This window comes from Budorcas taxicolor, chromosome 11, assembly GCF_023091745.1.
Source record: "Budorcas taxicolor isolate Tak-1 chromosome 11, Takin1.1, whole genome shotgun sequence".
NCBI classification, from domain to species: Eukaryota; Metazoa; Chordata; class Mammalia; order Artiodactyla; family Bovidae; genus Budorcas; species Budorcas taxicolor.
The window spans coordinates 137,845,040-138,133,397 of record NC_068920.1 but is presented as its reverse complement, the minus strand read 5'-3'; the positions used below and the strand labels follow the sequence as shown (position 1 = coordinate 138,133,397).

The 288,358-nt window shown below is 43.3% G+C and overlaps 4 protein-coding genes, 1 long non-coding RNA gene and 2 other non-coding genes across 10 annotated transcripts; 3 read left to right on the top strand and 4 right to left on the bottom strand.

Moving 5' to 3' along the window:
* Nucleotides 1-15,974: 15,974 nt before the first annotated feature.
* Nucleotides 15,975-38,920, bottom strand: SDC1 (syndecan 1). Its single transcript, XM_052649276.1, has 5 exons — nt 38,825-38,920; nt 19,524-19,605; nt 18,110-18,585; nt 17,347-17,506; nt 15,975-17,209 (listed from the first exon to the last, which is right to left on the bottom strand). Exons 1-5 carry the CDS (start codon nt 38,888-38,890, stop codon nt 17,040-17,042), a joined length of 954 nt encoding a protein of 317 aa, XP_052505236.1. The 5' UTR covers nt 38,891-38,920; the 3' UTR covers nt 15,975-17,039.
* A 24,409-nt stretch (nt 38,921-63,329) lies between these two features.
* On the bottom strand, nt 63,330-185,007 carry PUM2 (pumilio RNA binding family member 2). Of its 4 annotated transcripts, none has more exons than XM_052647890.1 (21): nt 184,896-185,007; nt 159,211-159,279; nt 151,760-151,868; nt 148,757-148,944; nt 148,026-148,195; nt 144,769-145,039; nt 144,432-144,525; nt 117,901-118,026; nt 114,815-114,957; nt 113,214-113,343; nt 101,172-101,315; nt 100,765-101,055; nt 96,495-96,731; nt 76,360-76,627; nt 75,394-75,523; nt 73,368-73,502; nt 69,590-69,727; nt 68,827-68,952; nt 68,466-68,587; nt 67,556-67,748; nt 63,330-66,270 (listed from the first exon to the last, which is right to left on the bottom strand). In XM_052647890.1, exons 2-21 carry the CDS (start codon nt 159,259-159,261, stop codon nt 66,139-66,141), a joined length of 3,198 nt encoding a protein of 1,065 aa, XP_052503850.1. In that variant the 5' UTR covers nt 159,262-159,279; nt 184,896-185,007; the 3' UTR covers nt 63,330-66,138. The 4 variants fall into 4 exon arrangements, with proteins under 4 accessions (XP_052503850.1, XP_052503851.1, XP_052503852.1 ...); XM_052647891.1 differs by having other exon boundaries at nt 73,374-73,502; XM_052647892.1 differs by lacking the exon at nt 96,495-96,731.
* Nucleotides 141,349-141,420, bottom strand: TRNAR-CCG (transfer RNA arginine (anticodon CCG)). Its single transcript has one exon. It is a non-coding gene; the product is annotated as a tRNA-Arg (tRNA).
* On the top strand, nt 184,584-255,321 carry LOC128055363 (uncharacterized). Its single transcript, XR_008200108.1, has 3 exons — nt 184,584-184,665; nt 245,836-246,046; nt 255,012-255,321. It is a non-coding gene; the product is annotated as an uncharacterized LOC128055363 (long non-coding RNA).
* On the bottom strand, nt 211,523-211,594 carry TRNAS-GGA (transfer RNA serine (anticodon GGA)). Its single transcript has one exon. It is a non-coding gene; the product is annotated as a tRNA-Ser (tRNA).
* On the top strand, nt 231,398-240,114 carry LOC128055362 (b(0,+)-type amino acid transporter 1-like). Its single transcript, XM_052647894.1, is given in 8 exon segments — nt 231,398-231,492; nt 231,494-232,115; nt 234,405-234,438; nt 234,441-234,543; nt 235,370-235,496; nt 237,040-237,164; nt 238,719-238,803; nt 239,313-240,114. Coding segments are annotated over 8 exon segments (1,425 nt in total). The 3' UTR covers nt 239,547-240,114.
* A 24,614-nt stretch (nt 255,322-279,935) lies between the features above and the next one.
* RHOB (ras homolog family member B) lies at nt 279,936-282,384 on the top strand. The gene has a single exon (XM_052647709.1). The coding sequence runs from the start codon at nt 280,306-280,308 to the stop codon at nt 280,894-280,896; it is 591 nt and encodes a 196-aa protein (XP_052503669.1). The 5' UTR covers nt 279,936-280,305; the 3' UTR covers nt 280,897-282,384.
* Nucleotides 282,385-288,358: the final 5,974 nt, after the last annotated feature.

Here is a 288,358-nt window from a genome sequence, read left to right as displayed (position 1 = left end):
CTTCTCGCAGCCTGCACAAACCTGGGGCCTGGTCCCTGACCCACCCACAGAACTCTCAGCAACTTCTTTCTGCCAGTCATCGGCCTCTGCTCCTTTCCCTTCAGGGAACTAACTGCCCTTCTGTGAGTCAGGAGCTGGAGGCAAAGGCCGAGGGTGGTCTCATGTGACAGTTACAGTCATAGAGGGAGGTATGTTGCTTCTGCTTCTCCCAGGGGATGGCTCCTCCCATGAGAAGGAGGTCCCTAGGAACAATATGGGCTCCATGTATGTGCAGTCTAACCAGCCTGGGCTTCTAGACTCCACCCTGAGCAGTGAAAGAGCACTGGGCAGGGAGCAAGGAGATCCAGGGAGTCTTGGTTCCCGTTGTTGTTCAATCGCTTAGTTGTGTCAAACTCTTTGTGACCCCATGGACCGCAGCATGCCAGGCTTACCTGTCCTCCACTATCTCCCAGAGTCTGCTTAAACTCATGTCCATTGAGTCAGTGATGCCGTCCTACCATCTCATCCTCTGTCGTCCCCTTCTCCTCCTGCCCTCAATCTTTCCCAGCATCAGGATCTTTTCCAATGAGTCAGCCCTTCACATTGGTTCCCCTTCTATCTGGCAAGTCACATTATTTCTCTGAACCTCAATGTCCAGGATATGGCTGCAAAAACCCTAAGAATCTTCACAGTTGTGTGATTTCCAGCAGCCCATGTCTAAGGAGAAGTGCTGCTGGGCAGGCCATGTCCTAAAGAAACCTGTGAGTGCCATGTCCCAGCTGGCACCATGTACCCTGGCTGACAAAGGGACCCTGCAGTGATGCCAGGAAGCTTTGAAGCCGGCAGTTTTGGGTTCTGATCCCAACTCTGCCTCTCACTTGCACATTATGTAACTTTCTGACCCCATTTTACAGATGGGAGACCTGAGCCCCTCCTGATGGAAGAAATGTGCCCACGATCTAGGGCCATTCCCTGGCCCTGCCAGCTTGCAGCTCTGTGTCCTACCTCTCTTTTCCCAGTGGACCGACCCTAAAGGGTGGACAGTTGAAGAGAGGTCAGAGTGCTGGGAGGGGTGTTCAACTTTCAAAGGCTGAGTTGGAGGCGGCCACCTCTCAGAGCTGAGCTGGCAAGACCAGTTCCTCTCCCCAGGAGGGTCTGGGGCTCCACCCCTGATACCTCGTGTCCAGAGGTGGAATGGGGGCCAGATGGGACCACATGCACCAGAGGGAAGCCCTGGAGGGGTGGCGGGGCCGCCTCCCGGGTGGCGGCTGGGGCCGCAGCCGGTCCTGGTTCTTTCATCTCCAGATGCCCCAGCCTCCCTCCCCACATGGCGCCCAGAAGGAGTGCGGGCCTTCCTCTCCTGGGTTCTGTAGCAGAACTGTCAGAAGCGGGAGGGTGGTCAGAGTGGGGTGCAGAGCAGGCGGTGCCTCCCACAGCCCTTGAAGTGTGAGAGGCTCTGGTTCATGGCACCCTCCCCACCGTGCAAGTCCCTCCCGTCCTTGTCAGGGCTGTTTATGACAAGGGCTGGGGTGGCCCATGGGTGGCGGCAGGGCAGAGGGGGCAGGGCAGCCCCAGTTGTGGATGGGCAGACAGAACCTCTCCTCCAGCTGCTGGAGGGTGTGCTCGGGGCCACAGCGTGCCTGCTGGTCGCTTCTCAAAGGCTGCGTCTGCTTTAAAGGAAGTATCCTTCTTAGCTGCAATCAAGGCTGTGTCTCCTCACCAAGCTGTGTGCACACAGGGCTGGGTCTGCCCAGAGAAGGCACTTTTTCTACATACACAGAGGGGTGCTGGGTGGCCCCCTGAGGCCCTGAGACTGTGCCTTGGGGTCACCCGGCCCCAGGCAGACTTTGGGTTGGGAGGGGGGCCCTGAAGGGGCACGACAGGTGGGACTCGGTACACACATTGGCATACCCCTGCCCAGTGCCCAACAGCCTTTTCCCAATTCCTGACCTACCCGGTTGATGAACACTGGCACTTTCGACAGGGAACCCCAGCTCTGCTGGTGGGCACAGAGCTTGGGAGCCCCACGGCTGCTTCTGCACCAGCCCTGGACGGTCTTGAGAAGTCAAGAGAACCACTGCCCAGTTGGGAGTGCCCTCCCACTCAAGACATGTCCTGCCCTGCCAGTGCATCCTTCAAGAGAAGGGTAGGCGGAAGCCTGGGGCCTAGCCTCCCCAGTGGCCACCTCGGTTCCCCAGACACCCAAGTCCAGGGAGCAGTTTGGATCTGGAGGCCAGGCTGGACCAGGCCAAGAGCCCCAGTGGGCTCTGGGATGAGCCAAGCCTCCCCTTTGGGGTTTCAGACGCTCCTTCCTCCGTGCATCCGCCTGGCGGGGGGCGGGGATGGGATAGGGTGGGGAGAGGCACTCAGTCTTCATCCTTCCAGCACCCTTACCACTCAGCCCCCTCCCCCACACAGGACTACCTGGGAAGTCGTGGGATACGCAGGGCCCTGCCTGATGCGGCTCTGACACACTGTGACCTAGACCAGAAGCTTCCATAAAGCCAGCACTCACACAACCAGAGCCTTGGCTCGGGGGGTCCCCAGGGGCCGTGTGCGGTGATACCATCACTGTGACTTCCTTTCCCCTCTTCCCTCAGCGCCCCATTCTCCCCACCCAGACCGGGGCTCAGGGGAGCTGATGATGAACCAGCAAATAACCACCTGAAATACCAGCTCCTTCTCCACCCCACTTGCAATGCCCTAATCCCCTCCCATCCCAGCTCCCAGCTTGGGCTGGGGCAGAGCCCAGGTGTTTCTCGTTAAGGGTTTTATTGCGGATTCTCAGGCTCTGGCTGTGGAAGGTTGAGGGGCTCCCCAAGCCTCCGCCCCACCCCCAGGCTGCACCCACACAGCGGGGTCGGGTGACCAGCGGGGCGGTCCTCTCCGTTCCTGGTCCCTTACCCTTGCCAGGAAGTCACCCAAAGCTGCCGAGCTCCAGCCTCCGAGTGCACTGCCTTCCGCCCACCCTTCACGCCAGACGGAGTATCCTCCTGAGGAATAAAGTTAATCATCCCGTGCCCTGACTTTTAAATCCACCAGAGCCTGCCCTTTTTTATTTTTTCAAGGACTGGCTCTGATTTGTAGCACTTGCCAATTCCCACTGTGGCCAGTTTCAAACAGCCAGTGTGAGGCCACTGAACTTGTGCAGTCAGCTTCCGTAGGCCGAGAGCAGCTGACTCCACACACCACGGCCACCTCTTCCCTTCACTCCAACCCAGGATGCAAGCCCTCCTTTAAGGCTCCTCTTGTCCCTCTTGTCTCCTCTGCCACTGCCTTCCCGTCCCCGCCCACTCCCCCACAGACACCGCCCACTAGATCTGATCTAGGAGTCCCTGAGTTCACCTAGCACATGCCCCAAACATCCCTCTCCTGCTTGGCCTGGCTGGCTCCTTTAATAATAACCCCATTCAAGGACTTCCCTGGTGGTCCATTGGCTAAGACTCCACACCCCCAATGCTGGGAGTGCTGGGTTCGATCCCTGGTTGGGGACCTAGATTCTACATGCAGCAACCAAGACCCAGTGCAGCCGAATAAATAAATGAATATTTTTTTTTAATATTCTGTTCCAGATGTTCCCCTCCTTTAGGCTCTCAGACTCCCCGGGCTGGACAAGATGCCCTTCATCTGTGTCCCTAGGATACTGCCTCGGCTGTCTGCATTGTACAGTCATGCGGGTCTGTCCTTCCCATGAAACCACGGGTTCTGCAGAGGCTCTGACCCAGGAAAGCCTCTGTGATTCTGTTGAGGGCGTGAGATGCATGAAGCAGCCTGCTCAGGGCTCCTGGGGGAGAGCTGCCACAGGGCCCCCGTCACAATCTTGGGTCTTTCTCAGCAGATCCCAGGGCCACCTGCTTGTCCAGCTTCCTAGGAGACGCATGACAGGGAGTGGGGACAGGGCCATCCCTTAACTCCTAGATCCGAGACATGCCAGGTGTTACCCCGAGTCCAGCCCTAGGAGCACAGAGCTGGCAGGACTGGAGCAGAAGGGAGTGGCCACCCTCACCCTACTGTTTGTATCCTTGTGACCACGGCTTCCTGCACCACAGGTTATCATTGCTGACCCTGGCAGAAGCACCCAGACATTTCGGGGAGGCCATCGTATCCTGTGCCTGGAGCAACCCCAGGCCCAAAGAGCCTCCCGCACACCCTGTCCAGGTGGTCCTGTGGGGCCAAAATGGATGAAACAGGGAGCAGCCGTGTTCAGGGGACTGCTATGTGCTTCTGAGCAAAAAAGACCTGAGTTGCTTGTCAGTGCGGCCACTTAGCAGCTGTATGAAGTCGTGGCTTGGGGCCTCATTTTCCTTATCCATAAAATGGGGTAGTAATGCCTGTTTCTCAGAGGTTTTGTCCGCATAAGACTAATGGCCACTATGTATGGAGTGCTTGCAAAGTCCCATGCAAAACACAGTTTCTGTGATGTGGTTTACTCATGTTATCATCTTTAATCCCCGCACAGCACTATGAAGAAAGACCTGTTAGCCCCATTTCACAGACCAGAAAATCGAGGTTCTAAGGAGTTTGTAGTCACATAACAAGAAAAAGGAAGTCAAAATGCAAAGCCCCTGAATTTGGAGGGCAGGTGTGTATCGGGCCTGACAGATTCTAATCATATGGTGATGTGATGTGCTTAGCCACTCAGTTGTGTCCATCTGTTTGTGACCCCATGGACTGTAGCCCACCAGGCACCTCTGTCCATGGGGATTCTCCAGGCAAGAAAACTGGAGTAGGTTGCCATTTCCTTCTCCATGGGATCTTCCTGACCGAGGGATAGAACTGGGGTCTCCTGCATTGCAGGCATATTCTTTACCAACTGAGCTACGGGGGAAGCCCTATCACAAAGTAGGCAATATATATTATTAGTAATTATTGCAAATCCTGCTTTCTGGCATGTATTAGGAAATGGAATTTTTTAAAAATCTCTTCCAATGTCTCTGAACCAGAACCTTAAGGTAAGCATCAGCTTTCCTGGTTTTCAAGAGAGGAAACCGAGTTATAAGAACTTTTGCTTTATTGACTATGCCAAAGCCTTTGACTGTGTGGATCACAATAAACTGTGGAAAATTCTTCAAGAGACGGGAATACCAGACCACCTGACCTGCCTCCTGAGAAATCTGTATGCAGATCAAGAGGCAACAGTTAGAAGAGTTAGGACATGGAAAACAGACTGGTTCCAAATTGGGAAAAGAGTACGTCAAGGCTGTATATTGTCACTCTGCTTATTTAACTGATATGCAGAGTACATCAGGAGAAATGCTGGACTGGATGAAGCACAAGCTAGAATCAAGATTGCTGGGAGAAATATCAATAACCTCAGATCTGAAGATGACAACACATTTATGACAAAAAGCGAAGAACTAAAGAGCCTCTTGATGAAAGTGAAAGAGGAGAGCAAAAAAGTTGGCTTAAAACTCAACATTCAGAAAATGAAGATCATGATATCTGTTCCCACCACTTCATGGCAAATAGATGGGGAAACAGTGGGAACAGTGGCAGACTTTATTTTCTTGGGCTCCAAAATCACTGCAGATGGATGGTGACTGCAGCCATGAAATCAAAAGACCCTTGCTCCTTGGAAGAAAAGTTATGATCAACCTAGACAGCATATTAAAACACAGAGACATTACTTTGCCAACAAAGGTCCGTCTAGTCAAAGCTATGGTTTTTCCAGTGGTCATGTATGGATGTGAGAGTTGGACTGTAAAGAAAGCTGAGCACTGAAGAATTGATGCTTTTGAACTATGCTGCTGGAGAAGACTCTTGAGAGTCCCTTGGACAGCAAGGAGATCCAACCAGTCTATCCTTAAAGAAAATCAGTCCTGAATAATCACTGGAAGGACTGATGTTGAAGCTGAAACTCCAATACTTTGCCCACCTAATGTGAAAAAGTGATTCATTTGAAGTGACCCTGATTCTGGGAAAGATTGAAGGTGGGAGGAGAAGGGGACGAGAGAGGGTGAGATGCTTGGATGGCATCACCAACTCAATGGACATGAGTTTGAGTAAGCTCTGGGAGTTGGTGATGGACAGGGAAGCCTGGTGTGCTGAAGTTCATGGGGTCGCAAAGAGTTGGACACGACTGGGCAGCTGAACTGAACTGACTGATAGTCCAGGCAGAGCCCAGCTGAGCACCATCCGCCAACTGAGCTGGCCCCAAACAGGGAGTATTGTCCACTTCACCAGATGCATTGTACAGGCTGGGTGTGGGCCTGATCTAAAGGAGATGGGGCAGTTAGTCCCAGAGTCCAGGAGCCAGTGTCCTGTCCTCACCTCGGCCTTGGTCCCTCTCTTCACCAGGAGTCTGTTAATTTCTGCAGGGTCTCGAAATTAACTTCTCACCCTCAAGTAATAAGGATCTTAAATCAGGGTTTGTACTTGGACAAAGGAAGCATTCTGATTTGTGAATCTAGAAATAAGGAGATCCATATAGTTGAACAGCGCTTGGGTTCTTCTAGTTTTGGGGTGATTACAAAGTTCCCATATGGGTACATGGAATGATACTCAGCAATTAAAAGCAGCTCTGATATAGCTCAAATGCAGTCTCCTAAACGAAAAAAGCCAGACTCAGAAGGCTCCATGCTCTACGATTCCGTTTACAGGATGTCTGGAAAAGGAAAAACTACCAAGACAGAAACAGATCAGTGGTTGCTGGGGTTGGGGAGTGGAGTCGGGGGTCGATTGCGAAGGGACAGAGGGAGTTTTGGGGGTGCTGAGACTGTCTATATCATAACTGTGGTGGTGGTTACATGACTGTATGTGTTTGTGAAAGAACTATACAACAATAAGAATGAATTACTGATTGTAAGTCAACTATAGTTCAGTTTAAAGAAGCCAAATAAAACCACTGGATTTTGATTTTTTTAATGAAACAAGAATGAATTATTGCACAAAAAAAGAGACTTTAATTTTTTTATTGGAGTATAATTGCTTTGCAAAGTTGTGTTAGCTTCTACTATATAGCCAAGGGAATCAGCTGTATATGTATATATATATATATATATATATATATATATATATATATGTATATATCCCCTCTTTTTTGGATTTCCTCCCCATTTAGGTCACCATAGAGCACTAAGCAGAGTTCCCTGTGCTGTGAACCGAATACAGTCGGTTCTCATTATTTTACACACAGTAGTGTGTATATGTTGATCCCAATCTCCCAATTTTTCCCATTCTCCCCTTCCCCTCTCAGTACCCATACATTTGTTCTCTACATCTGTGTCTCTGTTTCTGCTTTGCAAATAAGTTCATCTGTACCATTTTTCTAGATTCCACGTATATGCGTTAATATATGACATTTGTTTTTCTCTTTCCAACTTAGTCTGTATGACAGTCTCTAGGTCCATCCACGTCCTTCATTTTTTAAAAAACAGGAAAAAATTACATTTCCTTTTCAGTCCCTTTCCCATTCATTTTGACCTTAAGATAAATTTGAACATTAACGTAATTTCACTTAGTGGATATTTCCGAAGCGCCTCCTACGTTCCAGGTCCTCTATTATGGGCGGAGATGGCAGTGGGACCCCCGTCCCTTCTCAGCTGTACTGTGTCATCAGCCCATGTCACCCCCTTCATCTCCCAATGTACGTGCTCAGGCCCAGTGCACCCCTATTTCCCTTTCGGGGGCGGGGGCACTCTGGATCACTTCTGCCTAATGTGGGTCAATCGGTAACTATGTGCTGAAACACTGGAATTTCTGAGACGTTTCCATGGTTTATGGGACCATAATATTTGAAGTGGGAACCTGGGAACCGTCCTCCACACCTCCCTCCTCCTTGCCACCCCCACCCCCGGTGCCCTGTACAGAAGGTCGGGCCTGGGTGGCACAGACTGCCAGGCAGGGGCTCTAGCCCAACCGCGTCCTGTCAACACGAATCCTGTGTGACAACATTTGAGGGGCAGCCGGCGGTGGTTTTTTTTTTCTTTCACTGACCCAAAAGTGACTGGATTATTGTGCAAAAGAAAAATCAATCTACTGGCCAGTCCTGCCGGTGATCCTTCCTGAATGTCTTCCCAGTTCCCCTCCCCAAGGCCCTCGCTTGCACCAGGCAAGGCACCTCTCACAGGGACCCCTGAATGGGCCTCCCAGTGGATCAGCTCCCCTCTATTCCCCTCACACCTCAGCCAGAGGGGTATTTTGGATATCATCAGTGCACATGGAACCCATGCCAATCCACGAGAAAAATGGGCCAAATAATATGAAGAAGCAGTTCCCCTATGGAAAAAAAAATGCAAATGGCAAAAACACATGAAAAGATTCCTAACTTCATCTATAGTTAAATATATGAAAATCAAAACAACCATGGAATACCATTTTCATATCCTCCACCCCAGTGGAGAAAAGAAAATGGAACCATTTGATGACACGTATGGTGACACGGGAGAGGGCTGTCTTGGAGCCTGTCCCACAAAGTCTGGGTGTGGCGACAGGTGCGGAACTGGTGGAACTTTTGGAAGATGATCATAAAGAACTTCCCCCTCTGTCTAGAAGCCAGTCTCCTAGAGAGGTGTCCAGGGTGCAACCTCCCAACTCTCCCCTGGGTCTGTACCATGTGATACTCTAGGATGGCTGTCTGGGAAGGTGTTCCCCAGCAAGGTTTATAACTGCAAACGCCTGGAAACGAGATGCCCATCCAGTGGGAAGAATCATGTCAGTAACGTGCATCTGCTCCACTGTACAACCAAGAGCTCTGCAAACATTAAACACAGGAGGGCTGGGGCTTCCCTGGTGACTCAGTGATAAAGAATCTGCCTGCCAGTGCAGGAGACACGGGTTCGATCCCTGATCCGGGCAGATTCCACATGCCACAGAGCAACGAAGCCTGTGCTCTAGAGCCTGCAAGCTGCAACTACTGAGCTTGTGTGCCGCAATTACTGAAGGCCTCGCACCTTAGAGCTTGTGCTCCGCAACAAGAGAAGTCAGCAGTGCACCGCAGCTAGAGAGAAGACCCTGCTCATCACAACTAGAGGAAAGTCCTCACAGCAACGAAGATCCAGCACAGCCATAAATTAATCAATTAAAATAAATAAATGCAACGGGGTAAGGACGTTCCTGGCTGTCCAGTGGTTAACACTCTGTGCTTCCAATGCAGAGGGCAAGGGTTCAATCCCCCATTGAGAAAGTAAGGTCCGACATGTGCACCATGCGGCTGGGACAAAAGAATTAAAAAAAAAAAAAGAACAATGGCGTAGGACTGAATACACGTGCTGAAATGAAACCAGGTCAGGAAAAGGAAGCTGCAGATCTAGGCATGTAGCGCCATCCCTTTGGTGTAACTCTTGAAAACGTAGGCTTACCCTCACAAGTGTATGATGGAAAAAATTTCTGGAAGCACACACTGAAAACCTGCTAAGCGAAATTGCCTTTGGCGAGACAGGTGGGGAATAGGAGGCTTTCACTTTTCTTTGTTTACTTTTCTGTTCTGCTTGGATTTCAAATTCATATGCACAGAGCGTTTTAATTTTTGAAATGTCATCAGGCAAGATCTGGAGTGGGAAGCGGGGGGGGGGCGGATTTGAGGCCAATTTCATTTTGTTCTCTCTACTTTCCTATATTGAAAAGAATCACAGTCAATGTGTTTAAATGTTGCAAAGCAAACAAAAACTTTCAGTGCCCAGGGGATAAAGTCCACACTTCTGAACTTACGCTGGGAAGCCTCGCGGCGCCTGCGGCAGGCGCTTCCCCGTTTTGGTCTCCTGACTTGTGGGTCTCAACCATAGCCGAACCCATCCACCTTTCACATCCCAAAGACCCTGGCTCTCCCTCGTCTCTGGGCCTCTGGCCACACTGCTTGTCTCCCTGGCACACTCTGCCCAATCTGATCAACCCCTAACGTTTGCTTCCTCAGCCCTCAGCCCTGACACCAGGTTCTGGTCCGTCGTCCCCTGACTGGCAAGCCTAGCCCTGCCCTGCTGCCCTGCCCAGCACCCTGGCCCCACCTCCCATCACACCACAGCTTCCACTAGGCCAGAATGGCTGTCCCACTATCCTGCCTCGCTAGCTCTCAACACCCTCAAAGGCAAGGACATTGCTGCCGTCCAGGGCCCAGTGCCATGCAGGACACATAGTAGGTTTCATAACCGTCTGCCATCTAGACTGACAGCTGACTGCCTGAACCAAATGAGGAACGCAGGGGCAGCTGGCACTCCAGGCTCATCCTTGATACAGGCCCGTCTGTTGCATGGGATCCCTGGGCCTGGCCCCAGACGACGGGCCCCAGGGCCTGCAGAGGCAATCTGGAGGGGCAGACAAAGCAACCCGCAGCAGTGCCGCCTGTTCAACTCCAAGGTGGCTTTTATTTCCTCTTCTGCAGGTGCCAAGTCCCTGAACAAATATTTTCCTGGAGTGGAGGAGCGGCTTAGCTCCCAGCCTTAAGTGCTGGAAACACCTTCGGGTCGGGCAGTTTCCAGGAACCAGAGGAAGAGAGGGGTCTGGCTACAGCGGGGGAGGAGGGGGTCGGGAAGAGGGGGTCAACAGGGCTACCCTCTGGGCCATGCCCACCCTCCTGGCTGGCGACCGGGTCCTCTGTTCACCAGCAGCCCTGGGCCTCTCCACCCATAAATGACAATACTCTGGGATCCTGAAGAAAACGTGGGCCATGCGGGCCTCACTCATTTTTGCTGCAAAAGCTACAGTGGGGTTTAAAAATAACTAATTAGAATCTCAGAAGCCTTTTATAAGCTGTTTTTCCCCCTCCCTCCAGCTTTCTTATTGCAGAATAAAATACACAGACAATACTCATCTTCAGTGTATAACTTGATGATTTATTTACAGATACATACACCCTTGATGCCTTGGATGGCATCACTGACTCAATGGACACGAGTTTGAGCACACTCCAGGAGATGGTGAAGGACAGGGAATCCTAGCGTGCTGCAGTCCATGGGGTCGCAGAAAGTCAGACACAACTTAGCAACTGAAGAACAATACTCCTGTAATCACCACCTATGTCAAGCCAGAGAACATTCCAGAAAACCTTTCAGAGAAACATCCTCATGCCCCTACCTTGTCCATACCACACCCCCAGCAGAAATATCACAGGCTTCTATCACCAATCAATTTTGCCTGTTGCTGAACTTTAGAGAAATGGAATCATGCACTCTGGTCTGTTTTGCATCTGGCTTCTTATACTTAACATATTGCCTGTGATGTCATCTATGCTGGACGGGTAGCCATCGCTGGTTCTTTTTTAGTGCTGAGTAGTATTCTACTGTGGCATTATAGCACAATTTATTTATCTGTTTTCTTGTTGGTGGACACTTGGGTTGATTCCATGTTTGAGCTATAATGTAGACATTCTCCCACATACCCTTCTGCAGACATGTGCTCTTCTTCTGCCTGGATTCTAACATAGACATAGACATAGGTTTGATTTTAGCCTCTCAATTGCTCATACGATTGGCACATTTTCCAATAGCGTGGGAGCTTTCCGGTGGCCCCACATGCCCTTGAACAATTGTCCAAGTTTAACGTCGGCCTTTCTGGTGAGTATGTGGTGGTGTCTCACACCGTTAATAAACTTTTCATGACCTCGTGACTTTGCAGAGCACGACAGAAGCACCAGACAGCCACAAGGAGCTCCCAAAGACAGAGGCTCCCATATCTGCAGCCATCCCCCATGTGCCACGCCTCATTCTGGCCTCATAATGAAGCATTTACCCTTAAGAAGCACCCAAGGTAGCAGGAAGCCAGTGTGGAAACAGACATCTTCAGTAATGGGGCGAGAGGTGCAGGGAGCAGTGATCCAGAAGTTATGGAGACACAGAGGACGCAGGGCCTCACCTCGGAGGAACATTGCACCAAGACTGGAAGTTGAATGGGTGCTGTGGCAGCACTGACGAGGACCTGACTTGGTGGTACACTCACTCTCACACCCACACACCACGAGTGGGTGCAAAGCTGGCTCAAGGATCAGTACTGGGGGCAAGGGGCAGGAAGGGAGGAAGCCAGGCGAGGGCTGTGCCCATGGCCCAGCAGAGCTGGCAAGACCCCACACCCCTCTGGGCTTGCTGGGCTGGGGCCTCCCCCAGCTCTTGCAGCTCCAGGAACCAGGAGTTACCCACCTCCCGAGCCTGACTAGCTCTTCAGCCAGGCTCCAGGGCCAGGGCGTGTGGCTGGGGATGATGGGGAGAGAGGTGGAAGGCTGGCCCTGGGACACCTCTCTGGACAGGAGTTCCCTCAGTTCAGTTTAGTCCCTCAGTTGTGTCTGACTCTTTGTGACCGCACGGACTGCAGCACGCCAGGCCTTCCTGTCCGTCACCAACTCCCGGAGCTTACTTAAACTCATGTTCATTGAGTCGATGATGCCACCCAACCATTTCATCCTCTGTCATCCCCTTCTCCTCCTGCCTTAAATCTTCCCCAGCCATCAGGGTCTTTTCAAATGAGTCAGCTCTTCGCATCAGGTGGCCAAAGTATTGGAGTTTCAGCTTCAGCATCAGTCCTTCCAATGAACATTCAGGACTGATTTCCTTTAGGATGGACTGGTTGGATCTCCTTGCACTCCAAGGGACTCTCAAGAGTCTTCTCCAACACAAGAGTTCAAAAGCATCGATTCTTCGGCGCCCAGCTTTCTTCATAGGAGTTCCCTGCACCTGTGTAAAGCTACTTTCTCTTCCAGATGCTGCTTTGGGATCCGCCTACTATCCGTGTCTAACCCGGGAGGGTCACCCTCGCCCAGCTCTGGGACCACTGTCCCTTCTGCCCCTGTTAGGCCCCACCCTTGACCACCTCATCACGGGCGCCTTTTCCCTCGGGCTCCGTGTGAAAGTGTGCTTGTGGGAGACTGAGGTGACGCCCAGTGAGGTGGTGACACGCCGTACAGGTCCTGCCAGCTTAACTTCCTAACGAGCTCTCCACTCCAGCCTCCCCTCCACAGCCCTCCCCTGTCCCCGGGCCTCCACCCCCACATCCCTATGCAATCCCTAACCTTTTCCGCATTTGCTCCGGGGCTCTCTGGCAGCCCTTGGCAAGGTCACAAGGCAGGTGACCGCCACTTTCCTACCACATTCCAGCCTCCCCTCTTCTCACACCTGCTTTTGCCCCACATCTAGCACAGAGCCTCTTGAGTCCTGATTTTTGCTGAAGCTGGGCCTTCTGCCTGGAATGCCTCCTCCCTCCTGTTTGAGAGGCTGACTTGAGTCTGTCCTTCAAGACCCAGGTCAAGCGCCACCTCCGGGCACCTCCCCTCCAACGCCAAGCCAGGAGCAATGCCCTGACTACCCCGCCAGCCCACAACGAGCCCCCTCAGTGTCCTCTGTCTCCCCCCAAGCCCCAACCTCCCTGAGAGCAGGCCTGTGCATCTTTGTTCCATAAGTGAAAACACAGCACTCTCAGGACAAGACCCAAGAGGCAAGCAAGGCAGAAAACGCAATTTCAAGCAGAAACCGGCTGCAAATTAAGAAGGCGACGCAAGCCATCTAAGAGAAGATGGCTCATTAGTTTAGAAAATAGCTTGAAAGAACTCAGTGAAAATGCAGTGGGTCCCCCGTCTCCACACAATACACACACACACACGTGTGAGTGTGCACACACACACACCTGGGCCACATGGACGTGATCTAAAGGTGAGGGGAAAATGAAATAGGGCTCAACCACTCTGTTCTCAGGCATGAGGGGCAGGGTGAGGAATCCCGGGAAAGCAGAAAAGACGTCTGAGGATAGATGGGCAGGGAAATTGCTTGCGGCTGGGACACTAAAGGAACCACTTCACAATTCCCTTTCTTCACTGCTCCTCTCAAGCACCCAGTAAAGCCTGTTTGATAGCACCACCCCCTCCTGGAAGTGCCCTGGGGTGGGGGTTACCCAGGGCGAGCACAGCGCCCAAAGGGAATCTGCAGAGCAAGACGGAGTGCCCGGGGTGGGGGGGGGGGTGGTGCAGTTTAGCCCATTTGAACATGATGGAAGCAGGTGGCTTGGGAGGCTGGAGTCTTGGAACCCTGCTGATCGCACATGGAGGGGGTGGCGGAATTCGTCCTCCCCCACCGGACTGTCACCCAGGTCACCACTGTGGGCTCAGGAGCTGGGTCGCCAGCAAGTAAACCTGAGTTCACTGCTCACCAGCAGGCAATTGTGGGCAGGAGCTTCCTCTCCACACAGCAGGTTCTGTCTGCAAAGTGAGGGTCATCCATAGAAGTGCGTCTCCAAGATGGTTGAAGGGCTGACCCGGTGGATGAAATCACCCAGCTGCTAGGGCCAGCAGTGTCCGGCCCTCAGTTGAAAGTACTAACATCCAGGTGGCCAGTTCTGTTCCTGTGCCCTCACCGTCCAGCCTAGGGACAGGCAGAAAATAGGCACTTGGTGTCCTTGGTGTCTGTTGAATGAATGAGGGCTTTGTCTCCACCTCTAAATCCTTCAAGCGGAGTAGAAATTCTCTCCGCAAAGCCGCCCTGAGTCTGCAGTCCCTGCTCCGCCCGCAGGTGCAGGGCCCCGGGAGCAACGGCTTCCCCGACTCCCTGTGTCCCCAGGACACACCCGGGCTCTGGGGTTCAGGGTCGGCACCTAGAGCCAGAGAGCAGGTCAGGTGCAGGCGGGGAGACCTACTGCAGAAGGGCACCTGAGGGGCTGGGTGGGCGTCAGCACCTGGGGGACACTGAGTAATGGGTGGGTGGGTGGCTCGATGCCTTTATGATACTAGGGCTCCTGCAGTGTGCTGCGTTGTTCCAACTCCCCAGGTCTCTCCTGTAGTTTTTCCCCAACTCTTCTAGACCTTTGGCACTGAGACCGTTTGCTGGTGAGCTTCCAAGAGTTGTGCGACAATGAGCAAACAGAGCAGGCAGTGAACTTTGAGTCAGGAGGGAGCTTTGTGTCCTTGGAGAACAGAACAATCCAGGAGAGGCTGGAGAGAGGAAGGCAGAGAGAAAGGCCTGGGAGGAGGCGAAGGGAAGGCTCGGCCTGCTGCAGGGCTCGGGGGGAAGAGAGCAGAGGTGGACGTGGCTTCCCTCACAGCAAAGGGGGCCGGTGCTCACCCCTCCACAGCACAGAGCCAGGCTCCCCATAAGAAGGGGACAGGCAAGGACCTTGCCAGGCCAAGAGGAGATTCAATCACCACCGCAGCCAGAATGACAAGTACCGTTTATTACAGTTACATGAATGGGCCCAGTCACCAGCCGAGTGCCATCCCACGGGCCCATAGAGATGAGCACAGTCACAACCCCTTCCCCATCCCCGAGTCATGTCCAGTCATACACTCCAGGCAGAAAGTTCCCGTACAGAACACAAGGCACGGGTCTCCTTCGTCGGGCAGGGGTGTCTCTCCAAGTCTCGGACGGTCCCCTCTTGGAGAAACCAACAGAGCAGCTGGAACATTGTCAAATTAAATAAGCAAGCACAGGAGTTCCCAGGAGCCGGGGCTGGGGCGGGGGGAGTCGGGGCGGGGGGAGTCGGGGCGGGGGGGAGGGGGAGTTTGTCTCTGGTCCCAGCAAAGGTGTGAGAAAAGGAACATCCAAGGTGACTGAGAGGCAGGCCTTGGCTCCAGGCCTCCATGGGGCCCATGGCCTCCGATCAAGCTGGACTGGGGCCGACACAGCTTCATCACCATTTAGGAGATGTTCTTTTGAACTTGGCAACACAGAAACTTACATCAGGCCTTGTACAACCTTGGCAGAATCTAGCCAAGGTCCAGAAGAAGTTCAGAAAAAACCAAACAAACCAGAGGTGCTCTGGCCTCCGAATCCCTCCCCATGGGAAAGACGAAGCACAGAGCTTTTCGCCACGTTTCCCAATATCGTTGGTATTTAGAGAAAAGGCTGGTCAAACACACAACCAGCATAGAAAGAAGCGAAGGCAGTGGAGTTCACATGACTACTTTATATTAAAGTTTATTACATTTGGAAAATCTACTGTACAGGGAAAAACCCATTGGATTAAGTAGAGTTTTGCCAAAAGCAAAAGACTATTACTCTTTGGAATATTCCTGATTCCGGCCCACAGTCAGACCACAGGAGCTAATCAAAAGTGAGCCTGGTCCATCCGTGGGGCAGCTCAGTGCCAGGTGCGCCCAAGACGTCTCTTGTCACTTTAGAGGAGAAAGTGTCCCCAAGAGATGGCATTAGAGGAAGGGCTTGGTCTATGGGAGATTCTCTGGGCCCAGCGCCATCTTTGCCACCCTACAGTCGTCTCTCCTTGATCCTCCCCAGCCTGAGACACCAGGATTCAATTTTACAGGGGCCTCCCCATATTGTAGTCACCCAGGCCATGGTCCTGGCCCCAAGTTCATGGACACAGGCAGGACTGCTCCAAGAGGTGACCACCCATGGGAGCCAGGATGGGCCAGCCCACCAATGAGGCCACCCAACAGACATTCCATACCCTGTTGCACACGTGAGTGAGAAACTCAGACAACATACAACCTAAACCTAGACATTGGCTCCTGGATTTGGTTCTCCTAGTCAAAAAAAAAAAAGAAAAAGTCTTCTTAATAACCCTGATGCTGTCTCCTGACTGTAGATTAGGGAAGAAAGATAGGGAATAACCAAATTGATTTACTTAACTTAGCTCAGAAGTAACAAAGCCTACTGGGCTATGAACAAAGAAACTAGAGGAAAAACATGTGCAAAAACAAGTTGACATCTAAGTTAGACCTCCCCACGAAACAAAGTGAATTCTGACGGAGCCCTGACCTCCTGGCCCTGCTACTCGGCGGGACACGCCCCCAGGCCTGCTGGTGTCTACCAGTAAGTGCTACAGACGTGCCCACCCTCAGCCACAGCATCTTTGTCCAAAGCAGTGGGGTCCCCTTCTCTCCAGAGCTGGGCCTGCTTCAGCTTGGAGAAACTGAGTCAGCGTGGCGGGATGCCAGGTGCCGCCTGCGGTGGAAAGGTCAGTCGTTCGCGAAAAAGCCCTTGTGCCCAAGTCTCCAGGCAGAAGTCAGAGAAGCAGAGGCGAGGTCCCCTCCCCGGCGGGCCCAGGACTCCGTGGGCAAGGGGAGATGCCAGCGGGGCTGGGCGCTCCAGGGAGGTGGCATGGTGGCAGGGATGCAGGTCTGCAGTTCTTCACAGAAGAGGCGAGTGGGGGGTGTCTAGCAAGTGGCAGGGGGAGGGGAGAGGTGTCCCCCCCCATCAGGCGTAGAACTCCTCCTGCTTAGTGGGCTTCTGGTAGGCCCCGCCGTTGGCTTGTTTTGGCTCCTCCAAGGAGTAGCTGCCTTCGTCCTTCTTCTTCATCCGGTACAGCATGAAACCCACCAGGCACACGGCAAAGATGAGCCCCACGAGGCCTCCAGCAATGACCCCTGGACGGGTGGGGAGGAGGACAGAGGCCAGCTCAGCTCAGCTGCTCCTGGGGGCTGAGTGGCAGCCCTGCCAGTGATAAAGACAGCATTCCCCTCCCCCAACCTCCACCACCCCACCCCCTGGAGAGAAAACTCACCTCCCAGCACTTCCTTCCGGTCCAGAAGGCCCTGCGAGGCCCCGGTAGCCCCTGTGGCCTCAGGATCCCCCGGGGCTACGTTCCGTGAGCCAGGTTCCACTGCAGCCCCGGCTGCGTTGGCCCCGGCTGCATTCTCCCCGGACAAGTCAAAGGTGAAGTCCTAGGGGAGGGCAGGGAAAGGGCCAGGTGGGTGGCCACAGCCGAAGTTGCACCCAGGTCCATTTCCAGCTTCCCTGGTCACCCCTGCCACCAGCTCTAGACACACACACCCGAACCCAGACCTCCCTGGATCCCGAGGTCAGGTCCCTCTGGCCACTTCACACTGGACCCTACTGGACTGTGGCCAAGGCACCACATCCAGTGATGCAAAGCATGTTTTATACGAAAATAAATAGGCTCATTTCAGCGTAATGTGTAACACTGCCATGATGCTCCAAGATGAAAAGCAAGACCTGGGAGAGCTTTCCCTCTTGTCCCAGGAGCGTATGGGGGGGAAGCCCTCTTGAAGGGCCGTGAAGGGCCCTTTAGCTCTGGTCTACTTAGTCTGTGCCACCGCAGGCTCAGCCCTGTGGGCAGGCGGAGGATGGAACCTTGGGATCTTGTCTTCACGGTGGGGATGACAACATGCTCGTAGAGTACAAGGGGTCGGGTGTGCCAGGGGACCAGGCCAGCACCCTGCACCCAGCGCACTGTGCCCTACAAGACACTAGGGCCACCCAATGCCCCAGGAAACGCAGAGGATGACAGCGGGCCCGACACCCACCTGCTCCCCAGAGCCCTCTCCCACTGGGATCTGGGTGGAGGGGTCCTCCTCAGCCGCCTTCTCAGTGGCAGGAGGACCTCCATCCTCCGTGTGGGGCGTGTGCGGCTCCAGACGGCCCCGGCCTGCGGGAGCCGAGGTCTCACGGTGGTCGGGCTGCACGTCCCTGTGGGGATGGGAGGTGGCGGGTCCCGGGGCCATGGTGGCTCTGGCTGTGGACACGCTGTGAGTGGTTGGGTGCAGCGTGGTCTCACTGGGTGGGTGGGTGGCCTCCTTCTCCTGGGCGGTAAGGCCAGGCTCCACCTCTGCCAGGAGCACCGCCCCACCCCCCTCAGGCTGCTCTCCAGTTGGCAGGATGGTGGTGGAGGTGGCAATGGCATCTGGGCTGGTGGGCTCTGGAGCCGTGGCTGTGGTCGTCACGGGCCCCAGGTCCTTCCAGGTGGAGGGCGTCTGTGATGAACTGATATCCGGCAAAGCACCTGCAGGGCCAGAAACAGAGCTTGTGGGGTCAGGAAGGCCCCCGAACATCAAGAGCAGCCAAGCTCAGACCCCGGCTGTGACTCCCAGGCCAGCACAGCCAAGTTTTCTTCCCATGAGAAGCTGTGGGGCAGAGCTGTGTGTGTGTGCTAAGTTGCTTTGGTTGTGTCTGACTCTGTGCAATCCTATGGACTAGCTAGGGCTAGGAAAGCTGCCCTTTTCTGCTGCATCTGGAAGGGGTTTTCCTGCCACTGCTGAAGCCTGCTCCCTGGGCGGAGGGGTTGGGGGCACATCCTCAGGGCCCTGAACACCTTATCCTCAGCACACATACCACTTGGCCCCTCCCTGCTCCACTCACTCTCCCTCCAGAAAGGTCCAGGTTCCCAAGAACAGAGGCCTGTGTCTTACCTCCCAACTCCAAGGCCCCCTTCCCTAGGCCACTTACCCCAAGGATGACTGTAGCCCCCCCTTCTGAGGTCAAGTTCAAGAGCACCTCCTCTGGGAGGCCTCCCTTACTACCTCCAGTTCAAGGATTTCACTCCCTCGGGGAAATGGGAAAAGAGGGAAGATAAAGGAACATTTGTGGACAATCTGTACTCCCACCAAGATCTGTGTAGTCTCATGGCTCCCAACAACCTTATAAAGTCAAGATGTTATTCCCATTGTACAGATGAGAAAATAGAGGCTTGGAGAAGTTAAAAAAAAAAAATCCTTTCAAAGGTTTCCCAGTGAGTTAAAAAGAAGAACATGAGCCCAAGTCTGTCTGCGGCAGGCAGCCCCCAGAGGAATCTACACCCTGCCCTCCCCAACCCACACGTGTTTTCTCCTTGCAGCATGGACCCAGATCTCATTCCTGGCATAACCCTTCAGGCCCAGCCTGACCACCACCCTCAGCCCACGGCCTGCTGACATCCTGGAGGGGGCCCTCATGTCCACTCACCTGCACCCGAGCCAGAGAAGTTGTCATTGTCATCCCCAGAGCTGTCCTGATCTTCGGGGGGCATGTTTACGGGCACACTGTGCTGGAAAGAGATCAGGGAAGGATAAGAGTGGAGTCTTCACTGGGGCCTGCTATTCCGGGGCCCCCATCCTAGACAGCTGAGTGCTGCACCCGAACACACACCCCACACCCAGCACAGAACGAAGCCCTCAGCTCTAGAGGGCAGTCCCCTGGTTCCCCCACACACCCTCCACTCCTATGACGACATAGCCCTGGGCAGGTACTGGGGGTAAGGCCCTTGGCCCAAGAAGCTCGGTCTACCGAGGGAGCCCCAGAACTGAGGAGCAGACAGACAACACCATTACTGGAAACCCAGGCGGTGGCCTCTGTGGGACCACAGCCCACCCTACTCTGAGGATCAGGTCCTGGGGGCCACTGGCCAGGGGGCTTCAGGTTTCAAGAGTGGGGCTTTCAAGGGGCCCCTGGAAACAACATCACAACCACCTGGCTCCAGGGAGGCCATCCCCAGGCATGCTGAGCATCAAGGTGCAGACCCCGAGGGCCCCACGGGGGCAGGGGGTGGGGGCAGCAAGGATGGGCATGGAGTGAGTCGTCTGTACTGAGACAGGCCTGCCCACCCAGGTCAGCCCCTAGACCTGGCCACTATGCTTGGTCACACACTCAGCCCATTTTCTCATTCCCAGGAGAAACTGGGTCCCTCCCTCTTGGGGAAGGAAGGACAGAGCATCCATCAAGCTGAGGACAGACGAGGCTGATCTAGAAGGGGCCCTGGGCTAAGGAGGCAAATGGGCCATGGGCCTGGGGTGGGTCCTGTGGGCAAACAGCCGCCCCAGGGAAGCTGCCTGCCTGGGGCCAAGCCCAACAGGCTGAAGGTGTCAAAGTGGACACTCAGACCCAGGCCCTGAGGCAAGGGGCCGGTCCGGCAAGACCAGGTAGTGGGGACGTTGAACTGGCTGGGGCAGAAACCCAGTCATGAGGGGACCACGCCCACCCCCTAACACTGGCTCCAGGAGAACAGGTGAGGAAAGGAGGACCCAGCAGCCGGGTGGCAGGAAGAGTAGCCTTAAGTATCCTGTGCAGCAACAAGGCTTTGACCCAAATGACCCTGTGTGGCAGTCCCAATATATGAGCGGCCAGAACAAAGAATAAATGAAGAAGTGGGACAGTGTGGTTCAGAGCACATGGGCTTTTGCAAACCCCCTGACCTCTGCCCCTTACTAGCTGAATGGGCCTGAGGACACAGTAAACCTCTTACAGCCTTAGTCTTCCCATTTGTAAAACGGGAACAGTAGTAATATCAAAATCCCACACGTGCATGCTAAGTTGCTTCACTTGTGTCCAACTCTTTGTGACTTTATGGACTGTAGCCCAGCAGGTTCCTCTGTGCATGGGATTCTCCAGACAAGAATACTGGAGTGGGTTACCATGCCCTTCTCCAGAGGATCTTCCCAACCCAGGGGTCAAACACACATCTCCTGCGGTTCCTGCACTGCATGTGGATTCTTTACCACTGAGCCACTGGGGAGCCTCTCTACGTGCCCGGATTATTGCACAAGTTCAATAAGGTTATGCACAAAAAAGAACCTAACAGAGCCTGGTTCACAGTGGTGAACCCACCACCTAAGCATCCCACCAACAGTGTCTCTAACTTGCTCTGTGCTCTAACTTGGGGAGCAAGAGCCACTCGGCATGGGAAAGAGGATCCTGGGGCGTGTCCAGGAAGAGGAGGGCTGGAGGTGGGTAGGGTTTTAGGAGAAGAGGGGGCAGAAGGGAGCCAGTACATAGGCAGCTCTGTGCAGACTTGTCAGAGGGCAGGCTCCGCCCAAGGCTGAGATCCAGGGAACTGGCCTCCTCAGCCCAAGAGGCCTCGCCAGGTCCTAGCCACGGGCCAGGGGCTGCCCTCTTGAGTGGGGCAGAGCAGGAAGGGACAGACAAGACCTTTGGCCTCCTGAGGCAGAGCTAAACCAGGTGGAGGCTCCATCCAGGGGCCCAGGTCCGAGGGAAGCTTCAGACACGTGTAGAAACGATGAGGCTAGAAATACCACTGAGCTTCCTTTGAAAGTACAAAACCCGCACTGAACTTCCTTCCCTCTCCACAGCCCCTCAAGAAAAAGATTTTGGTCACTCTGTCTGAGCTGCCATGGCCCATTCACACTGCATAGATTCCACCTGCACCCTGAGCCACATCCTGTCTGTATTGTCCCCTGGGGTGCTTCAAACACCTGCCCTGCCTCCACGGAGCTTTAAAACTGCCCTGGGCTCCTGGAAGGCTACCCTGCTTCAGTAACAAAGAACCCTGCCCCTAAGGCAGGTGCAGAGTGGGTATCCCCATCCTGACCTACTGCTGCCCCAGGCCCCCAGCAGATGCTCCTGACAGGAAAGCTTGAGGTGGACAAGCATTCAGGGGACCCCACCCACCCACACTCACTTACTGAGACCCCCACCTTCACTTCACCCAACACCCTCGAAGATCTGGAGGAGACCCTAGGTGGTAACGCTCTATTTCCCACCCTTGGAGAGAAAGCTGGAGCTGGAGCTGGGGGTCAGGGCTGCAGCCACACCAGCCTGGACCACATGACGTGAAGCAGAAGGCAGCATCCCCGGGGCCAGGCCCTGTTTCATGGACGGGGCCTCTGAAGCCCGCAGAGAACACTGAGAGCCCATCCACCCTGGAGGCGTCACTTGAGACGCAGGCAAAGCCAAGGAGGTCCGGCCTCTCACCTACACAGAGGCCCCGACAGGTTAGCAGTTTCCCAAGAGAAGGGTTTCTCTCAGGACGAGATAAGACTTTGGATTGGCCCAGTCCCTAAAAACAATTTGTTTCTTCATCTTGGCTGGGCTTATCCCGCTGCGATCTTGTTTACACAACAAGCTCTTAAGCAAACACTTTTCTCCCCTGAAACCCGCTCCCAGGCCTCAGGGAAGCCTCTCCCCTTTTGGGGCTGGGTCTCCACTGAGGGGATGGGCCTCAGTGACCTCCCAGATCTCCGGCCTGTGACAGCTGCAGCTCCCTGGGGAGGAAATCAGCAGAAACTGCTGAGGTTGATCTTGCCTCACCAGGTGCCGGCTGATGCTGGAGGTTGGGAGACTTCTGGTTTCACTCAGCGGCCAGGCCATGCTATGAGCCTGTGGTCAGCTGCCTCCAGGGCCCAAAATAGGGCTCTCCTGGGCACGGCCTCTTGACACTGCCCTGAGACCACTTGGCCAAAACGTAGGTATGCCAGGGGCAGGTCGGCCCAGTTTGGAACCCACATCAAGCAGCCTGGGAAGACAAAAGAGAGCCAGCCAGACCTCTAAGGAAGCCTTTAGCCTCTGTAAGGCCCAGAAAACCAGTTTTTCATACAACAAATCAAAAGCCCTATGAGTAGGTCTAGATAGTCACTTACTTCGTCTGCTCAAAGGCAAACTTGGTCTGCTGAATCTGGTCCTTCCCACCACCAGCACAGACCCTGGAAGCCCAGGGCCTGAGAGGCCAAAGCCAGCTGTTGCTGGGCATCTGGAGCAGATAGATACACAGAGGCTAGGGCACAGGAAGCCCGAGAGGAATAGCCAGCCCACCTCGTCTCGGCTATGCTGGTCTTCAGGCCACACGGAGGCTGTGAGAGGAGGCCCCCTCCTGCCACCTCCCGAGAGAGGGCTTGGGGTTAGGGGTCTGGGAGAGCAGGACAGGGAGTGTGAAAGGAGAACCTGGTCTCTTGACACTGGAAATATTTTCCATCCCTTTCTTCCTGTTAGCCTTTGATTTGAGGCAGGCAGGGCTGAGATTTAGCCTCTCCTGAGATAAGGGGACGACAGAGGATGAGATGGCTGGATGGCATCACTGACTTGATGGACGTGAGTCTGAGTGAACTCCGGGAGTTGGAGATGGACAGGGAGGCCTGGTGTGCTGTGATTCATGGGGTCGCAAAGAGTCGGACATAACTGAGCAACTGAACTGAACTGAACTGAACTAAGGTGGGGTCTTGCCCATGGCCACCGGGCAGTGAAGTGTCTGCACACTCACAGGCAGTGCTTACACCCCTCGTCTGCCATCTCTCTCCCTCTGCCCTGCCCCAAAGGACCATATTCCCTGATAGCTCAGCTGTTTTAAGGGAAACTTGCCTAAGTCTCTTCCCCGGTGGCTCAGATGGTAAAGAATCCGCCTGCAACGCGGGAGACCTCTGAATTTGATTCCTGGGTTGGGAAGATCCCATGGAGAAAGGAATGGCAACTCACTCCAGTATTCTTGCCTGGAGCATTCCATGGACAGAGGGGCCTGGACAGCTACAGCCCATGAGGTCGCCAAGAGTTGGACATGACTGAGCGACTTTCACTTCACTTGCCCAAGTTTCTACAATGTTCCGCAGGCCCCAGGAGTCCTGGGATGCACACGTATTCCTCACCGAATAAGGGTTCCCAACCCCTGCCCAGCAGCTGAGACCCAGGTGGTGGTCCAACTTCAGAGGTGCAGAGGGGACGGCATGGCCAAGCAAGGGTCAGGTTCATCAGAGGTTGAGGGTCTTCATCACCAGGCTGCCTGTCATTCCCAAGAGCATGTCAGGAGTCTGTAGGCAGAGGGCTGGCAGAGAAGCTTTGAGAAGGCAGCCTCAAGGGGAATTCCCTTCTGGTCCAGTGGTTGGGACTCCGTGCTTCCACTATAGGAGGCACTGGTTCCCTCAAGCCCACTCCTGCCATCTCTCACCTGCAACTGGCCATAGGAGGGCCTGGGGCTGTGTGACAGCATTCCTCCAAGACACCCTGGGCATGTGCATAAAAGTTCCTTGGGACAATCATACATCGGAATACCAAGTGGGCATCTCAAATGTTCAGGTGAGGGGCTTCTACTTCCAGGCTGACCAGAGAGGTTGCCCATTCTGGCCCCTGACCCTTGCCACCCCATCAACCCATAGCCACCAGGGCCAAAGATTATGGTTTCCAACCCACACCCTGACTCACTAACACGTCACCCACTACTTGATTTGAGTGATGGATAAATGCAAATCCTTTAAAAGCTCAGGTCACATGAGAAAAGTACAATATCATGCAAGGTCACAGATTTTGACAGTAAAGAGGGTTTCAACTTCAAAACTCAGGGACCACCATCCAGGGGTTTGGGGGAGAAGAGAGGGTAAGAAACAGTATGATCTTGACCCTGGTGAGCTCCCAGGTTACAGCCCCCACTCCAGGAGGCTTCTGGAAGGGGGAGTTGCCCAGGCTGGGGCACAGAGGGTCATCGTGCTGAGGGCACTAGGGGAGGATGGTGAAGTCCACAGCCAGGCCCCAGAGAGGTCAGCACTTAGCTCTAAGTCACAACTTCAGCAACACTGCGCCCTCACTGGTATGGCAGACTGTGCAGCCAAGTGGGAAAGGGGGGGTTAGGTGTCTGTTGGTTGGAATGCTCTGTGTGGTGACAGAGCTTTGGCCGCTGTGGTGAGATCCCAGTCCCTGAGTCCACAAGGTCCAAGTACTGCCCCTTGTCACAGGGCCCAGGTCACGGACTTCCCCAAGCAGCCAGCCTCGGTGCCAGCGCCAGGGCTGAGGACAGGGGGTGGGGGGCCCAACTGGTTTCATAAGCCCAGGTTGAAGGGGGAAGAGAGGGTAAGAAATATACTTTTCTTACATTTCATGAGAATGAACGTACATTTCATGAGAAAATGTACTTTTCTCATGAGGCGGCCCTACAATCACACTGGGATAAACGCTCCTCGTTCCATCCCATCAAAATCCCACACAACAGCAGGCATTCTTGAGAGGCTTAAATGAGTTTCATGGGGTTTTTTAAAATCTTTTTTACCAGTTTCTTGGTCAAATCTATGGATCTAAGTGGGGGAAAAAAGCTGATTTTTCCAACCCCACACAATTCTCGGGGGCCGAACTGTCTAAGCTATAGAATCCCAGCTGTCACCCCTGACCTGTGTAGTAGGATGCTAAAGTGGTCAGAGGGGACATTCACACCATCACCTGCATTCAGGCTGGGGGCTCTCTTCTTTAAGGTCCCTAAGAATTACCAGGAGACTGCTGGAGAGGAAGTCTTCTGAGCTCCATCCCTAAGGCGGATTCAGGGGTTGGGGGCAAGGCCTAGGACTCTGCATGTTGCAAGCTCCAGCTGCTGTAAGCGGTCTGCTGACTGCACGTGGAGAGCAATAGTCTGGACAGGAAAAGGTCTCACTGGGAGTGGGCTGGAGGAGATAAGACCCCCCACTCAGGGCCAGGGTTCAAGGAAGAGGTACCAAGTAGCCCCCAAAACACGCCCTAGGGGCAAAGTGATCTGAGAAAGCTCTAGAACGTTCTCCCTACACCTCTGATACACCCATTCTCTGTAGTCAGTACACCATGGCACCTGCTCGGTCTGCAGAAGAAGCTTCACCACAGAGTTGAGAGGACCCCTTCAATCCCAGGAGTGCAAGAAGCAGGAAGCAAAGACAAGCCAGACTTTTCTGTCCTGAAGCTGGGCTGGGGCTCGGTCCTGCCTGCCTGCCTCTCCAGGCAGCTCTCATCTGGTCAGCTGGCCAGATGCAGGCTGAAACCAGCAGTGCAGTTTGTGACTCTGCTTTCCCTCATCAGAGGGATCATTTGCACCCCTTCTGTTAGCCCAGGCTCACACACCCTATGCATAGACCACGCAGGCCAAACCCAGAGCATCTTGAATCAAGGCTCCCAGAGAAACGACCACAGCGAAGGATGTCAGAAGGGAAAGAGCCCTGATCAGGGAGCCACCCAGGCTGAGATTCCTTTGCTGAGTGACCTGGGCCTCTGCCGCCTCTCTGGACCTCATTCCCATCCGGATAACAGAAGGGGTTCAGAGCTTGAAAAACCCTAAACCTTCTTAGGGTTCTGACAGGCTAGGCTGGGATCTGCAGCCCCAATTCATCATGAGTGAGGCCAGAGAGGGGGCGGGGGGTGATAAGCTGGCCACAGCCAGCCATGTGGGGGTGGGTTAGAGGGGCAGGCCTGCAGCCTAGGGCTCCCCCTGCCCGGGATGACACGGTGGTGGATAAATTACTTCCTCTCTGAAGGCTTCTTCCCTAACTTGGGAGCTGTGCTGCAGGGGACGTGTGCTTAGGCATCAAAGGGATTCAGATCTCCCAGCTTTGGCCTCAAGACCCTGAAACCTTCCCCCCACCCTCTCCACTTCCAGAAGGAAGGGGCCCCATCGGTGCCTCGGGACAGCATCAGCATTTCCAGCCTGACAGGCACGGCGATTTATCAACTCACCAGGAACCAAGTCAAGCTGGGACCTGCAGAGGGGTGATGGGTATGGCCCAAGACAGGAGGGACGCCCAGAACAGACAGGCGGGAAGAGGGGGCTCCTGCCGCTCTCACCCTGAGATCGTGCTTCTGTTAGGGCACCAACAGAGCCCCGAGGAGTGCCTTACAGAGGACCTCCTGGCCATGCACCCCTCACCACCACCCCCCCAACAACCCCAGCTCAGCCGTTCCCACCCTGCCACTAGGAGACAGACCTCAGTCCTCTGGGGGATTCCAGGGCAGGGCCAGGGTGCAGGGTACCACCCGTATTTGGCTTAAAGATCCCCTCTGCAGTAGCATGTCCTGCAGGGCACTGCGTGACAGGGCTTTCAGAAGGGGGACCTAAGGTCAGTCAGAGAGCCCTCCTCCCTAGCAGTACCTGGGGCCAGGGATGTGTTGAGGGAGGGGGTGTTTCCTGGCAGCCAGAGCCAGCCCCAATGCCCAAGCCAGGTCAGAGCTGTCACCAGCAACCTCCGTAGCCACCCTTCCAGAGGGCTGGCGCCTGTCTTGCTGCCGCGTGCTGAGACTCGTCTTAGAACAGGCCCCGCTGACGGCTGGGTGTGGGGCCATGGAGCTGGGAGACCAGTTCCTCGGCTTTCCTCCACCTGCCAGAACCTGGGGCAGGCAGGGTAGGATTCCACTCGGGCGTTGAGCAAGGCCAGCCTGGCCCAGCCTGCATCTATGCCTGCTGCTGCCCCGGGATCCAGACAAGGGGATGGGCAGAGGAAAGGGACCAGACCCGGAGCTGGAAAAGCTGGGCTCTTCTCCCAACTCACTGGGTGACCTTGAAGAGACATCTTGCCTCAGGTAGCCCCTCTGCAGAGCAGGGGCTTGGCCGAAAGGCAGCAAGACGGCTCCGAGACCTAGGTCTGTGGCTAGGGAGCCAAGGCCCACCCTGGAGAGACAGCCAACCCCCAAGAGGGACTCAGTAGTGAGGGGCGCTTGATCAGAGTGATCCAGGGTCACCCTTCTCTACTGCCCCAGAGGGTGACGGCCTAGACAGGAGGCTGGAGATGTCCCAAACCAAAGTGACTCTGAGGATGGTAACTGTCAACCCACAGGTTCAGAGGGAGCAGTCCAGACTCCCACAGCCTCCTCCCTCCTTGGCCCAGGCTGTCTCAGTGAGACAGCTAAGGGCAGAAAGCTCGCAGGATCTCCCAGTCATGCCCACCGCCCCTCCCCCCACCCCCCCATGAAGGCCCCATCAAACTGCTCTCTGGCTGATTAATCCCCAAACTGAGCCTGGCCTGGGGACCTGACACCTCTGGCATATGGGCTTCGAGAGCCATCCTCCCCCTGCTCCAGCTAAATAAAGTGTCCTCAGGTTTCAAGGAGGCAGAAACTCGCAGCTTTTGACACACCTGCAGCCAGACAGGGCTCCAGCTGTGGGGATGAGGTGGGTGGGGGGGTTGGGGGGGAGCACTTTATCCCCCAGATCTCCCCAGTGTGCAGTTGTAGACCATCCCATTTAAGATGCAAATGCCTCTAGGAGGGCTGAAGGGTGCTAGTGACTCACAGGAGAGCAGAAATCAGCTCTAGGGGGAAGGGCAGTCTGGCACTAGGGCGCTGGGGATGGGCAGGCACTTTGGAAGATGTGAAGGGATTGCAGAAAGGAGGCTGAAAGATGCCAAGAGCACATTTTTTAACCTGTGTCAGAACGCTGTTGCCCGCCAACCCCACACCCAAGAAAGGACGATGAAATTCCCTTTGCTCCTGCTTAAGTCACAGGTGTACATGGCTTCTCCTCCCACGTCCAGAAGGAGAATGGGCCAGTTCTGGGAACCTGCCTCCGGGATCAAGTAGGAGGCAGACCAAGTAGGCACTAAGGCTACTCGAAGCCCAGAGACACAGGAAGGTCAGAGTGTCCTTGAAGGATGTCCTACGGCAGAGTGGAGCCAGTACTTTCTGGCCTGAATGATGGAAAGAAGAATTTTTAGTGAAAGCCAGGTGCCAATAGGTTGGGCCCTTTCCCCAGACTACTGGTAGAACCTTCCCCTAACCGACAGCAAAGCAGCCGGAGCCCCTTCACTGTCAGCCTGCCCTCTTCCAGAGGCTCTTGATGGCCGGAAGGTACACACAACTTCAAATGCCTGGCACTGAAATCCCAGGCCCTGGCAGCCTCTGCACAAGGTGAGTGCTAAGCTGGTTAAAAGGAGGACTGTGGGACTTCCCTCGTGGTCCAGTGGTTAAGACTCCACGCTTCTGAAGCAGAGGGCCCAGATTTGATCCCTGGTTAGGGGAACTAAGATTCCACATGCTGGGAAGCACAGCCAAAAAATTTAAAAAAAAATTTTTTTTAATAAATTAAAAGTTTTAAAGGAGGACAGTGGACTGTAGCCCCAGTCTAGGAGCTCGGAGAAACCCCAGGAAGTCACAATATCTGCTCAGGGCTCAAAACATTAATAGGGCAGAAGGAAGAACCCAAGGATCTGACCTGGGCTTTTGGGGTCACTTGAAAAATAGAAAGATCTGACTTAGGCCTTGGGGCAGAGGTGGGGAGTTGGCAGGGGGAACAGTAATCACAGCTAATATGTCTTGAGTACTATGTGCCAGGTACTAGTCTAAGCACTTTACCTGAATGAATATACTTATACCTCAGAATGACCTTAGATTCTAGTCCATACCCATCTTACAGATGAGAAAACTAAGGCAAAGGGGTCAAGTCATCTGTCCCAAGGCATACAGCCACTGAAGGGCTTAGAAAGAGGGTCTGGGGCCAGGCAGTCTTGCTTAGGGCTTCCCTGGTGGCTCAGACGGTGAAGAATCTGCCTTCAAGGCAGGAGACCCAGGTTCAATCCCTGGGTCAGGAAGATTCCCTTGGAGAAGGAAATGGCAACCTACTCCAGTATTCTTGCCTGGGAAATTCCCATGGACAGAGGAGCCTGGTGGGCTACAGTCCATGGGAAATCCCCATGGACAGAGGAGTCTGGTGGGCTCTTTGCTGTCGCAAAGAGTCAGGACACAACTGACCGACAAACACACACAGTCTTGCTCCAGCAGACACGTAGTTAACCACCCCATCACAGGCAAGATCAAGGGCTCTCTGACTCTCAGGAAGAAAACAGCCATCATTTCCATTGGAAGCAGCACAGGAGAAAGTGCAGAAGGAAAGAAGACCCTGGCGTGGGGCCTTCCCCGTCCACCCTGCAGCCCAGCCCTGCTCCCAGTCCAAAGCACCCCACAGTCCATAGTTCTGCCCACAGGCTACGGTGCCCCACAGCCACAGAGCCCTGCTCAACTGGCCTGAGACCCCACCCTGGTGCCCTGGGGTCCAGGTTTGCCAGATCTCCTGCCACTGCCTGCCAACCCAGCCCACACCTTCCCGGGGCAGGAGCCGGCCCCTGGCAGAGGCTCAGGCAGAAGTGAGCAAAGTCTGGCCTGCCAAGCAAGGCTCATATTTCTGAGAAAGGGCAAAAGCCATGTTTGCAGGCCCTGCTTCGTCAGCACTGGGGTAAGACCAGCCGGCCATTCATGCTGAGTGCCGATCCCACACCCGGGCCAGCTCAGACTGCACCCCTCCCCCAGGTCAGAGCCATGGGGGCTCTCTCCAGGGGACTTCCTAAGCAGTGTCAGTCCCAAAGCTCTCCCAGACTTGCTCCTCGGAGGCCAGATGAGGAAGACGCTCCAATCCCGCCATACACGGTATTTCACAGGATCTTTCCTGAAGCCCTCCAAAGCAGGACTTGAACAATTCCGGTTTTACGCAGGAGGAAACTGAGGCTTCGCGGCAGGTGAAGAATCATGAACAAGATGCTACGGGGAGGAGGCGATGAGCCTGGTGACGGTCGGGGCTGGCCACACTCTGTGGCCTGTGCTCTTCTGGCCTCCACACAACACCTCTCTCTTCTCCCACCCCTGGGAGAGAATAACCGAGGCGGACCAGCCAGCCAGTTCTGGGTCCCACCTTGCCTTCCCAGCTCGAAGGCTTCAGGACCCCAGATGGGGCCCCAGACCTACCTCAAAGGTAGGCAGACTCAGATATTCAGGCTCAGCTGCTGCCACTGCACTGCAAGGAGAGCTGGCCCAGGGCATCCACCAGATACCCAGCCCCTAGACAAGGCTCCGGAAGGATGATCCTGTTCCCTGGGGGTGGGGATGGGGGTGGGGGTTGTGCAAGGGAGAGGGGTGAAGTTGGGGGTTCCTCATTTCTCACACAATTCACAGAACCCAGGGGGGCCTCAGTTACTGCTTCAGGCTCACCATGAAGACCTCAGGGCCGGCTTCCTGGCCTGAGCCTTCCCAGAATTTCACAACAACCAGGCCTGCTGCTCCAGGGACACTCTGCACCTACCCTTACCCCTCAGACCCCTGTACCCTGCTCCCCAGGGCCTGGGGAGCAGGTAGGCCGAAGAGGAGGCAGGGGCAAAATCTGGGGGTCTCTGCTCAGCCTCTATGGACCATTCTCCTGGCCTGGCTCACAGCGCAGTGAGCCCCAGTCAGCCAGGAGGTCGGGTTGCCCAGGCGCTACCCACCCTCTCCTGGGAGGAAGGCGCCCACCACAGACAGCAGCGTCCCTCAACGCTTTTCTCTGGAAGAAGCTGGAGCGACGTCAGCCTCCACCACAGTCTCAGAGGCTCCCGACACACCCTGCGAGCCCAAACCTGACCACTGTCCATCCAGACACTCCCTGGAGACGGGACTCTGAGTCCCGGCTCATGCCGTAGGCAGCAGAGGTGCTGAGAAGCTGCTGAAAATTAAAGCCAACGCAAACTCTGTGCCCCTGCCACGGGACTGCCAGTCAAGTCCCCAACCAGGTCAGATGCAGCCAGGGCATCAGACATGGTGTGGAAACCGCAGGGGAAGGCCTCACGTCCTCCTGAGGCCTCCTGGGGCCCAGCACATACTAGGAGTTGGGGTGGCCAAGCCACCTGGGCCCTTCAGAAGTTCCCTCCCACCTCCCTACGTCCCATCCACCCTGGACCAGGCCCCAGAACCCCATCTCCTAAGCCTGCTGTGAGAAGGTGGGGCAGACGGTGCCCAACGAGGGCCAGCATGGCCACAAGAAGTGCCAGGTAGCCATGTGACTCCAACGTCCCATGGTGCGACAAGTCTCTGTACACCTCTGGAGATGGATGGAGCCCAAGAGTCACCCAGAGCAGAACCGGCAGCCTCCCCAAGTCCTGCCGCCTTCACTGGGGACCCCCTGCCCTAATGCGGAAAGCGTCCCACCTCACAGCCTGCGCTCCTGATTAGAGGGGCTCCGGGATGAACCCCTTTCTCAGGGTGAATGGCCTTTGGCTGTCACTGTCCCTCTGGTCTGTCTGCACAGACCGACTGACCGTCCAGTCTGGTCTCAGTATTGGCTCCCCTCTCTCAAGATGTGCCCCTGGACCAGGCGTGGACCTTTCTCTACTTGCTTAAGGTTGTGCACACAGCAGGCACCCAGGCTCCAGGCTTCAGGTCTGGTCAAGCCAGGGAGGCTTCACAACCCGCATGCTCGAGGCAGAATTTTGAGGCAGCAGGAGCAGGCCCCACCCAGATGCCCACCAGGCCCGCGACACAGTCACCAGATGTCGCCAACACCCCAGTGCGTGACCAAGCCCCCTCCCATTTCACATGTGGGCTCACTGAGGCCAAGAGAGGCCTATGCAGTGCCACTCAGCAGTGCAGAGGGTCAGGGCAGGAAGCCAGGCCCCCGAGCCCTAGCCGGCCTTGTGCACAGTGGGCTCACGGACAAGACTTGTTGGATGAGTCTCCGGGGAGGACTCGTGGGCCTGGCACAGTGACTCAGCTGATGAGTGGAGCGATAAGCACTCCCGCCTTCCCCACTGCCCCAACCTGCCCAACACGGCTTCCGCTCCTGCCGATGAGCGGACTGGGGGGCAGGTAGCCAGGGGCCTGGGTGTGTGCAAGGAACACCACCCAGCCCCCACCCCCAGCCCGCCCTTGCCCAGGGGCCTCCGTCCACCTCCAGTTTCCACACTGAGCCCTAAGTCCACCTCCTCCAAGCAGCCTGCCCTGATTTCTGCCCCACAGATGACCCCTCAGTCAGCTCGTGCTCCCTCAAGTCCCTGGAGGAATAAAGTGGGCTTGAGCCCTTGCTAGGTCCACCCCCCAGTGCTACCTTCACCCTTCCCAGGCCAAGGACATGGCTGTCAGAGCTGAGGCAGGGAAGCGGAGGGCCCTTGAGTGCCTGGGGGAACTGAGGTGCAGAGGGGCAGTGACCTGCCCGGTCATACAGGAGAGGGTTAAACTGAGACCAGGAGGGACCTGGTGTCCTGGCCACCCTTGTCTGTAGGAATAACTTCCACAGACTTCTAAAGCTGCAGTTAAAAGGGAAAAGACTGTTGAAAGGGAAGGAAAAAAACGGTTTCCTGCTTTTTGAGGAGGAAGCAGACAGGTGGTGAGCAGGTTTCCCCAAATCTCAGACTGCAGCCTAACCTACAGGCAAGCTCAATGGAGAAATCAAGTCAAGATGGGCCAGGCAAGGCCAAGCCGTAGCTGCAACCCATGCAGTAGAGCCACCACTCCACACCTGCATGAGCATGCACACGCGCACACACACACACACACACACACACACACGGTCTCTCGTGGGGCTGCAAGCCTCAGGTGAGTCACTGGGAAGAGGAGTTTTTCCCAGGGCTGAAGGCCAAGAAGGGAGCAGCCTCTCCATATAATTAGGCAGAACCACCGAGCACAGGAGAGAGACCCTCAAGGCTTCTCTCTCCTGACCCGACGACCCCGCTAGACCCGTCTTGGCTCCCCAAACCAGCATGATATGACAGACAAAAGGACTTTTCAGAGAAAGCTTAGACCACCCTACCCCAGGTGCTCCCTCTGGGTACCAAGTCCTGGGGAGCTGACCAGGTGTCCCTGTCTTGGACCTGGGCATGGAGGGGACTTTCCAGTGCTGACACCCCACCCAAGGTCAGCATCCTGAAGACAGGAAGAGGTGGTAAGATCTCACAAAGCCCCTCTGGGGGACAGTGGAGGGGGCTCTCATGTCTCTGGAGCTGGAAGTTGCATAGTTGCTAAAGTGACCCCGAGCACAGGGTCGTGGCTCCTTGAGCAGGGGGATGCCCACATGCTTGCCGCCCCTTGGCGCTGCCAGGGCACTCACGGCAGCTCAGAGAGGTTCCAGAACGTACCCTCCCATCCAAAGCCTAACCTCTGCTGGAACAGCTGAGAGGGAAATGACACCGCGCTGAAACTGTTCCAGGGTACAGGATCCTGGCGCCAAAAGCCCTCTTTCCACAGACTCCGTTAATCCCATTCTTTCTCTCCAGACACATTTACGCAGGCCCTCAAGGAGTGGCTTTTAACCCAACCCTCCAAAAGTCGTTGTTGAAAAGAAGGAGGAAATCAGGAAATCATTTGTTCTGTAAAAATCCCAGGATTCTGGGACTAGAAATCATTTAATGACCAACTCCTCATGCGGCTGTTTTCACAGCAGCACTGAAAAGGCCAGGAGGTGAGCCCAGCACAGGAGGCAGGAGTCCTCGGTTCTGGTCGCCCCACGGGAGCCACGGTGCCCACTTTCTAGGCTTATAAAGCATCTACTAATCCCACAAACGTCTCTCCAGTGCCCACAATGAAAGTCCGCGCAGGCTGGCTGCTACCCTGGGGGCAAGAACAAGGGAAAGCCTGGTAGGTTTCAGCCAGCCTCCTACGCTAGGTTCACGGGGGAGACTTGCCAGTCCTTCCATTTCTTCACGCCATACACATGTGCACAGGCATACGTACAGATCCTGGTTCTTCACACTGGCCCCTTGTAGGGGCTTACCTCTGCAGGCCTCATCCACAAAATGGGGACAGTGACATACATGGAAAAGGTTTGGGTTAAATATGAAATTAGGATGCAGGAAAAGCATATAGCACTCAATAGCAGGCACTCAAAAATGACCCTAGGGACTTCTCTGCTGGTCCAGTGGTTGGGACTCTACACTTATGCAATGAGCACAGGTTCAATCCCTGGTAGGGGAACTAAGATCCTACACGGCTTTAGGCAAAAAAAAAAAGACCCTAATTCTATCAACAGCCAACTTTCTTCTGGCATTTTCATTACCAAATACTTTCACACCTTCATTATGAAATGAATACGCAAATGACAGAATAAGCTTTACATGGGACATCAAGACTCAGCAGTGAAGTGACTCATCTGAGATTACATGGTAAATTAGTGGCAAAGCAGAGACCCAATCCCAAAGCTCTACCTTACCCAAACTTGTTTCTGGCCTGTCAAACAGTATGCATACAATGTCACCCAAATAAAACATGGTGAGAAAAGGGAGACAGGACCCAAGCTAAGAATGAAGGCCCTTGCCAACCAGGATTGAGAGTGAGCTAGTCTCACCAGGTTCAGGCTAACTCTGACTGGCAAGTCACTTACAACTTCAGCCAAATGAAGAACCGAGCACGTGGGGTCATCGGCAGGTGCTTGTTTCAGAGGTCATTGACATCTGAGTCCCGCAAGAACCTCCCTTGACAGCCTCTAGGTTATTCTAGGTAGTATCGGAACGACACAGAAGTCCCAGCTGGGCCTCTGAAGGCACAAAATCCATGTGTCACAGATCATGAGTGTTACAGGTAAGACCCTCACTCAGCACTGAGAACTCTTGTCTTAGAAATAATTCTAACAAATCCAACAAATTCCTTAGTACTGCTGGAGAAAAGTGCCAATTAGAACTGAACTGAAAAGCTGCCGGCTACACGTTAGGTCCACAAATGGCACTTTTGGCTGCTATCAGACAGGGATGGGAGAGGATAAAGAGCAAACCAGAATTCCAAGGGTACCAACATGAGGGCACCAGGCCCAGGGGCAAAGTGCTCTTCAGAGCTCAATAAACCCAGGAGGTGAATGCCGTAACCTAACATGGTGACAGCTTTGTGGCGGATTCTCAGCTTACTGAGAAAACCTGGATACCAAGGATACTTAATTCCCAAGGGATTTCAGAATTCAAGATTCTGCTGCAATAAGAAAAGATTCCTCCATAAATACGCCTCCAAAATTCAAGCTTTTCATTAATTCTTTCCAGGCTCCTCTCCCTTCTTATCCCTCTCCCCACCGATCTCGGTTAATGAGATTTTACTGGAACCCACCATGAGCCACAGGTAGAGACTTAAACCAGCCCCACCCTCCCTGTGGAGTTGAAGCCAGGAGTGACATCACCTCTAGGAGGCTTGGAGCCCAGGCAGAAGCAGTCAGCGCCTCCCTCTGCCTCCCCCTGCCCCCACCCACTCCTCCATGCCGAAGGGAAATGTCTCTACTAGCCCCCATAATTAAGGCAAAAAGGGATTTTATGCCTTTCAAGAAAAGGAAGAGAGAAAGAGAGGGAACAGCAAATAACTTTCCAGAACAAGCAATTTTTCTTGCATGGCAGAAACAAAAGACCACGGGGATCTCACAAAGGCAAAACCACACACAGAAACCTTTTTAGACAAACCTGTTCTCGTCTCTTGGGAGTGGTTTTGAGCAACCTCCTACCCCAGCAGCCTTCCCTTGTCCAAAGTCAGGCGCCCAGGGTCACACCCCACCTCCCTGGTCCCCAGGGGGTTCTGACTTGCTTCCCACTGGGACCAAAGTGAACCCTGGGAGAGGCCAGACCTCTGAAACTGGTGGACACCTTCTCTATCCTGGCAAATCCCACTGCCATATTTATTTCAGGAAGAGGGCAGAAGAGGGCTCTACTTCATGCCCCCACTCTGAACCAAACACGGACAGTCACTGTAAAAGGGAGAGAACAAGACTGGGAAAGAGAAAACAGACTAAACTTTGTAAATAGGGGGGGAAAAACCAAACCCTAAATTCTGAGCCAGAGTCTGACCCCAAAGATTAGTGCTTTCAGGTTCAGCTCAACCACTCCCTCCAGGAAGCCCTCCCACCACCACAGCTCTAATGAGTCTCCCTCCCTCCCACCCATCTTTCCGGCTCCAAACTCAACTGCCTCTGGCTCTGCTCTGCCTTTCCACAATGGTTCAGTTTCTAGCAGAGAAAAAGAAAAAGAAAAAACAGCAGCTGTCTGCTCCTTCCCAGGACACAGGGAAACTCTGGGAAAGTGGTCCTCAGAGGATCTCTAATCCCATCTGCCTCCCAGTGTTAAAGGGCGCTCTGGGATCCCTGGTCAGAAGTATGAATGCCAGCTTCACCTAGGCTAGCAAAGAAACCGCTGCTGCCACTCCTGACTCTGGCTGGAAATAGGTGGAGTCCTGCCGAGGCCCGTCTTCAGCCTGGAGAGAGTGTGGAGCAGCCAGGCAAGGCCAGGTGGGCCAGGGAGGTGAGCCAAATACCTCCACCCTCTTCTCCAGAGTTTTAGCTGTGGGTTCAAGGTGCAGTCTGAATCCCTAAGAAGCCACGGCACTTCACGAGTGAAGGAGAAGAAGCCAGATGCCAACTTCTTGGGCCTAAGAGCCAGGAATGCTCTGGACACTCCACTCAGAAATCTTATCTGTCCCCATGGCTCCCCCAGAGAGGGCAACCCACAGGCACACGCTCCAACTCATCAGCGATCCAAGAGGCATTAGGGACCTGTTCCTCAACTCCAGAATGTTTCCAAGCAAAGCAAGAAGGCACTTCTCAGATCCACCTGAAAATACACCTCACCTGAGGCAGACCCTGAGAAAAATACACCAAGGCTCTCAAGAGCTGGGAGCTGCCATTATTATGGAAGGACACGCTTATGGAGGGTTTTGGCGTTGCCCAGAGACTTGTCCAGATAATGCATTATAAGGAGAGGATCGGGGTACCTCTCCTTCCCGGGGGCCGCTCCTTCCCCTCCCACGCGCCTCCTTTTGCCAGAGCTGCAGAGCTAGGGAAGTCGAGCCGTCCAGATGTGGTGGCCAGAGGCCGCCACTTCCGGAACGGCAAAACCCCCTCGGTCCGCACCTCCCCTCTCCATCCCCCTTAGGGATGGCCGACACGGCCCGCGGGGAGGACCCCAGGACTCCAGCAACGGGTGTGGGGTGGGGGGTGGACGCGAGCACCCCGTGGCCAGCGCTGACACCTGGCGGCAACCCAGGTCCCAGCCCACTTTCGGGCCGGCGCTGCGGGGCGGTTCCCAGGAAAGGGTTACAGGGGCCGAGAACAAAGCGCCCCCTTTGGGGAAGGCGGGCCAGCGGACGGCGGCTGGGGCGGGAGACCACTTTCTGGGGACCCTCAGGATGCTCTTTGTCGGCTAGGTTCCTCTCAGAGAGGGGACCCACCCCTCGCCAAAGGTGGATGCTGGAGTCCTACCCAAAGGCCTCCCCTCCAGCTCCGGGCTCCACATTTGTCCCCCTTTTCCTCCAGCGCCGCTGGGCGGGCCAAGGGACCCGCCTTCCCTCCGCGCGGCTCCAGCACAAAGCCAGGTCGGGGGAGGGGAAGAGCCATTCCAGGGTCCACTAGCGTGGAAGCCGCCCGGGCGCCCTAGCGGTGCCCAGCTCCGGCTCGCGCCCCTCCGCGGGCAGCACAACTTCAGCAGCCCAGAAGTTGGGTTCTTGCGGGTCTCTAGAATGCCGGGGCCAACTTCCCGGAATCTCCCGCTACCAGCTCGGCCCGGCTTCTCTCCGGCGGCCAACGGATAGCCGAGGACCCCACCTCCGCCCGCCCGCCGTGGTTCGCCGCGCAACCTTGACTGGGGCTCCGGAGCGAACACGCCCGCTTGCGCCCGCACCGAGTTCGCGGCGCCCAAACTTGCCTCCGCCGAGGGGCCAGGAGCCGGGGCTCGGCGGGTCTGGTTTGAATTCGGGTCCTCGGGCGGGGTGCAATTGCCGCGATCACCGCATCCTCCCGGGTCACCGGCGGGAGACCGTTTGGGAGCCGGCGACCCCAGGCGCCTTCGCCCGTGGAGTCGTTCCTATATAAGTGCGGAGCTCCCACGCAGGTTCCGCTCCGCAGGGCTCCCCAGGCCCCCGCCCGGAGAGGCGAAACCCTCACGGCGCCCCCCGATGGCAAGAGGCAATTGGAGAAGGAGTCCTGATTTCCAGACTCCGGGTCCCGGGGCCCGCCGGGCTAGCGCGGGAAGAAGGGAAGTCCCCGCTTCCCCTCCCCCTCCACGTGTGCAACAGCCGGCATCGGCGGGTCTGCCAGCCCCGGCTTCCCGCCGCCTAGCAGCCCGGCCCCGGGCCGCACTCACCGGGAGGGCCGGCTGCAGGCGCAGCGCCATCGCGCAGAGCCACAGCCAGAGCGCCGCGCGCCTCATGCTGCCCGAACCGGCGGCTGGAGGAGAGCGGCGAGCTGCGCGGGTCAGGGCTGCGCGGCGCTGCGCGGACTGCGCGGGGCTCCGGGTCGGCGCCGCCGGTTGCGCTGCGCGCAGCTCCCTCGAGCAATGCCCAGCGCGCGGCCGTCCTAGGCGAGGTCTACGGATCCGCCGGCTGCTCTCCGCTCCCCTTACGGCCGGATTCCTCTCGGCTCAACTCTGCTCCCGCCTGCACCTCTCCCGCCTAGCTCCGCCTTATAATAAACCCGCAGGCCCTTAGCCGTTGCAAAAACTAGCCCCCCACCCCCAGCTCTCCAGGTCTCGGGGCCAGCTTTCGTCCCCACCCCTAGGGCCCCGCCCCCTAGGGCTCCGCCCCCTGAGCCACGAGGCCCGTCCCCCCCCGACAAGGAACGCCCCAACCACGGCACCCCAGCCCCACCCCCGGCCGGCGACTCGGGGCCGGAGCCTCGCCTACCTGCGGAGCCCTGGTATCCCGCGGGCCGTGGCTCCCCAGCCTTTCAGCTCCGCGGCTCCCCGGTTCCCCGGTGGTGGGGGCTGGGCGCAGTCCTTGGCTCCCTGGCCCAGGGTTTGGAGGCTCTGCCGGGAGAGTGGCGGGAGGGGCGGTCGTTGGTCGTCGACTCTGGGCTCCAGTCTGCAGCGCCCTCTGGGAGCGGACACCGAGCGCCCTCCAGGTGCGTAGGACTCCCAGGCAGGAACACTTTCGGAAACTGTGCGGGGGGGGCCCCCGGGGTGATGGGGCCTGAAACCGAGGGACCCTTCCCTGGCTGCGGATGGGGGCGCTGTACGCCCTCCCTCACCCAACGGACACGCACAGGAGGGGCTGTTAAATTTTTTTTTTTTTTAAGAACAACCAATCACCTCTGCCTGCCGAGGGGGGAAATTTTTTTTAAAAGGACTTTTCGGTGTCTTTCTATAGAAAAAAAATATGTGAAATAGATCGCCAGTCCAGGTTCGATGCATGAAACAGGGTGCTCAGGGCTGGTACACTGAGATGACCCTGAAGGATGGGATGGAGAGGGAGGTGGGAGGGGGATTCAGGATGGGGAACGCATGTACACCCATGGCTGATTCATGTGAATGTATGGCAAAAACCACTACAATATTGTAAAGTAATTAGCCCTCAATTAAAATTTTTTTAAAAGACCTGATTAAAAAAAAAAAGCCCTCTCTTCATCCTCTGGGCTAAAAGTAAAAATAAACGGCTCTGTGCCGAGGTGACCTCTGACCTGCAGATCTGAGAAGCATCACTGAGGTTCTTGCTCTTTATATGTCCCCAAGAAACCCTGGACCTGTGTTTCCATCACCAATCTGGAACTTCGGTGCAGAAAGACTAGGGAAGGCCCGGGAGTGTGGTGCAAATGGCCTCGAAAGAAAAGGGGAAGCACTAGCCCAGCCCTGAGGGCAATCTGGTAAGCAGGAGAGACGGTACTAAAGGACCTTGGACCTGGACACCAAAGATGGCATCCTCCCCAGGCAGAGGACACGGCCCGCCCCGGCGGAAACTGGAACCCAAAAACTCCCTGACTGCTTCTTGGCCTCTTGGGCAGTCTCCTGTGTTTCTCTTAAAACGGATTAAACATTCCTGAGTCCTGGGTTTTGCAGGCAGGGACAACTGGCTGCTGGCCCGTGGATTCTTCTCCACCCTGCGGGTGTGCCCTGAACTAAGCAGCCTCCTGCATCTCCATCTTAGCCTCTCCTCCGTCAGACACTGAGAAGTACTGAAGTGAAGTCACTCAGTAGTGTCCGACTCTGCGACCCCATGCTTCTCTACCCATGGAATTTTCCAGGCAAGAGTACTGGAGTGGGTTGCCATTTAAGTCATGCCCCCCGAAACAGCACTCAGCCCTGGATTCGCCTCTGCTTCTGCATACCTGTTTGACCTCAGGCAGCTCTCCCTTTGGGAGTCTCAGTGTCCCCAGGTCTGTCTGTGAGGGACGGCAGGTCCTCATCCAGGTCCTTGGTGCCAGATGCAGGGTCTCTAGGGCCCTGGTTTCAGGGATCATCCAACAGCAGGGCACGAGACAAGGCTCCTCCAAGGACCTCACAGGGTCCTGGTGGGGTAGAAGGCCCTTTAGTGAAAGACCCGTGAGTGTGTTCACCAGGAGCTGGCTCACGGTCTGAGGTCAGCTCCCTAGCCTTTACAACCCAATATGGAGGAAAAGTAGATCAGTTTGGAATCTTGCCTTTGTCTGCTGCACAACATAAAGAAAATTGGGGTCAGGAACATTTGATGGGGTCTTTATATTATAAAAATGACCGGTCCACTGTTTCTTTCAAACTGAGTAAATCTGACCCCAGATCAATGTGTATTTCCTTGGGCAGATTACAAAGAGGAGAGGCCTCAAGGAGAACACTTACACAGAGAAGGGGACTAGAGCATCAGGGCTTGCCTTGACCTTGCTGACTCCTGGGCTGCTTGCTTCTCCTCCCAACTCAAATTCTGCAGGAAAATCTCTTCCTCCCAGAAGCTCTCTTGGAGTCCCATATTACCCAGGACCTGTGCCTCCCAAGGTACCCTACGGCCTCTAGGAACGTCACAGGGGTGTCAGCCCGTTTGCACTGCTGTGGCCATGCTATCTGAACTCTCATCAGCCCCTTCCTTGGGATCCTCCCAGACCTTCATTGATCTGACAACTAAAGGGTTAAACGTCTGGCTGATCAGAGGGCCTCTAGCCTCCCCCACTGGAGGCACTAAGGCAAGGCCTCTGTCCCTCTGTTCCTGATACAGGTTGTTAAATATTTTTAATAGCATCCCTGTTGAATCATTAACCACCTTGGATGTTGCTTCCTTTTCCCATAAGAGAAAGAAAGTTCCTGGAAGGCAGGGCCAGTGTCTCCTCCCCTCGTTTCTCTCTCATTTCTTTCATTTCTCATTTCTCCCCTAGTTTCTTTCATTCTTCCCAGGAACACACTGGGCTTCGTTCTGGAGAAATGCATGCTGTTGCCACTGAGGGGGAGGTGGCAGCTGGAGGGGAGCTGGTAGGAAGAGACCAGCAGCAGACTGGGGTGGATAGAGGGGAGAGGGCGGAGACCCTGGACACAGGGTTGCCCTTTTTATGCATTAGGCACCTCCACTGGCACAAGTATTCTCTGGACAAGTCGATATCTATCAAAACTTAAAATGCAGATTTCCCTGGTGATACAGTGGATCAGAATGTGCCAGCCAACGCAGGGGACATGGGTTTGATCACTGGTCCAGGAAGATTCCACATGTCACACGGCAACTAAACCCACAGGCCACAACTACTGAACCTGCGTGTTGCAATTACTGAAGCTCATGCACCTAGAGTCTGTGCTTCACAACAAGAGAAGCCACCTCAGTGAAGCTCGAGCACCGCAACAAAGACTAGCCCCCGCTCACCACGACTAGAACTTTAAAGACACCTATCCGTTAACTCAGGAATTCTCCTTCAGTGCATTCACTCTTCATAAGGATTTCAGTGCCCAAAGAGGTGTGTGTAAGTGTTCATTGATAAAGGAAAAGTAGAATAAATGTGGGTATTCCCACACCATGAAATATTATACAACACTTTTTAAAATTAAGAAGATGGAAAACTCCTGGCCTGGAATATTTTTCAAAACCTACTTTTAGATAAAAAGAGTGATTTGAAGACTAGTCTGCATGTAATATGGCCAAAATGTTCATAAAAAATAAAAATAAAAACGTGTTTAAGCATAGATTATATATGTGTGTATATATATATATATGATTAAAAAAGGTCTAGGGGAGGAAATTTTGATGGGGAAAGTGAAGGGGAAATTTTAAGTTTGCTCTATATTCTTAAAGTGCTTATAATTAGATTTTATATATATATATATATATATATATAACTTGTCTAATTTCTTAAACTGACTCTTGAGAAATCTGTATGCAGATCAGGAAGCAACAGTTAGACGTGGACATGGAACAACAGACTAGTTCTAAATAGGGAAAGGAGTACGTCAAAGCTGTATATAGTCACCCCGCTTATTTAACTTATATGCAAAGTACATCATGAGAAACGCTGGGCTGGATGAAGCACAAACTGGAATCAAGATTGCCAGGAGAAATATCAATAACCTCAGATATGCAGATGGAGAAGGCAATGGCAGCCCACTCCAGTACTCTTGCCTGGAAAATCCCTGGTAGGCTGCAGTCCATGGGGTCGTGAAGAGTCAGACATGACTGAGCGACTTCACTTTCACTTTTCACTTTCATGCATTGGAGAAGGAAATGGCAACCCACTCCAGTGTTCTTGCCTGGAGAATCCCAGGGAGGGGGGAGCCTGGTGGTGGGCTGCTGTCTCTGGGGTCGCACAGAGTCGGACACGACTGAAGCGACTTAGCAGCAGCAGCAGCAGCAGCAGATATGCAGATGACACCACCATTATGGCAGAAAGTGAAGAGGAACTAAAAAGCCTCTTGATGAAAGTGAAAGAGGAGAGTGAAAAAGTTGGCTTAAAGCTCAACATTCAGAAAACTAAGATCATGGCATCCGGTCCCATCACTTCATGGCAAATAGATGGGGAAACAGTGGAAACAGTGTCAGACTTTATTTTTTGGAGCTCCAAAATCACTGCAGATGGTGACTGCAGCCACGATATTAAAAGACGCTTACTCCTTGGAAGAAAAGTTATGACCAACCTAGATAGCATATTCAAAAGCAGAGGCATTACTTTGCTGACTAAGGTCCGTCTAGTCAAGGCTATGGTTTTTCCTGTGGTCATGTATGGATGTGAGAGTTGGACTGTGAAGAAGGCTGAGCACCGAAGAATTGATGCTTTTGAACTGTGGTGTTGGAGAGGACTCTTGAGCATCCCTTGGACTGCAAGGAGATCCAACCAGTCCATCCTAAAGGAGATCAACCCTGGGATTTCTTTGGAAGGAATGATACTAAAGCTGAAACTCCAATACTCTGGCCACCTAATGCGAAGAGTTGACTCATTGGAAAAGACTCTGATGCTGGGAGGGATTGGGGGCAGGAGGAGAAGGGGACGACCAAGGATGAGATGGCTGGATGGTATCACTGACTCGATGGACATGAGTCTGAGTGAACTCCGGGAGATGGTGATGGACAGGGAGGCCTGGCGTGCTGCAATTCATGGGGTTGCAAAGAGTCGGACGTGACTGAGCGACTGAACTAAACTGAATGAGCCTTTTGATGAAAGTAAAAGAGTAGAGTGAAAAAGTTGGCTTAAAACTCAACATTTGGAAAACTATGATCAAGGCCTCTGGTCCCATCACTTCATGGCAAATAGATGGGGAAACAGTGGAAATAGTGAGAGACTTTATTTTGGGGGGCTCCAAAATCACTGCAGATGGGGAATGCAGCCATGAAATTAAGACGCTTGCTTCCTTGGAAGGAAAGTTATGACCAACCTAGACAGCATATTAAAAAACAGAGACATTAGTTTGTCAACAAAGATCCATCTAGTCAAAGCTATGGTTTTTCCAGTAGTCATGGATGGATGTGAGACTTGGACTGTAAGAAAGCTGAGTGCTGGAGAATTTTGAACTGTGGTTCAAAATTTTGAACTGTGGTGTTGGAGAAGATTCTTGAGAGTCCCTTGGACTGCAAGGAGATCCAACCAGTCCCTCCTAAAGGAGATCAGTCCTGAATATTCATTGGAAGGAATGATGCTGAAGCTGAAACTCCAATACTTTGGCCATCTGATGGAAAGAACTGACTCATTGGAAAAGACCCTGATGCTGGGAAAGATTGAAGGCAGGAGGAGAAGGGGACGACCGAGGAGGAGAAGGGGACGACAGAGAATGAGATGGCTGGATGGCATCACCAACTCAAGTTCTCATCACTGACTCATCAAGGGCATGAGTTTGAGTAAACTCCAGGAGTTGGCGATGGACAGGGAGGCTTGGTGTGTTCCAGTCCATGGGGTCTCAAAGAGTCAAACACGACTGAGTGACTGAACTGAACTGAATTTCCTAAATTAGTATTTATTTACTGAATCAGTGGAGATGCTTTCAACCTCAACTAATAGCTTCCCCTCAAGTAACATGAATATTAGGGCATTTATTGCATATACCTATACCAGGAGCTGACTGTGGCTCAGGTCATGAACTCCTTATTGCCAAATTCAGACATAAATTGAAAAAAGTAGGGAAAACTATTAGACCATTCAGGTATGACCTCAATCAAATCCCTTATGATTATACAGTGGAAGTGAGAAATAGATTTAAGGGCCTAGATCTGATAGATAGAGTACCTGATGAACTATGGAATGAGGTTCATGACATTGTACAGGAGACAGGGATCAAGACCATCCCCAAGAAAAAGAAATGCAAAAAAGCAAAATGGCTGTCTGGGGAGGCCTTACAAATAGCTGTGAAAAAAAGAGAAGGGAAAAGCAAAGGAGAAAAGGAAAGATACAAGCATCTGAATGCAGAGTTCCAAAGAATGGCAAGAAGAGATAAGAAAGCCTTCTTCAGCAATCAATGCAAAGAAATAGAGGAAAAGAACAGAATGGGAAAGACTAGAGGTCTCTTCAAGAAAATTAGAGATACCAAGGGAACATTCCATGCAAAGATGGGCTCGATAAAGGACAGAAATGGTATGGACCTAACAGAAGCAGAAGATATTAAGAAGAGGTGGCAAGAATATACAAAAGAACTGTACAAAAAAGATCTTCACGGCCCGGATAATCACGATGGTGTGATCACTCATCTAGAGCCAGACATCCTGGAGTGTGAAGTCAAGTGGGCCTTAGAAATCATCACTACGAACAAAGCTAGTGGAGGTGATGGAATTCCAGTTGAGCTGTTTCAAATCCTGAAAGATGATGCTGTGAAAGTGCTGCACTCAATATGCCAGCAAGTTTGGAAAACTCAGCAGTGGCCACAGGACTGAAAAAAGTCAGTTTTCATTCCAATCCCAAAGAAAGGCAATGCCAAAGAATGCTCAAACTACCGCACAATTGCACTCATCTCACACGCTAGTAAAGTAATGCTCAAAATTCTCCAAGCCAGGCTTCAGCAATACGTGAACCGTGAACTCCCTGATGTTCAAGCTGGTTTTCGAAAAGGCAGAGGAACCAGAGATCAAATTGCCAACATCCTCTGGATCATGGAAAAAGCAAGAGAGTTCCAGAAAACCATCTATTTCTGCTTTATTGACTATGCCAAAGCCTTTGACTGTGTGGATGAGAATAAACTGTGGAAAAATCCGAAAGAGATGGGAATACCAGAGCACCTGACCTGCCTATTGAGAAACCTATATGCAGGTCAGGAAGCAACAGTTAGAACTGGACATGGAACAACAGACTGGTTCCAAATAGGAAAAGGGGTATGTCAAGGCTGTATATTGTCACCCTGCTTATTTAACTTATATGCACAGTACATCATGAGAAACGCTGGGCTGGAAGAAGCACAAGCTGGAATCAAGATTGCCGGGAGAAATATCAATAACCTCAGACATGCAGATGACACTACCCTTATGGCAGAAAGTGAAGAGGAACTAAAAAGCCTCTTGATGAAAGTGAAAGTGGAGAGTGAAAAAGTCGGCTTAAAGCTCAACATTCAGAAAACGAAGATCATGGCATCCGGTCCCATCACTTCATGGCAAATAGATGGGGAAACAGTGGAAACAGTGTCAGACTTTATTTTTTTTGGCTCCAAAATCACTGCAGATGGTGATTGCAGCCATGAAATTAAAAGACGCTTACTCCTTGGAAGGAAAGTTATGACGAACCTAGATAGCATATTCAAAAGCAGAGACATTACTTTGGCAAAAAAGGTCTGTCTAGTCAAGGCTATGGTTTTTCCTGTGGTCACATATGGATGTGAGAGTTGGACTGTGAAGAAAGCTGAGCGCCGAAGAATGGATGCTTTGGGACTGTGGTATTGGAGAAGACTCTTGAGAGTCCCTTGGACTGCACGGAGATCCAACCAATCCATTCTGAAGGAGATCAGCCCTGGGATTTCTTTGGAAGGAATGATGCTAAAGCTGAAACTCCAGTACTTTGGCCACCTCAAGCGAAGGGTTGACTCATTGGAAAAGACTTTGATGATGGGAGGGATTGGGGGCAGGAGGAGAAGGAGACAACAGAGGATGAGATGGCTGGATGGCATCACTGACTCAATGGACGTGAATCTGAGTGAACTCCGGGAGTTGGTGATGGACAGGGAGGCCTGGTGTGCCGCGATTCATGGGGTCGCAAAGAGTCAGACACGACTGAGCTACTGAACTGAACTGATACCTGTATTATCCACTCAAGAACTAAAAACTCCACAATATGGAAATTTAAGCCTCTTCTGCCCTTTGGCTCAGCCATCTCCTTTGTGACTCCCCACTCTGTATGAAGGCAAGATGGCAGCATTGTTTCTAGCCATCAGAGCTAACACAGCCATGCCCAGAAACAAGGCCACCTTCTCCTGATGCTTTTCTTAGGAATAAGGAAATAGTTTTCTGAATTAACCCCATCCCCCACACCCCTGGGACACATAGCTTCTTTTCCCATCTCACTGGCCTGAAGTGAGCCCCATGCCTTCGTGAAGCCAGAACTGCAAGGCGAGCTTCCATACCAGCATGGGAGAGATTAACCTTTCAAGGGCTTGGATTTGGGGAAATTGATGCCATATCCACTAAATATTTTGACTCCTTAAAGTGTCTCAGATGTGTGTAAGGGCATTTTTCAAGATAATAAAACATTTTTCATAGTAACTTCTTCCTATCATGAAGCATTTAAAAAGACCATTAATCATTTTATTGTGAAGCATTTGAAACAAATTATAAAAAAGAATGTTCCTCAAAAATTAAAAATAGAATTACCATATAATCTAGCATTTCCACTTCTAGATATATATCCATAAGAAGTAAAAGCAGGGACTAGAACAGATGTTTGTAGACCCACATTCATGGCAGCATTATTCCCAATAACCAAAAGGTGGAAGCAACACAAGTGTCCACTGATAGATGAATGGATAAATAAAAGGAACTGCATATATATATATATATATATATATATATATATATATATAGAGAGAGAGAGAGAGAGAGAGAGAGAGAGAGAGAGAGAGAGGAGTACTATTCAGCCCTAAAAGGAAGGAATTTCTGTTACAGGCAACAACATTGATGAACCTGGAAGATTTTCTGCTCAGTTAAATAAGACAGTCACCAAAGGACAAATACTGTATGATTCCATGTGTGTGGAGTTCCGAGAGTAGTCAAATTCTTAGAGACGGAAAGTCGAGTGGTGGTTCCTAGGGGTTGGAGAGAGCGGAGAATGAGACATTATTGTTGTTTTTGGTGACGCCATGTGGCACATGGGATCTCAGTTCCCCAACTAGGAATGGAACCTATACCCGCTGAAGTGGAAGTGCTGAGTCTTAACTACTGAACCACCAGGGAAGTCCAAGGCATTATTGCTTGGTGGATACAGAGTTTCATACTGGGAAGATGAAAGAGGTTCTATAGTTGTTGATGGTTGCACAACAGTGTGAATGTACTTAATGCCTCTGAACTGTACCCTTGAGAAGGTTAAGATGGGGGACTTCCCTGGCAGTCCAGTGGTTAAGACTTCCTGCTTCCTCTGCAGGGGGCACAGGTCCCATCCCTTTCCAGGGAACTGAAAATCCTGCACCCTTCTCAGCAAAGAAAAAGAGTTAAAATGGTAAATTTTGTTATGTATATTTTACAGTGAAAAAAGAATGCAAAAAAATCCTTCAACTTAATCTTGAAAAAAGAATAATATAATGAACACTTAGTTTATCAAATCTTCACATGATGTCTTTTTTCCTCTTCTTTCTAATGAAACAAAACATTGTAGATTTAACTGGATCTTCTCAATTTATATTTTGAGATTTATCTGTGTTGATACATGTGGTTCTGTGTCATTTATCTTAATTGCTGTATTGTAATTCATGCATATGCCACAATTTATTTATCCATGGACATGAGGTTGTTTTCAGTTTTTCAATATTACTCACTGCAGCAGTCAATTCTTGTATTTTTCTCTGTAAGTGCACGTGAGGTTTTCTCTAGAAGGATAAATAGATAGAGATCCTGGGCAGTAGGTATAAGTATCTTTGACTTTCTTAGGAATTGCTCTAAGCAATTTTTCTAAACAAATCTCCAAAGCTCTCCTCAGGGCTTACAGCAATTTACACTTCCAGCGGCAATTATGAAAGTTCCCATTTTTCTACATTCTGTGACTTGACATTCATTGGACCCTTTGTATTGTGCCAATCTGATGCAGGTAAAATGATATCTCATTGTCATTTTGATTTTGAATGGCTCTCTTGTTATGAAACATTTTGCTGAGCCCTTTTGTTGCTGACTGTTTGGGCAGATGGTACTGTTTGCTCCCCACAGATGTTTTACTCTGCTTTTCCCTTAAAAAAAAAAACAACTAAATTTCAGATGGGCTTATGGCCTCCTGTAATAAAGACCACCCTTCCCATCATCTCTTAGAACTATGTGTAGCCAAGTGATTAGTGTTTCGCTGATTAGACTGAACAGAGGCTGTGCACCTTCAGAGACGTGTCAAAGGGAGGAGGCATGCCCTTCTTGCCTTCTTCTTTCCTTTCAGCTGGAATGCAGATATGATGGCTGCATCTGGAGCAGTTATCTTGGACGATGAAGTGAACTTGGAAACCAAAGCATGAGTGGCAGAGGAACAGGTTAGAAGGAACGAGCCTGGGTGGACCCATGACCCATGAATCACTGCACCAGCCCTGGACTGCCCACCCAGACATACTCATGATGGAGAAAGAGACTTCTGCTTTGCCTCAGACACTGCTTCTCTATATTTTCTATCTCTCACCAGGAATCCAATCCTAACAATACACTGATCAGTTCAGTCTTATGCACACCACCCAAGGGAGGACACGTGTGTGTCTGGGGAGGACTGAGAAAGGACTGGTTCTGAGGAAGCACCAATACATCCCTATAGAAGGCAACCCGGCCAGTTTCCCAGGCCTGGACTGTGAGTTAAACTCTGGACGTGACTTGAGTCACCTAACATCCTTCCCTAGAAGAAGTCTAGACGAGAAAAACCATTTTAGAGTGAGGCGGTGCTTTCAGAGTCTGAAGTCTGTGCGGCCTTCTCTGCCTCTCAAGGGAACTGCTCCTGGAGGGTGGTCTCAGGAGGTGGCAGGCAGACTCTGACCTCCACGGAGGCTCAGCGTGTAACTCCTTGGCCACACCTGCTGTGGGGCTAGGCTTGAGTCCTTTGGGAGACACGAAGAATAAAAACCTTGGGACATTTTTGTTTCTTCTAAGCAACTGGTGTGCTTCTTCTCATAGAGAGTGAGGACTGTGTGAGACTGCGTGTGTTCTGTTTTTACTGAAACAGAACAACGGGTGACTGGGTTATTACAAGTATATTGGACTTGACACCCTGCTTCTCTGGTACCATCCTCACGCCTAGCTCACTACCTGTCTATCTCTAATTTATAGTCTCCCTTGCATTCTTTTTTTTTGGGGGGTGGGGAGGGTGAAGTAGGAAAGAACAGCTTTATTGCTTTGCCAGGTAAAGGGGGTCACGGGGGGCTAATGCCCTCAAAATTATGCGTCCTGACCTGGAGCAGGTAGTGAGGGATTCTATAGTAAAATAATTCAAAGTAGATGTGATCGGTTGGTGGACATTCTTCTGATTGGTTGAACATTCTGCTTACCTTCTGGGGTGAGGTGAGTGGGAGTCAGCATCACTGACTTTCAGGTTCCAACCAGTGTGGGGTCTACCTGCTTGTGGGCAGCATACAATTAACTTCTCCCACTTGTTGGAGGTTTAGTATCTGCAAAACAGCTCAAAGACATTGTTATGTATATCCCTTGATGGGGAATCCCTTGCCTTCTGAGTTGCCTGTAATATTTGATAGAATGTCAGCAGGGAAGAGAGAGACTAAATACATCGTATGTAAATATCATTGGAATTTACCCATCCAAATCAGAGTATTACTTCCCCAAAGCAGTCCCCTCCAGAGACCCTGCTTATCACCTGATGCTGTTGCTACCCTGCTACCCATCCCATCACCCCAGGGAGGCCTAAAGACTCTGTCTAAGAGAATAGCTTTTTTTTGGAGGAGGGTGGAGTGTAATACTTCATGCACTTGATACATGTGTTCAAAGTAGCAATGTTGTCCATCTCCCAGGAAATACCATCCCCAGTGCCTCCCAGGTAAACAGGGTCCCTGAGGATTCAGGTCCCATAGCACCTGGCCTGAATGGTGCCCCCTGGGACTGGGCAGCATAGCACTGCAACAGCTGCAGGAGTGCCTGCTGGAACCAGCTCCCAAATAAGGTTCTCAAGTTCCAGGGGGTCCTAGTTTGGGGGAAGAAACAGATATAAACAATCATTGTAAAGCAATGAACTATCCTGTCAGCCTGTTTATTGATAGCTTAAAGTGAAAGTGAAAGTGAAGTCGCTCAGTCGTGTCCGACCCTTTGCGACCTGTGGACTGTAGCCCACCAAGCTCCTCTGTGCATGGGATGCTCTAGGCAAGAATACTGGAGTGGGTTGCCATTTCCTTCTTCAATTGATATCTTAAGGGAAACATCAATTTGGAATGCAGAGAAGTGGTTCTCAAAAGTTTCATGGATGAGGACTGGGGATTGGGGAAGCCATTAGAACCTGTCTTTAGATGAAAAGAGGGTTTTTCAACCAACCTGTGGTTGGTGTACGGAGAAGGCAAAGGCACCTTAAAATAGCACATGTTTATTTTCTTACAATGCTGGAAGCCAAAAACCCCAATTCAGTTTCTTTGAGCTGAATCTCCCAATTGCTGCTCCCAGCTCGGAGCAGGTCCGAGCTCCCTCCAGAGGCTCTAAGGGAACACGTTCCTTTTCTCTTCCAAGAAAGGGGTGTTTGCCAGCATCACTTGGCTTGTGTCTGCCTCACTCCAGTCTTCAGGGCTCTCTCCACTCTGTCTTAACATTATCTTCTCATCTGAGTATAATAAAATTGCCTTCCGCTTCCTTCTTACATCCTAAAGGAAATCAACCCTGAACATTCATCGGAAGGGCTGATTCTGAAGCTGAAACTCCCAATACTTTGGCCGACTCACTGGTCAAAAGATCCAGTGAGTGCTGGGAAAGACTGAAGGCAAGAGAAGAGGCAGCAGAGGATGAGATGGTTGAATGGCATCACCGATTCAGTGGACATGTGTTTGCACAAACGTTGGGAGCTAGTGAATGGCAAGGAAGCCTGGTGTGCTGCTCTTCATGGGGTAGCAGAGTCGGACATGACTTAGTGACTTAACAACAAGGATACAAGTGTCTGATTGCCTTTAGGGCCTACGTGGATGATCCAGGATAAGCTCCCATCTCAAAAAGCTTAACTGAATCACATCTCCAAAATCCGCAAAAGACATCTCTCCGATTTTTTTTTTTTCCCTTGGCCAGGTAAAGTAATATTCACAAGTTCCAGCAATTTTGATAGAGGACATTCCCAGCCTGGTTCCAAGTGGGGAAACCCAACAAAGAACAGGCAGGGAAGCAAAAAGGTGTTAGAGTGTTCTGGACCTGGAAGGTGTCTGGACTGGCCAGAGCACAGGCCCCCTGAAGAGTTGGGTCAGAAGTCAGAGCAGGAAAAGTTTCGCCAGTCATGCTTAGGCCAGAGGAGTCACCGAGCAGAGGAGGGACTCAATGGGGTTGCGTGTTAGAAAGATCCTCTGACCCCTGCATGGAAGGACAGGCTGAAGGGAAGGAGACTGCTGCCTGGGACACAGGGAAAGATAACAGAGAGAGAGGACCGACCTGTCTGGAGAAGGTGGCATTGAAGAGAGGGAAGGGGCAGGATGGAAAACTAGGAGGAAGTAGATAGACTGCGGTGTGATGGATGGGGGAGAGGAAAGTAGGTGATTCTGAAAATCAGTGGTGGGCATCATCCCACTTGGTTTCTGTAAATAGCCCAAGTCACTGTGTGAAGTGGGTGCTGCTGCTGAGGTCATGCACTGAGCCCTGATGTGGCTCTTGACTCAGTTCTGGGCCACCTGGGAGGGTGCAGCCTTTGTCGGAGGCTTGGACAGGAAGTTCTCCAGCAGGCAGGTGTGCCAATGCCAGCCATGCCTGCCCAGGTGCTGCCTGGTGCGGATTCATCCTGAGCTACTTCCTAGGGTGGGGCCACTTGCCCCCGGCCCTCACCAGTCCCTCCCCTCCCTCCCTGTGTGTCTGGCTGTCTCTGACTCAGCCCCAGGTGGGGAAGGGGCACTGATGCTGCTCATCAGTGGAGTAGTGGAGGGCTGGGGAGCCAGGAAGAGGCAGGCCAAGCTCATTCTCCCACCCACCACCACCCCCAGCGCCACTTCCTCCCAGCTAAAACCGGAAATTTCCTCTGACAGATTCTTAGCCCTACTTTAGCTGCGTGACCTTAACTGCATAATTTAACCCTGGAGATCCAGTGGTTAAGACTTTGCTTTCCAATGCAGCGGATGCAGGTTCTATCCCCAGTCTAGGGAGCTAGGATCCCTCATGTCTGTCAGCCAAAAAAAATCCTAACAATTAAAAAAAAAAAAGTAGAACAATATTGTAACAATCAATAGACTTAAAAAATTCAAATGAATTCTAGCAATACAAGAAGGGAGAGGTTTATTCAGACCTTTTCCTTTGCATTTACGCACATAAGTACTAACATCTGCAACTCACCGTTTTGACTTAATACGTCTTAGAAATGTCAGTATCTATAACCAGACTCAGTCTTGTGTGGGGATTCCGTAGTTTGGCTCTACGTTGACTTTTAACCATCTCCCTTCTGATGGGTGTTTTTGTTAAAATTTTGCTATCAGAATGCCACTGAATATCCTCGCCTGGGCTTCTTCATGGAGGGAATAAACCTTGCCTGGGATAAAAGTGGAGGGGCGGCCCAAGAGAGTCTGAGAACCCTGCTGAACTGTGCCCCTCCAGGCTGGGCTTCCGCATTCCTGCCCAGGGCTCTCAAATGGCCCCGAGCACCTATTCTGAGCCAGGTCCTGGCACAGCTCTTGGCTGGTAGGAGAGGAAGCCAGGGATGCAGTCTTAGGATCCTATGATGGGGTGAGCCATGGGGGCCCAGGACTGGGGACAGAGGGGAGCAAGGAGGGCTTCCAGGAGCACAGGTTTGCTGGGCAGAGCAGCAAGTGGAAGAGGACCAAAGCCAGCCATGCCCTGGTGAGCACCGCTGTCCCCTTAGTGCTCAGGGCCATGGGGGATGTGAGTGGCAGGAGGTGATGCCAAGCTAGGAGAGTGACTGTCACCTGAGGATGGTCACACAAGGGGTTAAGCAGAGATGCTTGACCTCTCTCTCACCCACAAGCACATAGTCAAGGCTGATCCAGGAGGGTGGGAAGGGGAAGAGGCATCGACTCCCATCAGCTAAGAGCCCACCATGAAGCAGGCCCTGTGTGAAGGGCCTTCTTCCTTTGCCTTTCTTCCTTCTTTCCTGCCCTCCTTCCTTCCTTTTTTTCTAATTAATAGATTTTAAGAGCAGGTTTAAGTTTACAGGAAAATTGAAGAGAAAGTACAGAGAGTTCCCATATCCTAGTCATCCACCCCCAGTTTCCCCATTATTAACACCTTGCATTAGGGGGTGTGCGTCTGTTACAACCAATGAACCAATATTGATACATGATTATTACCAGTCTGCAGTTTGCATTAGGATTCACTCTTGGCCTTGTACATTCTGTGAGCTCTGACGAAGCTATATGGTCATGTACACACCATTATAATATCCCAGAAGGTAGTTCCACTGCCATAAAAATCCCTTCCTCTCTGCCTGTTCATCCCTCCCCACCACCCTCATCCTCTGGTAACCCCTGATCTTATTACTGTCTCCATAGGTTGGCCTTTTCCAGAATGTCATACAGTTGGAATCACATAGCACATGGCCTTTTCATACTGACTTCACTGAGTAACATGCATTTCAGGTTCTTCTCTGTCTTTTCATAACTGGATGGCTCATTTCTCTTTATCTCTGAATAATATTCCATTGTCTGGATGCATTAATTTGTGTATCCACTCACCTCCTGAATGACATCTTGGCGGCTTCCAAATTCTGGCAATTATGAATAAAGCTGCTGTCAATATCTGTGTGCTGTTTTTCGCATGGACATAAATTTTCAACTCATTTGGGTAAATATCTAGGGGCACAATTACTGGATCATATAGTAAGACTCAATTTCATAATACATGAATAAAGTCACATCATAAAAAATCAAGGAATACTACATAGAACAGAGAAGGAAATGGCAACCCACTCAAGTATTGCCTGGAAAATCACATGGATGGAGGAGCCTGGTGGGCTACACCCCATGGGGTCGCAAAGAGTCGGACACGACTGAGCAAGTAACATGCACACACTACATAGAACACGAATGTTGCAGCCTAATCCTGGGCATACCTTATTTTACAAATGAGGAAAGTGTGTCGCTAGGATGTAAGTGACTTGTTCTGGAGTTCACAGCAGGAAGCTGTGGAAAACACAAAAGTCCTATGGGCCCTTGGAAGAGAGTCAAGAATATTGGCCTGACTGTAGGTGTGAGGGTGACCAGTGATGGTGGTGGTGGGATTTATCCCCTTCCATTCCCAGCCTCCTTCCCCTCAATGTTCCTTTTAGAACCCAGTCATCACAAAGTGAGAAAACCCAGGCTACGGGGAGAGGATTCCACATGTGGGTGTTCTGGAGGTGTCAGCTGTCTGACAGCTGGCGTCAAGTGCCAGGCATGTGAGTGAATTCTCCGTCTTGTGATTCCAGCTCCCGGCCTTCAGGCCGCCCCAGCTGACACCGAGGGTATACACGGTGCCTTCTGATCCTGGCCCACACTACTAATGTATGAGTTTGAAAAAAACGAAGGGGAAGAGCAAGACGAAGCTTCTGCCACTGGATCCGGGGGTGGTTTATTTCACAGCAAAAGATAGGTAAGACACATTAGAAGAGGACACAATGTTCCAGGCTCATCCTGGGTACCTCCTACCCTAGATCTGCAATTAGCCAATAAGAAATGGAAATTGAAGACCTCAGTCTGAACTCTTTGGATGAATTGAATTTATAGATTAAACTGGGGAGAAATAACAGTTCGTAGCATTGACTCTTCCTATCTGGGAATATGCCATCACTACTTAATCCATTTTTCTTTACTATCTTTCAGTGAAAATTATTCTCTTCACATCATGAATTTATTTGTTTTTTTTCCACGGTTATTCAAAAGCTTTTTTTTTACTATGATGATTTTTTTAAAATTAGTTTTTTGGTGTCTAGACAGCTATAACTACAGTTGATTAGTTTTTGTATATGAATCTTCTGTCTATCCAATTTCTTGAACTCTTAATAGTTCTAAAACTTTTCTCAGTGTATCCTCTTGGATTTTTTAGGTAAATCATTCTACCATTTTTTCCTTTTTAATACTTAAATCTCTTATGCTTTTCTTTATGCACTGTCTAGGGACCCCAGCTTTATGTTGAATAGCAGTGATGATTGTGGACATTCTTATTTGCTTCTGTCTTTAATGGGATTACTTCTAATGTTTCAACATTAAATTTGCTATTTGCTTTAAATGTGTGATAGATATAACTTTTTAGCTGAAGGAAACTTCTCAACATTGTTAGCTTGTAATGAGTTTTTATCAAAAATGAATATCCAGCTGTATGTCCGAAACTAATACTACATTATAAATCAACTATATTTCAATAAAATTTTTTAAAAAGAAATGAGTATTGAAATTTATCTGTTGCCTTTCTTATTATTTGATATATTTTCCCTGCTTATGTGTTAATGCACTAAAATTACATTAATAAAATTTCTGATGTTCAACTCTCCTGAATTTCTGCAATAAAATTCTGCTGGGTCATGAAGGATGATTCCACTGGGTTTGGTAGAGTCACATATTACTTAGGAGTTTTGTATCTATATGTGTAAATGAAAATAACCCATGGTTATTGTGTGTGTACTATCATTTTGTTTCATTTTCAAGTTTATTACAGTTTTGTAGAATAACTTGGGAACTTTTCATTGTTTTCCATGCTCTGTAAAATTTTATATAAACTAGGAATTATATGCTCTTTGAAGGTTTACAGTAGACTTGCCCCCCAAAACAGTCTGGGCTTTGTGCCTTTATTTTAAGGGTATTTTTGATAACTTCTTCTTTTTACTTTCCTTCCTTCTTAAACAAAATATTCTTTTATTGGATAGATTATTGGGAAAATACAACTGTATATTTGCATGTACTTAATAGCATGTCCTTAAAATATACAGGGCAAAAACAGTAAAAAATTAATTATGATGGGATATTTTCAACACTCTCCTCTCAATGGACTTCCCGGATGGTGCTAGTGGTAAAAACTCACCTGCCAATGTAGGAAACTTAAAAAGAGACATGATTTGATCTGTGGGTCAGGAAGATCCCTGGGAGTAGGAAAGGGCAACCTGTTCTAGTATTCATGACTGGGAAATCCCATGGGCAGACAAGCCTGGTGGTCTACAGTCCATGGGTTGTGAAGAGTCGGACGAGAATGAAGTGACTTAGCACACACACATTACTCTCAATAGATAAAAGATATAAATTTATTTGAAGAACAAATTGCAAAAATTGTTTATTTTTATAAACATTTTCACTTTCACTTTAACTGCAGAATCCAATTCTCTCCCCTCCACACAGAATATTTATAAAAATTAAAAATATAGACCACTTCATGAATTTGTATGTATCCTTGCTTAGTTCAGTTGCTCAATCGTGTCTGACTCTTTGTGACCCCATGCCTGCAGCATGCCAGGCTTCCCTGTCCATCACGAACTCCCTGAGCTTGCTTAAACTCATGTCCATCAAGTCAGTGGTGCCATCCAACCATCTCATCCTCCGTTGTTCCCTTCTCCTTCCTCCTTCAGTCTTTCCCAGTATCAGAGGCTTTTCCAATGAGTCAGTTCTTCGCATGAGGTGGCCAAAGTATTGGAGTTTCAGCTTCAGCATCAGTTTTTCCAGTGAATATTCAGGACTGATTTCCTTTAGGATTGTCTGGTTTGATCTGCTTGCAGTTCAAGGGACTCTCAAGAGTCTTCTCTAACACCACAGTTCAAAAGCATCAATTCTTTGCCGCTCAGCTACCTTTATGGTACAACTCTCACATCCATACATGACTACTGGAAAAATCCCTTGCTTAAGGGGCCATGCTAATTTATCTGTATTGCTCCAATTTTAGTATATGTGCTGCTGAAGTGAGCATTTAAACATTTTAAGTGTACAGTTCGTAGTATTATATATACTCATGTTGTTGTGCAACAGATGTCTAGAACATTTTTATCTCGAAAAACTAAAACTCTACATTCATTAAACAACTAATTTCCCCTTCCTATCCTACTTCCTGTCCCTCACCCCCATTCTTGGCAACCACTATTCTGCTTTTAGGATCTAACTATTTTAAATTCCTCATTTAAGCAGAATCACACAGTTTGTCTTTTTGTAACTAGCTTATTTCATTTAGCATAATGTCCTCAAGGTTTATTCATGTTATAGCATGCGTCAAAGTTTCCTTCTTTAGAGGCTGAATAATACTCTATTGTATGTATATCCCATGGAGGGAGGAGCCTGGTAGGCTGAAGTCCATGGGGTCTGACACGACTGAGCGACTTCACTTTCACTCTTCACTTTCATGCATTGGAGAAGGAAATGGCAACCCACTCCAGTGTTCTTGCCTGGAGAACCCCAGGGACGAGTGGGCTGCCGTCTATAGGGTTGCACAGAGTTGGACACGACTGAAGTGACTTAGCAGCAGTATGTATATAACATAATTTTTAATCCATTCATCCATCAATGGACACTGGATTTCTATCTTTTGGCTATTGTGAATAATACTGCTATAAACATGCGTATGTAAATATCTCTTTGAGATCAGACTTTCTTTCGGATGTTTATTTCTTTGTTCAGTTGCTCAGTCATGTCTGGCTCTTTCCGATCCCATGGACTGTAGCATTCCAGGCTTCCCTGTCCTTCACCATCTCCTGGAGTTTGCCCAAAGTCATGTTCATTACGTTGCTGATGTCATCCAACCATCTCATACTCTGTCTTCCCCTTCTCCTTCTGCCTTCAATCTTTTGCTGCATCAGGGTCTTTTTCAATGAGTCGCCTGTTTGCACCATGTGGCCAAAGTATTGGAGCTTCAGCTTCAGCATCAGTCCTTCCAATGAATACCTAGGGTTGATTTCCTTTAGGATTGACTGGTACTTTTGGATATATACCCAGAAATAGGATTGCTGGATCATAAGCTAATCCTAGTTTATAACTTTTTGAGGAGCTGCCATACTCTTTTCCATAGCAGTTGCACCTTTTTACATTCCTAGCAGCAGGGCATAGGGCTTGTTTCTGTACATCCTCACTTAACACTTGCTATTTTCTGTTTGATAGTAGCCATCCTAATGGGAGGGGGTAGTATCTCACTGTGATTTTGATTTGCAGTTACCTCATGTGTGGATCACAATAAACTGTGGAAAATTCTGAAAGAGATGGGAATACCAGAGCACCTGACCTGCCTATTGAGAAATCTATATGCAGGTCAGGAAGCAAGTTAGAACTGTACGTGGAACAACAGACTGGTTCCAAATAGGAAAAGGAGTATGTCAAAGCTGTATACTGTCACCCTGCTTATTTAACTTATATGCAGAGTACACCATGAGACACGCTGGGCTGGAAGAAGCACAAGCTGGAATCAAGATTGCCGGGAGAAATATTAATAACCTCAGACATGCAGATGACACCACCCTTATGGCAAAGTGAAGAGGAACTAAAAAGCCTCTTGATGAAAGTGAGAGTGAAAAAGGTGGCTTAAAGCTCAACATTCAGAAAACAAAGATCATGGCATCTGGTCCCATCACTTCATGGGAAATAGATGGGGAAACAGTGCAAACAGTGTCAGACTTTATTTTTTTTGGCTCCAAAATCACTGCAGATGGTGATTGCAGCCATGAAGTTAAGACACTTACTCCTTGGGAGGAAAGTTATGACCAACCTAGATAGCATATTCAAAAGCAGAGACATTATTTTGTCAACAAAGGTCAAGGCTATGGTTTTTCCAGTAGTTATGTATGGATGTGAGTGTTGGACTGTGAAGAAAGCTGAGCGTGGAAGAATTGATGCTTTTGAGCTGTGGTGTTGGAGAAGACTCTTGAGAGTCCCTTGGACTGCAAGCAGATCCAATCAGTCCATTCTAAAGGAGATCAGCCCTGGGTATTCTTTGGAAGGACTGATGCTAAAGCTGAAACTCCAATACCTTGGCCACCTGATGTGAAGAATTGACTCATTGGAAAAGACTCTGATGCTGGGAGGGACTGGGGACAGAAGGGGACGACAGAGGATGAGATGGCTGGATGGCATCACCAGCTCAATGGATATGAGTTTGAGTGAACTCCAGGAGTTGGTGACAGACAGGGAGGCCTGGCGTGCTGTAATTCATGGGGTCGCAAAGAGTCGGGCACGATTGAGCGACTGAACTAAACTGAACATATGCTTGTTGACTATTCATATACCATCGTTGGAGAAATGTTTCTTAATGTCCTTCACCCAGTTTTTTAAAAAATAAGACTGCTTTTTTCTTCTTGAGTTGTAATTCTTTATATATTTTGGATATTAACCCCTCATCAGATACATGGTTTGTAATTATTTTCTCCCATTATTTTCACTCTGCTGATTGGGTCCATTGATGCAGACATTTTGAAGTTTAATACAGTCCCATTTATCTATTTTTGCTTTGGGTGCATGTATTTTTGGTGTAGATGCATGAAGTAAAAGTGTTAGTCACTCACTGGTATCCAACTCTTTTTTGTGAGCCCATGAACTGTAGTCTGCTCCGCTCCTCTGTCCATGGAATTCTCAGGGCAAGAATACTGGAGTGGGTTGCCATTCCTTTCTCCAGGGAATCTTCCTGACCTAGGGATCGAACCAAAATCTCCAGTATTGCAGGCAGATTCTTTACCATCTGAGCCACCAAGAAAGCCCTACGTGCAGGAAATCATTGCTAAATCCAGTATCATGAAGCTTTCCCATGTTTTCTTTTACAAGCTTTATAATTTTAGGTCTCTAATCCATTTTGAGTTAATTTTTGTGTATGCAGTAAGGCAAAGGTCTAACTTCATTATGTAGCATGAAGATATCCTGTTTTCTCACATCGTTTGTTGAAAACAGTGCTTTCCCTCATTTGAATGTTTTTGGTACTCATGTTGAAGATAATTTGATCATATGTGTGGTTTATTTCTGTGCCCTCTCTTCTATTGGTTTACATGTTTGTCTTTATGAGAATCCTACATTTTTTTAAATTTTGATTTTTTAAAGATATAATTGACATATAATGTATGTTTCAGGTGTACAACATAATGATTTGATATTTGTATATACTTCAAAATAATCACCATAGTTAGAAACACCCAAACACTTTTTATTACTGTAGCTTGACTTAAAAGTTTTGAAATTAGGACACATGAGCCCTTCCTTCAACTTTGTTCCTTTGACTACCTTAATTTCTTTTATGATTATTGGTCTATTCAAGTTTATTTTTCTTAAATCAATTCTTTTAGACATATAATTGATTCACAATATTGTTAGCAAAGCGATTCAGATGTGTGTGTGTGTGTGTATATATATATATATCAGATTCCTTTCCATGATAGGTTATTACTTTTTGTAATATCTTGTATGCTGTACAGTAAATCCTTATTGCTTATCTATTTTATGTGTAGTAGTTTGTACCTGTTAATCCCATCAGTTCAGTTCAGTCGCTCAGTCGTGTCCGACTCTGCAATCCCATGGACGGCAGCACTCTAGGCCTCCCTGTCCATCAACAACTCCTGGAGTTGACTCAAACTCATATCCATTGAGTTGGTGATGCCATCCAACCATCTCATCCTGTCGTCCCCTTCTCCTCCTGCCTCCAATCCCTCCCAGCGTCAGTCTTTTCCAATGAGTCAACTCTTCGCACTTACAGGCAGGTAACTTAAGAGGCCTAAAGGGTAACCACACACAGCACACACCTCAGGGCCCAACCCCTTCCTTTCCCTCCGCAGTGCCTTCCAGAGGCACACTGGAGCCTCTACCGAGAGCTCTATTCCTTCTCAGTGTCTAGAGATGAATTTACCAAATGGCTGCATATTCAAATCCCATATGTTGATCTAGTCAGATGGGTAAGGTAGACAGTGAAGACTACTCCCCCACCGGCTTTGGAGAAACCAGTTAGGAGGGCAAATAGACTACTACCCAGGTTACTTTGGGAAAACACTTTTGTGATGTTGATAAACTAGGGTGGGAGGATGTGACATGTTTTTCCCTTGTAGGAACTTTAATTTCATCACTATAATAGGGTAAGTGAAACACTGCCGAAGGGCTAACAGTTTAGAATAGAACTAAATCAGGATAAAACTAAAATGGAGGATAAACAATGTGTGAGAAAAATTCCTTTCCCACTTAGTTTTATGAAGATATCCATTTTGAATTCTACCAAATAATCTATATAGATTTAAAAAATCAGCTATAGAAGAGACAGGAAAATGAAAACAGTATTAGCACTGGTTGAGAATTAGGTTCTAGGTCTCTCTCTCTCTATATATATATGTATGTATCAATTCTTAAAATGACTGAGGATTTAAAAATAGCTCCATCCCATACTAAGGGCTTTCCTGGTGGCCCAGAGGTTAAAGCATCTGCCTGTAATGTGGGAAACCTGGGTTCGATCCCTGGGTCGGGAAGATCCCCTGGAGAAGGAAATGGCAACCCACTCCAGTATTCTTGCCTGGAGAATCCCATGGACCAAGGAGCCTGGTGGGCTACAGACCACGGGATCGCAGAGTCGTATACGACTGAGCAACTTCACTTTCACATACTAAAGATGAGGGCTTCCCCTGTGGCTCAGGTAAAGAATCCACCTGCAATGTGGGAGACCTGGGTTTGATCCCTGGGTTGGGAAGATCCCCTGGAGAAGGGAAAGGCTACCCACTCCAGTATTCTGGCCTGGAGAACTCCACGGACTATCCATGGGTTCACAAAGAGTTGGACATGACTGAGTGACTTTCACTTCATACTAAAAATGAAGGTACTAAGGCTGAGATAACACAATCAAATTCACACGGTTTGTGAACAATGAGGTTAACTTTAAATACAGGCCTGAACCCAGACTGTACTTTTAGACAACACAGTCTCCTAAAGTGCATGTATATGCTAAGGAAACAAACACCTGTGGGTAAAGATATGTGATTTAATTTAATCCTCAAAAACAACTTTGAAGTGTCATTTTATCAATAAAGAAACAGGGTTAAAGTTTCATCATAAGAAGTGTGTCATGAGTCTATGTAGTTAGACAGAAATTATGAATACTGTAAGACAGGATTCATACCATCAGTGCAATCACTGGCCCCAGACTAGCATCCATGTGATAAAGATATTTTCATTTTCCTTAAATCAGAGTAAACTTGAAGTCAATGTGAATTGTAATTGAGGTACAGTGGGATATTTTATGTAGAGAAAAACACAAGACCAGATTTATTTCATACAATGTTATTCACACATTTTTCATTTTCTAATTTATACATAATATACAAAGAAGTGAAGATAACATTATTTCATATGAACCAATAAGAGCCAGGACTTAAACAAACTGGTCCAGAAACAATTCATATCAAAAGACAACCAAGAGTAAAGCCTAAGTGGTTCTGCCCAATTAAGTTTATTCTAAAATGTCATTTTCAGATTATACCAAAACCTCATGCCAATTTATTAAAAGGTGGAATCAGAGAGGTGGGCATCAAAAGTGGCAGACCAAAATTTCTAGAGTAATAGATATTTTTCTACAATAAGCCCTAAAATACTGGGAAGACTGGGTTGTTCATAAAGGGACACACAAGAACATCAGGAATCCAAGACAATGGTCCAGTTTCCCAATGTGCTGTTCTCTAGGACTTTCTAAATCTGCAGAAATGATTTGTCTGTGTGAACGGAAGATAAAGGAAAACCAGGAATTTAACTGTGCAAATCCAGGAAAGTCACCACCAATCTCCAACAAGGACAACTTTGATCCTGAAACCATGAGCTGATACTGGGAACAAAAGTTCAACACAGGGCCAAGACATGCTGAGGCTGGCAAAACAAAGCAGGAAGGGCAGCAGGGAGCAGCCCTGTATGGAGGGAAAAAAGCTCTGTCACTATGGCTGGGACATGCTGATGAACAAGTGCGACTGTGAGAAGGGACAGTGAACAAGTGGTTAAATTTAATGGCCTCAACAAGGAATGTTGGGTTAGAAAACTAGAATAACTCAACATCAAACATGAAAAACTATGCCTGGCACCCCAAACTTCATGCCGTTATTCTTAGGTTCATGATATGAACAGCTATGTGAAAAACCTTTATGTTCACTATTGTGCTCAGAAGACTGGTATTCTTCTGCAGACTTCCAATAAAAAAATCCCTTACATATTCAATTGAAAGAGATAGCATGGTTCATTAGTTTTTAGCACTAAACATAAGTGGGTCAACATAAAAGTTTTATACAAAATACTGACTTCAACAAAATACAAAGCACTTTCTTTATCTTTCAGAAACTGAATATACAAAGCAAGTTTTTTCCAAAATATTTTCATAGGCAAAGGATTAAAAACGATTTTAATTATACACATATGGTCACAATTTTGCCTTAAAAAGATTGTTGGGAAATGTACATAAGGCCGCTTGTAAATGTACATCATGTTACTGTTATGTCTTATGTCCAGAGAAAAAATGTTATCATACAGATTTGCTATTACTTGGGAGTAGGCTATTCAAAAATACAGTACTCTTCTGTACAAAGAAAAAAAGTCACATCACATTTAATAAGATGGAAAAAGCATTGGCCTCCATGGTAATCAAATATCTCAGTCCAATACTTTCTATTATGCACAATACCCTGACTTCTTGAAAGTGATCCAAATCCTAGCATGTCCGTATTAACAGAGTCAACAACTATGTTATAAAACAAAATGTTTTTCACAATAATAAAAAGAAAGCTGGTTCATACTTCTGAAACCATATAAAGATAAAAAATTTTAAAAAATCACTCTCAATTTGGAGAAATCAATTTACATTATACAACACTATATGCCAGGTCAGGGGGCAGGGACATAAATGTACACCAAAATGCAAATGTTTCCCAAAGAGATAAAACAAATTCCATTTACAGCATTGAGGTTTACAAATATACACCTGTACAACCAAAGAAAGCATCACTACCAAATTAGCAAGGCTTTTATAATAAACATTGAAACAAGATTTGCTTTCAAAGTGTAAACTTACATCTATTACTACACACACAATGCATATATTTATAGGAAGCAAAAAAAGCTATCTGAATATGCAATCATGCTTAAATGTTGAGCTATCAAATTCACTTTTCAGTGGCCCCTTTTCACCTCTATCAGGTTCCTACTTTCTGAATCTACTATGAAAAAGCAAAATAAAGCTCAACACTTTCTCAACATGTCCTTGTAGTTCTATAAGCAAAACAATATACAAATTTCCACTCTTTCTCATCGCAAACCAAACTGAAAAGTTAAAATGGAACTTAACTTTTCGTTCAGCATACTTAACTTGATGGAAGTGTCACCATGATTCTGTTTTTTCTACCTCTTATAACAATTACATATGTAAGTATATACAATACTTCTGTACATTGCCAGAGACATTTTAGGGCAGTATTTGGATTAAAACCACATCCACTGTAAATACTACAAGTTCTTTTCCTTTCAAATCACTTCTTAATTGAGTTTTTATTTGCATGATAGTTTGTGAATTACCAAAATACAACTTAACTTTCTTTTTAAAATATTAATAATATTTATGCAGTTGATTGTTAATCTGTTATAAAAGGCTTCACACAAAGGACAAAAAAAAAATAAGGACTATATTTCTATATACATCTCTATAAACCTGTTGTGCTATGGGGTCCGCAGACCTACCAGACTGCAAGCCAGTTTATTAAAAGAATACTGTACTTTTTCCTTTAAAAACTATTTTTGTGACTTTACAAGGTAAAAATTTACAAAATATGTGACAGCATTTTTTGATACAGTTACATCATATACAGGCATTCTGTGCTTTGCCAGCAATTCAATCTGATAGGTCTCCACTCAGGGCTGAATATAATTTATTCACCCCCCCACCCCCAAATATACACAAGAACCTTAAAAAATTTACAAATGGATGAATAAAGTCAATAAATAGTTTTGCTTTAAAAAAAATTTGAAGATTCATAGTTGAGTTGTGTTTTGATAATTCACAAAAGAAATGTTTCTCTCACATGGTTACATTATCTTCTTTTTTTCCTTTACAGCATTCCATTTGGTGGTCCTCCAATAGGCCCTAGATCTGGGCTATTTTTCAAATAATATTTTTCCAACTTGGCCAGTATATGCTTCCCATATGTATATTTGCGCAAAGTAGTAATGTGAGGTCGAATCTGAAAAATAAATAATCTGCTTAGGAAATCTAAGTTATTTTAGTTTCTGATTCCTAAAAAAACTGCCCCCAAATCTGGGTGATTTGGAAGAAATAACTGAAATTTTAAAATTCAAATCCAATTAAAGTTGTTTGCAAAAGCAGTTCTGTTCCTCTCAGTCTCTCCAAACTTCTACTTTCAAAATTGTCTAATGAATAAAACAAGCCACTATTCCCATAAACTATTATGCATGCAAATAACAGAGAAACTCCAAATATAGCAGAGAAGTATCACTAATGAGGTAGTATATTCTTACAAAGTTTATGAGGGCAGAATTCTGTAACTCTAAGCAACTAGACAAAAATTCAATACAAAATGGAGCAAAAGACATGAATAAGCAAGATGTGTGAGAGCTAATACATTTAAGATATTCAATATCTCCCTAATGGTTTTAAAAACACCTATGAGAAGAATCGTATCATAATCTTCCCATCCAGACTGGAAAAGATTTTATAAGCAATAACTGGCATTGATGAGATAATGATAAACAGGTAAATATCAGACAGATAAGCAAACTTGTAACATACCTTACAAAAACATCTAATTATACAAAGATGTTGATATAAAATACTGCCAAGAATAGTTACTAAAAAACAAGTAATTGAAATGCCCTAAATATGAAATTGGTAAATAAATAATGCAGTTAAAAATAAGACAGAAAAAAGTGTTACAGGTATATATTCTTAAACCGAGTGAAAGTGAAAGTGAAGTCGCTCAGTCGTGTCTGACTCATTGCAATCCCATGGACTGTAGCTTGCCAGGCTCCTCCGTCCATGGGATTTTCCAGGCAAGAGTACTGGAGTGGGTTGCCATTTCCTTCTCCAGAGGATCTTCCCGACCCAGGGATCGAACCCGGGTGTCCTGCATTATAGGCAGACGCTTTACCGTCTGGGCCACCAGGGATGTCTAAAAACAAAATCAAGAAGGCAAAAATACCACCAGTGTTCATTTTAAAAGTAAGTTTTCCTGTGGAAAGTAATGATTTCAGAATCATTAGACTGTAGAAAAAGGATAGAGAGAAACCAGCTTAACTGATTAGGTAAATGGTAGGTAAATATGAGAAGTGAACGTGATTCTATTGAGCTGATTACCTTAAGAACTTAACAAAAGGGTACAGCATACCTACATCTGCCAAAAGTTTTCCACTGATTTTAAACTTTTTCTGTAGTTCAGACATTCTGAAGAAGTTAAAAGAGTAGCCTGAACAAACTGAATCATCTATTTTAAGTGCTACAGATAGTATTACCTTGTGCATGATTATCTTTCTCTGAGCAGGCTCAGCCATATCAATCATCTTCTGAACGACATAATTGGCATACTGGTCCTTCATCATGGTGTATAAGGCACTGTGAGGACCATCATTCTGGCAGCAAACTTCGTCAATCAGTAAAGCTCTCTCAGCACGGGAGGCATGAGTAACACACTTTTCTACTACATTGCTAAAAAATTAAAGTACATAAACAGAAAATTATTTTGTCATTTTTTTACAGAAAACTTTCTCTAGCTTTTGAAAGTTGTTCAGTGCACTGGAAGGCAGAAGAGTCAAAATAGGATTCTCTTGTAATTCTCCAGTTACTTATAAAACAGAAATTAATATCATGGAAGAATCCATATGGGACATCCCCAAGTTTAATGGCAGGCCTCTTAAATATAACTAAATAATAATTAAACTATCGGGACTTCCCTGGCAGTCCAGTGGTTAAGACCCTGAATTTCCAATGCAGGGGGCATGAGCTTGATCCCTAGTTGGGGAACTAAGAACCCACAGGCCATGTGGTATGGCCAAACAAAAACAAACCAAAGACCCATAATTCAGGGAGGGGGGGTGGGGGGTGGGGGTGAAACTAGGTCATTAATAAGGTCTGAGGCTTTCATGAGCATGAACTAAATAAATTAAATGTGCAATTATCCACACATCTTGGGAAGAAATCGTTTTCCAAACACAGATTTCAAAAATGGAATATATGTGGGCAAACCAACTTGTCACGTAGATTCTTTAACAAAAAGCAACACTCTAGATGTACCTTTTGCCTCTACTAAAAACAATTAGAGAGAGATTATATTCCAATGTTATAGTCTATATGCATTTCTGTGCTTAAAAAGCCAGAGTGTTAAAAGACCTTTTTCCCTTGGAAAGAGAAAATAATGCAATATACCTGGCAAATTTGTGTTGACTCAAGGCTAAGACCTTTCCTCGGATTTCAGAAACAATTTTGCTCTTGTCTTCAGGTCGACCATGCTCCAGTACATGCTGAATAACGTAATTGCCATACTGATCCTGAGTGCAGACATTTAAAAATTGATTTCCTTAAAGTCATTCAGGAATAACAGTAATTCTTAAAAAAGATATGCATTATTTTTCTAAAAATCCAATAGTACAATTGAGAGAATACAAAAGGCTTTTGTTTCACTGTGTGTTAACTCTATAGTATGTTAACAATAAATTATACTTCCTTTAAAAAAATCAGAACCATTTGCAAAAGTATATAAACATTTCAAATTGTAGGGATTTTATACCTGTACCAACTGCTCCGTATGTTGGTGGAGTTCTTCTAAGATAGGTAAGGTCTGCTCTGCAGTGCAATGCTCCAGGATGCGCTGGATTACTCTGCAGCCATAAGGATGAGTTGAAAGTACAAATACCTTAAAACAATTAGAAGAAATAAACTTCCAATCTGTGGCATTTTTGGAACGACTGGTTTATACACGTTTTTGATAACATGTTGAGTTAATTTAACATACAAGAACAGGGAATTTACATTTAATACGTCAACTGCCATGTTGGCAAAGACTGGGAAACAGGGTACTCAGTTTAGGAGCTAACAGATATTTTGATCAAAAGGAATCTAACCAGAAGAAGACATGTAATAATGACAAAGAATGGATTGTAGGGTAGTGGTAATGCACACTGTAATCAGACACTATTAGTTTATTATGTATTAGTTACTAATTTATATTTATTTTTCTGTCTTTTATTATACAATCTTAAGTCTTCTTCTCTCCTTCCCCCTCTCCCAGGAAATCTGGAAAACACTGTCGGGCTTATAACGCTAACAGCAGTTATCTTTATTTCTTAGAGTAATATAATTAAACTCATCTACATTTTCCAGCTGCAAAAATGAAGCTATCTATTGACTCACTTTTACTCTCTATGAAAGAGGCAGAAATTAACACACATTCGGTATTTATCTCCTTGTATGAAAGTACTAGGTATTATCCTGTGATTTATAAAAAATAATGTGTTAACAAATTCTAAGTAGAAGACAAAAGTCAATCTTACTTGTCCTTTGAAAGCATCAATGATGAACTGTAGTGACTGTGGCTGAACACATTCAATACACTTTTGTACAACATGGTTTCCATTTTGATCTTTCACACATTTGAGTACATGACCATCGAGCTCCTTTACCATTTCACTCTGCAAGAGAAGACATTTAAATTACCTTACCAAACAACATAAAAGGAGTAAAAGCACTGAGATGGGAACAAAAGTATATTCAAAAATTTGTTTCCAATTTTTTATATATCAAAGTTTAAAATTCCCAAAAGTGTTAATAAGCAGAAGCCACTGAAGGTGAGAATTACTAAACTATTTTGGATTATATAAATGATATTTGCTAAAATATAACCTAGTGATACTCAATTTGCTATATTTAAACTGTCTTCACTGTATCTATCTTCCACTCATCTTTCTCAGCTGACAACTAATATAATGTCAGAATTCTATACTTTTCTCTACTAAGCATACCCCTTCCCCCAAATCATCATCATCATCATCATCATTTTTTTGGCCATGCTGTGCAGCATTCAGGATCTTAGTTCCTCAACCAGGGACAAACCTGTGCCCCCTGCAGTGGAAGCGTGGCGTCCTAACCACTGAACTGCCAGGGAATTCCCCCAAGTAGTTATTATTGATGGGTATTTGAGATTATCAAGCACACAGAAAAGGGTAAAGAGCTGAGTGAGCCCTGAAGAGCCGTGTAGTTTTCATGTAATATATCAATTATGAAAAATTATTATTAAGCACTTTTATTCTTTTTAATAATCTTATAATAATAAAGAACTTGATTCAGGGAATTCCCTGGTGGTCCAGTTTTTAGGACTCTTCTGCTGCTGGGGGCCCAGACTCTCCCTAGTGGGGAACTAAGACCCTTCAAGCTACACAATTCTGGGTGGTGGGGGAGGGGGTGGGGGGGCAGCGGCGGTGCATGCACGCAAAATGGGTGGGCACAGGACCAGCCACAACTTGATTCAATATTTTCCTTTAACATTTTATACCTTCTTCAGGAACAGATTCTCAGGAGATTTTAGATCTTTGCTCATTTAACGGGCAAAGATGACATTTTTCAATTTATATTTAATTAATAAGCTCAGATGGTAAAGCATCTGCCTGCAATGCGGGAGACCCGGGTTTGATCCCTGGGTCAGGAAGATCCCCTGGAGAAGGAAATGGCAATCTACTCCAGTACTCTTGCCTGGAAAATTCCATGGATGAAGAAGCCTGGTGGGCTACAGTTCATGGGGTTGCAAAGAGTTGGACACGACTGAGCGACTTCACTTGCACTTTTCAATAATAAGGTTAAACTTACTTACAGTGCATTTTCTTTTAACTATTTTTCCCATAAAATTCTAAGACTTCACTAACACACATCTTAATCCTTAGGGAAAAAATGTAAGTAACTACACAATAATCTGTGTACCTAATCAGTGTAATAGGAAATAGGATTGTGAAGAAATGGAGTACAACTAGTGTAAAAGTATTCATTTTTTTTTCCTTTTGACATGCTGCATGGCAAGTGAGTTTTCAGCTACCCAGCACTGAACTGTTCCCTGCAGTGGAAGCACAGAGTCCTAAACACTGAACCACCAGGGAATTTCCAGTATTTATATTTAAAATTTCTCTCACCCAAAAAAGTCTCAGTTGTATTCTGACAGGAATCCTTGAACTCAAGATATTACACAAATGTTTAGTTATAAGAGGACTAAATTACAAAAGCAAACGTACTAAAGAATCCAAACAGGAGGGAATTCTCTGGCGGTCCAGAGGTTAGGACTCTGCACTCTCACTGCCGGGGGCTTCGGTTTGATCCCTTGCTGCTGCTGCTAAGTCACTTCAGTCGTGTCTGACTGTGCGACCTCATACACGGCAGCCCACCAGGTTGCCCCGTCCCTGGGATTCTCCAGACAAGAACACTGGAGTGGGCTGCCACTTCCTTCTCCAATGCATGAAAGTGAAAAGTGAAAGTGAAGTCACTCAGTCTTGCCCGACTCTTAGCAACCCCATGGACTGCAGCCTACCAGGCTCCTCCATCCATGGGATTTTCCAGGCAAGAGTACTGGAGTGGATCCCTTGCTGGGGACCTACAATCCTGCAAACCATGCAGAGCGGACCCAAAAAAAAAAAAAAATCCAAACATGAACTGGTTCATCTAAAGTTTACTCCCAATGCTTTATATTTTCAAATTAAAGAGACAGAAAATATAATTTTTTAAAGAAAAAATTCAAAAATTTTATTCAAGGCAAACTTGAAGATTATAACCTGGGAAGAGCATCTCAGAAAGCTCTCAAACTGTTTCCAAAATATCTTTATCAGTCTGAGAGTTAAGAGCAGAGAAGCTCTAAGTATCTATACAAACTACTGATCTTTCTCCATTATGACACAATTTCAATGACTTCTAAAGCTTGGGATTTCCTCAAGAGGAATAATGTTATTTTCTCACAGATGTTCACTGCTGTGATTACATACATATATACATATGTTATTGTTTTTAATTCTGGAATTTATTGTATGTGTGTAGCTTGAGAGTCAAAGTCAATCTCTTTCTAAACTTACTAATTACCAATACCTTTTAAGAACTAATTGTGTTCTTCACTCACTGTATTTCACTATAATACATAAACCAGTTACATACAAAACAGTATCTATGGGAGGTTATGAATTTTATTTTAAGTCTGTTTTAATGCATAAACCACATTAGTTAATTAGTGATACTTCACAATGTAAAAAATCTAGTGGATTAGCAGTTCTCTTCATCCCCTTCTCTCCTTAATATCCTTGTCTATTTAAAATAATTAAAACATTTATTTTGGGGACTTCCCTGGTAGTCCAGTGGTTAAGACTGCCTTCCAATGCAGGGAGTGAGTTCGATCCCTCATTGGGGAGCTAAGATCACACATGACTCATGGCCAAAAAAATCCAAAACATAAAACAGAAACAATATTGCAACAAATTCAAGAAAGACTTTAAAAATACTTCACATCAAAAATTTTTTTAACTTATTTTGATCATTTACAAAAAAATTTGTATGAGTACATATAATTGGAATTGCACTAATCCTTTTTAAACTTAAACTACTTAACTCTTTAAACTTAAAATACTTAGATTTTTCCATCCTAGAATATGGTATATTTCCTACTTAATTAATGTATATGTGTTCTCCTTCTCTTTAAGAACTGTAAATCTTGTTAAAAGGATGCTTAGGCTACTTTTCCTGTTGAGTGAAACATTTAAAAGTTTGTATATACTTTTTTTTCTTTTGGCCGTGGTGCGTGGCTTCTGGGACCTTGATTCCTCAACCAGGGACTGAATCTGCACCCTCTGCAGGGAAAGCATGGAGTTCTAACCACTGTACCACCAGGCAATTTTCTGCAAATACATTTTTTAACTGGCATATAGAAATGCAACTGGTTGTTAAAATATTTATTCTTATTAACAGAAATATAAATGTAACCCAAATAAACACTGGAAATAGTAAAATGTACCCCTTATACTATAGAAAATCAAATGAATAAATGGTAGCAGAAACATCTACTACCTAGTACTTGACACATAGTAGGTACTCAAATATTTTCATTTAGAAAAGATGCTGAAGAACTAAATAGAAGACAGGTCAAAGATCTGTTGTATAACTTTTAATTAAGAATGTATTGTTTAAGATAGATTTTTAAAAATACGGTAGTCACTGTCTATGGAAATAGTTAACATTTCACTCCAAGATTACTGTAAGATAAAACCTAAAAACTGGATAAAATAATACAAAAATTTTGTCTTAACTTACAATTACCTGCTGGTCAGACGAAATAGACTCTAATGCTTTCTGAATAACACGGCAGCCATACATCTGCAATGCTAAGGGTAGAACATGACCACGGATACGAGTAGCTAGGGCTAATTTTTGATCCAAACTCCCAAACTGATAGAAAAAAAAAACAAAACAGATTATTACTTTGTTAACTTGAATAACTCACTGTTTTCAGTCTATTAAATATTACATTTGGCAAGTAGGTACAGAGAAAGCATTTAGGTATTAAACTCCTCATTTGGTACAAAGACCAGACACTTAAAAAATAAATATATACCATAAAATGTAACATTTTAACCATAAAATACAACATTTTTACTTCAGTGGTATTGACTATATTCTCACCATGTGCAATAGTCATCACAATTTGATTCCAAATCTTTTCCATTACCTCAAACACAAACACTATACTCACTAAACAATAACCCCACTCTTTCCCCAACCGGTCTACTAGTAGACTAGTAAGCCCTAGTCGACTCTGTGTCTCTATGAATTTGTCTATTCTAGGTATTTCACATAAATGGAACCTTATAATGTCTGTCCTTCTGTACCTGGCTTATTTCACTTAGTTTCATCCACGAGTAAGCATGTATGAAATGCTTCATTTCTTCTTATGGTTGAACAATATTCTACTGTGTGTATATACCACATTTTGTTTATACATTCATCTGTCGGGCATTTTTGACTGTTTCCATGTTTAGGCTACCGTAAATAATGCTGAAATGAATACTAGTTCACTTAAGTGCTTGTTTTCAATACTTTTGGGTATATATCTAGAATGGAATTGCTGGGCTATATCATAATTTTATGTTTAGTTTCTTAAGGAACTGCCAAACTGTCTTGCAGAGTGGCTGCACCATTTTACATTCCCATCAACGATGTATGAGAGTTCTAATTTCTCTTCATCTTCACCAACATTTATTGTTCTCTATATTTTAAAATACAGCCATCCTAGTAGACATAAAAAGGAGCTAACTATGGTTTTTGATTTGCGTCTCCCTAATGACTAACTAAAAAGCCTCTTGATGAAAGTGAAAGTGGAGAGTAAAAAAGTTGGCCTAAAGCTCAACATTCAGAAAACAAAGATCATGACATCCGGTCCCATCACTTCATGGGAAATAGATGGGGAAACAGTGGAAACACTGTCAGACTTTATTTTTTTGGGCTCCAAAATCACTGCAGATGGTGACTGCAGCCATGAAATTAAGACGCTTACTCCTTGGAAGAAAAGTTATGACCAACCTAGATAGTATATTCAAAAGCAGAGACATTACTTTGCCGACTAAGGTCCGTCTAGTCAAGGCTATGGTTTTTCCTGTGGTCATGTATGGATGTGAGAGTTGGACTGTGAAGAAGGCTGAGCGTCGAAGAATTGATGCTTCTGAACTGTGGTGTTGGAGAAGACTCTTGAGAGTCCCTTGGACTGCAAGGAGATCCAACCGGTCCATTCTGAAGGAGATCAGCCCTGGGATTCCTTTGGAAGGAATGATGCAAGAGCTGAAACTCCAGTACTTTGGCCACCTGATGCGAAGAGTTGACTCACTGGAAAAGACTCTGATGCTGGGAGGGATTGGGGGCAGGAGGAGAAGGGGATGACAGAGGATGAGATGGCTGGATGGCATCACCGACTCGATGGACATGAGTCTGAGTGAACTCCGGGAGTTGGTAATGGACAGGGAGGCCTGGTGTGCTGCGATTCATGGGGTTGCAAAGAGTCGGACACGACTGAGCGACTGAACTGAACTGAATGACTAAGGGTGTTGAGCTTTTTTTCATGTGCATATTTGAGTATCTTTCTTGGAGAAATGTGGGTTCAAGTCCTTTGTCCCTTTTTAAAACTGAGCCGTCTTTTTGTTGTTGAGTTTCATGCATTCTGGATATAGAATCTGTAGATATTTTCTCCCAAGTATATATTTTTATTTGAAAATAAACTTTATATGAAGAATAAACTTTCAGAGCTTTTCTAAGCATTCAGCATGAACAAACATGAATGCATGCTTACCTCAAAAAATTTCTGTATGACATAGTTGCCAAAAACATCTGTCATTAATTGATAGGCTGCTTGTAGAATTTCATTAAAAACCATCTGTCGCTCAGCTGGAGTAGCTCTCTCTAGCTTTTGCTGTATGAATCTATGTGAGAAACATTTTAATGTCATGACAGTATATTAATAATAAACTCCTGCAAAATCCGTGTCTGATTTGAATATAACACACCCCAACATATATCCACATAGAGTCATTTCCAGAAACAGTATTAATACATCCTATACATTTAAAATAAAAAGAACAAAAGTTATGAAGCATATCTTTGTTAACACCTTAATTTAAAACTTTTAGTCAGACTGGCAAAAATCTGGACATATGGATGTTTAATGTTGGGTTAGTTCTGGTTGTATTGTAATCAATAAAAAGACTAAAATGATATTACTGGTTATTCATTATTAATAATTATATTATTACTGAGATATCTCAAATTTAGCAAATGTGTTAGAATTTGAATACTATTTTCGTTTCTGTGTATTATGTTGAGAACACTAATTTGCATGTACTTCAAATATTATAGTACACACAAATCCTGTTTAATGTAAAGGAACACAAAGCATTTAACTTTGTTTTAAACATTTTTTTAGACAAGTATACACATCAGGGACACAAGTCCATAAATGTAATTCAGAGCACTATTTTCAAAAGGAAGTTTAAAGAAGTTAAATGTATATAGTCAATATAATAAAAATAATCCAACAAAAGAGCATTACTATTTTTTATTATAGAAAACTCAAGAACCATAAAAAATAAATATCTGTATTTTTATAGTTTATCCTCATATGAAAGAAAAATCCATATTGGATATTTATTTTTTACACAATTCCAATTTTTATACAGGTTAAATAATCCTGGTCAAGAAAAATCTTGGCTCTTTCAAAGCAAAAATGCAGGGGAAAGTACCATAAATCATAATCACCTACCTAGAACCATGCTGGTCTTGAGAAAACTCAACTATGTGTCCAATCAAGTCTCTAAGTTGAAGGTTTGGGAAGCGGTTGTTTCTGAAATCTTCTAATAATCTACTTCGGCCAGAAGGCATAATATCAGACCTATTATACCGAAGCCGAGAAGGAGGAAAGAGCTGGCTGCTGGAGCTAAATAGACTGGAAGTGCCTGAAGCACTTCGGTATTTTGCTTCTGCTCCAGGTGCTGCAGAGATATATCGACCACTACCATTTGTCAGTCCTCCTACAACAAAGCAACTATGGTCAGCAAATATTTTCTACAAAGTCACTCCTCAAGTAAGTCACTTAAACTAAAAAGGCAGTCAATAAAAAATATTCATCCTACTAATTCCTATATGGTATAACATAAAATTAAAGTTGAACAGGAACTCTCACACATTTACTTATGTGTGTGGCTATAATATATGGGGGAAAAAAGAAACTAGAAAACATGAAAAAAAAAAAAAAAAACCCAACCCTGTATTTGTTCTTGGAAGTTTAGTTTAAAAACATCTAACATCATACACAAAACCTGTATTTGTTTTTAGAAGCTTAATTTAAAACATAATTACAACAACTAATGTTATACATAGTAGTATCAATACCAGAATATTGAAACCACTAACAAAATTTTCAGTTATATTAACAAACAAGTTACAAACAGCTATAGCCACTTAGATTTCAAGTCACTAAAAATAAAGGCTGATTGAAATTTATCCACAATGTTAATGGAATACCAACAACTAAATCTACTTTTTTGGAATATATAAAAATTCATTAAGTCATATACACTTGTATGTAAAGAAAAATGATTTCTCAGTTAACCTAATTAAACTTCAAACTTAAAAAACCCACAACATAATAAAGCTAAATCACAAGCTAATTATTAAAATTTTTAAACACTCTCCATAAAACACTACTGTTTTACAGACGAAAAATAGGAGCAGTAAACATATTTATTATTTCTAGAGTTTTAACGTCGGTCATTTAAAACAAATGAATAAAAAAACCTCTTTATATCCCATTCCAAAGAATACTAAAGGGCAGTTGATAAAAACAAAAATAAGTAATAGAAGCAGGTAACTGTTCTTATGACAAATAAACACTTAAAAGTACTTGACAGTGTCCTTTTAAAAAAGAAAAATGTATAGAAAATTGGAAAATGCATACTTAGTAGTTCAGATGAACAAAATCCACTGTCAGCTTTATACTACTGCAATTTACTTCTATTTAGAGTACTGTTGTATGTACAATCCAGGCCAGAGTACAGATGGTGCCAAGGACACACTGTCAGTGCAAAGTTATAGAGAGGCATTGAAGGCCAAAAAGATTTACAGGGATAAGGAGCAGTAAAAGAGTTATAATCCTGGAGAGTGAAGTGGGTTAGAAAATTGCTCTCTAACTTTCAGTTCCCACTATTCCAGCTTTATTTTTCTTCATTAAATTTCCCATCATCCAGGATATTATACACATTATTTATTTGAATCTTTGGCCCTATTTTTAAATGCCACAGGGCTATATTCACCTACACGCTAGATACCTAGTGCCTAAAACAGCATCTGATGCAAGGTGAGTACACACATATTTGTAAATATTTAATGTAGTATCAACTGCCTATGGTCTAGTTCTGCAATACCTTAGAAGTGCGTAATTTTATACACCAAAGTCATTAACATCAAATTCTCAGGTTCATTCCAGTTCTACCATAAATTTGTGCTCATATATAAAAACTCTAAAAAGAACTCAGTGTTAATACTGTCACGATCTTTTCACTACTATTAATCCTTCTAGTTTCCTATTTTAATCTGTTTATAGTACTATCAGTTGTTCACAGCAATAACTGATCATTAGCCCATTTGAGTCTCTAACAATTCTTTAACCTTTTCATGGGGAAACGGTACTCTGCTTATCATTCCAATTTGTTTTTATAAACAATGATTATGTCTTCCCATTCAAAGACTACAGTGATGATGTCATTTTATACTAAAATCCTACAGCATCCTGCTACAGTACCTGCTCTACATTCTTCAGCTTACTTTTCAAACCTGTATTCCAGACCTATTTTTCACATAAATTTCCTAACAGTACCCTAATGTTCAATTCTCTCCTTCTTACTCATTACTATGTCTGTACCACTGCTTATCATTATCTGAAACATAAGGCCTAATCCTACCTCTTTATTTTTAATGAACTAAAGATTTCAATAGCAAATTCAAAATACATACTTATCCCAGAAAATGATAATTTTATTTAGTACCTTCCAAGTAGTCCTATCAATATACAACACAAATTTCTCCCGTGTCTATATATTTCTTGATTATAATCTATCAGCTCCTAATACATCAAACTCCTGATATACTCTTTGACAACATAAAATGTCTAATAATGCCAAACTGCTCTGAGATTTAAAAATCTTGGAATTTCAGTTCTAGAAGACTAATTATAATTAGCATTTTCATATATAAAGTTGAAAAATTAATTTCACAAAGGGTCAAGATGCCTTTGATTCCTTACAAAGTAATTAAATATAAGCATTTAAACTCAATTTAAAATATATCTTAAACATTTAAAATGTGGTTGCTTTTAGGGAATTCCCTGCTGATCCAGTGGTTAGGATTCCACACTTTTCACTGCCAAGGGTCAGGGTTCAATCCCTGATCAGGGAACTAAGATCCCATAAACCATGCAACCAAAAAAAAATAAAAGTAAAAAAAAGATGGGGCAGGGGCGAGTTAAACACTGAAAGCATATCATCAAAAACATAATATGAAATTTAGGGACATTTTACAATATTGACCTATACCTTTAAAAAATGTTGAGGTCATAAAAGGCTGAGAAACAGTTCAAGATTAAATTTTCAGGACACACACACATACACTGATATGTTTATGAGTAAGGGATATTGTGTCTGCAACTTCCTTTTCAAAATATCAGAAAAAAAATGGGTGTGAAGGGACACCTAATACAGAGGGGGATAGAGCAGAGGGAAAGAACAATAAAGCAAATTCACTTAATATTTGGAAAACTTGGGATAAACTAGATTTTTTAAAAAACTGTTAATGACTTTAAGTCTGAAATCATTTCAAAATTATTAAAAGCAAACAAACTGGTCATTTATATTCACACCATTGCTGCTGCTCCTGTTTGGTTACTAAGTCATGTCCAGTTCTTTTGCACCACGATGGACTGTAGCCTGCCAGGCTCCTCTGTCCATGGGATTTCCCAGACAAGCATACTGGAATGGGTTGCCATTTCCTTCTCCAGGGGATCTTCCCGACCTAGGGACTGAACTCAAAAGTCTCCTGCTGGGTAGGTGGATTCTCTACCTCTGAATCATTTGGGAAAGCCCACCATACTATTGCTACTGGTCATCTAAAAGCAGATGTGTTCTCCACCAAATGTGTTAAAGGGATAACACTCCCTTCAATTTATCACTGACCTCACCCCTAACATTTATGACTCCTTAATCACTAGCTTAATAAGACATACAGGGCATGGAGAGCTGTGCTATTAATTTCACAGATAAAGTCACTATGGTCCAAAAGTGATGTGACATGCAGCTAGTCAGCCAAGACGCTTAGGCCAGAGGTTATCACACAGCTGTATGCTGCCCCTTATATGCTATTTACACAGGTATCTATCAAGCTCATTCATGACAACTGAATGAAGACAAACACCTAATAACTATACTAGCAGAAGTAATATGATAAGTTTTCATTAATTTCCTTGAGAAGTCCACTGTTTAAAAATCCTTCCCTATTAAATATCAGACATCAAAAAGATCTTAAGATACTGAGAAAAATACAGGGGAGAGAAATACACAACTGAAACTATAACAAAATACATCTCATTTTCTACCTCCCTAGGATCTGAAAAGGCAGCTCCTGAACCTAATATTTTTTTCTGTTTTTTAAAAAACATAGATTCTCAAATCTTTCTCAGTGGATAGTTTTTATTTCAAAAAAGAAAAAAGGTCTACTTGATTATTCTGATAGAAGTTTGGAGGCTAATGGATTAGAATCAAGATAAATTAAGGTTTCATCTTGGATTCAGGCTGTCAACTATTAATTTTGGAAAAAAAAAAAAGAAAAAGAAAAAGCTAATCCAACTACAAGATTCGGGGCCCTGAAAAGGGTACAGCTACATATAGGCTTACTAGGCAGGGTCTGTTTCAGAAGGTAAGGCTCTGGAAAGCTCAAGAAGGATAAGATGATAATGAAAGATGACTAGTTAGTTGGAATAGGTAAACAATAAAGAATGCATAGCTGGAAAAACTCTACAATGAGGATGTCTATTTCACTTTAAGGTATTACTTTTAATTACTTCTAACCCACAGCTTATCCACTTAATACTTTACTAGCCTTCAGCAGGAAAAAGATTTCAGAGCAGAGCTTCTCAATATGCACATAAATCACTTCAGAATACTGGCTACACATTTCTAATAATACACATCGGTTAGACCTTTATCCTGTGTTCTGGCATACTTAGACAAGTTTTCTATGTTCAATATAATCAGCTTTTTCACCTACTTTAGAAAGCCCATTTAATGATTTCATATTCAGAGTTGATATTACACACTAGATCGTAAGGATCCAAGACATGGAGTATTATTTTGTTGAGAAACAAAAAGGCAGCTATTTGTGATCCCATTCAACCTGGATTTGCACATTAATATAGACTTATTATTGTCCTGTACACAGTAACTCTTTTAGAGAAGTAGTAAACTCTTGTTGAGCATTCTTAACTGGACACTGAGAAAGTAGACTGTACATAAAATGCTATATCATATTGAACTCTATGTGCCACAGCTTGTCCTCTTTTGTTTTAAGCAACTTCAGTTCAGTTCAGTCCAGTTGCACAGTCGTGTCCGACTCTTTGCAACCCCATGAATTGCAGCACGCCAGACCTCCCTGTCCATCACCAACTCCCAGAGTTCACCCAAACTCACGTCCATCGAGTCGTGATGCCATCCAGCCATCTCATCCTCTGTCATCCCCTTCTTTTCCTGCCCCCAATCCCTCCCAGCATCAGTCTTTTCCAATGAGTCAACTCTTCGCATCAGGTGGCCAGAGTACTGGAGTTTCAGCTTTAGCATCATTCCTTCCAAAGAACACCCAGGACTGATCTCCTTTAGAATGGACTGGTTGGATCTCCTTGCAGTCCAAGGGACTCTCAAGAGTCTTCTCCAACACCACAGTTCAAAAGCATCAATTCTTCGGTGCTCAGCTTTCTTTATAGTCCAACCCTCACATCCATACATGACCACAGGAAAAACCATGGCCTTGACTAGACAGACCTTTGTTGGCAAAGTAATGTCTCTGCTTTTGAATATGCTGTCTAGATTGGTCATAACTTTCCTTTCAAGGAGTAAGCGTCTTTTAATTTCATGGCTGCAGTCACCATCTGCAGTGATTCTGGAGCAAAAATAAATAAATAAATAACTAAAAGTCTGACACTGTTTCCCCTTCTATTTCTCATGAAGTGATGAGACCAGATGCCATGATCTTCGTTTTCTGAATGTTGAGCTTTAAGCCGACATTTTCAGTCTCCACTTTCACTTTCATCAAGAGGCTTTTTAGTTCCTTTTCATTTTCTGTCATAAGGGTGGTGTCATCTGCATATCTGAGGTTACTGATATTTCTCCCAGTAATCTTGATTCCAGCTTGTGCTTCTTCCAGACCAGCATTTCTCATGATGTACTCTGCATGTAAGTTAAATAAGCAGGGTGACAATATACAGCCTTGACGTACTCCTTTTCCTATTTGGAACCAGTCTGTTGATCCATGTCCAGTTCTAACTGTTGCTTCCTGATATGCATATAGGTTTCTCAATAGGCAGGTCAGGTGCTCTGGTATTCCCATCTCTTTCGGATTTTTCCACAGTTTATTCTCATCCACACAGTCAAAGGCTTTGGCATAGTCAATAAAGCAGAAATAGATGGTTTTCTGGAACTCTCTTGCTTTTTCCATGATCCAGCGGATGTTGGCAATTTGATCTCTGGTTCTTCTGCCTTTTCTAAAACCACCTTGAACATCTGGAAGTTCATGGTTCACATATTGCTGAAGCCTGGCTTGGAGAATTTTGAGTATTACTTTACTAGTGTGTGAGATGAGTGCAATTGTGCGGTAGTTTGAACATTCTTTGGCATTGCCTTTCTTTGGGAATGGAATGAAAACTGACCTTTTCTAGTCCTGTGGCCACTGCTGAGTTTTCCAAATTTGCTGGCATATTGAGTGCAGCACTTGCACAGCATCATCTTTAAGGATTTGAAACAGCTCCACTGGAATTCCATCACCTCCACTAGCTTTGTTCGTAGTGATGTTTTCCAAGGCCCACTTGACTTCACACTCCAGGATGTCTGGCTCTAGGTGAGTGATCACACCATAGAGATTATCTGGGTCATGAAGATCTTTTTTGTACAGTTCTTCCATGTATTCTTGCCACCTCTTCTTAATATCTTCTGCTTCTGTTAGGTCCATACCATTTCTGTCCTTTATCGAGCCCATCTTTGCATGAAATGTCCCCTTGGTATCTCTGATTTTCTTGAAAAGATCTCTAGTCTTTCCCATTCTGTTGTTTCCTCTATTTCTTTGTACTGATCACTGAGGAAGGCTTTCTTATCTCTCCTTGCTATTCTTTGGAACTCTGCATTCAGATGCTTGTATCTTTCCTTTTCTCCTTTGCTTTTCCCTTCTCTTTTTTTCACAGCTATTTGTAAGGCCTCCTCAGGCAACCATTTTGCTTTTTTGCATTTCTTTTCCATGGGGATGGTCTTGATCCCTGTCTCCTGTACAATGTCAGGAACTTCCGTCCATAGTTCATCAGGCACTCTACCTATCAGATCTAGTCCCTTAAATCTATTTCTCACTTCCACTGTATAACCATTAGGAATTTGATTTAGGTCATACCTGAATGGTCTAGTGGTTTTCCCTACTTTCTTCAATTTAAGTCTGAATTTGGCAATATGGAGTTTATGATCTGAGCCACAGTCAGCTCCCGGTCTTGTTTTTGTTGACTGTATAGAGCTTCTCCATTTTGGCTGCAAAGAATATAATCAATCTGATTTTGGTGTTGACCATCTGGTGATGTCCATGTGTAGAGTCTTCTCTTGTGTTGTTGGAAGAGGGTGTTTGCTATGACCAGGGTGGTCTCTTGGCAAAACTCTATTAGCCTTTGCCCTGCTTCATTCTGTATTCCAAGGCCAAATTTGCCTGTTACCCCAGGTGTTTCTTGACTTCCTACTTTTGCATTCCAGTCCCCTATAATGAAAAGGACATCTTTTTTGGGTGTTAGTTCTAGAATGTCTTGTAGGTCTTCATAGAACCGTTCAACTTCAGCTTCTTCAGCTTTACTGGTTGGGGTACAGACTTGGATCACTGTGATACTGAATGGTTTGCCTTGGTCTGTCGTTTTTGAGATTGCATTGAAGTACTGCATTTCAGACTCTTCTGTTGACCATGATGGCTACTCCACTTCTAAGGGATTCCTGCCCACAGTAGTAGATATATAATCTGAGTTAAATTCACCCATTGCAGTCCATTTTAGTTTGCTGATTCCTAGAATGTTGACGTTCACTCTTGCCATCTCCTGTTTGACTACTTCCAATTTGCCTTGATTCATGGACCTGACATTCCAGGTTCCTATGCAATATTGCTCTTTACAGCATCGGACCTTGCTTCTATCACCAGTGCCATGCACCACTGGGTACTGATTTTGCTTTGGCTCCATCCCTTCATTCTTTCTGGAGTTATTTCTCCACTGATCTCCTGTAGCATATTGGGCACCTACTGATCCGGGGAGTTCCCCTTTCAGTATCCTATCATTTTGCCTTTTCATACTGTTCATGGGGTTCTCAAGGCAAGAATACTGAAGTGGTTTGCCATTCCCTTCCCCAGTGGACCACATTCTGTTAGACCTCTCCACCATGACCTGTTCGTCTTGGGTGGCCCCACACAGCATGGCTTAGTTTCACTGAGTTAGATAGACAAGGCTGTGGTCCGTGTGATTAGATCGACTAGTTTTCTGTGATTATGGTTTCAGTCTGTCTGCCCTCTGATGCCTCTAACAGCTACCATCTTGCTGGAGTTTCTCTTACCTTCACGTGGGGTATCTCTTCACGGCTGCTCCAGCAAAGCGCAGCCATTTTAAGCAACTTAGCTGCAGTAGTTTGCAGCCTCAGAACAAAAATATATGTTATCCTAACAACTCTCCAAGACAAACATATTGTCTCCATTTTACTTGTGAAACAACAGGCTTAGAGAAGCTAAATCCTTATTCAAGGATGCACAGCTAATAATTAGACTGAGTTTTTTAAAACTACATTTGAGTAGTTCACTTAAAGCTTTCAGTTATATTCTGCTAGAAACTATTATAATATTTATACTTATATATAAATATTAATTCTGCTACGAACTATAAATAAACTATTATATCTGAATAATTCACTTAAAGCTTTCAGTAATATTCTGCCTCATGAAGAATGTTTAATGCCATATACCATTCATAAATCTGGGATATGTTTGAGGTTACATGGGGAAGTAAACCATTCAAATTTTTTACCTATAAAATTTTAACTATGTATTTACCATATACAGAATTTTTACTGGGGAAAAAAAATCAAGGCTTCAATGAATTTAAAACCAACATAATTCTAGTTGAAATATAATCTTCCACATCATCTTAACAGACTAACATAAAAGGCAAAATGCCTAACTGTCAAATATGCTACCTTAAATTTATACATTTTATGACAATAAGTATGCAAACAATATAAGGAACTATAAACCAAAATAGATATCTGCTGCTTCTACTTCTACTACCTTTAATTTTTTTCTAAAAGCATCTAAGTAATTACCTTTTAGCATCTATCTTCATTAGTCAAAGGGCCTGTTTTTAACTATGCAGTTCATACTAGTATTATATCTCATTCCTATCTCTACTCAACTTGCCAATATCCATTATTTCATCAAAAAGCCCTGTATGATTTCAAGACTGCCTGAATCTTACATCTTTAGTGAAAACTAAATTATCTCTGTGATTACTGAACATGAGGACACTCTTAAAATCTACCCCTACCCCAACAAAACACACACATGCAAAAATAAGAACTCACAACCATCAAAAAACTTTTTGAAGTGCAGTATTCTACAGAGTATGATCTTGAAACACTCCTCAGACAATACAGTACAGTTAAATAATGCTTTAATGTAGAAATGTAGGATGTTAAAAAATTTTTTTTAAACAAGAAAGTAGCTAGTATTCAAAAATAAATTTATCTATAAAACAGAAAGAAACAAAGCCACTCAAATTAAATTATTCATTTTGTTGAGATTGGAATACAGCTGACCCTTGACCAACACAGAGGCTGGAAGCATTGACCCCACCAAAAACGTATGTATAAATTCTGACTTTCCTCAAACTTAATTACTAATAGTCATACTGCTGTTGACCAGAAGGCTTAACAGTAACATAAAGAGGTGACAGACACATGTACACAAGTATATTTTTTGCTGTTTGGTCGCTAAGTTGTGTCTGACTCTTTGGGACTCCATGGACTGTAGCATGCTAGGCTACCCTGTCCTTCACTATCTCCCTGGGTTGGCTCAAACTCATGTCCATTGAGTCAGTGATGCCATCCAAGCATCTCATCCCGTCACCCGTTTCTCCTCTTGCCCTCAATCTTTCGCAGCATCAGGGTCTTTTCCAATGAGCTGGCTTTCTCCATCAGGTGGCCAAAGTATTGGAGCTTCAGCTTCAGTCCTTCCAGTGAATATTCCAGGCTGATTTCCTTTAGGATTGACTGGTTTGACTTCCTTGCTGTCCAAGGGACTCTCAAAGAGTCCTTTGCAGCACCACACCTCAAAGGCATCTCTTTGGTGCTCAACCTTATTTATAGTCCAACTCTTGCATCTGTACATGATTACTGGAAAAACTATAGCTTTGACAACAAACCTTTGTCAGCCCAGTGATGTCTCTTCTTTTTAATACACTGTCTAGGTCTGTCATAGCTTTTGTTCCAAGGAGCAAGAGTCCCTTAATTTCATGGCTGCAGTCACTATTTGCAGTGATTTTGGAGCCCAAGAAAATAAAATCTGTCACTGCTTCAACTTCTTCCCCACCTATTTATTTGTATCAAGTGATGGGGCCAGATGCCATGATCTTAGTTTTCCAAACGTTGAGTTTTAAGCCAGCTTTTTCACTCTCCTCTTTCAGTTTCATCAAGAAGCTCTTTAGTTACTCTTCACTTTCTACCATAAGGGTGGTGTCATCTGCACATCTGAGGATATTGATATTGCTCCCGGTAATCTTGATTCCAGCTTGTGCTTCTTCCAGGCCCAGGGTGACAAAATACAGCCTTGTCATATTCCTTCCCCAATTTGGAACCATTCCGTTGTTCCATGTCTGGTTCTAACTGTTGCTTCTTGAACTGCATACAGAGACCTCTGGAGGCAGGTAAGGTAGTCTGGTTTTCCCATCGCTTGAAGAATTTTCCACAGTTTATTGTGATCCATACAGTCAAAGGCTTTGGTGCAGTCAATAAAGGAGAAGTATATTTTTTCTGGAACTCTCTTGCTTTTTCGATGATGCAATAGATACTGGCAATTTGATCTCTGGTTCCTCTGCCTTTTCTAAGTCCAGCTTGAACATCTGGAAGTTCACCATTCATGTACTGCTGAACCCTGGCTTGGAGAATTCTGTGCATTACTTTGCTAGTGTGTGAGATGAGTGCAATTGTGTGGCAGCGCGAGCATTCTTTGGCATTGCCTCTTTTGGGGACTGGAATGGAAAATGACCTTTTCCAGTTCTGTGGCTACTGCTGAGTTTTCCAAATTTGCTGGCATACCAAGTGCAGCACTTTCACAACATCATCTTTTAGGATTTGAACAGAAACAATCCATGTATAAGCGGACCTGGGCAGCTCAAACCTGTGTTTTTCAAGGGTCAACTGTACTCTTCAAAGCTGTGGAGCATGGTCTCAGCTTTCTTATTTCTAACTTATTGGAGAGAAGAAAAAATCCCAAACAACTCTATATAATCTAGTCTTTGGTTAGCTTGGTACAAAAAAACCCATAAAGGAAAGATAATAATTCCAAGGGAGAGAATCACTATGTTAAATAAAGTAAGTAAGTCAACAGCATTACAATCATTATACTGCAATCACTGGTTTACTTGTCTGTATTTACCACACAAAAAAGTCAAATTTGATGATGGTGGGCAGAATGTTTTCTTCACCAGTGTCTCTAAACTCAAGTACTGTATTCCATGTAGGTATCTGACACTGGTTGAATAAATTTATTAAGTGAATTAAGTAAAACAAATTAGGTAAAAATTTTGATCAGACCTCAGAATTCTTAAATGGTGGCCAGAAACAAAACAAAACAAAATTACACGTAAAAGAGAAACATAAAATAGGTATTAGTTTCAGTATAATAATTAAACTTATTACTATTCTATTAATTAAAATAGCATCTGATCAGTTTAAATTTAAAATTAGTAATAAAATATATTAAGAGATCCTTGAAGTAAAAAGTATTTAATTGAGATTAAAAGTCAATTGCAAGCAAGTAAAAACTGCCAATATACTGACATTCAAAGTCACTTTCACCACCAACTCATAATAGGCTAAGTTATATTTTACCACAATTTTATAAGAAGTTCATAAAAATTCTAAACTCAGGGAATAGGAAAAGATCCTTTATTTAGTCAGAGAAGTAGCAGACAGAAATAAAAGCATTCTTCAAGGAGCAGTGTCATATCTTGGAATAAACCAGATAGACCTGGGCTCAAAATTTTTTTTCCTTACTAACTTGACAACTACTCTTTGCGACCTCATAGACTGTAGCCTAACCAGGTTCCTCCAACCATGGGATTTTCCAGGCAAGAATACTGGAGTGGGTTGCCATTTCCTTCTCCAGGAGATCTTCCCAACCCAGGGATTGAATCCAGGTCTCCCGCATTGTAGGCAGAGCCTACAATTTGAGCCACCAGGGAAGATCCCTTGACAACTACAAGCAAGTTATTTGAGCGCTTTGACAATGAAGTTTTATTTGTGTGTGTAGTATAAAAGAGAAGTCAAAGTTAATCTCTCCCTGTCTGGGTACTAAATTGCTCCAGTTCAACTTATTGAAAAGACCATCCTTCCCAAACACACTAGAATGGCACCATGGCCACAAATCAGGTAACCAAACAAGCAGGTCTATTTCTGGGTCCTTAATTTCATGAATCTATTTTCTCTACCCTTGTGCCAATACCACAATTTTAGTTACTGTAGTTTTAGTAAGTTTGATATCTAGCAAATTTATTAAATTTTAGATTTGTTCTTGGAGACTGTCTTTGATTATTCTTGGCTTTATTTTTCTATCTACATTAAATAAATTACCTTGTCAGTTCTTTAAAAAGCTGAAAAACTCTTACTGAGAGTGTGCTAAATCTGTATACCAATTATAAGACAGTTGCTATCTTTACAATACTGAGTCAAACCACAAACATGACATGTTCTCTTATTTGCCTTCTTCAACTTCAGTCAGTGCTTCGTAGTTTACAGTGTAAAGATCTTACCCTTCTTCCAATGGATTTATTTCTAGTTAAGGAAACAGTCTTATATAATAATACCCTAAACATTAAGTCAATTCTCCATATCACCCTATGCGATCCATACTACTTTCATTTTCAAAGTTTATTTGGCTAAGAAAGGTACAGGTTTCTCACAAAGCACATCTGCCTATATTTTAAGAGTTAGTTTCCTGATCCTATGTTTACTTAAAGTACATTATTTAGGGTATAAACAGTGAAATAATACAAGTTCTTGGCAAATTTTTGATAAACTACAATAATTTTTAAGACACATGAAGACTTATTTGATACCAGTAAGAAGGAAAGGTAGAGAAACAATTGAGTGAGGTGAAATGCAAATATGAAGGAAAGCTAGAGGCAATAAATAAAAAGTAAAACAACCAAATGATAGTAAATAATGATATACAGAATTATAGCCAACAAAATTAAAGAAAAGGCTCCAATTTGCAAAATACAAATCAAGGGAAAGAGTATTTTAAAATATATACAACAAGAGATCAGAATTTTCTATTTTCTCTCATTCCATAAGCTTTTTTTTTTCCCCCAAAATTAAAAAATTTAAAGCATGCACTGGTAAGCAGACTTCAGGTAAATGGAAAGAAAAAAAGGAAGGAAGAAAAAAAAAAAATCCATTAGTGAGATGACAGGAGACAATATCAAAGGCTCATATAACCCATATCCAGGAATTATGAGTCAAAAAGATGTGTGAATTGGACTAACCCATAATGTAAACTATGAATTGTTCCAAAGTGGTCTCTCTCTCCAGGTGAGTACTACTGGATGTTTCAGTGGGATAATCATTTTAAAATGAAGAGTTTAGCATCTGGCTGCTAGGTTATTTAATGTCAATAGAATCCCCATAATCATCATGACAAGGAAAAACTGCTGTCATACAATTCCAAATCAATTACCTCCTCATTGGAAGTATTTTAAACAGGCCCAAGTGATTCTGACATGGTAAACCACTGAATAGGATCATCAAGTATTTTCTAGTCTCAAATCTGACATTATCTTAACTGAATTAACTGGTGAAAACATTTTTCAGTCATTAGAAGCACAAAGTCACAGATAACATAATTAAAGGATAATGAACAAAATATAAGGCCAAAACTTAATCACTGGGACCCCAAACCAGAACTCAGACTAATGAATTTGTATACAGAAATGAAACATAAAATAATAAATTCTTCTACATAATAATTAATAGAATTTCTTCACAATATATTTCATACTCATAAACAAATAAGTGACTTGTAGACACACCAATGGGTTGAAGCAGTGCGTTCATTTAAACTACCATGAGAACCTGTAAATAACATTCCATTTCAAGCTGAATATGCTGTATTATCTATTCAGTCCTATATCGTACAATATATTCAGTTCCTGAGTCACCTGCCTTATGAGTAACATATTCTTTTTCAGAGAGTAGATAATCCTGACCTGCCTCTTGAGAAACCTATATGCAGGTCAGGAAGCAACAGTTAGAACTGGACATGGAACAACAGACTGGTTCCAAATAGGAAAAAGAGTACGTCAAGGCTGTATATTGTCACCCTGCTGATTTAACTTATATGCAGAGTACATCATGAGAAACGCTGGGCTAGATGAAGCACAAGCTGGAATCAAAACTGCCGGAGAAATATCAATCACCTCAGATATGCAGATGACACCACCCTTATGGCAGAAAGTGAAGAAGAACTAGAAAGCCTCTTGATGAAAGTGAAAGAGGAGAGTGAAAAAGTTGGCTTAAAGCTCAACATTCAGAAAACGAAGATCATCGCATCTGGTCTCATCACTTCATGGGAAATAGATGGGGAAAAGTGTCAGACTTTATTTTTTTTGGCTCCAAAATCACTGCAGATGGTGACTGCAGCCATGAAATTAAAAGACGCTTACTTGGAAGGAAAGTTATGACCAACCTAGATAGCATATTCAAAAGCAGAGACATTACTTTGCCAACAAAGGTCCATCTAGTCAAGGCTATGGTTTTTCCAGTCGTCATGTATGGATGTGAGAATTGGACTGTGAAGAAAGCTGAGCACCGAAGAATTGATGCTTTTGAACTGTGGTGCTGGAGAAGACTCTTGAGAGTCCCTTGGACTGCAAGGAGATCCAACCAGTCCATCCTAAAGGAGATCAGTCCTGGGTCTTCATTGGAAGGACTGATGCTAAAGCTGAAACTCCAATACTTTGGCCACCTGATGCGAAGAGCTGACTCATTGGAAAAGACCCTGATGCTGGGAGGGATTAGGGGCATGAAGAGAAGGGGACGACAGAAGATGAGATGGCTGGATGGCATCACCAACTCGATACACATGAGTTTGGATGAACCCCAGGAGTTGGTGATGGACAGGGAGGCCTGGTGTGCTGCAATTCATAGGGTCGCAAAGAGTTGGACACGACTGAGCGACTGAACTGAACTGAAATAATATTTGGACTTTAAAAATGTCTAGATAAGAGTTTTTCTATAAATCCCAAGAATGACTGAAAAATGAAAGGGATCTAAAAGCCTAGTAATCTTTTATAGACATTTAAAAAACATATAAGTTACGCCAGTGTTAAATATAATCTGAGAGGCTGATTAGAATCCTGTTTTGGCATACTTTGTAAAACTGTTCAGTTGATTATAGAACAGCAGAATAGAAAAAATAGTAACAGGAGTTAGAACAATGTTCCAGCTTCAGTTCTGTCATTTATGGGTTTGGTCAAGCTTTTGGGGCTCATATGACCTATAGCTGTCTCTTTAATGGGCATATTATTCAGCCACTCTATGTTAACAATTAGAATGAAATGAAATCATGAATACGAAGGTGCTTTAGAAAACTACCAAATGCTATTCAGTTTGGAGAAGGCAATGGTAACCCACTCCAGTGTTCTTGCCTGGAGAATCCCAGGGACGGCGGAGCCTGATGGGCTGCCGTCTATGGGGTCGCACAGAGTTGGACACGACTGAAGCAACTTAGCAGCAAGTAGCTTTTCAGTTACAGCGAACTTGCTACTTAAAGAGTACTTTCAATGAAAACTTCAAAATAATTCATATTGTTTTCTGCTTCAAGGACCATATATGAAACTCAGCAAAATTGCACATAGCCTTAACAACCGATTTGGCCATTCTTGTTAAACTCTTAAACATCTCATTCTGAGAAAAGTAGATGATCAAATTTGCTAAAGTTCAGCAATTTCAACAGATAAACTACCACTAAGCAGGAAAAATGACCTTAGAAGTTAATATTACCCTGTCTACATTTCATATAAAATTTTCTGTGATTAGAAGACAGGTTACAAAGTTTTTAAATCTACTGCACTATTTGACAGCTGAATACACTATTTGATTACTGAATACATGATATTAACAAAACTTTAATAGCTACCTTCGAAGTAACTAATTTCTCTGAGCTCATAGCTGTCATTAGACTTTTTGGCACCCTTTTCTTATGGAAAAAAATAAGCCAGTTCAAAAGTGAAGAGGTACAGAGAAGAAAGCCATTTGTTCGTCAAACCCTAATAAAAATACAGAATACTACTTTATATCCAAGAAGTTCCATATCAATCTAAATATTATGAGAATAAAGATTAAAAAAGAAATCATTAACATATTGTAAACATTTACTCAAAGAAGAAAAAGAAAGGAAACAAGAAAGGAAACAACTAGTTAGCTAGCTCCAGGTAGACGAACAAAGTAAGACTGGAAACATTTCATCTTCTTTTACTGGGAGTGAACTATCTCAAAATAAGACTGATTTCTATCTTAGAGAATAATTTAAAATACAACTACTGGTAGAAGATTCTTTCCTCAACTCTATAAATCAATGTAACATGAGAAAATTATTTATTTAATATTCAATGCTGAACATAAAGTCCAGAATTTGACATAGCTCTTTGCATTTCAAAATAAAAACCATTAATCTTAAAGTTGTTCTCTTTGCTTGTTCTTTTCTACTTGCTTCTCTGACCAGTGTTTTAAGTGCTTTTAACAAAAAGTTATGGTCAAGCAGGTACCAATCTGAAGGGACTCCAAATGGCTAAAGACAGTAATATGGGATCAAAAAAAGGTATAAGAAGTGTTATCTTCCAGACTACAATGGACTGAAACATATCCACAATCCTAAAAGCTATCAATTTACACTACAGGTATAGTGTATGATGATTTTAACACAAAAACAAAAATCCCCTACAAGTCACCTTTAGAAGTTGGTAAGGCTTCAACTTAATAAAGTTACAAAATATAGGAAAAAAAATTAAGCATTATCCTGATTCCTATATGAACTATGTATTTCAGGGTAACCTCACAATCAATGAAAGTTCTTTTCCACAGAAAAATTCCAGCTAACCAATGCAAAAGGAATGACAGAGTTAGAAAATCACTATTTTGCAATCTCTGAAGAAACATTCAGGTGATGATGAAAGGTTGCTAAGCTGTTAAGTGGATCTGGCTGATGGAAACAACCAGATCATGGAAACAACCTCACATGGGAACAACCAGGTATGTATCTCCTGATATGGTGCAGCAGAACTATATAACCAAACAACGAAACAAACAAACAACAAGATCAAATCACTAAATTTAATTCCATTTTATAGAAAATTCAGAGAACAGAGGAACACACTAAATACCATGAGGAAGAATTCATCAAAGTCACGAATGTGGGATATTCAATAGGACAAAGTTTCTTTCACAAATACATGTACAGAAGAAGAAGAAAAAAAAAAAGAGGATGGAAAAATGGTTTCATATCAAAAGACATATCAAACAAATAATGGACCTTATTTGGACCTTGATGTAAACACAACAACTGTAAAAAGACATTTAAGTCAATTAGGGAAATTAGAGTAATGAGAATTATAAATGTTAAAAGGTATGATTTTGATATTGTGGCTATAAATGTTTTTAAAAAAGGAATCTCTTAGAAATTTCACATTATAATATGGAATATAAAATTACTTTTTCATGCTTCTGACTACAGTATATTTAAAAAGGCTTCAAATCTTAACAAAAATGTTTTAGATTATAAAAATATGGAACAACCAAAATCTTTCAGTTGAAATACTGATTCTTCAATCACAAAGTGACTACTAGTCATCCTACTAAAAATATTTATGTTGATGAAATTATAACTATTTTTAAAAAATGAAACATCTCCTGGAAAACCATAAGCACACAATGTTGTTATTAGCTTTTTCTGTGAATCAAGTAGCTAGCATGAGCAAAGGCATAGGATACGTGGCTTAAAAAAGAAAAAAAAGATGTTTCATCCAGTATTTTAAGACTGTAGATATCTAGACATACCAATAACTATAATGGTCACATGTCTTAACATCTCATAAGAAAATCAACTGGAACTAAATAACTCCAGTCAATTTTAATGAAATGGAAAATTTATCTCTATTTTATAGTATTATATTCTTAGTGTGTGACCACAGTAAGATTATTTTTTAAATGGCTATGCAAATTCATTTCCTTAGGTATTTTATAAATCAGTAGCCTTGATAGCCTAATTTACGGCATAATCCACTTTAGGAACACACAATTAAAATATACTTTTTAGACCAGAGAGCATGTAAGTCTTGCATCATGAGTCAATGATATGAAAGTGAAGGACAGATTATTTTCATAAACACTATGTGAAGAGCAAATTTATGAAATCTACTGAATTATTTCAACTTGGCAGGGTCTATTCCTTGTTACCAAACAAGGTTGCTAGTTATATGACTAAAGCTAAAAGAAACTAGGGAATCTCAAAAGAAAATAATCTACAGACAATTTCAATTAGAGGTATATTAAAATACCAGATTTGAAGGTGAAGCTAACCTAAGTAGTTAAGCTTGTACTGTGGGTACAAAAGTATCAGAGTACAATGTAGAACTCCTGGCCCACACGATTATTTCTCATAACTGACTAGAATTCATTCCATAAGCATTTATATGCCTGGATTCTTTATAGACAAAAAAATCTACATTGTGATTTAAGTAGAGACATCTAAAAGGTCATTATAATCCATTTTCTAAGCAAGTTATGTAGAATAATAATGCCATTTACACAGGCACTAAAGCACAACATAAGCAGTTAACAGTTGACAGAAACCTGATCTGAAACTTACCTATGAAAAAAATGACAGGACATGACAAATATAATCTTAACGAATAAAACACAAAACTATTATAAAATGTCTATTCTTAGGAATGTTTTGCTCCAAATTTTGGTATTAATTTCAAAGTCTCAAAGGCATGTTTTAAATGGGAGTAGTAGGGCTGGGTCTGAATAGAAATAATAAAAATCAAGGACTGAACAGTTCCTATGACTGAGAAAAGATAAATAAAGGAAGGCAGAAGACTAAAAACTGGTTAAGTTTACACAAACAGTGCTACAAAGCAGGTCTGAGGAACCCAGTGAAATAAATCAATTGGTTGCATATAGTCAGTATCCCCAAAAGAGCAAAGGCTCAGAACTGGGGTAGAGGACCAGTCTTTTTAAAAAAGAAATCTAGCCCACTTTGTAATAACATAAACCTAAAATAATGATCACTGTTAAAGATTCCTTTGTTACATGGACACTTAACTACATTACTGAGCTTTCGGAGAAAACAGCTTTAGCCTTATGACTGGGGGAGGGGCTCAAACATAATCACTAACTTATATTTGCTTACAAAAGCAAGCATTACTTTTTTTAACTCACAAGCTGATTAATATCTTTCCAAGCATATATAAAAATCAGTAATAGAACTCCTCAATTTTAAGTTGAAATGACTAGAATCAGAAATATCCAAAACCTAATTTTAATAAAATACTTTGAAGAGACAGGGATTCATACACAGCCTCTGATATCCAAAAATCCCTCAAAATATCCTGTTAACTACATGGTTAAATACTTCTTGGAGCAGGAAAAATGTAACCACCAATTCAAATAATCCTGGTTTGGGGGCAATTTTAATATACAGATATAAACCAAAGTTCTAAATGTCCCAACTATAAGGGTACAAAAAGCCCAGAACATTTTTTCTTAAACAACATATTCAAAAGTAACAGAAGTACATGGACCAAACCCATACATAGTAAGATTCTCTAACTCACAAACATACTCAATTCATATACCCTGAAATAACCCTTTGGTAAAAGGCCAAAGCAAAGACCATCATACTAAACTAGATTATTTAAAGTTCATTAACTATGTGACTAACATTTTGCTTTTGGTGTGCACAAACTTTTGATGGTGAAATTTATTTCACTATCACATATAAATAACTGACTTTTCAGATGAACTAAAACACACACAAATCAAAAGCACAGACGAGAAAAAACACACCACTGTATTTCATAAAAGGAATAAAAAATACAATAGGGGTCTTTACCTTACTGTATATCAGACCCTCACTTTGAATTTTCACAAAAGTAGACTTTTTCAAAAGGATAATATCTAAAAGCAAAAGCAATTTGGCATGTTTTATCCAACATTAAATATTTTACACATATCATAAAACATACACACAAACACACTTACATGTATACATACGAATAAAAAGGGTTTTGGTTTTTTTTTTTACCTAAATGCAAACTGGATGAGGATCCATGTGATGAAAGTGATGGCGGTGGCGTAAGTGAATGTCCTGGAGTTTGGCTTGGCAGAGGCATGCCTATTGGACTTGGAGAGGAGGAAAATCCCAGACTATTGTAAAATGGTTGCCCTATGGGTGCTAGGCTGCTACTAGATCTTTTGTACAAGTCAGAGCTAGTAGATAGAGACTCTCTCCTTGTGGCACTACTACTTGCAGAACTGCCAACTGAAGAAGAAATAAAAAAAACCCTAATTACATACAGTGTTAACTGAATAAAACCTATCCCCAACTCTTGCTGGGAAATAACAGAGTGATCACAATAATTATTTTTAGAAACATAACAGAGAAGATAATTACTGTGATAACTATATATACTGTGATAACTATATATACTAACTTATTAATCATAAAAGGGTATAAATGCACCCCAGGAAAATGACCAAATATTTAAGAGCAGTCATATGTTCATTATTTCACATATATTTACCACTGACACATATGATTACTGTGCTTTAATACCCTGGTATGATTTATAAACCCTGAAATTTTAAGTTGTCTGCTATGCTAGAGATTAAATTCCAGTAAGGTTATATTTTGGTAGTATCCTAACCTTTGGAACCAAGTTCTTAGACTTCAACCCAATGCCAAGAAAAGATTATACTGATAAACAGAATATTAATACATTTCCCTTGCCATTCACATTTGATTTGGGTTCCAGCTTGTGTTTAAACCACAGTCAAGTCCATATTGGCCCGAATATTAGTCAGCTGTGAAATACAGTGGCAGCTTATTCCTCAGTACTTCTCACACTACATATTCTCCTGATTCTTCAACAGCTAAATTACAAAATACATATGGAAAAACCAAACTTTAACTGCTAGCTCTCTGTTTTCAACCAAAGACATGCATTCACTTACCCCTTGAGATCTTCCATTCTTAAGATGATAGTCTGGCCTCGTGAACTGCTTACTCAGGTAAAGATATTATATCCCTTACTGTACTACATAACAATTTTTAGGTTTTTCACTTAATCCCCAATTCAACTATTAACCTTCTAGTCCTTTTTTTCCCTTTATATTTTATAAAATCATAAAAGAATGGTAGGTTCACATTACCACGCAACCCGAGATCTGGCTATTAATCAACATATATTTGGATAATCAAATTCTTTACAAAGTGTTTTTAAAAGGGTTGTCCAAAACTCCCAATTCTCAAGTCTCACTTATAGCCTGTATTTTCAAGTATGTTTTTTTTTTAAAAAAAAAACTGTCTCTAAGCCTTTTAAACTAAATCCTTTCATATTCAAGATAATATCATATTACATTTTTTAACCTGTGAAGTTTTTAAAGGACAACTCTATATTCGGACCAATATGGTTAAGTCTTTTAAAGAAAATTTTAAGAGGTCAATTATAAATAGGTCATAAGGGTATAGATTAAAGAGAAAAATTAAGCAGAGCACATGATGGTAGACCAAGGTAAGCTTATTAATACAGACAGAAAACTTAATTACACTGGTTTTACCAAAACAAAAATCCTATAAAGGAAAAATACCAGGCTCATACTACTGTATTAAGCAAAATATTAAATAAACAGTATTCAACCTTTTAAACCAGTGAATGAGGTTTCTGAAGGACTGATCAGGTTTTAATGAAATTCTCACTTTTTAAGATATATTATAGGGAATTACTAAGTAACTATATGCATTTTTAATATAACAAATAAATAGTACCGTAAGAATGGTTTTGGCAAAATTGTCAATGTATGCTATATTAACTATGCTAATTTAAAAGGACACTGTCAAAGTGATTTTTCTAAAACATGGCTACATTTGTAATTTGTATTTATTTCAGAAAACATTTAACTGACAAGGAAAACGACAAAAGCCCTCGAAATGAGAGCAGCAGCACTATCATTCCCCTGGCAAATCATCAAAGAAACCATAGTTTTGACACATGCAATATCATTTTCCTCTAAAAAGGAAAAGCCAAGCAAAACATTTAAAAGTAATTCAGAAGTAGCTTTAAACGTAAACAAGCTGGCTTCTTAAATTTTACTATCTGCCTAAATTATCTGCAACAGTATGACTATAAAATATAAAACAAAATATACCTAAAATATTTAAGAAGCTAGACAACAACAATGGAGTCACTAATCAAATATCAATTGTGGATAAAATGTTAAATCACGAACTTTCTACTGTAAAAGAACATTCTAAATAACAGGTCGTAGAAATGGTGATTTAATCTCTATATTACAATGGCTAAGCTTCCTGGCGATCTGAGTTATAAACCGGGGTATTTAACACTGTTAAGCATTAATAATTTCACCATATGGGTAAGAGAATGACTGTGTACATGGTACTGTATATGTACATGTGCATATAAGCATATTTCAGATTTCATATAGGTATGGAATTGCCATAATGTGAAACGGTAATGGGTAGATTTTGAAGGGTACATAAGTGCAGCACTTGAACGAATGTTTACAAAATGTCCAAGAGGAGGGAGACGATAGGTTCTTTACTGGTATTTAGGGATAGCAATCGTTAATGTCCTCTGAAGCAAGGTAAAACAGAGGTACCCCAAGCTGGAAATCAGAATGGAGTAAAGCAATGCTCATAAATAAGGGAGAATGAACATGATAATTTTTTGGCCGAGGCATCTGCAGGGGACAACTATAGAGAACAAAATGTTGATGACTAATCAGTTCCTGAATACAGCAGGAAGGGTCTTAACAAAGAAAGAAACGGGGGAATTTGGGAGTATATCAGACTATCAGTGACATTTTATTATTACAAAGGGAACAGGATATTTATCTTTTCTCTATTTTTCCTGTATTATTTAGGGCCTACAAATCTACAGAAACTAGTTATTTCCACAGACGTTGTTTTTTTTTTTTTTTTTTAAGTTATCTGTTTTTTTGATTTTCTTCAGCAATCTAGGATTATCTGGGACAACTGCTTGTCAACTGTTAGAAACAAAAAATGAGTCTATGAGAGTGCCTGGGCTACATATTAAAACAGTAAGCTCCAAAAGTAATGAAACAAATCAAATTGGAAAATTAAAAGACTGAATAGTCTCTATGTTCACTAGATTTTTCCTGAGAAGTTCCCATGCCCATTCTTTAGGCAATCTTTTTATTAGGCAAATACGATATTTCCTTTTTGATCTCATTATATCAAAAAAGAACTATGCACCTCAAAGTTAATAGGTGTTCTGGACCATCCCTAATAAAAACATTCAAGGAGTTAAGAAGATACTTTCTTAGAAAACTGGCAAAAATAGTTAGTAATGACTGGCATGTGTTAGTTTGGCCATTTTTTCACACCAGGAAAGAATGTAATTTCATGTGGTAGGAAAACAGACGAGCAGATTTTAAGACTCAAGGACACCAGAGAAATAAAACATTTCTTGAGGTGTGAATAAATGTCCCTTATAAAGAAAAGGCTGTCAATTATACCAAGAGAATGAGAGTAAGCTGTTTTTCCCCTAATGTTTCCTGAGCACTCTGGAAACACCAGAGACTGATAATACATGTGTCAACAGGGTGTCAAGGTGGGCCTCTTCAATTTCAGCTCTTTCTCAGTTACAAAATCAGTTTCTATGGGTACATTATTTATTTTGTGAAGCTATTTAAAATTTGGATTTCTTAAGTATTATGTATAAAACTAGGATACGAGGTGGGGGAGTCTTTTTAAATGTATTTTTAGTGATAAAGGCTAAGTTGTTTAACCTAAAATAAAGACAGGCATCCTTATCGCAGGGGCTTCTGTTTAGAACATTTCATTATATTTTATTTTTATATATTATACCAAATAGGGACCATAAATATTCATTAATATTTAATAAGAATAAATCATCTGATGAGCACACAGATAATTATTATTTTAAAATATCAGAAACTTAAGATGGCAGAGTTTTTACTACCTCAAACATTAATATTATAGGGAAAAGGGAAGAGCTAGTAACAAGCATAATATTTATTAGCCCAAACAAATCTTACTAAAATAAAAATTACAGTAGTATAATTCTTACCAGGGGAAAATATATTTGAGTAAAGAATGGGCTGCTTGAAATGGGTTAAACATTCATAAACACTGCAAAAGGTTTCTTTCTGTCTACAAAATAAACCAATAAACCAGTGTCTTATTCCTGTCCTTTCTACACTACTAGCTATTGTTCATATTAATATTAAAAACAAATACATGTACCTCATGTCCACTTAGCAGAGTACACTCATCTTAAAAAGAAACTTACCTGATGAACCAAATCCACTGAGGGCTGAGCCTATAGCAGCACCCAAAGAGCTACTGCTTCCAAAGCCAAGAGATGTACTTCCAGGTTGGCCAGGTCCGTGAGAAAATAAAGAACTGCTCTGGGAGCTATTAGTCAGAGAAGTGCTCCCATAAAATGAATTAGACTGCAGATTAGTGCTTGGCTGCTGCTGCTGCTGCTGCTGCGGTGGTGGCTGAGTGCCAATTGGCCGGAACAGACCATTTGTGCTGCCTGTGAGACTATTTGCAGTTCCTCCAGCTGCTGCTGCTGCCGCTATAAAATAAATTTCAAACACTTCTTAAAACTACCCAGAAAACCATTTTCTATTATTAAAATATCTCAACCACCACCAGAAAATTATTACCCCAGAAAATGTCAGTTACACTTACCAGCTTGTGCTGCTGCTGAACTAATTAAAACAGGTGTTGGAGCCATTAATCGAACTGGAGCTCCAAGGCCAGTTCTTGCTCCAGGGCCAACCACTAAGGCACCAGTCTGATCATAATAGGCAGTTGGAGCTAGTACTTGATAGCCTAGATTACCAATGAAAACATTAATATAGAAAGCATGTTATTTACTTTCTCCCACAGTTGTTTTTATCAACCAGCAAACACAGCTATTTTTATTGTGAATATAAAACCATTAGTTACTATATAAAAAGCAAACACATCTGAGAAGGTATTACTAAATAAAAGAAAATCTAACAAAGCCTAAAGAAATGTTCTCCCTAAATTTTGACCGCGATGCGTCTTGCTTATGGACCACAGAATGAGATATAGTCTTTGCTTTTGAAACTGTAAGTAATCAAGGGCTGATGCTTGAAAATTATTACCACCAATTAGTTCTCCTGAGAGAAGAATGGATAAACATTAAGGGAACTGAGGGAAAACAGTGTAAGATTCATTAGGCAATTTTAGTAAGTTTCTAAACCAAGTGCCTCATTGATAGCATTCCCTTAGATTTTCATTTGCAAGCAATCCTTTAAAGATAAAATCATGATATAAACAGGTAACTTAAAATCATGAAGTTTAACAGTCAATTTGTAAAGGGTCTCAAAAGCTAAAGTCTGAATAAAAATCACATAGGCATTAGTTGTATTACAGCCTTGACCACAAGGCAGGTGACAATTTGCACTGTTCAGAACTATAGGAAGAGTAGTTTCTCTCTTCACAGACTTTCTCAGTTCCTCATCTGAACCACAGAACAGAAAATGATTATTTCGAACAGAAAAGTGACTTTTTTGCCAATTTTCTCAAAGATGATCCAAAACAACAAAAACCACTCAAGATGCACGGGAGAGAAGTTATATCTCTATATATCTACCTCTCTCTATATATAGATATACATACATACATACATACAGTGGATACTTTAAGGCAACAGGTTTATTCTCTCGCAGGACTCAGGTTGAGAAAGGCTGTCTTATATAGTAACAAAGACTCAGGCTCAAAAGTATGAGGACCACTTGCAAAAATGTACTAGCAACCTTGGATATTTTTAAATTTAAACACCACCTTCTAAACTAGGACCAAAACTTTCACATGTATAGGCTGTTTTAATAAAATGCAGTAACTCTGATTCACAATTGCATCTTTATTACAATGGATATGAATTAGGAGGACCAGCCAAATGAAGGGCTGCACAAGGCAAAATCTAGGAGGGAATGACCTTTCCTCTCAGGAGAACTAATTGGTAATAATTTTCAAAGACCTCTCCTCATAGAATGAACATGATAATTTGAGAAGATTATCAGATATCCAACTGTAACTGTCATATAGAATATGCAAGTCTAGAGTTTAATAGAGAGGTTCAGGTTGGATTTACAAATAAGGGAGTGGTCAATATAAGCATGGTATTAGCTGCTAAAAATAATCCAACCACCAAGAAAATAAATGGGTAGGGCCAATGGCCTGGAGGGTACTTCACACTAAGAGGCTGGAGAGAGGAGGAATCAAGGAAGAGACTGAGAGTAAACAGCCAGGAAGAAATAAACCAAATCGGAACACAAGAGTCTCCTGGAGGCCAAAGAAAAAAGAATTTGAATGAAGACTGAGCGATTAACAATGCAAAATGCTGCTAAAAGGCATTAAGAGTTGAGAACCAGACTAATGAATTTAACAATATGGAAGTCATTCTGGCAAGGATGATAGTCAGTGTGGTGAGTTTAGTAAAGAATGGAAGAACTGCAGCAAGTACAGAAATGGTTTTGAATTTTGCTGTAAAAAGGACCAGAGGGTAACTACAGAAAAGGGGCTGAGAATAAATTTTTTCTTAACCAGAAAATGTTCTTGTTTAGCAGAGCATGATACTTAAGTGTTTAAAACATTTATTATTGTGAAAGAAAACATAAAAAGTGCAAAAATCAAAAGTACATTATAATGATTACAACACAAAAAAGTATAACCTCCATGCAAGTCAAGAATAGAAATAGAAAACTGCCTGGCACCCACCTCTTGTAAGTCCCTGCTTTACCACAATCTTCTCTTTCCCTTTGTTGTTTAATCACTAAGTGATGTCTGACTCTTTGTGAGCCCATGGACTTGTAGCCCGCCAGGCTCCTCTGTCCATGGGATTTCCCAGGCAAGAATACTGGAGTGGGTTGTATTTCCTTCTCCACTTCTCCAGGGGATCTTCAGAGTTACACAACATCCTACTTTCCATAAATGGTCTCTCTCTAAACAATCATTTGGTTTGAATTATTTAAAAAATTTTACGTATAATTCATCCATGTTGTTATATGCAGACTTTGTTTCCATTTTCACTACTGTGTAGCACCTCACTAAACAAACACCATGATAAATTTATCCATTCTACATTTACACTGTTCCCAGTTTGGGGCCATTGCCAACAGTACTGCCATACACATTTTCATATGTGTATGGCGGTGTATTATGAGTACGTATTTCTCTAACCTAAGATGTATAGCAGCTGACACCCTGAGTTAAAGGGTATGCGTATTTTCAAACTTTGGTAGTAGTGCCAAACTGCCTTCAAAGTGGTTGTGCAAATTTACACACGTAACCACCTTGGTATTAAGAGTTCCCATTGCTCCATGACTTTAAAAATACTTGATAAACTATCAGACTTTAAAAAACTGGCCAATCTGAAAGACAGGCAAAAGCATTTGGTTGTGGTTTTGACTTTCTTTCCTCAGAAGGAAGCTGGGTGTCTTTTCATATGCTAATTGTGCCTTGGCATTTCCTCTTGGGAAAACAACTGCTCAAAGTTTCTCTCACCCATTTTCCTACTGGCTGTATTTTGTTATTGATTTATTTTATTTATTCTGTAATTTTATTTTTGGCTGTACTCGGTCTTTGTTGCTGCAAGGGCTTTTCTCTAGTGGTGTGAGGGTTTTTCTTTGCAGTGGCTTCTGTTGAGGAGCATGAGCTCTATGGCAGTAGTTGCAGCTCAAGGGCTCAATAGCTGTGCCTCCCTGTTTCTACAACACAGGCTCAACAGCTGTGGTTCACGGAGTTGAAGCGCTCCGTGGCATATGGGATCTTCCCGGATCAGGGATTGAACCGGTGTCTCTTACACTGGCAGGCAGATTGTTTACCACTGAGACACCAGGGAAGCTCTCTTATTGATTTATAAAGAATTATACACGTATGTATGTATGTATGTATGCATGTATGCATGCTGTATTCAAGTGTTCCACAGAATTTCTTCTTCCATTCCTAGCCTGACCTGTCATTCTCTTTCTGGTGACTTTTGAAGTAACGGGTTCAAATTTATTATTTCCTTTATTTTCATAACAAAATTTCCCTATATTATCTTCTAATAACCTTTAAAATTCCACTTTCCCACACAGGTCTAAAATTTAAAACGTAAATGATTAATGAACACAGGGTAAGTCACGGATCCCAATTTGAACAATTTGTTGCTCAAAGAATCAATTTTCTTTATTTCACCTTATTTATAAAACAAGTTCTTCCTCCCTACGCTTTTTGCTGTTTTTTTTTCCTTTGCTATTAATTAGGCAGGTGTCCAGTCCTTTTGGGATCTCATTTTTGGGGTCTCTGTCTCTCCGTGCAGTAATTCAACTGTATCTTAGTTTTCTGAATTTTACCCTAGAGTATAAGTCAGAATAGACCAAGTCCTTTTACTCATTTTTGTCCTTTAATAAGAGTACTGTGGCTAATCTTGACTCTGCATTTTCGTTAAATTTTACTATCAGCTGTCAAAAAAGCCCACAGTAAGAACCCATTGGGTTCTGATTGGAAATGTATTGAAACTGTAGGTTAATAAAGGAAGAACTGGCATGTTTAAAACATTGAGTTGCCCAATGGTATTTAGGTCTCCTTGAACAAAGCTAGTGGAGGTGATGGAATTCCAGTTGAGCTACTTCAAATCCTAAAAAGACGATGCTATGAAAGTGCTGCACTCAATATGCCAGCAAATTTGGAAATCTCAGAAGTGGCCATAGGACTGGAAAATGTCAGTTTTCATTCCAGTCCCAAAGAAGGGCAATGCCGAAGAATGTTCAAACTACTGCACAACTGTGCTCATTTCACACACTAGCAAAGTAATGCTCAAAATTCTCTAAGCCATGCTTCAACAGTATGTGAACCATGAACTTTCAGATATTCAAGCTGGCTTTAGAAAAGGCAGAAGAACCAGAGATCAAATTGCCAACATCTGTTAGATCATCTAAAAAGCGAGAGTTCCAGAAAAACATCTACTTCTGCTTTACTGACTACGCCAAAGCCTTTGACTGTGTGGATCACAATAAACTGTGGAGAACTCTGAAAGGGAAATTTCTCCTGAGAAATCTGTATGGAGGTCAAGAAACACCAGTTAGAACTGGACATGGAACAACAGACTGGTTCCAAACTGGGAAAAGAATATGTTAAGACTATAAACTGTCACCCTGCTTATTTAACTTATAAACAGAGTACATCATGCGAAATGCTGGCCTGGAAGAAACACAAACTGGTATCAAGACTGCCGGAAGAAATATCAATAACCTCAGATACACAGATGATATCACCCTTATGGCAGAAAGTAAAGAGGAACTAAAAAGCCTCTTGATGAAAGTGAAAGAGGAGAGCGAAAAAGTTGGCTTAAAATTCAACATTCAGAAAACTAAGACCATGGCATCCGGTCCCATTATTTCAGGGCAAACAGATGGGGAAACAATGGAAACAGTGACAGACTTTATTGTTCTCGACTCCAAAATCACTGCAGATGGTGACTGCAACCATGAAATTAAAAGACGCTTGCTCCTTGTAAGGCAAGTTATTACCAACCTAGATAGCATATTAAAAGGCAGAGATATTACTTTGCCAACAAAGGTCCATCTTCAAAGCTATGGTTTTTCCAGTAGTCATGTATAGATATGAGAGTTGGACTATAAAGAAAGCTGAGCACCAAATGCTTTTGAACTGTGGTATTGGAGAAGACTCTTGAGAGTCCCTTGGACTGCAAGGAGATCCAACCAGTCCATCCTAAAGGAAATCAGTACTGAATATTCATTGGAAGGACTGATGCTGAAGCTGAAACTCCAATACTTTGGCTACCTGATGCAAAGAACTGACGACAGAGGATGAAAAAGATGGCTGGATGGCATCACCAACTCAATGGAAGCTCCAGGAGTTGGTGATGGACAGGGAAGCCCAGCGTGCTGCAGTCCATGGGGTCGCAAAGAGTCGGACACCACTGGGCGACTGAACTCAACTGAACTTGATGTCTAAACAAAGCGGTTTTCCCAAAGAAACTGTACATTCTAAAAGACTTATTTCTAGGTACTTACTACTGTAAATAATCTTCAAATTTTACATTTCAAAACATTATAGTGTTGGGAGTTCCCTGGCTGTCTACTTGTGTTTTCATTGCTATGGGCCTAGTTCAATCCCTAGTGGGGAACTAATCTGACCAAAAAGAAAAAAAAAAAATGCTGTTGGCTGACAATAAAGATTTTATGCTTGATTTTTACATCTGACAACCTTAGCAAAAACACATTAATTCTAATATTTTATGTGCAGATTCAGTTACTATAATCATATTTTCTGCAAATGACAATTATTTCTCTCTTTACAGAGCTTTTTCATTTTATTCAAATTTCTCTTATATTATATAGCACTGGCTAGGATCTTTAACACAACATTTAAGAGAAGTATCGTTAGCAGAACTCCTTGTCTTTTTCCAAATCCTAGATGGAAAACTTTCAAATACTGAGTATAAACAGGAAGTCTGTCATCCTTTGGAGGTGGGGTGGGTTGTTTAATTCTCTTTGACTTCCCAGCATATTATATCTTCTGATTCTTATCTGTAAGTCAATACATAAATTTATTATAATGTTCCTGCATCTTTTGATAAATTCTTATGATTCGTATCTCCTATTTTAATCTTTTAATGTGGAAAATTATACTGTGTGAGTTACTGATGCTCATCTTGCATTCTTGGGATAAAATCCAACTTGTTCATGATGTGTCACCCTGCTTTATATTGCGAGATCTGGTTTGCTAGTATTTCAGGATTTCTAAATCCATGTTCATAAGTCTGATTAGCCTACAATTTTCCTTTTCTGCACGTTTGATAGGTTTTTTTAACTATCAAGATTAAGCTAGCACCATTAAATGGCATGGGAAGACCAGTCTTTTTCTATACTCTACAGTTTTGAAAATTTAAAAACTACTTCTTCCTTGACTGCCTAGTATCATTCACCAAAAAAGTTGTGTTAGCCTGGAATTTTCTTGTAAGACTTCTTGATTACTCGATTGACTTAACAGTAATGAACTTTAGACTTTTTATATATCATTGAATCTTTTTGATAATATTTTTCTCCTTGTCTATTTTGTTTACAATTTCCAATTTCCTAACATGAGATTGATTTCTAATATCCTGTTATGATTATTCAATTTTTCTGATATTGGTTATTTATGTCTTATCTTTTTTTAAATGAACCTCTAAGAGGTTTATCAATTTTATTAGTCTTTTTAAAGAAGCAACTTTTGGGATAACTTGACCTTTTTAATTGTATGTTTGTCATCTATTTCATCTACATTAGTTTTGATCTTTATTATTTCATTTCCTTCTATAATTCTTAGAATTTATTCTCTTCATTTTATGGTTCCCAGATAGAAACTTATTTTCTAATGTATGTATTCAAGCCTATATACTCCAGCCATTTGCAGAAACATGGATGGACCTAGAGATTATCATACTAAGTGAAGTAAGCCAGATAGAGAAAGACAAGGAATCTTAAAAACAAAAAAAAGATACAAGTGAATTTATGTACAAAACAAAAACAGATCCACAGACACAGGGAACAAACTTACAGTTACAAAAGGGAAAGGAGGGAACAGAGAAGTTTTAGATTAACATATATACCACATACAAAAAAGATAACTAACAAGGACTGACTGTGTTGCACAGAAACTATACTCAGTATTTTGTAACAGCCTTTAAGAATCTGAAAAGGAATATACACATATAACTGAACCATTCTGCTGTACATCTGAAACTAACAAACACTGTAAACCATCTGTACTTGAATTAAAAAAGGCCAATATACTCCTCTTCTATGTTTTGTTTTTAGGTGTAGTAAACAAGTTTAAATACGCAACATTTTCATAATCAATCAGTTCAAAAGTTTCTAATTTCTATTACATTATCTTTGCTACTTAAAGAGCTTGATAAAACACAAGAGATTAAAAAAGACACACTCCCCACACTCAAGAATTACACAATTCATAGAGAAGGTAACGTACTATATTCTTAATCCTAAAATGCCACTTATTTGCAGACCTGACATTGATCAAATAACTTCCCTTAGGGAGAAATAACTCTTTCACTTTAATTTTAAGACACTTTCCACCTCCAAACATACTAAAATAATTAACAAATCACAAATAGCTAAATGAAACACAAGGCAGACAGAGGTACTAAAGAAAGGAGCAAGTTATGTGCCACAAGAATGACAAAAGCAGAAATTATTATTTTGTTCCTTTTTTTGGCCATGCCGCATGGCAGGCAGAATTTTAGTTCCCCAACCAGGGGTTGAACTGACGCCCCCCTGCATTGGAAACACTGAGCTTTAAATCACTGGACAACTAGGAAGTCCCAAAAGGAATAATTATTCATGAACAAGCACTGGGAAAGATTCAGAAAGGCTTCATGAAAAGGATCATATTAAAAGACGAAAAGGAAAGTTAATCACAAGTATAAAGCAAGGCTTTAAAAAGGAAAATGCCAAACTATATATCCCAATTCTGCTTAAAATTTATAAAAGGTATTCTAAGGAAAAATGTTGGCTAGGGCTAAAAACATAAAAGGATGTTTGTGGAACAGTCTGTGGTCTAGTACATTAAAGTATAGAACCGGGACACTGTTGATGAGTTTAAAAAGTAGTTTGGAGCTAGATTAATGGAAATGGGGCTTCTCTGGTGGCTCAGATGGTAAAGCGTCTGCCTGCAATGCAGGAGACCCAGGTTCCATCCCTAGGTAGGGAAGATTCCATGGAGAAGGAAATGGCAACCCACTCCAGTACTCTTGCTTGGAAAATTCCATGGATGGAGGAGGCTGGTTGGCTAAAGTCCATGGGGTCGCAAAGAGTTGGACATGACTAAGTAACTTCACTAGCAACCAGAATGGTATAAACTAACCTGGAATTTTGAAAGGTAACCAAAAGAATAAAAAGAAATAAATTGAAGAGACTAGAGGCTTACAGAGTTAGTAGGAGGACACAGGAGAGGCTGAACAAGAATAGCGGAGATGAAAAGAAGTGAACATGAGATAGAATAACCAAGAATTGGCAAGTCACTGAAAGTGGGTAAAGAAAAAATTAAGACTTAAAGATGACTCTGAGGATGAAGTAAAAAATTTCTAGCTCAAGTAGAGAAGGAAGTTAATAGTGAAATAGGGTAAATAGTAAGATAGGCAAATCTGCTATGGTTTTTCCCGTGGTCAAGTATGGATGTGAGAGTTGGACTGTGAAGAAGGCTGAGCGCCAAAGAATTGATGCTTTTGAACTGTGGTGTTGAAAAAGACTCTTGAGAGTCCCTTGGACTGCAAGGAGATCCAACCAGTCCATCCTGAAGGAGATCAGCCCTGGGATTTCTTTGGAAGGAATGATGCTAAAGCTGAAACTCCAGTACTTTGGCCACCTCATGCGAAGAGCTGACTCATTGGAAAAGACTCTGATGCTGGGAGGGATTGGGGGCAGGAGGAGAAGGGGACGACCGAGAATGAGATGGCTGGATGGCATCACTGACTCGATGGATGTGAGTCTGAGTGAACTCTGGGAGTTGGTGATGGACAGGGAGGCCTGGCGTGCTGCGATTCATGGGGTCGCAAAGAGTCGAAAATGACTGAGTGACTGAACTGAACTGAAGCAAATCTGGGAGAAGTGAGCGCATTTTGGGGACATTTTCAGTTTAAGGAATAGCAGGAACATATACATGGTAATATTTTGTACAACGGCAGCAATGTGTTACATGTTCAGAAAAGAATCCAAGATGCAGATGTAAACTCACTTGGTGTACTGGCACAGGAACAATAGGTGAAAAGTGAAACCAGTTAAGATTCTCCCACAGAAGGTATATAAAACATCTCTATTTTTCCAGTACAGAAACTGAGGTTCAAAGAAGAAAGCAAATTGGTCAAGGTCACACAATCAAGTGGTAGAGTAATATGGCAGATCTGACTCCAAAAGCATCTAATCACTAAACTAGACTGTCATTTACGTTTCACTGATGCACCAAGGAAAAGGAGACTAACAAAAAGCAATGAGAAAGCCAGGAGAGTAAAATATCATACAAATGTAGGGGAGAGGAGTTTCAGAAAGACAGACATACAACAAAGAATTGAAGAATGAAGAAAAATAAGGATGGAGAGGAAGTCACACTCTGGCACTGAGTTACATAAGAACTACTGAAAAAAAATCATGGAGCAGTGTGAGATAGAATATAAATTCTGAAAGGGATCAATAGAGTAAGAGAGGAGCACAAGAGAGAAAGTCTTTTAGGATGAAGAGGCAGACTAGTATCATAGTGGTTATAGAAAAGGAGGTGGCAGAGGGAGAATGACTGAAAATATAAGACTAAGAAACAATGGATGGCATATATAGTCATGCAGAAGGACTGAAAGTCTGTAATCAACATAGTACAAGGAATAGGGATTTAATGGGTGAGAAGTGAAACACAGAATGTGGAAAAGCTAAGAACTCTATGAGATTTGAAGAAACAAACGTCAATTTTTTTAAGCAAGCTCCTCTATTAGCACATAAACTTTTGTAACTATGTTAACTATTTGAATAAAGGAGAATTATTTCATCATAGTCTGGGCAGAATGAAGTACAGAAGACAGAGAAAAGTTTCATAGTGAGAGAATGATATATACAATCAACACGTCACTTAGGAACACCAATATTAATTCTAGTAAAGCCCTTTTTATGAGTGATTTTTACATTTATAGTCATAAAGGAACTAAATGTTGTGGCTCAGAAGATTAGGTAAAATGACCTGATTTCTTCCTAAAAGTTTTACCTGCTTTTAAACTTCTCATCACTCCAAAGATAGTCAATTCTTTATAGACAAATATACTGTAAAATGTGGTTTTCTGTTAGGATTACCAACATAGAGTTCACTGGTGAACAAAGCAAAACAAAAAAGCAAAAAATTGCTTTCTTATAGAATGGAAGTGAACATAAAAATAAATTTTGAGAAGATCAAAGTTGATAAAATTAATAGCAAAATACCTTGATGTTTTTAAGTCAACAAGAACATGAGGAACTGGAGCCAAAGGCATTTATAGGAAGTAAATAATAGGACCAGCATCAAAAGTCTAAAAAAAATAAGTAACAGAAAAAGGGAGTAGCAAATATACACAGTCCAGAAGCATTCTCTTAAATCACAGTCCTACTTAGAATCTAGTAAAGCAGGACTATGGTACTCTGTGACTCTTCAAGAGGGACCCAGAATAGTCTTAGCAGGGGCTTTCATAAACTCCCAGTTCAGTTCTTTTTAGCTCTGTTCCATCCCTCCATGGGCCTATAATTTCAGCTTCACAGTCCATTTCACAAAGGGCTGCTTTTGCCAGGTCTCTAATCTACAGCAGCTCTGGGACAGTAGCTTCCATGAAGCAAGGATAAAGCTGAGATAAAAAGGGAAGATAACAAGAATAGCCCTGTTCTATTATCATTTGTACTTCAGAGACAGTATTAACATTCTTTTTCATTCAGTAGGGTAAACAAGTCGATAAATTCTGACCTCAGAATTTCAGAGAGAACAGAATGAATGTAATTGATACAGAATTCCTCAAAACAATATAAAGAAATACCTAGCAGCATGTTAAAAAACCCTCATCATGTAAGTTGGGACCTTCTCCAATGCATTAAACACATCTCCTACATGATCTGAAGAAAAATTTATCTACAGCACAATTAAATGAAACTGGAACATGTATTGCATTAATAAGTACAGCTGACTCTTGAACAGCACAGGTATTAGGGGCACTGACCCTCTGTGCAACTAAAAGTCTGCATGTAACTGTACAGTCAACCCTACACACCCACTATTCTGCACCTGCAGGACTCAATCAACCACAGACTATGTAGTGCTATAGTACATCTTGATTGGAAAAGATTCAAGTACAAGTAGACCCACACAGTTTAAACCGGTGATTGTTCAAGGGTCAGCTGCACTCTTCATGGTTAAAGGAATACTCTTATACTAAAAGTGAAAAAACAGCATGCTTAAAAGTGCATCTTTAGGAGTGTGGAAATATGAAGGAATAGAACAGGAGGTGATGTATTATCTACAGACATTCAAACGTAACCTTTAAATCTCACTTTAAAAACGTAACAAGTGCTACTTTATTAACTTAAGAAAAATACCTTCCATCTTTCATTACTATTAAAAGTAATTTTCACACAACTTAACTTTACAAAAAATGTAGTTTGCTGGTCTTTTCTAAAAGTTGTACTGCAGCAACGGGCAGAAATTTACTATATACTGATGCCATTAGGTTTTAAATACCAATAGATTAAAATACTATAAATGTACTAAATAAAGCTGACCTAAGTCCTAAGTGGAAAATGTTAGCTGTACATTTCTCAACATTAACTAATTAAATGACTAACCTTGTAAGGCAGGAATGGCAAATAGGTTTAGTCTTACATGCTAACAAATGGTTTTATTTCTTAAAGCACTGCATTAAGAATTCTGGGCTATGCTCCATTAGAAAGATGCTATGATTCACACTATAAACAGACTAAGAAAAAATGTTTTTGAGAATTCTAATGCACATTTGTCATCCCTGTCATTAAGTCTCACAAAAGATACTGATTTCACCTATTGGCACCTGAGTTCTAAATAATTTATTACAGTGAAAGATTTGAAGGCGTGTTGATTTTTCTCACTCCTTGGTATGACAATCTACTTTAAACCTTTTAAATCTATCCAAATTTCCACAATTAACCAACTATATACCTGGCATGCCGGTAGCAAGACCCTGACCAAAAGCCAAAGTTGGATTTGCTGCTGCAAGTGATTCAGCTTGCTGCCCTTGCTGGCCCTGATTGGGAGTAAGAGGGCGCTGACCTGCCCCAGCACGGAGAACCTACAAAGGACAAATGATTTCCTTAGAAACGATATTAGAAAATAACAAATTAATTTATCTTAGACAACTTTATATTGCAGATAGCCTTTGGGTAGTCTTTGAACTTATTTACATTCAAAGAAATGTCAGTTTACCATTAAAAAGTACAAACTATGTAATTCAAGAACATAATCTATTAAGCAACATGGAGATTTTAGAAGGTCTTCACAAAAAATTATTTCTAGTATTTGTGCTTTTTAACTTACCAAAGTAGCATTAAAATGAGAGAGATATTTGGGGGGAAGGGCAAAATTTCAGATGAAGAAAAAAGTTTAAATTTTGTTATTTTCTAAGACTGAAAACTATAAATTAAACATGACTCAATTAGTCTCTTACAAGACTGTGATGCAGAGTGAAAACTTCAACTTTAACCAGGTTTTTAGGATTTAGAAGCTTTAATAAAGTGAGCAAAAAGCTGCTTTTTACTGTAAAATCTTAGCATGAAAATAAGAAGAAAGATTTCATTAAAAAATGTGAAAACTCTTAAGAATGGTCAAACTTTACTACTTCATAATACACAGCTCTTCCTGCAGTGATAATAAACAACCATGATACACATTAATTTCACAAAGGTAAATACTTCAACAGTTCAGGACAAGGGGGATTCATCTCAAGTCCAACCATGTAAGCAAGCATCATGCCACAAGTATGGATAATGTTTAGGCAAACTGATTTTTTTTATTTAGCTGAAGAAGACAGATTTTAAGAGTATTAAATGGTGCTATGGCATAATCTACAAGGACTGAGTCAAAGGACAGCTTTAACAGAACATCAACATAGTTTAAAAAGAAAATTCAACTGCCAAGTAACAAACACTATACTTGTCATTAAGTTGCTTCTTTGGTATAAGTATGATAAATTTGACAACCAGAATTCTAGTATTTTTATCAGAATTTTTCTTGACATTTACTTACAAAAATAGCTTCAGGAAAGCAGAAACCAGGAAAAAATCTTCAAGATAAACATTTTCTGTTTTAAGAAATTAAATCTAACCTTTACTGAAAATATTTCCTCTTTGCTTGCTTAAACACAAAGTAACCTCCTTTTTCTGGTCAGAAATATATAAAGTTAACATTTGAAACAGTAATTTCAATACCCAGAAGAAAATGAACTGACAATCACTTTAATAGAAACACTGTGAGTACACTTTAAGAAGTGAAGAAAAAATTAAAAACTGTTAAGAGATTTCAGGACAGTTTCAAAAATGGAAATGTAGAAGTGGAATACAACCAAATATTCAAATTCATATAATTACAACTAGAGGGGAAAAAAACCCCGTATTACTTGTGTATTAACTATATGATAGGTACTGTGCTAAACACACTGGGAAAAATAAACAGAGAAAAAACACAGATCTTGAATGCAAGGGGCTCATACAACTTCAAAGATTCTTTATAAAGTTTTATTTAATGAAGGCAAGCCTACACTATACCTGTTGCTGTCCAGGCTGAGCTTGTGATGCTGCTTGTTGATTTGCCGTGTTGTTTGCCGCAGCTGCAGCTTGTTGCTGAAATAAATTGGCTGGATACACCCCCCACGGAACACCATAATACTGAGGTGGAACCACTGCCGGACCTAAACCCCACATCCCGCCCCCCCAAAAAAATTAAAAAAAAAGTCACTACATTTTATAGAATAAGGTTGGTCAGTTACCATTAGATCATAAAAAAGGAACAGTGTATAAGACTTAAGAGTAGATGTCCTTACAATCCTATATCCACATGGAATTGCTTTCCCCTTTCACAATTCTACTAGAGACAAAGTCTACTAAGGCATGGATTATTAAAAAAAGAAAGTATTCAGAGGTGACAGCAGTGGTATTAATGAACAGATATGGAACTAAACTCAAGAGGGACAAATGAACTGACAGGACACTTAATCACCTTTTCAACATCTACTGAATACTAGTTTATGCACTTGACACTGGCAAACAGGAACATTAGACAACATAAAGATTTCCTATATTCAATTCATCACTCTTTTTAAAAAGGAATTTTTTTAACTGAAAACATTTTTGGCTTTTAATTTGTAAACTATAACAAAAACCTAGGGAACATTTTGGTACTAAGCTTGCTAAAAGTATATTTTATTTGTAAACAGAATTTTAAAATATTTTTCATATCTGAAACAAAATTAGTTACAATTCTCACAAAGCAATTGAAAATCAGATAAAAATAAATGAAACAGTGCTTATGTGAATAGGAAACTGGAACCAGTGAGTTAAAACAAGAACGAACTATATAATATAATCATAAAGGGATACAGACATAAGAAAGCAACCCAGGAAAAACAGAGTAAATTCTTGCTCTATCTACTTTATCCAAGATAAAATTTAATTTCTGGTCAGTATGTAGTATCACACAAAATAAGACTTACCATTAATTTAATAATTAACATGTCATGTTTCCTGGCTGATAAAACAAATATGTCCTAAATTCCACTGATATGATTTTAGTGTATCTGGTGGTGGTGATGGTGTAGTCACTAAGTTGTGTCCGACTCTTGAGACCCCATATACTGTAGCCTGCCAGGCTTCTCTGTCCATAGGACCTTCCCAACCCAGGAACTGAATCTGGGTCTCCTGCATTGGAGGCAGATTCTTTACCAACTGAGCTATGAGGGAAGCATTACATATTAGTGTATCTAACACGTATTTTAGAAAGTCAAACTCTTGGTTTCACTCTGTTTTAGAAGAAAATAAAGCCCAGTGTAACTGAACCACTAACATGAAAAGCTTCAGAAAAAAAAAAAAAATTCTATAGACAGTTTAAACAAAATCTACAATAAAGACTCTTAAAACGTAAGAAAAGGGTTTATGAAGAAAGGATACACTGTCACAACAAAACAAAAGAATCAGACATCCAGCTAGAACTTCTCTGTCCAAAAGTAGACAGAAGTCACCTGTGGCTATACAGTTGAAAGTTGAATAGCCTGAACTGAGATGTGTTCTAAGTACGTAATACATACTTACTATGGGGATTTTGAAGACTTAGCATTAAAAAAAAGGTATCTATCAATAAAAATTATCAATAATCAATAGTTAAACAGATCACTGAAATTAAGTTCATGTTTATTACTTTTATAATATGGTTACTAGATGGGAAAAAAAATCTAAGTTACAATCTGGCTCCTGTTCTATTTCTACTGGACAGTACTGATCTCAGAAAGTCTAAGTCAGTCCAGAATGCCAAGAATCCGTATCTCAAAACTAATGATCACTTAAAGTTGCATCTTTCAGGTTCCACAGATTCACAGATTAATGATTCTCTGTATTTAAGATATACCAGCACTTTACATATTAACATCCACTTAAATGGTACCAGGAAAGCTCACATCCTTATGGAATCACAGGCAGATCTACACCAAAAGTATTCATTGTGACAGGTTAGTTTCAGTTGGCTAACTAAGGGATCCAGCAGGAATTTGAAATTAACATTTCCCCCCCCACATCTTAAAATTCTTGTGTATTAAAAAAAAAAAAAAATCCACAGATACCTAAGAAACCCACAAATGCCTAAGAAAAAAATACCTGTTCTGCAGGCATGATAATAAATAACTACCAGAAGCGGATTTAACATTAATTGATCAGTGGTAATTCAGCGAGTTTATCACTGACAGCTTCAAGTTATGAAAAGTTAGTCAATCGACAGCTTCAAACAAGGAAACACACTTCCATGGTTGATATCTCCCTGCTCCTGTCTTGGTAACCAACATAAATCATGCTTAAGACCAATTCATTCCTGTCTCTATAACTGACTCAATGTAAACCAACTTCTCCCTCTAAACCCTAGACAACAAATCACTTTATTCAATAATGTGCCAAACCAGTACACAAGTCTTCCTTACTTAAACAGGAAATACAATTTGGTTTTAAAAAAAATAAAAAGGTTTTTTTCCAGCTTTAGTGCAATACAATTGACACATGACACTGTATACTTTTGCTTTTTAGTCCAGATTTTGACTGGTAGTTATCAGGCTTTGACATTTACTAATATATTCTTTCCAACTCAATCCCACCTTTTCATCCCTCAGCTTGCCTGTTTATTCTGATATTGCTAATTAAACTTTACTTTTTAGATACTCATTTACTCAAGACTGAACCTCTTTACTTTGTGTTATTCCTGACCTGGGTGTTTACTATTCCTGACCTAGGGGTAGCTGCGATAGAGACTCCTGTGAGTGTCCAGCTTATTTTCTGAGAAGTAACTTTATTTGCATTGTCTCTGTGGGTAAATGGGATCAGTTACAAGAATAAAGATTTACTAATGTAAAATTTTTGAAACTATAAAACTAAAATGTAAACCAACTATGCACAGGAGGAAAAGAGTTACTACACTTAGGTTTTCTCCTGCAGCTTTACAGTTGAAAAATAAACTAATTCTGCAAACTTCATTTCATTCTGGATATATGTTTCACTTTTCACTAGGAACTTCAAATTGCCCCAACATACCAAAGTAAAGCTTACCCCCAAATTAAAACTAAATCCAGAACAAGAAACAAGTATGAACAGTAAGTTACCTGCTAATGTAGCTGCTGCAGCCAATCCTGCTGCAGTATACGGATCAGTCCCTGGAGGAGCAGCACTAATAATATATGGATTTGGCACAAATGCAGCTGGAGCAAGGCCTGCTGAAAATACACCAGCTGTATTTGAAAGAGAGAGAAATAATAAAAACATATGCATGATTTTCTTCATTGGGAAAAAAAATTCTATTCTGAAATTGGGGTTGGGGAGGAGAGAGTATATGCTAATTCTAACTCATACTACCTAAGTGACTTTGCGCATGTGACGCAACCTGGTTCTAAGGTTCTTCATGTATAAAACAGGTATATAATCAGTAATTTCTGTTCAAATTAAATATAAATGACTGTATACTATTAGCACATAACAGGCACACAATAAATGTTCAGAGCAGTTAGAACTACTATCGTTCAATAGTGGTTTTTCATTCAATCTTTATTGAGTCAACTATGAGCTAGGGATTAAACACTGAGGAGGACAGATATGATCTGCCCTCACAAATCACAATCTAGTCAGAAAAACAAGTAGAATACAGTGTAAGTGCTGCGAGCACAGAGAGACAGGATATCAAAGAAGCTTTTGGTAGGATGGTATGGAGTTGTGGTTAAGATAAAACTGCAGCCATAATCAGAATGAAGACTCATGAAGAGCTTCCTGGGTCATGTTAAGCAGTTGGGACTTTACTCCGAAAGTAAAAGGAAAACAGAATAAACCCACTTCTGAGTCTAATATATGCCAATATAGATATGGTGAATTTAACTCAGATGACCATTATATCTACTACTGCGGGCAGGATTCCCTCAGAAGAAATGGAGTAGCCATCATGGTCAACAAAAGAGTCCGAAATGCAGTACTTGGATACAATCTCAAAAATGACAGAATGATCTCTGTTCGTCTCCAAGGCAAACCGTTCAATATCACAGTTATCCAAGTCTATGCCCCAACCAGTAATGCTGAAGAAGCAGAAGTTGAACGGTTTTATGAAGACCTACAAAACCTTTAGAACTAACACCCAAAAAAGATGTCCTTTTCATTATAGGGGACTGGAATGCAAAAGTAGGAAGTCAAGAAACACCTGGAGTAACAGGCAAATTTGGCCTTGAAATATGGAATGAAGCAGGGCAAAGACTAATAGAGTTTTGCCAAGAAAATGCTCTGGTCAAAGCAAACACCCTCTTCCAACAACACAAGAGAAGACTGTGCACATGGACATCACCAGATGGTCAACTCCGAAATCAGATTGATTATATTCTTTGCAGCCAAAATGGAGAAGCTCTATACAGTCAACAAAAACAAGACTGGAAGCTGACTGTGGCTCAGATCATGAAGTCCTTACTACCAAATTCAGACTTAAATTGAAGAAAGTAGGGAAAACCGCTAGACCATTCAGGTATGACCTGAATCAAATCCCTTATGATTATACTGTGGAAGTGAGAAATAGATTTAAGGGCCTAGATGTGATAGAGTGCCTGATGAACTATGGAATGAGGTTCGTGACATGGTACAGGAGACAGGGATCAAGATCATCCCCATGGAAAAGAAATGCAAAAAAGCAAAATGACTGTCTGGGGAGGCCTTACAAAGAGCTGTGAAAAGAAGAGAGGCGAAAAGCAAAGGAGAAAAGGAAAGATATAAGCATCTGATTGCAGAGTTCCAAAGAAGAGCAAGAAGAGTTAAGAAAGCCTTCTTCAGCGATCAGTGCAAAGAAATAGAGGAAAACAACAGAATGGGATAGACTACAAATCTCTTCAAGAAAATTAGAGATACCAAGGGAACATTCCATGCAAAGATGGGCTCGATAAAGGACAGAAATGGTATGGACCTAACAGAAGCAGAAGATATTAAGAAGAGGTGGTAAGAATACACGGAAGAACTGTACAAAAAAGATCTTCACGAAAAAAAAATTTAAAAAAAAAAAAAAAAAAAGATCTTCACGACCCAGATAATCATGATGTGATCACTCATCTAGAGCCGGACATCTCGGAATGTGAAGTCAAGTCGGCCTTAGAAAGCATCACTAGGAACAAAGCTAGTGGAGGTGATGGAATTCCAGTGGAGCTGTTTCAAATCCTGAAAGATGATGCTGTGAAAGTGCTGCACTTAATATGCCAGCAAATTTGGAAAACTCAGCAGTGGCCACAGGACTGGAAAAGGTCAGTTTTCATTCCAATTCCAAAGAAAGGCAATGCCAAAGAATGCTCAAACTACCACACAATTGCACTCATCTCACATGCTAGTAAAGTAAATGCTCAAAATTCTCCAAGCCAGGCTTAAGCAATACGTAAACCGCGAACTCCCTGATGTTTAAGGTGGTTTTAGAAAAGGCAGAAGAACCAGAGATCAAATTGACAACATCCGCTGGATCATGGAAAAAGCAAGAGAGTTCCAGAAAAACATCTATTACTGCTTTATTGACTATTCCAAAGCCTTTGACTGTGTGGATGACAATAAACTGGAAAATTCTGAAAGAGATGGCAATACCAGACCACCTAACCTGCCTCTTGAGATATCTGTATGCAGGTCAGGAAGCAACAGTTAGAACTGGACGTTGAACAACAGACTGGTTCCAAATAGGAAAAGGAGTACGTCAAGGCTGTATATTGTCACCCTGCTTATTTAACTTCTATGCAGAGTACATCATGAGAAACGCTGGACTGGAAGAAACACAAGCTGGAAGAAACACAAGCTGGAATCAAGATTACCGGGAGAAATATCAATAACCTCAGATATGCAGATGACACCACCCTTATGGCAGAAAGTGAAGAGGAACTAAAAAGCCTCTTGATGAAAGTGAAAGAGGAGAGCGAAAAAGTTGGCTTAAAGCTCAACATTCAGAAAACGAAGATTATGGCATCAGGTCCCATCACTTCATGGGAAATAGATGGGGAAACAGTGGAAACAATGTCAGACTTTATTTTTTGGGGCTCCAAAATCACTGCAGATGGTGACTGCAGCCATGAAATTAAAAGATGCTTACTCCTTGGAAGAAAAGTTATGACCAACCTAGATAGTACATTCAAAACCAGAGACATTACTTTGCTGACTAAGGTCTGTCTAGTCAAGGCTATGGTTTCTCCTGTGGTCATGTATGGATGTGAGAGTTGCACTGTGAAGAAGGCTGAGCGCCAAAGAATTGATGCTTTTGAACTGTCGTGTTGCAGAAGACTCTTGAGAGTCCCTTGGACTGCAAGGAGATCCAACCAGTCCATCCTGAAGGAGATCAGCCCTGGGATTTCTTTGGAAGGAATGATGCTAAAGCTGAAGCTCCAGTACTTCGGCCACCTCATGCGAAGAGTTGACTCATTGGAAAAGACTCTGATGCTGGGAGGGATTGGGGACAGGAGGAGAAGGGGACGACCGAGGATGAGATGGCTGCATGGTATCACCGACTCGATGGATGTGAGTCTGAGTGAACTCTGGGAGTTGGTGATGGACAGGGAGGCCTGGCGTGCTGCAATTCATGGGGTCGCAAAGAGTCAGAAACGACTGAGCGACTGAACTGAACTGAAAGGAGGCTAAGGAAGATTTATGCTAGAATTTCCTCTTCTGGAAAGTAAATGTGAAAAGTACAAGGTAGGAAATAGCTAAAGAGAACATGTTTAAAGTTAAAGGAGCTCAAAGAGGTTCAAGTTGAAAAAGATGGTAGGGGGTGGATATAGACATAAAAAGCAAGTGGACATAAAATAACTTTTATGGTTACTATATTATAGTGATTTTCACGTTCTAGACTGTGACGCACAATGTGAATATTATTTCTCATGAACCTAGCATCCACACACGCAAATGCCACAAACGGACACCTCAAAAAAATGTTATGAAATTTCAATGTACTCTAAACTAAACTGCCAATTTTAAGAAATAATGGCTACAACCTACAATAGCGATTTCATGCCCAGGCAACAGATGGCCATTTGAATAAAACAGAGGGTTCAATTAAATCCTTGCACTATTTAAAAGATCATTTGTTCAAAGTTGCATTCTTAGTTATGCCCTATATCAAAGGCTTTCAAGATTTCCCTCTAGTGCCTCTACTGTGATTCAGCTCAGTTCAGTTTGGTCACTCAGTCATGTCCGACTCTTTGCAACCCCGTGAACCACAGCATGCCAGGCCTCCTTGTCCATCACCAACGCCCGGAGTCCACCCAAACCCATGTCCATTGAGCTGGTAATGCCATCCAGCCATCTCATCCTCTGTCGTCCCCTTCTGCCCTCAATCTTTCCCAGCATCAGGGTCTTTGCAAATAAGTCAGCTCTTCACATCAGGTGGCCAAAGTATTGGAGTTTCACCTTCAGCATCAGTCCTTCCAGTGAACACCCAGGGCTGATCTCCTTTACAATGGACTGGTTGGATCTCCCTGCAGTCCAAGGGACTCTCAAGAGTCTTCTCCAACACCACAGTTCAAAAGCATCAATTCTTCGGCGATCAGCTTTCTTCACAGTCCAACTCTCACATCCACACATGACTACTGGAAAAACCATAGCCTTGACTAGACGGACCTTTGTTGACAAAGTGATGTTTCTGCTTTTTAATATGCTATCTAGGTTGGTCATAACTTTCCTTCCAAGGAGTAAGCGTCTTTTAATTTCATGGCTGCAATCACCATCTGCAGTGACTTTGGAGCCCCCCAAAATAAAGTCAGCCAGTCTCCACTGTTTCCCCATTTTTCCCCATGAAGTGATGGGACCGGATGCCATGATCTTCGTTTTCTGAATGTTGAGCTTTAAGCCAACTTTTTCACTCTCCGCTTTCACTTTCATCAAAAGGCCCTTTAGTTCTTCTTCATTTTCTGCCATAAGGGTGGTGTCATCTGCATATCTGAGGTTATTGATATTTCTCCCGGCAATCTTGATTCCAGCTTGTGCTTCATCCAGCCCAGCGTTTCTCATGATGTACTCTGCATAGAAGTTAAATAAGAAGAGTGACAATATATAGCCTTGACGTACTTCTTTTCCTATTTGGAACCAGTCTGTTGTTCCATGTCCAGTTGTAACTGTTGCTTCCTGACCTGCATATAGGTTTCTCAAGAGGCAGGTCAGGTGCTCGGGTATTCCCATCTCTTTCAGAATTTTCCAGTTTATTGTGATCCACATATTCAAAGACTTCGGCACAGTCAGCAAAGCAGTAATAGATGTTTTCTGGAACTCTCTTGCCTTTTCGATGATCATGACAAGAATAAAGATGTTTTGATATACATGTTCTACTCCTGTAACTACAAATTGAAAAGTCAGGACCTAACTTTATATTCTATATTTTTATGATTAAAAGACTGCTTTTAAAAACTCAAAATACTATTAATATTTAAGTATATAAAGTGGAATGCCAAAGTCTTCATGTAACCTTAATGACCATTAGTTTATAGCCTTCTCAATTTTCTTTTTTGACTCCAGAAATGATTTTAATATAGCTCTCTCCATATTTGTACTACAAAGCTGACAAAAAGCAGGAAGGTTTCAAATATTTGAAAAGGAAGGAATTAGTTTGACCTATGGATTTATTAGGGCTTCCTAGGTGGTGCCAGTGGTATAGAACCCCCCTGCCAATGCAGGAATAGTAGGAGATGTGGGTTTGATAGATCCCCTGGAGGAGGGAATGGCGACCCACTCCAGCATTCTTGCCTGGAGAATCCCATGGACAAAGGAGCCTGGTGACCTATGGTCCATAAGGTTACAAAGAGTCAGACATGGCTGAAAGCAACTTAGCACAATGTATATATACTGAAACTTAGGCTAAAAAAGGGAAAACTGATTTTAAGCTCACATGATTCACTTAGAAATATTTACAACATATGAGGTCTCAAGCCATATGTTTGTGTGTGTTCCTGTTGTTTAGTCACTAAGTCATGTTTGACTCTTCTGCGACCCCATGACTGTAATCCGCCAAGCTCCTCTGTCCGTGGATTTCCCAGGCAAGAATACTGCAGTGGGTTGCCATTTCCTTCTCCAGAAGATCTTCACCCACCTAGGGACGGAACCTGCATCTCCTGCACTATAGGCAGATTCTTTATTGCTGAGCCACAGGGAAGCCTATTATGAGTGTGTACACATAAATGCCTATGTTTGCATGTATACACATACATGTGTTTGAATCTGTTTATATATGCATACATATAAATACATGCCCGTCTAAATTTTTAAATGAATATTGGTATGTTTTATATTATAGGGTATAACAGTACATTAATATGCTTTTCTCACTTGCCAGTTAAACACAGATCCCTTTCCATGTCAAGGGATACCTATTTATTTTTGTGTGTGTGTGTGTGTGTGTAGGGGGCTGCTGCATGCCACCTGGCTTGCAGGATCGTTTCTCATAACCAGGGATTGAACTCTGGCCCTTGGCAGTGAAAGCGAGCATCCTAACCACTAGACAGCTGGAGAATTTCCTAGTAATATTTATAGCTACAGAGTTCTGGATCCCACTACGTAAAAGGAACATGATTTAACTCATCTACTACAGATATACAGATGATTCACTTATTGCTATTAATAATGCTATTATTAAGTATACTATATTATCATCATATCCTTATGAAAATTCACTTAAATGGACAACCATATGTATTTCATCTCAATCCGCCTGTCCAAATTACCCTCCAGGAAAGTTTTACCAATTTACACTACTGCCACGAATATACAAGAATACCACCTACACTCAGATGAAATAAGGTATTATCGCATTTTTTAAAACTTGACAAAGTGAGAAGTAAAATAAAGTATTAAAATTTGTTGGTTTTAATCCATGGTTCTTTGGCTATCAAAGAGAAACTATATCAAAACTTGTATACTTTTTTCATTAAAGTTCTTATCCATCGGGATATGACCCAATTATCTCCAAGTCATTCTCCAAAAATACTCTTTTGTAAAATTAATTTGCAATGTTAAGTTTAAAAGTCACACTACCCCTACACCCCAAACACACACCTTCACTTCCGAGTATTCTTGTTTACTGATCTAGTTATATATTTCTAAGCCAGTGCCACAATGTTTTAACCACTGAAGATAATAATTACTTTGAAATATGGCTAAGTCCATCTCTCACTTAGGTGTTCTATTAAGTTTCTGGTTTCACTTTTTTGAGATAAACATCAAAAGCAAAGTTTTAAGTTTCAAAAAAGAAAAAAGGTCCTGTTGGGATTCCAATCAATATATTAAATTCACAATTTTAGGAGAATTGACATCTTTAAGGTATTGAGTTTCCCCCAAAGGGCATGCATCCCCATTTATTCAAGCCTTCAGAAAAAGCCTTGCACTAGTTTAGTTACTCCTTACTCCATCCCACATCCTGATTACTATGTGTAACTTTTCACTGTTCTGAGAGATTTCCTAAGTTTTATCTTCTGGTCTATTTCCTCCTAGATGATAGCTAGTTAATTATGCAGTCCACCTCATGTGTGTTTTTATTAATATAAATTTATTTATTTTAATTGGAGGCTAATTACTTTATAATATTGTATTGGTTTTGCCATACATCAACCAAGGGTGTACACGTGTTGAATCCGCCACGGGTATACACGTGTTCCTCATCCTGAACTGACCCCCCCACCTCCCTCCCCGAACCATCTAGGTCATCCCAGTGCACCATCCCCGAGCATCCTGTATCACGCATCAAACCTGAACTGGCGATCCATTTCACATATGATATTATACATGTTTCAATGCAATTCTCCCAAATCATCCCACCCTCTCCCTCTCCCACAGAGTCCAAGACTGTTCTATACATCTGTGTCTTTTGCTGTCACGCTAACAGGGTTATTGTTACCATCTTTCTAAATTCCATATATATGCGTTAGTATACTGTATTGACGAGTGTGACACGACTGAAGCAACTTAGCAGCAGCAGCATACCATATTGGTATTTTTCTTTCTGGCTTACTTCACTCTGTATAATAGGCTACAATTTCATCCACCTCATTAGAACTGATTCAAATGTATTCTTTTTAATGGCTGAGTAATACTCCATTGTATATATGTACCACAGCTTTCTTATCCATTCCTCTGCTGATGGACATCTAGGTTGCTTTCATGTCCTGGCTATTATAAACAGTGCTGCGATGAACACTGGGGCACATGTGTCTCTTTCAAGTCAGGTTTCCTCAGTGTGTATGCCCAGCAGTGGGATTGCTGGGTCATAAGGCAATTCTATTTCCAGTTTTTTAGGGAATCTCTACACTGTTCTCCATAGTGACTGTACTAGTTTGCATTCCCAACAGTGTAAGAGGGTTCCCTTTTCTCCACACCCTCTCCAGCATTTATTGCTTGTAGACTTTCGGATAGCAGCCATTCTGACTGGCATCAAATGGTACCTCATTGTGGTTTTGATTTGCATTTCTCTGATAATGAGTAATGTTGAGCATATTTTTATGTGATTGTTAGCCATTTGTATGTCTTCTTTGGAGAAATGTCTGTTTAGTTCTTTGGCCCATTTTTTTATTGGGTTGTTCATTTTTCTGGAATTGAGCTGCAGGAGTTGCTTGTATATTTTTGAGGTTAATTCTTTGTCAGTTGCTTCATTTGCTATTATTTTCTCCCATTCTGAAGGCTGTCTTTTCACCTTGCTTATAGTTTCCTTTGTTGTGCAGAAGCTTTTAATTTTAACTAGGTCCTATTCGTTAATTTTTGCTTTTATTTCCAGTATTCCGAGAGGTGGGTCATAGAGGATCCAGCTGTGATTTATGTCGAAGAGTGTTTGCCTATGTTCTCCTCTAGGAGTTTTATAGTTTCTGGTCTTATCTTTAGATCTTTAACCCATTGTGACTTTATTTTTGTGTGTGGTGTTAAAAAGTGTTCTAGTTTCATTCTTTTACAAGTGGTTGACCAGTTTTCCCAGCACCACTTGTTAAAGAGATTGTCTTTAATCCATTGTATATTCTTGCCTCCTTTGTCAAAGATAAGGTATCCATAGGTGCATGTATTTATCTCTGGGCTTTCTATTTTGTTCCATTGATCTATATTTCTGTCTTTGTGCCAGTACCATATTGTCTTGATGACTGTGGCTTTGTAGTAGAGCCTGTCAGGCAGGTTGATTCCTCCAGTTCCACTCTTCTTTCTCAAGATCGCTTTGGCTATTCGAGGTTTTTTGTATTTCCATACAAACTGTGAAATTATTTGTTCTAGTTCTGTGAAAAATACCATTGGTAGCTTGATAGGGATTCCATTGAATCTATAGACTGCTTTGTGTAGTATACTCATTTTCACTATATTGAATCTTCCTATCCATGAACACGGTGTATTTCTCTATCTATTAGTGTCCTCTTTCTTTCACCAGTGTTTTATAGTTTTCTATATATAGGTCTTTAGTTTCTTTAGGTAGATATATTCCTAAGTATTTAATTCTTTTCATTGCAATGGTGAATGGAATTGTTTCCTTAATTTCTCTATTTTCTCATTATTAGTGTATAGGAATGCAAAGGATTTCTGTGTGTTGGTTTTATATCCTGCAACTTTACTATACTATATTCATTGATTAGCTCTAGTAATTTTCTGGTGGAGTCTTCAGGGTTTTCTATGTAGAGGATCATGTCATCTGCAAAGAGTGAAGAGTTTTACTTCTTCTTTTCCAATTTGTATTCATTTCTTTTTCTGCTGATTGCTGTGGCCAAAACTTCCAAATTATGTTGAGAAGTAGTGGTGAGAGTGGGCACCCTTGTCTTGTTCCTGACTTTAGGGGAAATGCTTTCAATTTTTCAGCATTGAGGATAATGTTTGCTGTGGGTTTGTCATATATAGCTTTTATTATGTTGAGGTATACTCCTTCTATTCCTGCCTTCTGGGTTTTTTTAAAATCATAAATGGATGTTGAATTTTGTCTAAGGCTTTCTCTGAATCTATTAAGATAATCATATGGCTTTTATTTTTCAATTTGTTAATGTGGTGTATTACACTGATTGATTTGTGGATATTGAAGAATCCTTGCATCCCTGGGATAAAGCCCACTTGGTCATGATGTATCTTTTTAATGTGTTGTTGGATTCTGACTGCTAGAATTTTGTTAAGGATTTCTGCATCTATGTTCATCAGTGATACTGGCCTGTAGTTTTCTTTTTTTGTGGCATCTTTGTCAGGTTTTGGTATTAGGGTGACAGTGGCCTCATAGAATGAGTTTGGAAGTTTACCTTCCTCTGCAATTTTCTTGAAGAGTTTGAGTAGGATAGTTGTTAGCTCTTCTCTAAATTTTTGGTAGAATTCAGCTGTGAAACTGTCTGGACCTGGACTTTTGTTTGCTAGAAGATTTCTGATTACAGTTTCAATTTCCATGCTTGTGATGGGTCTGTTAAGATTTTCTATTCCTTCCTGGTTCAGTTTTGGAAAGTTGTACTCTTCTAAGAATTTGTGCATTTCTTCCAAGTTGTCCATTTTATTGGCATATAATTGCTGATAGTCTCTTATGATCCTTTGTATTTTTGTGTTGTCTGTTGTGATCTCTCCATTGATATGATTTTTCTCCCTTTGTTTCTTGATGAGTCTGGCTAATGATCTGTCAATTTTATTTATCCTTTCAAAGAACCAGCTTTTGGCTTTGTTGATTTTTGCTGTGGTCTCTTTTGCATTTATTTCTGCCCTAGTTTTTAAGATTCTTTCCTTCTAACCCTGGGGTTCTTCATTTCTTCCTTTTCTAGTTGCTTTAGGTGTAGAGTTAGGTTGTTTGTTTGACTTTTTTTCTTGTTTCTTGAGGTATGCCTGTATTGCTATGTACCTTCCCCTTACAACCACTTTTACAGTGTCCCACAGGTTTTGGGTTGTTGTGTTTTCATTTGTTTCTATGCATATTTTAATTTTTTCTGTGATTTGTTGGTTATTGAGCAGCATGTTGTTCAGCCTCCATATGTTGGAATTTTTAATAGTTTTTCTCCTATAATTGAGATCTAATCTTACTGCATTGTGGTCAGAAAAGATGCTTAGAATGATTTCAATTTTTTTCTAATTTACCAAGGCTAGATTTATGACCCAGGATGTGATCTATCCTGGAGAAGGTTCTGTGTGCGCTTGAGAAAAAGGTGAAATTCACTGTTTGGGGGTGAAATGTCCTATAGACATCAATAAGGTCTAACTGGTCTATTGTATAAGTTTGTGTTTCCTTGTTAATTTCCTGTTTAGTTGATCTATCCATAGGTGTGAGTGGGGTATTAAAGTCTCCCACTATTATTGTGTTATTGTTAATTTCCTTTTTCATACTTGTTAGCATTTGTCTTACATACTGCGGTGCTCCTATGTTGGGTGGATATATATTTATAATTGCTGTAGCTTCTTCTTGGATTGATCCTTTGATCATTATGTTGTGTCCTCCTGTATCTCTTTTCACAGCCTTTGTTTTAAAGTCTATTTTATCTGATATGAGTACTGCTAATCCTGCTTTTGGTCTCTATTTGTGTGGAATATCTTTTTCCAGCCCTTCACTTTCAGTCTGTATGTGTCCCTTGTTTTGAGGTGGGTATGGCATCACGGACTCAATGGACGTTGAGTCTGAGTGAACTCCGTGAGATGGTGATGGACAGGGAGGCCTGGCGTGCTGCGATTCATGGGGTTGCAAAGAGTCAGACACGACTGAGTGACTGAACTGAACTGAACTGATCTTCTATAGAACATATATAGGGGTCTTGTTTTTCTATCCATTCAGCCAGTCTTTGTCTTTTGGTTGGGGAATTCAACTCATTTACACTTAAGGTAATTACTGATAAGTATGATCCCACTGCCATTTACGTTATTGTTTTGGGATTGAGTTCATACACCCTTTTTGTGTTTCCTGTCTAGAGAAGATCCTTCAGCATTTGTTGGAGAGCTGGTTTGGTGGTGGTGAATTCTCTCAGCTTTTGTTTGTATGTAAAGCTTTTGATTTCTCCTTCATATTTGAATGTTCTGGGCTGTAGGTTATTTTCTTTCATCACTTTAAGTATGTCCTGCCATTCCCTCCTGGCTCGAAGAGTTTCTATTGAAAGATCAGCTGTTATCCTTATGAGAAGCCCCTTGTGTGTTATTTGTTATTTTTCCCTTGCTGCTTTTAATATCTGTTCTTTGTGTTTGATCTTTTGTTAATTTGATTAATTAACAAAGGAGGAATATTTACTAGGGGCTGAGGAGGTAGGCGAGGGCGGCTACAACTGACGCATGCAGCGGCCTAAAGGAGCTACCCCACGTCTGAGGTCAGGTGCAGAAGCCAAGAGTACCAGGCTGCGATGGCGCAGGAACGGCCAACAAGAGCTACCCCACATCCGAACTCAGGGGCAGCGGCCAGGAGGAGCTATCCTGCATCCGAGATCAGGGGCAGTGGCCAAGAGTGCCAGGCTGCAACAGCACAGGAGCAGCTGAGAGGAGCTACCCTACATCCGAAGCCTGGGGCAGTGGCTGGGAGGAGCTACCCCACACCCGAGGCCTGAGGCGGCAGCCGGGAAGACCAACCCCACATCCGAGGAGCAACCCCACATCTAAGGAGCAGTGGCTGCGCAGGCGCAGGAGTGTCTAGAGAAGCTATTCCATGTTAAAGGTCAGGAGGGGTGGTGGTGAGGAGATATCCCTCATCCAAGGTAAGCAGCAGCGGTTATGCTTTGCTGGAACAGCCATGAACAGATACCTCACATCCACGGTAAGGGAAACACAAGTAAGATGGTAGGTGTTGCAAGAGGGCATCAGATGGCAGACACACTGAAACTATAATCACAGAAAACTAGTCAATCTAATCACATTAGGACCACAGCCTTGTCTAACTCAATGAAACTAAGCCATGCTTGTGGGACCACCCAAGACGAACAGGTCATGGTGGAGAGGTCTGACAGAATGTGGTCCACTGGAGAAGGGAATGGCAAACCACTTCAGTATGCTTCCCTTCAGGACCCCATGAACAGTATGAAAAGGAAAATTACAGGATACTGAAAGAGGAACTCCCCAGGTCAGTAGCTGCCCAATATGCTACTGGAGATCAGTGGAGAAATAACTCCAGAAAGAATGAAGGGATGGAGCAAAAGCGAAAACAATACCCAGTTGTGGATATGACTGGTGATAGAAGCAAGGTCCGATGCTGTAAAGAGCAATACTGCATGGGAACCTGGCATGTCAGGTTCACGAATCAAGGCAAACTGGAAGTGGTCAAACAGGAGATGGCAAGAGTGAACGTCGACATTCTAGGAATCAGCGAACTAAAATGGACTGGAATGGGTGAATTTAACTCCGATGGCCATTATATCTATTACTGCGGGCAGGAATCCCTCAGAAGAAATGGAGTAGCCATCGTGTTCAATGAAAGAGTCCAAAATGCAGTACTTGGATGCAATCTCAAAAACAACAGAATGATCTCTGTTCATTGCGAAGGCAAACCATTCAATATCACAGTAATCCAAGTCTATGTCCCTACCAGTAACGCTGAAGAAGCTGAAGTTGAACAGTTTTATGAAGATCTACAAGACCTTTTAGAACTAACACCCAAAAAAGATGTCCTTTTCATCATAGGGGACTGGAATGCAAAAGTAGGAAGAAACACAAGGATTAATGTGCGAATTTGGTCTTAATAATATGGAATGCAGCAGGGCAAAGACTAATAGAGTTCTGCCAAGAAAATGCACTGGTCAAAGCAAACACCCTCTTCCAACAACACAACAGAAGACTCTACACATGGACATCACCAGATGGTCAACTCTGAAATCAGATTGATTATATTCTTTGCAGCCAAAGATGGAGAAGCTCTCTACAGTCAACAAAAACTAGACGGGGAGCTGACTGTGGCTCAGATCATGAACTCCTTATTGCCAAATTCAGACTTAAATTGAAGAAAGCAGAGAAAACCACTAGACCATTCAAGTATGACCTAAATCAAATTCCTAATGATTATACAGTGGGAGTGAGAAATAGACTTAAGGGACTAGATGTGATAGATAGTGTGCCTGATGAACTATGGACAGAGGTTCGTGACACTGTAGAGGAGACAGGGATCAAGACCATCTCCATGGAAAAGAAATGCAAAAAAGCAAAATGGCTGTCTGTGCAGGCCTTACAAATAGCTGTGAAAAAAAGAGAAATGAAAAGCAAAGGAGAAAAGGAAAGATATAAGCATCTGGATGTAGAATTACAAAGAATAGCAAGAAGAGATAAGAAAGCCTTCCTCAGTAATCAATGCAAAGAAATAGAGGAAAACAACAGAATGGGAAAGACTAGAGGTCTCTTCAAGAAAATTAGAGATACCAAGGGAACATTCCATGCAAAGATGGGCTTGATAAAGGACAGAAATGGTATGGACCTAATAGAAGCAGAAGACATTAAGAAGAGGTGGCAAGAATACACGGAAGAACTGTACAAAAAAGATCTTCACGACAAAGATAACCATGATGGTGTGATCACTCACCTAGAGCCAAACATCCTGGAATGTGAAGTCAAGTGGGCCTTAGAAAGCATCACTAGGAACAAAGCTGGTGGAGGTGATGGAATTCCAGTGGAGCTGTTTCAAATCCTGAAAGATGATGCTGTGAAAGTGCTGCACTCAATATGCCAGCAAGTTTGGAAAACTCAGCAGTGGCCACAGGACTGGAAAAGGTCAGTTTTCATTCCAATCCCAAAGAAAGGCAATGCCAAAGAATGCTCAAACTACTGCACAATTGCACTCATCTCACATGCTAGTAAAGTAACGCTCAAAATTCTCCAAGCCAGGCTTCAGCAATATGTGAACCGTGAACTTCCAGATGTTCAAGCTGGTTTTAGAAAAGGCAGAAGAACCAGAGATCAAATTGCCAACATCCGCTGGATCATGGAAAAAGCAAGAGAGTTCCAGAAAACCATCTATTTCTGCTTTATTGACTATGCCAAAGCCTTTGACTGTGTGGATCACAATAAACTGTGGAAAATTCTGAAAGAGATGGGAATACCAGAGCACCTGACCTGCCTCTTGAGAAACCTATATGCAGGTCAGGAAGCAACAGTTAGAACTGGACGTGGAACAACAGACTGGTTCCAAATAGGAAAAGGAGTATGTCAAGGCTATATATTGTCACCTTGCTTATTTAACTTATATGCAGAGTACACCATGAGAAACGCTGGACTGGAAGCAGCACAAGCTGGAATCAAGATTGCCAGGAGAAATATCAATAACCTCAGATATGCAGATGACACCACCCTTATGGCAGAAAGTGAAGAGGAACTGAAAAGCCTCTTGATGAAAGTAAAAGTGGAGAGTGAAAAAGTTGGCTTAAAGCTCAACATTCAGAAAAGAAGATCATGGCATCTGGTCCCATCACTTCATGGGAAATAGATGGGTAAACAGTGGAAACAATGTCAGACTTTATTTTGGGGGGCTCCAAAATCACTGCAGATGGTGACGGCAGCCAAGAAATTAAAAGATGCTTACTCCTTGGAAGAAAAGTTATGACCAACCTAGACAGCATGTTGAAAAGCAGAGACATTACTTTGCCGACTAAGGTCCGTCTAGTCAAGGCTATGGTTTTTCCTGTGGTCATGTATGGATGTGAGAGTTGGACTGTGAAGAAAGCTGAGCGCCGAAGAATTGATGCTTTTGAACTGTGATGTTGGAGAAGACTCGAGAGTCCCTTGGACTGCAAGGAGATTCAACCAATCCATTCTGAAGGAGATCAGCCCTGGGATTTCATTAGAAGGAATGATGCTAAAGCTGAAAATTCCAGTACTTCGGCCACCTCATGCGAAGAGTTGACTCACTGGAAAAGACTCTGATGCTGGGAGGGATTGGGGGTAGGAGGAGAAGGGGACGACAGAGGATGAGATGGCTGGATGGCATCACCGACTCAATGGACGTGAGTTTGAGTGAACTCCGGAGATGGTGATGGACAGGGAGACCTGGCGTGTTACGATTCGTGGGGTTGCAGAGCCGGACACGACTGAGCAACTGAACTGAACTGAATTTGATTAATATGTGTCTTGCAGTGTTTTGCCTTGGGTTTTCCTGTTTGGCACTCTCTTGGTTTCTTGGACTTGGGTGATTATTTCCTTCCCCATTTTAGGCAAGTTTTCAACTATTATCTCCTCAAGTATTTTCTCATGGTCTTTCTGTTTTCTTCTTCTGGGACTCCTATGATTCGAATGTTGGGGCATTTAACATTGTCCCAGAAGTCTCTGTGATTGTCCTCATTCCTTTTAATTCGTTTTTCTTTTTTTCTAATTCATTTATTTCTACCATTCTATCTTCTACCTCACTAATCCTATCTTCTGCCTCTGTTACTCTACTGTTGGTTCCCTCCAGAGTGTTTTTGATATCACTTATTGCATTATTCATTATATATGGACTCTTTTTATTTCTTCTAGGTCCTTGTTAAACCTTTCTTGCATCTTTTCAATCCTGTCTCCAGGCTATTTATCTATGATTCCGTTTTGTTTTCAAGATTTTGGATCATTTTCACTATCATTATTTGGAATTCTTTATCAGGTAGATTCCCTATCTCTTCCTCTTTTGTTTTTCCTGTGGGCATTTATCTTGTTCCTTTACCTCCTGGGTATTCCTCTGTCTCTTCATCTTGTTTATATTGCTATGTTTGGGGTGGCCTTTCTGTATTCTGGCAGTTTGTGGAGTTTCCTTTATTGTGGAGTTTCTTCGCTGTGGGTGGGGTTGTACAGGTGGCTTGTCAAGGTTTCCTGGTTAGGGAAGCTTGTGTCAGTGTTCTGGTGGGTGGAGCTGGATTTCTTCTCTCTGGAGTGCAGTGAAGTGTCCAGTAATGAGTTTTAAGATGTCAATAGGTTTGGAGTGACTTTGGGCAGCCTGTATATTGAAGCTCAAGGCTATGTTCCTGTGTTGCTGGAGAATTTGCGTGGTATGTCTTGCTCTGGAATTTGTTGGCCCTTGGGTGGTGCTTGGTTTCAGTGTAGGTATGGAGGCGTTTGATGAGCTCCTGTCCATTAATGTTCCCTGGAGTCAGGAGTTCTCTGGTGTTCTGAGGATTTGGACTTAAGCCTTCTGCTTCTGGTTTTCAGTCTTATTTTTACGGTAGCCTCAAGACTTCTCCATCTATACAGCACCATTGATAAAAGATCTAGGTTAATGATGAGAAGTTTCTCCACAATGAGGGACACCCAGAGAGGTTCACAGAGTTACATGGAGAAGAGAAGAGGGAGGAGGGAGATAGAGGTGACCAGGATGAGATGAGGTGGAATCAAAAGAGGAGAGAGCAAGCTAGCCAATAATCACTTCCTTATGTGCTCTCCACAGTCTGGACCACTCACAGATGTTCACAGAGTTATACAGAGAAGAGAAGAGGGAGGAAGGAGACAGAGGTGGCCAGGAGGATACAGGGGGGAACCAAAAGGAGAGAGACAGATCCAGCCAGTAATCAGTTCCCTAAGTGTTCTCCACCGTCCAGCACACAAAAAGAGATTCACAGCATTGGGTAGAGAAGAGAGGGGGTAGGGAGGAGACACAGGCGACTTGGTGGAGAAGAAGGAGAGTCCAAAGGGGAAGAGAGCAGTCAAGCCAGTAATCTCACTCCCAAGTAAAAATGGTACTGAAGATTGGCTTCTTAAAGGTACAAAATTGATAACAAATACCAAAAAGCAAAGATTAAAAATCTAGAGTAGAGGCTGGATTTTTAAAAATACAATATTAAAGGAAAAAAAAGTCACAAAAATTATAAAATATATATATATGAAGTTTGCTTTAAAAAATAGGGTCCTTTTTTTTTTTGCAAAGTAATAGGTTATAAAAATGAAAATTAAAGGAGTAATAGGACTTAAAATTTTTAAAAATTAAGGAATGGTAGTAAAAATATATCTAGGACTTTCTCTGGTGGTGTTATGGGCAGTGTGTGGTCAATTCAGTTTCGGATAATTCCTTGATCCGGCTTAAATTTCTCAAAATCTATAGGCCCCTTCCTATGTAGTAGGTACTAACTACAGGGTTTTAATCTATTGCACCTGTCACTTCCAAGGAGGTTCCCTCTGTTTTAGCTTCTTCTGTTTGCTTGTCTCTTCAGTGTCTAATTTCCGCCGATACAAGGGGGTGGTGGCGGACACTTTTTTAGGTTCACTTGTTCAGTCGTGCTGTGGGGAGGGAGGAACACTGCAAACAACATGGGCGTGTGCTCGCAGTGACTCAGCCACACTGGGTTTGCCCCCACTCACAGCATGTGTGCTTTCCCCGTCTACACTGCTTAGGCTCTAGGTTGCTCTGCCAGGGAATGTCTGAGGCTGGCCCTGGGCTGCATGCACCTCCCAGGTCTAAGCCATTCATGTTCAGGCACTCAGGAATTCCTCAGAGGCGCAGATTCGGTAGGCCTGCATTTTGTGCCCTTCCGAGCTCCGAGCTACTCAGGTGACCAGGTGATTGGCAAGCGCGGTCACTGCGACTTATTGCCTCCCCCGTCCCTGCCACTCGGTTTTCTGGGTGTACAACCGGCACACTTATTCAGGAGGATGTTGCCCATCCACAATCCCAAGAAGTCTTGGTTAGCAACGAAGCCTGCTTCCAGTTTGGTAGATAATGCCTTTCTGGGGCCACAACTGCCCCGTTCTCACTCTGGCTGCCTGTCACCGGAGGGGGATGGTCTGCAGCCGGCTAGCTTTGCTCAGTCCTTTGTTCTGTGAGCGGGCCTGATGGTGTCTTAGGTTAGAGCTTTTCGCCTGGTAGCTATCCCACAGTCTGGTTTGCTATCCCAAGTTATTTCCCTCAGATTACCCTCAGCATTCAGGCTGGGTCCTTACTCTAAGCAATGCAGCTGCACCTCCCTGCCCAGCCCCCGCTTGCTAGTGGTGGGTGCAGGCATCTGCGCTGCTTCTCCACTTGGAAGAGTTACTGTTGAGCAGGTAATCTGTGAGTTTTAATTATTTATTTATTTTTCTCCCAGTTATGTTGCCCTCTGTGGTTCCAAGGCTCGCCACAGTGTCTCCTGGTGTTTGGAAACTTCTTTTATAAGACTCCCTTCCCGGAACGGAGTTCCGTCCCTACCTCTTTTGTCTTTTTATCTTTTATATTTTTTCCTACCTCTTTTCGAAGACAATGGGCTGCTTTTCTGGGTGCCTGATATCTTCTGCCGGCATTCGGAAGTTGTTTTGTGGAATTTACTCAGCGTTCAAATGTTCTTTTGATGAATTTGTGGGGGAGAAAGTAGTCTCCCCGTCCTATTCCTCCTCCATCTTAGACCCGCCTCCCCCCATGTGTTTTTATTTACAAGGTTCTGAAATGGTTTGTTTTCATATCACTATGACATTTTAAGACCTCTGATCTTTGATGACTTATGTACTTTATCTCTTAATATTCTAAACAAACATTTAAAAATTCTTTTCAGAACTTTAAAGTTCTCTTATTTCTACATCATGGGTATAAACTCTATTATATGACTACTCTTTGTTGTCTGCATTGTAATTTCTGTTTTAGATACTATATGAGAGATTCTCTTACATTTATTCATCCCAATTGATAAATACACACTTCAGGGTGAAGTCTCCAAATCAAGTCTTTATTAGTGGTTTGGGGATCTAACCCCCTCAACCCCAGTTCTGGGATGAGCAGGCCATTTTATTTATCCCTCTTGCAGCCCTCTGCAGGCATCATAGTTTATTTCCAGTTTACTCCTACGAATCACATCTCAATTTCCCACCCTACAGAACCCAGCCATTAAAACAACCCCATCTTTTTCTTTTCTCTTTCTCTCCCTCTTTTCAGTGTGGATGTACATTTTAAAACATAAAATATACTGTCTCTATCACCTCTTTCTGGTCCAGTCCATGGGACAAGTTTTACCCTACTACCTATTTTTGTATAAATTAGCTACGAATGATTTAAACATTTTTAAATGGTTGAAAATAGTAATTTGTAACAAATGAAAATTATACAAAATACAAGTAACAATGCCCACAGTAAAGTTGAAGAGAACACAGCTGTACTCATTTCTGTATTGTCTATGGCTGCCTTGTTCTCTAAGAGGAAGGTCAAGTAGTTGTGACAGAAAACATACGGCATGTAAAATTTTTAAATATTTGCTTTCTGGAACTTTACAGAAAAAAGTTTGTCAACCTCCATTCTAGAATATGCACTGTCGGCTATGGTAGTTACTACCATACACAGCTACTGAACATTTAGAGTGAGACTAGTCTAAAGTGAGATTTGCTGCAAGTGGGAATATGTACACTTAATTTCAAAAACTATATATAAAAAAGAATTTATTACTAACTTTTATATTTACTACATTTGAGATATCTTCAATATAATGGGATAAATAAAATATTATTCAAACTAATTTCACATACTTCTTTTTACTTTTTAAAATGTGGCTACTATAGAATTTTAAATTCTATGGAGCACATATTCCTATTGGTACAATGTCATGGTAGAGTTCTGACAAAACGTGGACAAAGAAAGATGAACTCCCCAGGTCGGTAGGTGCCCAATATGCTAGTGGAGATCCAGTGGGGAAATAACTCCAGAAACAATGAAGAGTCGGAGCCAAAGCAAAAACAATACCAAGTTGTGGATGTGACTGGTGATAGAAGTAAAGTCCGATGCTGTCAAGAGCAATACTGCATAGGAACCTGGAATGATAGGTCCATGAATCAAGGTAAATTAGAAGTGGTCAAACAGGAGATGGCAAGAATGAACATAGACAATTTAAGAAACAGTGAACTAAAATGGACTGGAATGGGTGAATTTAACTCAGATGACCATTATATCTACTACTGTGGGCAAGAATCCCTTGGAAGAAATGGAGTAGTCATCATAGTCAATAACAAAAGAGTCCGAAATGCAGTACTTTGATGTAATCTCAAAATGACAGAATGGACTATAAAGAAAGCTGAGTGCAGAAGAATTGATGCTTTTGAACTGTGGAGTTGGAGAAGACTCTTGAGAGTCCCTTGGACTGCAGGGATATCAAACCAGCCAATCCTAAAGGAAATCAGTCCTGAATACTCATTGGAAGGACTGATGCTGAAGCTCAAGTTCCAATACTTTGGCCACCTGATGCGAAGAACTGACTCATTGGAAAAGACACTAAAGCTGGGAAAGATTGAAGGCAGGAAGAGAAGGGCATGACAGAGGATGAGATGGTTGGATGGCATCAGGGACTCAATGGACATGAGTCTGAGTTAACTCCGGGAGCTGGTGATGGACAGGGAGACCTGGGTGCTGCAGTCCATGCGGTTGCAAAAAGTCAAACACAACTGAGAGACTGAACCGAACTGAATCTAAATAACTATCAGCCAGCTAAGAGATGACTCAGCAAACCTGGATAAAAGGACTAATGATCAACTCTTCTCTATTTAACAACAGAACAAAGATGGGATCCATTTTGGTAAGTTACGCTTTCTTGCAAATTTCCATTCAAGTTTTCAGATTTATTTGCATAGTTTCCCTGATTTCACAAAGAAGTTCTAACTTATGCCAAATCTTTTATAAGGTCAAATGTAATTGAAAATACTCCAAGGCATTAAAAAAAGAAACACTTTTAAACTATTTATAGAAAGCAAGTATATTGATATCAAAATCTAACCAAAAAATGGATATACACACACAGGCTAAATTTATTTATACGTTGACCAAAATCCTAAATAAAACATCAGCAAATTAAAAGAGCTCAATATTATATACAATTATTTTAAATTCTAAGAGCACAGGAATGATTCAGTTATTAGAAAACAGTATTAATAAAATTTAATAAACACTAAACAAGAGCTTTGTTCACAGTGATGATTTCTAAGGCCCACTTGATTCACACTCCAGGATGTCTGGCTCTAGGTGAGTGATCACACCATCATGATTATCTTGGTCGTGAAGATCTTTTTCGTACAGTTCTTCTGTGCATTCTTGCCACCTCTTTCTTAATATCTTCCGCTTCTGTTAGGTCCATACCATTTCTGTCCTTTATCGAGTCCATCTTTGCATGGAATGTTCCCTTGGTATCTCTAATTTTCTTGAAGAGACCTCTAGTCTTTCCCATTCTGTTGTTTTCCTCTATTTCTTTGCACTGATTGCTGAGGAAGGCTTTCTTATCTCTTCTTGCTATTCTTTGTAATTCTACATTCAAATACTTATATCTTTCCTTTTCTCCTTTGCTCTTCGTTTCTCTTTTTTTCACAGCTATTTGTAAGGCCTCCACAGACAGCCATTTTGCTTTTTTGCATTTCTTTTCCATGGAGATGGTCTTGATCCCTGTCTCCTCTACAATGTCACGAACCTCCGTCCACAGTTCATTAGGCACTCTATCTATCACCTCTAGTCCCTTAAATCTATTTCTCACTTCCAATGTATAACCATTAGGAATTTGATTTAGGTCATACTTGAATGGTCTAGTGGTTTTCTCTGCTTTCTTCAATTTGAGTCTGAATTTGGCAATATGGAGTTCATGATCTGAGCCACAGTCAGCTCCTGGTCTAGTTTTTGTTGACTGTATAGAGCTTCTCCATCTTTGGCTGCAAAGAATATAATCAATCTGATTTCGGAGTTGACCATCTGGTGATGTCCATGTGCACAGTCTTCTCTTGTGTTGTTGGAAGAGGGTGTTTGCTATGACCAGTGTGTTCTCTTGGCAAAACTCTATTAGCCTTTGCCCTGTTTCACGCCGTATTCCAAGGCCAAATTTGCCTGTTACCCCAGGTGTTTCTTGACTTCCTACTTTAGCATTGCAGTCCTGTATAATGAAAAGGACATCTTTTTTGGGTGTTAGTTCTAAAAGGCCTTGTAGATCTTCATAGAATCATTCAGCTTCTTCAGCGTTACTGGTGGAGGTGATGGAATTCCGGTTGAGCTATTTCAAATCCTGGAAGATGATGCTGTGAAAGTGCTGCACTCAATATGCCAGCAAATTTGGAAAACTCAGCAGTGGCCACAGCACTGGAAAAGGTCAGTTTTCATTCCAATCCCAAAGAAAGGCAATGCCAAAGAATGCTCAAACTACAGCTCAACTGCACTCATCTCACACGCTAGTAATGTAATGCTCAAAATTCTCCAAGCCAGGCTTCAGCAATATGTGAACCATGAACTTCCAGATGTTCAAGCTGGTTTTAGAAAAGGCAGAAGAACCAGAGATCAAATTGCCAACATGCGCTGGATCATGGAAAAAGCAAGAGAGTTCCAGAAAACCATCTATTTCTGCTTTATTGACTATGCCAAAGCCTTTGACTGTGTGGATCACAATAAACTGTGGAAAAATCTGAAAGAGATGGGAATACCAGACCACCTGACCTGCCTCTTGAGAAACCTATATGCAGGTGAGGAAGCAACAGTTAGAACTGGACATGTTCCAGACTGGTCCCAAATAGGAAAAGGAGTACGTCAAGGCTGTATATTGTCACCCTGCTTATTTAACTTATATGCAGAGTACATCATGAGACATGCTGGGCTGGAAGAAGCACAAGCTGGAATCAAGATTAAGTAAGTAAGTAAGTAAGTAAGTAAAGTCACTCAGTCGTGTCTGACTCTGTGACCCCATGGACTGCAGCCCACTAGGCTCTTCAGTCCATGGGATTCTCCAGGCAAGAATACTGGAGTGGATTGCCATTTCCATCTCCAGGCGATCTTCCCAACCCAGGGATCGAACCTGGGTCTCCCACATCGGAGGCAGACGCTTTAACCTCTGAGCCACCAGGGAAGCCAGGTTGCTCGGAGAAATATCAATAACCTCAGACATGCAGATGACACCACGCTTATGGCAGATAATGAGTTCAGTTCAGTCCAGTCACTCAGTTGTGTCTGACTCTTTGTGACCCCATGAATCGCAGCACGCCAGGCCTCCCTGTCCATCACCAACTCCCGGAGTTTCGTTAGACTCACGTCCATCAAGTCAGTGATGCCATCCAGCCATCTCATCCTTGGTCGTCCCCTTCTCCTCCTGCCCCCAATCCCTCCCAGCATCAGAATCTTTTCCAGTGAGTCAACTCTTCACATGAGGTGGCCAAAGTACTGGAGTTTCAGCTTTAGCATCAATCCTTCCAAAGAAATTCCAGGTTTGATCTCCTTCAGAATGGACTGGTTGGATCCCCTTGCAGTCCAAGAGACTCTCAAGAGTCTTCTCCAACACCACAGTTCAAAAGCATCAATTCTTCGGCGCTCAGCTTTCTTCACAGTCCAACTCACATCCATTCATGACCACTGGAAAAACCACAGCCTTGACTAGATGGACCCTTTGTTGGTAAAGTAATGTCTCTGGTTTTCAACATGCTATCTAGGTTGATCATAACTTTTCTTCGAAGGAGTAAGTGAAGATAGTGAAGAGAAACTAAATAAAAAGCCTCTTGAGGAACGTGAAAGAGGAGAGTGAAAACGTTGGCTTAAAGCTCAACATTCAGAATACCAAGATCATGGCATCTGGTCCCATCACTTCATGGCAAATAGATGGGGAAACAGCGGAAACAGTGGCTGACTTTATTTTTGGGGGCTCCAAAATCACTGCAGATGGTGATTGAGGGATGAAATTAAAAGATGCTTATTCCTTGGAAGGAAAGTTATGACCAACCTAGACAGCATATTCAGAAGCAGAGACATTACTTTGCCAACTAAGGTCCGTCTAGTCACGGCTATGGTTTTTCCAGTGGTCATGTATGGATGTAAAGTTGGATCGTGAAGAAAGCTGAGCACCAAAGAATTGGTGCTTTTGAACTGTGGTGTTGGAGAAGACTCTTGAGAGTCCCTTGGCCTGCAAGGAGATCCAACCAGTCCATTCTAAAGGAGATCAGTCATGGGTGTTCTTTGGAAGGAATGATGCTAAAGCTGAAACTCCAGTACTTTGGCCACCTCATGTGAAGAGTTGACTCATTGGAAAAGACTCTGATGCCGGGAGGGATTGGGGACAGGAGGAGAAGGGGACGACAGAGGATGAGATGGCTGGATGGCATCACCGACTCGATGGACATGAGTTTGGGTGAACTCCGGGAGTTGGTGATGGACAGGCAGGCCTGGCGTGCTACAATTCATGGGGTCGCAAGGAGTCGGACACGACTGAGCGACTGAACTGAACTGAATCAAGAGCTTTCACAGATACCAGTTAAAAGTTATAATGAAAGACAGGAAGTCATTTACAATGACAGCAAAAGATAAAATACCAAAGAACAAACCTACTGAAAAATATGCAAACTTACATGAGAAAAACTTTAAAGCACTCATTAACACCACAAAAGCAGACTTCAACAGCATTAAAGACACACTAGGTTCTAGAAGAATACTTCCTGTCATAAAGATGTTAGTTTTCATAAGTTAATAAGATTTTAACCTGATCTGAAAGTAAACAGTGGCTTCCCAGATGGCTCAGTGGTAAAAAAATCCACCTGGCAACGTAGGAGACATGGGTTTGATCCCTGGGTCAGGATGATACCCTGGAGGAGGTAATGGCAACACATTGCAGTATTCTTGCCTGGAGAATTCCATGGACAGAGGAGCCTGGTGGGCACAGTCCATGGGATCGCAAAGAGTCAAACACTGAGCACACATGCATATGGAAGTAAATAAGAGAATTTTAAAGCTCATACGAAAGAAAAGGCAAGAGCTGAAAATTTAAAACTACCAAAAGGAAGAGCAATAATGGGTATCCCAGCCTACCACATATAAATCATATGATGAAGTGTCAAGAAATAAAAAATGTTGTAATGGCCCATGAGTAGACAGGAATCAATGTTTCTAACAATGAATGAAGAAGCACTATATGCAGGGATAAAGGCAGCTGGGGAAAAGTATAAAAAAACAGGTCCAGAGTGCATGCTGCTATTAGAAGTCATCTAGAAATATGTGGTCACCTTTGATTAAAACCAAAAATAAAATTTTGGACCTGGAAAGACCTCTTGGATTGACCCAAAGCAATATACAGTTAAGGGAATAGAACTAACTTAGTATATCTCATCCCCAGTCCCCAAACATCCTGATGTTGAGAGTGGAAATAAATCAAGATCAGCCAAAATTAGGTGTAAGAATGGTTCCCACAAATCTATACACATGATAAAACGACACACATCTATACACACACATTTAGCAACTGCTGTGGTACTATACTGTAATTATTTTAACATGTAGTCATTTAGGGAAACTAGGTGGGGAATCTGTGTACTCTCTTTGCAACCTCATGTGAATCAGTAATTATTTCAAAATAAGTTAAAAAAAAAAAAAAAAACCAACAACCTCAACAGAAAACAGGTACTAATGCCTGCAGTCTAGCAGTAAGACATATGTAATCATAGTATTTCACATTATAGTCTTAACTACAAAACTCAAAGATTAAATAGCTTAATGAAGTAAGGAAGAAACAATTTAAAAAAATTTTCCCGGGATTCTTACTTCCAACCCATTTTAAAAACAAACACTCTGACTTAATATGAACACCCAAAACGATGCTTGAATTTCCAAGTGTTTCCAAATGTTCTCCATTTCACACTAAGAAAAAAAACTTATGTGCTGACAGCTGTCATCAAGTTACAGATTTTTATTTCACCAAGAATATAAGTAAAAGCCAAACTGTTCTTTCCTAATCTTTACTCTTGCCATGTAATCTACTACTGTTTTATCTCAATGAGATGTTTCAGGAAGTAATGAAATAACACCATTAAATAAGATCTAAACACTTTAACACAAGATTTTCTAACACTGTAATTAAAATGGTAACTTATAAAGACTCACCTATATGTGGCTGCTGAGCTGTGGCTAATGCATACTGCTGCTGCTGAGCTGCAGTTAACTGCTGAACTGTTAGTGCATTAGTCCTCTGAAAGAGCTATTAAGAAAAATATTGAATACAGAGATTAGTCTCATAGCATTTCATTTTTGTTTAGAAAGCTAAGAATGGACTATTACAAATACATAGTGTAATCACTTTCTCAACTATAAGGACATTTTATCCAATAAAACATTAAAGTGTTTAAAAACACCCCTATTACTTATGTCAACATCTCATAGCACTTCAGGCTATACTACTACTAGCTAAGAGGAACGTTGCTAAAGAAGGAGTACTCTTTACCTGCTGCTGGGAATTGTAGTCAAAAAGGCCTACAGTAGCTCCTGAAGAGTCCATTGGTACCTGATTACCAGGATAGTCAAACTGTAAAGAATCCAGACCAACTTGTTCCATGGCATCCAGATTCTGTGTTTCAGGATTTGAAAATTCTTCAACAAGTGGTTTATTAGTTGTAGGATTAGGAAGAGGCCCCAATCCTTCTGGGGGATTAGTATTGGGGCCCAGGCGCTCAACTACTTCAGTTGGAGAGGCTTGACGACTTCCAGGAGTACGACTATGTAAAGAAAATAGAAATGAGTTAAAGTAACAAGTATGTCAAAAGGTGAAATCACAAAGAAGGAAAATCATGGAAAGCAATGGTAGTAAAACACAAAAGGCAAATTAGGGACCCTAGGTCACTAAACATTGCTCTCTATCACTTTTTTTTTCTGTTTAATCCAGCTTACACTTAAAAGCTGACATGTTTCATTTTTTAATTATTATTAGTGACAACTGTCCCCAATTTTAATAGCATAAAGATATAATTCAATTTTACAGATAAGGAAATTGTCCAATATCACGATTTAGGCCTAGGGCACTCAAAACTTTTGTCTCAGATCACAGACAAAATGAGCAGTAGGTATGAACAGCAGACTACCATGCAACAAATATGAGAAGACTCTAAACCAAAACCTACCCACCATACTCCCATCCTGTCTATCAGCATAGCTGTCCTAACATCTTGCCTAATACTTCAGGGGGGTGATGGTGGTGGGGGTGGTGCGGAACTGGCCAGAAAGGATCATATGGCCTTCACAACTGAAGGCTGTATAATACAGAATACAAAAGAAAAGGGCAGTGAACCAAGACAGAAGGCTGACTCCTGACTCTAAAACATTATTCTAAGTAAATCATTTCAACACCCAGGTCTCAGTTTCCTTGAGACAGAGGAGGTGACACTGGAGTCCTATAATAACAAAAGCAAAAAGACTATTTGTAAAAACCCTCTATGAGCTCTCCAAAAACAATCTTTATCACGCCAAATTGTTTCAGTTTAAATCAAAATAAATAAAAATTAATATTTATCAAAAGTTAAGCATGCATATCAATGAAAAGTATATTTCTATATACAAAAGAGCAACTTTCTCTACCGATTAGTCTTAATTTTCTGAAGAAATTTATTAACACTAAATTTTAAGCACTGCCTCTTCTCTTTTTATCAACATCCTTTACAGTCTAAACTATTTTCACTTTATTTCTGGACATAATTGATCCTTATTAACAGTCTCCTTCCTTCTGTGGAAATAATTTATGTAAGATCTTTTCCTTCACAAGAAGTAAATTTGTTCTGAGGAACTATCATTTCATAGTATATTCAAATATAAGTATGCTAAAGAAATGGTAGTAACTATTATTAACCGGTCTTTCAATGTTAACGGTTATCCGTATGTAACTGCCCCACCTTTAGGTACTTTACAATGGAATAAATCTGCTAACATGTATAGAACATTTCACAAAGCAATTGATTAATTACAATAATTGTCTTCCAGATACTTTAGGTTTGTGGACTTACATTTTATTTCAAAATTAACCACTGTCCTTGCAACATCAGAAGAAATTTCAAACTCCTTTCCCCTTTATCCACAATTAAAATTTTCATGTGAATAATCCAAAGGCTTTTCATTCAGAATATTTGGGAAGAAAAAATAAAACTGAAAGGATCTTAATCAGTCCATTGAAAAAAAGAAAGAGGTAGGAGGAAGGTCCAAGAGAGAAGGTGTGTGTGTGTGTGTGTGTGTGTGTGTGTGTATATAACCGATCCACTTCACTGTATAGCAGAAACTAACACAACATTGTAAAGCAATTATACTACAACAACAACAACAACAACAACAAAACCAAAAGCCTGCTATATTTCTTTCATTCCTTTCAGTTCTATTCCAACAGATGATGTATCAGTTAATGTATATAATAATGATGTGCTACCATAGTGACCATATGACCACAGCTATTACTTTGAAATATTTTTATATTGTTGAAGACAATATTGCATCAGAAATACTTTATAAGCAATTTAAAAAACCTACTACAAACTTAACGGAATTAGAATGCTATTGAATGTAAAGTTCATATTAATATGGAGAAATATAGTCTTTCATACAAAACAACTCTAATATAGCAAAAAAAAAAGTAGAGGATTCAAAAGAAAAAGTCATTATGCTATGAGTGGTGCTATTTTCTTGCTATAGTTAATGGTGTATTAACACTTCAATTATAAATGTATGTTCTACAGGGTTTATAATCAACTCAGTTTTAAATGCATGCCCTTGAAACACAGATTAGGTAATAGCAGAAGAGCAAAATCAGAATAAGGTTCTAAAACAAACTGAGTAGCATTAAATTTATTTCTTGTCAAAAGAGGTTTACTGGTTTTGGATGCTTTTTTGCATTTAGAACAGATTTAAATGGCACTGTTTTTAAGAAGTATTGTTACTCTGTTTTTTGATAATTAAAGGTAATAAACATAAACAGGTACCTAACAACTAACTGATATTTCATGGTTCATAAGATCGCAAAGAAACAACTATTTTCAGGTATAGGCCCCAAAGCATCTGATTACTGAAGTATAAAGTTCAGGATATGAAGAAACAACTCCCTAATATTTAGATGAATGTGCACTGCCTAATCTAAGTCCAAAGGCTAGAACAAAAGAAATACTTGCCATAAAGAGACAACAAAAAATCTACAACTGAACTTAAATTCTGAACTTAACACTAATTTTTAGAAGTCTGATATGTTCTTCCTATCCTAATTTCAGGAATATGATTAAGTATCAGCACAAACTCAGAAAAGGGAGATAGGATACAATACAGAGATAGAAGGAAGAGAAAACTCTACAGAAAGGTGCTGAAGAACAAACTCAAGAAGAGTTTGCCAAGAAAAATCACAGATTAAACCTTAAATTCACTAAACTTTAGCAGGGAGAAAACAGTTAAAATTTAGACTACCATATTAGTAGAAAGGTAATAGCAATTTCTAACATTACTTAATGGGATGCATTGTTTTAGAGATTTTTGAAGACTTATCTTTTTTAAAAATGGCACATAATCATTAACTAATAGTCCTTATAAAAAATTTTAAATCTTCCTCCAGATTAATACAAGGTACAAAGGGAAATAAAAAAACCCAAAGTTGGAAAAATACCTAAATCAGTCATATCAGCTTGTAGCAATAATCCCTAAAGAGATATGATTTTCTTCTTGAGAAAGTGAAAATCTTACTTAAAATCTTTGCAATCGGCATCCATTCCATTTGGCAAACCTCTGCCATTTATTTTAGAATCATCATCATCTCCTTGCTTAAGATCTCTGTTTTGGTCCTCCTCAAATGGAGAAGCCTTGCCTTTTTGATCTCCTTTCTCAGGTCCATCTGTTTCAGCATCTCTAGTGCCCTGAGGAAAAAGAGTCTGTTTGATTCTGAATATTTAATAGAACACAAAAAAAGGCACCACAAGGTGACCTAAAACTACACTATAGTGCATGTAAACAATAAAAACATTGAATCTTATTTTAATTTTGTAGTCAACGAATTTATCGAAGGCCAAAAAAATTGAGTACAAACCAGTGATTTATAACAGAAGGGCTAAGGCAACCTTAACTATAGCGGTGCTAGAAAAGCAGTAACACCACAAGTGAAATTAAAACTCTTCTTAATGAAAGATGATTTTGTTTTTTTAACTGTCATATCAAGTACTACCACGAATAAGCAATTTAAATCTTACAAACTTTTTTAATTAATATGATTTTGTTGGTAACATGATTAAGATTATAAATATTCCCAGTGGTTCTACCATTTCGTGTATTTCAAGAAGCGGCCAGGAGAAGAAAACAAGAGCACCAATAGCTATAAAATTACCTTTAATTCTAGGAAGGGCCAGAATAAGAAACTGACTTAAAGACAACCGAATAACCATCTAGCAACTTAAAAACATTTCTTCATTCAAAATACTTACAAAAGTTCCCTTCCTAAATCGAGAATCCAATTTATCAGCAGGAGAAGAACTTAATACATATTCTACCATGCTCACACCAAGGCCTCCACTTTCTGATCGCGGAGACAATATTGCATTTACTTCACTGTTTCCATGAAAACCCTGTCCAGATCTTCTCTGTACCATAATAGGCTGGGACATTGAATGGTCTGTTTGGAAAAAAGAAAACAATTACAAATTTGTACTTCTAAGCTAACCAAAATGTATTCACATCAATTAATATACTAAAGAAAAATCAGCATATTGAATTAATATACTAAAGAAAAATCAGCATATTGTTTTGTTTTGAATGTTACTGTAATCGTTATAAAAACATCTTCAATCTGTTTAGACTCACTGCCCTTTGGACATTTCTTGAGAATACAGATTAAGAAAGTCATTTGGTAAAGAGCAGGTAAAAGGCTATCTGAAGAATAATCAAAATCAAAAGTCACTGGCAAAAGAAACAATTTGAAGTCTCCACTGCCTTCAAGCCTCTTATTAAAAAGTTCTATTGTCAATTCGGAACAACTCAAACCAAAAAACTTTAGAGATAAAATCTGAAATAAAAATAACTCCTCTTAAATTGATGGAGGCACTTCTCAGGTTTATAGTCATGTATTGGACAGATTCAGAATACATGGCTGTACTGCTATAAACACAGATGACTAAGTTCACTCAAAAAAGCCAGTAATATCACAGAATTTTCTATTCTTGGTGAAAGACTAAGTATCACTTAGTTTTATTAAAAAAGATTCCTTTTTTAAAAGATTAAAAAAATTTTTTAATTAAAAAAAATCCTTCTAGTCTAAAAGTTTTCCATTTATTTTTAACAAAAAAAATTATCCATCTGGTACAAATACCTTTTCTACGTATTTTGTGATTAGAAAAAGGCAATACTTAAGATCTGAAAGCAAATACAAACATAAAAACATTTGAGGCAAGACTTACCTAGATTTGCAGAAAAAAATTTTGAACCAATATGCTAAGCATTGTGGTATGTAGGTGGAATCTAAGAACACAACAGTCCTTGTACTCTAAGAGATTATAGGTTTAACAGGAAGCGATCATAATAAAGAGTAAAAGCACTTCAATAAAAACAATCCAGGATACTATGGGGAAGAGAAAGCGTATTCATCACTTTTTCCCAGTCTTAAAGTGAATCCCAAAGGAAGTGATATGAAGGACAGAGAGCAAAAAATAGGCGAAAATGGGGGTGGAAAGCACTCTGGTTAGAGAAACCAGTATGCTCAAAGGCCTAAAAGTGCCAGGAGAACACAATGAAATTAATAATCACAAATAATTCAGTTCAGCTGAGAAGGAAATATGTGTATGGTAAAATCTCCTGTGGTCATGGAAAGAACTGTAGAATGACAATTCTTTTAGGACAAGGAATGTCATTTTCATATTTGTACATGCTTGGCACTCAATAAATGTTTACTTAGTAAACACAATAATCCATCCATTTCTAATTTTCTCATGTCTCCTGGTAAAAACTTATATTCGTCTTCAAAATTTTATCCATACAACAAAAAAAGTTGGGAGAGGGAGTGATACAAGGAATTAACTAAAATTATAAACTTGACACTAAAAAGATATATCAGGAATATATAAATAGTTGCTTAAATGTTTTACTTTTGGTACCAGTTCTCTTCCAAATACAACATACCAGAAATATCTCCCTAACATTCATCTTGAAAGTATCTCTCATTACCATGTTGTGCTCAAGAAGTTTTGCTTTGGAATGCTTTTAAAAATACTTGGTTCTGATAAATAAAGCAATTAACCATTTACCTTTCAAAACAAAAATCAAAACATGCTTATGAACCAAATTTTCAAGCATGTTGTTTTAGCAAAGAAAGTGCCTTTTGTGTAGAAAATGTATCCTGGCCCAAATAACTGAATAACTTAAATTATATAAGTTCAATCTATACAGGTTAATACAAATCTAGAAAAAAAATTCCTTGAAGTCAGGGATCACATATCTCATTTATCTTTGTATTCTCCAAATCTGGCACATTATATTACATATTGGTTGAATGCAAATAAAATTTCCAATAGTTTAGTCTAATTTAGTATTTAGCAAAGTTTTCAATCTGTTTCCATTTTGATTATAAATAGTACTAAAAATTTTCAGCTTCTCCTTTTTAACAATTACCTTTAAGAACAAAATTTAAAACCATAAAGAACTTAAAAATCTTAATGATTTAAAGAGAAAAAAAGTACATGGCAATTTACACTCAAAATAGAAAGTTAATTCCAGAAACTTGATTTTATATTACTTTGATCATCTTGTGTACTTTTAGTAAGCTGCTTTTAGTTATAAAGCGGAAACTTATTTGTTAAATACATGTTGAAAGTTTCACATGTACATCTCAAATTTTACTGAGAAACATTTAAAAATATAATCAGTAGTATTTAAAGAATATAAGTATGCTCTGTAATTTACCAATAAATACTGTCACCCCCATGAGTTATACTCCTTACATTCCAGTTTCTTTTCCCTTAAGAATTTCTTGGACCTCAGTCTTTGTTACCTATGGATATCAAAAACATTCAAAGTCTGCTCCCTTTCTGGGAATTCTATCTTACTATGGGGGTTTATTTTCTTTATGGGTGTGGCTAATATTTAATAAAGCCAGTCTGAGCTGCAGTTAATAGGTCACTATCCATTGATACAATTCAAGTTTATAAATTCCTATGGTTAAATTGTGTCCTGTATTTTAATGGAAATTCAGAATTTTATAATCAGAGTTTAACCCCAAATAAAACTTAATAAAATCTTACTGTGACAAACATTTCTAATCAATAAGTGGACCATTAAGTATGGCTTACTTTACATAAGAAAATGTGTATTACGAGGACACATGAAATCCTCAAAGATACCACAAAGTTTCTCCACGTATCGTTTGGGGGCAGTAGGGTTTAAAAAAAATTCAAGTATTCAACAAATCCAGAACTCTCACACATACACCAATAACTTACGAGAAGTTCCCCATGCAGTCTCTCTCCATTCATCATCCCCAAGAAATATGCCTTTTTGTCCATCTTTTGTTGAATCATCAGGTTCCCAAAATTTTTTGGTAGGCAAAAGCTATTTGGAAGGAAAAAAATTATTACATTTAAATTTCATCCTAATTACAAAAAGCAAAAACACAGCAGAAAGCAAACTTACCATCAATAGGTACAAGTTAGTTTTCAATGCTAACGAAAATTCAAGAGTGCCCTGTTTCCTAATTTGTCTAGTTAATAATAACTCCCCATTTATGCTTGGATACTGGTTCTAATAACTCTAGACCTGAAAAGTCAACTTCATACCTCTGCATTTTTCAAATGGTTTTACTGTCATGTGGTATTCTTAATGAATTCTTTCAAAAGACTTACTAAATTTCTTAAAACAGATAATACAATAAAAATATTTATACAAATGATTAAAGTTTTCTCTTTACTTCCAAGTACTGCCCTTGGAATATCTCCTATCCTACAGCTTCAGTGACAGACAATTCTTCTTCTTACTTAACAATTCAATGGAGGTGAACTTCACAATTCTTCATATATTCTCAACAGTAGCAATCTACTGATCCTAAAGCAGGAAGCAGGATGGTGGAAGAAATACATTAAGAAGACCTTTAAATACTTTGAGATAATCTCAAAGCCCTGTGTCCAATCCTATGTTGTAACACACACAAGAATATAAAAATTGTGTTGGTATAACCATTTGATGATTAATAAAAATGTACATTTGGTCAATTCCTAATGAGACTTTATTGTGTTCATCCAGGTCTCTCCTGTCTACCCCTCCTGACACTCAGAAGAACCAGACTGAGGATATGTTTGTTTGAAAAGAACAGACTGGTTTTCTAAACCATGCATGTGACATTTAAGTAAGCATCTGTAAGACACTCATCCCTCTCAGCCCATAATTATTAGATCCTCATAATTAAGCTTGTATATACTTCTATTGCTACACTTAAAATACTAAATTACCTGTATTTGCCTCCATAAGGGCATGGTGACCTTATCTTCACAGAGCTCACAAATATATAACACCCATAATAAAATGAACTTAGTGAAACTTATATGGGGTCTTAAGAGAGAAGACTGTGTGTGTGTGTCAGGGGTTTAAAGTGTGAATGGAAGGTGGGGAGGACATAAGGAGTGATGAACAAAGGCACAACTGGAGAAAATGCATAGTTTGTAGAACAGGGTGTGAGATGGATGAACAGATGTGGGAGCTGATGCTGCGAAAGCTATCTAGGCAGATTATGAGGAACCTCAAAGTTCTAAGAATAATGGATACTCTAGATATTCCTTCCAGAGGCAAGGAAATCATTCAGGAGAATTACAACAGAGTCAAGACGACAAGAACTGAAACAGGGCACTGACAGAAAAAACTGAGAAAATGGATTTCAGAGACATTCAGGACAGTCAATAGGATACAAACAAAAATAAGAGGCTGATTAAAAAGAATAAAACTTTACAATAACAAGGTAAATGATAGTACTACCGACCAAAACAAACACAAAAACAGGAAAAGCAGCTTTTGCGGGGAGCAGGGTGGATTCAATTTGGGTGTATGCCTAATCTATGGATCTTTTGCTAAACTAAATACTGTTAATTTTAAACTTTAACTAAGTTCTCTATTTAAAAAAAAAAGAAAAAAACTTTTGCACGTTAAGGTCTTCCTGAGCTGCAAATTATTTGTATTTAAAGTACAGACATTTTATTTCTATTATTATTTTAAAGAAATTTTCTTGATGTATTTTGGCCACAACTACGTGGCTTGTGGGATACTACAATCCCAGTTCCCTGACCAGGGATTGAACCCTACCGAGGTCAGGTAAGAGCCCTACACACTGGACCACCAGGGAATTCCCTAAGGTATAGGCATTTTAAACAATAATCTATACTAACAAAGATTCCAGTAAAATATAACCTTGGTTGTTCTGATTTTTTAAAAAATCTCACTATAAAGTTTCATGCAAATATTCAAACAAAATGTTAAAATGATAATATAATACTAAAACACTGCTCTTGATATACTTAAATTATTGAACAATTTATTCACAGTGAAACCCAAGTTAATCCCTTTAAAGTACTGTATAAATAAGCCATTTCAGGCAGAAGAAAATGGTTCCTGAAAGAATAAGACTTTTATCCTATATTTCATAAAGTGTTTTAATAAAATAAGGATAACAAGTAATCAAAAATGAAGTCATAATAAGTTAATTAGAAGCATTTATTAGACATAGAAGCAGCTGAAACAAACTAATCTGATCTTGTGAGGTAGTAGAAATAAGAATTTTTTGAAGAGACTATTCCAGTCTTTTGGAGTAAGATTCCATGTAGTGCTGTTAATAGTTCACAGATCACTGCTTTGACACCCAAACTATAAAACCTAGAGGGGAGTCTACGCCAAGGACTTACTCAGTGTGCCTACTTTCTGCCAACCACTGTGCTATGACTATCTCTTCATTGTGCAAGCATTTATAAATTATCATGGACAAACAATTTAGTAGTTAATAAAATTAACACTTCTTCTAACAAAGGCCTTTATTACTGTTCCAGAGACAACTGTGACAATGCAGACACTGATTTCAAATATTTTTAGAGAAACTACTAGCTAAGAATTAAGTTAAAATGCACTAAATATAGGGGAAGGCAATAACGAGAACAGCTTAAAAAAAAAGAAGGAAAAAATTAAGGGGTACAGTGGTTGGAATAGCAATAAAAATAATGTTTTGCCCCTGGAGACTCTTTTACTGTAGCAGAAATGGGAAAGCACATTACAGAAAAGGCTAAGAGATCTTGAAGATCTGTAAAATACATTATCCAATACTGCTTCATATTACTTCCCTAATTCTCAAAAGCTCTAAACCAAAGTCAAACAACTTGGTATTTCTTGTTAAGAAAATACTCCCCTGTCCTTCCAACTCTGAAATGATTAGGTGGACATAGATTCAAATCCCCACTATCCACCATTTCATTAGTTCTTTCTTTAAAGAAGCATTTATGCCTTGCTCTTTTCATCTCCAAAGAAATCAGTCAACACTCTAGCAAACTACTATACTACTTCAAAATAAGTAATAAATAAAATTCTTGCTAGAATTTATGAGTTAAACTTACACTTTAGATTTTTCTAATACAAATTGTCAGGTAAAATCACCAAACCAAAAAAATTAACATAATTCTGAGAATTAAGAGAACTTGAAGGCTCTATGTCTACATTATAGTGTTCATATAACATCCAAACTGGGACAGTTTCAGAAAGAGAGTACTAATAACAATTATGCCATGAAAACATGTATCTGGACTGTCTGAACAAATCAGGATATAAGGTGACTCTATTTACAATGGAAGTTAATAAAAGGTACAGATGCTAACAATTAGGCATGTAGAAAACAAAAGCCACAAGGGAGTTCTCTAGAACTGCAGAATGGTGCTTTTCCAGACTTTAGTCCTCTCTGTTAATAAAAGATACGATACTTAATGTTTTCAAATCACAGTACTCTCAAATCTTTTACATTCTCAATACCCTTTAATATCACAGCAAATATTACTAGATGTCATCACTTCCAATGGGAAGCAGTACTATAAACAGTCAAGGCACTCGAGAGTTCAACCTGTTGTTCAAGCATTATTACATTGTATTGGGCCAGATAATTAACTCAGCCTCAGTTTCTTCATCTGAAAAGTAAGGATAATAATAAAGCTACTGTTTTAGAGTTTCTATGAGGTTAGAATACAAGAACATTAATATACTATTTAGAACAGCATTGAGCATATGCCAAAATAAGTAGTAAATATCTTCACAACCATAAGTATGAATCTTAATATTACCAAACATGAATAACATGCTGTCCAGTAACATTTAACTGGCTAATTATTTTAAATGATTATAATAACATTCATTACAAATATCTTGTCTATAGCTGTTTGCCTTCTTTTAGTTTGAGTATCCTAGGGGGACCATGAAACTACATTTATAAAAAACAGTTGCCTAATAGTTATATTTTGCATAAGGACACAGAATCAGAGGTTAAGTAAACTGTCCAGGATTATATATAATATTACATACATGTATAGCTAGTTGGGCAGCATTAGGAGTTGAATCCATAACTGCTTAATTACAAAGCCCATATTCTTTACACTTAACTACCACAGAAGATGTTTCTTTCCAATAATAGTCTAATTTATCAGTATTTCTAATAATACCCAGTTATTAGGCCATAATAACCATAATGAAAAAAATAAAAGCTTAAGATATTATGATGATATTCAGACCATATAATGTAGGTATTCATTAGAGTGGATAAAGTTTAAGACAGAATGGCTACGATAGGAATTTACAGACATAACTATAATCAGCTGGTTTCCACTCCAGTTATCCCTAACATCTCAGGGATCAGAGCATTTGAGAGATATATGTGACTCATACAAATACTATTTTTATTATTACCTTCAAAGAGTCGATCTTTCTCAAGGTCATATAGCACTAGTGATAGACCTGAGAGAAAACAGCAGTCTCCTTCATCTTCTCTCTGCTATGTTTTCCACTTCACCATACTACCTGGGATCTTATCACTACACAAATTTTCTTTAATGTTTTCTTTAAATACTACTGTGTCAGAAAAGAAAGAAGTTTTGCCATACTAAGTTATGAAATACTCCACAAAAACACATTAACTCAATGATTTAAAGTTAAATTTTGGGTTCCCTAAAGAATTTCAGGCAGGAGCCTCTTTTTCTTATTTAAAAGTGTACGTATATATACACACCCACACACTGAATTCCTGTTAACTTTTATATATAAAAATAAGTAGGTATGTGTCTCACTTTCACTTTTCACCTTCCTGCACTGGAGAAGGAAATGGCAACCCACTCCAGTGTTCTTGCCTGGAGAATCCCAGGGACGGGGAGCCTGGTGGGCTGCCATCTATGAGGTCGCACAGAGTCAGACACAACTGAAGTGACTTAGCAGTAGCAGCAGCAGTATAGTTTTAAAACAGCATACTAATGAAAATGAGTTCAACCTCCTATGGGTTAGCTTTGCTCTTTTTAAGCCATGTGACATAATACAAATTGGGCCTTCTGGCAGAAATGTGCTATGGAAAAAATTGGAAAGGATGAGTTTATGAATGGATGATTACAAATCTATTCCTATTTTGGATAAACAACCAGAAGAAACTGTCCTTCTGATGATGAGTCAGTAAAAGCTATCATGATCTACATAACCCAATACATTTGGAAATAACCCTACGTGCAATGCACTGCTTTGTACATTAGATTTACAACTTAAGACATAATAAATAAGTAAAGCTTTATTTAAAAAAAAAAAGTCAAGATAGGGCAATATATTAGAAAAGGATTTTGCAATGAAAAAATAAATAAGCAATTCTAAAAAACTCAAGCCTGCTTTTAGTTTATTAAAATGAATAAATTCTGGGATAAAACAATAAGCCTCACCTGTCAGGAAAGGAGAAGACTGGTGAGAGAGAGACAGGCAAAGAAGGAAATCCCAGAAGGTTCCCTGCTGCCTGTGAGATGAGGAAAGATAGAGAGGCTTGTGGGAGAGGGAACCCAGAGACAGAAACCTCAAAAGGTTTCTCACTATCTCTTAGAGTAACAGAATTAGCTGGTAAACTGTTAAAAAAAAATTAATTAGTGAATAACAGCTTATTTAAAAAAATACATTTTTACTAGATGGGCGCAGAAGCATGACCTTCTAACTACCTGCCAAAAAACCAGACAGCCTAACCCTAACCACTTTTACTCTGTATATCTGACATTTCCACTAAGAAAAGCCTGGATTTAAGCTTTAGGTCATTTAAAAACCCAGCCTCTTTTTCCCAGAAACCTCAAATACCCCTCCACTTACCCCCCAAACAACTGAACTCTCTGTACTACTTCTGATCATGACACCCTTTTTAAAACTGCAAAGATGTCTTTGGGTTTATCAACTACTATTTAGAAAGGGAGGAAAACAGTCAAGTTGTAAATACATACTCAATGTAGATCTGAAAAGTAAAGTGTTGTGGGGTCTAAACAGAATTAAGGTAAGGGTGTGACTATATTTGGTATTAAAAAAAAAGTTCAAGTCTGTTACAGACTAGGCTGACACACTGTTCAAACTTGCTTTTAAGATATGTTATCCTACTTTCTGAAGACCAAAGAAAACAAGTAACAAGGAAAAAAACAAAAGCCCTTTGAACTGTTTCCTTCTGTTCACTCAGAGTGTAAACAAGGCCTAAGCAGCCACTGCACTGCAGTGAGGCTACAAGGTCTATTTTTAACTAAAAAATTATTTCCTCTCTCAGATTTTCTTAGGGCCCAGAGTTTTACCTTAAGCACTGGACTAACAAGTTTACTTTGGCAATACTTATGCTTAAGCACCTTAACTCACCCTTAAATCAGTCCTCTGAAAATGACAAACTCTTTGGAAAACGCTGTTCTGAAGAAGGGGAGGGTTAGCTAGCTGCAGGGTGCCCTCTTGTGGCCCAGAGGAGTGACTGGACTCTTTTTCTGCATCTGAAGAGCACAGCATTGGATGGAGTGAGTCTCATGAAGGTCTACCAAAGTAAAATAATCTCCAGGAGCAAGCAGTTAATTACACATCTTAGGTCTGTTCATGGTTATTTTCTATTATCAAAGTCCACACTACGTTAGTACTACAGAACATGACAAATCAAAAATGTGACAAGAGTTTTCATAATCAATTAAAGTTTTCTAAATATTCATTTAGGTATATGGAAAACTAAGTATTTTTGATGCCTTAAATTATGTAATGATGAGGTTAAATGGGATGCCCCAATGAAAATCATAAAACAGGACTGATAAAATCCAAAGTACTAGGAGTGCTCACTGTGTGCTAGTCATTCAAAGCTAACAATCTACAGAGAAGACTAATAAAAAATGAATAAACTGTAACCAGTATTATAATAAAAGTATGTATAAAGATCCATGAGAAGTCAGATGAAGTAATTAAATTTACTGCAAACAGCAAACAGATAAAGAGCCTTTTTTCAGTAGAGTCCTGCAGAGGATTAGAAGTTTATTAAGCAAACAATGAACGAGAAATTTTTGTGAGAGAATAGTGAACAATTAAGTGTGACTAAAGCAAACATAGCATACATATATAAAACAGCAGGACAAAGATCAAGGAGAGCTCTTTTCTGATCAAAGTTATTACGGTCCATTACTAAAATATGACATTATCTAACCAGGTCAATCAAATCAACTAGACACAATAATCCCACTAACATTACTGCTAAAAGTTAAAAAAAAAGGCTGAGATTTCCACAACTATAGATTTTAAAAGCCCACATCACTTGGAAGATATCGCCACTATTTTCAAAAGATTTACAGTTAATAAACAAGTTTCAATGGCTCAAAGACTCAAAGTGAGATACACATCCTTAGTATTCATAAATATTTACCTCTCCCATTCCCCGAGATTCTAATGCAAGAGCTTGAAAATCATGATTCATTTCATCCACAGATCAAACCTGTTGAATAACAAAAACAAAATTAGAAAAAAAAAATCTTAAGACTGCATCAACTATTTTTATATTATATTCTGCTATTACTGATGTTACAGGATGAGCTGAGATGGACAAGAATACGCTTCTCTATAAAGACAGGTTTTCCTAAATAGAGCACCATAGCAATCAACACTAAAATCTGTGGGAAAACCAGGAGGTTCAAGGGTTCTTGGATTATTCTGGGTGCCAAAAGAAATCGCTACTAGTTTCTTAAGCAAAGGAATACATGGGAAGTAAAGAACAGAAAAAGTGAGCTCAAGTACTACAATACAGTTATCTTTTTTGTGTGTGGCTGTGCCATGAGGCATGTGGGATCTTAGTTTCCAGATCAGGGATTGAACCCTGAGCCCCTGCAGTGGAAGCAGAGTCTTAACCAGCCCAGAATCTTCCCTGCACCATCAGGGAAGTCCCAACAGTTATCTTCTTTTTAAAAAAATGTTGTAGTTCCTATTAAAAAAATTATTACTTTGTACTACTTTTATCAGTTTTCAAAATTTCTCAGAATTTTATTATTTATAGATCTTCTACCAATGATAAAAAATTAATCAGCTTTGATGTTTTTTAATATTCAAAAGTTCCCTTAAAAACAATTCCTTTCCCTGCAATTAGCAAAACAGCATGGAAATGGCACAAAAATAAAAACAGAGATGAATGGAACAGAATAAAGAGCCCAGAAATAAATTAATGCACTTATAGCCAATTAATCTTCAACAAAGGAGGCAAGAGTATACAATGGAAAGAAGACAGTCTCTTTAACAAGCTGGGAAAACTGGACAGTTAGTTACACATGAAACAATGAGGTTAGAACATTATCTCACATCACATAAAAAATGAGCTAAAAATGGATTAAAGACCTAAATGTAAGACTTGAAACCATAAAACTCTTGGAAGAGAACACTGGCAGAACACTCTGACATAAATCACAGCAGTATTTTTTCGATCTGTCTCCTAAGACAAAATAAAAGCAGAAATAAACAAATGGGATCTAATTTAAAGCTTTTTGTACAGGAAAATTGACAAACTGAAAAGACAACCAACAGAATGGGAGAAAAATATTTGCAAATAATATGACTGACAAGGGGTTAATATCCAAAACAAACAGCTCATAAACCACACATAAAAAACACCAAAACTCAACCCCTGCAAAAAAAAAAAAAAAAAAGAAACCTACACCTCAAATCAAATAATGGGCAGAAGACCTGAACAGACATTTTTCCAAAGAAGAAATACAGATGGTTAACAGGCACATGAAGAGATTCTCAATACCACCAATTATTAGAAAAATGCAAATCAAAATGAGATATCACCTCACAATTATCAGAATGGCTGTCATCAAAAAATCTACAAATAACAAATGTTGGAGAGGATATGGAGAAAAGGGAAGCTTTGTACACTGTTGGTGGAAACGTAAACTGGTACAGCTGCCACTAGGGAAAACAGTATGTTGGTTCCTCAAAACACTAAAAATAGAACCACCATATGATCCAGCAATTCCACTCCTGGGTATCTAACTAGAAAATACTAATTTGAAAAGATACAGGTATCCCAATGTTCACAGAAGCACTATTTACAACGGCCAAAACATGGAAGCAACCCAAATGCCTATCAACACATAAATGGATTAAAAACATGTGGTGTTCAGACACAATGGAGTATTACTCAATCATAAAAAGAACAAAATTCTGCCATTTGCAGCAATGTAGATGAACCTGAGAGTATTATGCTTAGTGAAATAAGTCACAGAAAGTATTGCATGATATCACTTATATGTGAAATTAAAAAAAATAATACAAATGAATATATATGCAAAGCAGAAACAAGCTCACAGATACAAACTATTGGTTATCAAAGGAAAGGGGGGGAATGCAAATTAGGGGTGTAAGAGTAAGAGATACAAACTACTATGTATAAAATAGATAAGCAACAAGGATATACTGTACAGCACAGGCAATTAGTCATTATTTTGTAATAACTTTCAATGGAGTATAATTTATAAAAATAATCAATCACTATGCTGTACACCTGAAACTAATAATGTAAATCAACCATAATTTAAAACAATAACTCTTCTCCCTTCTCCTCAAACTAAAACTACAGCATATATTTTCCATTTCTAACAGTTTAAACTGCTTTTTACCATTCATGTGACAGTGTGTTCTTAAGTCATAGTCTCTTTGCCTCCTAATGTTAAGTACCGCTGGAGAAAACGATTCAAAACTGAAGCCACTACATAAATTCACAGCCTTCCAACTTTGGAGCCTTACAACGTAATCCTATTTAGTATTTTTCCCAGTCAGTTCTCTCTCTTTATAATTCCATAGTATTTGATATTACAGTGCACTTCCTCTCCTTACAAGATAAGGCTGTTCTGATGTTAGGCATTCTCTTACAATTCTTTTTACTTTCTTATGTGTCTAGTTACTTCTTCTCAGGCTTCTTCACAAACTCCTATTTGTCTACTCAACTCAAAAATGTCAGTGTTTCTCAAAATTCTATTGTTTAGCCCAAGCAATCTCATCCACTCTAAGTGCTTTGATACTTAAATGATATATGCACAGGACTTCACTCCCAGTTTGTATTTATAAACCAAATCACTCTCCTCTTCAGCATTTCCAAGTATTTCCTTTCTTCCATTCCCTGGAGGTACCATAGGAAATTCCAATCTTACTCTTCCGTATTCTGCACTTATAAATTAATTATTTCCTTTCTTACACCAATATCTAATAACTAAAGTCAACCTCCTTATTTAAATCTAATTTTCAGTTGTCTGGTTGGTCAGACCACCACCATCTCTTGCAATAGTCTATCTTCCCACCCTACAATCTAATCTCCAAAATGTGATAAGCTACCATTTTTCTAAATTGTACTCTGACCATATGAATCTCATATTTTAATCCTTAACTTCTCCTTAATGTGGCTTAAAAGGAGAGAGAACTGGATTCAAATTATAGTTCTGACAGGTAGTAGTTCTGTAACTCTAAACAACTAACCTAAATTATTTTTTCTCAATTTCTGCATGGAAAAATAGCAGCAGCAGCTTCCACAAAGCACGCTGTGAAAAGTTAATTAGGTAACATAAAACAATCTGGTTACGTAAGCATTCAAAAGTTAGCTATTAGTTAATTCTTCAATTGTTTCATCAAATGGTACGTGAACAACGGGATGCCCATATGCAAAAATATGAACTTCAACACACACCATGATATAAAAATTAACTCAAAATGGATCATACACCTAAATGCAACACTTAACATTATCAAACTTCTAGGAAAACAGCAAAGCTGTGTGACCCTGCATTTGGTAGTGAGTTTTTAGATCAATATCAAAAGCAGAGTCCACAAAAGAAAAGGCTATGTCTAAAAACTTGACGTCAGCAATAAAAAAAAGTTCTACAAAAGACAGTGATAAAGAGAAAGAAAAAACAAACTACAGATAGGAGGAAAATATCTGCAAATCATGTCAGATACAGGATTTGTGTCCAAGATATACTTAAAACTCTTTAAGAGAAATAAGAGAACAACCCAATTAAAAAATGGGCAGATCTAAACAGGTATTACATCAAAGAAGATACATGGAAGATATATGGATAGCAAATAAGCCATCCTTTTTTCTTAACGTGCTAGAAGAGCTGGATTCATTAACAGTTCTTAGAAAGTGATAACTTTATTCATCCTTCCATTAATAAGCTTTTACTGGGCATATTCAATGTGCAAGATTTTATAGAGAAAAGAATGAATTAAAATATGGTCACTGTCCTCAAAGAATTTAAATCAGTCACAGTTTCTGGTAATTGGAAGAGTAGCTCCTATCAGGCCAAACCCTCCTGCTTTTAACTCTGGACAAAATGGGCTTTCCTGGTGGCAGTGGTAAAGAAGCCATTTGCCAATGCAGGAGACGTGGGTTCAATCTCTGGGTCAGAAATCTCCTGGAAAAGGAAAGGGTAATCCACTCCAGTGTTCTTGCCTGGGAAATCCCACAGACAGAGGAGCCTGGCAGGCTATACTCCATGGGGTCACAAGAGTTGGACGAGACTTAGTAAATAAACAACTGAAAAAAATATAAAAACAAATTGAAGGCAATGGAAAATAACAAACTGGAGGATAGTCTAGAACTGAATTTTGTGCATAAATTCAACTCAGATGTTTAAGCAATCCCTGGACTGCATTTGTGTGGGGCTGCCCACACAAGCAGCCCAATTATGGATAAAAGGACTAAGGAGAAACGTCTGTTGCTGATGTCCACAGAAGTTATGGAAATTTGGGGTTTGAGTTCCATGAGAACAAAAAAAATCATAAAGACTAAAACACAATCCAAAATCACTAGACACCTAAAAAAACAGGAATGTGTGACCTTGACTAAGGAAAAAGTCAACTAATAAAAGACCAACCCCAAGATGACCTAGAGGTTAGAATTAGCAAAGATCTTAAAATTTAACTATTATAACTGTGCTCAAAGATGAAAGGAAAAACACACTAATAAATGAGAAAATAAATTCCAGCATAAAGAAAAAAGCAAAACTATAAACAATCAAATGGACCTTCTAAAACTGAAAAATATCTTTTAAAAATTTCACTGGATGCACTTAACAGTTGCTGTTGTTCAGTTGCTAAGTTGTGTCCAACTCTGTGTGACCCCATAGACTGCAGCACACCAGGCTTCCCTGTCCTGCACTATCTCCCACAGTTTGCTTAAACTCAGGTCCATTAAGCTGGTGATGCTATTCAACCATGCTATCCATCTCATCTTCTGTCACCCCCTTCTCCTGCTGCCCTCAACCGTTCACAGCATCAGGGTCTTTTCCAGTGAGTCGGTTCTTCATATCAGGTGGCTAAAGAACTGGAGCTTCAGCATCAGTCCTTCCAGTGAATATTCAGGGTTGATTTCCTTTAGGACTGATAGTTGATCACTTAATAGTAAGTTGAAAATAAAAAGTGAATTTGAACACAGATCAATAGTGATTTCCAATCTGACAAGAAGGGGGGAAAAAAGGAAAGAGAAACAATTAATGAAGTGGAAAAATTATTTGAAGAAATAATGGCCAGAAATCCCCTCATATATGATGAAAGCAAAATTTACAGATTCACGATGTTCAATGAACTCCACGCAAAATAAATAGGAAAAATAAAAACAAAACCTGGCCCCTATGCACTGAAAAGTAATGAACAAAGAGAAAATCCTGAAGGCAGACAGAGAAAAAAATTACAAAATGGGGAAAAATGATGAATGACCACTGATTTCACACTAGAAGCAATGGGAACCAGAATAAAAAGGATCAGACTTTACAGGGCTGAAAGAAGAAAAAATGCTAACCTAGAATTTTTCTCTGGTGAAAATATCCTTTAAGAATAAAGGCTAAAAGACATTTATAGATAAAAAGGAAAAAAACTGCTAAACAGATTTCCACCTCAGAAAGTCCTTTAAAAATTCTTAAGCTAAAGGGAAAGGATATCAGATGGAAATTCAGATCATCAGGAAGGAAGAGCACCAGAAATGCTGAGTACGTGCGTAAGTACAGAGGACTATTTTTTTCCTCTTTATCTCTTCAAAATATATATCCCCACTTAAGGCAAAAATTTCATTATGGGTTTGATAACATAATAGTCAGATGAACTATTTACACACACATCCAATACCTAACTATAATAAATATCTCTAGCCACACCATCATGACACGGATTTAAAACAGAAGTTCAAGATCAAAGCACTCTTTTATCACCCAACTTCTACAGCTGGGCCTCAATATCCATCCACATCTGCATGTTTCACCAACCAGGGATCCAAAGTATGAAAAAAATTCCAGAGTTTCCAAAATCAAATTCCCTGAGGGCTGGCACCTATTTACATAACATTGACATTGTAACCGATATTGTAAGTAACTTAGAGATGATTTAAAGTATACTCCAGTGTGCACAAAGATTATATGCAAATACCACACCACTTTGCATAAGCAACTTGAGCATCTTCAGATGTTGGTATTGGGCTGGGGAGGCCCCTGGAACAATGCCCTGCAGATACTGATGAACAACTGAACATTCATAAATATATTTTGGAGGGACCCCAATTATCTGATAAGTAAAGGGACTCTTGGACCATATTGTGTCCTACATTTCTGTCATGCAATCAAAGTTCTACATCTAACCGTGAACAATTCACTCTAATGTCTAGTGTGGTCTGCTCAAATCATCTTTGACTTCCATTGTTTCTTTAAAATTTCTTAAATTGGGGAAGGGTCCATTTTATTTTTTTGCAGTGCTTCTTAAGAACTCCATGCAGCCCTAAACTCAGTGTCCTTTATAAATCTGTTTTATATTTGTGATTTTACTTTCTCCTATACCATGTATGTTACAGACTGTATTTTCAGATCTCCCATCCCATTACAGCCTCAACTTCTTCCAAGCATTAACTGGTTCCCAAACCTAATGGCCAATCATCTGAAAGCTTTGGGATACTGCTAACATACTATCAGGAATCAAGTATTTTCAATCACCTTAAAGAGGTGTTCTAATTTCTTAGAAATGCTTCCATTTAAATCCCACCAATTTGACAACGCAGCCGTATAACTCTGACTACATAATTTATGAACATACATTAAATGATATTAAGCCCTGAAGTCTGGGCTCAATACACAAATACCATACCAGTTGCAGGTATTTAAAAAAAAAAAAAACTTCCATGTGACATCTTACTTATCTGTATCCTCTGAGAACAGACTGTCCTTATTAAGATTAATTATTCCGCTAGGGCCAAAAAATATAAGATGCTTGTTACTTAGGATGGAAATAGTTATAAAAATGGATTCATTATTCTGCAATCCTGAGGAAACCATTATGAATAAATTTTACACGTAAGACAATGTGTGTGCATGCTAAGTGGCTTCAGTCGTGTCCGACTGCTTGCAACCCCATGGACTGTAGCCCGCCAGGCTCCTCTGCCCGTGGGATTCTCCAGGCAAGAATACTGGAGTAGGTTGCCATTTCCTTCTCCAGGGTATCTTCCTGACTCAGGGATCAAACCCATGTCTCGTGAGCCTCCTGCACTGAAGGCAGATTCTTTACCACTGAGCCACCAGGGAAGCTCCTAAGATGATGTGGTAGAGTACAAATAATACGTGATTTAGATTCAGAATACAGAGTTTTTTGAGTCTTAAATTCTGCCTAACCTCTAAATCTTATCTGTTGTGAAGATCAAATGTATCCAAAAGTGTTTTGTGAGTGATCAATAAAAAGTGCTCAACAAGTAACTAGTTGTTATTATTAAAAGCATCATACATACTATTTCTGAAACTCTTAGGTTGCTCAATGTTTGTGTCTCTGGTAGGAAGGCTTCTGTTAGTATTTCAGCCTCCTGCCTTGTTTTCAGGTTCAATACTACTTGACTTGGAACATATTACTTCTGACCTTTCTACTTAGGTTGCCTTTAATCTGCAGTAAACTGTAGCCTCAGATAACTATGGCAGATTTTTAAGAGTCAATAAGCTCTAAGAAGGAAACTACCTCTAACAAACACACATTCTAAAGTTTCAATGCTTTCTTAGGAAAGCAATTTGGTATCATATATATATATAGGTTCTTATCTCCTGAATCAGTCTCCCTTAATTTGAAAATCAATCTGAAGAATAAAACCTAAATATAAAAAGGTTTTATGTAGAAAAATGTTTGTAGTGTTGCTTACAGATCCTAAAAGTATAAACTGCATAATTGTCTCAGTAAGTGATAAAACGCAAGTATAAATAAAGTATTGTGTAGCTGTTAACAATATCTGAGTTTGTAAGGAAATGCTTATGTTAATTATAGCAACGTTAAGAAAGAGCAAAAGGAAATATACCAATATCTGTACAGTCCTTAAGTGATCAGACAGAGCACACCAATTTTTCCATCTATTTTTATTTTATTACAATAAGCCTGTACAAAATACAAATGAGAGAAGACTTTTATTAAGAAGGAAAAATAGGAAGAGACTTACATCTTCTCAGAAGTAAAAGCATCAGACCTTTACCGAAGTCCCCTTTTCACTTACTTTTACTTCTAAGTTTTCGTCTGTGGTCCAAATATACGAGGTCGTAAGTTAAAGAGACTCTAGACTGAGAGATGTCTCTTAGTTCTACAGATCCACATACTTTTGTGGTGAAGCATGCCCTAGTGCAGAGGTCAACTAATTTTTTCTGTAAAGAAACTGACGGACAGTATATATACATTTTAGGCTTTACAGGTCACACAGTCCCTCAGCTTCTCAAATGCATTTGTAGCACAAAAGCAGCCATGGACAATAAGAAAATGAATGAGCACAGATGTGTCCTAATAAAACTTTATTTATGAACAGTGAAGTCTGAATATCGTATTTTTTGATGTGTCACAAAATCTTATTTTTTCCCCCCAAACAATTAAAAATTCTAAGTCAATCCTGGAGAGCAGTTCAAACAAAAACAGGTGCTGGGCCAGATCTGACGTGTAGGCCAAGCTTTGCTGACCTGAGCTCTACTGCATTTACTCTTGATTGCTCCACAAAACATCAAATGCAGACAATCCACTCTCAGATTCGAGCAAACCCAAAGTTAAGCATCAGAGCTTTGTTTTCAACCTTTCCATTTATACTATCCCCATGAACATTTTTATTTTAATAATGAATAAGGATTTCAGATTATATTTAAATGTAGGTGGTGTTATCATTTCCTTTCAATAATATGGGTAGGTTACAGGGAAAAGACTTTAAAACAAAACCCACAAAACAAGACTCAAGCTCAGCTTTTCAGTTTAGGGTGTTATTTATTTCAATCATGAGAAAGAGAATATATAAGAAAGTGAGCAAAACAATGGGACAGAAAGAAAATAAACACTGTTTCAATTCTTCTGCAATAAACTCCATATTAAAATGAAGCTGCAGGAGCAGCAGGTCATACATATGCCACTAAGAAGGACTAAAATTTTTGCAAAACACCAAACTGTTATGTCGAACCACTATGTCTGCTGGAGTCAACTGAGGGCAAGGGAAAACAATCTGGATATAATGTAACAACTCTCCCCTGCATGGTTAGATGTAAGGGAGAAAGAAAACAACCCCTTTATTCCAACAAGCAAGGGAGTAGCAGGCTCTCAGTTAGTTATGAGTCTTTAACACAACTGTCACAAAAGAATGTCTTATTAGGTTTTAAAAGTGAACAGTTTTAGCTAATTTTTCTGTGGACAGCACTATTACTAATAATGTAAGAAAAACAGATAAAGTACCACAAATAACAAGTTGGTTAAATTTTTTGAGTTTTCGTATGTACTAATGCACAAATCAAAGTTTACAAATAGTCTATATATTGAACCAAGACTATACATTATTTTCTCAGGGAACATGTGATCCAATTCCTTCCCATATGCCTACCATAAAAAAGTGGAATAGGAAATGGCAACCCACTCCAGTATCCCTGCCTGGAAAATTCCATAAACAGGAGAACCTGGTGGGCTACAGTGCATAGGGTCACAAAGAGTCAGATACAACTGAGAGACTGAGCACACCATAAAAAATAGGTTGGGGGGCAAAAACCATTTCAGTTCAGTTCAGTTGCTCAATTGTGTCCAACTCTTTGCGACCCCATGAATTGCAGCACACCAGACCTCCCTGTCCATCACCATTTCCCAGAGTTCACTCAGACTCACACTCGAGTCCGTGATGCCATCCAGCCATCTCATCCTCTGTCGTCCCCTTCTCCTCCTGCCCCCAATCCCTCCCAGCATCAGAGTCTTTTCCAATGAGTCAACTCTTTGCATGAGGTGGCCAAAGTACTGGAGCTTCAGCTTTAGCATCATTCCTTCCAAAGAAATCCCAGGGTTATCTCCTTCAGAATGCACTGGTTGGATCTCCTTGCAGTCCAAGGGACTCTCAAGAGTCTTCTCCAACACCACAGTTCAAAAGCATCAATTCTTCGGCACTCAGCGTTCTTCACAGTCCAACTCTCACATCCATACGTGACCACAGGAAAAACCATAGCCTTGACTAGACGGACCTTAGTCGGCAAAGTAATGTCTCTGCTTTTGCATATGCTGTCTAGGTTGGTCATAACTTTTCTTCCAAGGAGTAAGCGTCTTTTAATTTCATGGCTGCAGTCACCATCTGCAGTGATTTTGGAGCCCAAAAAAATAAAGTCTGACACTGTTTCCCCATCGATTTCCCATGAAGTGATGGGACCGGATGCCATGATCTTTTTCTGAATGTTGAACTTTAAGCCAACTTTTTCACTCTCCTCTTTCACGTTCATCAAGAGGCTTTTTAGGTATTAAAGCACCAGCATATCATACTAATCACATTTTCACAGCATTATAATTAGTTCTATTTTAAAGCCATAGTAGTTATTAAACTCTGCAATTAAAGGGGTGATGAACTATCTTTGCCACCAAAATGCTCACTATATATTGAATGAAAAGATCATTTTAGGAAATGTAAATTCAGATCATGCATGCATGCTCAATTGCTTCAGTATGTCTGACTCTGTGTGACCCCAATGACCACGGCACACCAGGCTCCTCTGTCCATGTGATTCTCCAGACAACAATACTGGAGTGGGTTGCCATGCCCTTCTCCAGGGTATCTTCCTGACCCAGGAATCTAACCCACATCTCTTCTGTATCCTGCATTGACAGGCGGGTTCACTACCACTAGCGCCACCTCAGTTCAGTTCGGTTGCTCAGTCGTGTCTGACTCTCAAACCCCATGGACTGCAGCACACCAGGCCTCTCTGTCCATCATCAATTCCTGGAGTTTATTCAAACTCATGTCCATTGAGTCAGTGATGCCATCCAACCATCTCATACTCTGTTGTCCCCTTCTCCTCCCGCCTTCCATCTTTCCCAGGATCAGGGTATTTTCCAGTGAGTCACTTCTTCACATCAGGTGGCCAAAGTGTTGGAAGTTTCAGCTTCAACATCAGTTCTTCCAATAAATATTCAAGACTGATTTCCTTTAGGATGGACTGGCTGGATCTCCTTGCTGTCCAAGGGACTCTCAAGAGTCTCTTCCAACACCACAGTTCAAAAGCATCAATTCCTCTCTGCTCAGCTTTCTTTACAGTCCAACTCTCACATCTATACCTGACTACTGGAAAAACCATAGCCTTGACTAGACGGACCTTTGCTGACAAAGTAATGTCTTTGCTTTTTAATATACTGTCGAGGTCAGTCATAACTTTTCTTCCGAGGAGTAAGCGTCTTTTAATTTCATGGCTGCAGTCACCATTTGCAGGGATTTTGGTGCCCAAAAAATAAAGCGCCACCTGGGAAGCCAAAAATTCAGATCATGAAATCATCTAATATCTGGATAGTGACTGTTTATACGTGCCTTCATTTATACACAATGTTCATTTTAACAGACATGAACAAGGCTCTTCCTCAGACTTTATGAACAACTGAAAACATTTACCAACATAAAATGAGTGCAACTTCCCATTGGCATTACTTCTCCAAATTGGTCCTCTAATACAGAGAGGCTGTTGCTACCCCAAGAATCAACTACAAGAACAAAGTACATGAAAACTTAATTGATTGACATAAGTCAATATACACAAAGAGTAACTTAAGGGGCTTATAAAAATTCCTATAGTAGTCAAACTCCTTGGACTGATTTTAACAAACATAATCATTGAGCATTAATTAGTAGTATCCAGTGAAAACAGGGGAGAAAGAAATGGCAGCCCACTCCAGTATTCTTGCCTGGAGAATCCTATGGACAGAGGAGCCTGGTGGGCTATACAGTTCATGGATTCACAAAGAGTCAGACACAACTGAGCTTCTGAGCATTGAAAACAGGTACTAAAGTCCTTAAGGACTTCCCTGGTGGCTCAGACAGTAAAGTGTCTGTCTACAATGTGGGAGACCTGGGTTCAATCCCTGGTTTGGGAAGATCTTCTGGAGAAGAAAATGGCAATCCACTCCAGTACTATTGCCTGGAAAATCCCATGGACAGAGAAGCCTGGTAGGCTACAGTCTATGGGGTTGCAAAGAGTCAAGACACGACTGAGCAACTTCACTTTCACTTTCAAAGTCCTTAAGAATACCTTAGTCTCTTCAGCACAGGAAATCACTTTTGCAAATTTTCCAACAAAATTAATTTGTTTAGCAATGCCTCTTATCCATGACAAAGGTAAACTAAATCCAGGTTTGTGTTTCTTTGTGGTAGACTATTAGCTTTCACCAACTTAACATTTGAAGTCTCTAGGAATCACCATCAACATCTAGTCATTTGTTATTTATCTGGGGGAACAAACTGAACGACACATTTTTCTAGCGGTGTTGACCAAGTCACTTAGGTGGTGGCTGAACAAAGAGCCACAGATTTTTCTTGAAATATGCTACTCATTTGTCCATGTACTTCATGGGGGAATGATATACCTGTTTTACTACCATTAAGAACAGCACTGCATAACTGACTCAACGATATTAAGGAAAAGTCAAATTTTACATTCTGAATAAAACCTGGCCCACTCAGTCGTGTCTGACTCTTTGCTACCCCGTGGAGTATAGCCCAACAGGCTCCTCTGTCCATGAGATTTTCCAGGCAAGAATACTGGAGTGGGTTGCCATTTCCTTCTCCAGGGGATCTTCCCAACCCAGGGATGTCTCCCACATTGCAGGCAGATGCTTTAACCTCTGAGCCACCAGGGAAGCCCCTTATCAATATACAGATTCCCAGAAACTAGAAATCTTCAAAGACCCTAGCTTAAATATTCTAAGATTAGAAATTAAGATTGTTCCAGCACAAGCATTAAGACAGTAAATAAAAATTTACCAAATATTTATGTGCAAAACTACTTTTAGCTCTTTGCGGCGCAATCTCAGATATACTCTCAAGGAGACATAATGGGGATAAATACATACTTACATACTTGCAGCTGTAGGGCGAGGTATTTTTTCCTTAGAATTCTCCCAAAGGAGAATCACTATATATAGTCCTTACAAAGTTTCTTATATTACAAAGCATTCTCTCAATTGGTTAAGAAATAAAACACTGATTACTGAAATTTCTTTTCAAAAAACAGAATACTGCTCAGAGAAAATTTACCCACTAAAACAACCTCAATGCTAGTTTTTGATGCTTTTACATATCACCCGAGAGCAGTAGGTCAAATAACTTAGATGGAAAATGAAGATACCTATTAGATAACTCAAAGTGGTTCTAATCAGTTGAAGACACATGTGAAATGTCTGATGTAAATTATTAAATGAGTCCCCTCAAAAAGCAGTATTTCTAAGTTAACATTTTTATATATAAATTCTGAAAGTGGAACAAGCATTTATACACCTCATGATATATGTAATAAGAAACAGCACCACCACCAATGAAGAAAACTGCTTTTTTAAAAAAAGTAAATCAGTAAACATCAATCTAAGAAAGCTGCTAGATCTAAATACTGATTTATTAGAAATACGAGAAAGAGAACACAGAAAATCAATAAATAACACAAGGACACAACTGCCCAATCCAGGAATATGGAAAAAAGAAAAAAATTCACCTCATTTCACTATCTGTGAAATTTTGTTATGAGGAGGGAAGAGGAAGGACTATTATATAAACGACAGGCTTAAAAGTCAAATATACTGTATGAACCTTGCTTGAATTCTGATTCTAACAAACCAACTATAAAAAAAGACTTCTGAGAAAATCAGAGAAATCTAGATATAGACTGGGTATTAGATGATATTAAGGAATTTTGTTAGCAGTAATAATAGTAAGATTGTATTCACTAAGTTCTCATAAGCATGAGAATTTATGCTTAAACTAGCTATTGTCTGGGATTTCCTTTGAAATATTTTAAAAAAGTAAAATATAGGTATAAAGATTTCACACAATGTTGAACATGGATGATCTAGTACTCCAAGGTGTACTATACTATTCTACTTGAGTTTGAAAATCTCCATAGTAAGTTTAACAAGATAACAATAAGACCAGCAGCCTTGTGAAGCATTTAAAGCCTTGTTAAGTATTTAAGCTGGGCTCTGAGGGATAGGCAAGTTTTAGACACCCGCCCACACACCTTGAAACAAAACATTTATCAACTGCAGCTTGTAAAGGGGGTTACGCTCTATAAGGTTAACTGACTTATCCAAGCTGTTGTTTAAACCTAATATCACCTATTTCCTCAGCGTAGTTTTGACAAGGAGTATACGAAATTAAAAACAACAACAAAGAACTATTTCCAAATGAGCATAACCTCTCTGGACTAATTTCTATCAGACATCATCCCTTAAACAGAAAACAGGATTTACTGAGCACTTGATTTTATGTCAGTGATCACAGTAGGCATGTTATATTTAATTTTCACTACAATCCAGCAAAGTAAGTATTGTATTAATTACAAACAAGGAAACTGTGCTCAACTTCCCTACCCTAGTAGACAAAGCTACTAAAATGGCAGAGGAATTAATAATACAAAGATTCCGAATGCTCCATGCTATTTTCCACACCAACCAAGTATAAACCATCACTCTCTTCCCCAACTTTCCTTTTGCTGAACTATTCCAGTCCCTTGGACAGCTCTGTCATTTTATCTCTTCATGTGAAAATCCTACATATCTCTTTGGATCTGTCTGGCTCAAATGCCACTTTCTCCATTAAAACCTCCTCCAAATAATCTTTTTCTCAATTCTCCCGACATTTAATTTGTATTTTTCAATATATTAATTTCATCTTATCCCTGAGAATTTAAAACCTCATCAGAATTATGTACCAAAATTTTGCATACTGTTCTAGTTGTGCCAGTGTTCTGTGAAATGTGAACAGTCATGAGGGAGGAGAGCAAAAGGATACTAAACACTGTAATAAGGAGGGAAAGAAAATAAAATTACCAACTATACACCCATTAAAAGCATGAGATGGGTATATTTATGCATACATGGAAAAAATTTCAGACTATTAAGTGAAAAGGCAAGGTAAAAACCAGTGATACCATCATTCCACTTCTGTAAAAGCAGGACACACGCATACGTATGTATACGTGGCAGAGTGATACAACCGCTAACAGTGGTCATGTCAGGAAAGAGGTATGCATGATTTTTATTTTACAGTTCTACACTCTTTGAATACTTATATTTTTAAAATGTTTAAAATATATACATGTTAAAAATCACTAGGCAAGTTAGCTTGGAAATCAATGGCTTTATATGGTAGAACTCAAATATACATACATATATACATGAAAAAGGTATCATGAGTTATAAAGAAACATAACAGAAAAACATCTTTTCAGTAGATTGAGCATCACTTAAAATATTCTCCAGAATTCCCTGAAGAACCAATGGTTACGACCTGGTGCTTCAATCCCGCCCCTTATCTGTAAACCTCTAATGGTTTTAAAGATGTTGTGACGCACTTTACATGCATAACCATACCTACTATGGTAATTACCTCTAGACACACCTTCTTGACATTTTGGGTTAAAAAAAAAAAAGGAAATCCAACTTGTAAATCTAAATATTCTATCATCTGATTAAAAGGAATTGCACTTGTGGTTAGCACTTAATTTTTTACCCTAATTCTTCTATATACTCCTCCAAAGTGTTCAAAAAAAATGGAGCAAAACAATCCAACATTTAAATTCAACATATTTTACAGTCTGATTTACATATTTCTAGTTTGCAAAACATTTCACAGTATTGTTCTTAGGGAAGAAGAGGGGAACTGGCTTTAAAAAAATTCACAATTACTCCTACCACTCAAGACTATCATTGATCTAATTCAGAAATTCCCAAAGAAAGTCAAAACACTCCAGTTCTTGGCTATTATCTCATTCTATCATCAATGTGAATCAATAAGGTTAATCACTACAGGAAGCAACCTCTAAGTTTGGGGTCTCAAAGGTATAATTACCTGAGGTGTTAATCATTCACTTGTGTCCTACTGTCTGCAATCCCATGGACTGTAGCCCGCCAGGCTCCTCTGTCCATGGGATTCTTCAGGCAAGCATACTGGAGTGGGCTGCCATTCCCTTCTCCAGGGGATCTTTCCAACCCATCGATCGAACCCAGGTCTCCTGCACTGCAGGCAGATTCTTTACCATCTGGCCCACCTGGGGTAAAATACACCACATTAAGATGTGGGGTGGATCAAAGATGTGCTTTTTTCGGTACATACAGCGAGGACCTGTTAACTGACCCTCAGAAAACTAAATGTGCTAACATTTTGAAAATTCTACATGTACCTCTCAGGGATATGAGCATCTGAATGTTAAGGTCACTGGTTATCAAATCCGGATACTGCATGAGAATCTAGATTAAAAGGTTTGAAAACTAAAAACACATCCCACCTATCTAAGACTTATCTGAATTAGTCCTAGAGGGAGACAGGCACAGATGGTGGGGGGGGGGGGGGGGCTTTCCTGGTGGCTCAGAGGGTAAAGCATCTGCCTGCAATGCAGGAGACCTGGGTTTGATCCCTGGGTTGAGAAGATCTCCTGGAGAAGGATATGGGAACCCACTCCAAAATTCTTGCCTGGAGAATCCCATGGATGGAAGAGCCTGGTAGGCTACAGTCCATGGGACTGCAAAGAGTCAGACACGACTGAGCAACTTCACTTTCTTCAGCATCAGGGTGTTTTCAAATGAGTCAGCTCTTCGCATCAGGTGGCCAAAGTATTGGAGTTTCAGCTTCAACATCAGTCCTACCAATGAACACCCAGGACTGATCTCCTTTAGGATGGACTGGCTGGATCTCCTTGCAATCCAAAGGACTCTCAAGAGTCTTCTCCAACACCACAGTTCAAAAGCATCAATTCTTCGACACTCAGCTTGCTTTATAGTCCAATTCTCACATCCATACATTACCACTGGACGGACCTTTGTTGACAAAGTAATGTCTCTGCTTTTTAACATGCTGTCTAGGTTGGTCATAACTTTCCTTCCAAAGGAGTAAGCATCTTTTAATTTTATGGCTGCAATCACCATCTGCAGTGATTTTGGAGCCCCCAAAAATAAAGTCAGCCACTGTTTCCACATATATTTCCCATGAAGTGATGGGACCAGATGCCATGAACTTAGTTTTCTGAATGTTGAACCTTAAGCCAACTTTTTCACTCTCCTCTTTCACTTTCATCAAGAGGCCCTTTAGTTCTTCACTTTCTGCCATAAGAGTGGTGTCATTTGCATATCTGAGGTTATCGATATTTCTCCTGGCAATCTCACTTCCAGCTTGTGCTTCACCCAGCCCAGTGTTTCCCATGACGTACTCTGCATAGTTAAATAAGCAGGGTGACAATATACAGCCTTGACATACTCCTTTTCCTATTTGGAACCAGTCTGCTGTTCCATGTTCAGTTCTGTTGCTTCCTGACCTGCATAAAAGTTTCTCAAGAGGCAGGTCAGGTGGTCTGGTATTCCCATCTCTCAGAATTTTCCACAGTTTATTGTGATCCACTCAGTCAAAGGCTTTGGCATAGTCAATAAAGCAGAAATAGATGTTTTTCTGGAACTCTCTTGCTTTTTCAATGATCCAGTGGATGTTGGCCATTTGATCTCTTGCTCCTCTGCCTTTTCTAAAACCAGCTTGAACATCAGGGAGTTCACGGTTCACGTACTGCTGAAGCCTGGCTTGGAGAATTTTGAGCATTACTTTACTAGCATGTGAGATGAGTACAATTGTGCAGTAGTTTGAGCATTCTTTGGCATTGCCTTTCTTTGGGATTGGAATGAAAACTGACCTTTTCCAGTCCTGTGGCCATTGCTGAGTTTTCCAAATTTGTTGGCATATTGAGTGCAGCACTTTCACAGCATCATCTTTCAGGATTTGAAACAGCTCCACTGGAATTCCATCACCTCCACTAGCTTTGTTCGTAGTGATGCTTCCTAAGGCCCACCTGACTTCATATTCCAGGATGTTTGGCTCTAGGTGAGTGATCACACGATCATGATTATCTGGGTCATGAAGATCTTTTTTGTACAAGAGTTTAATTCACAAGGACCCTAATGATTTTCCAACTAAAAGTTTTATGTCATTCATCATGGCATAACAGAAACAGAAACCAGAACTAAAAGATCTAGAATATGGCACCATGTTTGCCTCTAAGTAGCTGCTGCTACTGCTAAGTCACTTCAGTTGTGCCCAACTATGTGTGACCTCATAGACGGCAGCCCACCAGACTCCCCCGTCGCTGGGATTCTCTAGGCAAGAACACTGGAGTGGGTTGCCGTTTCCTTCTCCAATGCATGAAAGTGAAAAGTGAAAGTGAAGTCACTCAGCCGTGTCTGACTCTTAGCAACCCTACGGACTGCAGCCTTCCAGGCTCTTCCGTCCATAGGATTTTCCAGGCAAGAGTACTGGAGTGGGGTGCCATTGCCTTCTTGGTCTAAGTAGCTAAATGAACTCAAAGCACTTGAACTCTGTTTCTCTTTCCCCATTTGCAAATGAGAGTAACAATGTTTCCCTCATAAGGTTATTGTGGAGACTAGATAGCATGTAAAATTGCAATATAAGTCCTCTCTCGTGTATTAACTCATCATAATGAGTGAACATATTTTTTTTCCGTTTGAGAATCAATATATAATCCTTTGACACAGTTATTTCTCTTCTGGTAATTTAACTTACACAAACAACATAAAAGGATGAACTGAATAATGGTTATTTACTGCAACATTTGCTTGCAGTAGTTCAAAAATAGAACCTAAAGAAACAAACAAAAAAAGGGTTAGCAAAAATAAAAAGTCATGCACTATTACAGGTTATTAAAATTAAAGTTACATGCACTAATAAAATATCCATGATATTAAATAAAAACACGAAGTTGCCTGAGGTGTATAATCTGATCCAAGTTTTGTTTAACAAAAGAGGGGCAATGTATATGTTTGTGTGGAGTATGAAAAAATAAACACCCAAGTTTGGTAGGAGACTGGGTACTGCTGGCTTCATGCTTTTTTATTTCTGTGTTCTAAGGCTTGTTAGCGAAATAAATTGTTTTTTTAAAAAACAGATTCTATGTTAATACAGTTTAAATCTATTACAGTTTAGAAACTTTATCACAAAACAGAGTACAAGCAATCTTGTGCTATTTTCAATTCATTTTAGTACTAGGTTGAATGCCCAACAAATGAAGACCTGTCTCCAATAGTGATCTAGAAATTTTCAATTGTTACACATTATCAATTAGAAGCGACATAGCACCAAGTGGAAATAACTCAAAAAATCTTAATTAGGTTGTAACAGAGAATTAAAAGAAATCATTTGAATTCGTGGTATGAGACAACTGGAAAAAGGAAAAACCATTTTAAGCAGCAGATTTTAGTGCAACTTTTAAAAGATTTTCTTCAGAAAAAATTTTCCGAAGTGTGTTTCTTAATCACCAACGCACAGCATTCTTTAAAATAAGAGGTTCCTTGTCCAATACACTTAGAACTCGCTGCTTCCCAGCACCCATTTGTTCTTTTGCAAGTTTAGCACACGGTCATTCTGGAATCCATTCTCTGTGATATTAGCATAGTAAAGGCTCTGAGATGTCCCACAATTAAAACTGCTTAACTGGGAATCCCCTAGCAGTCCAGTGGTTAGAACTCCGTACTTCATCTGCTGAGGGCCTAGGTTTCATCCCTGGTTGGGGAACTAAGATTCTACAAGCCCTGAAGTGTGCATGTACACATGCATAAATAAATAAATCTGCTTCACTTTAACCTAGTATGACTGTAATTTTCTATAAACACATTAATCCAAAAGATGGTATTTTGAGACGCAGTCATTCTAGTCTAGTCCAAAAAAAAAGAAAAATGAACGAGTTATCTATTTCAATTTTCTTAATTTTTCTCTAGGAAAAGTCATAACCTGTGACAGTTAAGTTTTTAAAATGTTTAGTTTATTATGACTATCATGAATAGTGTAAGAAAAATATAAGCAGTACACATTTTTGAACTAAATATAAGGAAATCTTTTAGGTGATGAGTATGAATTGTGATTTTTTTTAAACAGGTTCCTCAAATATTCAAGAACAAGCCTTGAACTGGTGATCTGCTTCCCAATCACTTTAAATTGAGATGATCATACCGATTTCCTAAAGATACAAAAGTTAAAAAAACAAAAACCCGAAGATCTCACTTAGCAAACAACAAAAACTCAAAAACACCTACACTGCAGTGTCTGAAAAGAGAAACCAAATGTATGTTAGTTTCAAGGACTATGAAGGTACATACCAAAAAAAATGCCCGTAGTAGAAATAATCAAGTATAATCTAAATGAAATTCACCCTATACAAAATAAAAAATTTTGGAAGACGCACCAAGTGACTCATAGGAGATGTACACAACAAAAACTAATCTTAGGAAAATACCTAAGCAAATATTAAATATCAAAAATAGTAAGTAAACTCAAGTCTAACTTCTAAAGTCATAAAGATGGGGGGACACTATATTATATAATGAAATTCTCAGTATCCAATTCCTTGGAGACAACCTTATTTCCTTTTTTTTTTTTTTTTAAAGATAACCTTATTTCTAACACTAAGTTTTAAAAGAAAATTCTTATATACAGTATTATAGAGAACTCAAGAGTTGTAATCGAAAATATACTCAATGACTTGTTTAGCAGATGCAAGGTTTCATAATCTCATTTTTTAGTCAATCCTTCAAGGAAAGTCATGTGTCTAACTCCTCTAACACAATCCAGGGAAAGCAACTCACAGTAATTATGTTAAGAGTTCCTGGACAATAATGGTCTAAATCTTTCCAAGATATTATCTCCAAAGTCTTCACAGAATTGTTCAAATTTAAAATGGCCCTTAAATCCAGTGGGTCTCTACCTATATCTGCAGTCAAATCTTTTCAATTCTCCTCCCTACCTCCCCTTCTAGCTCTGCCATTCTCCTTATCTGGGTCACTACACATACTAATCCCTCTGGCTAAATGCCATTTCACCCATCTCTTGACTAAATTAACATTCCTAAGTCTTTTTACAGTCCATTTTACCTCTTCTGGAAAGCTTTTTCTGACCCCCTGCAGTGTCTACCTACCTCAGTCCACAGCACTTCTGCAACACCACCTAGGGTGGCACTTAGTGTACTGCACTGTGTAAACGAGATTTATCAACTTCCTCTCTACTATAAACATAACCTTATAGTTGCAGTAAAACAGTAAGGACAGAGATCACTGCCCCACCAACATCAAAACACTGTGGCACATGACAGGCCTGCAAACCTCAAAAAATGAATGCAAGTTTCTGATACTCTAGCTTGATGAACGGAGAAGGCAATGGCACCCTACTCCAGTACTCCTGCCTGGAAAATCCCATGGACGGAGGAGCCTGGTGGGCTGCAGTCCATGGGGTTGCTGAGGGTCGGACACGACTGAGTGACTTCACTTTCACTTTTATGCATTGGAGAAGGAAATGGCAACCCACTCCAGTACTCCTGCCTGGAGAATCCCAGGACAGGGGAGCCTGGTGGGCTGCCGTCTATGGGGTCACACAGAGTCGGACACAACTGAAGTGACTTAGCAGTAGCAGCAACTTGATGAAATGATACAACTTAGAATATCCAGAGTAACAAATGGACTGAATGGGAACTAATACGCCATGAGTACCTTCTTAACCAGACTTAGGATAAAAATTAGCAAATGATTTATCTTTGAGTACTCCTATTTTTGCTTGTATAGGCACCACATAATTTAGAGTTTAAATAAAGACTTAGCATGCACAAACACAAACTGGATGAAAAGCAATCAATTATATTTCTATTAAAAGGTAGTCCAAGAAAACATCGTAGGAAAACTTGAATTTCTAAATTCTCTACATTTCAAATCTTAATTCTGGTTATGTTGAATCAGTTTTTATGACTCAGGTTTTGCCATGGAAAGTGTAATGTTTTTGCATTTAATCACACTAAAAGTGCTAATAAAATACTATGTGTATGTGTCTTAGTCACTCAGTCGTGTCCAACTCTTTGCAACCTCATGGACTGTAGCCCACCAGGCTCCTCTCTGTCCCTGCAATTCTCTACGCAAGAATACTGGAGTGGGTTGCCATTTCCTTCTCCAAGGGATCTTCCCCACCCAGGGATCAAGCCCATGTCTTCTGCATTGGCAGGCAGATTTTTTTTTTTTAAACCACTAAGCCACCCAGGAAGCTTTTCATTTACTTTCTTTTAATGTCAGAATGAAGAAAACCATTTTATACAGTTAAAGACTATCTCCCACTGATTCCCTAGTAAGCCTTTCAGAAACAGTGCCTAAAATCAGAGATCACTACTTAAGAGATCTAGAACTTACTACTCTTGACATAAATTGTCCCACAAACAGAAACCACAAAGACATCTCTAAAATTAAGTCTCACATACTTTTTTGGGGGGACTTAAAAAAAAAAAACCAACCCCTTCTCACACTTTTTTTTAACGTACTCTGGAAGTCAGCTACAGATTTTATTTTCCTAGGCAGGCACTGAGTAGATGGTTTCGTAATTTCACCAGAACTCCTCCAGGAAGCAGAATTTTTCGATCCAAATATACATATCATCCTAGGTAGGTGAAAATGACTGCCTTTTTTTCTTTTCTGTCCCATTTCCAGTTAAAGCGTTCTGAAACCCTAACTATCCCCTTTCCCTTCACACTTCTTACCCACTTTTGTATCTAGCAGCTATGGTAAAATTCTGGAATATGTATGTAAGGTAGACACAATCTGGATGTTTTCCAGTACTCTAAGATCTTTTATCTCTTCACAAGATAATGGTAACAGAATAAGTGAATATCGGTGATATGTCTCTAAGCATACTGCTATGTGAAATCTGAGAAGCAGCAGCATGTATCATGCACCTACCTATGTAATAATTCTATACAGCATTTCACTGGAAAAGTGTGAAAATATTATTTCTCTGTAAATTTACTTTTTCTACTACAAAAGCAAACAACTTTAAAATAAAAATGTCTTCTATCTATATCGCTAAATATAAAAATCACTATTTAAGTATTAGTTTCTAAATAATAGGGTTTGAAGAAACCTTTTTCCCGCCACATCAGAATTCAGCAGTGAGAGACATAGGAATTAAGACTGATGGTAATCCAAATGGCTCCTTTATTTCTGAAAAGCAAAATCTAAACCTAGACCAAGACAGCGTCCTAACAACCACACTCCATAATTATCCTAACCCAGTCACAGGTAGCACTGGACAATCAGAGTACTCCTCCAGAAAGGAACAGTCTATCACTGGTGGCCTCAGGAAGAAGCAAAGTGCTTTCTGTGAGGGGCAGGCTCCCAAAGAGAAAGAGGAAAGGGGCTGAGCCATACTTGATCAGTTCCTTCTTACAAACTCATCCAAAGGAAGAGTGAGAAGATGGAACAATAGGAGCAAGTCAGACTATTTTTATGCTTTCTTAAAAACAGCAAAAAATCTAGTGTGTAACAATCTAGTATGTAACATGCGTACCTGTTACACTGTTACAGGTACAATTATTATCTTAATCATACCTGTCAGTAAAATGGCCTCAAACTGTGAATGCAAGCTGAACAAAGCCATGAGGTACAACCATTCAGATATTTCAAGTATGTATCCACAAGTTTGAAAAACATGAAAAAATACAGAGTGTCTTCCTTGTCTTAGAAACCCAACAAATTCAAAGGTGGCTGAATTACAAAGTACAAAGAACTTGACTCCAGGAAACAGAACCAACCTCCACTTAAAACTATGAAGACCCTATCAGTATCAATAAAAAGGAGGCAGTCTGGTCACAGAGAAGACTGGCTTTGGATGCCACACCTGGCCTTAATCTCTGAAAGTAATGACTTCTGTTAACTTGGATAGTACCTACACAGGAAGTAACTACATAGGAAGATAAATTATCTTTCAACACCGGAAAGATTTATAAACAAGTATGGAAGGTTTAAGAGAAACAAAATCCTAATATTAGTATCTGTGTTAAGATTGCTTATTTGGCTTATTATATACTTGTAATGCCTAAAGAAATTGACCTATTAAAGTAACAACCTTGCATGACCAATTTAAATATGGCAGTATTTAGACTTTAAAAAGCTGAAATTTTATTAATATCAAACATCTAAGAGAACTTTAGACTCAAAATAAGAAAATTATGTATTAAAATTAAAGTTTAAATTGTTTGAAGATATTTGTTAATTGCAAACGTAACTTGAAGAGTTACTGTGCAAATAACAAAAATGAACTTTAAAACCTGAAGAACCAGGATTCTGAAATATCACTTTAATTAAAAAAAAAAAAAAAGGCTTATTTCATACAAAACCCGCCCTCCGGTACACCAAAAGACAATTCTAAACAATTCAATGTCACCAGAAATTGGACTTTTGAAAGACATGCTTGAAATAAGGTAAGTACCAGTAACGATATAAGGAGGACTGTGCAGATAAAGCAAACCATTTTTTTTTAAAGCAGGGAATTAAAAAACTTAAAATTTAAAAATTAAGAATAGAAACTTAGCCAATTAAAACTATTTATGTTTGTGTTTTTAACCGGATTCCTAGCCAGAAATCCTTAAATCATCCTCCAGTGCTCGAGGTCACATGGTGAAAGAGTCACCTATTAAACACGAATCTAAGCAGTAAACAAGTCTTCTGAAATTCCTAGGTAACACCCTTTATTAAAATTTTCTTGATATACAATACCTTTCCAAGTACTACATTTCTCTCAAACACTTAAAAGCTTTTTTCTAATACAGCTTCCCCCTCCCCACAAAAAAACCTCTGCCCCTAAGTCTGTCACCAATTTTTAAGCTAAAATCTCACAAAAGTACTAAGTCCAGATTTTAACACGGTTGTATTATACATGATTAACCCCGCAATTCCCATCCCATTTAAACGTTTAAATGTGTCAGAATGAAAAGCTAAGAAAAGTTGGCTTTCCCTAGCTGTGGTCTCGGAAGTTAACACTAACTTTTACACGTGTGTTTGGGCAAAAAAAAAATTTAACATGTTTCCCAAACTTGGCCCAGGTCAGATACAAAAGGATGACTACAATGTGTGAACTTTTCATCTCTTCTTTGATTTTAATGTTTACACATTTCCCGGAGTCTCGAAATCGGTTACAGTTAACAAAAACACAACAATCCTCACCAATGGCACCTAACACAACGAACCCAAGCCGCCGTCTCTTTCGTCCCTACACCTGTCTACCGGAAGCTTTTCCTGGACACGCTCGGGACCTCAAGCATTCATCCCCACACTTGTTTTCATAAACCCGCTCCTTCCTCTTCGCCCACTTCCAACTCGCATGCTTCTCGGGATCCACCCGGCCTCCCCCCCCCGCCCCCCGCACGTTCCGAGCCTTTAAGGGCTGGGCAGGCGGACAGCTCGATCTCTAACCCCAAGCGCGCCAGGACCAAGAGCGAGCCGGGAGGGCCCCCCGCAAGTTCCGCGAGGCTCTGACGCCGGGAGGAAAGGAAGCGGGAAAGGCGTGAGCACCCCCCCTACACACACACGCCGGGCGCACACCCCCTTCCGGCACCCCTCCTCCCCCTGCACTGTGCGAGCGGGCCGCAGGCCGCGGCCGTTCTGGGTTGCCCGCGGGCCCCGTCAGCCCTCCCGCCGGCGGGTTGCCCGCAGCCGAGACCGCCACACAAAGCCCGGGGAACCGCCCTGCGGCGCCAGAGCACGGGGAGAGGGGTGCAAGCGCGACTGACTTACGGGGCTGCTGCGGCCGCGCTGCCTCAGCCGGGGACACCGACCGTTGGGCACACGGCGGCGTCGCTCTTGGCCGTCCTCCCCCTCCTCCGCCTTCGGTGGCGGCAAGATCTTCTTTCTCCACCTACCTCCCTCCCCCCCACCCCACCTCCTCCTTCTCCTCCCCCTCCTCCTCCTCCGAACCACCGAAGTACCGAGGGTGAGACACAGAGACTCACAACAACATGGCTGCCACCGCCGCCTCCCCTCCCCTCCCCCCCGCCCACCGGGCGCGCGCAAAGCACTCCGGGAGAAAAGGGAAGGGAGGGCGGCGGTGGCGGGGGGGGGGGGGGGCGAGTGCTTACCAAGGTGCCGCTCCTCTCAGTGGCTTCCGACGCTTCTCCCGCGCTCCAGGCGCCCGCCGACGGCAGCTCTGCGCTTGCGCACGCTCTCCGCGCTCGCGCGTTTCGGCTGTCCCTCCGGCGTCTGCGTCCCCGCCCTCACCTTGCGGGCTCGCGGCTGTTCCTGAGCTCGGCTGAGGCGCCGGGCGGGAGCGCGCGCCGGTCTTGGGCGCGCAGGCGTGGTGTTTTCGAACGCTGCTTTCGTGTCCGTCTTCCCGCGTGGGGCCTAGTCTTCCGAACTCGCTGGCCTTGCGCTTCCTGTCCCGTAGTTCATTGTTCTCCTCTCCACACCCCGGCTGCCTGTAAGGGTGTCAGCGCCCTCCCCACCACGCTGTAGTCCTCTCAGTTCGTCTTTCGGCGTGCCGGCACCCACAAGACCCGGACCAGTGATCCAGGCCTTTAGGTTTCAGCCTTATCCTCACCCCGAAGGAAGACGGTGGGCGGGGACACAAGTGTGGAAAAGTGAACCCCTTAAGTGGACTTATGTGGGGGGCTGCCCCCCACCACTGTAACCTCTGTGCTTCGCCCGGTAAACACAAAGGAAACTCGGATGTTCTGCTAGGCCAGGGATTCTCTCTCGCGGCTGCTTCCCACGTCTGGATTTCTGTAGCAGGCTCGTTTATTGGCTTTCCTGTGTTCAGCCTCAGCTGCTGTAAATATCAGGTGTGCTTGATATTTAAGTTGGTCATGGTACGTGTCACTGACAGTGATGCCTGACAGACATTTTAATCATCTGGAAGCTTATTAGAAATGCAGAGTCTTAGCCCCACTCCAGAAATTAGTGAATCGAAATCTGCATTTTAACAAGATTCCCAGGCAATTCCTCTACACAATGAAGTTGAAGAAGCATTGGTGATCCAATCACAATTCCATCTCAATAGGAACTGTTTCTGCAATGGGTGTGTCATCCATTTAAAGCCAGTGAGGCAAAAACGTGCTAACTCAGAGCTTTGCGGGGAGGGCTCTGTAAGGAGCCATTCCCTCCTGAATGTAAAAAAAGACAGCAGGAAAGCATGTTCCCTCAGTTCCTGCTGTCAGGCATCTTACGACCACAAAGGAACCCAGACTGGGGTCAAGTAGCCTACTCAGAGTGTTCATTCTCCTCTTCTTGAGTAGCTAACAGATCCAGTGGACGTTCTGGTTGGACAGAGGAGGCATAGGATGAACAATTGTCCTTCGCTTTCCAGCCACACGCATTGCATCTGAGGGTTATGTCTATATGGCCTGTTGAGACAAGTGCTTCTCAACCAGAGTTGCATATCAGAGTCACCTGGTCAACATTTTAAAGATCTCGATTTCCAGGCCCCATCCCAGAGATTTTATTTAATGGGTCTGAGAGGAGATACTGATGTTTTTAAAAAGCTCTTCAGTGGTTATGCTGTGCAGCCATTGAGAACCACCAGCTTAAACATATCACATTTTACAGCATAATGCTCTTTCAATATTCCCTGTGCAAATACCTGCTTTCCACTGGGACTGCTCGCTCAAGAAACTTCTTATAAGCTCCTTTTAGAACTTTGTGGTTTTAATAAAAATCATTTAAGCCTTTTATAGAAGCTTCAAGAAATAAGAAAATCTCCAGGAAAACTGGAGTGAGTAGTCTATCCCTTCTCCAGGGGATCTTCACAACCCAGGAATCAAACCAGAGTCTCCTGCATTGCAGGCAGATTCTTTACCAACTGAGCTATCAGGGAAGCCTAAAGAAAAGCTCAAATCACCCCAATTTTAATATCTCAGAAATACTACAAATAACCACGGTTGGTGAAAGCCATTATTACAAAGATAAATACAGATAGGTGGATAGAGAGCTACATATGTAGAGTGACTGTAACAGGGGTAAGCTCAATCTGCACATGTTTTTAAAGTACAGTGTTGAATTTAGTCTTAACTTGAATTTAACTGAAGAATCTACTCAGATGCATGTTTCTTCACTGCAAGAGAAATTGACTCGTGAGAAGTTTCTCAAAGGTTAAACACAATTATAAAAATCGTTAATAGGACAGAGCAACTTTTTCAAACTACATGCTTCAATATTGGTCACTACTGAATTCCCTGCTATGAAAGATAGATCTGCACATTTTCAGTTCCTTCTACCCCTGTCCTGTACTTCCTAGTTTTTTGCTTTTATGATTTTTCACTTTGTCAGGGTTTATAACATTGATATGCTATTTTAATCCGTGATTTACATACTGATTTGTCTTAATTTCAGCATTTAAATATATTTTTCTTTAATTTTTTAAAGTATAGTTGATTTACAATATTGTGTTAGTTTCTGATGTATAGAAAATGACTCAGTTTTATATATATATATATATATATGTTGTGGGTTTTTTTTCAGATTCATTTCCCTCATAGTATATTACAAGATACTGGGTATAGTTCCCTGTGCTATATAGTAGGATCCTGTTGTTATCTAGTTTATATAGTAGTATGTATCTGCTAATTCCAAACTCATAATTTATTCTCCCCCCCCCCCCCGCCCCCCCATTTCCTCTTTTGGTAACTGTAAGTTTGTTTCTATGTCTGTGAGTCTGTTTCTGCTTTGTAAATAAGTTCATTTGTATCTCTTTTTTTTTAGATTGTACATATGAGTGATAGCACATGATATTTGTCTTTCTCTGTCAGACTTACTTTAGTATGATAATCTGTAGGTCCATCCATGTTGCTGCAAATGGCATTATTTTGCTCTTTCTCATGGCTGAGTTATATTCCACTGTACGTATATACCACATCTTCTTTACCCATTCATTTGTCGATGGACACTTAGGTTGCTTCTATATCTTGGCTATTGTAAGTAGCGCTACTATGAGCATTGGGGTGCATGTATGTTTTTTAATTAGTGTTTTCTCTGGATATATATACCCAGGAGCAGGATTGCTGGATCATATGCTAACTCTATTTTTAGTTTTTTGATGAATCTACATATTGTTCTCCTTAGTGGACACACCAATTTACCTTCCCACCTACAGTCTAAGAGGGCTCCCTTGTTTCTACACCCTTTTCAGTTAAATGTATTTATTGTTTATTGCTTCTTCATTTCTGACTTCATTTTGATTTAGTAGTATGGATTTTGTCATGGATCAGCCTCTTGTTGCTGTTGTTGTTTAGTCTCCAAGTCATGTCTGACTCTTTTGCGACCCCATGGACTGTAGCCTGCCAGGCTCTTCTGTCCAAGGAATTTCCCAGGCAAGAATACCGGAGTGGGTTGCCATTTCCTTCTCCAGGGGATCTTCCAAACCCAGCGATCAAACCCATGTCTCCTGTATTGCAGGCAGGTTCTTTACCACTGAGCCACCTTGGAAGCCCTTATCAGCCTCTACTTGGGTGTTAAACCACCCTCAAATATCTTTCCTATATCCCAGTTCTGTAGGTTAGTCGGATAGGCTGCATTCAACTGGGAGTTTCAGCTGATGTCTTCTGGACTCACTTATGTGAATTGTGGTTGGCTAGTGACTGACCACAGAGAAGGCAATGGCACCCCACTCCAGTACTCCTTCCTGGAAAATCCCATGGACGGAGGAGCCTGGTAGGCTGCAGTCCATGGGGTCGCTAAGAGTCATATAAGACTGAGCAACTTCACTTTCACTTTTCACTTTCATGCATTGGAGCAGGAAATGGCAACCCACTCCAGTGTTCTTGCCTGGAGAATCCCAGGGACAGGGAGCCTAGTGGGCTGCCGTCTGTGGGGTCGCACAGAGTTGGACACAACTGAAGCGACTCAGCAGCAGCGGCTGACCAGGGAGTCTGGGCTCCGATCCGGTGGTCAGCCAAGGCCCTTTGTAGCCCCTCCCACAGGCTTGCTCAGACCTGTTCATCTCTCGGAGAGGGAGTTTGGAGGTGGCACTGTCCCCTGAGGCTTAGGCTTGGACCTTATATAGTGTCCCTTCCAAATCATTGGTCAAAGCAAATTATAAGTCAGCATGGATTTAAAAGATAAAGAAACAGACTTTACCTTTTGATGAGAGAAGCATCAAAGAATTTGTGTCCATTTGCAATCTTTCATGATAGTTTCCTATTCACTAAATTATTTCATGCTTGAAAATGTCTTCCTGTTTTATTTAAACTCAAGCAACAACTATTCTTGGGTCTTGCTGTTTTTCCCCTCAGGATTTTGCAAACATTGCTTTTAGTGAAAAGTGGAAAACCTGAGGCCGATTTGGTTTTAACCTACTTAAGAATTTTTTCTGTATTTTTGAACTTCAGTGTCTTAACAACAATGTGTCTCACTGTCAGTCAGTCTCTAATATATTTTCCTGATATTAAAACATAACCTTGATATTTGGAAGTTGCAGTTTTTAAATCATTTCAGGGAATTTTTTATGTGTAGTAGCTCTGAATACTATTTCTGTGATCTTTGATGGATTCTCTGCTTCAGGGACAATGATTATTCTTATTTGAAATATTTTGTACCACTACTATTGTAAAGCTAATGTAAAGATACGATTAAAAAAAATTTATGTGGTTCCAGGATCTTAGTTTCCCAACCAGAATTGAACATGGGCCCCCAGCAGTGAAAGCCCTGAATCTTAACCACTGAACTGCCAGGGAATTCCCTAAAAACAATTTTTGAAAGACAAAAACTTTGTCCTCCACATGCGTCATCTCCTTATTAATTTCTTTAATATCTTTGTCTTTTTCTTGAGAATTCATTATATTTAAATCAAGCCTTTTCATCAAATTATTAATTCAGCTTTCAGTCAAATGGTACAATGGTGCAGTGTTGCAGTGTTGTTTTGGTTTCAGGGTTTCCTTAACCCTATGGTCTTCCTTTTCATCTCATTTTAGATTGTTATCCTCATCTATATTGAGTGTTTATCTATTGTATTTCAGCTCCAAACTTTGTGATGCTTAGGCTGGGATCCTGCAAACAGCGCTTCTTTACCAGCTGGCTCCCCCAGGTAGACATTGCCAATTGTGGGCACTTGGAGAGAGATTAGAAGGTCAGCGAAAGAGGCTTCTTGCCCCTTCTAGTTCTCATGTTATTCCTGTCAGAATGATCTCAAAAGAGCACTTCAGCTCAACTGTAGAAGTTGGTTCTAGTTTCTAACTCCTTTGCACACTCCTGGAACTGGCCAGTTCACCCTTCAAAGTTGTACACAGCAGCTGGTCAGGGCCCCGCTTCAGACAGAGGTCTAAGGCCCAGTTCCTGGGGCCTCTTTTCTAAACTCCTGAGTAGGAGTAACTGGGGTGCACCCTCCAAGGAGGTCCAAGTCCCCTGGTATTTATAACTCTGTACTACCTCACTCACCCTTTCAGCTCTTGAATGCCAGTTTAACCAATTCCCTGTATTAAATTCTCTCTGTTAAAGTAATTAATGTGGTCTCTATTTTCCTGACTGGGCCTGAGTTGATACATCATCTGGAACTTATTTTCTTGAAGTCATGGTATTAAAATATAACATACATATTTACAGAAAATGTGGCTGTTTCTTTTCTTTCTAACACTCTTTTCTCATGCCTTCATTGTCAGTTTTTTTCTGAATCTTATTTTTTGTTTTAATGGGTCTCTTCTTAGAAACTTTGCTGGCTCTTATTTTTAAAGAAGTTTTATTAAGCTACGACTCACAGGCCATACAGTTTGCCTGTTTAACGTGTACAATTCAATAGGTCTACTTGCAATCATCAGCACAGTCAATTTTAGGATATTTACTTCACTTTAAAAATAAAACTTACTCTTAGGCTACCACTCTACACACCCTCATACCTCCTAGCCCTAAGCAACCACTAACTCACTTTTTATCTGTGTATATAGTTTGCCTGTTCTGGACATTTTATATAAATGGATGTGGGGTTTTTGTGTGTGTGTGTGGCTGGCTTTCACTGAGCGTAATGTTTCAGGGTTCATCTATGCTGTGGCCTGTGTAAATACTTCATTCCTTTTTATGGCCAAATAATATTCCATTGCACAGATATACCACATTTTATTTACCCATTCAGTTGATAGGCATCTGGGTTGTTTCCACCTTTTATCAATACACTGCTGTGAACGTTCATGTATAAGTTTTTATTAAGTAATGCTTCTGTTCTTTGATTATGGTTACTCTCAGAAAGATTTGCTGTCTTTTGTGTGATGTATTCCTCCCTGCCTTGCCCCCTTGTGGTACATTTGCTTAATGGAAAGACCACTTTTATTTTCTTGCTATTCACTCTCACCCTGGGCAGACCTGGCAGGCTCTCTGTTGCTTTGAGTGACTGCCAGTAAAATCTATGATACTGTTCTCACTCATCTGGGACTAATATGTCTTCCCTTCAAAACCGTAGTTTGAGTACTGGTACTTCTCTGGTGGCTCAGACAGTAAAAGCATCTGCCTACAGTGCAGGAGATCCAGGTTCAATCCCTGGATTGGGAAGAGCTCCTGGAGAAGGAAATGGCAACCCACTCCAGTACTCTTGCCTGGAAAATCCCATGGACAGAGGAGCCTGGTGGGCTGAAGTCCATGGGGTCGCTAAGAGTCAGACACAACTGAGTGACTTCCCTTTCCCTTTCCCTATAGTTTGAAGCCACTTTTCTGTAGCCCCAGGAAACCATGGTGGGAGAGGGAAAGAGCTTAGTCAGCACTAAATTGATTTTTTTTTTTTTTTTCTTGCTGCATGATCTAGATTCTGGTTACTCAATAGAGAGTCTCTTGAATGTTCTCTGCCAAGGCCAGTGATACTGGGTGAAAGGTCTATTCCGCTCCCCTGGGCTTCAGCTTATTCTGTCAATTAAGAGTGTCCTGAAGATGGTGACCTATGGTGACAACCATTTTGCTTCCTGGCTTGTCGCATCATTGCAGCCTCATCTATTAGAGTCCTGTCTCACCACTAAAGTGGAACAAGACCCTGACTAGCCTATGCACAGCTGAAATAAGCAACCTTCCCCTTCCAGGACAGAGCCCAGTTTCTTAAGCAATTGTATAGTTGTAGAGGTGTGGGTTTGGGCTTCCCTGGTGGCTCAGTGGTAAAGAATCTGCGTGCCAATGGAGAAGACATATGTTGAATCCCTGTGTCGGGAAAATCCCCCAGAGAAGGAAATGGCAACCCACTCCAGTATCCCTGCCTGAAAAATTCCGTGGACAGAAGAGCCCAGCAGACTACAGTCTGTGGGGTCACAAAGAGTAGGACACAACTGAGTGACTAAGCATGAGCACACAAGCAAGAGGCGTAGTTTACAACATTTTCTTATTTTTAAAATTATGAGGAGAAATTTTTCTTAGATGTTCTTTATCTGGTGAATTTCCATAGCATGGAATAATCCCTTGCTCTCAAAGGGAAGCCTCCAGTCTCAAGCATAGCATTTCTCCAAAGCTTTTATTTCCAATCTCAAAGTAGTTTCCACAGTGGTATTCTAAGGGACACATGGCTTGAATTCCACTCCTTGCTCTAAAGCCAGTACAAAATAAATAAAGACACTCCATGCTCCCCCCTCTCAACCCCCCAACGGCACCCCACCCCTCCCACTGCTGCTGTCAACTAAAACTTGACTGCCAATTGCTCTTCCATGACAGGCAATTAAACAGTGGAGATCTGGATTGTGGTATGTTTTGGGTTCTGTGAACACTTGTGCTAGCTTGGATAAGCTGTGGTGGCTATGGGTTTATTCGCTTGTGTTCTCTAAATGTTTGTGCCTAAAGCCAAGGCTGTTGTGATCTCATGCATTCTATTGCCCTTGAAGGAGAGGCCAACTGAGTATTAGAAGGAGAGCCAGAGGCATATCCCTGAATATAAACATGCCTGGATAGGGTGGGGTTCTCCCAGCTTTTTATGGTTTTTCAGAGGGCAATCCTGGCCATTTGGGCATCGTGGAGAGCAACAGTCTTCTTGGCTTGAAATAAGAAGGGTAGATCCTAGAGACTGTGAAACCTATAACTTTATCCAATGTCTCTGTCCAAGACAAGGGCAGAACTGGAACAAGAAACCTTGTACTATCTCAGACTTCCATAATTCCCAGAGTCTGACTTGCATTCCACTGGGGTGATTTCTGAGGCAGTGAGGTGAGTCAGGGAGTCAAACTATGCTCATAAATTCAAAAATAAATAACCATCTGTCCTTAGTGTCTATGAAAATCTACTAGAATCTTCTGCTTTATAGACTGCCAGGGATGGAGATTTTGAAAGTAGATTGTATTTTCTCATTTTGTCATTAAACGAGAGATGCATTTCCATGAGAAAAAAACATATACAGAATATTACTGAGAACATTCTAGTAGTATACCAGGATCATTGTGAAATTGTGATTTATAATAAGAAATATATATTTGCTTGTAGGCTGCATTCCTGGCATAGAGCTCCTAAAACCCTTGGAATTTTCTACATGAAAAGAGAAATAAAGGTTTCTTTGGCTATTCATAACAAGTCTCTTTCAACCACACGTGAGTTTACATTTACGAAAGTAACTTTGGAAAACTTCTAAGGGTGGAGTTTGGCTGGTTGCCAGGGCAACTGACTGGGTAATCGAGATAAAAGATTGAAACTTTCAACTTCACCCCTTGATTTCCAGCAGAACTAGGAGAGACTGAAGATTGAATTCAATCACCAACTCCAATGATTTAAGCAATCTTGTCTACAAATGAAGCCTCCAAAAGCCCTAAACAACTGGAGCTTGGGGAAATTCCTGGTTGGTGAAGATGTTGGGGTGCCAGAGGATGGCACATGTGGAGAGGGTGTGGAAACTCTGCACCCCTTTCCCTGTGCCCCATCCTAGGCATCTCTGCCATCTGGCTTTCTGAGAAGTATTCCTTTACAAATAAACTGGTAATCTATTTACCAGTAATAACTAGTAAAACTAGTAAACTATTTTTCTGACTTTTGTGAGCCTCTCCAGCAAATTATCAAAGCCAAAGAGATCATTATGGAAACCTGGGAACCTCTGATTTGTAGCCAGTAGGTCAGAAGCCGGAGAAGGCAATGGCAACCCACTCCAGTACTCTTGCCTGGAAAATCCCATGGGAGGAGGAGCCTGGAAGGCTGCAGCCCATGTGGTCGCTAAGAGTCGGACACGACTGAGCGACTTCACTTTCACTTTTCACTTTCATGCATTGGAGAAGGAAATGGCAACCCACTCCAGTGTTCTTGCCTGGAGAATCCCAGGGAGGGGGAGCCTGGTGGGCTGCTATCTATGGGTTCGCACAGAGTCGGACACGACTGAAGCGACTTAGCAGCAGCAGCAGCAGCAGCAGGTCAGAAGCACACATGACAACCTGGACCTGCGATTGACACCTGAAGTGGGGGAGGGTGGAGCAAGTCTTCTGGGACTGGCCCTTAACCTGCAGAGTCTGCCCTAACACTGGGTAGAGAGTGTCAGAATTGAATGAATTATGTTAATAGGACACCAGTTAACATCCAGAGAGAATTGGAGAATTGCTAGGTGTGAGAACTACACCCCTCGCCCCTCACACACATATTTGGTGACAAGAAGTGAAATATTAAGAGTAACAGAGGGAGAAAATAGTTTTTTTTCATTAGTTGGTACATAAAGGAAGGAAAGTTATGACCAACCTAGACAGCATATTAAAAAGCAGAGACATTACTTTGCCATTAAAGGTCCGTCTAGTCAAGGGTATGGTTTTTCCAGTGGTCATGAATGGATGTGAGAGTTGAACTGTGAAGAAGGCTGAGCACCGAAGAATTGATGCTTTTGAACTGTGGTGCTGGAGGAGACTCTTGAGAGTCCCTTGGACTGCAAGGAGATCCAACCAGTCCATTCTAAAGGAGATCAGTCCTGGGTCTTCATTGGAAGGACTGATGCTAAAGCTGAAACTCCAGTACTTTGGTCACCTCATGCGAAGAGTTGACTCATTGGAAAAGACTCTGATGCTGGGAGGGATTGGGGGCAGGAGGAGAAGGGGATGACAGAGGATGAGATGGCTGGATGGCATCACCGACTCGATGGACATGAGTTTGAGTGAACTCCAGGAGTTGGTGATGGACAGGGAGGCCTGGCCTGCTGCGATTCATGGGGTCGCAAAGAGTCGGACATGACTGAGCAACTGAACTGAACTGAAAGGAAACAAAGGCTTCCCAGATGGCTCTAATGATAAAGAACCTGCCTGTCAATGCAGAAGACATAAGAGATGCAGGTTCAATCCCTGGTTTGGGAAGATCCCCTGGCAGAGTGCATGGCAACCCACTTCAGTATTCTTGCCTGAAGAATCCCATGGACAGGAGCCTGGCAGGCTACAGTCCATAGGGTCATAAAGAGTTGGATATAACTGAAGCGAATTAGCACACACGCAGAGGAAACGAGTTTTTCCTATTCACTCACCTTCAGTGTTCATGGTCCCCTGTGTGCTGCCTGTGTCAAAGGGGCTTTAAGTTCCCCCTGCACGCACCCACATCGCTGATCCTCACAGAGAGGGCTGATCCTAGAGAGCTTATCCAATACCAAATTACCCTGTTGTATTGTCTTGCCTGGTCAATAAATAGAGCCAACATTCAGCATTTCGTAGAACATATTAGAAAGAAACAAATTCTCCTTTGAAGTACAGACATAAGCAAAAAGTGAGAATCCTTGGCCATGAATAGTAACAAATGATTTGAAGCAAGAAGTTAATGTCCCAGGGACTTTTCTGACAATCCAGTGGTTAAAGACTCCACCCTTCCATTGCACAGGGGGAGTGGAAGGTAGGGTGGGGAATGGGTTGTATCCCTGGTCCAGACACCAGGGGCCAGACACCAGACACTCCCTGGTCCAGGAACTAAGATCTCACATGCCATGCAGTGTGGGGGGGAAAAAAAAAAAAACCAAGCAAAACACTCTGGAGCAAACTACATCAGGGGGGACAATCTCAGTGTGGGCCCCAAAGTTGGACATGGAGGAATCCTGAGGGGAAGAAATTAATCTCTTGGCCACATTAGTTACACATTTTTACCAGCTTCCAAGTGAGGAGAAACTGAGGGCAAAGGTCAGAACCTTCTGGCCAGTATTTATAATTCAATGTCCATGGGAATCTAGAGTAAATGGATTGTGGTTCTCATTCCGCAGGTTGTGCTCCTCATTTTCAACTAATCCTTTTAGTGTCTACACACAGTTCCACATAATCTCAAGATTTCTCTATAGATAATACAGAGCTGGGTGAATCTTATTGGACTGTTCAAGTCAAAGGTTAGTGCATACATTGGTTAAAATTAAGATGAGTAGATGCTCTTTCAGGCTCCTGTTTTAATGAGATTCTGAGTGTGCCTTACAGTACATGCATGTCATGATACACACCCGTGTGCGTGTGCTAACCTGCGTCTGCACCCATATGCCCACCAGCAGTGTCCTGTCTTCACTGTGCCGCTATTGCACTTACACGCCCATCAACACCTTTGCGGGGTCACCACCTCCAGTGGGCTAAAATCGCTAAGTCGAGACCCTTGGCATGTACTGATTTTCATTTCCTTCTCAGAGAAATACAAGATCCCAGGGTGCAAGGCAGTTCCTCGCGGCAGCTTCCTTCTTCCTCTTTGTTCAGATCAACAGCCTGAGTCATCCCTGGAGTCATCTTTATCTTTCTCTAATATCACACATGCAATCCATCAGAAAAATCCTGTTGGTTTGCCTTTGAAATATATTCAGTTCCACCCATTTTTTACTCTTTCCATCATGACCACTGACCACCATGGTCTGGGCTACCATCATCCCTCAGCTGGATTATTGCAAAACCTCATCTCCCTAACCTTACCCTTGCCCTGCCCTAGTCTATTCTGCACCCAGCAGCAAATGTGTCCCTTTTATAACTCAAGCCGGATCATGTCTCTCCTCCACTCAGAACCCTTCAATAGCTGCCTGTGTCACTTGGAATAAATCCAAAATCTTTACCATGCCATTCGTAATCTGGCTCCCAGCTACGTCTCAGACCTGCTCCTTTCACCCTCACTTAAGCCACGCTGGATGCTGGGCTGGTCCTAAAACACACCAGACACTCTTGCTTCAGGGTCTTTGTGTTTTTAACTCCTCTGCCTGGACCATTTCTTCCCAGATACACTCATAGCTCACTTCCTCACTTTCTCCAGGTCTCTGTTCAAATTCACTTTTCTCTGGAAGATCTCTGAAGACACTTCCTTAGATCACACACACACACACACTTCCCACGCAGCCATTCTGTATCTCCTTACTGTGATTGATTTTTCTTCTTGGCATGCAGCACAGCACCGTCCCAAGAATTATTCATCATTGGTCTTCCCGCACGAGAATGTAAGTTCCATGAGGGTGGGGACTTTGTTGTCTTCAGAGCTGGACCCCAGATCCTGAGATAGTGCCTGACATGAAGGCTCATGAGCAAGGTGTGTGGAGTGAATGGATGAATTCATCGTAAGCAGTGTCTGCTCATGTTCACCTAAGCGTCTCAGAGGAGAATGCTTTTATGGGGATTTCCTCCCAACCCTCTGAAGGGAAGCCATCAAGGAGGGTGCTGTCTGGCTCTACTTTTGACCTCACTGCAGCTGGCAGCTGTCCCATAAAGGGCATTTGAGATGAGGGAGGGCTTTGAGATGTTTATGCCACTCTTTAGAAGTGCAGGCGCTGTGAAACAGAGCCACCTAAACCTGTCTGACAGGAGTGACGCCAGGATTCTGCCCAGACTTGTCAAAATTCCGCCCACGCTAGAGAATCTTGGTGGCTTCCCAAGTCCTGATTCTGTCCATGCCAAGTGAGACTTGCAGAGAGGGCACTGTGATGGTCCCAGAGTTCTTGCAAAGGGCCAGGGACCGGGAACTGAGACAATGAGGGGACAAGACCTTGTCCCAACACACAAAGATAGAAGCTGCAACCTAGTTTTGCCAGGAAATCAGCAGCAGCAGGCAAGTAGAGTCTAACTTTCAGAGTCACCCATTCACTGGGCAAATATTTCCTGAGTATGTGCTATGTGCCAAGCATGATTTTAGGCCTTAGAGCAGACGCCCCCAACCTCCAGGATCTAATGCCTGACGATCTGAGGTGGAGCTGATGTAATAATAGCGGTTTCCCTGGTGGCTCAGACAGTGAAAAAAAAAACAATAAAATCTTCCTGCAATGCAGGAGACCAGGGTTCGATCCCTACGTCAGGAAGATCCCCTGAGAAGGGATGGCCACTCACTCCAGTATTATTACTTGGAGAATTCCATGGACAAAGGAGCCTGGAGGGCTGTAGTCCATGCACTTGAATCATCCCCAAGCCATCCCTACCCCACCCCATCCGTGGAAAAGTTGTCTTCCATGAAACCGGTTCCTGGTGCCAACACGGTGGGGGACCATTGCCTTGGAGGATTGTTCTAGGAGCTGAAGATTCTGGGATATGGACCACAGGGAGGGACCCAAGTAGGCTCAGGAAAGTGCCCAGACCCCCTTCATGTTTCAGACCCCCTCAGTCTCCCTTTGCTCTGTGAGGGAAGCAGCTGAGGTATCATGGCTGCCTCCCCTCCTCCAGCAGGGATCGGCGCTGCCTGGGTCAACGCGGCTCTGCTGACCCAAGGAGGCACCATGCAGCCTCTGGAGATTCCTACCAGTGCTCCTCACCAGGAGGACCCCTCGGCCCCTCTCCCTAACTGCTGCTCACCCCCGAATGCCGGAGGGTCGGCTCCATCACCTGCTGCCCTGTGTGTTGTACCCAGAGCTCCACCTGCTGACAGACTCTCCCCTCGCTGCCCTGGAGCCTGGCCTGGGCATTGGGTTTGTGGTTTGCTGGCTTCCCTCGTAGCTCAGTCGGTAGAGTCTGACTGCAATGCAGGAGACCTGGGTTCGATCCCTGGGTTGGAAAGATCCCTTGGAGAAGGAAATGGCAACCCACTCCAGTATCCTTGCCTGGGGGATTCTCATGGACAGAATCCCATGGCAGGCTACAGTCTATGGGGTCGCAAGAGTCGGACATGACTGAGCGACTAAACACGCGTGCATGTGCATGGGGGGGGGGCACAGACAATGGAACAAGGTGTGTTTCTTCAGGGCAGGGGGTTTCAGGGTGCTGGTCATGGGTGAAGATATATCGGGAGCCTTCTCCAGTCAATGGTGTTGGGAGTTTAGAATGGTGCCTAGCTGCTGACACCCAGAACTCAGGCCTGGAAGGCAGTGGGAGATCCACAGAGTCTCCAGCAGGGTGTGACCACCCTGAGGTGTCACAGGCTGGCCTCACTTATTCACCCCCAGGCACGGGGCCTCAGGATCAGCCTGGACTTCTGTAGGACTTTGGGAGTGAGAGCACTTGTGTGATAACTGTCTTCTCCCTGGTAGCTGAGAGGAGGTGTAAACACTTGGGTGGATGTCTGAAACCGGATGGTGAGGCTAAGAACACACCATGGCTGATGGGATCTGGTTTCCAGAATATGGCACTGCCTGCCGGGCCCATGCGACTCTTCCTGAGTTCTGGCAATGACTAGCCCAGTGAGTCTGAGGCTGTCCTCACAAGGAGAACTATGGCATTACTTTGGGTCATCTCTGGGGAGGCTTCCAGCCCTGCTGTTCTCTGACTTCAGAGAGGAGAGAGGCATCTACTGGGCTTTTGGCCTTTTCCGTTTCTCTTTAAGAACACTCTGAGCTCTGGGCACAACACTTTCTTTTTTTTTAGCAATATTTATATATGATTCTTCGGCACGAACCCAGATCCGTAGCAGGCCTGGCCAGAGGTTGGCATTTGCAGAATCTGGGCACTGGGGATGTGCCTGAACCTCAGTGCTCCAAGTGGGGGAAGCTAGTGAGTGACAGGAAGGGTAAACTACAGACAATAAGGCATTCCAGAGGGCCTCAAAATACCTGAAGGGAGGCTTACCCAAAGGGCTTCCACCTCAAAGAGAGGGAGGGAGGCAAGAGGTAGAGGAAGATCTCATGATTGTTAAAAATTAGTTTGACTTTTTTTTTTAATAACCTCTTATGGCAACCAGATGTTGCAGAAGTCTGAGCATTTGGGTGAAACAAGTAGGGTTGCTCCAGGGCTGGGGTGGTAAAGTATTTCACACAATCAGGAATGTTTGTACCTGGAACCTAGCTCCTCCAACACCTCAGGCAGCAGCTTTGGACGTGGAGAACATTCTTGGGAGCTGTGGCCTTTGCATGAGGGGTACTGGTACTGAGGCCAGGGAGAGGTACCCTCGTTGCATGTGTAGGTGGGGACAGGGTCTCTGGGGAATTCTAGTCCACTGGGGAGTGTCCGTGGCACTTTACCTATTCACCAAGCTTCTTCGTTACACAAGACAGGGACTGTTCATCATTGTGCTCCAATAATGCCCATTGGGGAGCACTTCCTCATTTCCTCCCCCCTCTCTGGACACCACTGTCTGGACCACAAGCAGCAGATGACTTCACTTAACTTGCCTACAGATGACTCCAGAGCTCTGCAGACTTGACTTACACAAATTAAGGATTCTTTAACTAAAAATTGTATCTGAAATACTTTTTAAAATTATTATTATCTGAGACAATTGAAAATAACCATAATTCACCCAGTATACCAGCAGTCAATTATACAATAGTCACCAGTTCTGTAGAGCTGAGCTGTCTGCTGTGGTTGCCACTAGCCACATGGGCCTATTTAAATATTTTCACGAATGAAAGTTAAATAAAATTAAAAAATACAGATCCTCAGCTGCACCAGTCACATTTCAAGTGCTCATTAGCTACGCGTTCCTGGTGTTGCTGTATTAGTGCAGACAGAGAATATTGCCACCATTGCAGAGAAAATTTATTACCACTCTGTTCTAGAATCCTCCAACCTCTGAAATGGCTGAAACCCTATCCAAGTGTGACTGATGAAAACATCCCTTTCCAGTCCTGTCCATTTCTTCCTCATCACTGATTCTGTAGCTTTCTCACCTGCGACCCTCATCCCATGCCGCCTGACCCGGAAGGAGTGCCTGCTAATATCTTTGCTGATTTGCCCTTACAAAGAACTCTGTCCTTCCATCTGCAGTTGTTTGGAGTTTACATTTTAAGTTCAAAATCCTCTTCAATGAGCTCTTCACCTGTGGCATTATAGAGAGTGAATCCTGGGAGCTTGTATGAAAACCTCTCCTTTCTGGAACTTGGCTGAGATGTCTTGGGAACCGGTGTGCTGAGTTTACACAAGTCTGAGTCAGTGAGGTGCCAGACACAGAGCCTAGAGCAGGAACCAGAGTCTTCAGAGTCACCTGCTTATCTCTGATTCAAACGCCCTTGGGCTGCTGTGGTCATTCTCTTGCAGGTGGTTCAAATCATCTGCTTCTGATCAACCCAAGGCAGCTTCTACTGAAGTCCTGGGATGGGGAGGAGAAATCAAAGTGAGAGGGTGGCAGACAAGAGCCTGGGGGTGGGGCCCTGGGGCGGGATGGAAATTGGCCTGCAGCGCAGCGTTCCTGATCAGCTTGGGCAACTTCACGTCTCCGTGGACAGCCGTGGGGCCAGCCCCATGGTCTGAGCAGTCTGTGGTCTCCTGGTCATGCTGGGTGCTGTGTGCTGTGCTGAGCTAGGCACCCGGGTTCCTGAGTCCAGGGGCCAGAGGTGATGTCCATTTACGCCTCTCCTATCCATGGCTCCACGTCTGCCTTTCTTGTCACCTACACGCTGTCGCTGCCATGTGTGCACTTTGCTGAGCATGCACAGCCCTTTAACCCTGCCTGTGCCTCATAGCCCCAGGCCCCGGGCAGGACATATGATATATGTCTGCCTCTTATCTGTGCTGAGGCCATTCTCATGCTGTTCGGGCTCAACACCCAGTGCTGAGCTATCCCACCACAAGGAAGTCCTCCTCATCCACTTACGCTCCAACATGGACCCTCACCTTACTCCACTTGGGCTGTGAGACCCTTTGCAAGCCAGCTGTTCCCCATGTGGCTCCTTCCTTAGGCTCCAGCCTCCTAGGACTAGTTACTTTTGGTCTTAGTTCAGGCTGCTATAACAAAGTGCTGAGAAATGCAATATTACCTGCCATATCGGTAAACAGGATATCACAGTCATCAGTGATTGTAACCCTCCAGTGTAAGCACCTATCAGGCGAAGAGCTGACTCAGTGGAAAAGACCCTGATACTGGGAAAGATTGAAGGTGGGAGGAGAAGGGGACAACAGAGGATGAGATGGTTGGATGGTATCACCCACTCAATGAACATGAGTTTGGGTAAACTCCAGGAGTTGGTGATGAACAGGGAGGCCTGGCGTGCTGCAGTCCATGGGGTCACAAAGAGTCGGACACGACTGAGTAACTGAACTGAACTGAATGTAAGCCAGTGAGCCCTGAGGACACTCAAGAAGGAACAGAATACTTGCTATCTAGCAGCCATCAACGAAGAAGGCAATGGCACGTCACTCTAGTACTCTTGCCTAGAAAATCCCATGGGAGGAGGAGCCTGGTAGGCTGCAGTCCATGGGGTCGCTGAGGGTCGGACATGACTGAGCGACTTCACTTTCACTTTTCACTTTCATGCATTGGGGAAGGAAATGGCAACCCACTCCAGTGTTCTTGCCTGGAGAATCCCAGGGACGGGGAGCCTGGTGGGCTGCGTCTATGGGGTCTCACAGAGTCGGACACGACTGAAGTGACTTAGCAGCAGCAGCAGCAGCAGCAGCAGCAGCCATAAGATTGCAATCACTCTCTATGGTGAGCCCTGAGGAAGCTCAGGATGTGAAAACACAGGATAGAGGCCTCAGACAGGTGAAGTACATATCAGAGGAATGATTTCAGTGAGCCCAGACTCTTGCATCTTTTTCCATATGTACAAAAGTGCTAATTTCCTTAACCTGGGATATCCCATTTTCTTTCATTAGCAATAATCTTTTGATGTTCAGACTACCTGCCCTTTGTTGCAAACCTTCTAAATAACCTAGGTCCCCCCTTCACCTCCTCAGAACAGTTTTCTCAGGGTTGCTTGAGATGCTACTTCCTGGGCTAAAGTCCTAAAAATTTCCACTGAATGCAATATAACTCTCAACTTCTAGGTTGTGAATATTTTTTTTTTGAAATCCACAGTGCCTTGGACTGGGTGGCATGTAAACAACAGACACGAGTTTCTCATAGTTCTGGAAACTGGATGTCTGAGATCAAAGTACCAGCAGAGTTGGTTCTGGTGCGGACCTTCTTCCAGATTGCAGACTGCCTGCTTCTCACTGTGTCATGGAAACAGAGGGAGGGAGCTCTCTGGAGTCCCTTTTGTTTTCAAGGGCACTAACCCCACGCATGAAGGCGTCACCCTCATGACCTAATCACCTCCCAAAGCTCCAACTCCTAATACCATCACATTGTGAGTGGGATTTCAACATATGAATTTGGGAGAACACATTCTGTCCACTGCACTCTTCCACTCACATGTCCTCCTTACTCAGCTGATGCTCCAATGCTACTGCTACAGTAGCCTAGCCCACCACCCCCGGCCACCTGTGCATGCCTGTTTTGCTCGGTGCCACCAAATGACTTCTGGGCTGAATTGATGGGAAGGGAAAGGGAAAAGAAAGAGGAAGAGGGATTGTTACTTTATTTTTAATATGTAATATGTCCCAGCACTTACTGACCACTTTGTGTCTACTTCCCCTGGTACACAGTGTGTCAAGTTGCCTTTTATTTCAGGAACTTCTTGCACAATTTGTCCAGCTCTATAATATTGTTTTCCTTCTTTGGGGACTGTGCTTGTTGCATCTCCACTGTCTTCTCTGTGTGTCAATGTCTTTAGGATTTATCTCGAAATTATTTCTTTGCATTTTCTATGCTTGTTTGATCTCTATTCTCAAGCACTTTTTCTGTATTTTTACCCCCACTCCCCTATTAGTTCTCTACTTTTGTTTTGATTTCTGTGATTTTTTTTCTTGTACCTCTTTTCTGAGTTCTGCAAATGTGCAAGATTGTTTTCTCTTCTGACCATTTCTTCTCTGGGACTACATATTTATTTTATTGATTCTTCCTTATTGAGTCTATTTCTTTGTTAAGTCTTTGAAAGTAATGGCCACATGTTCGGTCAAAATTTTCACCTGTTTCTTGGCAAACAGGTGATTCCTTGTAGCTGGTAAGTTTAGCAGCAATTTCCTGTCTTTTTTTTTTTTTTGTCCTTTGAATTAATGCTGGCTGCCTTTGAACTTCCCTTGTTGACCTATTTGTTGGAGTTTGTTTCAAGGGACAAAGTTTATGTTTTTCTCATGTTAGTTGTTACCAGGTTGTTTAACTTTTCTCAAAGAAGTTTCCTGTCCTCACTAACTACCATGTATGTGTGCATTCTCAGTTCTGACTCTATTCGACCTCATGGACTATAACCTGCCAGGCTCCTCTGTTCATGGAATTTTCCAGTCAGGAATACTGGAGTGGGTTGCCATTTCCTTCTCTAGGGGGTCTTTCCAACTCAGATTTTGAATCCATGTCTCCTGCTTCGGCAGACAGATTCCTTATCACTAGCACCACCGGGGAAGCCTGTAAGTATCACAGCTCTTGTATGTGAAGGATACCAGTCCATCACCTCAGGTTGAGCCTTTTACCTAAAGGAAGTCTTCATGCTGGGGTTTCTGGGATCTGTTACCCTGGGGCTGGTTTGCATTTCACTTCCATACTCTAGAGGCTTTCACAGTGTATTACCTTCATAAAGATTATTAAGTAAAGTAAGCAGCTTTTGGTAGCATTTATGCATTTTTGAGTTGTGGATTTTATGTCTCTTAGTTTGGCTGAATATGAAATTTCATAATGGAAATAAATTTTTTTATGCTAAAAAAGATTCCTGTTTCCCTTACGACTACTCACAGTACCTCTGACACCAAAGGTGAGGGATTTTCCACACCAAGCAATTATCCAGTTTTTGGTGGACACCAACTGGGTGTCCTTTGATTTAATTCTGACACTAACAGACTCCACAGGTTAAGAGCTCAGTTCCACAAGACTGCCTCCCATTCCAGCTATCATTTGGAAGTCCCAGATTGTCTGTCACAGTCTAATCAGGTGACAGAAAACACACAGCAATTTTATTAACAGTAACTAGAGATAAATAGAAATACATAATTCATAATAAATAACTATAATACATAATAAAAATAAATAAAGTAAAAATAATTAGAAAGTAAATATGGAGGATTGTCAACTACATAAAATCACTGTAAGGACGAAAGAAGAATGGTATATGTGAAATACTAAGAAAAACATGTGTTGGTCTCAGCCTTTGGTCTTTGATCCCAGTTCCACAAAGTTCCTAAAACCCTTGTCATTCCCTGAGTGATAAAGGTGTGAAGACCATCTTTTATGCTGTTATTTGCTCTCTGACCCCATTCTTGATACAGAGCTCTTAAAATCCTTGCAATTTCCTAAGTGATGAGGGTTGATAAGCGCCTCTTAGCAGAGTCCAGTCTTCCAAATCCCTTGGAATTTCCTGGGTGATGGGAGCATCTTTTGTTTTAATGCAGTGAACTCTGGGTGAGCTTCTGGGTGGGAACCAGTCACTAGAAAGACTAAGCATGATCAGAAGCTTGGAACTCAGCCCCAAACCTTATTCTCCAGGGAGGGGATAGGGACTAGAGACTGAGTGAACTATCCATCATGCCTAGGTGATGAAGCCTCCAAAACAATCCCTAAGGTACTGGCTTCAGGGAGCTCCTGGGTTGGGATAGGGTGGTGCACCCCAACTCCATGGAGACAGAAGCTCTGGTCCTGGGAACTCTTCCAGACCTTGCCTATGTACCTCTTCATCTGACTGTTCATCCGCATCCTTTGTTATGTTTGTAATTATAAACCGGTAAACTAGTGCTTCCCTGCTTCCTGTGACCTATTCAAGCGAATTGTCAAACTCGAGGAGGGGTTGTGAGAAGCCCCGGTTTACAGTATTAAACTCTAGCAAATGTTGGTTTAGTATGTTGAGATAGTATTTTTTTTTTTCACTTAATGAGTTAATATGGTAAATTAATTATAATAAGTTTTCTGAAATTTAGACATCTTTGTGTTGGTGAGATAAACCATTTTTTATCATGATAAGCAAAAAAAAAATAAATAAAAGACACATGTTGGATTCAATTCTCTAACGTTACTTTCAGAAAATTTCCATCTGTGTTCACAGATGGGATTAACTTTAAAATTTTTCTTTCTTGACCTGTTCTTATCTGGTAGTGGTAAGACTGTTCTGACCTCATCAAATAATTTGGGCAATGTTTCCAGTTTTCCCTTTTCTCTGATACTTTGTATTAGAATGCTCTATGCTTTGAACTTTGACAGAATGTTCCTATAAAGTCACCTAGACCTTTTTTTTCTTATAATTTTTTAAACTTCCACTTTAATTTATTTAATGGTTTAGCATATAAGTCGTCTATTTTCCCTAAATTTTAAATCTGTTGAAAAAGTAGTATGTAATGTCCTCTTAGTCTCTTTTTTTAAATTAACTTTAGTTTTTAAATGAAAAAAAAATTCTTTTGGCTCTGCTGTGCAGCTTGTGGGATCTTAGTTCCCTGACCAGGGATCAAACCTGTGCCCCTTGCATTGAAACCCTAGAGTTACCACTGGATCACCAGGGAAGTCCATGAATTAACTTTATTTTTATTTAATTGTTTAAAAAAGTCAAAGTATTACAGATCTTGGTTCCACTCCTTCCCACTCCTCTCACTTCTGTCCCAGAGAGAATCACTTTTGACTCTGATAGCTATATCTTCTTTTTTCTATTTAGAATTCAGACATCTTTTTTTCCATATATTTCTGTCTTTTAATTCTTCCAAATTTTCTTCACATTCTTTTATAGCATTTTTGCATTATCTCTTTAATCCATCTGGATTTTTAAAAAGTTACATATAGTAAAGTAAATGTGAAGTCACTCAGTCATGTCCAACTCTAGAATTCTTTTTCCCTTCTCCAGGAGATCTTACCAACCCAGGGATCGAACTCAGGTCTCTCACATTGCAGGTGGATTCTTTACCAGCTGAGCCATAAGGGAAGCCCGGGAATACTAGAATGGGTAGCCTATCCCTTTTCCAGGGGATCTTCCCGACCCAGGACTCAAACTGGGGTCTCCTGAAATTGCAGGCGGATTCTTTACCACCTGAGTTACCAGGAAAGCCCCACATATAGTAAAGGAACTAGCTTTTTTTCTCATTATGTCTAGCAAATTGTAGCTGCTGCTGCTGCTAAGTCGCTTCAGTCGTGTCTGACTCTGTGAGACCCCATAGATGGCAGCCCACCAGGCTCCCCCTCCCTGGGATTCTCCAGGCAAGAACACTGGAGTGGGTTGCCATTTCCTTCTCCAATGCATGAAAGTGAAAAGTGAAAGTGAAGTCTGTAGCCTACCAGGCTTCTCCGCCCATGGGATTTTCCAGGCAAGAGTACTGGAAATTGTAGCAGGATGTTATACTGAAAAGTTCCCCTTCCTCTAATATCCATTTCTGCAGGTCCGTGGAGCTGTGCTTCTCACAGCTTCTCCCAGCCAATTACTGAGTAAGCTGGGGTACTCGGGCCCATTCCTGGGAGACAGAAGACTCTTGAAAGAGTGACTGTGGCCTGAGAAATACCCACTCAACTTTCTTTCTAACTGAACACCAAGCTTCCTCCCAACTTTTCTTCCTTCCTTGACTTTCTCCTTCACTGCAGGTCAGCCATATACCATGGATTGACATCTCTTCCCATCTTTCCTGACTTCCTCCTCATTTTCTTTCACTGAAATTTCTTCTGATGAGTTTTCTGTACATTTCATCTTGGTATCTGTTCCTTGGAGGACCTGCAGTAACACATACTTGCACATATTGGGACCAGAGTCATGTGGAGACAAGAGAACTCCAGATATGTTTGGGGATCTGAGGGTGGAGGAACTTGTGTTTACTTCCATGGGGAAGGCTCATGAAAACACATCAAGTCATAGAATCCTCCCATCGTGCAGATAGCACATGACTCAGCATAGAAATGTAGAAATGCCAGCATGACACATTTAGGCAAAATGCCTCAAGACATCTTCTCTGGTGCCCTGTGGCTCCAGAGTAGTGCTGGAGTATCAAAGCCTTCCCCATGCTTCTTACACTTGCAGCAATAGCAGGTGAGCTGTTAAGACAGAGCAGATCCCAACAAGGGCTGTGGAGGACCTGGACAAAGTGAATCCCCCCTGTCAATAGAGCATTTAGCAGCCAAGTGGCTCACTTGAAACTTAATAAGTAGCTGCATCTTAAAACTCTTGTTTAGCAAGGTATGCTATAAACTCTCTATTGGTGACATTGTTTTTGGCAGCATTCTTAGTTGTAAGCAACAGAAACTGATTTATGCATAAAAAGACTTATTACTATGACGTTAAGTAATAAAACAGTACTAACATTTATTCGTGGCAACTTTTATTAATTTTATTAACATTTATTAATAGCAACTCCAGTATTCTTGCCTGGAAAATCCTATGAACAGAGGAGCCTGGTGGGCTACAGTCCATGGGGTTGCAAAGAGTTGGACACCACTGAGTGACTTGAGCACATACACAGCATTTGTTAAGCATTTAAACTTTGCCAACTATCATTTGAAATTCTTTGCTTGTATGAAACCAATGTAATCCTTACCACAACCTTTATGACAACAATAATAGCTGTTGTCATAGTATCTATTACTATGTATTTTATGGTAATATATCCATTACCATAGTATTACCATTCTATGGTTAACCCCACATTGATAGTATGTGATTGATACTATGGTTGATACTATGATACTACGGTTGATACTATGATACTATGTTTGATACTATGATACTACGGTTGATACTATGATACTACGGTTGATACTATGATACTATAGTTAACTGCACATTACGATGGAAAAAGTGCATAAAGAGGTTAGGGAACTTTCTTAAGGTCACACAGCCAATTAGTGATAAAGTTAGGGTTTAAACCCAGACAGTTGGACCACGGAGCTTCTCTGTTTCCCATCAAACTCTATAGAACGTGGTAGGAGTATTCTGTGTGTTAGAAAGGAAAGAAGACTGAAAAACTAGGCTTGGAGGCTATGAAGACAGGGACAATATTCCAGATCATTACATAGAAATTATGTGATGAAGATCCTGGGAGAAACCCTGAAGTTTGCATTGCCCACACCAATGATACTGACACTGTCCCTAGAAATGTCACCACTAATAAACCAAATGGGTTTCCTACTTCTTCACATCACAGTTCTCCGATTCAAAAGGTAAATGCATCTGTTTGGCAGAACCAAGATCATATGCCCACACCCAAGCTGGAAGGGAGTTTGAGGAATATATTTTAGCTTCTGTAACAGGATATATGGACTTCCCAGGTGGCTCAGTGGTAAAGAATCTGCCTGCCAATGTAGGAGAGAGGGGTTTGATTCCTGGGTCAGGGATGATCCCTTGAAAAAGGGAAATGGCAACCCACTCTAATACTGTTGCCTGGGAAATCCCATCGACAGAGGAGTCTGGCAAGTTACAGTATATGGGGTCACAAAAGAGTCGGACACAACTTAGAGATGAATCAACAACAGTTCAGTTCAGTTCAGTTCATTTCAGTCGCTCAGTCATGTCCGACTCTTTGCGACTCCATGAATCGCAGCAGGCCAGGCCTCCCTGTCCATCACCAACTCCCGGAGTTCACTCAGACTTATGTCCATCGAGTCCGTGATGCCATCCAGCCATCTCATCCTCGGTCGTCCCCCTCTCCTCCTGCCCCCAATCCCTCCCAGCATCAGAGTCTTTTCCAGTGAGTCAACTCTTCGCATGAGGTGGCCAAAGTACTGGAGCTTCAGCTTTAGCATCATTCCTTCCAAAGAAATCCCAGGGCTGATCTCCTTTAGAATGGACTGGTTGGATCTCCTCGCAGTCAAAGGGACGCTCAAGAGTCTTCTCCAACACCACAGTTCAAAAGCATCAATTCTTCGGTGCTCAGCCTTCTTCACAGTCCAACTCTCACATCCATACATGACCACAGGAAAAACCATAGCCTTGACTAGATGGACCTTAGTCAGCAAAGTAATGTCTCTGCTTTTGAATATACTATCTAGGTTGGTCATAACTTCTCTTCCAAGGAGTAAGCGTCTTTTAATTTCATGGCTGCAATCACCATCTGCAGTGATTTTGAAGCCAAAAAAATAAAGTCTGACACTGTTTCCACTGTTTCCCCATCTATTTTCCATGAAGTGATGGGACTGGATGCCATGATCTTCGTTTTCTGAATGTTGAGCTTTAGGCCAACTTTTTCACTCTCCTCTTTCACTTTCATCAAGAGGCTTTTTAGTTCCTCTTCACTTTCTGCCATAGGGTGGTGTCATCTGCATATCTGAGGTTATTGATATTTCTCCCTGCAATCTTGATTCCAGCTTGTGTTTCTTCCAGTCTAGCGTTTCTCATGATGTACTCTGCATAGAAGTTAAATAAGCAGGGTGACAATATACAGCCTTGACGTACTCCTTTTCCTATTCAGAACCAGTCTGTTGTTCCATGTCCAGTTCTAACTGTTGCTTCCTGACCTGCATACAGATTTCTCAAGAGGCAGGTCAGGTGGTCTGGTATTCCCATCTCTTTCAGAATTTTCCACAGTTGATTGTGATCCATGCAGTCAAAGGCTTTGGCATAGTCAATAAAGCAGAAATAGATGCTTTGCAACAGTGATTAATCAATGATTCTGTGGGTCAGCAGTTTAGGCTGGGTTCAGTGGATAGTTCCATGAGCCTTCGCTGGGCTCACATAAGCTTCTATGGCTTTCCCTCCAGTTCTGGAGGCCAATAACTCCTTCTCACATTTCTAGCTGTTGGCTAGGAGAATAGGACGATTAGTTTTGTGTCTCTCACCGCCCCTCTCAATCACCTACTTCATTCGTGTGGTTGATGTCAGGGTTCCAAGGGGAGTGAGAGAGGGTGAGCTTCAACATGCAAGCACTTATTAAGCCTCTGCTGGCTTCAAGTTTGCTGTTATCACCCAAAGTGACATACAGCCAAACCCTAAGTTATTATGGGAGGGGATGGAGCGATGTGAGTTTGAGAACTGATTGTTAAATTTCCAGGAGTTTTTCACACTAGTTGTTAAACAGCTTGTAGCTTGAAATCGCCCACAGTGGGAACATTTATACCACAGAAATTGGCAAATGCTACCAACCAGGGCTTTTTTTTTTTTTTTTTTCCCAGAGAACCAATTTACCAGTATATCACTAGGACTGTCTGAAGACATGGGCACATGGAAAGAAATTATTGCAGCTGTTTTTGAAACAGTCTATCGTACTGAATGTATTTCTAAGCATGACAGAATTGCATATATATATATATAAAGATAGGATTTATATATATATAAATTTATATGTGTGTGTGTGTGAAGTCGCTCAGTCATGTCTGATTCTTTATGACACTGTGGACTGTAGCCTACCAGGCTCCTCCCTCCATGGAATTCTCCAGGCAAGAGTACTGGAGTGGGTTGCCATTTCCTTCTCCAGGGGATCTTCCCGACCCAGGGATCGAACCCGGGTCTCCTGCATTCCAGGCAGATGCTTTAACCTCTGAGCCACCAGGGAAGCCCTTATATATATATATATCTTTATATATATATAAAGATAGGATTGTTTGAGTGTTGAGCAGCCAGTAGTTCACATTATTGTGGTCATTTGCATAGTTTCATCTTTTCCAGTTACAGACCCTGCTTGAACCAGGCTAGGCCACTCTCATGATATAGTGAATTATTCAAAGGACAAGCATCTGAACCAAATTAATTCAGTCAGAATTATTCCCTGGGGCTTTTTCAAACTGAAGTCGAGGGAGGAAGGTCCCTCTCCTTTCTTTTACAAATTATGATGCTATGAGCCAAGAGCTGCCAGCAGTCATAATGACATTTTTGTAGGTGACAGCCAGCCTGGGAGAGAAAAAGCTAACATATACAGATTTACATGACAGAGAGACAGGAAAATAGTGAGAGAAAGAAAGTTAAGGGGAAGAGAGGAAAAGATGGATCTATCCTGACCCTTCTTGCTGTTTGGTTGTGTCTAACGTTATATATATATATATTTTGTTGTTGTTGTTGTTGTTGTTTTGTTTTTTGGCCTGTAGTATACTGAATTAACAGTTTCTGTCATTCACAACTAAACAGTCCTGACTAATACATGAGCAGCGATATCTTGTTGAAGTGGCTGAGAAACTAAGAAAAGGAAGGGACCAGTATTGCTGTGCAAAGACAGAACCTGGATCAGGGCATCTTGTCCATTCTTGGGGGGTAAATCATGCTAACATATGCATTGGTATTGACATTGGTAATATCATATGAAGAGCACCTCTGACACCTGTAGCTCTCCTCTCTACCCACTATGTCAGTTTAAGGAATGGTTGCAGATAATGAAAATGACTCCAGACAACTGAACTAGAAAGAGACTTATTACAGGGGAGTTAGGTGATTACAAAATTATTGGAAGGGTAGGAGGGGCAGACGGGGGGCTGAGCTTCTGGGTATGGCTCCCCTCACACCACAGAACTGGCCTGCTAAGGAAGTCATTGTTCCAGCTCCTGGCTTAAGGATATACCATCTTCACTGCAATTCACATAAAAAATTGAATGCGCTGTACTCTGTCTCTTTGCAACTACAAAGTTATACCAGCCAAGGAGATTTCTGCTTTAGTAACCACATGAAAAACAAATACCAGGGCTTCCTTGGTGGCTCAGTGGTAAAGTATCCACCTTTCAGTGCTGGAGACACAGGATTCGATCCCTGGTCTGGGAAGATTCCACGTGCCATGGAGCAGCTAAGCCCATGTACTACAACTATTGAGCCTGTGCTCTAGAACCCAGGAGCTGCAACTACTGAGCCCACGTGCCACAACTGCTGAAGCCCGAGCTCCCTAGGACACTTGCTCTGCAACCAGGAAAGCCAGCCTAATGAGAAACCTGCACATTGCAGCTGGAGAGTACCCCCCACTTGCCACAACTAGAAAAAAGGCCAAGCAGCAACAAAGACCCAGCATGGCCAAAAATAAATGAATGGATAAATAAAGTTATAAATAAGGTGGATATAAAAAAATATCCCCTTGACCATCCTTGCCAGCAGAAATGCCAGCAACCACAGAACCGTATATTCACTCCTCAATCTCACTCCTTAGAGGCAACAATAGTTAACATTTTCTTCTGTATCCCTCCATAAATTTTTCAAATGTACATAAACATACATGTAAACATAAATGTTACTAACTGATTTAAAGGACCTTTATTTGGATGTCTTTTCTAAGTAAAGAATATAACTGGGTTTTTTAAGCAGGTCACTCTGAGCCCTAATTTTAATGTGGAACCAGAAACTTTGGAAATAAAGATAAAATATTTAGGAAGAACATTAAGAATCAATTAAATAATGGAAGAGACACACAACTCTTTGAAAATCACATCAAAATGAAGTGTTGTTTTAAAAGTTTGGATTTGTATATACACATCTTTTACATTTAAAAGCAAAATGCTTCTATAATTTATGAAGGTGAAAATGTATATTAATTTTTAAAAGAGCAGAATTTTATAGTTTTGTCTAAATTCCACTTCAAAATGTACAGAGCAAAGAACAAATACATTATTCTTTCAAAAACACAGTGATGCTAAAGCTGAAACTCCAATACTTTGGCCACCTCATGCGAAGAGTTGACTCATTGGAAAAGACCCTGATGCTGGGAGGGATTGGAGGCAGGAGGAGAAGGGGATGACAGAGGATGAGATGGCTGGATGGCATCTCCGACTTGATGGACATGAGTTTGAGTAAACTCCAAGAGTTGGTGGTGGACAGGGAGGCCTGGTGTGCTGTGATTCACGGGGTCACAAAGAGTTGGACATGACTGAGCGACTGAACTGAATTGAAATGAACTGAAAGAGCAAAAATTAAAACAATTTTTATATACCCGCCAAAGTTAGAAACGAAAATCTGCAAAAATATAGAAAGAAAAAGAATTCTGAATCTCAGAGTGAGTGACTTTTAAGGGCTTGATTTTACATATAAGATAGTAAGCTCAATCAGTGCCACAGGATCTGACTCTATAAAGTTCAGTGCTGTAAGAGAAGGAAAAGTCTAGATGATGAGGAAAGAAAAACTGGAGTCGTTTGTCAGAGAAGGGCGCCGGCCTCATCCTCGCTTCTCACTGGGCACAGGCATGTCCCGGGTCCTCACAGGGCCTGGGGACTGTGTGAGGGGCAGACTGTGTGAGCCTGGGGGAACATGAGTTACTGCCTTTGTGCCCTGACCCTGCTCCAGGCATCCATCTCTGTCTGTGATACATGGATCCTGGTGCCGCTCACAACTGTTAATCATCGCAGCCCAGAGAGGGGCCTCTTGAGTGGGAGCCTCAGACACAGAGAGATTCCATCCCGTTACTACGGGCAACCAGGCAGGGCTAAAGTCTGTACCACCCGGCCTCCTGCTCCAACATGGGACCATGCCCCTGGCTGGCCTGCTCTGGGAGTGTGGTGGGGCCTGTCTGGTCTAGAGAGGGAAAGGCTGTGAGACAGTTTGGCTCAGACAATGGAGACCCCTGAGTGAGGCACGCGGGCTGGAGTTAAAGTGCATCTCTGGGGAAGAGGGTGGTGCTTTGGAAGATGAATCTGGCTCCCTGTGCTGGAAGGAACTGAGGGTGAGCGCTGTCTGTGGAGGGGACCTGGGCTGGTGGCAGAGGGTGTGAGGGATGTGGTGGGACCTGGGGCATATGGCAAGGAAGACTGGCCTGCTTTTCTTGATTGTGGGTGGGGAGGAGGAGACATCAGCCAGGACTCAGGTTTGTGCCCAGAATGCATTTCCTGGAAAGGGGGGTCTGAGACAGATTCCAGTTCCACAGGTTGATTAGGTAGCTCTCTTGGCATCAGCACCTGGAGGAGGGAAGGAAAGGAAGCACGATGGGAAGATGGACAAGTGAGCCACAATGCAGCCTCAACAGCAAGCCCAGCTGACCATACGTGGATGACCCTGCAGAACTGTGCCAACCCCAGCGATGGGACGGGGCTTTCGATTCCCACAGTGATGGTTCTTTGGATGTAGACCTCACTGGGAAAGGAGTGGGCATAGCTAAGATGGGTCCCTGCTGCTGACGATATCCCTGAGGCAGATGGACAGCTGAGGGCTTTCTGCCAGCGGCACTCCTAGCATTTGGGGATTAAACCTGTCCTTCCTGAGGGAGAGCTTGGTGGCCACAAGAGGGTACACCTCTGAGAAAAAATGGAGAATGATCAAGGAATCCTGGCAGGGCTGCTAGGAAAAGAGGGCCTGGGGAAGGTGATGAGTTCGGTTTCAGATGTGTTGAGCTTTGAGGTGTTTAAGGGACAGGTAGATGGAGAATCCAGTAGACAGCTGGGTGTATAGGTCTGAAGTTCTGGAGGAATCTCAAGGACAGAAATACAGATTTAGCAGAAACATAAATGTGGAGTGGAAATCAGAGGGATCAATGGAGCAGTTGGAGGCATGGAGAGATGAAACCCAAGCTGACCCATCTGGCTGCTGCCCTTCAGAGGGGGCCTCTCAAGAGGAAACACCTGGACCATCCCAGCAAAAACCCCAGTGGGTTCAGGAATTCCCATCTTGGTTGGAGCTCTTGGAGCTGAGTGAGAGCCCTGGTTGCACTCAACCAGATAAGAGCTCTTGGTGGCTGGTGTACAAGTCAGGTGGGAACATGGACCATGTGGTGGGAAAGAGCGCTGCCCAGGGGCGGAGATGCCCACATGGAGACCTCTCCTCTTCAGCTTGCTCCATCTCCTGTGTCCTCCCCCACCCCAACCTCCTCTACCCTCCTTTGCTTGAGGGCTTTCTCTCTCCCTTTCCCTGTCCCTTCCCTCTCCCAACTCTCTCCTTTCTATCTAGTTCTCTCTCCCTCCCTCCCTCTGGGCCCACTAGAGGGCAGCAACTCACAGTCCCGACCCAGTGTCCACCCTCCCAGCCTCTGCCAGTGCTCTGCCTCTGTCTAGGGGTGAGGTTGGGGGTAGGATAGATGGGGTGAGGTAGGAACGCCATGCTCAGTAGAGGGGGCAAGGACTCCTCCTTCTTCACTGCTTTACTGAAGCAGAGAGACAGAGCAGCCTACTGAACGACCTTGGACAGATGGGGTGTTTCAGGCTCAGAGAAGAGCCAGGGCCTCCTCAAGATCTCTGAGTTGACAGTCCCTTTCCTCTGCTCTCTCAAGGGCTCCAGAGCCTTAGAAATTGGAACTGGGCCTTATCCCCAATGCTCATGTCCCAGGGCGTTTTTGAAAGGATTCTTCCAGGAAATACAGGCTCTCAGATTGTCCAGGGTGGCAAAAGTCCAGGCTGGACCCCAGGCTGCTCCATCCCACCCCACCTGGAAGCCTCACCTGGGCCTGCTTGCCTGGGTGTGTGAGACCCCATGTTTGAGACCCTCAAAGTCTCCTTGTGGCCACAGGTCAGAGAAGCTGCGTCTGAGCATGGTCTGGCCAAGAGAAACTAAGTTTTTCCAGATGAAGGGGAAAATATGGAATGATATGGTGGGAGAGGGGGCGTCCTGGGAGGAAACCCCCGCAACAGAGCACTTACTTGGGGTCAGGCCCCAATTGCAACCCACGCCTCTCCCTCACCTCCCCTATACCATACTTATATTCATGCACACATCCATACATGCAGACATACATGCACACACACACACGTACACATGCATGCATACACACATGTACACACACGTGCACACATAGGCCAGCTTCAAAGCTGTGACCACCCAGGGGCAGCCTCAGCTCCTCTGGGCTCTGAGAACAGCCCTAGTCAAGAGGAGTTTGAGGACCCGGGTCTGGGAGGCCAGGGCCTTTGGTAGCAAGTCACTGCCCCTGACCAGCATCCTGCAGATCCCTGGATCCTGGGGTCACTTTTTCTGGGCTCAGCCACACCAATCTGCAGAACTAGTCCGTTCCTCCTGCTTTAGCTGAGCTGACATGGCTGGCTCTGTAGCTCCTATTCCTTCCAAAAGAAGGTGGAAGCCCAGCAAGAGGCAAGGTCTAAGAAACACCACTTACAGAAGAAATACCACTTTCCTGGCTGGAGCATGGGAAGGCCAGAAATGGAGCTTCCGGTGGCTGGCCTCGGCATAACTGCACACATGGGCCAGTGCAAGGCCAGCCCCTCTCATCCACGATTCCACAAGCCCGACTGCTTTCATTTAAGCAACAGCCATGATGTCCCTGATGGAGAGGTGGGCCCTGAGGTTTTGTGGGCATCTGGTTTCACCAAATTTCTCTCTGTCTTCATTTTTCAAAAATTTGTCTCATTTTGGTTTTTCTTTTTTCTTTAAATTTGCCGAAACAGAATAAGTGTTTGTTTCTCTAGTAGCTGGCCCACCCTTCATCAGACTCTGCCATCTTCCCCTTAAAGTAGCACAGAATAGGGGCCCCTGGCCTGCTGAGATCCTGCTTGTTTGTCAGCGGTGAGGGTAGCACTTGCAGATCTCAAAGCAATGTCTTTGGTAACCTCGGACTTTCTGGATGCCCTCTGGGTTTCCCAGGTGGTGCTAGTGGTAAATAATCCACCTGCCAATGTAGAAGAAGCAAGAGATGTGGGTTTAATCCCTGGGTCAGGAAGATCCTCTGGAGTAGGGCATGGCAGCTCACTGCAGTATTTTTGCCTGGAAAATCCCATGGAGGAGCCTGGTAGGAGCCTGGTAGGCTACAGTCCGTGGGATTGCAAAGAGTCTAACACGACTGAACGACTGAGCACAAACACACAAGCTTTCTGAATGTTCTCTAGCTCTCATTTCAAGAAATAAGCTTGATATACTCACCACAGAGCTTCTCGCTCAAAGAAGAAAAGCGTCCATTCAGTCCATGGCTGCTGCTCGCACAGGCTTCTAGCCAGAGGGACGAAGAAGGACAGGATGTTCCACCTGGACTGGAGGTGGAGAGCTGAGCTCTTTGGCCCAGAAGTATATAGGGAGGATAACAGAGAGATAAAAGAAACAAGACGTTGGGTATGTGTGTCTGGACTTCCTCTTCCTATCTCCATATCAGATGCGGGAGCTATCATCAGTTCAGTTCAGTTCAGTCACTCAGTCATGTCTGACTCTGCGACCCCATGAATCGCAGCACGCCAGGCCTCCCTGTCCATCACCAACTCCCAGAGTTCACTCAGACCCACGTCCATCCAGTCAGCGATGCCATCCAGGCATCTCATCCTCTGTCGTCCCCCTCTCCTCCTGCCCCAATCCCTCCCAGCATCAGAGTCTTTACCAATGAGTCAACTCTTCGCATGAGGTGGCCAAAGTACTGGAGCTTCAGCTTTAGCATCATTCCTTCCAAAGAAATCCCAGGGCTGATCTCCTTCAGAATGGACTAGTTGGATCTCCTTGCAGTCCAAAGGACTCTCAAGAGTCTTCTCCAACACCACAGTTCAAAAGCATCAATTCTTTGGTGCTCAGCCTTCTTCACAGTCCAACTCTCACATCCATACATGACCACAGGAAAAACCATACCCTTGACTAGACGGACCTTAGTCGGCAAAGTAATGTCTCTGCTTTTGAATATGCTATCTAGGTTGGTCATAACTTTTCTTCCAAGGAGTAAACATCTTTTGATTTCATGGCTACAATCACCATATGCAGTGATTTTGGAGCCCAAACAAAGTCTGACACTGTTTCCACTGTTTCCCAATCGATTTCCCATGAAGTGATGGGACCAGATGCCATGATCTTCGTTTTCTGAATGTTGAGCTTTAGGCCAACTTCTTCACTCTCCACTTTTACTTTCATCAAGAGGCTTTTTAGTTCCTCTTCACTTTCTGCCATAAGAGTGGTGTCATCTGCATGTCTGAGGTTATTGATATTTCTTCCAGCAATCTTGAGTCCAGCTTGTGCTTCTTCCAGCCCAACATTTCTCATGATGAACTCTGCATATAAATTAAATAAGCAGGGTGACAGTATATAGCCTTGACGTACTCCTTTTCCTATTTGGAACCAGTCTGTTGTTCCATGTCCAGTTCTAACTGTTGCTTCCTGATATGCATATAGGTTTCTCAAGAGACAGGTCAGGTGGTCTGGTATTCCCATCTCTTTCAGAATTTTCCACAGTTGATTGTGATCCACACAGTCAAAGGCTTTGGCATAGCAATAAAGCAGAAATAGATGTTTTTCTGGAACTCTCTTGCTTTTTCCATGATCCAGCAGATGTTGTCAACTTGATCTCTGGTTCCTCTGCCTTTTCTAAAACCAGCTTGAACATCTGGAAGTTCATGGTTCACATATTGCTGAAGCCTGGCTTGGAGAATTTTGAGCATTACTTTACTAGTGTGTGAGATGAGTGCAATTGTGTGGTAGTTTGAGCATTCCTTGGCATTGCCTTTCTTTGGGATTGGAATGAAAACTGACCTTTTCCAGTCCTGTGGCCACTGCTGAGTTTTCCAAATTTGCTGGCATATTGAGTGCAGCACTTTCACAGCATCATCTTTCAGGATTTGAAACAGCTCCACTGGAATTCCATCACCTCCACTAGCTTTGTTCCTAGTGATGCTTTCTAAGGCCCACTTGACTTCACATTCCAGGATGTCTGGCTCTAGGTGAGTGATCACACCATCGTGATTATCTTGGTCGTGAAGATCTTTTTTGTACAGTTCTTCCATGTATTCTTGCCACCTCTTCTTAATATCTTCTGCTTCTGTTAGGTCCATACCATTTCTGTCCTTTATCGAGTCCATCTTTGCATGAAATGTTCCCTTGGTATCTCTAATTTTCTTGAAGAGATCTCTAGTCTTTCCCATTCTATTGTTTTCCTCTATTTCTTTGCATTGATCACTGAAGAAGGCTTTCTTATCTCTTCTTGCTATTCCTCGGAACTCTGCATTCAGATGCTTGTATCTTTCCTTTTCTTCTTTGCCTTTTGCTTCTCTTCTTTTCACAGCTATTTGTAAGGCCTCCCCAGACAGCCATTTTGCTTTTTTGCATTTCTTTTCCATGGGGATGGTCTTGATCCCTGTCTCCTGTACAATGTCACGAACCTCATTCCATAGTTCATCAGGCACTCTATCTATCAGATCTAGGCCCTTAAATCTATTTCTCACTTCCACTGTATAACCATTAGGAATTTGATTTAGGTCATACCTGAATGGTCTAGTGGTTTTCCCTACTCTCTTCAATTTAAGTCTGAATTTGGCAATAAGGAGTTGATGATCTGAGCCACAGTCAGCTCCCAGTCTTGTTTTTGCTGACTGTATAGAGCTTCTCCATCTTTGGCTGCAAAGAATATAATCAGTCTGATTTCAGTGTTGACCGTCTTGTGATATCCATGTGTAGAGTCTTCTCTTGTGTTGTTGGAAGAGGGTGTTTGCTATGACCAGTGCATTTTCTTGGCAAAACTCTATTAGTCTTTTCCCTGCTTCATTCTGTATTCCAAGGCCAAATTTGCCTGTCACTCCAGGTGTTTCTTGACTTCCTACTTTTGCATTCCAGTCCCCTATAATGAAAAGGACATCTTTTTTGGGTGTTAGTTCTAAAAGGTTTTGTAGGTCTTCATAGAACCATTCAACTTCAGCTTCTTCAGCGTTACTGGTTGGGGCATAGACTTGGATTACTGTGATATTAAATGGTTTGCCTTAGAAACAAACAGAGATCATTCTGTTCACATAGCACATATAGCGAGGGCAGCTGCGACAGCGCACATAGCATGGCCGAGAGGAGCTACCCCACGACCAAGGAGCGGTGGCTGTTCGGGCGCAGGAGGGCCTAAAGGAGCTATTCCACGTTCAAGGTCAAGAGGGGCGGTGGTGAGGAGATACCCCTCGTCCAGGGTAAGGAACAGTGGCTGCGCTTTCCTGGAGCAACCGTGAAGAAATACCCCACGCCCAAGGTAAGAGAAACCCAAGTAAGACCGTAGGTGTTGCAAGAGGGCATCAGAGGGCAGACACACTGAAACCATAATCACAGAAAACTAGTCAATCTAATCACACTAGGACCACAGTCTTGTCTAACTCAATGAAACTAAGCCATGCCCATGAGGCTGCCCATGAGGCCACCCAATACAGGCGGGTCATGGTGGAGAGGTCTGACAGAATGTGGTCCACTAGAGAAGGGAATGGCAAACCACTTCAGTATTCTTGCCTTGAGAACCCCGTGAACAGTATGAAAAGGCAAAATGATAGGATACTGAAAGAGGAACTCCCCAGGTCAGTAGGTGCCCAATATGCTACTGGAGATCAGTGGAGAAATAACTCCAGAAAGAACGAAGGGATGGAGCCAAAGCAAAAATAATACCCAGCTGTGGATGTGACTGGTGATAGAAGCAAGGACCGATGCTGTAAAGAGCAATATTGCATAGGAACCTGGAATGTCAGGTTCATGAATCAAGGCAAATTGGAAGTGGTCAAATAGGAGATGGCAAGAGTGAACGTCAACATTCTAGGAATCAGCGAACTAAAATGGACTGGAATGGGTGAATTTAACTCAGATGACCATTATATCTATTACTGCAGGCAGGAATCCCTTAGAAGAAATGGAGTAGCCATCATGGTCAACAAAAGAGTCTGGGAGCTATATAGATACACAGATTAAAAGGAAAACTGAAAACAGAAGGGTTTTCTACCCTGCTCCCTGTTTGGAACTCTGGGAGGAGAAAGGTGTGCACAGTGACCTTGGCAAATGGGGACAGCCTCTGCAAATGTCCACATGGATAGTTGTTTAGGGGCAGAACCCGAGCTAGTGCTCTCCCAAATCCCCGTATAGAATGGAAAAGATCTGGACGTTCTTGCATGCTCTGTAGCAGGATGCCCTTGGTCCTTGTGTGGGAAATCAGTAGGTTGCCACTGAGGGGAGGCAATGTGGTGTCACCAAAGTGGCTGAGGGATGGCCAGGCTAAGCTTCAGGCCAGATGGAAGATGTGTTTGATAGATATGCTCCCGGAAGACTCTGTTGATTAAAATTTTAGTTTCCCTTAACGCTGGCTGGTTAACTCGTGCTGACATCTTCTACCAAGATGACACCATGGCTGATCCAACCTGTCACACGGGCTGAGACCCAGAGAAAGAAAGTTCTGGTTTGTTTTTGAGAATAGTCATGGGAAAGCCACTGAAGACAATTCTTAAGGTATTTTTTAAGTGAAAACAAAACAAAAGGTTAAACAACAGTGTGCAGAGGCAGGGAAGGGGGAGTTAGTATTTAAGGGACAGAGATTTGGTCTGGGAAGATGAAAACATTCTGGAGATGGGTGATGGTAATGGTTTCACAACAGTTTGAATGGACTTAACTAACACCACTGAGGGGCTTCCCAGGTGGCACTAGGGGTAAAGAGTACACCTGTCAAGACAGGAGATATAAGAGATGTGGGTTTGATCCCTGGGTCAGGGAAGAACCTCTGGAGGAAGGCATGGCAACCCAATCCAGGATTCTTGCCTGGAGAATCCTAGGAACAGAGGAGCCTGGCAGGCTATAGTCCATACGTCGCAAAAAGTTGGACAAAACTGAAGCAATTTAGCACATACACAATGCCACTGAATTGTACACTTAAAATGCTTGAAATGGTAAATTTTATGTGAAGTATATTTGCCACAATAAAAAAAATAGTATATCCAGTATAATCTGGTATTTATAAATTAACAGAACATATATGCAGGGGAAAAAGACTTCAGGAACGCATGTCAACACATGACAGCATGCTGGGTACTGAAATTACAGGTGCTTTTTCTTTTCGTCCTTCCTTCCCTCTGAACCCAAGGTGTTGTCTGGCCCAGGTTCTCAGACCCTCTTATCGTTACATAGGTTCTTCTCCGCCCTCCCTCCACCCACTGTGGAGTTTCTTGGTAAGTGAAGAACCAGCTCGCTCCATAAACACCCACCCTGGCCTTCCTTTTCTCTGATCAAGTAGAAGAGGTAGAATGTCTTTAACATCTCACTTATCTGCTCCTTATGTTCCTTCTGGGAAGGTACAAAGCACAAGCCATAGCTGGGCAAAGGAGTCAAGTTAAAGGTAGAACTGATGGACAAAGGGCTGAGCAGGCAGAGGGGTGAGGACTGGTTCCATAAGCCATGTCAGCCCAGGGTTTCTATATAGCCAGGGTCAGGTATGGAAGGAAAAAGGGCATGGGGATGACCATCTGGAGACTGAGGGACACAGGGGTCAGGATCCTTGATGTCAGGGACTGAGAGAGGCATGTACTTATGTACAAGGACCTAGCAGGAGCCTTGTTTAAACTTCTCATCAGGTGTGGGCACTTCCAAGCTCATGGGAGGGGAGGAGGTTGAATCACCCTGCATAGATCAGGGACCACACAGATAAGCCTGTGCTGAGAGCCTCGGGTCTGTCCGGTCAGCAATGAGAAGGACCAGCCAAACCTCTTCTGGTCTGTACCAGGTAGCATCTTTGGGGGCTCTGCCCAGGGGTACGTTCTACTGTCTCCTTACACTGAGCTTCTCAGGGCCGCTTCCCCAAGGCTGTGTAGTGCTGATAGCTCTTTCCAAGCTCCTTCCCACCTCATGCAGGCAACCCAAGTAGTATTAATAAACTCCCAGAGAGCCCATGGACACCATCACTTGGTTCTCAGACTGATCTCTGAATTCAGAGCTTAGTGGGGAGGTTGTGCATTCATACAAGCTCTTATTCATACTTTGACTCATTCGCTTAGCTCTAATCTATTTCTTTACTTGCTCACTCATTCATTCATTCTCTCATCAGCTCATTCATTCTCTCACCCCTCTAGGAAATGTTTCATGATCCCTCTTGCTGGGCTCAACTGTAAGAGATACAGAAACAAATGAGACCTATTTCCATCTTCAAGAGCTCATCTGGTGAGTTCAGTTCAGTTCAGTCGCTCAGTCGTGTTTGACTGTTTGCAACCCTGTGGACTGCAGCATTCGAGGCCTCCCTGTCCATCACCAACTCCTGGAGTGTACTCAAACTCATGTCCATTGAGTCGGTGATGCCATCCAACCATCTCATCCTCTGTCGTCCCCTTCTCCTCCCACCTTCAATCTTTCCCAGCATCAGGGTCTGAGAGGAGAAGCTAAAAGAGGAGGCAAATACTTAGAAAATGAAACAGAAAGTGGTAAGTGCCGTAGGAGGTATACAGAAGCTACTGAAGTTCGAAAAGTGAAAGAAAGTGAAAGTGAAGTCTCTCAGTCATGTCTGACTCTTTGAGACCCCATGGACTCTAGCCTACCAGACTCCTCCGTCCATGGGATTTTCTAGGCAAGAATACTGGAATTCAGAAGAGGGAGAACTCTCTGGAAGGGCCATCTGACCTGGCCACTTTGGTCTTGATCTGTTCTGTTAAGACCAGAGTTCACTAATGTGCATGGCGTCTACAGTCACTCCACCCAGCACGGCTGGAGTCTCTGGCTGGCTCCGGACCTGGACTCTGTATTGCCCTACTTTGCACTGTAGTGTCAGCACCAGTAAACAGGATGTTATTGAGTCAGCTCACCTCCAGGGCCCTGCCAAAATTGTACTTCCCGTAGCTCATGAGGGGGTTAGGATAGTGCCTCCTAGAGGACAGGTTAATATTTAGTTCGTTTTAGATACAAAGTTTGCATTTATAAACACTCATGTATCCACAGCACTGCATTTTCTGGGTACCTGTGGGTACATTATGCAGACAGAGCTCTCTGTAGTAATTGTGGGGTCTGACCACAGGGGTTAATAGTCAGCCGCCTGTTGCTCTGGCTAAACCATGAGAAAATCACCATAGGAAAAGAATAAAAGCAAAATATACCAATACAGCATAACCCAAATAAAAGTACATCGGGTTGATCAGTTGGCATTGTCATGCCCTCCTAAGCTAAGGAAAAACACAGGGTGAACCTTGGAACACCGGGTTCAGAATGCTTCTTGTGTACACACCAAGGCATTTTCCTAAGGCATATGCAGGTCTATGACCTCCAGCTAGGTGATACCCCTTGTACAAGAAAAGAACAAAGATTGAAGCAATCAATAGAATGGGAGACATGACCGGGGACACGGGAGGCTGACTTCATCGTAGCACAACAGATACTTTCTGCTTGCCAAGACACTAAATAAAAGTGATGTGGCTCTGAGGAACAGGGTGCTAGATCCAAGAGGTCTTGAGTCCCCCAGGCCCATCTTTAAAACTTTCATTCTGTCCCTAGTTTCTTTTTCCCAAACTGTGCGTCGATTCCTACCTGCTGCGCTGGCTGCAGCATCTGACCACAGGGGGCAGGTCTGCTTTTCCACTTTCCCAGCAGAGTGGCTGATGGACAAGGAGACTGATAGCAGCAAACAGCCGGGGTCGTAGTGGGTAACTGACGAGGAGAGCCACAGGAGAAGGCTGGACCTCCGGCTACCTTGGTGTTGGAGAGACAGGGTAGATTTTCCTTAAAGCTAACAGAACTCAGGCTTTGGGACCCTGAACTTGCATATTCCCCTTCCAAAGCTCAGCAGCTAATTTTTTTTTTAATTAAAAAAAATTTGAGATGAAATTCATATATAAAATTTACCATTTTAACCATTTTAACAGTTTAGTATAGTCATAATATTGTACAGTCATCAGTGCTATCTAACTCTAAAATATCCTCATTGCACCTCAAAGAAGCCCCATTCATGTTAAAGCAGTTATTTCTCAGCCCCTGGCAACTAGTAATCCACTTCCTATATATTTACCTATTCTGGATGATGTATATAAATGCAGTTGCAGTGGCATTTATGTCTGGCTCCTTTTGTGGCCTTTTGTGTCTGGCTTCTTTCACTTAGCATAATACTCTCAGGGTTTATCGATATACTAACATGTATTAGTATTTCATTCTTTTTTTGGCTGAATCATATTCTACTGTATGGATATACGACACTTCATTTATCCATTCATCAGTTGATAGACATTTGAGTTGGTTTTTCTGTTTGGCTAAAAGGATAATCTGCTATAAAAATTCATATATAAGTTTTTGTGTGAATATAATTTTTTAATTCTATTGGTTATGTATCTAGAAATGGACTTTGTGGGTCATGTGGTAACTTAATCTTTAAATTTTTGAGGAACTTCAAACTGGTTTCCACAGAGGCTGTACCATTTTATATTCCTATGTGAGGAACGTGTGAAGATTCAGTCGTATTGAGTGTGTGAATTTCTTGCATCCTCCTCAATATTTCTTATTTTTGTTTTTTGAATTGTAGCCGTCCTAGTAGGTGTGAGCAGGTGTCTCCTTGTGGCTTTGATTTGCATTTCTAATGACTAGTGATGATGGACATCTTTTATGTACCTGATGGCCATTTGAATGTCCTCTTTGAAGAAATGTATATTCACATCCTTCATCCATTTTTAAAATGGGTTGTCTTTTGTTGTTGGATTGTAAGAGTTCTTTATGTATTTTGGATCTGGACTCTTATTGGATATACTGTTTGCAAATATTTTCTCTCTTTCTGTGGGTTGTCTTTTCACTTTCAAGATAGTGTCCTTTGATGCACAAATTTTGATTGAATCCTATTTATTTTTATTTATTTTTTTCTTTTGTAGCTTGTACTTTTGGTGGCATATTTAAGAAATCATTGCTTAATCTAAGGTCATGAAGATTTACAAGTATGTTCCCATCTAAGAGTTTTATAGTTTTAGCTCCTACATTTCGGTGTTTGATCCATTTTGGGTTATGTTTTTGTATATGGTATGAAATGCAAGTCCAAATTTATTCTTTTTCATGTAGCTATCCAGTGCCCCAGCACCACTTGTGATTGTCTTGTGTGTGTGTGTGTGTGTGTGTGTGTGTGTGAGATTGTCTTTTAAATTAGGTAGGAAAAAGGAAGATGTAAAGGCAAAAAAAATACATTAATTTTTTAATATTTATCTGTGTTATTACTTTTTACCAGTGTTCTTTATTTCTTCATGGGTATTTGCGTTACTAGCTAGTGACCTTTCATTTTGGCCTGAAGGTCTACTTTTTTATGATTTCTCTCTCTTTATTGATATTCTGTTTCATGAGACATTATCTTGTAGTTTCTTTTAATTATTTAGGCATGGTTTCCTTTAGCTCTTGACATGTACTCAAAATGTAACATCTGATGTGCATCTTCGTCTAGTAAGTCCAATATCGGAGCTTCCTCAGGGATAATTTCCATTGATGACTTGCCTTTGCTGCCTTCATCCATGGGCTGTATTTTCTTGTTTTTTTTTTTTTTTTTGCATGCCCCATTATTTGCTATTGTTGAAAACTGGACATTTTAAATACTATAATATAGCAAATCTGGAGATAAGATTGCCTTCCAAGGGTTTTTGGTGCTGCTTGTAGAAGTTGCTCTTTGTTTAGTGACTTTTATGAACTATTTTGGAGAAGACAATAGCAACCCACTCCAGTACTCTTGCCTGGAAAATCCCATGGACAGAGGAGCCTGGTAGGCTGCAGTCCATGGTGTCGCTAAGAGTCGGACACAACTGAGCGACTTCCCTTTGACTTTTCACTTTCATGCATTGGAGAAGGAAATGGCAACCCACTCCAGTGTTCTTGCCTGGAGAATCCCAGGGACGGGGGAGCCTGATGGGCTGCTGTCTATGGGGTCGCACAGAGTCGGACACGACTGAAGTGACATAGCAGCAGCATAGCAGCATGAACTATTTTATAATATCTATATGGTTGTGTGTGGCCCCTAAGTTCTCTGTTCTATTAGCTTAGTAGGCAGCCAGTGATCAGAAGGAGAGTTTCTTCAACGGCTGATATCAACAATATCTCTTAGTCTTTGCAGATGGACTCTGTGTATGTACTAGGGGCACACTAGTGGTTAGCCAGCTAGTTCACAAAGCTTCCTGTTCTGACCAGGATTCAGCTTTTTTTTTTTTTCTTGTTTAAGCCCCAAATGCCTTACTATCTGGTCCTTTACAGAAAGAGCTGCTGATCCCTGATATCAGGCACTGACAGGCAAGATTAGAGCAGGACGGGGAGCGGAGTGGATGCCATGTATGGATAGAGGCTAGCAGGCTGGTTTTGAGCACAGGTGAGATTTCTTGTGATGTCTCAGATATACTTGAGGAGACACAGCAGGGGCCTTGAGATCAGGCATGACTGGGGGCAAGAGCAGAAAATGTGAGGTTCTTTTTTTAAAAGTATTTTTATGTATTTATTTGGCTGTGCTGTGTCTTAGTTGGGCTTCCCTGGTAGCGCAGTGGGTAAAGAATCCACCTGGAATGCAGGACACCCCGGTTTGATTCCTGGGTCGGGAAGACCCGCTGGAGAAGGGATGGGCTACCCACTCCAGTACTGTTTGGCTTCTCTTGTGGCTCAGCTGGTAAAGAATCCGCCTGCAATGTGGGAGACCTGGGTTCAATCCCTGGGTTGGGAAGATTCCCCTGGAGAAGGGAAAGGCTGCCCACTCCAGTATTCTGGCCTGGAGAATATGCAGCCCATGGGGACTTTGATCTTCATTACAGCATGCGGCATCTTTAGTTGTGGCATAGGGGATCCAGTTCCTTGACCAGGGATCAAACCTGGGCCCCCTGCACTGGGAGCGTGGTATCTTAGCCACTGGACCATCAGGGAAGTCCCGAAATTGAGTTTTTGATAATATAACTCCATTCATCTCCCCTGGATGGTGGGATACAAGGGATTCTGGCTTATTCTCATGAGCACTTCTGTGGGAGGATCATCCTCATTTTAGTGATGGAAAGTTGAGTTAATGAAGATCTTGTTGAGAACACACAGTGATGGAGAAAACAGTGCTCTGGTTCTCAGACGCTGAATTTCTTCTCGCTACGTCTGTTCTGCTGAGCCTCAAATTGGGTCACATCGGCCACCACTTCCACCTGTGGTGGCAGCACAGGGACGCTGTCTGAGCTTGGCTCTGCTTCAGGGGCGGGGTGGGGGGGGGTGGTCCCTGCTCATAGGCAGACCCTGACCTGGAGCTGAAGACCACGCTGTGTCAGATTCTGGAAAGGCTGCAGAAATTGCTAACTGAAGACCACAGAACCCTGGAGTCTCCAGTTCTCCCATCTCAGAAAGACCCTGCAGTGGGCCCTTCCCCACTCTCCCTTCCACTTGTCTCCTTCCCATTCCTGGCTAGTCCCAGCCTCTTAGTCTGGCATTCAGGGCCTCCTCTCTTGACACATGAGGTGAGTCATTAAAAACAATATTTAGGGACTTCCCTCGTGGTCCCGTGGTTCAGAATCCATCTTCCAATGCAAAGGATGTGAGTTCGATTCCTCATTGGGGGACTGAGATTCCGCATGCCCTGGGGCAACGAAGTCCTGGTGCAGCGACTAGAGAAACCTGTGGGCTGCAAAAAAGACACAGTGCAGCCAAACACACACACACACACACACACATACAAAACCCGATATTTATGTGCTCATAATGTTCTTCAGGTCACAAGTACCATATCTGTGTGGCAAAGAATTTAACCTTGCTCCAACAGAGGTCTGGACCTTACTTTCAGCTTCTAGCAGGTAATCTCTAAGCCCTTGGAATGTCATGCTTGATCAGAATTGCCTGGGGGTCTTGGGCCAACCAGATAGTATTAACGGTGTGATTTTGAATGGGATCTTTGGGTCATGAAATGTCACCTTGACCTCCTGAGGGGCTAGAAACTGAGGTCAGCCACAGGAGCAGCCAACCATGTCTAAGTGATGGGACCCCAGTAAAGAGTGGACATGGAGAGCCTCCCTGGTTGGCAGTGTGATGTGTGTGTTGTCAACACTGATGGCAGGAGAATACCAATGTCCTGTTCCACTGGGTGAGGAGGGCTGGCAGCTCTGTGTTTGGACCCTCGGTTTCTGGGCTTTGTCCTCCTCTCCATGGCTGACTTTAATCTGTATCTTTTAGGTGTAATAAAGCATAACTTGCGTAAAAAAGCTTTTGGTGAATTCTGTGAGTCCTTCTAGCAAATTATTGACTCTAAGGGTGTTCTTGGAAACCCTGAGAGCTGCCAGTGATGTGAGAGGTGACCCTGACCTTGAGGACTATTCTCACCCTCTGCACTTGGCTGACCTTTACAATACCCACCAGCAGCAGTGCCTGGAGAAAGGCAAGTCTGAGTGTCTTGGTTACTCTTTAGCTATGACCAGAAAGGCAGCTGGTTTCCTTTCCCAAGCCTCCAGTACTCTCTTCTTTCCTAACTTCTTTCCATCAATTCTTCTATCTACTTTCTTTCTTATCTGCTTCTTTTCCCTCTTCTTTCTCTTCCTACTGAGTAAGGATGTTGGAGGACCTCCTTTTGAATCTTGGAGGGCCCCTTCTCCAGAGTTATTTCTGAAGAAGATGGCCCTATAGTTTTTGAAGACTGCTGCCCTTTGGGCTTCGGTATAGCAAGGGAAGGAAGCAGGATGGATAACCCAGGAATCGGTAACAGCAACGCCCTTTGCATCTGTCCTGAGTTTTATTGATTACACATGCACATAAGATCCAAGCAGTCCATATGGCTGGCTTGAGCCAGGCCAGTCTGTTCAGGTGACTGCAAGTACCCCTCTGCCCACTTTCGATGCCAGCAACTTGACCCCAAATACCACTGAGTTCCATTGACTCTGCATAACAATATCAGTGACATTCATAAGTCAAGATTTGAAAAATATAAGGGAAGATCAATTAAAAAGTTATATACCGTATCTTGAAATGATCGTCCATATGTCAATAAAATTATGTTAAATTAAATATCAATCTATCTGTCTATCTATCTTTAGGAATCTAATGAAACTCTTAGCCAAATAGTGATGGCTAATACATAAGGAAATCTTACTACATGTCATTTGCTATTCTAGCTACTTTCAATGGGTTTTAAGTTATTTGGTACTTAGAGTAACCCTGTATAGTGGGTATTGTAATCAGCTTCCTGATGAATAGGGTGACGTTCAGAGGCCTTGTCTCAGGTCACACAGCTGTGAGGAACTAGAGCTGGGATTTGAACGAAGGTGGTTCCACTCTAGACCCTGTATGCTTCTCCACCTACTCCCTTCCTGCAGGGGGAACAAGTTCTCTCTCAAACTATTTGGATCCTCTTCTTTAAACATTTTCATTCTGCTTTAGAACAGGACTCATGTCATTTTTCTTGGAATCTGAATAAAGCTGGTATTATACTGTTTGGCTGATGAAAGTATTCCAGAAGTTTCTTAGGGTCCTAATGTGCAGTAACTCAGCAGTCATACTGTTGGCACGGAGCATTCAGCCAACTGTAATTCCACAGACATGTTGCTGTGGAATTGGGCACCAGGGATTCCTCCTAAAACCTGTCTTTCCTTAACTTTTCCTGAGCTGCATCACTGAACAGCTCCTGCAATCTCCCTGTCCTGGTCTGGCTGGACAAGAACTGGGAGATCAGGAGAGGCGTGGTCCCCTCTGAATGCTGTGTTCTGGCTCTCTGGCCCCTGGCTCAGATTCCTCCAGGCTCTGTAATCATTAACTCCTGCAGGAAGCCCATGAGCCTGATAGGTATCAGAGCATCTGCTTCTGCTCAGTTAGCTGCAATGACTGTTGAAGCTCTGGGATGAAGAGAAGTCAGCAAGGAGATGGCGATGAGAGGATGGCTGAGCAGGAGGCAGGGGATGAGGGGCTGAGGCTGAGGAGGGACATGGGCCTGTGGCTCCGGCATCTTCATGTCACCACAGGGCGTCTTGGTCTACATGGGCAGCCCCGGGGCCAGTCTCATAGTCTGGGCAGTCTGTGGCCTTCTGGCCACACTGGGTGCCCTGTGCTATGCTGAACTGGGGGCTCTGGTTCCCGAATCTGGAGGGGAATATACCTGCATCCTACGAACTTTTGGCTGCTTACCCACCTTCCTGGTCATCTACATGTTTGTGCTGGTGGGCAGACCAGCCACCATCGCAGCCATCTCGCTGAGCTTTGCCGAGTATGTCCTGGTCCCCTTTTACCCAGGCTGCTCCTCGCTGCCCCAGGCCATGCTCAAGGTGGTGGCTGCCACCTGCATCCTGCTGCTGATGTTGCTCAACTGCTGGAGCTCGCAGATGGCTGCCCTGCTGATGAACGTGTGCACGACCGCCCAAGTGTTCTCCTTGCTGGTCATCGTGGGGGGTGGCGCCGTGGTGCTGGGCGAGGGCCAAGGCTGCATGGAAGCCCTCCTGTCCACCTTCCACAACACGTCCCAGCAGGCCAGGCGCATCAGCATGGCCTTCTACCAGTGCTTGTGGTCCTTTAATGGCTGGAATAGCCTCAGCCAGGTGATGGAGGAACTCAAGAATTCAAACGTGAGTCCATGACACTGCTTTAGGGGCTGAAATCTCCAAACAGTAGCAGTTCTGATAATTGTTATTTGTGCAAAGACTCTGAGAAATCAGCTGAAAAGAGGGGCTCTCTTTCTGTACTCATGGGACTAAAGTGCCAGCCCAATGTATTTTCTGATTAGTTTATGCAATTATATGAATTCTAGCTTCTCAAGTAAGGGGGGAACTTTATTGTTTCCTATCCATGGGCTCATTTTGCTTTCCTGGAAGGTAGACATTATCATCCCATTTTTCATGTGGGAAAACTGAAGTTTAGAAAGGGAGAGTGACTTGGATGTCAGACCCCTTGTAAGAAGCTGTGCTTGATGACTCAGGTTTCTCTCTCCTGGATTGTTCTCTCTGGAACATTGCAGTAGATACGTAAGTCATATTTGCTGAAGCATGGGAGGCCACTACAGGACATAGCTTCAGAGCTGGGACAGAAGTACGAGCCAGTCCTGCCTGTCTCACTCCACCTGTGAACCTGGGGCTGGCTAGTCATTGCTTTGGGAGGGGCTTGGTCTGCAGGGCTCTTGGGAGGGAGTGGGAAGCTTTGGACTTTACAAGGGGTCTGGGGTGATATCTGAGGACCGGCTCAGCACCCAGGCTGACCCCAAGGACCAGAAGTGGGCTCCGAGATTATTTCTTCATCTTCCATGCCCCCTGCCCTTCCTCCCAAACCCACTTCCAAACTTTTCTGCAGGCAGATCACAGCTCTGGCAGAAAGCTCTAGAAACTGCTTTTTAAAGTCTTAAATATTTCTTTTATTTATTTTTAATTGATGATTGCTTTACAATATTGGTTTGATTTCTGTCATACATCAATCTGAATTAACCATAAATGTACATATGTCCCCTCCCCCTTGAGTCTCCCTCCCACGTCTCACCCTTTCCTCTAGGTTATTACAGAGCCCCATAGAAACTGCCTTTTATGTCATATTGGAGAACAGAAGATATGTGCATCAGGGGTAGATGCTTACATGAGAGAGTGTCCTTTCTAGGGGTGGGGAGGAGATCTGCCTGGAACACTGGTGCAGGCCACACAGGGACAGCGCCATCCCAAGCCTGAAAGAGAGCTCCTTGTGTCTTAGTGAGGAAGGGTGGCTTCTCTGTATTGTTTCACATGTCAGGAATAGCAATGCCATGTTCTGTTGTACCGTTTGATACTGAAGGGAGGGGTTGTACATTCATCAGTGCTTGCCTGCTCTTCCCAAGGTCAACCAAAAGACCTCTAGAGAAAGCCCTCCAGGAGACCTGGGAGTGCCCTGGACATGCTTCTCCCACTCTGAAGTGTGTTCTTACTGTGGAGTCTAAATATGTTTATACAGGGCTAGTCTGAGCCTAGGGAAATGCTGGGTCAAGTTTGAGGGAGGCCCTTTCCCTCCATTTGCTCCTGGCTCCAGAATGATGTCCAGAACTAGGGGTACGGAGTGGGAGGGAGCAGTCCACACTCTGATTTCACCTACTTTTCATGCATTCCTCAATTTTTATTGCATGCTTGCTGAATATATTTTTGGGGGTGGCCCGGGTCAGCTAGGTGCTGAGGCTCTTACAATGCAAACCAGTCTCAGTGCCCACAGTCCCTGTGTCCAGGCCCTTCCTTTCCCTTCCGCTTTGCTGATCCTCACACCCTGCAGAGAGGCGGGGCAGTGGGGAATCACAGTTCACAGATCCCCAGTGATTCCCAATTTCTTCTCTAGGAGACTGAGGGTCAGAAGAGAACCCCTGGATGGAATGGCCCTCAGTCTGGGCCTGTGTCCTGGGGACCCAGAGACTAGGCAGAGTTGGCACTGTGGGTCCTGGAATACAGGCTGGAGGGACCATCTGACCGTGGAGATCTCTAACTTTTCTGCCTCTTCTCTGCACCCTGCTCTGCAGGTTCCCCTGCTCTGCAGGTGTCCCTGCTGGGAACGCCCCTCCCTGCTTCCCACCTGCTGGAATCTCCTCCACTCTGCAAGGAGAACCCAGCATAAGGCCCTGCTTGTTCCGGAAACTCTGATGATGGCTCCCCCCCTCTGCCGGGTCCCCACCCTCCACTGTACCTCCACTGCTCTGACTGTGAGTCCTCCTCATGGCCTCCTAGCACACCTGTTAGTTGGCCTGTCCATGCCGTGGGACTCTAAGTTCAAGGAGGAGGGACACAGGGACAGTGCCCCCTGGCCTGGTGTGGACCCTGGGGATAGGATCAGCTCGGTGCTGCACTCCTGAGCTTGCTCAGAGATCCTGGGAAGGACCTCATGGGCTAACACGTGGCCTCTTCTTCCCAACTCTGCAGCAGAACCTGGTGTGGGCACTGATGATCTCCATCTCCCAGTCACTGGCCTGTACATCCTGGCCAACATCAGTTACCTGCTAGTGCCCTCACCCAGTGAAATCCTTTCCACTGATGTGATGGCTGTGAGCTGGGGGGGTGAGTGAGTCACGTGACCTGTTCACAGCCCCGCCCTGGGGAAGTAAAGTCCCCCATAAGTATTCCAAATTGCCCCTGGGTTTGCTCTGGTCCCATCACTTCATGGGAAATAGATGGGGAAACAGTAGAAACAGTGTCAGACTTTATTTTTGGGGGCTCCAAAATCACTGCAGATGGTGACTGCAGCCATGAAATTAAAAGACGCTTACTCCTTGGAAGAAAAGTTATGACCAACCTAGATAGTATATTCAAAAGCGGAGATATTACTTTGCCGACTAAGGTCCGTCTAGTCAAGGCTATGGTTTTTCCTGTGGTCATGTATGGATGTGAGAGTTGGACTGTGAAGAAGGCTGAGCGCTGAAGAATTGATGCTTTTGAACTGTGGTGTTGGAGAAGACTCTTGAGAGTCCCTTGGACTGTGAGCAGATCCAACCAGTCCATTTTGAAGGAGATCAGCCCTGGGATTTCTTTGGAAGCAATGATGCTAAAGCTGAAGCTCCAGTACTTTGGCCACCTCATGCGAAGAGTTGACTCACTGGAAAAGACTCTGATGCTGGGAGGGATTGGGGCAGGAGGAGAGGGGGATGACCGAGGATGAGATGGCTGAATGGCATCACGGTATCGATGGACATGAGTCTGAGTGAACTCCGGGAGTTGGTGATGGACAGGGAGGCCTGGCGTGCTGTGATTCATGGGGTCGCAAAGAGTCGGACATGATTGAGCGACTGAACTGAACTGAACTTGCTCGCTCTGTTTCTGATGTGGCCTTGAGGCTGTCTTGCAGGTTGCTGCTGGAGATCCTTCCCTCGATTCCTCTGTTGTCCTAGGAGCCAAGTTCTGGGGGCCTGGGCCTGGCTGGTGCCCTTGGCTGTCGCCCTCTCGTCATTCGGCTCTGTCAATGGGTCATTCTTCAGCAGAAGCCGTGTGTCCTACGTGGCTGCCAGAGAGCGCCACCTGGTGAGACATGGGGTGCATGCTGGGCAAGGTGATGGGGGCAGCAGGAGAATACAGAGTACAGAGTTTAAAACATTAGCCTTTTAAAAGCTGTTGATCTCATATGGACAACAGTGAGGCAGGAACTAAGGAACTGTTGGGGGACATACCTCTCAGGACAGCCAGCTAAGATTTCTCCTCCCGGAGCTCAGCATTTAGCCCCAACCAGGGTTTCCTCGACTGGAGAAGGCAATGGCAACCCACTCCAGTACTCTTGCCTGGAAAATCCCCTGGACAGAGGAGCCTGGTAGGCTGCAGTCCATGGGGTCTCGAAGAGTCGGACACGACTGAGCGACTTCACTTTCACTTTTCACTTTCATGCATTGGAGAAGGAAATGGCAACCCACTCCCGTGTTCTTGCCTGGAGAATCCCAGGGATGGCGGAGCCTGGTGGGCTGCTGTCTGTGGGGTCTCACAGAGTCGACATGACTGAAGTGACTTAGCAGCAGGGCTTCCTCGAAAGACATAGCCCTCTTTTCTGCTGAGAGTAGGCTCACGTATTCCCTACCTCTCCGCTTTATACTCCAATCCTTTTACCTCCAGGTTCTGGGAGATTGCCATGCTGGGTCACGCTGTAGAGGTTTGTGGGTGACAGGGACATCTTTGTGCAACAGTGGTGCTGGGGCAGTGGGGAGGAGCCCCAGGAGCCAGTGTGTACCCTCTGGGCCCCCTGTGCCTGGGGGACTCTCTGTCACTCTGTCAGTTTTTGCTGCAGTAATGCTGCGCGGGAGACAGCCCCTAATTCCAGAGGCTTAGGACAACAGACATTCCATGTTGCTCATGAGTTAAAGGGTCAGAGTGGCTCGGCTGCAGGCCAGGGCTTGTGTTCACATCTTCTCACTCAAACTGCGGGTCTGTTCTAATCCTGGGACCCAAGCCATAGGGGCTCCTGGGGCATGTTTTTGCCATGGCAGGTGGCAGGGGTTCAAGAGACCAAGCCAAACCACACACACATATTTAGAACTTCTGGTGGGTCTCTCCTGCTCACAGTTCATTGGCAAGCTCAAATCAGTGGATGGAAACTATTAATATATTTCTTCCACAGGGGTGGAGAGCAGGGGACTAAGTATTTGCTGAAGGATAACACAGTCTACACTGTAACCCAGTATCACTCTCCACGCTCCACCCATACCTGGCCCTTCCTCTCCCCTCTCCTCCTCAGTCTTCCCTTCCTGGGCCCTCTTTCTGTCTTTAGGGGGAGCAATAGAAAGTCAAAAGATTTGGTTGGCCAGGCACCTGCTACAGCTCTCCACACTGCAACCCCACATCCTAAGCTACAGGGTCTTGGATGGTCTGAAAGGATGGGCCCCCCTCCAACCTGCCCCCTGAGTCTGATCACTCCCCAGTGACCTACATCTGGAAGGAAGCCATGGGAATTGGAGACTATCTGGTTGGGTACCCTGGTGTCCTGAGGGAGTTTGGCAGGAGAAGAGGATGGGAATTTCTGGGGACAGACCCCCAGTGCGGCTCCACTGGAGGTTACCTGACACCTGACTTTGCTCCCCAGCCCCAACTTCTGTCCATGGTTCACGTGCATCGCCTCACTCTAGCTCCAGCTCTGATGTTCACCACAGCGATGGCTTTGATCCTGGTCATCTCTGGAAACTTGAACACCATCATGAGCTTCTTGAGGCAAGTGAGACTGCCCCCTCAGGCTGAGTATCTCATGGCCCCTATGTGTACCCATTCACAGACATGCACACATATACACTCCTATGTGCATGCCCATTTCCAGAAGCCCCTATGATACACACACACACACACACACACACACACACACACACGCGCGCAGAAACACATGCACACACTCCTGGAAGCTCAGGCTCAGAGCGCCTGCACACACACACACACACACACACACACACTGTTTTAACCATTCTCTCCCAATTAAGTTTTCAAAATTAAACATAGCACCCTCCTCTCTCGCACTGCTTCCATAAATTCAATGAGACCAATTTTCACCAAGAAATAAAGTCTTGTGTTGTCTTTGTGATTTTCTTTCTTTTTTCTTGTCCCTTTACTCTGTCTCCAGGACAATGTGAAAAGATACTCAGGCTTCACTCACATGACTCATAGCCTTTGGCTTGGTGTCATTTTTCCTTTGTAGTCTGGTCTTTGTTCTGGATCTGACCCAACAGAGCTCTGCTGAACTCAGGGCAGACCCACAGCCAAGCTGTGTGGGCACACTCCGGAATCGCATCAAAGTGGGGAGATGTTCTGACCCCCTTTATTGCCTGCTCTGGGGCAGAAATGATGGGCTGTTGTGATATCCGGTTGTCATTTTTAAACTTCTCTCAACAAGAAGACTCTTAACCCACCAGGCAGGCATGATGTCTGGGGCAGAGGACTTCTCCAGTAATTTTGCAAGCATCACATGTTCTCTTCCTCTGTTGTCCTAAGAGTAACTAATCTTTTGGAACAGGATATATAGTACTCGATGTCCCTTTCTTCAGAACATTAAGTAACAGACATTGTTTTTCTTTTCATCTTTTTCCCGTGAGAAAGAAAAAACTCATTGTAGGGTGAAGATAAAATCAAATCCGTGGTGTCTCTTAAGGGTGTTCAGCCTGAGATAGGGGAAGAGTGACAGAGAATGTCCTGGCCCAGATGAGAACTCAAGGATGATTCATGTCAGCCAGGGCCCCATATCTCCCCATCTGGACAACCTCAAGAGATGGCCTCCCAAGTTATGTGGAGTTTACATCAGACCTACATCAGACACAGGGGCCAGAGGTTTTTCTGGTGCCCATCACCAACTCCAGGGTGGCGCAGTCTGCTATGAGTGTGCGGCCCTTGAGGGGAACACAGCCTTCCTTGAGGTTCCACCAGATTCTTTCTTTGGGAAACACGGATAGTCCTCCTTCCTTTGAAATTGTCCTCTTCCAGCCAGCCAGGGGCAGTCAGAGGAGGCCTAATCTGGAGCCTCGTGGATGGGTGGGCTTGTGCGTGTGCCCCTTTGTGCCTGAAGACAAAGCTCCAGCTGGGCCCTCCAGCACACCCTGTCCTCAGTGCCCCAGCCTTGCATTCTTCTTTCCTTTGGCTGCATGGATCAGGGGAGCTGGGGGTGGCTGAGAGGCCCCAGTGTGCTTGCAGCTCTACTCTAGGTTTGCACCTAGTAGGCCGGCCCCTCTTGCCAGTCCCACCATGGTGGGGGCTGTTAACAAGTGGCTCACGTTTGCCTTTCAGCTTCCTTGGCTGGCCCACCTATGGAATCACCTTCAGCTGTCTCCTGTACTTGTGGATAAAGAAGAATCTTCCCCGACCTTACAAGGTAGATTTCAGGACCTACATGGGCTTGTTTTTCAACTATCAGCTGTTGCATGATGCAGATGGTTGTACCACGGCCTCACTTGGGGCCCAGAGGAAGAAAGAAAGTGGTCAACACTGTTGTATTTGGGAGGGAATTTCTGTGTGTCCTTGGGGGTAAGGGACAGTTGGAGCACAAGGCATTGACTCTCCTTGCTGGGGATGCCTTTCTTCTCTAGAGGACACACAGGGAGAACAGTGGGAGTTGAACAAAGAGAGGATGCACGCACCCAGCGAGACTCACGTAACAGAGAGGATCAGGCTGGGCACCAAGTCTCTGCTCCCTGGAGGGGCCTCTGTAACCCAACAGGTGTCTCCTTTGGCCTGACAAGTTGTTATGGCAGGTTCTGGAAGAGAGGAGTTGGTGGCAGGTGGAAGCAGCAGGAAGGCAGGCAGGCAGAAGGGACAGAGCCCAGGCGCCCTGTGCCACCTCCCAGGCACGTCTTCATCATCCAGGTCTCTCTGTCCCTGCAGGTCCCCATCATCATCCCTGCCACCATGGTCTTTGCATCTGTCTACCTGGCGCTGGTGCCCATCGTGGCCCATCCCCAGCCAGAGTTCCTGTATGTCTTCCTGTTCCTGCTCAGTGGCTTCCTGGTCTATTTCCTGTTTGTCTACTTCCGGTACCAGCCCGAGTGTTTGCAGGTGGTCACCCTGCATCTCCAGCTGCTCATGGAAGTTGCTCCAACCACGAAGAATGCTGACTAAAGGACTGGATAGGTTGGCACTGCCCTCGTTGCTGTAGACACCCCTATCTGCACACAAGAGGCCTGGCCAGCTTCTCTGTAGGTTAACTATGCATAATCCTAAGAAGTCCCTAAAGTGCCATGATGCAGGTGATGTGGACTTTGGGGTTATCTGCCCAGGACAGTGTTCTTCTCTTCTGTAAGAGCTGCTCCATCTTCACAGGTGGATCTCACAGTCATGCTGGAATTACATGACTGTCTCCCTAGGTCACAGTTATTTGATATTTCAGGTGGACAACTTGAAACACGTGCCCTTCTTTTGAAATTTTGAGACTAGAATTCTGATGGTTGCTTGAGCTGAGGAATTGTAAATCTTGGGATCTTCCATGATGTGGGTAGAGAAGTAGAGAAAGCCACCATGGAGAGAAGAATGAAGAATATGGGACTTCCCTGGCATTCCAATGGTTAAGACTAACAACACAGAAGGCATGAGTTCGATCCCTGATATTGGAGAACTAAGATCCCACATGATATGTGTGTGGCCTGGTCAACAAGGAAGGATGAAGGAGATACATAGTGAGATGGTGTTGAGAAATTATGTGGTCCCCAAGAACTAGGAAAACCTGCTTTTTGATTGTCTGGAACAACTTGATACTTATAATGAATCAATTTGGCTCAAGTGGATTTGAATGGATTCTTATTTATTACAACTAGAAAAACTCTGGTTCTGACAAACCTTGTTCCAGAAGACCTGATTCTTCAGCTAATGTTTAAAGCTGATAACTTGCTTGAACAGAGAAAGAAGCAAGAGGCATATCCTTGGGAAAGAGGGGTTTTATTTGGTTTGGGTACAAGGGAGGCCAGTCAAATTTCTCAAAGAAAGGAAGAAAAGTTAGAACAGGTCCCAGGGGACTTCCCTGGTGGTCCAGCGGCTAAGACTCCACACTCCCAATGCAGGGGGCCCAGGTTCCGATCCCTGCTCAGGGAACTAGATCCCACATACTACAATGAAGACTGAAGATCCTGCATGTTACAACTAAGATATGGTACAGTCAAACAAACAAACAAATAAATGTTAAAAAAAAAAAAAAGAGAGATACCAGAAGACTAATATGATTTAGGACTAAAGTGGAGAGGTATCTGGCTGCTCAGGTGGGAATGAGGGACAGGAAGGAATGACTTCAATACCTGGAAACGCTGAGGATGCAGCTCCTGAAAATGTCAGGAGAGGTGACTCCTCTGTGTGTGACTCTGTCAGCCTCACTGGAGCCTCCACCCCAGTGTCTGGTTTTGGGTCATACTCCCCTCTGGGTGGTGGGTTTGGTGAGGATGGGGATTAGTTCTTAGACATGTTTGCGTGTCTTTTAAGTTCCCATCTTGGTCCTGGGCTCCTTGCTAATCAAAAATGCCTGGCGAATCAAAATACCGAACTATTTATTGAATGATAAAGGAACATATCACATCTATATTTTTAATGACTTGCACTCTCTACCCATTTGCCCCTGCTCTGCCCTGGGCTCTGAGGCCCTGTTCTGAGAAGGTTGTCTGAGGATGAGGGACATCTTCTAAGTCTTGAGCAGTCCCCTCTAGCTGGCAGTGGATGCATGCTTGGATGTGGACAGCAGAGTAGGGTTTGGACCACCACTGGCCCTGGGTCATGCAGCCCAGGTAGGCTGTTTCTCACTTTGTGACCCCATCTTCCCATCCTTCCCATGACCAACTGCATTTTGACTCCCAGTCCTACAGTGATGACACAAAGGGTCCCCAGGGCCAGGCTCTGGGAGGACAGCTTCCTGCTGCCTGCAGTTGATCAGCACACCTTACCTGAACTCCTGTCCTGCCCAGGACCCCTTCTTGGGCTCCAAGATGGTAGTAGGAAGTAATCCAAGATGAAAATCTGAGAATTATTAAGAAACTAGTACATTGGACTTGCTTGCTCTGAGCCATGGTCATGGTGTCCACTGTTCTTTTCTTCTCTAAGTCCAGAGATGGTATAATGTATCCTTTGGACTGAGAAGAAATGTTCTGAGTCTTGAGGACAAAGGCTGGAGTCCTTACTGTTTCCTCCAGAGAAGCATCAAATACCAGAAAATAGCTGGGGCTGGAGCTGGCTGGGTTCCTGGGGGGAGGGCAGTGTTCTTTCACCCGAGGTCAGTCTCATCAGCACATGGATGATCTATTTTGGGCAAAGCTTGGTTACTCCAAATCATAAGCACTCAGTCTTTGGCCATTTGCACTCTCTTCTGCTGAGTAGGGCAGATGAGTCTCATAGATTGTTGTTGTTGTTTAGTTACTAAGTCTTGTCCAACTCTTTATGACCCCATGGACTGTGGCTGTCCAGTCTCCTCTGTCCATGGGATTCTCCAGGCAAGAGTACTGGAGTGGGTTGCCATTTCCTTCTCCAGGGGATCTTCCCAACCCAGGGATTAAACTTGCATCTCCTGCATTGGCAGGCAGATTCTTTACCACCGAGCCACCAAGGAAACCCATCCTATAGATAAATCTGCACAAATGAATGCCATGATTAGCATTTCAAACATCGCAAAGGATATAAAGTGAAAGGCAAAATTTCTTGCTCCACACCCACCATTTCCAGAGCAATCAGGTTCCTTGTTTATTTCTGGAAAGTGTCTATACATACATGTAAACCATGGAAGGGAGTCCACTGCTGTTTTGCTCATTGGGGAAATCACAACCCATGTAGTTGGTTCCAACAGGTGGAACCAACAGGTAGTTCCACCTGTTGAGGGGAAGCAGTTGTCCCTTCATACCTCCATCCACAGGCCAGGGATTTGAGCCCTCCACTGCTGGTCATTTGTGCAGTTTGCTATTTTTAGCTCTCCTTCTAAGTCCATGGTAGAACTGCATTTCCCTGCCTACTTGAAGTGAGATGAGAACATGTGACTTGTTTCGATCACTAAAACAGGAATTGAGGGAATTCCCTGCCAGTCCGGTGGTTAGGACTCGGCACTTTCGCTGTCAAGGCCTGGATTCAATCTCTGATTGGGGAACACAGCCCCCTTCCCCAAAAATGAGTTGAACTGTTACATGTCATTTCAAGGCTAAACTTTCAAGCTCCAGGGTGCAATTTCCTACACTTTCCACTTCCCTATGCTTTGCTGATTAGCAGTCTTCCAGTGGCTGCCCAGTTAGCTGGGGTCCTGGGATAAAATGATACACCATTAAAACAGCTAAATAAAAAGGAAGAAAAAATATAGCATTTTGCTAACCATCTCTGAGCATATGCCCCTAGGAAACAGCTTTTATTATGGGAATAAAGCTTAGATTTAGAAAATCCCATGGACAGAAGAGCCTGGTAAGCTGCAGTCCATGGGGTCACAAAGAGTCGGACACGACTGAGCGAATTCCCTTTCACTTTTCACTTTCATGCATTGGAGAAGGAAATGGCAACCCACTCCAGTGTTCTTGCCTGGAGAATCCCAGGGACAGGAGAGCCTGGTGGGCTGCTGTCTATGGGGTCACACAGAGTTGGACACTACTGAAGTGACTTAGCAGTAGCAGCAGTAGCTTTTCATTTTAGAATTAGGTATACTTACAGTTTTTAAGGTGGAAAATTGATATTATATATTTTAAAGAGGTCATCTTTAGAGTTAGTGTCCCATTAGAGGTGATCTGATCAATGCGTCACCAATGCCACGTGATCTGGACAGAGACGAAAAGGCAGAGAAATAGATACTGAGACAAGAACTGGAAAAAAGATAGCCCGTTGGCAGAGAAGAGCACCGGCCTCATCCTCACTTCTCACTGGGCACAGGCATGTCCCGGGTCCTCACAGGGGCCTGGGGACTGTGTGAGGGGCAGACTGTGTGAGTCTGGGGGAACATGAGTTACTGCCTTTGTGCCCTGACCCTGCTCCAGGCATCCATCTCTGTCTGTTATTCATGGATCCTGGCGCCGCTCACAACTGTTAATCATCGCAGCCCAGAGAGGGGCCTCTTGAGTGGGAGCCTCAGACACAGAGAGATTCCATCCCGTTACTACGGGCAACCAGGCAGGGCTAAAGTCTGTACCACCCGGCCTCCTGCTCCAACATGGGACCATGCCCCTGGCTGGCCTGCTCTGGGAGTGTGGTGGGGCCTGTCTGGTCTAGAGAGGGAAAGGCTGTGAGACAGTTTGGCTCAGACAATGGGGACCCCTGAGTGAGGTACGCGGGCTGGAGTTAAAGTGCATCTCTGGGGAAGAGGGTGGTGCTTTGGAAGATGAATCTGGCTCCCTGTGCTGGAAGGAACTGAGGGTGAGCGCTGTCTGTGGAGGGGACCTGGGCTGGTGGCAGAGGGTGTGAGGGATGTGGCGGGACCTGGGGCATATGGCAAGGAAGACTGGCCTGGTCTTTTGGTTGTGGGTGAGGAGGTGGAGATGTCAGCCAGGACTCAGGGTTTGCCTCTGGGTGACTTGGTGAGCGTGCTATGTTTCCTGGAAATTGGGAAGAGGGGAGGAGGGGAAGGATTGAAGGAAGGTCAGGTGTTTTGCTTTGTTCAGTTTGAAATACTGTGAGTGGTTCCTGTGAAGATGGTTAGGGCCTTTGTGTATCTGGAGCTCAAAAACCAAGTCAAGGCTGGAAATGCATATTTAGAAATAAAGGGGGAAATGGAAGACATAGGAGTGAATAAGAGTGCTGAAGACAGAAGTTTTTGATGCCACAAACAAGCTGTTTTAGTGAATGATCAACCTCATAGCAATCTATTAGGTCTATTCTAAAAATAGCCCCCATACTCCATTGTAGAAACACATGTACACGCTTTCTGCATATGGGTCACCACACTCATGCCCCTCCCTGGAGTTCGTCCCACAGAGGAGCTCTTAGAGATCTTTCCTCTTAATATGGGAGAGGGGGAGGGGGTTTGGTCCATGCAGGCAACAAGGCACTTAGGATGGTCAGCTCCCTTGTGGTCTGGGGGTGCAGTCTCGCCCCCTGTCTTTAGGGGCAGTCCCTCCCAGACCTGCCACTCTTAGAGTCCTGGCCCCAATTCTGGCCTTGGGGATGTCTGAACAAACCACCAGTGCTTGGAAGGCAGTGTGGGCTCCTTGGCACCATAACTACCCTGACCCAGGGCCTATCTCTCAACCTCACTTTCCAAGGCCTGGGGTTTGTTTCTGACCTGCTCAGGGGCCGGTTCTGGTCCCCAGCTGCCCCTTTCTGGTATCAAGTGCTGTGTATGAGGGCCATCTGCACACTTGATCTTGCCCTGGGATCCCTTCTGATGTTACACGCCAGTTGCTTTACCCCGGTGCTCTCTGCACAGCCTCTTGTCTCCTGCCTTTTGTCAACTGCTCAGCTACTGAGACTGGAGAGACCTGGAGGCTTCTGCTTCTGCTCTCAGGCTGAAGAACTCATGGAGGGGAGAAGCTGGCAGGACATTGAGCAGACAAGAGGGAGCAAGTCCTTTCTCTTCACCTACTTGCCAGTCTGCTTCTGGTGCCACAGACTGGCAGTACCTACCAGGGACCACTGATAAGGGACAGGCAGGATCCCAGGGCTCCAACGCTAGCGGCACAAAGCAGAGAATCCATGTGGGTCTGGAGCGGAGACACCACAGCTCGAGGACTGACTAGCACATTGTCCTGCCCACCTGCCCTTGCTCCACAAACTCTTGCCTATCCTCTGGGTCTCAGCTCAGCTGTGGTTTCCTCCCAGAAGCTTCCTCGGGACCCAGTGTCCTCCCAGTTTCCTACAGAAACTTGCATCCACTTCTGAAGAGCATAAGCAAGCTTGCAGGAAAGCCCCCTCTTTGTATGTCAGTCCCCTTACCTCTGAATGAGAGGGATTTTGTCAACTTGTAAAATCCTCAGGGTGATCACACAGCTCAGGAGGTCCTTGGTGAACTCTAGTTTCTGAAGTTGTAAGCGCTCTCTGGAAGAAAGCTAGGGACTAAGTGAGCAGCGATGGTTTTGTTTACCTCCCAAACTGGGATTCCCAGACACTGCCACTTTTTTCCTCTGACAATAGTAATGAATAGCATTGATTGAATACCTGGCAGGTACCATTCACTTTTCTTCACATTCTACACATATTAACTCTTTTAATCTTCACAAACTTATGAACGAAGGCAGAGAGAGGTTTAGCAACTTGCCTCATGTCACACAGGTAGAAAGTGGTAGGACTAAAATTTGAATTCAGGAAGTCTGAATGCCAGGGACTGTGGCTTTAGCTGCTATTTTGCCCAGGGATAATGGGAATTAGAAACATGTGGCCAGCTTATGTAGTTGATGCCAATGATGATAATAATACTGCTGATAAGATATGACCTTCATAGTGGACACCTTTCCATCATATTTTCTGTTCCGAACAGATCTGACAAGCTGTCGGAGGAATACCCATGAAGGAGGAGGAGGAACAGGAGGCATTTAAGATGGCGGAGTAGAAGGACATGTGCTCGTCTTCTCCCGTGAGAACTCCAAAATTATAGCTCCCTGCTGAACAACCGTTGACAGGGAAATGTTGCATCCCACCAAAAAAGTATACCTCACATGCAGGGGCAAAGAAGAAGCCCCAGCAAGATGGTAAGAGGGGTGAAATCACAGTTAGAATCAAAACCTATACCTGCCAGAGATGCTTGGAGGGCTCAAATAAACCTTGTATGCACGAAGAAACTCCATAGAGGCTGAGCCAGACCTGCCTTTGAGTGTTTGAGTGTCTCCTGTAGAGGTACAAGTCAGCAGGGGATTGCTGCAAGGGCAGGGCATCTGGGTGCAGCAGACCTGGATATGGCATAAGCCCTCCTGGAGGATGTCACCATTAACCCCACCATAGAGCCACCAGAGCTTACACAGGACTGGGGAGACAGACTCTTGGAGCACACAAACAAAACCTTGTGTGCACCAGGACCCACGAGAAAGGAGCAGTGACCCCATAAGAGACTGACCCAGACTTGCCCAGGAGTCCAGGAGTGTCCAGGAGTCTCCAGTGGAGGCGTGGGTCAGTGGTGGCCTGCTGCAGGGTCGGGGGCACTGAGTGCAGCAGTGAACGCATGGGACCTTTTGAAGGAGGTCACCATATCTTCACTACCTCCACCATATTGGCCTCAGGTTAAACAACAGGGAGGGAACACAGCCCCACCCATCAATAGAAAATTGTATTAAAGATTAACTGGGCATGGCCCTGCCCATCAGAACAAGACCCAGTTTCCCCCTGTCTCTCCCATCAGGAAGTTTCCATAAGACTCTTATCCTTATCCATCAGAGGGCAGATAGAATGAAAACTACAGTCACAGAAAACTAATCAAACTGATCACATGGACCACAGCCTTGTCTAATTCAATGAAACCCTGAGCTCTGCCATGTAGGGCCACCCAAGACGGATGGGTCATGGTGGATGTTCTGACAAAATGTGGTCCACTGGAGAAGGGAATGGCAAACCACTTCAGTATTCTTGCCTTGAGAACCCCATGAACAGTATGAAAAAGCAAAAAGATAGGACACTGAAAGATGAACTCCCCAGGTCGATAGATGCCAAATATGCTACTGGAGATCAGTGGAGAAATAACTCCAGAAAGAATGAAGAGACAGAGCCAAAGCAAAACCAACACCCAGTTGTGGATGTGACTGGTGATAGAAGCAAGGTCCGATGCTGTAAAGAGCAATATTGTATAGGAACCTGGAATGTTAGGTCCATAATCAAGGTAAATTGGAAGTGGTCAAAAAGGAGATGGCAAGAGTAAATATCAACATTTTAGGAATCAGTGAACTAAGATGGACTGGAATGGGTGAATTTAACCCAGATGACCATTATATCTACTACTGTGGGCAAGAATCCCTTAGAAGAAATGGAGTAGCCATCATGGTCAACAAAGGAGTCCAAAATGCAGTACTTGGGTACAATCTCAAAAACGACAGAATGATCTCTGTTTGTTCCAAGCCAAACCATTCAGTATTACAGTAATCCAGGTCTATGCCCCAACCAGAAATGGTGAAGAAGCTGAAGTTGAATGGTTCTATGAAGACCTACAAGACATTCTAGAACTAACACCCAAAAAAGATGTCCTTTTCATTATAGGGGACTGGAATGCAAAAGTAGGAAGTCAAGAGATACCTGGAGGAACAGGAAAATTTGGCCTTGGAGTACAAAATGAAATAGGGCAAAGGCTAACAGAGTTTTCCCAAGAGAATGTACTGGTCATAGCAAACACCCTCTTCCAACAACACGAGAGAAGACTCTACACATGGACATCACCAGATGGTCAATACCGAAATCAGATTGATTATATTCTTTGCAGCCAAAGATGGAGAAGCTCTATACAGTCAGCAAAAACAAGACCAGGAGCTGACTATGGCTCAGATCATGAACTCCTTATTGCCAAATTCAGACTTAAATTGAAGAAAGTAGGGAAAGCCATTAGACCATTCAGGTATGACTTAAATCAAATCCCTTACAATTATACAGTGGAAGTGACAAATAGATTCAAGGGATTAAATCTGATAGACAGAGTGCCTGAAGAACTATGGACAGAAGTTCATGACATTCTACAGGAGGCAGGGATCAAGACCATCCCCAAGAAAAAGAAATGCAAAAAGTCAAAATGGTTGTCTGAGGAGACCTTCCAAATAAAGGAGAAAAGAAGAGAAGCTAAAGGCAAAGGAGAAAAGGAAAGATATAAGCATCTGAATGCAGAGTTCCAAAGACTAGCAAGGAAGATAAGACAGCCTTCTTCAGTGATTAGTGCAAAGAAATAGAGGAATACAATAGAATGGGAAAGACTAGAGATCTCCTCAAGAAAATTAGAGATACCAAGGGAACATTTCATGCCAAGATGGGCACAATAAAGGACAGAAATGGTATGGACCTAACAGAAGCAGAAGATATTAAGAAGAGGTGGCAAGAATACACAGAAGAACTGTACAAAAAAAGATCTTCATGACCCAAATAACCACAATGGTATGATCACTCACCTAGAACCAGATATCCTGGAATGCTAAGTCAAGTGGGCCTTAGGAGACGTTACTACAAACAAAACTAGTGGAGGTGATGGAATTCCCATTGAGCTATTTCAAATCCTAAAAGATGATGCTGTGATAGTGCTGTACTCAATATGCCAACAAATTTGGAAAACTTGCTGTGGCCACACAGCAATGGCCACAGGACTAGAAAATGTCAGGTTTTTTTTTTTTTTCATTCCAATCTCAAAGAAAGGCAATGTTAAAGAATGTTCAAACTACCGCACAATTGCACTCATTTCACATGCTAGCAAAGTAATGCTCAAAATCCTCCAACAACAGTACATGAATCGTGAACTTCCAGATGTTCAAGCTGGGTTTAGAAAAGGCAGAGGAACCAGAGATCAAATTGCCAACATCAGCTGGATCATCGAAAAAGCAAGAGAGTTCCAGAAAAATATCTACTTCTGCTTTACTGACTATGCCAAAGCCTTTGACTGAGTGGATCACAATAAACTGTGGAAAATTCTGAAAGAGATGGGAATACCAGACCACCTGACCTGCCACTTGAGAAATCTGTATGCAGGTCAAGAAGCAACAGTTAGAACTGGACATGAAACAATAGACTGGTTCCAAATAGGAAAAGGAGTACATCAAGGCTATATATTGTTACCCTGCTTATTTAACTTATATACAGAGTACATCATGTGAAATGCCGGGCTTGATGAAATACAAGCTGGAATCGAGATTGCCAGGAGAAATATCAATCACCTCAGATATGCAGATGACACCACCCTTATGGAAGAAAGCAAAGAAGAACTAAAGAGCCTCTTGATGAAAGTGAAAGAGTAGAGTGAAAAAGTTAGCTTAAAACTCAACATTCAGAAAACGAAGATAATGGCATCTGGTCCCATCACTTCATGGCAAATAGGTGGGGAAACAATGGAAACAGTGTCAGACTTTATTTTGGGGGGCTCCAAAATCACTGCAGATGGTGACTGCAGCCATGCAATTAAAAGACGCTTGCTCCTTGGAAGGAAAGTTATGACCAACCTAGATAGCATATTAAAAAGCAGAGACATTACTTTGCCAACAAAGGTCCATCTAGTCAAAGCTATGGTTTTTGCAGTAGTCACGTATGGATGTGAGAGTTGGACTACAAAGAAATCTGAGTGCCAAAGAATTGATGCTTTTGAACTGTGATGTTGGAGAAGGGAGATCTCAAGGGAGATCAAACCAGTCAATACTAAAGGAAATCAGTCCTGAATATTCATTGGAAGGACTGATGTTGAAGCTGAAGCTCCAATACTTTGGCCACCTGATGCAAAGAACTGACTTATTTGAAAAGACCCTGATGCAGGGAAAGATTGAAGGCAGGAGGAGAAGGGGACAACAGAGGATGAGATGGTTGGATGTTGCCACCAACTCAATGAACATGAGTTTGAGTAAGCTCTGGGAGTTGATGATGGACAGGGAGGCCTGGAGTGCTGCAGTCCATGAGGTCACAGAGAGTCAGACACAACTGAGTGACTGAACTGAATGGAAGGAATAATATTTCCTTTCTTTTATGGAACCAAGGTGCCCAGATTGCTAAACATACAGATCTAGAAAAGGTGCTAAACATAAAATACCCTGCTTTCGTGGGTGGACACATGACCCACGTGGGACTAATGAGAACCCTCTTTGGCATTTTCACTAATAGATGAGGGAACACCTCATGGCAGGTGAAGAACTGGGAGATGCTCCAGGTTTATAGGAGAAGACAGACAGAAAAAGAAGCTGCTTTGCAGAGAGAAGCAGGGATGAGAGGAGGAGAGCATCACCTTGATTCTGCTCTTGATTCTCTGAACCAGTAGAGTCCTCTTTTGCCTCATCTGGTTTATGCCGGTCTTCTCACACTTGTGACTTTAAGAGCCCTTCTGTGTGTGCACGCTAAGTCGTTCAGTCATGTCTGACTCTTTGCAACCCTATGGACTGTAGCCTGCCAGGCTCCTCTGACCATAGGATTCTCCAGGCAGGAATACTGGAGTGGGTTGCCATGCCCTTCTCCAGGGGATCTTCCCAACCCAGGGATCAAACTTGCACCTCTTACGCTCTCAGCATTTTATGGTTTATGAAGGCCTTTCCCTAATAGTCGGTTCTTACACTAGCCTGAGGAGGAGGTAGGGTCAGTATCATCTCTTTACTTCTCACAAGGGAAGCTGAGATCAGGAGCAGCTAAGTGATTTGCCAAGCAGTGAGGGAGGAACCAAGCGGGCAGAGTGGCCAGTGGTCTGCCCCTGGATCCAAATTTCTGTCTTGTTTTCCCCCTGGGCTCCTGGGTGCCCAGTGGAGGGGGTGTCTTGATCCCATACCTCCTTCAGTGCTGCTGCTGCTGCTGCTGCTAAGTTGCTTCAGTCATGTCCAGCTCTCTGCGACCCCATAGACAGAAGCCCACCAGTCTCCGCCTCAGTGCTAGTGGTCCCCAGATTTTTTTTTCTGGCTGTGCGGCACGTGGGATCTTATTTTCCTGACCCATGATCAAACCATTACCCCTTGTGGTAGAAGTATGAAGTCTTAACCACTGGACTGCCAGGGAAGTCCCAGTGGCCCCTAGACTTTGACCATGCCTTCGCCTCCATTCATTCCTCCAGTTGCTTGACATGGGGTCTAGAGGGAGTGGGGCTGCAGAGTAGGAGACTGTTGATGGGCCCCATGCTTCCCATGACCTTGGGGCTCACCAGGCCCTATAGGACAGAGAGATGCTGACACACAGCACAGCAGCCGTGAGACCTGCCAGCAAGCTGAGCACCCAGGGCTGGGGCACCAGTCACCCTGACCCCGTCCTCCTGGGCACCTCAACAGCCTGTGGGAACCCTTCCTCTTGCCAGACCAGGCTTGGAGTTTTCTCTTCAGTCTGGGCCCCAGCACAGGGAGGGAACTGGGTGCAAGGGTCTCCTCTGGCTGGGAGCTGGAAAACTGGATGTACCTCTGGGTTGAAATTAAAAGATGCTTGCTCCTTGAAAGAAAAGTTATGACCGTCCTAGACAGCATATTAAAAAGCAGAGACATTATTTTGCCAACAAAGTTCTGTCTGGCCAAAACTATGGTTTTTCCAGTAGTCATGTATGGATGTGAGAGTTGAACTATAGAGAAAGCTGAGCACTGAAGAATTGATGCTTTTGAACTGTGGTGTTGGAGAAGACTCTTGAGAGTCTCTTGGACTGCAAGGAGATCCAACCAGTCCAACCTTAAGGAAATTAGTCCTGAATATTCATTGGAAGGACTGATGTTGAAGCTGAAACTCCAATATTTTGGCCACCTGATGTGAAGAAGTGGCTCATCTGAAAAGACCCTGATGCTGGGAAAGATTGAAGGCAGGAGGAGAAGGGGACGACAGAGGATGCTTGGGAGTTGGTGATGGACAAAGAGGCCTGGTGTGCTACAGTCCATGGGGTAGCAAAGAGTTGGACATGACTGAGCGACTGAACTGAACTGGGTTGGGAGGCTGGGGTTGCATAGCACTAGCACCAGCGACTATTCTGAATCCTGCTTTAGAATCTTCTCAACCCTGACCAGAAGAAGGGGTGGAAGGAACTTCATGTTATTGCCAGTGTTGGGACTGGTCTGAAGGGACCTCCTTCTGTGGTGAATGTGACCTGTGACCTCTCCCACCCTCCTCTTAGGCTGACTCATACCCCGCATCCTCCCCATCCACCCTGGCAGCCCTGATCCAGGGTTGGAGGCTGGGCTCCCTCCAGCCCAGAGGAACAGGTCTGCTCCCCTCTGGTGGCCTGGACCAGAAGCTGTCTTCATGCCACCAGCAGGCGCAGTGGCCCATCCTGTCTGTGCACCCATCTGATGGCTTCTCACACCACCTTTGGTGGCATCCCACTTCCCAAAGAAACTGAGATTGCCAAATTTAGCAAAAAATAAAGTGCAACAAAAAGAAGATGCCTAGTAAAATTTGAATTTCATAAAAACAAAATACTTTTAAGTGTAATGATGTGTGATACTTTATCTGTGACCCCTAAGAAGAGCTCAAGGTCAAGCAGGTGAAGTGGGTTGGATGGGCCCTGTGCCTGGCGATGCAGGGTTCCTGCCACTCAGCCAAGCGCTCTCTACATCCCATGGCCTGCCAGCAGGTCAAGCTTGGTCTTTGCTGTAACTCCTGCCCTAGAGTCATGGGTGCTCCCCTTTAGGTTGTGAGGATAGGGCTGGAAGCAGGGATAATGGTCTAATTCCACCCCAAAAGGAAGCAGACACTCTGCAGCAGTGGTTTCAAAACCTTGTCAACCTTGTCAAAGACCAGCAGCAGCAGCATCTGTGATGGTTAGTTTTCTGTGTCAGCATTTCATGGAGTGTGCTCAGACATTTGGTCAAATATTATTCTGGGTGTGTCTGTAAGGCCATTTCTAGGTGGGATTAAGATTTGAATCCTTAGGCTGAGTAAAGCAGATTCAGTTCAGTCACTCAGTTGTGTTGACTCTTTGCGACCCTATGGACTGCAGCATGCCAGGCTTCCCTGTCCATCACCAACTCACGGAGATTGCTCAGACTCATGTCCATCGAGTCAGAGATGCCATCCAAACATCTCATCCTCTGTCATCCCCTTCTCCTGCCTTCAATCTTGCCCAGCATCAATGGGTCAGTTCTTCGCATCAGGTGGCCAAAGTATTGGAGCTTCACCTTCAGCTTCGGCCCTTCCAATGAACATTCAGGGCTGATTTCCTTTAGAATGGACTGGTTGAATCTCCTTTCAGCCCAAGGGACTCTTAAGAGTCTTCTCCAACACCACAGTTCAAAAACATAAATTCTTCAGCACTCAGCTTTCTTTATAGTCCAGCTCTCACATCCATACATGACAACTGGAAAAACCATAGCTTTGACTAGATAGACCTTTGTTGGCAAAGTAATGTCTCAAAGTAATGTCGGCAAAGCAGACTGCCCTCACCAATGTGTGAGGGCCTCACATGGTCAGGAGAAGGCCTGAGCAGAATGAAAAGGTTGAAAGTGAAAGCGAAAGTTGCTCAGTCGTGTCCATCTCTTTGCGACCCCATGGACTATACAATCCATGGAATTCTATAGGCCAGAATACTGGAATGGGTAGCCTTTCCTTTCTCCTGGGGAATCTTCCCAACCCAGGAATCAAACCCAGGTCTCCCACATTGCAGGCAGATTCTTTACCAGCTGAAACACAAGGGAAGCTCAAGAATAATGGAGTGGGTAGCCTATACATTCTCCAGGGGATCTTCCCAACCCAGGAATCAAACCGGGGTTTCCTGCATTGTAGGCCAATTCTTTACCAACTGAGCTATCATGGACCCTTCTGCAAATAAGAAGGAACTCCTACTGCTTGGTTATTTTCAAGCTGGGACGTTCATTTTTTTTGCCTTGGGAATCAAACTGCAATATTGGCTCTTCCTGGGTATCAAACCTGCAAGCCTTCAGACTGGAGTTACATCTTGCTTTCCGGGGTCTCCAGCTTGCCAGCTGCAGATTTTAGGATTGAACTGAAAGTGTTAGTGGCTCAGTCGTGTCTGACTCTTTGTAACCCCAAGGACTGTAGCCCTCCAGTCTCCCCTGTCCACGGAATCTTCAGGCAAGAATACTGGAGTGGGTAGCCATTCCCTTCTCCAGGGGATCTTCCTGACCCAGGGATCAAACTTTGGTCTCCCTCATTGCAGGCCAACTCTTCACCAGCTGAGCCACCCGGGAAGCCGTTTCTTAGGGTTCAGTTCAGTTCAGTTCAGTTCATTCGCTCAGTCATGTTCGACTCTTTGCGACCCCATGAATTGCAGCACATCAGGCCTCCTTGTCCATCATCAACTCCCGGAGTTCACTCAAACTCATATCCATCGAGTCGGTGATGCCATCCAGCCATCTCATCCTCTGTTGTCCCCTTCTCTTCCTGCCCCCAATCCCTCCCAGCATCAGAGTCTTTTCCAAAAAAGCTCAACATTCAGAAAACGAAGATCATGGCATCTGGTCCCATCACTTCATGGGAAATAGATGGGGAAACAGTGAAAACAGTGTCAGACTTTATTTTTTGGGGCTCCAAAATCACTGCAGATGGTGACTGCAGCCATGAAATTAAAAGATGCTTACTCCTTGGAAGGAAAGTTATGACCACCCTAGATAGCATATTCAAAAGCAGAGACATTACTTTGCCAACTAAGGCCCGTCTAGTCAAGGCTATGGTTTTTCCAGTAGTCATGTATGGATGTGAGAGTTGGACTGTGAAGAAAGCTGAGCACCGAAGAATTGATGCTTTTGAACTGTGGTGTTGGAGAAGACTCTTGAGAGTCCCTTGGACTGCAAGGAGATCCAACCAGTCTATTCTTAGGGTTTAAGACCACCTCTAAACTGTACATAGATAGCATCTGCTACAGAGTGATACAGGCTTCCCTGGTGGCTCAGACAGTAAAGCGTCTGCCTGCAATGCGAGAGACCCGGGTTTGATTCCTGGGTCAGGAAGATCCCCTGGAGAAGGAAATGGCAATCCACTCCAGAACTCTTGCCTGGAAAATCCCATGGATAGAGGAGCCTGAGAGGCTACAGTCCATGGGGTCGCAAAGAGTTGAACATGACTGAGCGACTTCACTTTCTTTCACAGAGTGATAACAACTAAAGCTTACATCACTGAGCAAAATCCTGCTTGGAAGACACTTCAAAAGATAGAACTGAGGGGCTTCCCTGGTGGCTCAGTGGCAAAGAATCCACCTGCCAGTGCAGGAGACACTGATCCCATCTCTGGTGTGGGAAGATTCCACAAGCCGCCACAACTATGGAGTCTGTGCTCTAGAGCCCAGGAACAGCAACTACTGAACCCACGTGCCCCAACTACTGAAGCCCTTGTGCCCTAGAGACCATCCTCTACAACAGAAGAAGCCACTGCAGTGAGAAGTCCACGCACTACAAGGAGGAGTAGGCCCTGCTCGTGGCAAGTGAGGAAAAGCCTGAGCAGCAATGTGCTGGGCTTTACCCATCAGAGCCAAAAATAAATAAATAAAATGATTTAAAACCCAAAACAAAACCCACTAGGCCCAATGCACTTAAAAAAAAGAAAAAGAAAAAACTGAGTAGTGGTACATTTAACCCAAATCATATTATCAATGTTCTTAGCCTTCATAATCACACGATCCATTTCTCTCTATATAAATTTATGTATTTTCCTTTTAAACTCTCAACATATTAGACAATGCCATGGTAGTGAGAGTGATCTCCTTATCTCCTTCACTCCATCTATTGAGATACAGATGTTAATCTCTTCCAGAAACATCCCTGTAGACACACCCAGAAATAGTATTTTATCAGCTATTGGGCGTCCCATAGGCCAGGCATATTTACACATGAAATTAACCATCACAGACATCCACGATCGTGCTCCCTTGCTCTCTACTTCACTTATTCTGTTTCTAAAAGATTTTTTTGCTGAGTGTGAGTCACCTGCTCAGTGCTCTTGTTGCTTCTCTCTCACCCTGTGGAGTATTTTTGAATGAGCCTCTTCACCTCCGTGTGCCTCCCTCCATCTCCTCATCTGTACTACAGGGAGGCTGAGCCATGCTTCACAGGGAAGTGGTAAGAGTTCCGCTAGCTTCTGAGGACTGAGCATGTGGGGTGGGGAAGTTGTTAAGATTTCATGTTCACCCTCTTCTGGTGCCATTGACATCTGGGCATCGTGTGTCACCGGAGGGGTAGGAGAGCCTGGCTGGGCCGGGACTCTGAACAGCATGAAGGACCCCTATAGCAGGCCCTGGCTGCAGCCACCAGCACCTCCTGCCATTGGGTCAGTAGATCCCGTGGTGGTGGAGGTATTGGTGGTGGGAAAAGATGCTGCATTGAGTTTGTGGCCAGACCCAGGGGGAGAATCACAGTGCAGATCCTTGTGGTTCTGGAGGAAGGCCATGCCCTCTGGGGCAGAGAACTAAATGCTTTTGACAAACAACCTCTGGTATGTCCTGGGCCCTGGAACAGACAGAACTTCTGAGCAAAGGACATCAAGTGACCACGTGGCTGACATTGCAAATCATAAAACCACCAGATCACAAGGTTGAGCAGGCCGGCGGCAATCCACAGTGAGACAGGAGAGAACATCTCTGAGTGCGAGCAGGACCAGAGGGCACAGCAAACGGGTAGCCCAGAAACCCCCTGGCACCCACCACAGTTGCACCAAGGCTGTAGGGAGGACCCTAAATGACCAGCTGCAGGAAGAGGAAAAAGTTCTCCTTCTAGATAGATTCCCTTGGTTATGTGGGTGTAGCTGGAAAAGGATGGCAGCCATACTACTGACTCTAAACCACATAGGTTAGAGCACCCAGGAGCTGCTTTTCGTGAACTCGTTTTCTCATTTATATATTAGTTTCATCCATTCATTCTCTCTTTCATAAAGTATCTGTGGTTTGGCCTTGATCCTTCCAGCCTCCTCCTGATGCTTTTACTCAAGTCTTCTCTCTGGTACATCTCCAGCACTTACCTTTATGTGGGACCTTTCCATTGGCATTTAAAAATGCTTAAGTCTCTCTTACCTTACAAGAAAACAAAACAAATGTTCTTAGAAAACAGAAACAAAACTTCACTCCACTTCCCTCTAGGTCTATTGCCCATCTCTCTTCTCTTTAAGCTGAACTTCTTAAAAGAACAGATATCTGCTGTCTCAGTTTTTGCCTCCCTAGCACTCCTCAACCACCTCTTCCAGGCAGGCCTCCACTTCTGCCTCTCTCTCTAAATGGCCTCTGTCTCTGGTAGGATTCCCTTCTCTCCATCCCTGCTGCCACCAGTTTCACCTTCTATACAGATCTCTGTGATAGTCTCCAAACTTATCTTCAAGTGACATTTTTTGTCCTCTCAGCATGCAGGATCTTACTTTCCTGGCCAGGGATTGGACCCATGTCCTCTGCATTGAAAGTGTGGAGTTTTAACCACTGGACCACCAGGAAAGTCCCTGAGTAACATTTTTTATTCCTTGGATATATCCCACACACAACAGGATGATCTTTTAAAAACAAAATTCTCGGAATTTCCTATGGTTTTTTATGTCTGCTAGGGTTACCATAGCAAAATGCCACAACATGGGGGACTTAAATAGTGTAAATTAATTTTTGCTCAGTCCCAGAGGCTGGAAGTCCAAAATCAAGGTGTTGGCAGGCTTGGTTTCTGGTGGGAATTTTCTCTTGGACTTGAAGATGGCTGCCTTCTTTCCGTGAGTCCTCACTTGATCTTTTTTTGAACAGGCCCTCACTCTCTCCTGCGTCTCCTCTTCTTCTTATATAAGAAAGCCAGTCCGGGGACTTCCCTGGTGGTCCAGTGGTTAAGACTTCATCTTCCAATGCAGCGGGTGTAGGTTCAATCCCTGGTTGGAAGCTACGATCATGTGTGTGTGTGTGTGTGTGTGTGTGTGTGTGTGTTAGCTGCTCAGTCGTGTCCACTTCTTCGCAACCCCATGGGCTATAACCCACCAGGCTCCTCTGTCCTTGGGATTCTCCAGCCATGGATACTAGAGTGGGCTGCTATGCCCTTCTCTAGAGGAGCTTCCCAACCCAGGGATTGACCCTGGGTCTCCTGCATTGCAGGCAGATTATTTACCATCTGAGCCACCAGGGAAGCCCAAGACCCCACATGCCTAGTGGCCAAAAAACAAAAACATAAAACAGAAGCAATATTGTAACAAATCCAATAAAGACTTTAAAATGGTCCACATCAGAAAAATCTTTAAAAAAAGAACATCAGTTCTGTTGGATAAGGGCCCCACTGCCGGGACCTCGTATAACCTTAATGACTTACTTAAGGCCCTATTTCCAAATATGGTCACATTGGAATTTAGAGCTCCAACATATGAATTGATGGGGCACACAACTCAGTCCAAGTCAGCCGAAATCCTTTATATGGTCTTCAAGGGCCTGCACGATCTGGCTCTTGTCTGTTCTGTCTTAGGTGGTCAGCTCCCCCCATCTTCTCAGTTTATTTCTCAGTTCCTCAAGGATGCAGACTTCTTCCCTTTCTAGGGCCTTAGTACATGCTGTTTCTTTTGCTTGAAATATTCCCTTTTTACTCTCTCCCCCACTCCCTCAGTTTATAGAATGCCTACTTATCTCTTAAAAATTAGTCACATGTCTTCGTCAAAGAAGTTTCCCATGACTTTAACACCATGCCAGGATCCCTCACTTATATTTCTTCTTTGCATGCCTTACTTCTCCTGTGACACTTACTCCCATTGTAATTAAATCTTTAACTGTATAATTAATTGTTTAATGCCCCCTCCCTTCCGTAGGAGGAAAGTTCCAAAACAGTAAGGACTATCTCTGTTTCATCTACTGCTGTAACCCCAGCACTTAGCGCAAGGCACTGTACACATGAAAACCTTAAAAACAGATTATTTAAAGAAGGTAGATTCCTTATTGGATTTTCAGGTGAAGAGAAATGCCAGAAATCATCAATAATTAAAAAACTCTCTCCCTCAGTGAACCTCTTTCTAGTCAGGAAAGCCAAGGTTGTTGAGAATTATATCATCTTGACCTATCTTGGAATTTATACAGAAGACTCTAGCTAAAATCTCAATGATAGATTTCCATCTCTGCCCAAACTGCTCAATCATGGGAGAGTGTTTTGAAGATAGTTGAAGCAATTTGTCCAATAGCCCATGACCTTGCTGCTCCTTCTAACAAGGAGGAATGTTAGCTAGTCTTCCCCTTAAATCTGGCCTGGCTCTGTGACCTGCTGTGGCCAACAGAATTTCACAGAAGTGATGCTGAGTATAGGCCCTGCCCACTAGTGTCCTTAGAGCATTTTGGAATGCTACTGCAGGACCACCATAGAAAGGAGCTGGGTTAGCCTCCTGGATAATGAGAACAAATAGAGGGGAATCCAGGCAACCAGCCAACAGCCAGCACCAACTTTTAGACATGCAAACAAAAACCTTTTAGGTCTTCCTGCCCAGCTCATCTTCCAGATGAAATTAACCACAAGAGCAAGCCCAGAGAAGCCAACAGAGGAACCCACAGAATTGGGAGAATAACAGATCATTGCTGGGTGCTTCATTACCCAGAAATGCTGAATGGAGCGTCAGTCCTCCTGACTTCTGCCTGATCATCTCATTTCCCCTTCTCTAAACACTCGTGCCCTCCCTCCTGACTCTCACTGTCACACTCAGTATGGATCATCAGAACACTCTAGAATGCTGATATTTCCAGCTGTAAATCCAGAAAACAGACAAGATAACTGACTCACAGTGGGGTCTATATATGTGACTTCAGCTGAGTCTGTGGGTAGGGCGTTGTTAGGGAGCATATTCTTGGAAAGGGGGCCACATTCCCTCACCTAGGACGCAGGGCTTTTGAGGTGGAAGCCAGAGGCAGGGTCACTGGGCACACCTCATTTGAGCTTGGCTGCAATTTCTAAACTTAAAATGCAACCCAGGATTTTTGCCATGTAGAAAACTTCCTATGACACAGGAGGAGATCCTAGAAACTTCCACGTGTACCCACTGGCCTGTCCACTTGCAGCACTGATCACCACAGAATTGTCTGTATCAGAAAAAACTTAAGATAACCCAAATGCCCAACAATGGATATTTACACCATGGAATACTATACAGGTAAAATGAATGAACAAGAGCTCCATGCATTAACACTTTTGTTGTTTAGTTGCTAAGTCATGTCCGACTCATTTTGCAACCCCATGAACTGTAGCCCACCAAGACACATCATTGAGAGAAAACAGCAAGTCGCTGAAGTTATGTAAAGTGTGATACTATAACTGAAAGTAGGATCCAGCTGCTTGCTGCTCAAAAGCCAATAAAGAGGCCAGGTTGTTGGAAAAGAAAGTTTGCTTTATTTTGGATCCCAGGGACTGGGAGGTGTGTGTGGTGTGGTGGATGCTTGTTCAAAGTACAGCTTTACTTTCCCCAGCACCCCACTCCAGTACTCTTGCCTGGAAAATCCCATGGACGGAGGAGCCTGGTGGGCTGCAGTCCATGGGGTCGCTAGGAGTCAGACACAACTGAGCGACTTCACTTTTACTTTTCACTTTCATGCACTGGAGAAGGAAATGGCAACCCACTCCAGTGTTCTTGCCTGGAGAATCCCAGGGACGGGGTAGCCTGGTGGGCTGCCGTCTCTGGGGTCACACAGAATTGGACATGACTGAGGCGACTTAGCAGTAGCACAATCAGAGGACAAGAGCTTTTACAGACAGGGAGGGAGGGGGTTCCATGTAGAAACAGCAGTCAGTTCTGACAGTCGTCTTGAAACTGGTCATCAGCAGTCTATCTGCATCATCTTGATTGTTTTAAGTACACTTAAGCTTCAGTTTCAGGGTCTGTTTGTTCCCATTTCTCTGAGGCCAGTTCTTGGAATTGTGGCAGCTTATGTCATGGCTCCAGTCTGGTCACCACGTAGTAAACTTTTTCCACCTGGTGAGTGTTGCCGTGTCTGTAAGACAGTTCACAGGATATGGCTCAGAACATTATCTATAGCCCTTGAGAAGGAACTAAAGGTCCTTGAAACTGCTTAATGACTAAACTGTTACTATTTTATCTCCTTTGACTGTTTTCCTTTGTTTCTGCATGTTCTAACTTCTCTGATTAATTTTTTAAAATTATTCGATTTATTTATTCTTTGGCTGCGCTGGGCCTTCGTTGCTGCATGCAGTCTTTCTCTAGTTGCAACAAACGTGGGCTGCTCTCTAGTTGTGGAGGGTGGGCTTCTCACTGCGGTGGCTTCTCTGGTTGTGGAGTACGGGCTCCAGGGCACGCAGGCGTCAGTGGCTGCTGCACGTGGACTCAGCAGTTGTGGTTCATAGGCTCCAGAGCACAGGCTCAGTAGCTGTGGCACACAAAATTAGTTGCCCTGCAGCATGTGGGATCTTCCTGGACCAGGGATCGAACCTATGTCACCTGCACTGGAAGGCAGGTTCTTAACCCCTGAACCACCAGGGAAGCCCCCTAAACTTATTCTTTGTCTAAGCTTTTCCACAGACAAAAAACAGACCAAGGGCATGGGGGGCAAGGATTAGAGTCCTGCTCCATTTCCATACTATTCATGCAAAATTTTAAAACATGTAGAACACCACCAACTCTTCTTTAGGATGCATTTGTATGTAGTAAGTGTATAAGTAGATGCATAGGGTGTTAAACAGTATATCTGAGGGAGGGATGGTGGGGAACAGGATGCGGGGGTACACAGGAGTTTCACCTGAACCAAAATGATTTGAAATAAACACGGGATATTCAAAGATTGTCAAAACGGGTGGTAGATATCATTCTCCTTACTTTTTGGGCTTCCCTGGTGGCTCAGAGGTTAAAGCTTCTGCCTGCAATGCAACCCTGCCTGCCTGCAACCCAGGGAGACCTGGGTTCGATCCCTGGGTCGAGAAGATCCCCTGGAGAAAGAAATGGCAACCCACTCCAGTATTCTTGGTTGGGAAGATCCCCTGGAGAAGGAAATGGCAACCCACTCCAGTATTCTTGCCTGGAGAATCCCATGGACGGAGGAGCTTGGTGGGCTACAGCCCACGGGGTCACAAAGAGTCGGACACGACTGAGCGACTTCACTTTATTTTTATTTTTTAGCATTGAAATCATTACATGACAAAAAAATACAAAGCCCCCACCCCCACCCCCTTCTTCTTACTGGTCAGATATATCTTTTCTGCAATCTAAGACTTTCAATATTGCTTTGCGGTAACCCTTCTGCACTTGGGAAAAAGGAAAAACATTAAGAGGTCGATGACCTGCTTAGTTTTATTTTATGACAATAGACCTTTAAGCCATGGAGTTTCAGAGGAAAACTCTGAGAGTCTAGAGAGTCGCCTCCAGGGAGTGTGAGCTCAAGAAATGACTGCGGAGGGACTGAATGGCTGGCAGGACTTTCTGCGTGGATTGTGCTCTGCCAGGCCTGCTGGCCCCTCATTAACCATGGCAGCTATCGACTTTAAAGACAGACACTGCCTGGGTAGAGAAGCTCCCGTGGAGGCCTGCTTCTGGAAGGGAGCGGGTGATTCACTGAAGAAGGACAAGTGGATGAAGGGACAATGTGGGAAGCACACTTCACTTCAAGTGAAGAAAATGGTATTCGTAGCCCAAGAGTCCTGGAGTCACTTCTCTGTGTGAGCTGGGCAGTTAGGAGACTGTCTACCCGGAGAAGCCTGGAAATAGCATTGTGTTTACCTGCTCCTCTGAACCCCTGGGAGGTGGCTGCTGCCCCCAGCCCAGCATGCTCATCAAACCTTGGTTTCAACATTTACTTGCAGTGTGACTGTAGGCCAGTTATTTAAACTATCTAATCTCTGTGTCCTTATCGCTGAGTGGTGGAGCTAATAATAGTGAAAGGCAAATATAACTGGGTTGACTCAGTTCTAGCTGTTCTGGGTTGCTTTCGGAAGACATATAACTTCAGCTCAAAAAAATCTTGAACAGAATGCAAATATGTACATACAGCTTCCACAGAGGCGGTCAAGGGGAGCCACAGTGCAAGATGCACAGCAAAAATTTCTTGAACATCCTCTTAACCCAGCAAATTCCCCAGAGCTCTGTCCTCGAGGCAGCCCCTCCCCCAAATGTCTCTTCTCTCAATCTCCTCGCACCCCCACTTCTCCCTGGACCTCTCCTGTGTCCTTCTGAACAAGCTGTTTTCTTCTGGGAGAAGCTCCAGAACCTTTTAAATTGTAAATCAATGTGGTCTTTCAGCTCCTTTCCATTCTGCTCCCTACTCATGGTCATAGAGAAGAGTCTACAGTCCAGCGGGCAAACCCAGAATAGCTCTGGAAAGGGGTGAGGGGGAAGTGGTGGTGGGAGAAGACTCTCAGTATCAGACCCTTTTTGTCATTGTCACAATCACACCTTACTCAAGCTCATTGTGAGAATTAGATGAGATAATGTATGTCAACAACTTAATAGTAACTAATTGGTAAGTCCCCAAATGATTACTTATTATTCCTATTACTATAATCACCATCCTTGGTCTTATTATTTATTTTCTTTCTTTTTTTAAAAAAATATAAATGCATTATATTATTTCTAAAAACTTATTTATTTTGTTTGAATTCCAAGAACTTCAGCCAAAAGTTTAAAAACTCCAATTGCGGTCCAGAGGTTGTAGAACATTCTCTATTTGGGCTGAGCCACCACCTGCCCACTATATTTTGTCACCCTGCTTATTTAACTTATAAACAGAGTGAAGAAGAAGTGAAGAGAAGTCGTGTCTGACTCTTTGCGACCCCATGGACTGTAGCCCACCAGGCTCCTCGGCCCATGGGATTTTCCAGGCATGAATACTGGAGTGGGTTGCCATTTCCTTCTCCAGGGGATCTTCCCGACCCAGGGATTGAACCTGGGTCTCCCGCATTGTAAGCAGATGCTTTACCGTCCAAGCTACCAGGGAAGCTATAAACAGAGTACATCATGTGAAATGCCGGGCTGAATAAAGCACAAGCTGGAATCAAGATTGCCGGGAGAAATATCAATAACCTCAGATATGCAGATGACACCCCCATTACAGCAGAAAGCAAAGAACTAAAGGCTTCTTGATGAAGGTGAAAGAAGAGAGAGTGAAAAAGTTGGCTTAAAACTCAACATTCAAAAAACTAAGATCATGACGTCCAGTCCCATCACTTCATAGCTAATAGATGGGGAAAAAGTAGAAACAGTGGCAGATTTCATTTCCTTGGGCTCCAAATCACTGTGGACAGTGACTGCAGCCACAAAATTAAAAGCTGCTTGCACCTTGGAAGAAAAACTATGACAAACCTAGACATTGGATTAAAAAGCAGAGATATCACTTTGCTGAAAAGTTCTGTATAGTCAAAAATATGGTTTTTCCAGTAGTCATGTATGGTTGTGAGAGCTGGATCATAAAGAAGGCTGAGCGCCAAAGAATTGACGCTTTTGAACTGTGGTGTAAGAGGAAGACTCTTGAGAGTCCCTTGAACTGCAAGGAGATCAAACTAGTCAATCCTAAAGGAAATCGGTCCTGATTATTTACCACAAGGACTGATGCTGAAGCTGAAGCTCCAAAACTTTGGCTACCTGATGCAAAGAGCCAACTCATTGGAAAAGACCCTGATGCTGGGAAAGACTGAGGGCAGAAGAAGTGAGTGACAGAAAATGAGATGGTTGGATGGCATCACCGACTCAGTGGACATGAGTTTGAGCAAGCTCCAGGAGATAGTGAAGGACAGGGGAGCCTGGTGTGCTGCAGTCCATGGGGAATCAAAGAGTCTGACACGACTGAGCGACTGGGCAACAAAGACCAACTGTCTGCCCTCCCCTACCTGCGACCAGCGACACTGACTGCAGTTGGTTTGAGGAGCTGTGAAAAGCCTGTTGGGCCACCTCCTCGAGGCTCTGGGGAGCCCACTAAAGGGCCTTTCCTTCCCCAGGCTCCCCTTGCCGGCTGGCCAGGGTGCTGGGTGCTTCACACTCGCTCTGTGCGGTATGGAGCACCTTATGCAGTTTAGCATCTACTGGACCTGGGATATCTTGGTGGCGGCAGCTCTGTAGAGGGGCCTTACCCTGCAGCCATCTGCCCGGCCCATCCACAGAACCAACAGGTCTGACCACCCCGAGGCAGCCTTCTGGCTTTGGGCAGGTCTCTTATGCAAGGCTCAGGCTAAGCACATAGTGCTGAGAAGCTGGCTTCTGGGAAGGCAGCCAGGGCCTACAGAGGTTACGGGGTTCTGGGAACCAGAATAGCCTAAATACAGGAAAACTTGGACAGAGAGCACTTTCCAAGAACTGAAGGGCTGTTCTGTGACAAGGAGGAGACTCTCGAGTCACGTCAGACCCACAGGAGCCACAGGAGGGCGCTCTCCCTCAGGGCAGTCTAAATGGGGGATATTGTACCCATCTTTGGTGCACAGAGTGTCGTGGGCGGGGGGGGGGGGGGGGGGGGGGGGCGCGGGGGGTGGGGTGGGACAAGCAGAGGGCGGACGACTCCTCTCTTAGGAATGACAGCTGAGAGGTTCCAGATGCTTACTGTGGGCCAGGCCCGGCTGTAAGCACTTTACACGAGACATCTCATTTAACTCGCGCTCGCCCAGTGAGGGAGGCAGTGCTAACGCCCTGATGCACGGAGGAGAAACTGAGACAGAGGGAGGCATTGTCCAGGACCACACGGCTGGCCAGCAGAGGCCGGGGAAGCGGTAGCCTGTCTGCGGCACATGCTAGATCAACCCCCACACCATCCTTCTCCAGCGCAAGGCAACGGCAAGCCCAGGCAGTGCTTCTCACACTTTGTGTTCAAATGAATCACAGTTCTGGATTCTGAATCTGCAGTGGCCTGGGCTGGGCTGGGGCCTGAGATTCTGTTTCCAAGAAATACTAATGAAACCCTCCGGCCACACTTTGAGTAGCAAAAGCCTTGAAGCCCATGGAATCTCTCAAGGCTGTAAGATTCACGTGTGCCTGTGGGCCCTGCAGGCACCAGGGGACCTGGAGCCCTGTCCGCGTGGTGGTTGGAGGGAACAGAGCAGGGCACTGGGGGCACTGGATCTCCAGAGAGTGGACTCTCCCTTCTAGACAGACATGGGGCCGGCCCTCCCTTCCCCTCCCCTCTACCTCTTCCCTCCCTTCCCCTCCTCTGGGAGCCATAGCAGGCACCTTGCTCAGGACACAGCTCTCCCAGGAGGGTGGGCGTGGGAGGTGAGGTGGCCCCAACACAGACAGATACATGGACACACAGACACAACGATACACAGGTACAGAAGGACACAGACATGTATACAGACAGACACACGCACAGATACAGACCACAGACACGTACACAGATATACACGTAGACGCACAAAGATACAGACATAGATAGACACACACATAGACACAGACACACACCCAAGCCCTGCTGGGCCTGACCGGACAGATCTCTTCAGGGACTAGACAGAGTGCAAATAGCAACCTCACCTGTAGAAGGCCTTTCTCCAAGGCTCCCACTGACCAGGAGAGGAGGTGAGGGCCTGTGAAGTGGAAACGCACCTCCCACAGGTCCAGCTGTTTTCTCAAACCTCCTCTCTCCTCTCTGTCCTTTCTCTGCCTGGATGACAGGCAGAGGGGCCTCCTAATCTGAAGCCAGGCTCTCTACTTCCCCCACTTGGGCTTGCCTCCACATGCAGGTAGCATGGCCTCATGACACATACCTAACACGTCACCCTAGAGTTTAAAAACTCTGATGGGATCACATATATATTAAAAAAAAAAAATTCAAAGACTTTCTATTGCCCACAGCATAAACTACTTACTTTCCGCACAGAAAAGGATTAACAGAGCAAATCTGACTGCTTGTTCTTAGAAAGGCCTGCTCACCAGGCTGGCCCCTGTCTGGCATCTGGGAATGGAGATTTTGAGTTGGGGGGGCTGGTTCCCACCATTAACCAAGAAGAATGACTGTCTGTGCCTAAACCGTCTGTACAAACAGTCAGTGTGGTTCATGCTGAAGCCCTGCTTTCCTTCTAGGATCCTGGAATTTGGGTATGTGCCAGGCAGAGGCTGCCTCTGGGGTCAGCCCCTGTGTTAGTCAGGGTTCTCCAGAGAAACAGAGTAGGAGACATGTATGGAGAGGGAGCCAGTGACTCATTTTAAGGAATTGGCTCAGGCAAGTGTGGGAGTTGGCAAACTTGAAATCTGTAGGGCAGACTGGCAGGCTGGAAATTCAGAGTTGATATTGTGACCTTGAGCACAGATTCTCAGGGCAACAGGCAGGTGTTCTCCCTTTGGAGGATTCTCCCTTCTTAGGTAAACCTCGGTCTTTGCTCTTAAGGTCTTCAACTGATTAGGTGAAGCCTGCTTATATGATGGAGAGTGATCACCTCACTCAAAGTCCACTGATTTATAGGTTAATCTTCTCTAAAAAAATACCTTCACTGACAACGCATAGACTTGTGTTTGATCAAACAAGGCACTATTGCCTGGCCAAATTGATGTAAACAGTTAAATATAACAACTTCCAATAAAATCCTGGGCACTGAGTCTCTAACAAGCTTCTTGGTTGGCAGTGTTTCACATATGTTATGGCAACTCATTGCTGGAGGGAGTAGGTGTGTGCCCTGTGGCTCCCTGGAAGAGGACTCTGATCACGTACTCTCCAGAACAATTTCCCTTGCACCTGGTGTCCCTTAGACTTCATCTCGTGTTCCTCTTCCTTTGCTGAACATGCTCTGCATCCTGTTCTAATAAATCACAGCTGTGAATACAACTGTCCACTGAGTCCTGTGAGTCCTCTTAATGAGTCGTCATCCTGGGGATTTCCAACCCATCCTCAGACGCTCTGATCTGAGCCTGGCCAGCCTCCTCAGTTCCAGCTCCTGTTTCTCTCCACCGTATACCCCACATTCCCACTATACTGATATACTTAGTGTCTGAATATGCTATACTATCTCATGCCTCCATAGTCTAGAATGCCCTTCTTTTCCTCTCTTGGCCTGGCTAACATTTTTGGGGGGAAGGATACACCACAGAGCTTGCGGAATCCTAGTTTCTCAACCAGGGATTGAACCTGGGACTTGAAGAGTGGAAGCACAGAGTCCTAACCACTGGACCACCAGGGAATTCCCACTACCTGGCTGACTTCTATGCAACCACCAAGACATCTTGTTTGTATGACAGTCTCTACGTTCATCCACATCTTTGCAAATGACAGTTTTGTTCCTTTTTGTAGCTGAGTAATATTCCATAGTTGGAGAAGGCAATGGCAACCCACTCCAGTACTCTTGCCTGGAAAATCCCATGGACAGAGGAGCCTAGTAGCCTACAGTCCATGGGGTCACTAGGAGTCGGACACGACTGAGCGACTTCACTTTCACTTTTCACTTTCATGCTTTGGAGAAGGAAATGGCAACCCACTCCAGCGTTCTTGCCTGGAGAATCCCGGGGATGGGGGAGCCTGGTGGGCTGCCGTCTCTGGGGTCGCACAGAGTCAGACATGACTGAAGTGACTTAGCAAGCAAACAAGCAAGCAATATTCCATTGTATATATGTTTCACATCTTCTTTATCCATTCTTCTCTCAACGGATATTTAGGTTGCTTCCATGTCCTGGCTAATGTAAATAGTGCTGTAATAAGCACTGGGGTGTATGTTAGAAAAATGGTACAGAGGAACCTATTTGCAAAGCAGAAATAGAGACACAGACATAGAGAACAAATGTATGGACACTAGGTGGAAACAGGGAATGAGATGGATTGGGAGATTGGAATTGACATATATACATTACTAAGTATAAAATAGATAGCTAATGAGAACCTGTATAGCACAGGGAATTTTATTTAATGCTCTATGGTGATCTAAATGGGAAGGAAATCCCCAAAGAGGGGATATGTATATGTATATATATGTATACTCTAGCTGATTCACATTGCTGTACAACAGAAAATAAAACAACATTGTAAAACAACTATACTCCAGCAAAAATCAAAAAAGAAATAGACAGCCTATTTGGTTATCCATTCCCGTGGAACAAACCATCCCAAAACATAATGGCTTAAGACAGCAACACTGCATTATTTCTTATAATTGTGTGGGTTGCCTCAGGTAGTTCTTCTCTTTCCTATGGTGTTGGCTGGAAGGTTAGGAAGCGAAGTTCAGTTGATCCCACCCACATAGCTGGTAGTTGATGCTGGCCACTTCCTGGTAGTTTAGCAGTGGCCACTGGCCAGGGACCTAGCTATTTTCATTTGGGCTTCTCCGTGAGTGTCCAAAAAGCATGGCAGCCCAATTCCAGGAAGAAGCATTCCCAAAAGGCAAGCCTCAATATGTAAGTATTTATCAAGCTGTGGCTTGCATCATTCTTGCTGATGTTCCACTGGCTTAAGCTAGTCACATGGCCAAGGTCAGACTCACCATGGGAGGGAACCACACAAGGAGATGAATACTGGGGGTGTAGTTCATTGAGGGCCACTGTAGAACAACACACCTTTTAGTTCAAGTCTATTCTGGCCCCTCCCTATGCCTATTTATAGTGCTTGCCACACTGGATTGAAATAGTTTAATTGTTATGACTACTGTACTATATTGTCACTTATGTGTATGGACTGGAGCTCTTCTGAGGGCTGGGACTCTGGTTCCTCCCTGAAAACAGTGTGTCTGCAGAGTAAGTGATTGAATGAGAGCAGCAGCTGTCATTACCTTCTTCATGTCTGCCAGGCTCAAGCTCGGCCCCTACGTTGTTTAGACAGAGGAAGTTCAACAGCTGTGAGATGCCAACTACATCAGGTCCTTGCGTGCCTTAAAGCATGGCAGCTAGCCCTATAGCAAAGTCCTGATGTACAGGAGGCCCCTAGTACATGAGTGTGGGATGAATGGGTGAATGAATGAGCAGGTGGACTTCCTAGGCATATCACTGTGATTTCCAAGCTACAAATGCAACAGTTTTTTTCCTTAAACATACATCGTAACCAAGCTGAGCAGAAATCACACAACTCCACCTCTCACAGATGAAACAGTTTCATCAGAGAATTGTCGAAAAGAGAGATTTTTCAGTGCTTTCCTTTTTTGACTGAGGACCCTCATGAAGAACAGTCTCTTTCACTGAGCTGTGTTCCACTAGCCTGTGCGCCTGAAGCAGAAGCCGAGGTCCTGGAATGGTGGAATGAATTGTCTTTCATAGTCTCCCCACGACTATGACATCGGATCCCCAGACTGGTTGGTTCTGAGCAGTGGCTCCTCATATAGGCTCTGTCTCATGCTATAAATAGCCACAGCCACATCTTCAGTGACAGCACACTGGAGTGTGGAAACTCATTGTGTATGCAACTCCTCCCTATTGCAAAATTCTGATATCATCAGAGAACAGAAGAAGTGAATCAACCCTGTATAAATACTTTGATTAGATCACTTGCTTTCAAGACTGAAAAAAGAGGAGGAGGGGAAGAGAAAAAGTTTGGTGTCATTGCCTTCTGGACTGACATAAGGGTGTAACATCTCCCACCCAGCTGAATGCTAACCCCGATGGAGCTGTGGGGATGACTTTTTCTTACTTAAGACTATGTTTCTCTACTTTCCATCGTTTGGAATATGTCATCTTTTGAACCTCAGTCTAAATAACTCAAATAGAAGAAGGTCTTGAATAACAAAATTCAAGAAAAAATATTTTTTTGTTTTATGAAATTACTTTTTCAGTTTTTGAAATGATTAACAGTATTATTTTCTTCCCAAGCAAGTAAAGAATCTGCTTGCGATATGGGAGGCCCAGGTTCAGTTCCTGAGTCAGGAAGATCCCCTGGAGAAGGGAATGGCAACCCACTCCAGTATTCTTGCCTGGGAAATCCCAAGGACAGAGGAGCCCGGTGGGTCGAAAAGAGTTGGACATGACTGAGTAACTAACACTTTGACTTTTTCTACAGGTGATCCCCTTTGATCTGTAAAAAATGAAATTCATCTAGTCAGGGGCCACACACTGGTTCTACCTGGCCGAATCCAGCCTGCTCTGTCTGTGCCTTTCTTGACCAGCACAGTAGTTGGTTGTTTTTTAAAAATTTGGCTGCAGCATGTGAACTCCAGTTCTCTAACCAGGATTGAACCCAGGCCCTCTGCATCGGGATTGCAAAGTCTTAACCACTGGACCATAAGGGAAGTTCCCAGAAGTTGGTTTTTAAGTTCTGAGCTTCTTCTCGCTCAGATGGGGCGTGTTCTCCAGCTCCCCACGGTTTCCACTGCTGCCGTTACGTCCCATACGCAGTTCACTGCAGAGCCCTGTAGGCAATTAAGTTTCGTCTCTGAGTGCTGGCACTTATTTTACACATGGGGAAACAGACCCAGAGAGGTTGATTTTCCCAAGACTGTACAGCTAAGAACTAGAAGACATGAAAAGTGGTTCTCCAGGCTCCAGGTACACAAGACTGTCTCTCTTCTGCGTACTGTTACCTCCACATCACTTCCCGCAGCTTTGGCGAAATGAACAAATCTATGTGAAATTTCAATAACTGTCATAGAAACAGCAAGCTTTCCTCAGGTGGATTTTGTAATAATAACACATCTAAGGGTGAGTTCTGTGACCTTCCTCTTTCTGTTTTGCCCATTCACTCCACAGGGCAAGACAAACTTCACCCCACAGTGTCATTGGGCAACCCTTAGGCAGAAAAAGAGGAGCGTTTTCCTACTTCTCCCTTCTCAGCAAATGGCTCTGATGGGAATCTTTCTCCACGTGATATCCATACTGGAAATGATTCAGATGGTGCAGATGGGCACGTCTTCTGGAAAAATCCTACTGGTTACTCAAAGCCCTGCTCAACCTTGAACTCCTGTGTGAAGCTGGCTCCACCCTTCAATTACATATAAGTGAGGACTTATCCCACAGCAGGGGCTGAGTGTGTCCCTAGCTGGCAGTCCTAAGGCTTACTTACTTACTTAACCTTTTGGGTCTTCACTTCCCCATCTCCACTCTCTCCTCTCAGTCCATATTTTCTGAATTGAATTGAGATAACTGAGGTTGATATGAGAGTTCCAGAAAACAAACTATATCTCTCAATTTTCTACCCAAATTGGACAAGGACTAGATTTTGGTTCTCTTCTCTGGAAAGTAAGTGTTAGTTACTCAGTCTTTTCAGACTCTTTGTGACCCCATGGACTATAGCCCTCTAGGCTCCTCTCTCTATGGAATTCTCCAGGCAAGAATACTAGAGTGGGTAGCCATTCCCTTCTCCACGGGATCTTCCTGACCCAAGGACTGAACCCAGAGTCTCCTGCATTGCAAGCAAATTCTTCACCATCTGAGCCACCAGAAAAGCCTGTCATTGTGCAAAAATGCCCAAATAGCCTGTACTCTTCAAGAAAACATTGCCTAGTGCTGGGAGAAGAGTCAGACAGGCAAGGGAGGGGGCTGCTGCATTGAAAAGTCCTAGAGGGGCCTGGCTTGGAAAGTGGTGATGAAAAGGGACAGGGAGACCCTAGATAGCCCCCTAACCACAGTGTTTATCTGAGGGTCTGAGACTGTCTGAAATCCAGCAGTAGAGTTTAGGAAATAAAAGGAAATCCTACCTCTAACCCCCAAGGGAAGATTAAGGAGCTCCAGGGGCCTCATATCAAGGTGACTCCCTGAAAGGGTGGGTGGTGAATGAGAGAGTACAAAGGAAGTCACATAAATTTGTAGATCATTTAGAGCAGTACTGTCCAAGAGAAATATAATATAAACTGCAGGTGTAATTTAAAATATTCTAGTTGTCACAGTAAAAGAAAAAAAAAATACAAAGGTAAAATTTATTTGAATCACATATCCAAATATACCTAACATTAAATCTCATACTTAAAAAATGCACTATATCCAAAATATATCATATCAACATACAATTAATATAAAATTACTCATGAACGATTTTACATGTTTTTCAATCTAAGTCTTTAAGTTCTAGCATTTATTGTATTATTGCAGCACATCTCAATTTGGGTGCTAAATTTTCATCAAAAATATTCAACCTGTATGTAGATTTCAAAAAATTTCTAGTAAGAAAAAGCAGTTTCACATACTCAATTTGTTTCAAACATACATAAACATTTCCCAACAACTAACTGAATTGAATATCAGTTTTTACTAGTTTTTTATTAAAAAATTTTTCAGGTGGTCCATATCAGTGCTGGGCTTCCCCAGTGGCCCAGATGTAAAGAATCAGCCTGCAGTGCAGGAGAAATGGGTTCAATCCCTGGGCTGAGAAAATCCCTGGAGAAGGGAATGGCAACTCACTCCAGTACTCTTGCTGGAGAATTCCATGGACAGAGGAGACTGGCAGGCTACATTCCATTGAGATCACAGAGTCAGACACAGCTGAGCAAGTCACACACACACTCACATCAGTGTTAATTTGATTATTCAGCTTTATTGAGATATAATTGACATCTAAAACTATGTAACTTTAAGGTGTACAATAACAGTGTTGATTTTTTTTTTTTTAATTTAATCTTCACTGGATCTTAGCTGCATTGTGCAGGATCTAGTTCCCTGATTAGGGATTGAACTCAGGCCCCCTGCATTGGTAACATGGAGTTTTAGCCACTAGGCCACCAGGGAAGTCCCAGTGGTGTTGATTTGATATATTTACATATTGCAAAATGATTACCACCATAGCAATAACTAACACCTCCATCACATCACATCATTACCATTTTTTTTAACCATTTCTTTTAGTGGTGAAAACATTTAGGAACTACTTTCTTGGCAATTGTCAAGCATATAATATAGTATTTATAACTAAAATCATCATGCTATATATTAGATTACTAGAACTTATTCATCTTCTGCGTGCATGCTAAGTCACTTCAGTCGTGTCTGACTCTTTGTGACCCTATGGACTATAGCCCACCAGGCTCCTCTGTCCATGGGATTCTCTAGGCAAGAATATTGGAGTGGGTTGCCATTCCCACCTCCAGGGAATCTTCCAGGGATTCATCTTCAAACTGGAAACTTATACTCTTCGATTAACATTCCCCTTTTCCCCTACCTTGAATATCAGCTTGTAAATTTAAATTTATTAAAATCAGATAGTATTAAAAACACTACTTCAGTGGTACCAGTAGCATTTTACATGAGGCTATCAGCTATTAGGTTGGACAATGCACTTTTAGACTGATCAGGAGCTGCCCCATTGCGCACTGCCTACTCCCCTTGGCGTGACACAGGGAGTCTGATCAGAGGTCAATGTCCACATTTTGAAGCTTAACCTTCTAGCTATGGTTGTTCTCCTGTGAGTGCACCCTCTCTGTCTTAGGCCTGGGTCTAACCGGGTCACAGTCTCGGGATGGGAGAGGGTTGTCTGAACTGCTGTTGCTTATTATTTAACTTATATGCAGAGTACATCATGAGAAATGCTGGGCTGGAGGAAGCACAAGCTGGAATCAAGATTGCTAGGAGAAATATCAATAACCTCAGATATGCAGATAACACCACCCTTATGGCAGAAAGAGATGAAGAACTAGGGAGCCTCTTGATGAAAGCGAAAGAAGAGAGTGAAAAAGTCGGCTTAAAGCTCAACATTCAGAAAACGAAGATCATGGCATCCGGTCCCATCACTTCATGGCAAATAGATGGGGAAACAGTGGAAACAGTGGCTGACTTTATTTTGGGGGGCTCCAAAATCACTGTGGATGGTGATTGCAGCCATGAAATTAAAAAATGCTTGCTCCTTGGAAGGAAAGTTATGACCAACCTAGACAGCATATTAAAAAGCAGAGACATTACTTTGCCAATAAAGGTCTGTCTAGTCAAGGCTATGGTTTTTCCAGTAGTCACATATGGATGTGAGAGTTGGACTATAAAGAAATCTGAGCACTGAAGAGTTGATGCTTTTGAACTGTGGTGTTGGAGAAGACTCTTGAGAGTCCCTTGGACTGCAAGGAGATCCAACCAGTCCATCTTAAAGGAGATCAGTCCTGGGTGTTCACTGGAGGGAATGATGTTGAAGCTGAAACTCCAATACTTTGGCCACCTGATGAGGAAAGTTGACTCATCTGAAAACACCCTGATACTGGGAAAGATTGAGGGCAGGAGCAGAAGGGGTCGACAGAGGATGAGATGGCTGGATGGCATCACCAACACAATGGACATGGGTTTGGGTGGACTCTGGGAGTTGGTGATGGACAGGGAAGCCTGGCGTGCTGTAGTTCATGGGGTCACAAAGAGTCAGACACGACTGAACAACTGAACTGAGCTGAACTGATAGCTGGAGAACCCAGAAAGCAGTTTGATGCCTCAGCTATGTAATGCATGGCTGAATGGGTCCCAAACAGACCATATGGGATCACTTCGATTTTTTCCATATGAAAAAGCACAGTTAGGTCTACAATAGCCTTTCCCTTTTAGAAACTCACTGCATTGAGAAGAAAGGCTGACAATTTTCCTAGACACTCTAAGCTACTACTTGAATTAGAAATAGTTTAAAAATCAAAAGAATGCCAGGAATGTCTATGGTATTGCTGGCTTCCAGTAAATGCTTATCCATAAATGAATTATTATTAGTTCTAATTATATCAGATTATCCAATGATGGTTTTTTAGCTGGAGGAGAAAGCAGATGATTTTTGCAGTTCAAATTACTTTATAACTTTCTATACATCATGATTAGGTTAAAAGAAATTCCATTGGTATATAAATTAGTAAGTTTCCACAGCTGTTATCTCCTCTAATCTCTTTTAGTCATTACTATTTAACTAGGAAGAAATTAATTTTTTTAAGTGTATGTGAAAAAAGTTCTGTGTGTATATAAATATATATGTGCAAAATTTTTAAAGAAGCTGCTTGTGAAACAAGTAGAGGTTTTACATCCCATGAAATATCTTAAAAATAGTCATAAAATACCTCCCTCCTGGCTAAAGTTTTATATAATCACATATATAATATATATAGAAAATATTTGTAAGATATTTGTATATAGTTTATATATCTATATAAATTGCCAAAATTCGTTGGATCATGGAGAAAGGAAGGGAATTCCAGAAAAACATCTACTTCTGCTTCATTAACTAGACTAAAGCCTTGACTGTGTGGATCACAGCAAACTCTGAAAAATTCTTAGAAACAGGAGTACCTGACCACCTTACCCGTCTCCAGAAAAAGTTATATGCAAGGTAAAGAAGCAAAAGTTAGAAAAGGACATGGACAAACATACTGGTCCCAAACTGGGAAAGGAGTCCAAGGCTGGATACTGTCACCCTGCTTTTATACGCAGAGTATATCATGAGAAATGTCTGGCTGGATGAATCACCAAGCTGGAATCAAGATTGCCAGGAGAAATGTCAACAACCTCAGATATACACATGATATCACTCTAATGGCAGAAAGTGAAGAGGAACTAAAAAGCCTCTTGATGAGGAGAGGAGAGTGGAAAAGCCGGTTTGAAATTCTACACTCAAAAAACTAAGATCATGGCATCTGGTCCCTTCATTTCATGGCAAATAGAAGGGGAAAAAGTGGAAGCAGTGACATATTTTATTTTGGGGGGCTCCAAAATCATTGTGAATGGTGACTGCAGCCATCAAATTAAAAGACACTTGCTCCTTGGAAGGAAAGCTATGACAAACCTAGACAAGGTATTAAAAAGCAGAGACATCACTTTGCCAAAAAAGGTCCCTATAGTCAAATTATGGTTTTTCCAGTAGTCATATACTGTTGTGAGAGTTGGACCATAATGAAGGTTTAACTTTAAATAATTGATGCTTTCCAATTGTGGTGCTGGAGAAGACTCTCGAGAGTTCCTTGGACACCAAGGAGATCAAACCAGTCAATCCTAAGGAAAATCAGTCCTGAATATTCACTGAAAGGAATGTTGCTTAAGCTGAAGCTCCAATACTTTGGCTACTTGATTCAAAGAGCCCACTCACTGGGAAAGATTGCAGGCAGGAGAAGGGGGCAGCAGAGGATGAGATGGTTAGATAGTGTCACTGACTCAGTGTACATGAATTTGAGCAAACTCTAGGAGGTAGTGGAGAACAGAGGAGCTGAAGTCCATGGGGTGGCAAAAAGTCAAACATGACTTAGTGACTGGACCACCACAATTATATATATATTTTTTGAGTTAGGGGGGAAAAAAAGCCCTGTAAAAATTGCCACAAGGTGGCACTAAAATCCAATGAACATTCCAGTCTTAGTTTGTTCTTGTCTGTATGGAGTGAGGGCGGCGGGAGAGGGGGGCTGATTTACAGGCAATGTGTAGGAGACAGTGGACAAAAAAAGACGAAATAAATTAAGCTGAAGACAGGAGGTAGATTAACATCTCCCTTTTGTCTGAAGGATAATTTCCCTCTCTCACTAGTGTGGATATCTGTCATACAATGAATGTATGGTTAATAAAGTTAACTATTAAAATGATTTGTTCTTGATGATTCAGTTTTATCCTTGCCTTTTGCCAGCGTATTGTGAAGGGAGGGGAGAGGCAAGGAGGAGACCCTTTGGGACATCATCTAGTTTCGGAAAGTTTATCCTGTGACTGATACGATCTTTGAAGTAGCCACTGTCCACAAAGCTTGTCAAAGTACCCTGGATATACAAATGAATACCATGGAAAGAAGTTGCTACAGAACATAGATTTTTTTCTACTTGTTTATTTTGGCATAATTTACCAACTGAATATTTCTAGAAATTATTTTGATATTGAGATTCAAGCTTGGAACACCTCATATAATATGTCTGAGAATCAGGAAATGAGTGAATTGAATCCTTCTTCCTGATTCTTTGTTTTCCTGTTGTTTTCTTTTAAATACATGGTACAAAGCTTTAATTGTTTGATGTTTTCTTAATATTTGAAGCTTAACGACACAGCCAAGATTCCCAAGCTATATTAAGATGAAGGAAAGTAGTATTAACAATACAGCTATAAAAGGTTTTGACTATAGGAGGAAAAACTTAGGTAAGATTTTTCTAATAGGCTAACTAAAATGTAAAAGAAAGGAAAAAGTTTCAAGAACGGAGCCTTAAACAAATGATCCAAAAGAAAAAAACAAACAAAACCTTACTTTCTTTTGTGAGATTCCACTGTGGAAAAACTGTTTACTTATTGACAGTTCAGTTTCTTAGATCTGAAAAACAAACAAAAAAAACACTAGGCATTGTAGTGGAGGTAATCCAACGTGAGGGAAGCAGATTTGGTCATCTGAACGAGGTTAGCTTTTAAAGGATACTAGAACTAATGTCTTATTTGACCTGATGATATCTGTGTCCATCTGAGACCTACATTTTGACACATGGATCACATTTTTCGCATATATGAGTAAATGGCTCAGTTACAGCTGGTGCCCAGGTTTGACTGGATGGTTAGCACAGACTGGAGTTTGAGATAAGAGACTTCCAGAAAGTTCCAACTAAGTTCCTGAGCATTTAAGTGAATTCTCCACAGTCATTTACTGATTCTTACGTAGATGCAGACTCCGGCATTGTGCCAGCGCTTCAAGATGCTAAGATAAGAAAGAATTCAGGCCTTCCAATGGCTTCCAGTCAGAGGGGGAGTCAGAAGTAGGAGGCGATAACCTCATCGTGATCAAACACTGAAGGCAGGAGGAGAAGGGGATGACAGAAGATGAGATGGTTGGATGGCCTCACCAATTAGATGGACATGAATTTGAGCAGGCTCTAGCAGTTGCTGATGCACAGGGAAGCCTGGCGTGCTGCAGCCCATGGGGTCGTAAAGAGTCAGACACGACTGAGCGACTGAATTGAACTGAACCTCATCATGATGTAGTGAGTCTCTCCTTTCTGAAATGCCAAGAAGCATCCCACTCCCTCCAGAATGGAAATGGCCCAACCTGTGTAGTTGGTTCCTCCACAACTAGTCTCCATCCTGAGTTTCAACTCTTTCTCTCCCAACCAAGGGAAGCCACACTAAGCTATTCTCTTTTGTTAGAATTTGTCCTACTCTTTCCCCACATCTCTGTTTTTGCTCAAGCTGTTCCTTCTTCCTGGGAGGTCCTCCCTCCCTTCCTCCTTCCATCCGCCTCCCCACCTCTTCTGTCCATTAAGATGCTTTGACTTAGGCCCCTCTAGATCAGACATAAGTGTCATCTCCTGCAGAATACAAGGAGTAGATGAAATAAGTCCTGGTGGGTCACCAGAGACTAGGTTTCTAGCACACTCCCCACCCTCAAACACACACACTAATTTGTCCTGTTCTAGCCTGCAAGTTTCTCAGCCCACCCATCCGGGCTTCAGCCTATTCTTGCCTAATGGGGTGTGGGGTGGTTGGATTTTATTGCACTACTTACTTCAGATAAACCAGGATCCAAATTAATCCTGCAAACCAGGACTGAGGCTGCCCTTTTCTGTCTGGTTACTTCCTGAGTGTACCTGAAGTTCTGCAATCAGCCTCGACCTTCCCTTTTCACTGACCCTCTTTCCCTGAACCTTCACCTGGAGACCTTAGGCTGGGTGCCCGAGAAAGAGGTAAAGCGACTGGCTTGTTAAAGCCGGAAACCGGAACCAGGCCCACCCATGAGGCACCCTCTAGCAGATTCAAACACGGCCCAGGGAGAGAACCCTCGTGGAAGGATGGTGGCAGGCTCGACAAGGGGAGGGGCTGCTTCTAAAAGAAAAAAGAAAAAGAAAAAACAACAACAAACCACAACCTTGATTGGAAATAAGCCTGTGTGCGTGTGTGTCTGCGTGTCTGTGTATTTAAAAACAAAACCACGTTAAAGGAGCCGCTCCCTACCCTACAGGTCCGACCACCCGCTGGGAGTTTGCGAAGCAAGCAGGGCAATACGAATGGGAGAGAGTCATTCACGCGCCCACAAAGTGCCTCCTGTCTCGGAACCGCTCGCCCAGGCCCCGCGGGCTGCTCCGGGCAGCCTTCTCCAGCCCTTCGGTCCCGCGCGCAGAAAAAGCGAACCTTGACGCAGCCAGAGACCCGCAAGCTCCCGCCGCGGCGGCAAACTCCCCAGTCGCCGCCTCTCCCAGCCCCGCGGCCTGGGCAGTCAATCAAGCCCGCCCGGCCCCGCCCGTGGGCTGCAGGGGACGGCCAATCAAAGCCAAGCTCCGCAGCGATGAGCTCAGTCGGCTTGCTTCCCATTGGACGGCTATATTAAGAAAGTCGCCGAACTCTTTAAATAGCGGGCGCTAGGGCCGCAGCCTGCATCTGCCGCCGCAGTCGGGGTGAGTTCGTGTTCTCTCTTGTGTTTTCGCCTAGGCCTAGGGAGATCCAGGAGGGAGCTAGGCCGCGTCCGCTTGCTCTGGCCACCGTTTGCTCACAAAGGCGCCGACCCGAGACCAGGGGCGAGGAGAGCGGCCGCCGCTCGGGAGCAGCGCGGAGACGCACCGTGCGCCCTATGCCCCCGAGTCCCCCACCGCCCCCGCCGCGGCAGCCCGAGCACTACGAGGGAACGCGCGCCATCCCGGGACCTGGGTGCAGCTAGCGACCCTTGTCCCCAGCGCGCAGCCCGAGGTGAGCAGTGAGCGGCGAGCGGGACGGCAGCGAGGCGTTCGCGGGGCCCCTCCTGCTGCCCGGGCCCGGCCCGCTTATGGCGGCCATCCGCAAGAAGCTGGTGGTGGTGGGCGACGGCGCGTGCGGCAAGACGTGCCTGCTGATTGTGTTCAGTAAGGACGAGTTCCCCGAGGTGTACGTGCCCACAGTCTTCGAGAACTATGTGGCCGACATCGAGGTGGACGGCAAGCAGGTGGAGCTGGCGCTGTGGGACACGGCGGGGCAGGAGGACTACGACCGCCTGCGGCCGCTCTCCTACCCGGACACCGACGTGATCCTCATGTGCTTTTCGGTGGACAGCCCGGATTCGCTGGAGAACATCCCCGAGAAGTGGGTGCCCGAGGTGAAGCACTTCTGCCCCAACGTGCCCATCATCCTCGTGGCCAACAAGAAAGACCTGCGCAGCGATGAGCACGTCCGCACAGAGCTGGCCCGCATGAAGCAGGAACCGGTGCGCACGGATGACGGCCGCGCTATGGCCGTGCGCATCCAAGCCTACGACTACCTCGAGTGCTCGGCCAAGACCAAGGAGGGCGTCCGAGAGGTCTTCGAGACGGCCACGCGCGCCGCGCTGCAGAAGCGCTACGGCTCCCAGAACGGCTGCATCAACTGCTGCAAGGTGCTATGAGGGCCGCGCCCGACCCGCCTGCCCCTGCCAGCGCGGCTCCCCATCCCGGGCCCGTCCCCCACGAGCCCGGAGAAGGGGAGAACCTTGCCCCCCCCAAAGACTCCCACCGGACTGCCTGGCGTCTGCTTTCAGCCCCGGCAGCCGTGGCCTGGAGACTCAGGCTCTGGCACCCGAGAATCGGCCGCGTGGTAGGCACCCGGCGCCCCCTTTCCAAGTGTCTGTGCGTCCGGCTGTGTGGCACAGGCTTGGCCACCCCACTGAGTGCCAAGGGTCCCCTGAACACCATTTTCTGAAGAGCCAAGCCTCTTCAGGGTGTGTGGCTGTGTGTATGTTCGACTCCCCGCTGCCGAGTTTTCACCCCACGCCAGCCCCTGCTCTCCCGACATGAGCTTGGCGCCGGGGTGCGGCCGCGCCCCATCGGATGTGCGTCTGTAACCAGTGAGCGCCTGCTATGCCCTGTCTGTAACATAGACCTCGGGACCTGCGGGAGGGGAGGGCTGGGGAGGATGGGGTGTTATATAAATATAGATATAATTTTATTTTCGGAGGTAGGATGGTGTTATTTAATGGTGGTGGTGGGTGGAGTGACAGGGCGCTAGAACAGCTCCAGCCGGGTCTGAGTGAGGCGTCATCCCAGCACGAACAAGACTTGGCCATGTTTCCTACCCCTGGGGAAGACATTTGCAGATGACTTGGGGCCTGAGAGGACACAGCTTCCAGACTCCTGTCTCCTGCCAGCCAGCCCCCCCACCCCCAACCCCCCGGCGAACCCCTCACTAGCCATTGAGAAGGAGGGGTGAAGTGTGCTGCAGGTTGTTTTTGCCATAAGCGAACTTTGTGCCTGTCCTGCAAGTGAAAATTGTTCAGTCCAAGAAACTGATGTTATTTGATTTATTTAAAGGCTTAAACTTGTTTTTTTTCTTCTTTTTGGAACGAATTCTTTGCACAATTGTTTCATTGTTTGACATTTAATGCACTTGTCATTTGCATAAGACAGTAGCATTCTGACCACACTTGTACGCTGTAACCTCATCTACTTCTGATGTTTTTTTAAAAAATGATGATGACTTTTAAAAAACAAGGAGAAGAAAAAGAAACCACTAATTTTTTTCTTTTGAAAAAAGTGGCAACACTGTTCTATTTTGCGATTTTATTTGTGCACGTATGGGCACTCTTTTGATAAAGGGCAGTAACCAGTATTAGGGCCTATCTAAAACCTTGTGTTGTTTTTCTTTTCCCTCAAGGCAGTCTCTAAAGCTGTGTGAAATTTTCTCTGCATCTCTGTACAGAGAATAAACCTCCCTCTTGTGTCTCTTTTCTCCCCCTCCCTTCCCCATCCAGTGGTACTTCTACTAAATTGTCTTGTTTTTTTATTTTTTAAATAAACTGACAAATGACAAAGTGGTGAGCTTATGATGTTTACATAAAAGTTCTATAAGCTGTGTATACAGTTTTTTATGTAAAATATTAAAAAACTATGATGATGACATTTATAAAATGGCTCCTGTGGTTTAATGATGTGTAAAAATCTTGTGAATTTGAGGGCAAGGGGAGAACTCGGCTAGGTGAGGCTCCACTAACTCTATTTCCCTCCAAGTGTTTGTAGGAAATGGGGATGAAATCTCTGAGGATGTGAGGGGATTGGGTGGCCAAGGATGACCAGGTTGCTCCTGCCCCAGGGCCAGAGGTTACCCAGGCTCCCAGTGCCACAACCTTTGACCTAATGTGAACTGTCTGAATGGCTTATACACTTGTGTCTAAGTCTATTTTGGAGCCTGTGTATCCTATTCTTTGAAACTTGGAAAGTTGTCATTTGTGCAATCAGATAACTTTTTAGATACCTTTTTTTGGGGGGGGGGGGGGGGTTGTTTTTGTTAATCACTGTCCCAAAGACTGGTTCCTGGGTTCCCTTCAGATCTTCAGGGGTTACACAGTGTCCCCCTGAGATTGTAGGATGTTATCTCTAACCTGAGCTCCTGGGTAGAAGTGGGGGAGAGCCCAAATCAGAAGCCAATCCTTCTGCTGTGGAACTTTCATTTGAGTGTCTGTATGGAGCCCAGAATGCTTTGTTCTAAGTACCAAGAGTAGCTGCCTTACCAACAGAACACTGGAGGTCTTGGGTGGCTGCTATTTAAAGTTGGAGCAGCCAGGTTCTGAGGTGGAAATATGATGAGCTCTAATTTCAGACACTCAGCCTGCTGCAGTGGGTCTCAGAACCAGACAGGCAGATTAACTTTCAGAGACCACATCAAAATCCCTCTACAGGTATGATGGCTCAAAATTGCCAGCCTCAGCAGCTTCTAGGAAAGGTAGCAGATACTGCCAACCTCCCCTGACTACCTAAGACATGTGGTTTTTGTTTTTGGAATCAACACTTTATGGGTTTCTAGGTCTTAGTTGCCACCCACTGCCACCCACTCCATCCCTCTGCCTCCCTTCCCCCCAGGCAGAGCAGAGAAGGCCCCTTTTAAAGCCCTTTGCTTTAAAACTTGAGGCTTCTGTCTCCCAGTCTTTCCCCAGACTCCCAAGAGCTTTTGCTGAGTAAAGCAAGCCTGGTTACTGATGAGTTTTCACCCACTTAAAAACAAACAAAACACATCAATAACAGGGCCTCCTGCACAGCCAGGCTCATTGGTTAACAGAGGTTAATTGTCTGGGCTGCTGGAGGCACAGAGCAAAGAGAGGCTCCACTCAAGCTGAGGGAAGGATCCGCAGCCTCATCCTTTCCCCAGGTCCTGACCACACACACCTCCATCCCTCAGCCATCTTTGTCTTCATTTTCAAGACAGAAATTTCCACTGAAAAACAAAATGTTGACTTGCAAGTTTTACAGCTTGCAGATCCTTTGGTACCAGGGAGTGCAGGACTCTGGAGAAGAGCTCAAGCTTGGGCTTAGCGCCCAGGATTCAGCTTTGCAACTGGCCAAGAGCCTGGAGACCTTTTGAAAGGGCCTTTTCTGGGTTTCCTGCCTGCTCTAATCTGCCTGGTACCTATTGCTATCTGGTTTTTGTTGTTGTTGTTTTTTTTTAATTTTAGGAAGACAGCCACCCAGATGACGCATGGCAGCCTGGGTTATGCTTGTTTTTAAATGCATGGCATTTAATAATGCTGCCGGAACACACTCTTCTTGCATTAGATCCAACTGGAAAATATAAAGATGAATTGCTGTAGGCTGGAAAATCAATTAGGAAAAAAAGAGGCAAAACATCTGGTGTTACTCCTAGGATATGAACATTCATTTTGCACATTTGAAATAAATGTGCTGAGTTCATTTAATTGCCTGTTGAATGGTTTCATGGATAATAGTGGGTGTTTCATTGATCCTGGGCATTTCATAGCAAAGGGCATTGGCTTGGGTTCTTGTTTAATCTTAATTTGAAGTCAGTCTGGCTTGTGTTTCTACGGTCTTTTTTCACATGTGTTTCCGTGTACTTAGAACAGGGGTTTTCAAACTCAAGCCTGAGTTAGAATCATGTGGAGGGCTGGTTAAAACACGGATGGCTGGGCCTAGCTTCCAGAGTCTCTGATCAGCACATCTGGGGCAGAGAACAAGTGATGCTGACACTGCTGGTCCAGGGACCACACTTTGAGAACCCCTGGCTTGGAATAAGGGAGAGTTCTGGTCATTATACCGCGCAGGGAGGTCGTTTCAGCAATAAAGGGAGTCACATTCCTGAGGCTGATGGTGCAGTGGCCTGTAGCCCTGACTGCCCTACCTTAGCGAGCACAGCACTAGCTTTCAGAGAAGTTCCCAGAGAAGTTCAGGCAAGTTTTCAGAGAACTTCCCTCCTACGAAGACCCGCACATAACCCCAGTCTTCTCTTCACACTCTGGTACAACAGGGGGTTTAATGCCCTTCAAAAGATATCTTCCTGCCATTCCCGAGTTCAGAATGCAGCGGCACACTGCTCTGCTAAGACAAGGTTTGCAAAAGCAAATAAGACACAGTCCTTGCCCTGGCGAGGGCAAGTTCCAGGAAGGCGTCCACTGAGCATGCTCAGATGGAGACAGCAGGCCCAGGGCACACTAGGAGCCAAGGGGAAGGTGGAAGGGCTTCATGGAGAAGGAGACATTTGAACTGAATCTTAAAGCAGGAGTGGGTGATGTGCAGATGGAAGATACAGCTTCTTTATATTACTGTGATAAATATTTATATTTATATTACTGTATATACTTTATACTACTGTAATTACTTTATACTACTCTAATTACTTTATATTACTGGCCTCTGGTGAATACAGCTGTCTTGGGTGAGAGCTACCTTCTACTTTTAGGCCCTCTGGCATGCATTTCTTCAGTGAAGAAAAATGATGTTCCCCAGCCAAGTCAAACACAGCCTCTCCCCAGCCCTCCCTGTCCACGCACAGACTGGGAATGGAAGTTGGTGATGATGGTTTCATTGTTTTCTCTGTGCCTCCCAGGGATGCGGGGCAAACACAAGGGCTAGCTTTGTGAGAACTGGACTCCTGGAAACACGTAGCCTGGGCTCAGGGACATGGCAACACCCCAAAGGGACCTGGTACTCCAGCCTGTTGTGGGACAGACTCTTAACCACTTTACTTGGTACATCTTCTGGCTGGAGAGAGAAAGTGGGTACTCAGGCTGCTCTTTCAATCAATTCTTGCAGCCCCTTTCCTGGCCTGAGAGGTGTAAGAGTCTGGAGGACCCTGGTTCATTCCTTCTGAATATTTATTGTTGACTAAAGGACACTGTGCCTGGCACTGTGCTAGGAGCTTGGAACTCAGTAGACAATTAGGCAGGCATGGTCCCTCCCCACATAGAGATTTCAATCTCTATGTCTGTACAAGTAATAATAACAATGATAATGACAATAGCTACTATTTATTGACTAGGCATCAGGCCCTATTCTAGGCTCTTTATTTGTTCTATTTTATGTCTGTATTGGGCTTCCCAGGTGGTATTAATGATAGAGAACCCGTCTGCCAATGCAGGAGACATAAGAGATGCAGATTTGATCCCTGGGTTGGGAAGATCCCTTGCAGGAGGGGATAGGAACTGTGGTCTTAGAAATTAGACCTTAGGCAACAAGGAAAGGGAATTCCTTTGTCTTTCTGAGGCCGTACTCTAGGTGAATTTAAGGTATTGCTGGGTGGTAATGGGGTGTGGGGAGGGAGGGAAATTTCTGCTCCAACTGGGAAGAATATTATCCATGTCTGGGCAGGTGGGAAAGAGAAGCAGCACTTCTGAGGTTTTCCGCCATGGTGCTTTGAGCTGGGAGCAGAGAAAGGATCACCAAGTAAAGGCATTGTGGGATAAGAGCCGTGGTTGTGATGCTCAGCCATCCCACTTTACATGGAGATTGGTTTCCTCATTGCCAACCACAAGTCAGGATGCCTACAGGCACTGTCTGGCACAGAATTGGGTGAGTTTATGGGTCAGCTGAACCAAGAGGGAGTCATTAGGGCACAAGTGGCAATGGAAATCCTTGGAGAAGAAATGAGGTGATCCAGGAAGAGTTTGTGGAGTGAGAGGGGATTGCAGATCAGGTCCTAACCTTCACAGTGAAAAAGCTGACTTAAAACTCAACATTCAGAAAACTAAGATCATGGCATCTGGTCCCATCACTTCATGGCAAATAGATGGGGAAACAGTGGAAAGAGTGACAGACTTTATTTTTTTTTTGGCTCCAAAATCACTGCAGATGGTGAGTACAACCATGAAATTAAAAGACGCTTGCTCCTTGGAAGAAAAGTTATGACCAACCTAGACAGCATATTAAAAAGCAGAGACATAACTTTGCCAACAAAGATCCGTCTATTCAAAGCTGTTTTTTCCAGTAGTCATGTATGGATGTGAGAATTGGACTATAAAGAAAGCTGAGCACCGAAGAATTGATCCTTTTGAACTGTGGTGTTGGAGAAGACTCTTGAGAGACCCTTGGACTGCAAGGAGATCCAACCAGTCCATCCTAAAGAAAATCAGTCCTGAATATTCATTAGAAGGACTAATGCTGAAGCTGAAACTCCAATACTTTGGCCACCTGATATGGAGAACTGACTGATTGTAAAGACCCTGATGTTGGGCAAGATTGAAGGCGGGAGGAGAAGGGGATGACAGAGATGGTTGGATGGCATCACTGACTCGATGGACATAAGTTTGAGTAAACTCCGGAAGCTGGTGATGGATAGGGAGGCCTGGCGTGCTGCAGTCCATGGGGTCACAAAGTGTTGGACATGACTGAGCGACTGAACTGAACTGAACTGAACCCCCACAGTGAGCACAAAGGCCATGTCTGCTCCATCACTGCTGTGTGTCTACTGCCCAGTAGGTGTTGACCCATACGAGCACCTCAGTAAGTAGCAAGAGAGTGAATGCATTGATTAAGCAAGAGACAGAAGTTTAGGCAGCACCCACTTCTAAGAGACCCAAGGAAGTGACAAAGGCTGAGAACACCTGCTCTGGGGCATGAGAGAAAGGTCGGTTAAAAAAATGACAGGACTGCACGAAGGGTTGCACAATCCACAGATACTGGATACTCAGAATCAAGCAGATAAATCACTCTGTTCTGACAGGAGTTATGTATGACACAGCAGTGACAAGCAACCAACTGCTTTTGCTGCAGAGCCTGAGTCTAGGGAAGTTAAGAAAGTGCTTCTGTGAGGCCAGGCCTTGGGTGCCAACAGCAACTAGGGAAGGCCTTCTCTGTACCCCACCTCACAGGAATCACGACGTGCTCTTGGCCTGGTGAGGTTTCTGGGGAGGTCCTCCTAGAGACCCCAAGATGATCAGGCAGTGGAAGCACAGGACCACCTGGGGGTCTGGGAGTCCTCAGTGGTTGGTCTATGCTGTAGGCTGAGCTTCAAGCATCAGAGGGAGCTGGGCAGTTTTGGTTTCCGGGTTGGGAGCTTGGCATAACTGGCCATGATTTTCATTTTAGAAACCATGATCTGAAAGCACAGTTCTAAGGGGCCTTGTGCTTTAATGACTCTGTGTGACCTCTGTCCTCTGGCTGTCATTTGGAGCTATTTTTCTTCTCCCTTCAATCTTGAAAAGGGAAGAAACAAATCTTCCCAGAAGCAAGTTTCTCATCCCTTTGTTAATGATTGATTTCATTTGATTCCAGGACTTGTTTAACCTTTGGGTAAGCAATTGAAACCTTCTGGAGGCACCTAAAAGGAATGCAGGAATGTGTGTGCTATTTAATGGTAGAGAGATTATAAATGGGACTCTGACAGAATAAAAAGTATTATTTATATGAGTGCTAAAAACAGTCACTTGTAAAATACACACTCGTCCGTAACAGCCAAATATGGCAAAGCATGATATCTGGTCGCATAACCAGGCTGACTCTGTAAATAGGGAGATCAGTCCATCCACTCCCTTCCTCTCAGTTGAGCAATTCTGTGGCTACAAATTTCCTCCCAGAAAGTCTAGAATTTTAGACCAAATGGAGATCCAAGCTACATGTACAAGATAACACCAGAATAAACGAGCCAGTCTG

Excerpts from the sequence above, each read along its gene's own strand:
- SDC1 (XM_052649276.1), bottom strand. The coding sequence starts at position 38,890 with ATGAGGCGCGCGGCGCTCTGGCTGTGGCTCTGCGCGATGGCGCTGCGC. Across the intron at positions 18,586-19,523 it reads CTTCTCTGGCTCGGGTGCAG|GTGCTTTGCCGGATATCAGT; the intron begins GTGAGTGGACAT and ends CTGGCCCTGCAG. Across the intron at positions 17,210-17,346 it reads CCGGAAGGAAGTGCTGGGAG|GGGTCATTGCTGGAGGCCTC; the intron begins GTGAGTTTTCTC and ends CCACCCGTCCAG.
- PUM2 (XM_052647890.1), bottom strand. The coding sequence starts at position 159,261 with ATGAATCATGATTTTCAAGCTCTTGCATTAGAATCTCGGGGAATGGGA. Across the intron at positions 101,316-113,213 it reads TCTTGCTACCGGCATGCCAG|GCTATCAAGTACTAGCTCCA; the intron begins GTATATAGTTGG and ends TTGGTAATCTAG. Across the intron at positions 66,271-67,555 it reads GAAAGATAATCATGCACAAG|ATTCGACCTCACATTACTAC; the intron begins GTAATACTATCT and ends TTTATTTTTCAG.
- RHOB (XM_052647709.1), top strand. The coding sequence starts at position 280,306 with ATGGCGGCCATCCGCAAGAAGCTGGTGGTGGTGGGCGACGGCGCGTGC.